General features: G+C 38.9%; 1 protein-coding gene and 1 non-coding gene across 2 annotated transcripts; both read right to left on the reverse strand.

Annotated features, from left to right (window-relative positions):
• Positions 1-14,523: 14,523 nt before the first annotated feature.
• LOC124165996 (nose resistant to fluoxetine protein 6-like) lies at positions 14,524-206,754 on the reverse strand. Its single transcript, XM_046543573.1, has 16 exons — positions 206,599-206,754; positions 161,196-161,478; positions 27,968-28,200; positions 26,199-26,401; positions 24,403-24,569; positions 23,970-24,104; positions 23,093-23,326; positions 22,124-22,217; positions 21,850-21,981; positions 21,399-21,564; positions 20,955-21,034; positions 20,506-20,601; positions 19,130-19,259; positions 18,790-18,964; positions 16,555-16,697; positions 14,524-15,129 (listed from the first exon to the last, which is right to left on the reverse strand). Exons 2-16 carry the CDS (start codon positions 161,449-161,451, stop codon positions 14,998-15,000), a joined length of 2,376 nt encoding a protein of 791 aa, XP_046399529.1. The 5' UTR covers positions 161,452-161,478; positions 206,599-206,754; the 3' UTR covers positions 14,524-14,997.
• Positions 190,633-190,704, reverse strand: Trnad-guc. The gene has a single exon. It is a non-coding gene; the product is annotated as a tRNA-Asp (tRNA).
• Positions 206,755-209,900: the final 3,146 nt, after the last annotated feature.

Below are 209,900 nucleotides of genomic sequence, written 5' to 3' on the forward strand. Positions count from 1 at the left end.
TCCAGGCATCTTTAGGTAAAAGCTAATTAATGCCATCAACAAGTCTCTTTGCACCCTTCCCCATGGTACAAATGCCCTCGGATGTCAGTAGCCCCCTCCAAATATCTCACTAAACCAAGTTTGTATACAATTTATGTCACTTTTAACTAATGTGATGGTTGGTTGCGCTCTTCATCTTTGGGAAGCTGAAAACATTTAGGGGGTTGCTTAAGCCTCTCTCCTTGGCTAGGTGCCTGGCCTCAATACTTTCTTCAGTGCACTTAACACTCCATTTGCAAGAAGTTCCTCTGCAGCCCGCCCCTTTTTTAAGTCCTCAAGATTGACCAGAACTCAATGTCTTACTTTGCATGCTGAATGGAAGCAAAAGATAAGCTACGGCTGAAACAATACAGATCATTCAGATGTCCTCTTGTAAGATTCAATCATGAAATAACAAAGTTGCGACCCTCTAATCATTAATTGGTGACATCATTTGAGTATTGGTTCATTTACTTGTTTAAGCTGAACTTTATAACTAACCACCTATGGCTAGGAAAAATATGAAAAAATCTCTTCACAAGTACAGTGAGGAGATTAACCAGTCCTTCATTAAGGTGTTATGGAGATTTAATCTGCTACCTTTCACTTATAGTGAGCCACTAAATTTATTTCAGCAAACTACAGTTGTCAATTTTCTATTAAAAAATTAACCTATGATAGAAATTCACCATTATGATTTATCGTAGTTCAACTGATTCAGGCGGGATGTAGTGGACGCTAGGCAGATATGGGGGTATAGGAGTGCAAGGTGTATTTTGAGACTAGGGTGGAAGGGATTACGGAAGAGCAAGGGAGGATCGCAACCAATGTGGATAAAAGGGGTTATGGAGATTTAGTATTATAAATGGGGACTGGTGACAGTGGCGCCGACTCCATGGGGCCTGAGGGGGTCCGAGCCCCCTCAAAAATTCATTATGGGTGTGAGGAATAAATGTGTCAGGCTTGTCGATTTTCCCCGAAGAGTCCAGATATCGAGATTCGAGTTATCAGGGTTCTAATGTTGATCATATGACTCTTCTAAAATGCTTAAAAAACTGAAAACTTACTATGTACTTATAAAATTTCCCGGGGCAAGATCCCCGGTTTGGGCCCCCCCAATATTTTTTGTAAGTCGGCGTCCCTGACTGGTGATGATGTCAAATTGGGAGGAGATGAGCAAGCAGAGGCAAGTGTTTTATTGGAATACTAGAGTGAATGAGGGGTTTATAGATAAGCTATAAGTTTATTGGGGGACAGGTTTTTGGGAGGCTAATGGTTTATATAGAAGCTCAGAGTCAATCGGGATGATGGTTATCCATGAGGAGTCTAGGGTCTTATAGGTTGACTGTGGCATTGTAGCGAAGAGTGGGGCTTGTGCAGAAATTACTAGACGAGGATAGTCAAGGGTGTTAAAAGTGAAAAGTGTCTTGTTAGTTAAAAGAAAGCCGGGAGGAAAATCAGATATAGAAACACAATTATTTTCCTTCATAAAAGAAAAATATATTGAAAAATCATGAATTTACAAAATATTTTCAGCACTGGTTTTGGAACCCCCCCTCACGAAGTTCCTGGCTACGCCACTGGTCGGGGCTACGAGTTTTGCCAGGGGGGCAAAGATCGGTTAGCCGCCCCACTCCCATTATACCCCTTGGCTCCCTACCTACCCCTCCGTCACCACAAAAATTTCACGTATTCGAAGCTATTTTTTGAAATGCGGTAGTTGAAATTAAACACCCTATATTTTTTATTGAGAAATTTTATCAATTTAATTGTTTAATAAATTATAAATTAACAATTATTGACAAATGAATTAATTAGAAAAATTAGAAAACTTTTTAATTTACTTTTCAAATTTTGCCGCCCCCTGAAATCTGCCGCCTGGGGCCCGTCCCTCTTCTGCCCCGCCCTAGTTCCGGGCCTGCGAGGGTCTCCGAAACCTACAACCAGTATTTAAACAGGGACCCTTCGAGCAGCAGCCAGGCACTCCATTGACAAGGGTATTCGCAGCTCCTCCCTAAACTACGTTATTAAATTTGTCTTCGACTTACCGTATTTGGAATCCGATGATGCGCGTAGAACACAGGGCTGCTTGAGGATCATCTGCTGATGCGGGTGTCAAAGGTCCCGCACTGCCGCTGGACGTCATTCTGAGGTTCATCAGCGATTCGAACGGTAGGTTCGGAAGAGTAGTCCCCGCCAATGTTGATGGCATTGCAAATAGTTGATTTTGGGACTGAGTCTGTTTCCGTGTTGTCATGGGTGTAAGGGTAGCACCGGCAATCATTATTTTAATGATCTTCTTAGCCAATTTTGTTATCAGTCACATACATTCAATATGGTAAAAAGTCTCCGGCTAACCGTCAGGGTACATTATTAGCACGGTGTTGTTCAGCCTGTAGGCAGATATTAAAAATTTCTACCAATTCAAACATAGAATTTTCGATTTTATTTAATTTGACCACGCCAAGAAAAAAAATTACTACCAGCGTCTTCACAAAAGAAATTTATGAGCAAGGTCCGCATAAACGAGGATGATCACTTAAAGTATTTGCATTCAATTCGATCCGCCACTTCCTTAAGAGTCGCCTAGAGGAAGCAATCGCCTCACACTCTACGAATGGTGCCATTTGACCGGGGCTTAATTCAACGTTCCCTTGGAATCATAGATAAATAACAATCAGGTCACAGAACGTCATGGCGAGGATCGATATAAAAAATTTCCACCTCGAGTTTCTGACAGTAGAAGCAGGAATGGTATCACTTGAGATAGTATCTTCAGAACATTTTTGGGGGTTTGAGTACCCCATCCCCCGCTCGCAACGACCATGGGTATAAGTTGACACATAGAAAAAAATATTTCTTCATAATTTCCCGCGAGAACAACACCAGCTTGTTAATACCACTCGCCTCTGACGAAAATGGTGACTGATGTAAAAGACACTGGACGTCCACCAGCCAGTTCACCTTTTTGCCAATGGGCTTAACAGACTAATCTTCAAGTAAGCGGTTTCGATTCCCGGCTGGGACACGGTTTTTGATTTTGCACGGAGGAGTTTAGTCAAACGTTGGACAACCGATGGAGGTTCTTGCGCACATAGCACTCGCAATTCACGACTCCACCGAGCACTCAACGTGCCAAAGAATGGTTTGACAAAGAGCTGTCTTCTGGATTGTGTTAGTGTGGTGGCTGGCTTTCCACCCTTTGGGTCTGGGTTCAAACATCGGCTGTGGCGTAGATTTTCTAAGACTGCCCGATCCCTGCTAGAGTACTTTGTGGAGGGCTCTTTTAATAATTGCAATGAATCCGTCGGCTAGGAGGTTAAGCCGTGCTCCTATCGGCGCCTCTTCGTTAAGAGCAGTCTGATACGGACGCTGGGTCCCTCTTCCAAATTTCCTTCCCTAATGGCGCAAATGACTTTAGCTATCATTCGCATCGTACAAATACCATATAGGTACTTTCGCCAGTTAAAATTTACACTGCGGCGCACTGCATAGACGACTGGCTGTCCGCGACGACGATCAAGGGTTTTCTACTGCAAGTGCGAACCGTACGACCGCAATCTGCCGACGGTGAGGTAGGGGTGGTGAAGGGTTTAGAGGGAGGGGGAAGAAGTGAGAAAAGACCGTCAAATGCGAGGCAAGCAAAGAGAGGAAACGTTGAATGCCAGCTAAGATGAGTTCAACACTGCATATCCTTTACCCCACTTTGACTAAAGAACCAGTTCTTAATTTCGGCCGGAACAGAATCTCGTCATCCCTCAGGGAAAATTGGGTAAGTACTATTTTCGGCGCCGCACCCGCACCGACAACGGGTGAACTCAAGCAACGCGTCGCATCCAGTGTGACGTGGTTGGTAGGAAACGGTCCAAATTCCTAAATACCTTTCCTAATCCAAGTTCAACTTAAGTCAGTTTTTAAGCGAATGGTTGAAGTAAATTTGATGCGATTTGTCTTCATTTGTGTGCACCGTATGTAAATTAAAGTCTTTAAAATGGCATAGTTTTTTTTTAATTTGGTAGAACACGATTCCTCATTGTAGCTATTATTACAAGTTTTAAAACATCGGAAGTTTTTGAGAGGGGAGCTTTTAATTGATGATCATGTGTGGACATGCGTTCCGGTGCCTAAAATTTTAGAAATTAAGCACTGCATGGGAGCAACCTCTTGCTGGTACTTACGAATACTTACGTGCCCACCTCACAAGTTTTCACCACCCGGTCTCATCAGTAAAGTGGGACTCCTGGACAGGGGCACAGCTAAGAATTAAGGTTAGGGAGGTTTTTAGGTGCAACTAATACTTTTGGGTGTGGGGGTATTGCATACCCGACAGGGTAAGTGGGAGTTGCGGGGGCATCCTCCAGAAAATTTTAAGATAAATGGTTCAAAATGACTAGTTTTACCGCTTTATGGGAGATATTTGATTAATCCTAACACTATTCTATAAGTAATACTAATCCATTAAGTAAAATGGATTAAACTTATAAATTTCTCTGAGCTCTGGGGGGGTTATCCCCCAAACCCCCCCCCCTCGCTGCGCCACTGCTCCTGGGTGTCTACATACTTTTGAAAACGATAGTACATAAAGCGACCTGCATCCCTCACTCGTATGCCACCAAGAGCCGATCAGTGGCGGATACAGATGGGGGGCGTAGGGGGCGCCCCCCCCCTTGCGGGTCCGCCTATATTGCCGAGCATTGCAAAACCACAATTGTAACTTTTTTATATCATAACATGGCATTGTCTTTTACATGTTTATAATCACTTTAAATAAAATTTCATATACTTTGCCTGTGACTTGATCATCTTTTATTACGATAAAAGTAAAGACAACTTAAGATATGTTGCGCCCCACCCCCCTTGAGTTTTTTCTGTATCCGCCACTGGAGCCGATGAGGATGGTGGTGGACGCGACCTAGCCACCAAAGCTAAAGTCAATTTCCAGGAGCATGATCCCAATCGGATTTCAGATTAGCGGATGGAATGTAGGTACTGGGGTAACTCACGTCCACGCTTACCGTCGGAGTGTTTTCTTTCGGGCTTTGTGGCGAGGTTTTTCCGATATTAAGATTCATATTTGGCTCACCGTTTATCTCTCACTAATATTTCGCTTCGTGGCCGAGTAGATCTATACTGTGCGCGGTAGTAGCAGTATATTTGTGGGGTGGGGGGGTTTCAAATCCGAAATTATAATACTTTTTTCACTTTTTAAAGATCTCCTGAACATCTACATAATCTATGCAGATTACTCAACAAAAAATTAGTACTGCAAAAGTAATCGACTGAAGTTATTTAACTGAAACTACCCTGCGAGGTAATCCGCATTACAAAACTTTTAACATCAAATTAACTAGTTCAGGAAAAAAACGAAAATTCCAAAACGCGTACTACAGCAGAAGCAATTAAATCAATGTAATAGACACTATCAGTGTAATTTGCTCACCTAGAGCATAAGCGTGGAAAAGAATCCACCGAAAGTCAATCCACAAAACACGGCATCAACTTCACACACACTTATCTAATACACTTAACAATTAATCCACTTGGTACAAACGCGTGAATGTGTGAATGCTGAAGAGTTGGAAGTATTATCGCAGCTGTAATGTAGCTTCTCCTACTCTTTTGCTTCATGAAGACTCGGGTTCTAAACTCAATCGATTATGTAGCATACAATCTAACTTACTTAAAACTCTTCATCATTCACACATTCGCGCTTTTCTCCCATGTTTTTTTTTCGCTTGCATTCCTTAGGACTTCTATTTTTTAGACAACTACCTTTAATGTGACCTTTTGAAATAGAAACCCACTTTGTTCCAAATTATTGTGGCACCTTCATTCTAGGGCTAGCCATGAATTTCTTTGCGCACGTACTACCTACTATTCGAACCAAAATTTAAAAAGAACGTGAGAAAAAGCAAGAAAAGTAATGCTACCAAAATCATACAAATATATTAAAAGGTATGGTTTTTATAACAGTTCAAACTGGAGTCTCTATACTTTTGGTACGGAGAGAAAGAAGTTCGCCCTAGCATTATTTCCTTCGTTTCATAACCACTATCATCTCCCACCATATAAAAGTATTTTCGCTCTCATTCATCAAGATCCTTTTAAAAGAATCACGGGGCATTTGAACCGAAGGGGAAATGGTTTCTGAAGCACTTTGTGACACAGTTCGAGAAAAGAATATTTCATAAATTGACCGTTGAAAGATACCCAAGAAGAAAACAATATCATTTCAGTGAAGTATTTCCCACAAACTCTGACATGAATGTATTTTAATAAATGTAGTCAGAGGCCAGGAATTTTGTTTCGGGGGGGGAGGTGGAAATCCAAAAACAGGGGGTCCGGAGGATAATTTTTCAAGAACAGGGTACCGAGTGAAGGGTTTTAACTAATTTTAACGCTTTTCATAATCGAAAAAATTAATTTGTCAAAGAAATATTTTGTAAATTCATGATTTTTCAATATTATATCCTTTATTATTGAATTTGTCTAGTTTTAGTTATTAAACAAAGGGGCAATTCTTTTTTTATGGTAAAATAATTTATCACTTGCGACTTTCCCCTGCTCCATGGTTAAATTATTTTTTTGTCTCAATATTTCGGGGGAGGGGGGGTTCGGCCCAGCTGAATTTATCTCTCTACGCCACTGAACTTAATAGTTAATAACCCTTCTTCCGACAAGAAGTGGAGTTTGATAAAAAATTCTTTAAGCGCCGATCCTGCATCCATTTCCGCGATAAACTAAACGACTGATCTGAAGATTTTTGCGGGATTTCCGACGACACCGTCTTCATCAGACATTAAACAACGCGGTGTTATCCTAGAAAACATGATTGTATCAACAATTCATCGTGGGATCACCGCGGAAGACTTCGCAAGAAAACCGGTGTATTATAAAAAAATTAATACATGTGGCTTTCGGCGAATCAGCAAATACCTTTACACTTAACATTAATATAAGGTGAGTGAAAATATTGTTTTTATTATTAGTATTATCATCAAGAGCGATTTTTTGCCGAATCGTAGTGATAGAAAATCATTTTAGCTCATTCATTCCCCCATCATCAAAATAAAAACAACATTGAACATTACGCAACATGCTTCAAAATCAGTATCCGGCGTAAAAGGATGGAGGATGCGAATGGTTTTTACCACTCAGAGAATATGATAATATTTAAAACACATAATTTTTCCGTTCATCCCCTCTTACATTGAACTGAGTTCAACTGAAGACTATGGAATTTAGCATAGGGCGAAAGGCCATACTACCGATACTACCGCGGGCCAGCAGTGGGCATATCTGGCGCCGCAACAATACTTTCGTTCACCTTGGCAACTGGTAAAACGTAGCCGTACGGTCACATTTTATCAATTGGATTTTCCAAGCGATAGAGAGCGAATGCGATAGCATATTGTGGTGTTAAAAGCGAAGTTTAAACGCACTGGTTACAGTATAAAACAGCTACAGTGAATAATACATCAATCACTTTAGTAGCAGAAGAAGAAAATAGTCATCTCGCAGGGGTTTGCAGTGAGCTACAGCCGGCGGAGTTCCAACTTCGACCAGCAGAGTTCGAAAATAACTCCTGAAAATAAGATATTTCATTTATTTCCTGCTATTGAATCTCATAATCGATTCCCTTCAGTGGATTTGGAGTTGATACCAGATAGCAGATCTCGCCATCTATATTTTCCGCCACGGACATCATGGAACGGATTTTAGTGAGAGTTGCATCGAGCATCTCCGGAAGTGTGCTGGGCAACATCCTGGAGGAGAGGCTGGATTATTAGTATATTGCCCACCTGGATCACATTAAATCGAACTTGAATGGCATGCCCAACGAGCTTCTCAATCAGGCAGAAAAATGGTTGAATTACCTGGTCGGAGTGACTACCAAGAGCCTGGAAGAAAAGGAGAGGCGAAACATCCACCTGTTCGTTCTCCTCAATTACATGGCATCCGGAACTCTCACGGCTATACACAAGAACACGAATCCCCCAAGGCCAGGGGAACCAATGCCTCCGCGTCTGAGAATGTACCCCGATGACACCGAGGAGGAATCGCTGGTTGCGGAGGTCATTGGAGAAGACCTGAGCGACGCTTTGTGCTCAGAACTCAACGGAGAGGAAGGTGATGGTGCAAATTCGGCCAAAAGAGGGCGTGTTCAAGAGCATCCAGTGACACAAACTCCTGTCATTGCTAGTGACATCTCGCCTGGAGACACAAACCGTCCTTCCATGCCGGCTGAAAAGAAAAGAGAAGGACGCGACCATGGAAGGGGTAACACCGACGTTCGTCCAGATGCCGAAGGTGAGGTAATAAATTCAATCCATTCCAAACCTGTGAACCGTGGCACATTTAATCATTCTGTCGTACCAAATGAACAGAATACTGAAGGCAGAAACGAGGGAATTGGTCTCAAAAGTGCGAACCTCAAAGCAAAAGGTAATTTGATAAAGGCAAAAGGCAGACGCGAATAAACAGATTACACCAATACTCGTGTCAGTGTTGAATTTGTGGTGGTAAATTCTCAGCTTTCCCCACTAAAAAATCGTGGAGCTTCATATCGTTCTTGCGTGCCAGCTAAACGGAAGGCAGAAAGCTTGGATGAGGAAAAGGGTTACAAAAATGGGAATCTCAACGCCAAGCGTTTCGCAATAGATGCACGGCTAATTGAATCAAAACAAGCTGATGGCTTTAAAAGGTCAGATGGGAAGAAAATAGCTGGAGAGAATGTCAGAATGGGATGCAGGAATACACACTTCCATGGCGAAGGAAATGTCGTATATCCTATCGACGTCGACGTCGCTAATGAACGCATTTATTCTGGCAACTATCGAGTTCTTCCATCCGAGGGTAAAGGAATTAAAAGGAAAAATGCAATTGGTGGCGAGAGTACTCCCTTTCACACGAACGGTAACGTTATTAATGCACGCCACTTCTCACCAGAGCAAGTTTATGATTTGGAGAATTCTGATATGCCGCCTAAGGAGAAAAATAGTGCCGTAACACACAAATGGGATGCAATGACACTTTCGGCCGTGGTGAAGGTGATTTATCAAAGCCAATGTATATCCCAATAGAACGTGCTGATGCACACAATAATCCTTATACGTTGGCTGAAGACGAGACACAGGAATTGGATAGTACAATGGACTGCGATAGCCCTCATCTTGATACCGAAGGTGACCCTATGAACCCAAGCAACATACCATCTCAGCATTCGCAAGAGGAGAAAATAGTGGTCCGTAACAAACTAATTGGATGCAATCATGCCCACTGCCCTGATGAAGGAGATTTTTCAAATCCAATTAATATCCCATCAGAACGTGTTGACGCCAACAACCATCCTTATATGCTGGCTGAAGACGATAGACAGGAATGGGACAATAGAATGGACCGCGAGAACCCATACCATCATACCGAAGGTGATGTTAAAAACGAAAAATACATTCCATCACAATAACCTAGTGCCTTCCACCATCCTTATGAGCCAGCTGACCAGATGAAATTCTGTACCCATGGAACGGACGAGATGAATCCTCGCTTCCAAGCTGAATATGACTTTGGGTACCCATGCCAACATGAGCCCACAGAAGCATGGGAAGAACGGGAAGGTGCGATGCCCGGTGACAGGTTTGCAGCTGATCCACCAGCACCGATCTATCCGCGATCCGCTATCTACCGAAGACATTCATCCGAAAATGTAAGAACATAATTCAAATTGAATTAGAATACTTTTGCCGAGTGTGGAGGGTTTCCTTTCTCTGAGGAACATACGAAATATATGTACAAGAGCGAGCATCGATTTCTGTGCGTGAGACCAGCTTTGAAAAGGCGAAAACCTAGATTCCGCGGTAGATCTGATAGGGTGTTCAGTACGATAGCGTTTTTTCATGTTGCTTCTTTCGATTCGAATTACCATTTAAGTGAGTAATCACGAAGGAGGAGTAATGTTACATTTAAATCAATACCGTAGATTATGTAAGATACAGGTGGGAATGTATGAGAATAATTCATAGCCAAGTGCACAAAAATTGCAAAAAGAGATGAACTGCTAAAATCCGTGATAGTGAAATAATTCAAACAAGTTCACATGCCCACTTGAACTACTTAATCGCACAACGAATTAATAGTCTAAACATTCTCTCTACTTCTGGTGAGTCAAAGGCCATTGTTAATCATATTTGAATCCTAATAAATGGTAATATACTTTATCGTTTCTGATTCTTACGGTACATTTTTTCGAGGCGATAAAAGTTAGAAAAATAATGAAAATTTTTAATTTTCACAAAGAGCTCGTTTACCATTATTTTTACATTTATTGTGATATCTTTTTAAATATAGATCTAATTTTTTCCGTTTTTAATTGCGTCACCCACAAAGTTTGATGGTCATCACCCTCTCGCACAAAAGTTGATGAGGTAAACAGCACAATCCAAGCTCGTCGCCGCTTCTCAGCTACTCCTTGACCTTGTGCATTTGCCTCGGGTGGTTTGCATTCTTGCTAGCAATCGGTGGCAGATCCAGGGAGGGAGCATAAAATATATGCACTTAATTAAATGTAATATTGTCGAATATATACATGAGAGAATAGCCACTAAAACGCAAATTGCTAAAAATGTATATAAATGTTTGTTTAAAAAAGTAAATTCCTTGAAAAATTAGTAATTGGACAACGTTAATGAGTTGTTACAAGCTTCGAAATCCGCAAAATTTTCTCAACTTCTCCGACCCCCCCTAGTGCTGGGAAGTGACCCCCAGGACCGCACCTAGCCCCCTTGTCCCTATCCTGGATCCGCCACTGCTAACGATAACTCCCTCAATATATGATCTCCTAAAAACGAATAAATGAATTATAAAATACAATGAAGTTACCAACTCGTGGAAACTGGGTGACAAATTTCGTGTTTTCTTACATTGAACTTAAAGGAGAAAAAAATACATGGAAAGGATGTTTTTGGTCGAAGCTTATTTTAATTTTCTATTAAAAAATTCTTTCAAAGAGTTGCGACTTTCTGTGTGAACGACACCAGTGGCGCAGTGAGAGGGGGTTTTGGGGGATAAACCCCCCCCCCCCCCCCAGAGCTCAGAGAAATTTTTAAGTTTAATCCATTTTACTCAATTGGATTGATACTACTAATAGAATAGTGTAAGTATTAATAAAAGATCCCTCAGAAAGCCGTAAAACTCACCATTTATCTTAAAATTCCGCACTTCATTAATCTCGCACCTACCGCTTGTCCTGGTGGGTATACCATACCGCACACACCCCGGTATTATTTCAACCAAACCACCCTCACCCAAGCTTCATTTCTAGCTGCGCCCCTGAACGACACCATTCAAAATTTAATTCTCTTAATACATTAGAGATCAGCTAAACATTATCCATAACAATATGTTTTCTTTTTTTCACAGACGAATCGCATTGATTACGGCAATGCATGGGAAGGTGGAGAAAGAAGACATCATTCCCACACCATTGCCATTCATCCATGGAGGAAAGAAACCAGTGCCAAGGCAGAACTGGATTTCTGGGAAAAATGGTAGCTGGTGAAACCCAGCTGCGAGGAAGACAGCGGAGATATACATCAGATATGGCTTCCGATATCCAAGATTACGAAGAAATGGTACACGAATTGAAAATGCTTGAGAACAAGAGGAACTCCTTGATAACGGCATACAACAAAGGGCTGGAGAGACTGTCGAAGCTGAATGTACAACCCCAGGTTGTAAGAATATTACATGGTAGAGTGCTGGATAACGTCACATGCAAGATGAATATGATAATATTACAACTATCACAAATGGATCAATATTATGGGATTGATATCCATAACATTATTCACTCTCTTCAACCTATGAGGCAATATTATTAGTTTCACGGTTCTTATGTCACAATAGGCGATCAAGTTCCAAATTAAATTCCTTTGCTCTTCATAAGATCAAAATTGTTAGTTGTCACGCATCTTGTTCATACAATGGCATGAAAATTTGTGCGAGAGCAGTAGGTCATTCACGATGAACTATACTACCTTAAATAATATTAATCGCACGCTTTCATTTTCATTTCAATTGTGTGTTAATGTGATTTTTCCCTGCATGGCTTGGCCAAATTGTCCTTCTTATCATGATGCATGTCACCAAAGGCATCGTCACAATATCACGATGGCATGCAAAGTACCAAATTGTATTCCATTGAATGTATCTAGGGATGCATTAAAATTTGATGACATGGTTGGATATCTAATTGCATTGCATTATAATTTTTTACCCTTACTCTTCCTTTGATTTCCATAGAATATATATTCCACCGAATTTCATTATTTGAATGGCATCCAGTACGTGTTTATTTTTTATCAACGACCCAGAACTGTTTGCTAATTATATATCCAGTTTTTAGTTTTTAATTATTGCCACTATAAATCTCTATTCATGCCAAATTAAGCTAGAATGACGCGACCAATATCCACGTACTAGTTCAGGGATGGCGAAAATGACGGCTTAAATTTAGGCTCTCCCACGTAATCATTTTCAGAGATGGCAGGGGTGATCACAGTCCCTATTTCCATCATTTTTTTCATTGAGTTTGCCATCACTTAACACTTATGTGGAATCAATCTAAGTATTTTTTCAATCGAATACATCGGAAATGTAGGGAAAAAAACGCAAAAATAGCGCGAGAATTTCATATTTGTAGCCGTGTGGCGCTGGCCAGAACGACCGACTGGCTGGTGACCAGTTGACTTATTATGTGTAAATTGTTTTATTGAATGAGTGATTGGTATGTAAATAGGCCTAGTTGTAGTTGAGTTAATCGAGTTAGTGATTGTTAATGTTTTATTGTTAGTGAACAGAGTATTAGAAAGAAAAAACAGCGTTTCAGAATCAGCATTTTCCACCGCAGTCAAATGAAGGCAGTGGCCCGTTTTTTTTTAACTTTTCTTATTCTCGTAATTTTCGTGTCATAACTTGCGGTCGACATTTCTACATGAAAAAGTGGAGTAGGTAAGTCAATGCTTCACATTTTGCAACTTGTTTATGGCATACAGATAACTTTCGTTCGAGCGAATTAAATGATCGAACTCTTTTAAACAACTATGCTAGCGTATAAACTAATGACTCAAAGTAACATCATTTGGGACTGTTGTATCCTCGGAGTGTACATCAACGACGATTTTCGGCTTCTGCGCATTGGACCAAGTTTTAAATGGCCAAGTCCGAGATCGGTCTGATTGGCGGACAGCGATATTATCATTTGTTTTTATATTGTTTAATTCGATACTTTTATTGACAAAGAGCGCTTTATACAAAAAAGGATCTCCTTTTAGCTGAGAATACAAGCATAGACGAAAGGGAATTATTCATCAGATGCTACGCATGGAGCATGTGTTTCTATGGGAGCGAGGCTTGGACGTTGGCAGCAGCAGAGAAGTAGAGAGTGGACGAATTCGAAATGTGGTGCTACTGAAGAATCACGAAGGTAAAATGTGATGAGGAAGTGCTCAGATGAGTGAAAGAAAACCTTAAGATTGCAAAAACCTTAAGGAGAAGACGGGACAACTTAGATGGCCACATTTTGTGACATGATGGCCTGAAAACTATTTTGACTTATATTGAAAACTTTTTCTTGAGTCCTCCGCATATATTATGCTGATGCTCAGTAGATACCCTTTAAATGTGAAAAAGGTATTATAATTTCGGATTCGAACACCCCCAGAACTTCACTGCTACTACCGCGCACAGTATAGACATACTGGGCCATGGAGCGTCGCGACCTATTAGTGAGAGATAAACGGCGAGTCCAAATACGAATCTAAAGAGAGGAAAACCCTCGCCAGGGAGCCCGGAAGAAAACACTCCGACGGCCCAACGTGAGTGTGGACGTGAGTTACCCCAGTACATTCCATCCGGTAATCTTAATTCTGATTGGGCTCATGCTCCTCCAGTTTGACTCCAGCTCCGGTAGCTAGGTCGCGTCCACCTCCGTCCTCGCCGGCTCTTGGTGGCATACGAGTGAGGGATGCAGGTCGCTTTATGTGCCAACCACATAATTTTTCACTACCCAGCCCCATCAGTAAAGTGGGACTCCAGGGTGTCTACATACTTTTGAAAACGATAGTACATGGATCTGTTTATGTAATGTCTGCAACCCTCGGTACAAATAGTTTTTGCGGGGTAGCAAACTTTCAGGATGATATTTGCAATCGCCAGCAGCTGACTTAGAAAATGAGTTAAGAGTACTCATCCCTCTTTTTAATCGCTGAACCCTTTCAAATAACCGTTAATGAGAAATTATGACACTCAAGGAAAGTAGCTGGCTTCATTTAAAAACAATCGCAATGCAGATATTTGAGGTAAGGAAAAAATTAACCTTTTTAATAAATATATTTTTAGGGAAAATGCAAGCTATGCAATGCATAGAGGCATACATTCATGAGGCAATGGCTCCTTCATTTTACAACTCAGGAATTCAATTAATTCAAGATATAAAAAATAAAGGAATAAAGACTAAAAAAATTGTATTTTATTTCAATATATGTAGAATCAAGCCATTCAAAATAAATGGCAATTTCTCAAAACATAACAAACAATATTCTATAAAGAGCGGTAAATTGTAAAAGACACACAATCCAAAAATAAGCAAATCACTAGCTATTTTTCAGCACCAGCAAACTGGACTGACAATAATTTCACAACACGCATACACTTGAATGGACCATGAAGAACACCAGACACATTTGATCCACTGAAATATTCCCATGAAACATTTCCATGTCTATATTCAGCTCCTGAACTGTTGCTGGATAACACATTCACACAATATAGTCCTTCCATTCTTCCTCAAGATTTATGTGGTAACAGGTATAAAAATTAATCAATTCCTTGCTTGAAAAGTTGACACATACTTCCTGAGAGTTGATGCCACTACTCTGTAGCTGTCTCATGTCACACAAGCCCTGAGAATATTGAATTACTTCACGTTGTTGCTTTGGTTCTTTTCATTGGATGTGCAAGGCGAAGCAGTGCCACAACAGGAGCCTCAAAGGCCAATGATATGAGGAAAGAAAATCCATAGGATGCCAACACATAACCAAGGAAAGCTATAGTCTGAAAATTAAAGAAATATGAAGACTGTAATTACAAAAATATGGTGAACATCACCCTTAATTATTACTCAAAAGATCATAGTTCGCTAACCCTAGCAGCATTGTGATAACTTTTTGATAACACTTAACACTTTTTATCACTTAAAAATCAAGAATATATTACTGATACTCTTTTATGGGTCGAAAATGATAAAAGTTTTAGTAACCCAAAGGATTCTTATCGGTAGAGCCACTTTTATCTAAAACAGGCATCTCTTGGTGATACCACTTAAAGAAATGATTTTATCATAAATTTCTGAAAACTACTTAAATGCACTGCCATGAAAAAACATTTACTAGCCAAAGTTTGGGGAGTAATTATATATTACTACTCCAAGTCATATTTTATTTATATCACTTTTTCACAATAGGGTGGTTTCCTTCATCAAAGAAAACAAAAGGCATTCATTGCGATTCGTTACCCACCATTAGTGTATTCGTAATATACAAATTATTTTGTTTTAGAAATACCGGGTTAGACGAATAGCAATGGTCCATTTTTATCCTCATTTGAAAAGGGCCAGATTGGCGCCCATGCGATGCCACTCCACGGGACGTCACAGGGACCTAGTTTCTATAGGAGAAGATAGGAGTTATACATCGTCTGAGGTTACCAATGCATGCATGAGGCGCAGAGCTCAGGGAAACATGTCTTAACAATCACTTATTAAAACTGGCTAAGGTCGGAAAGTTTTCCTCGTTTGATAAGTTATTAATAATCCTTATTTAAGCCAAGTGCTACCAGCCAGCAGGGTACTAGGCTACCTGCTAGCAGCCTGCGTCGTATCAGCGCTAAGCCTTGCCTCAAGGTTACCTCGCAGGGTGGCAACGGGAACCAGAAATACGTCACGCGGAGAGACTTCCCTGCATTCATACTTAAGCGTCGCGTTTTCGCGCGCTTGAAAATTTTCACTTTTCATATAATCGCGAAAAATAGATATCGTCATTTAAAAATCTAAAAGCGTGAAATACGTACTCCGGGAGTAATAATCTTTCGATTTAGGCAATAAAAAAATAATAGGAAACCACCCTATCAGTAGTGACATCTAATTTAGATACAAAGGCTTAATTTTTACCATCAGTGTTTCATCATTTGTAGTACTATCAAACTTTAACACACATATCGAAATTCAAATGATTCACTCAAGCAATGTGGATGTATAAACATATAAGGAATACTGGTATAAGATATGTGGTAGATACATGCAATATATATCTTTTAGATGTAAACATGACATATCATGCTGCTTGGGAAGTGATAAAATGTAATCTGGACAAGCTACTTAATTGTTAATCATAAATATTAAAGGTAAAAGAGTTCTAGAAGAAATGATTTTTTCATCTCAACCTCAAAATTGTTGTAAATTTACTGAGGCATCATGCTTACGATCAGGTCTTTTCCCACATGTGATGGGCTGTCTGAATTGCAGGCTATAGACCTCATCAACACTGGATGCAGGAGGTAGGAACAGTATGTAATTCGGCTCACTGGGTATATGTACTTCCAAGATAGAATTTCATTCACATATCCTGGAAATAAACATGATTATTCATTCATATTTTATCAACAGTATTCAAACACTGGAGAGAATTAATGCCATACTTTGCAGGTCATATAATTAAAGATAGAATGTCAGGGAACATGATAGCATAGTGACCTATGATTGCTAACTAGACACATATAATGAGTAGAATAATGGTCTCATTGATTTTCATATATGTACAACTAAGTACGAATTCTAAGAGATGAAAAGCTTCCTCTTTTTACTAACTCATTCAGCAATTCAACCTGAAGGCTAGCTTGGATAGGTGAGGGCAGAGTTAATCCCTGAATTAGCCACAGGAGTGTGAATATCACACGTTCAGGGAGGGGGCCGCACAGTGGGCTGAAATCAAAATAAGCTGGACATATCCTCAAAATTGATTTTTTTGAGTGCGGAAATTGAAACTTTACACAATTGTTTTCTATACATTAGCGCATTTTTTTATGCAAACCGTTTTTCATAGGTAAATTTTTTAAACAAATCACTCGGCCTCAAAGTTGAACAAATTTTGCAAAAATTGCCCTCTTTGATTTTTTTCAGCTTGTTAAAACAAATGCCATACCTTCTGTAGTAATTCAAAAGAAACAACAATTTACAGTATTACTATGTGGTTTATTATTGTTAATTCTTGTTAACTTTCACGACTCAGTTGTATTGTTTGTGGTTGATACAATACAAAATGGTGGACCCTGTTTTTCGTCGAAATGTTTTGCTTGTGTAGGATTATAAAAAAAGGATCACAGAGATATTTACACCACATATACAACAAAGCATACAGAGTGTGATACCAGAAGGACAGCTGCGACCACCTGCGATGCCAAAATTAAGATCGATTTTTCGAACTTACGGCACAGTTTGCAGCTCGCTGTTGGCCACGGGGAATATCGTTTGTCCAGCTTTTTTTTATTTCAGCCCACTGTGGGCTGGTGCCTTCCCCTGAGCCACCTCCTACTACAAGAATTTTATTTGGTTGGGAATGTTCATAGGCTTTACCCAGGCTTTGAGCATGGAATCAGTAAATCAGCAGCCAAGCAGTCTACCAATGAGGCTACCGAGTCCTCCTCTTTTGCTAAAATTTGCATGTGACCAGACCTCAGTACTCAATACTCTTTGTAATATCGTTTCACCAAAAAACTTCTAACTTTGGGTTTCTTATCCTTTACGCAGTCTCAAATGTACTCATAATTAAATTTCTTTTACAGTATTTAATTTAAAGTATGATATTAATTTTACTCATTACACATTTACACATTTCTAATTACTATTGTCTTTAAATCCTAGTATAAAAGTGTGATCAAAGCGCTGCATTTTGTGCTTATGTCATTATTCAGGGATGCCTTTCCCAACTAAGGGATCCACTTCACTTTCTTTCCCCTCCTCGCATGACGCTTGTTTGCATTTCATATTTTCTAATGGTGCATTTCTGATTTAGAATTTCATTTTTCAAATTTCAGGGTATGTAGAATAAACCTTTGTCGATACATATTTACCTGTATCTCAAATATAAACAGCTTACTTTGCAGAAGATACACAGGTAAACATTTCATAATTAGAATAAGAGCAAATGTTGAAAATGGTTTTAACTATTTACTCTGAAACAGAGGTGTATCCAGGATTTTTCTCTGGGAGGGGTACACGGGTCTGACAGGTCTTCTCATTTTGAGATTAAAAACAAGAAATACAACAGTTACTGTAGAAAATATTCTTTTTTTAAATTAAAGATATTATTATTAAATTAGATGGCTGAGACTCATAGTAATGTTCAAAATACAACAAACTCAATGATAACCGTATTAGAAATCTTGTCTATTTTTTTAAGCGGCTGCTGTGTCCTCCCCCACAATCGGGCTATACTCTGAAAATTGAAAATGAATGCATTTTATGCAATGATAGCATAGAATATTTCAAAGTGATTGCATGAATTTTGAATAAGTTTAATGCCCAGAGAGTGATGTATTCCCTTAGTTAGGTAATTGGCGGGGATGAAATCCTGAGAAATTACCTATGACTTTTGAGAGGGTTGCAAACGGAACAATGGAAAGGAATATAAAACTATGAATGAATCTAAGCTGGCATACCTCCATTTCCACTGGCACACACCAAGACAATCCAAGCAAGGGCCAGAGCCCATGCTGAATGAGACAGTGATACATAGACAGCAGATGCTGCAGGCCCAAACTCAAAGAAGTACAAGCTGTAGATCACGAGGAATAAGATGGTCATGGACACCACCCAGCCAACAGTCAGCACCCACTATCAGGGAAAGATAAAAGTCACATGTAAATACTATGATGATTCACAAATATATCCTCAGCATTCACGGTTATGCCTCAATTGTACAACCTTTGAAGTACCAACGTATGCTGACTGAATTTTTATTGCAATACACTAAAAAATAATTTGGGTGAACAAACTCACCTTTTTAAAATTTATTTTGCATTTAGTCTTGAAAAGAACCCATCCTAAGCACATTCCAATGAGATATGGTCCTATCCTTGTCCAAGGTTTGTCATAAAGTTCATCATAATGTGCAAATGGATCTTGTGTTCTGAAATAAAAAAGGTGTTATTAATCATGGAAAAAAACGGAGGACTACCCAGTGGTGTACCTTCATTGAGTTACCTACAAGGTAATGAGTGATCCCCTGTAGAATTTTAGTAATACAGAAATTTGTTACATAGAATATCATGGGTAGGTATATATTATGACATTGTAGCTCACCATTTTTAAAATACATATATTGCATTAATAGCTAATTTAGCCGGAAAAATATTATGAGTGAATTGATAATATACTTGATGAGATAACTCAAAAGCTGACACATAATTTACCATAATGTTGATTTTCAGTTGTCTTTATTTTGTTTATGGCTTCTGGGTTTCATGGTGTTGAAATTTATTTCGTAAACTAATTTATTTAGTGAAAAAATAAATTCACAAGCTGAGAAACTGTCGTGGGGGCTATATGGTACACTAAAGCTAGAAAACCATTTCCCTTACGCATACCAAATTTTGGAACATACTTTATATGCCTTGAAAAACTTTGGTGTCCATATATGATAAAGACATTATTGACTTCAAATTCTTACTTTACCAGGAAACAAGTGGTTTTTACAGAGTTATGGGGTGTAAAAGCAGTAAATCAATAAAAACATTTTGTGAAGTAATTCATTAAAATTTGACCAAATAAATATTTAAAGTATTGTCAGTTATTTCAAATAGTTTGAATTTATATGTCCCATTTAAAAAAGTCCCAATTGGCTCAGTAAAAAAAATATGTAACAATGCATTAACTAATAAATATTATCAGTATCATTTCTCAGCATCACTGATTTGGGAGAGGAGGTTAGGAAAAAGTATAATTTTATTTCCAATGAGTACCTATTCCCCTGAACACTCCCCATCCTTGCCCTTAACCTATGCTAGTCCCTTTCCCTTTGAACTTTCTAGCCAATCTCGAATATTCCCCATAAATACCCCTGACTAAGCAGAAGTCTGAGTCAGCATCGAAAATACCCAGAAAGCGGACAAAACCTTTTCCCAGCACATAAGTCTTTTTTTTTCAAGGGATACCAAAACTTTGTCATTTAATAGGAAACTTAAATTAAATTTACAATGATAACTGGGATTTACATAATGCATAAACAGTTACATTTTTTGCTACTACAGACACGATTAATTAAATAAATTTAAAAAAATACTGTATTCAATGAAGATAGGCTTCTCAGATTTGCATTCTCCTTTCCAGGAAGTAGAAGGAGATCTCTAAAGACATAATTGGAATAAATGACTTACGTAGGAGTGTGTTCCGTGTATATGGTGATGACAGCAGTGGTGGACCAAGCACTCAGCATGAAAACAACCACCATCCCAGTAGCCAGCCAAAAGTAGCTAAAAATATGAAATATAATACTATTATTCCCATCATATTCACTATGCTTTTTACTTTCTATGAATAAAGTTACGTATGCACATATTTATTTTCCCATATCACCGAAAACAGCTCCCATTGGTCTTTAACATTGGGGTTTTCAACAAGATAACATCTACACAAGCACGAAAAACCATGCTCTGGATAAAATAACATATCCAGGTGGAACTCGAACCTGCGACCTCTTGCTTGGTAGGTGAGAACTTTATTCCACTGCCACCAAGGCCGGTAAATATCAAAATGCTGAAAATGTTCCCAAACTGCATACTGAATCTGTATACATAATTAAATTAATAAATAAGTAATGACTTACTTGACAGCAATGATCAATATTATGGTTCCAACAATGTAGAACTGAGTATCATTTGCTAGATACCAACTCCATGACATGCACTACAAAAAAGAAAGAAATATGCAAATCACAAATATGAAATTTAGTATCTATGACTGAAATATAAAATTGTTTGATAGGGTTGTTCATGGGCAAAATCTGACAATAACCCCCTTGCAAACTTACACAAAACTAACTTTCTAGTTCCAGAAAATATATCAAGACTTGTGATGGTATTCTTTCAGTTGCAAAGAGCAAAATAAATGCTTTCAATAGATACACTCATCACCATTCCAATAATACAATAGGCAAGGTTCATGATGATTTTTATGGAATATGTCAAACAAATTTTATAGAGAAACAGGACTTCTGTTCCAAGCAAGACAAATACCATTTTGGGATAAATATTTTTTTATATAAACTTACCCTTTGCTCCAGGGGAAACATGGTATTTATGTAGAGAACGTTCCTCCACCAGTATTTTGGACAATTGATGTAGTCAGTGGCCACAGGTTCCAGGCTTCCGTGGTCATGGCAGTACTTCATTGTGACTTCCACTAGTCCCAAGACAAACATGTATGGTGGTGTCAACCTAATCATAATTAGAAAGATGAAATCACTCTATATTATGAAAATTCGCTGGAATCTCTTTACAATCACATCGAAGTATGTGTAGGTTTTACCATCATTGGAAATATCAAAGTTCGTACACTGAGATTAATACACATTCTGAGGAACTAAATACATATATGTTGCACATTCAAGGAAAGGATTTCCATAAGACTGATAAAGGAAAATAATAAATATTGGCCATGGAGTTATGAGTTACGCATTTATTTAAAAAAGTAAACCTATCCATAACTCAAAATTATTTTACCTTAGAAAGCGGTAAATAACCATTCCAATGAACTGTATCCCTTTTGCCTTGAATCCACCAGAAGTATAGGTCAGCTGGTGAACATCGTACTTAGAGACTGTTCGAAAATACAGAAAAGACACCAGCAGGCCACTGAAATGTATTGATAAAGGATTATTGCAAGAATTAGATCTCAACAATAACAAATATAAAAATAAAAAACGTATCCTATAAGCTATAAGGATCCCTTCGATAATAATACTTTCACATGGATAAAAAAGGGGAAAATACCAACCTGATGAAGAAAAAGGTATCCACAGAGTATGTCCCACTGCTCAACGTCTGGTACAATAGGTCTTGTTCTGCTCTTGCACGGAAAGTTTTATTGTCTGTAGGAAATTTCAAAGAAAAATAAATATTCCAATAAATAAGTGGGAGCGTATTTTTAAAAACATATATGAAATACAAATTTTACCATGCATTTATCATAACCAATCAATAAAGAAAACAGTAATATCTACAGTTAATTTTCATTATTTTTCTAATAGAGTTTTGATCTAAGAATAAGGTTTAATTTGTGAGTGAAGATGTTTTTGCAAATTAAAACCTTTGAATTCAAATAAGGAAAACTATGGTAATGCAAGTGATTGAAAAGAATCTAATCAGTGGTGATATCAACTAGAAGATTCTATAGGAGAAAGAAATGCAATTAAAACAACATCAGTGCAAATATTACAGAGGGAAAATAATTCACCTTAGTCTATACACAAACAGGTATCCTCCAAATTTGTATTGAGAGCAGAAAGTAATTTAATTACCAATCCTACTCTGATAAAAATAAACTGCTCAGTGAAGAGTGGGACTACACTCCAGTGAGGGTAATTGGGTGGTAACCATATTCTCTGCTTACCCTCCATTGTGGGTAAATGGAGTGTATTGCAGAAGGTGCAGAGCATAGGAGGGTAAGGCCTACGACCCATGGAATTTGATGGAAGGGCAGGCACATATCATGGCTAACATCTGTGGAAGGTAGAGGAAGAAGGGTAATGCTAACCTCTGTGGCAGGCAAGAATTAACTCCATGGACTGTAGAGGAAGGACAATGCTACCTTCTGAGGAATATAGAGGAAGGGTCGAGCTCTGATAATAGGAAATCATTTAAAATACTTGTACGGAGAATAAATCAGATCGATACCTTGGAATTGATTATTTCTTGCCACATTATAAAATAAGCAGAGTACACATGTAATAGAATTATGACTAACCTGAGAACTGGAATGCCACCAGGCATGTATGAGCCAATATCACCCACAGCAAGGAAAAGAAGCGTAGACCGTGAATTGGAGCAATGGTGTCATCGCCAACGCTTAAGCTGCAAATTGATTTGGCGTTTGAAACAGCAGAGAAGCAAAGGAGGAGCCTTGTCATGACGGTCTTTTGCTGTGGCTTCAGGACCATATCATCATCAGTAGTCCTTGGTAAAGACAACCTTTCAATCCCTGAAATCACATCGTAACAAAAATGTGAGGCACAACGAAAACACCAGGTAACACAGATATGGAATGAAGGGTTCTTCAAGTAATGTGTACTCAAGCCATACATTTTATTTTGTAAAGACGTTCATTTTTAAATATTGAAATTTCTGATGGTTTGTTATAATGGGCACTAGTGAAGTCAACATTTTACTGTATTTCAAATATTAAAAAATAAAATCTGAGAAAAAGCAGAGGAAAATTTTTCAAATTTGAGATACAAAGAAATATATAATTGAACAAGGTCTACTTTAAGCACCCTGAAAATTTCAAGATGATAGCATACGTTTTGAGCCAGCAATTTGTATGTCACCAAAAAAGACTGTCCTGTATTTACATATATGTATTAAAAAGTATATCTGATTATGTTGTATTTTTATTGCCGCCTCATTTCAATTTTTCCATTTGGCATCATGGGAATGGTCATAGTCCAGGATGCTGAGAGCAGTTACTCTCTCTGTCTCTGACATGAATATGTGTCGGTAAGTAGCTCCCACTATTAAATATTTGTAGGACCATTTCTGAGTTCAGGATATCCCTCAGAACCCAACAGAACTAAGACTGGTCTAGTGATAAATTCACTTCAAAGATATCTTGTGTAAGTCATTACCTTCATGGGCTCCCTTTCCAGATAGGGACAAGGCTTCACTGGCCATTGTGATGTTTCTCTCCATTCTGGAAGACAGCATGTGATCCGACACACACAGGGGCCCCTGGGCATATGCAATATGATTTCCATTGCACTCTTAAAAATCAAGTGGATAAAAAAAGAAATTACAATTTGGTTGCAAATTTCTGCCAATACACAGAAATGTGCCGAAAGAACCCAAAAATGTTGCAGAAGATCTAAGGGCAGAATAAGTTAATATGAATGTATAGACATTCTATTTGAAATACAAACTAAAAGTTCTAAATTTGATTATTGTTAATGTAACTGGGTGGAATGCATCAAATTTCTTTTGCGGTAAAGTGTTGAAACACACAGCATTGGCATCAGCATACTCGTAATGAGTACCACTGCACCATAAAAATTCAGCAAGCACCTGAAATTTTGCTTGGTTCCATCTCCTCCGTGTGGATGGAAGACATTTCATGATCAGAGTTGGAGTCCTTGCAGCTGCTATTGTCTTTGGATCTTGAGGCAGATATCAACCACAGCTCATAAATGGTCCCCACTATGGTCATCAAAGCCACCGATCCTACTGCGGCACTGAAATTATGAGAAAATATTACTTCTTAGACAAGGGCGTACCCAGGATCAAAAATGGGGGGGGGGAAGCCATGGTTGTTCAAGTTGCAACATTTTAACATGGAAAAGGTGAATGACACCAACATTTTAAGAAAATTATATCAGCACTTTATTAGTTTTTGAAAATATTAGCTCGAGAAAAATTATTTTAGTTATTTGTATTACACTGATATCATTTTTCGTGGGTTTAAAGAAACTTTTTGAAAACTTTAGTTTCAATCCAGTCCTGATTTTCCTAAAAATTTGTGCAATTTTTGCTTCTAGGGGGGGCAGCTGCCACCTTCTGCCCCCCTTTGGGTACGCTCATGTTCATAGAATTAATTATATATTTTAAGATATCATTTTTTAAGTAAAAATTATGAGGAAATAATCATCTAGTGTACAGTCTATTTTGGGAAATTGCTTCATAAGACAATAAACATTAAATTTAATTTGAGGCACATCAAAATGGATGAAGATTTCTTACAAGAATAAAAATTATACTAATTATAACTAAAATTATACTATGACGTCAAACATTACACTAATCAAAGCTCAATGTTTGCGAACTACTCATAAAAGGCGATAGACTTGTGGGTCTTGAAAAATTGCCATATTCAACCAGAAACCAATGTAAAAACAGACAAGTTATCGGTGGTATACGCAAAAACTTTCCCATATTTTGTAATAATATCGGCAATTTTTTTCCATTACTTGAATTGACTCGACGTCTATAGGGTTATTCAAAGTGGAAATATATAAAAAAGCAAAATTGTGTTGCCTAATGATGATTTTAGCAGATCATACACCTCAATCTTTCCTACGAGATTTCTGACTAGAAGAAGAAGCGGTATGGTCCGCTACAATGGATGGTTTATAAATTGTGGTTTCAATCAGGGCTGGAACTAGGAGTTTCGTCAGGAGTGCAAAGATCAGTTTGCCGCCCACCACTCTATTCTCCCTATCCCTTATCCTTTCCCCTCCCCCACCACTAAAATAAAATACTGTATTTACTCGCAGAAGCCGCGCATGGAATGGGGGGTGCGCGGCTTACACGAGTCCTCAAAAATTTTAATGCAAGCCTCGTACCATTTTCTCTCAAATTCTTATCGTTTATTTCTCCAGAGTTTAGCATTGAAAATACGAAAACTTCGCAGGAATTACATTTATAACGTTATTTAACCTTATTAATCATGGTAACGTAAATTTATCGATTTAGCAACGGATTGCAACGAGTTCCTTTATTAGACCGCACCCAAAAATCGCTAGGAAGTTTTTTTCCTCACGAGCCGGGGCAAAACTGTGGGTGCCTGGGAAACACGGGGCGCGGCTTACACGAGTAAATACGGTATGCTATTTTTTAGATGTAGTCGTTGAAATTACACATCGTACGTTTGCTAACTAACATTATTGTTTATAATTAATATGATAATAATTTATAAATTAATAATTATGGTTAAATAATTCAATTAGAAGAATTAAGTAGCTGTTAAAAATAAACTTTCTTAAGTTTTCCCCCATGAAATCTGCCGCCCGGGGCCTGAGCCCAACCTGCCCCGCCCGAGTTCTGGGCTTGATTTAGATTCTGGTATGCTATTGCTTGGCACTCACATCATGATGTAGACACGTGGGTCTTTCCAGTATGAGTACTCGCCGCTGAGGTACTTGTCGTCCAGGAGTAGGATCTTCCGTGGCAGTGGATTCTGGGCCCACATCTCGTCCTGGATTTCGATGGTCGTGGAGGTGATTTTGATCGCGTCTCCATGACCGCACGATCTCGGCAAGCACATGCCCAGGAAAATCAAACCAGGCGTCTAGTGGACCAAGGAAATCATTTGGAATTAACTTGGAGAAAGTTTCTCAAGAATGAAGAAGAGACGATTACAGAACTATTTCTTTTCGTTCCGTTTTCAAAACCAAGATATTGTTGAAAAACTGTTTTCATTTAAGAAATAAGATTGAATACTTCCAAATTAAGGTTAAAAGAAATGAAATCTGTTATTACGTGAAAGTTTTAGCCGCTTATAATATAGGACACAATTTTTCACAGTGAGGTTTACACTGAATTGCATTGCGTTCAAACCTTCCAACACCAAATAGAAATTACATTTCCCTAAAAAAATTACCTACTCTACCGAGGAATGATGTTGTGATGAAAGCAATCGTAGAATAACAGGTTAGAAAGGGAGAATGGTAGGGGTCGACTGGGAATGAGTTACATAGAATAGGTTATAAAAGATGTAAAATAGAAGAAATACGTCACTATATGAAAAGGCTAGCACAGTGGCGTAACTAGGAATATGCTTTGGGGGGGATGAGAGGTGTTAGTGTGGGCTACCCTCCCCCCAGAAATCGGGTTGTTCAGGAAAAAACTTTGAAAAATAACATGCCTGAATATGAATTTTACATAATTTTGGCACATACAATTCAACTTAAAGCAGGTGCAGTTTTTTTCCTATTTGCTTCAGAAGATTAATATACGCTTTAAAAACCCCACGTTTGAATACATGTTTGAGGAAAACTATGTCCAAATAACACTCCACTAAGCGACCAGCAACATGTAACAATCATTTTGAAACCTAATGAATATTCCACTCTCACATACAATCAGTGTCTTATGAATGGTATGATTCGGATTAAAATATGTATATCTTCTGGCTAAAATATTACGTTATAAAATTTTTCAGACCAAATGAGTGTATCAGCGCCGAAATTAGGACGTTGCAAAAATGTTGTCAAACGCCTAACTGTATCCTGCAACTCCTGCAACCTCGCGCTACCCTTTTTGCAACGTTTCCGCAGCACATTTTCTTTGAATTTTCACGATACGATCTGAAGAAAAACCATACTTTTCGAAACGATCGAGGAATCATTTGACCCCAAGAGTGTCACCAACTCACATTACGAAAGCAAATTTAGCTTCGATGAAAGGGAGCTATTAGGGAAATTAACAGAAATAAATAAGCCGTATTAAATAGGATGACCTCAAAGTTTGCTTCTCCCGGGATTGTAGCATGCGAGGCCAATAAAGATTATATGGTATTGAGTCACGAGTATTAATTGAATCAAGGGCCCAATAGATAACTGGAAACACTTGGTGCGGTGGAAGGATTCACGATCTGCTTTTTATTACCAACTTTATCGCCTCTACGGGAGTAGTTAGCCAAAATATTTGGATAACAGAGATGCTATACCTTCAGTCTTTAAAAAAGTATTCAATCCTACCATCGCTGTAAAAAATTTTTGTGCCTAATTCTTTAATAAATTTGATAAATTAATACCATAAGCCAAAATTGTAAAAAAAAACTCAAAAAGAGCATGATGGCTTAATCCAATAGCAATGGAAACGTAAGCTTGAGTATTAATGAAAATATATGTACCTGGACATAGAAAGATCTGTCGGTGAGCTGAATTTTGAATTTGAGGATGTGGAAGGCGACCCTCATGGGGGAATTGTCGGAGAAATCGCTACCAGCATCGTAGTCGACTTCGTTTCTCGCCGCTCCTTCCATAGTGGCGTTGGTGTCGATTTCATTGCACAGCGAATTCGAACCCAACCAGTAGCCGTTCCCCCAGAACAATCCTTGGGAGTAGCGACCGGTAGAGTCCAGCACTGGAAAAACAATAGGAAAACATGTTTAAATTACTGGGACCTTATAAAGAAATAAAAGGTTTGGGTAATTAATAGTAAATATATTTTATAGCATGAAACAATGAATAGGCGATGTGAAAGTAATAGAATCATAAGTATTCGGTTCCATGCTGTTTTTTTGACACTTACACCCCAAATAAATATTATTGAAGCATTTTTATACAGAATTCTCAGCTATTAAAATGACATTCAATTTTTAAGAAAATTAAGCGACATTACAAAAGGCAATGTCATAATCAGGTAATGCATAAAGCATGGTAAAAGAAAATCTTTCTTTACACTTATATTTACAAACACTTTCAACACACTCTTCACCATAAGGCCTTAAGCTAAAAGCTGATTTGTTTACCATGTTCACCGTACGGAATTTCCACGAAATATCGCCTTCATCCATGAATGTGAGAGGTTGCGAATGAATGTGAGAGGTTGCGAATGAATGTGAGAGATGCGAAATGCATCCTTTGAATTTGTCAGGAAAAGCATGAAACACATTAAATATGCTAGAATATGATGAGAACATACATTATCATATATTATTAAGGTTTACTCTTTAATGATGCTCAGCGACGGCGAAAAAGAAAACCTTTCTTGAGAAAACCGAAGTATAATCAAGCGGAAACCCACGATTTTAAAGAGTGGACGGATAACTACGTAATATCGAAATAATTTTGGAAAAATAAATATAGCATAATCAATGTAATCCAACCGAGAGGCAATCCAAGATTTTTTTGGTATTTTCATACGAATTTTAACGTTTTTTCTTTCATATGACCAGTTCAAAATTTTGGTGACGTGACCCACTTCATCGGAAAAAGAAAATTAAGTTATGTGGGGAAATGAAAAAGGACGGGCGTACAATTTTGCAATAACGATCTGCTAAGAAGTCGAAGTTTAATTTCAAAAATAAACCAATTTTATAACAGGATTTTGGCGATTTTTTTTTGTTTTCTGTACATTTCCCACAATCCGACGTTTTCGATAATCAGGCCATTCACGTGTGCACGAGTTTCAGATTACCGAAGACACACTGTAACAAGACAACATTTTTAAAAATTAAAACGACTTTTTAAACTGATTAAAACGCTTGTGCCAAAGAAGGCAACTGAAAGTATACGTGTAAGCGTGGTATCAGCGACCGCACGATTTCAAATGCTCCGCCTCTGTTGCGCGCTTCACGACAGATGGCGCCTCTGCGAAAGTAGCGGGATTCTCAAAAACACGGCAATAAGATCGTCCGCTCGCCGTATTAAGATCATTTCCAGCTTGAAAAGGGGGAAGCGGATTAAGTACTTCAAAATCTCCTAAATGGGGTAGTTTACCAATTTCTTCACAAGGCCGATTGTGATACAGTTTGATTTTTTTTACCAATGTGAGACTTTTAGTGATATTTCCGTTTTCCGATGCGTAGCCCACTTTCGGAAGAAAAATCGACGCATTCGACGATGAAAAATCCTTTCAATATGCTGATGATGCCAGGAACTTAGGCTGAGTGCGTTACCGCTTCTCATATTCTCCTCCGCCTTGTGCATAGGTCTCGTGAGGCTCGCAACTGTTTAAACTCTAGTGAGCAATTCCTTCCCTCAATGAAGGGTTGGTTTCCGACTAAAAGGATGAGCGAGGGCCATTTACAATTTCGTTCCACTCCCAATAAACATACATCGAGACACTTGTCAATAGCATAAAGTTTTCTATAAAACGCAAAATTTAGATATGAAAACGATGTATTTATCAAAAAATTGAATTATTATATAGCTATCAAAAGTAATTTACCGGTATAGGTATGTTTAGCAGGAAACGTGGCAATCTCAGTTTTACTAATCAACCACTTGTGTTCCCAATCCCTAATTGCATTTCCCTCCTCTGATTTTGCATAAAGTAGGTCACTCTCCATGCTGTGCACGAAACCTACGATTTTCTTCCCCTATCACAAACAAAAAATAAATCAATTGAGAGAACATGTTTTGGGTCCTAATAAAGATAAATTTATGACTAAAAGCTGTTGTGTTACTAACGAAATTATATTGATTTCCAGCTGCGACGCAGTGACAGCGTCGCAGCTAGAGATCATGTGTCACAGAACAATGAAGGCCCCACGTCGCGGTGACTGATCACATATCATATTTATTAATTACTTTCAGTGTATATTATTCATCATTTGATAATATTAAAAACTAATTAATTAAAAATTTTATTTTACGTAGATTTCAATATTTTGTGGTATTATTTTTGTTCATACTATAACAATTTGTAATTTCCCTCCGCAACATACTCTCGTTCAACGCTATCTGCGTCCGGGATGAGTTAAAATTTTACCAAGGAAAATCTTCTGTAATGGTTTCCTTTCACGCATTGATAAAAGAAAATTGTCGTTATTATTGAAATACTTATTGAATAGTCATAGATATTCTGTGGCGTTTTCCTTTCACCCTTTGGTAAAAGAAAATTATCATTATTATTGTAAGACTTATTCAAGAGTCATAAATATTTTTCTCATTGAGGATTATTATTTCCAGCTTCAAGTTCCTTCTTGCAAAATACATACGTAATTTACAAATACAAATGGAAATAACGGATTTTGAAATCGATCCTCTGACATATACGTAATATTTTAAAATTCACCATTTCGTAACGTCTTACTACAGCAACTCCCTCTCACAATAACAGCGCTGAATGAGAAAAAAGGACAACAATACGTATTCTTCGATTCCACATCCACGTTTTAACGAAGCAAATATTGAATGAAATTCTCGATCTTCTACGTTACGGAGAGACGAAAAAACGTGAGTACCGACGCAAGGGGCTTCGGCAAACAGTGATTTCATCGCGGGTGTGTCAACGACGCGGTAGGGAGCGCAAACAATTTTATTTCGGCAAGATCGGAACCCTATTGGCTTGCGGCATGGGCGTAAAAGCCACAAAACAAGTCGTGTTTGCTCGGCCTTCAACTCTATATGGGAGTCAGAAGAAACGCCGGTCCTGCAGCCAGGCTTAGATTTCTTGAGCAATGAGAACAGGCATATTTAAGAGCAACGTGGAGAACATCATATTAGAGGCCCACTACCTTTCCAGGCACGACAGAGAGATGGATATTTTGCCTAACTGATAGATATGGGAATCCGTTTTTCCCCCGCGCAATGAAGGACTTAAATAAATGCTGGCCGTAATTTCGTTTGATCATTTGAATTTTAAGCGTAAAAGGCTGGTGTCCTAATGGCCACACACCTTTTAAAGCGGCTTGCGGGATAGTATGCAGATGTAGTAGAATAGGGAGACGGTTAGAAATCCTTCGAGAGGTTAGGCGAGAGCGTTATTCATAGATAACATTTTTGATATTTTTTTCCTCCCGGCTCTCGGCTAATCTCGAAAAATCTTGCCTACAACGGGAAATTAGCCGTAAGATAAAAGGAAAATGGTCCAGTTCATCCATATGACTCGCCCCTTACTTGTAGCCGTACTGCGCACAGAACGCGTACTGCGCGCAGATGGCGGCAGAGTAGGGTGTCGCCAAACCGGAAGTGGTTGGTAGGTAATTGAGTGTTATAAGTGAATTGACAGATCTGGAAGAAATAATATTTTTTTAATCTCGTCAAACTTCTGTATCGCTCGAGAAAAACGCGATGAAAACACAAAGCTCGATTGCCAGACGTGATATTGTAACACATTGTCAGCTTTTCCCGAGTGTGTATTTATTTTGATTTTTTTTCTCACAGCTCACATCCCATGGAAGACCAGGCATATGAACTCTTGAGGTCCAGAAATGGCTATGGCATATCTTACCTTGCCTGATGCCTGAGGTTGAAATCATCAGGACGATTCCCGGAGTGTGACAAAATGCACGTGCGCCGTTATTAGCTTAGCCACATAGGTATTTGAATGCAGAGACGGGTACATGGTACAGGCACGCCTACCACGTAGGGGTGGGGTTGTGTCCTTCCTTACTGTGCAGAAATTTGCGGGTTCGAATCCCGCGCGTTTGGATTATACCTGTCAGGGCTTCGAAATGTATGACTGTCTGAATCGAATGTAAGAGGATACTCCAATCTAAATAGATTCCGCAATTGATAAAGACGAAATTACAATTATTTATTCATTTGTGCATAACCGTACCAATATTTATGCATGGATAAGCGAGTACATTCACCCAAAAATACGTGTTATATTCGTCGAGGTTATCGAGTCTCTCTGAAAATGAAAAAAAAAACTAATGGGTGTCAGTAGGTACATCTAGACTCTAGAGGCCGATTGGTATATCCTCAATTGTAAAATTCGATAGTAAAAGGGTGACTAAACATTTACCATAAGATATTTGTAGCAAGTATGACTCTTCCTGATTTATTACTAATTTTCCCAAACATTCCATGACTTTCTAGACACAGTGACATTCCATTTTTTACTTTCTACAAAAATATTCACCCTGGCATTCGTAATTTTTCACGGCTTCGAAGTGATTGAGTGGACCCAAACGTATTCTTTTCTTCTGAAGATGTAGCATGTCTGGTATTTTGAAGAAGCCGGGAACGGGGAATAGCGGATCCTAAAGTAGGGCTAAAGAAAAGAATCACGCTTTCTCGCTCGCTGTGAGCACCATCAATCTGAGAAAATTTAACCAAATTATAAATAAGCGAGGAGTGATGAAGTATCAAATTGGTGACTGGTGGAGAGAAATATTGCATTAAGTACGGCTCATTTCCGCAAAGCAATATGGCTCATTAAAGATTTTAAGAGGACTATTGGCTTTATGGTAAAAAGCGTTGTCAAATATTCGTTTTTTCATCTCCCTTTCGCTATCTTTTTCCCACTCTCATAAATCTAATTGGCCTTTCATAGGTCTTTTGTAGAAAGCGGCAGAAAATCGTGGCATTCATTATCTGGCGAAGTCGGTTGATCCAAAAATGGCCGAATATTTAGGCAAAGACTTTTCAACTACATATTCCGACACAAGGACTTCGGCCGCTAGATGTACTGTCAACCACTGCATATTTTAGTTTTTTTTTCAGAGGGACTCGATTACCTGAATACCGGCTAAGGGGATGCATTGCTCAGTAGCGTAGCCATTATTTTGAAATGAGGGAGGCTAACCGGATATTTAGGGGCCCTTCCAGGGTGTACGCAAAACACCCCTGGGCAAAGGTGGGTCCTTTCCGGGTAAATTTTGGGATTTCTGATACTGAAAACGTGATTTTCAGGGCTCAAAAAACAGTATACCAATGGCTAAGTTCTAACAACACGTATATCTAAAGCAAATTTTAAGGAGAGCATAAAAACGATTATTTTTTTTACTTGTGCTCTGAAATTAAGAACCAAAAGTTCATAAAACTGAAGAAGCATTCATTTGCAGACAAAGATTTGTTTTTTGCTTGTATTTTATTTTTTTAATGTTATTACACTTTGTTTAAGATACCTGTCTCAAACCGGCCAAGTTGGAGATACGTGTTGTTAGAACTTAGCCATCGATATATAATATTTTTATTTAATGAGGCCATCTCACTCCTTTTGGCGCCTCTTTTAAAGGCTCAAGGAGGGTGATAACCCGGACCCCCTCGGAGCTACGTCACAGACATTGCTCCCGCTCGATTAGTAATTGCTCGTGATAAATTACTAATTGGAAAGTTAAGTAATCATCTGCAAAGTTTAAGGGTATACAAGGTAGACCCCGTGGCTCGATTTTATAAATTTCGTAGGCTTCATAAGCGTTCATCGTCCATTTGGGGTCCGTGTAATGTCTATGGCTAGTCATCACTTTATTGGTCGGTCGTGTCATTACGACATTGGATTCGACGCATTCGAGATTTATAACATTGAGCACCTGATCAAATTTCTCGTGCATCTCAAGTTTTAAAATTTGATCACAGCATTTTTTCGAACTCAAAATTTCCATGATTGACCAACAGATACATTTTAAAATGGGTCGAGTGCTTCATATCATCATCATAACTCATAATTACTAAAGCTTGAACCACACGATCATTTTATTTCGTCGCGAAAAGTGATCACAAGAGCGATCGCTTTTCGAGACGGGAAAAATGATCACTCTAGTGATCATTTTTCTCAATCACACGGTCCCTCCCGCCGTCGCCTTTCGCATCACTTCCGATATCACAGCTCGTTGTCTTAGGACCCGCATAACGAAATATATAGCGTGTATGTTTATCTATGTCGTTCCCACGATTGCCAAACATTGTGCTGCAATCGCTCCATACGGGAATGCGTTCCGATTGGCTGATATGGGATTTTGTAACGGTTTTAGCGACGGAAAAAGCGACCGGACGAGTGATGAAAAATAGTGATGGGAATCCTCATCGCGATCGTGATCGCGAAAAACAATTGCCGGCGACGATCATTTACGAGTGATCACTCTAGTGACCGCGACAGTGATCACTCGAGAATGACGGATAAAATGATAGTGTGATTCAGGCTGATTGATTTGACGCAGCACTCAATTCCGCTCTCCTATCTGCTAGCCTTTTCATAGTGGCGTATGTCTGCTCTTTATTCCAACTATCGTCTATTCTAACTAACTCATCTTATGTAATTCATTCGGGGCCGTCCCTTGCCCATCGACCTGTCCTTATATGATTGTTTTCAATTTGCCATTATGCCAGTAATGTCGTCAACTAATTTGTGCCGTCTTCTCCTTTGAGCTCATAGAAGTCCCCTCCTTTCTCCAACTCTTCTTAGCACTTCCTCATTGCATACTCCGTCGATCCACTTTATCTTCATGGATAAAGTCTCTCTTTAGGCCAATCCTTTACACCTTATACGTCTTGAAATCCTAAAAATTTCATGACGAAGTTTTTATCAGGCAATATACGACGAAAATGCTAAATACGCTCGCTTGAGAGCAGTAGCGGATAAAAAAAACTCAAGGAGGGCGCAAAATATATCTTTAGTTGTCTTTACTTTAATCGTAATAAAAATGATCAAGTCACAGGCAGAGTATAATAAAATCAAATTTAAAGTGATTATACACAAATAAAAGACAATGCCATCTTATGATATTAAGAAGTTACAATTGTGGTTTTGTAATGTTCGGCAATACGAGCGGACAAGGGGGGGGGGCGCCCCTTGCGTCTTCTAAACCATAGATGTCCTCAAAACTCTCTCCAAAAGCCTTTTTAAGGCTGCTTGCGGGGTAGTATGTTGATGTAGATGAAAGCATCCCTAGGAAATGTTTTGTGCGACCTGCTGAATGGACAATGAAAGTGGGCGGGGGGAATCACGCTGAGGGAAGAAGAGACAGCGTGAATAAAAAAACAGATGAAAGTCGTCAGGGGACCCACGGCGAAGACAGTGAAAGCCATCCATCTTTCCTTCTCCAGCTCTCCGTTGAAGTTAATTGGGAAACGCTGGTCTTTTGATGTCACCCTAATTGGGTGCGGAACATAGATTTTCGTCCCAGAGATTTAGAATGCGATTCTTCCGAAAGCGGACCCTTAAAAAAGAGTTTTAGGATCGGCCACGCATTCCAACGAGGGACCACGAACACTTTCTACCCACGCATGCATGCATAACTTTTTCAAGTTCAACAAAAAAGATCCTGGAGGTTTCTGCCACCTTCGTTTCCTTTGAAGTCGAAAAATATTTACAGGTTCCGACGACAATGCGTTTCAACTGGATCAAACGTTGTATTCAATTGCCAACTAGCAGTTTTTTGGGGAACAGTGTGGACCGCAGAACAAGAAAAGGACACTGATTGGGACAAAGATGCGGAAAATGTAGGTCGTGCGGAATGAGGTCTTACACTGAAACTAGAAATCACAATTCATTAGAGGAGTTCGGAAATTGAAAAGGGGAATGTAAGTAAAGACGAAAACAAAATTTTCCTCATTCAGCCATTCTTTAAATATAAAAATAAACAAGAAAGTTGCCGCCCCTTATCATGAGTTGGTGACGTCAATAGTGTCCTGGTTCATTTAATCGATAAGGAAGAAACTTTCATTGAGGGAAAGAATCGCTCACTATAGTGTAAACAACAGCAAACCACACGAGGCCCATTCACAAAGCCGGTGAATAGCGTCAAAGCGGATTACAGTTTGGCATGAATTGGTGACGTCACCAACTTATCTCCATAGGGCCGTATATCTTTTGCCAAAAATAGCTGGAGAAGTAGGTGACGGATCGAAAATCGGAGTAACACGGGTTTACTTTATTTTTCAAACTGCCTCAAAATCAACAATAATAACTAAAAATGGTAAAAGAAACCATTAAGGCTGAGGTAAGCTCTCACTTATCATTCACCATTCTTTCCGATGAGTTCGTATTTAGGCCGTAGAAGCCAGAAAAAATATCGCCTCCACAGAATTTTAAAACCATCTCACACTTCACCTCGCTTATAACGTTGGACATGCTATTGGGTAATTAATGGGTAACAGGTTGATTAAATAGCCACCAGTGAAACATGCGGACTTGAATCGCTAACGGCAGAATAACTTTGGAAATCATTCGTTTTCGAATAATTTATGAAGTTTTGCGATCATGATATTGTTATGCAGCATTATCATACGAAAGAAATTTTCATACGAACCAAAACTGAGCATATTAACGACTTTTAGACAATGGAAAATGTGTTTAAAACAGTGGCAAAAATGTTCTAAAGTTATTACTGGTCGATACCTCCACTGCAAAAGCTCCAAGCTTGGAGAATAGGAAAGGAGCGTTTATGCTCCGGATACAGCCAGCAGAGCGGATTCGTATTGTTGGGCTACTAGGTGAGCGGATTTGATTCGGTGGGCGATTGTTGAGCGTTTTTGTAGTGGAAGTATCGTGGTATCAAAAACAACAAAAAAAACCGTAAATAATGCGCCATATTAGTTCCATTATGTATCCAAAATCGCTGTTTAAAAACTAATCCAATCCATAAACTTCTAAGAGCTTTTTCTATCCCTTCCGGCGAATAACAACTGTTGTACAAGCAAAAGAACAGCTATTGCTGCGGAAACGATGGATCCACGGTTCGTAAAAGTTATTCTAGGTGCCAACCATTGGATGCACCGACCTATCTCCCATGTTAACGTCACAGCGGGGCATCCACACCATGACCTTATAAACGTCATGAGCGCTCTTTCAAACTCCTCACATTTTCTCACTTAACCTTTTGGAAAGAATGGAGGCGGAAAATATATAAGCGGGTCATTTTGAGTTCCTCCATAAATCGTTGTGGACACATTTAGCATTTACGTCCCGAGATATGGAGGTACCTGAAGGTCAACTCGCTGGCACCCCACTTAAAAGTGCCAAAACGCGTGAAAACAAATCTTGAAGCCCATTATATTTATGGATCCCGGCAGAATCGGTTTGGCTGGACTGCAAGAGCAGGTTGCCTTAACAACTCCACCGTCCTAAATAACTCGGCTACTTGTCGTATTGTAATGCAAACGATTTACGTTAACAAGGTAAGGTACCCAAATATCACCACTAGATTGCGTTCAAACTTTGCTCTGCAATTATGAAATTTTAAGAGATACTTCAATTAAGTTTTTGCTCAAGCGTTTAATGGACCAATAGTAATGGCAATACAAAAATTAAGAATAATTAATTAAAAACCGCAATTAAAATTGACGACGTCTGAGTTGATGAGGAAAAGGGTAAACTGAATTTTTTTGGATATTCAATCAGATTTAATTTACTAAAAACATTCATGAAGGGAAAGTAATAGAGAAGAAAATAGGAAGAAAAGAAATAGATTTATTGCCGTGGTAATTCTCATCCAAATAGAATATTGGATAACAGCAAATACGTGGGAATGAAGCGAACGGCAAATTGCATTAAAATGGCGACATTAACAAGGCCTCAGCCTTTGGTACCAGATGATGACTGAGGAAAACAGACTTCCGACTAATTTTTAAAAATTGTTCTGGAACAAAAAAAGGTTTCGTAGATTTCCCAGATATCTGAAAACAAGGTAGTACTTTTCGGGACAACAATACAACTGCAATAAAATTGGATTGTGCCTATCTGACGGAGTTTCCTTGTTTCTTACCAGTGGGACTTTGTTTTCGAGATGCTATCGATAGAAATAAAAAAGGCCGAGATTTGTGCAACTAGCGATGCAACAATACCGATAGCCTCTTCCGCGTTTTCCTCGAGTCTAGCGACGAATTAGAAGCATCTACAGTGAACTGTGAATTTATAGCAGTAATATATCGAAAACTGAGGTCTTTTGGTCTTTTGAGAAAAAACTGCACTGAAGTATCTCATAAAATTTCACATTATATCACACTACGAACTTCGAACGCGATATGGTGGAGGCATTTAAGTAACTTCCCTCGTAAACGGAAGATTTCTGATAGTATGCGGCTAGCAAGAGTGAATATTTGTCGATGAGTTACAAACACTTTTATGCTAAAATGTTTTATTTTTATCCCGAAAATTATTTACAAGATTTTAATTATCTGGGAAATCTAGGATACCTCTTTCTGTTCTAAAACGAAAAAAAAAGTTAGTTGGAAGTCTGTTTATCCTTAATCATCATCAGGAAACCAAGGCTAACGCCATGTCAATGCTGCGATTTCTTTGTCACTAGCCGTTCGCTTCAATCTCTCGTACTTTCTTCATACAATCTTCTTCCGCATATAAGTCTGATACAAATACTTCTTTCTGGGTCATCCTCTTCTTTTCTTGACTTTTACTTATATTTTCTTCAAGAATGTTATTCATGAGTTAAAAGTCGCTAATATTCGTCCAACAAATTATATTTTCCTCTTTTCCATCTCAGTAAGAAATCTCTCTTCTTGCACCTGGCTTAAAAAGTCATTACTCTTCTTTCCCTCCTGCTTCTGGAAATCTTCATCCATGCTCACATTTCAGCAGCCTCAAGTCTGCCACTCTCTAATTTTCATAAAATTCCAGTGCAGCCTTTACATCCATTCATCTGTGCACTCCACACAAATTTTTATGCTAAGGTTTTTCTAACATCCCTATTCCTATGCTTCATGGTTAAAATGTATCCCTATTCGTAAACTTAGCAATAAATGTCTGTTTTGCAGATGATATCCGTCATTTCACTTCCACTTAGTATCTAATACCCTGAGTGATTCTAGCTCTGTGATCACTAAATTATTCCACCTGATCAATTCCTTTCGTAAATTTTATTGGTGATTTTAATTCATTCCATCACCTCCTCACTGATTTTAATTTAGTGTTAGGTACATCCATGCTTAATTTGCCATGTGTATGGATGTCTGATAGGACTAGAAGCAATCAACACCATAACGAACAATGTATGCTATGGTATGATATTTGGAGGAGGCGACCGACGGCTGAGGTCATTTGCGCCATGAGGGAAGGGTATGGAGGGAAGGGTGGAGAGAAACCTGGCGGCGGGATCAGCCTGCTCTTAACGAAAGGCACCAAGGGGACCACGGCTTGACGTTCCATCCGACGTACGGAGTGTTGCCTTTAAATGTCCTCCACACAACACTCAAGCAGGGATCGGGCAACCTCTGAAAATTCTCTGCCACTGCCGGGATTTGAACCCGAGCCCGCCGGGTGGGAAATCAACACTCTAGCCACCACACCCACCCGATCCCCGATGGACAATGCCTCACATCACTGATACATCCTTTCTTAAGAATATAATGAAAGTGCATCAGCGACAAAGTTGACCTACCAAGGGGATTAATGTGATGATATTTAGCGATGCGTTCCGCCACGGCGTATGACCTTTCAGAAACAAAAGAAACCTCCTTTTTCCACAGTAGAGAGACTGAAACAGAAAGAATTAGAAATTAAATCTATCTTGAAGATCCTATCTTGAAAAGCTATGCCTTGAGAGGATTAACTCATAGTGTTCTATGAAAGCTAAGTCAGGACCAATGAGCCTGTTCGTGCGAATATTCCACAGAGATCATTAAAAATACACACTTTTAACGGAGATATATCTTTCGAAAGCCTTTAAACATGAGGGCAACGCCTACTGTATGCTCAGAGAGAAATGAAGCAATGAGCTCATATCCGATAACCAATGATAATGCTCAGTTCAAACCATGCGCGATACCTTGATGGTAAGAGCAGGTTCTTAAAACGAGGAAATACGCATGATCATGGCACACCTTTCAGAGGGAATACTTCCTCGAAAAATGAGATCGCAGGTGAGATGGTATTCAGGGAGGAAACAAGCAGCCAAAAGATGGCCGATGTGGACCATTAATCATCGCGGGACAGTGGCACAGTTGGGAGAATGAGTGAGGTGACCGACGGGTATTAATTTTTCAAACCCAAAGGAATTACGCCGATGGTTTCTGACAGCCTTGTCAGTTGAACAAAACTGAGTACATATTTCACTGCGCGTCAGGCGCTTAACGAGTAAGTTCCACTGTCTCCATGAGCAGTTCTTGTGCTCCTTCCGTGATTCGTACACGGAAACTCGAAAATTCGAATCAAAATAACCAATCGGTCTTAAGCGGACCAAAGTTTGCGCGATCACTAAAAAAGTGAATGCAATCGATTAAAATTACCCATATTTTGCAAAATTTAACATCAGCGTCTACAAAAGCCTTTAAAAATATGTATATCTAAAGATAAGCAACGAAAAAAATTCTTTACTATAGCAATTTATTTTACAATTACTACCGGTTTCGGCTGTCACTTATCAAGTACATAAATACCTGATGAAATGAGTAAATGATAATGGCGTGACAGGCGAAAGCGGTAGTATTTTTAAATCAATCGTGGAAGTAACCAAGTGTTTTTCATTGCTAATATGGAGCCCTTACACGACGAACACGCTTCAAGTTTCGATTTCACATTTAAAGGTCTTCAATTTTTAATATTTAAACATTTCCAGGTTACATAATTAGATAAAAAGGGTAAACTTTTAACAACCAAAAGTAACAGACTTTGAATTTGGAAGAAGTTCCACAAAGATTGTATTCTGAATATGGAATATGGACTCTCAGAAACGAGGAGACTAAGCTCATTCGAAATAGTGATATAGACGCATAATTTTACAAGGAATGATAGAATTTAAAATTGAAAATGAAGAAATACTCATAATAATATGAGATATGAAAGAAGCTTTTGGAAATCAGTCGTCAACAGATGAGTTCAAATTAGTGGGCACACAACTAGATATGGGGCATCCTATGAGAAAAACTAGAGGGACAAGTTAACGGGAAAAGACCTAATTGTTACGTTAAAATAACTTAAAAGATGATCCCGGTAGTCTGACTTGATTACTGGGTACAAATCGCGTCAAAAAGTACATTCAGCCTCGAAATTAACACGTTCGAGGAAGAAACTCGTAATTATTTCGTGCTCGAGTGTTTTTTTCGGCTCCTTTGAAGTAAGCGTTGAGCAGCACAACTCGGAGGAATAATTTACGACATTTTGAAGCTCCAATATGATTTCGGACTGGTCATGGCTCCTCGAAATGACTTCATGCAAATATTTTTCTCTCAAGATTTCCTACGCGAGGGTCTTGTATCGCTGCTCCGAGGAGTGAATTGGAGATTGTAGATTGGTATAAAAGGAGACAGCTGAAGATCTAAATATGAGGATCTAACATGGCCATGGCTTTCTTTTTTTTACCACAGACGCCGCACTCACGTTTGTGTTCGCAGGCATTTTTTCATTTTGTTATTTTTTGTCTTTTGTCCATCGACTACACTTAACAGTATCCGCGACCCATCTCTTGAGGACTGACTCCCCTTCATTTGTCTTTCTCGGCAGCTTTCCCCTCCCTCCGTAAATCACTCCTTTTAAGGCCTCCACAGACTCAAATTCCCAGTCTTGAAAACCGTGTCCCCGACCACAACACACGGATAAAGCAAAATTTACCTCTCCCTTTTATTCTTCCACAGAAATAATTTATCATTCGATCTCTTCCGCTAACAATGCTTCCTTCCTGATCTTCCCAAAAGCTTTCTACTCTAATACGACACTTAAACTGTCCTGGTATCTTTTTTCAAGCTGTGAAAGTGTCGATACGGGAAATCCGCTTATATTTCTCATTCCACCGCCATATAAAGCATTCATTCGGAACCATACTCGCGCCAGGGCTCAACGGTTCTGCGTGAAAAAGGTCACCACTAGACTAGTATCCCATGAGTGCATTTCCATTTGGTACGGTTACCTAGTGGGTATTGATCGAAAGAAATTTCACCTGATGATAATGATTTCATCATCAATTACTATATATTTATAACTGGAACTAGCGAAAGATAACTATCAATCAAACTGACCGTCGAAGATTCATCTCCCTTTCCCTCTTTATTTTTAGGAGCTAATGAATCCATGGTTATAACTAAAGTTATCTACTAAAGATAGTAATTTACGAGGGCCATTTTTTCAACTTCCGATGGGTCATGATCAGAAGACAAAGTGAATGATTAAAAATTATTTCATTTCAAAATTTTGAGCACAATTGTGGTGTCCTTACGACGTAATCGCCTCGGTGACTGGTCGTGCGAGTGGTTAAGCTTTACTATACCTTCTTTATCGAATGTTGTCGCCATTGACTTATGAATTATTCCTTTGCCCTGAAGCTCATCACCCGTTTGAAAACGCTTTCCATCTAGCCACATCTTAATTTCAGCGTAAAGATGGAAGTCCCCCGGCACTAGGTCGGCATTGCACGGCGGGTGATCGTAAATGTTTCATTGAAGGTGTTCAAGGAGCATTTGGGCTGCATCAGCACTAAGATGACGGGTTTTGTTTTAGGCGGATCTAGGGGGGGGGGGCACGGGGGCACGTGCTCCCCCCCCCCCCCCCCCCGGATCCATAAAAATATGCAGGATTTTTAATGCGGTCCCATTATCATTGCGTTCGTTTTGTATTACGAGGTATCCTTGTGCTCTCCCCCCCCCCCCAGAACAAAATCCTGGATATGGCCTTGCTTGTGACCCCTACCCCCAGAAAGAAATCCTGGATACGCCCCTCGGTGTTGTCATGGATCAGAACACTTCCATAAGTCACCATGTCACTTCTTTTGTTTGGAACGGGAATGGACATATTGTTTCAAACTGTTTCAGACTCTAGCCACAGTGCATTAAAAAAATTCTCTCTTATCGGCATAAAGGTCAAGACATGTCAATTTTGAAGCCATTCGGCGAGTTTTCCGGCCGTCTATCCGTAGTGCACACTTGGCGGGAGAAACAACTAAGGCAGCATAGTTTTTAAGTTTGCTACTAACCTTACTCTAACAACTTTCAGTCAGATATGACTTGAGCGTGTGGTCCGGAGGACGCGCAATTGCCCTACCTGCGCAGTACCTGCCTGTCGCTCGTATGGTGTTTTTGCTAAGCTATCAGAGGTTGGAAAAAAAAGATCTCCCTCGCCCTTTCAAACGGGTGAAAGTGATTATTTCAAGTCTTACTTTGTGAAAATGTTGCATTTTCACGATAAAAGAACAAACTCGGAACATTCCACCAACATTTAATTTTCAACTGCAAAACGTAGTTTACCATAGTGTGGCATATTCATGTGCAATGCCAAGTGCATTATTATTAAAGTAGTCCACCGGTTACGGTTGGTTTGCAATTTTTTTAATATATTGCCCCGGCTTGTCTCCCCACTCAATTTTGACTTCTCTCTACAATTCTCCAAGCGCATACTCCCATTCTTTCATTCAATCTATAAATGCTATTATTTTCTTCCTCCCTAGATAACCTAACATTTTTCCATTTCATACTATTTTTAACATCCCCTAACCGTACTCGCTCCAATGAAAAATTCTATCTCCACCGTATCTCAAGCTTTTTCTCCTCACTCACCACATTCAGCACTTCGTCGTTTCTCTTCCTCTCCGTCCACTTCACCTCCGCTATTCTTTTCCACATCCGCACCTCGAAAGCCTCCAGGCTCTTCTCGTCCTCCTTCCTAAGTGTCCATTTTTCCGAACCGAAAAACGCTACACTCCAGATCAGGGGGTTATTCTGTATTTCCGAATAAAAATGACCGCGTTCGGTGAGCAGTTGGATCTTCAAACAAATCGTTCAATGATTCATTCATTGCTCGAGGCAACAACGATAAAGCGATGAAAATGAATCGTTCTCGTGGAAGTATGCCCCATACGTTAGCCGTTACTTACGCGCCGAAGGCGGTCACTTATTGAACTTCAACGCAAATCTAGCATTTGGATAAATCTGTGACCTCATCCAAATTTGAGCTCACATTCGGAAATTCAGAATAAACCTCGACGCTCTTAACCAGCATTTTCTTTTGACTCTTACAAGAAGATCTTCCCATGGCGATACGTGGTGGCGATGCTGGGGTTGTAATGGGAAGGAAGATGTCAGTTCAGTTCAGGAAAAGGTTTATGAGGAATTGAGGGTACATAGAAATGGTTAAGGAAGTTCAGGAGTGCGGGGAAGTGGAAAAGGAGGGTGAGTCGGTGGAACTTTGCCGTGGAATAAGAAGGTCCACATCACAGTGTACACAATGTAATACGTATCAACCTTGCATAGTGTCTCAGTGAAGCAAATGTCTCTTAATGTTGAAAACTGTACGAATTTTATATTTTAGAGCTTAAACTAAAATTTATGGCAATGATACAAAGTTCTTCTAATCATCGGTCAAGTATGAATTTGCACCACCAAAGTCACCATCCTCGGAAATGAATTTGCGTCTGAAATCCACATTGTGGCACGAAAGACGATAGTGCTAGATAAAGGAAGGATGAATACCGCTATAATGGTCTTATTTTTGGTGACGAAACTCGCGTCATAAGCTTGAAGTTTTTTGAATATGTACCCTTATAAACATTTAACCACATTTTAAATAAAAGTTTTTAGAAATTTGAAAAAAAATGTAAAATAAATGTTCATATTTATTTTATTTACTTATTTATTTATCTTCACTGCTCCGAAAAGAGAGCAACTAGGCCTTTAAATCGTAGGGCAGGGGTTGATTACAATTACCAATGGGCAATTACAGGCATCCATGCCCTAGATGGAGACAACATATTCTGGCGGGATACGAACTCGCAACCACCGGTTTTGAAGGCTTCACCCCACCTCCACCAAGGCCTAAATAATTGGAAATACATTGAAATGTTGAGAAAGTTCTACCATACGTACACTGAAAATTTCAGCATGATACGTTAAGTTTTTTGCAAGTAAAGGCAGACGGATATTACTTCACGCAGAAGAGATACGATGGAATAAGCGTTTCCGAGCGTAACTTGATAAATTGCGAAAGGTCTGTGGTTCATCACTAAGTCCAGGAGAAATTTTTCTCGCAGCGAATTTCATCGCCGTTCACGCGGCAGGTTTGAAGTAACCACATTGACGGCTAGGCGAGGCTTTAGTGCTGGTATGAGGTTTTCCACTACTTAGCTGTGGGTTCCTTGACGCCACTTCCCCCCAGAGTTTCAATGCTTGATAGACAAAAGGGGCAGAGAAACTGGCACGATGAACCTCCGCAAAAATAGAGAATAGCGAAAGTTTGGGCTCCTTTTTTCGTGTTCACAGCCGGCATCCCAAAATCCTCGTTAGATTCCAATTACGTTGGTTCGCGCGGCTTGTAAATACAGGTAAATAAACGATTTACCAATCACTCAGGTCAGAATTAAATATGCTTTATGCCAAAGCTTCATGGTTGTATTAAAAGTTTACATAGCAAAGAAGTGTCTTTTTCTTGAAATTTTCAAACTATTTTCTAATAAGTGTACACCTCAAAATGTTTTTGTAAGGGCATTTAAAAATCCAAAAATATATATTTAGGGTGTTCAGACGATTCCAGGTTGTGGGTAAAAAAAAATCACATTATAGTTAGTATGAAATGATATATCAGTATGGAAAAATAGAAAATATAGTACTAATATAAATTTTCCCTGACATGGAATGTTACAGAGTGAGTCGTTTACTACGAAAAATTGTGAAAACAAAATCGCGGTACAGCGCCCACTATTTTAAATTATCAACACATTATTATCCATTATTATTTGACGTAAAAAATGACCCAGCCTGATAAAAAAGCAGTAAAGCTGTATCAAGCGGATAGAACAAGGGCTACTTAAAACACGAATTCATTGAATAACGAAATACATGCGACGTAAAATAATTTTTCTTTCAGTACAAAAAGGAATCAGGAACTGTTGAGAGCCGTATAAAAAATATTTACAAAGACTTGGAAAGAATCAGTTATACACATAAATGGAATGAAATAATTAGAAAAGGCTGAAAATTTTCAAATATTGATATTAATGAAAAAATTATAGTAAAATATTGAAGAGAATTCAACAATAGTAGAAATTGCATTTGAAAATTCACAATTTTATACTAGTTCCCTTGAAGATATTTGTCTACGCATGTGATATATAATATTTTTTAAATTATACAATTGTCATTTTGGCAAAAATTCTTATAATATTCTTTACGCATAGCAAATCCTGATAAGAAAAGTACTTAAGATCCACACAGGGCAAATGTTTGAGTGCTTTGCAAATGAATACTGAGGTAGAAGCCTTACGACGTAATTCGCATGAAAATTGCTCTCCAGTCGGCTAACGTAGCTGGAAGAAATGTAAAATCAAAAATTCAATTATTGCGATGCTCGTTATACATAAAAAGTTACGATAAAACAGTATTTAAGCTCCACTCGTGACTAATTTTTGAGTTGCTTGCAAATGAATACTCTAGTTACACGAAAGTTTCTCTAAAGTCGGCTAACACAGCTGGTAGAAGTATAGAATTAAAAATTCAAGGATTAAATTATTTATCATCTGTATACCCTTATCTTGCATTTTATCCTCGGCGAATGCATGGTAATACTTAAACACGATATTACGTATTCCTAGCACCATGGAAGCAAGTCTGAAGTCTTCTATGATGGAAAATGTTTTTTGATAACAAGAGCGAAAAGTAATTGACTTAAGCACATTTCCACAGGTTTATTTAGAGTTCGACGCGCTAAACCCTTAGGTCATTATCAAGTTCAACCGTTAGGTCATTATCAAGGGTAATGTACTTGATAATAACCTAACGGTTGAAACGCGTCGAACTCTAAATAAACCTGTGGAAAAGTGCCATCTCTATTTTCTTTTAATGTTTACAGGATGTCATTCCACAACATTTCCCCTGCTTCTGTTACTTTTATTTGACTTAATCGCGAGGTCAATGTGTATGATCCAGGTGGATTAATTTCAATTTCAAATAATGTATTATCGTGGGACGTTTTGGCCCATGAGATATTTTACAAGAGCACAAGAATTCAGTAAAAAGCATTTGACAGAGGCACAAAGAAAGAAAACACGACATCAAGGCTCAGTAAATACAAAAAAAATTAAAAAAGTTGCGTTGCGTTGCGTCGCTCCCACCAAATTAACTCTCCTCAACCAATCCTCCACGTAGGCATCATAATTACCATCCGTCGCCGAGGGAAGAAAAGATTAAAGCCATCGATCGCGGAAGGAGGCACTTTGCGGGATGTTTCACGCCTCATTGTCTTCGAGGCATCCCTGACTAATTTGGCACGACAATACGGCGGCACCCGGAATCTTAGAAGTAAGCACCTGTGGGATGGGTCCCACATTTCATTCTTAGGTGAACAATGGGTCTCAAGAAATCCAGGTGGGAAGGAAGGAAGCATTGCTACTTCCAGATTCCTTTCAAAAAGGCTGAAAACTAGAAATCTAGGGGATGCAATGAATAGCATGTAGAGAATTTGGGCAAGGTTTTTTTTTTTACCGGAAAGGCCGTTTTAACTAAGTCTCTTTGATACCTTTCCACGATGTTATTCAACCCAAATATAGAATATCTTACAAGCCCAAGACAGGCCAAATTAATGAATTAAAGCTAATGGAAAATTATCCATGCATGTAAAATGAAGTTATCAATGAGGCCACTAATTCTCAGTTATCGCATTGGATACATTAGTGATTATGAGAAGTAATTAGCCAAAATTAAAAAAGTACAATTAATCCTGAAAGCATGAATAATAGTTAAAATGGTTAAAATTAACGATGAATTGATTCAGAAATACAGAACGACATACAAAGTCTACTAAGACAAAGAAGCTCCCTGAAAAAATATTTTAAATTAATTAGGTAACAAGAAACACATGCAGAATACATCGCAATACGCCAATCACTGCCATTCAATAGGGTCTTGGAGAAAAGCAAACTGTTAGTAATAATGAATCTTTACCTCACTTTCGGACAATTTCATGGCTTTACTACGCTTAGATATTTGTTGATATAACGTTGAAAGTTTCGATTTCAAGGGAAAGACAGTGTGAGTCCAAGAAAATCTTGGAAAACTTAATCTTTCGACTTACAGAAAAAAAGGACGAAAAAATATTTCGGAAGCATGGGGTGAAGATAAGGAAAGAGACTGACGAAATGACCTCGAAAACTCTTGGGATATTCAATAAAAAATTAAAATAAAATTAATATTATTATTTTTATAATTATTATAGTATTCTACCGGTTAAAGTAGGTTTCGATTTAGAACTAAAGAAGTGATCTCGGAGCCTCCCTTCAAGCACTGCCCTCTTCAATTCACTCTAAGGACTACTCCCTTTCATTATATCAAAAAATCCTGTTCTGTTCCTTCATCTCCCACGTTTACCTAAAATTCTACCCTCTAACACGGTGCTAAACATCACCTCCCCGCTGAGTACCCCCCTATCAATACCTTCTCTCTCCTCCTTATCTCATCTCAAAGCTGTCTCTCCTCACCCACCATGTTCACAACTTCGTCGTTTCTTTTCCTCTCCGTCCACTCCACTTCTCCATTCTACGCCATACCCACATCTCGAAAATTAAAATAAAAAAGATAAAAACAAGCTTTAAATAGCAGTGTGAAATTCGCCTAAAAAAAATATTTTCATCACTCGGAGAATGAAGCGTGAGTGCTGATTAAGTTTGTTAGAAATGAGTATATATGAGCCTAATTGACACGCAATATTAATATCTAAACCTAATCAGCAGCTGCACTTTAAACTTCAAACTATGAAAAGATTATTTTTTTTACCTTTCAGTGCATTTTGTACCGTTTTTGGGAAAAGCGTGTTTTTTCAATCTTTTTTATTTTCTATTTTAAGTGGTGCATACTTAATCGATAAAACCAGAGCTATCCAAGAAATTCCAGCCAAAAAAAGTATAACTTACGTCTATCGAGAAAATTTTAGAGAAGAAACGACTATCCATTTTATATGAGAGTGCCCTGCAGTCATGAGGACTCGATACTCGAACCCAGGAAGGTAAGAGATCTTACCGTTGAGAACCTCTTGGCCTCTACTAAAGACATAAGCATATATGGGCGATCAATCATTGGTAGTTGGCACAATGGACCTTTTGGTCTAAATGCCCTGGGAGCATTACCTCCTCCACTTCTTTTGTAGTCTAATCTAATCCTCCGCAATTCCAATTCGGAATTAATTCAGTTCTCTTCATTTTTCAATGAATTACAAGATTCCATGGATGAAATACACAAACACACGAAGCAAGTAAAGAAAAAGCGTGTAAAAAAACAAGGAAAAGGAAAGCGAGATGAGGATTGGGATAGGAAGAAATGGGGAAGAAGTAGGGAGGGGAAAAACGAGGAGAGGGAGGGGAGCGTGGACTCTGGAGACAGGTAAGGAGGGGTGGGGGGACAATGGGATTCGGAGAGACAGTGAGGCGAAGCGGAGAGGGGAGGGGTGGAAAGGATCGTGAGAAAAAAAGGACTGCTCTCAGGTTGGGAGGCGAGGACAGACTTTCGCTCTTCTCCAACACCTCTTTCTTAGAAGTTAATTTTCTAACCATCTCCTCGGGCACTTGTGAAAACTAGACGAAAACCAATTTACTTTTTCCTCAGAATGGAACGATACGATAATAGGAACCTATAAATGATACCAGGTTCGAAGATACCCGCTGTAACAGTGGTCCTATTTTAGATCGCCGACTATTAGCTAAGTGAAAATAAAAAATTGCCTACGAGTCTATTTTGAGTAGAAAACTTGGATAATGGAACAAAAAGAACAATCCATGATAAAAATACAAATGGTAATTTCCACACTATTTAATTTAACACTCAAAGACCGACTATGGTTTCAACACTTTGTGTAATTTTCAAGGTAATCCAACCAATACTCTCTCGGTATTTATACCCAGGACAAGGTAGGAGGCGGGGGCATATGGAAAAGGAGTGAGGGGTGTGGGACGGGGAAGTTTTAGGTGAGTTTAAGAAGAGTTTAGGTGAACAAATGAATAAAGGCTGAAACCAGAAGACATACAACAAGAGGAGCGTGAGTGAAGGTCAGGGTTTTGGCGTAATAGGGAAGCTTAACTTTAACAAAGGGGAGTCAGTACAAAATAAAACATCATTACAAACAAACAAGTCATGGACAGGTAAATCACAGTAGTAACGGAATAGACCTAAAGTTAGCTAATGTTCAGTCATGTGCACCAGCGCTTACGAACCTTTTTTTCCTCCCGTACCCCTCTATATGTCTATAACTAATACTGTACTCCCAAAAATGTAACGTGCACATTTTATTACATAATTCCACTATGGGTATGTGACAATTTCATAAATAATTGTACAAATAGATAATTGTTTTAAATACACCATATAATATGCATACTTATTTTTCTGGTCTAAAGATGCATAGTTTCTGGCGTCCGCCATTACCGATCATTTTCGGCGTACCCCAGACTCGTTCGTCGGGTACCCGCAAGAGGTACGGGTATTACCGATTGGGAGCTGCTGCTGTACTCGGCGAGGGGGATATGATTTACCAGACGCCGCGAGGTGGTACGGAGTCGTGAAGGAACACGCTAGGTCGGCAGAACAGGAAAATTCCGGATAACGCAAGGGCCTCTATCATGACGCATTTAGACGCAGCCCGTTTCTCATAATTTCCTCCTCAATGATCCACATTTTACGTTACAGTTTCGCTGGAAATTCAGCAGGCGTTATTTGTAATAGTAGGATATTAAAATCCATCCATATGAAGAGAGATATATTTGCTATAACCGATTGCATCTTATGACAATAAAACCCACAAAAACTTTAGAGCTTCATTTGTCAGATGAGGTTGAAGGAAAAAAATCCAGACCTCGAATCATTTTTACCGACTACTCGATAGTTAATTACTACTACTACCGACTATTTGCCGAATACTAAGTTCAACTTACAGTAAAAATGCATATGACATAAAAGAATTCAATGTTGGTGATACTATCAGGGGAATGAGACGGAGTTAGCCCACAAATATGATTTAAGACTGATTCGGTGGTTATGGTCGTGTAACACAGGAAACTTTCCACTGTTCCTTATCAAATTCCATCGGTTCCGACGCTTTTGTATCACAGTCAAATGAAAGATTTGATTGATAACAATGTGAAGGTGAAGAGGCCAAAACGTCAAAACGTGTGAGCGTTAGGCGAACTATAGTAGAAAATTGCAATTTTTTCATGCCAAGTAGGCGGGTTTTAATAGCTTTATTTTGGTTAAAACCTTGAAATCGTAAAAATCCTCAAAGAAATTCCCTAGAAGGAAAATAATACAAAGGCTCAGCTGGGGCCAAAATGCATTATGGCAGTCCTATCTCGCCAATAACAGTTTTTTCACTGGAGAATCGTGGTTGGGCGAAATGTAAAAATGCGATGAACCATCGTCAACAGATGGGGCAGGTGTGTAAATTTAACGACCCCACGCGGGTCCACGTCGAATTGCGAGGAAATTATTTATAATTTCCAGCAAGATAACATTCCGAATTGAACCCGAAACTCTTTGATAAGCAGCCTAAGGAGAGATAAAAGGACCATTAAGTCTACCCTTTCCATTAATAAGCATTCCCTTCTCCAAATAAATCCCCGATTCTGTTCATTTTTCTTCTTCTAATGTCTGTTTGCAGTGTTGTTTCTTCTTCAACTCTTTGCATAGCCTCATCAATCCTTATTCCGTCTTCCTTACTCCATACTCCCTTGACCCAGATCATGACTCCCCCACCCCAAACTTCATGCTCAATCGGTCCATGCTCAACATTAGCACTCGATATCTTACTTGGTATACGACTCTCACTTGAAAAAAACACTAAAAATGCAAAGGATTGTTGTAGGGACAAGGAGTATGGTAGGTAAACATGCCTTCCTTGAGATGCGACCTAATTAATCCCTTTACCCACACAGTGCGACGTTTGGCTGAGTGGCATTTCTCTCATATTAAGGTAGCAGCGGCCGGTTGGCGAGAAGCTTAGAACGCCAATGACCATGGAGAAGGCGACGGAAATTGCGTAGGAAGTAAATTTCGTAGAGCGGAAGAGACGGCCAGAAAAAGAAAATTCAAAGACTGGTGCCCTGTTTCCCTTATTCTTCTCTTACGCTCCCTGGCTAGCGCTGACATTTCTTAGCAAAAACGGCGCGCCAACCGTGGTTAGAATGTTGATGTAGGCTTCCGCGGAGTGGTTCATTAGGCGCAGCAAGGTTTCTGGGTTGTCCTCCACATCTATTCATCTTCGTGACGAAAGTTTCACCGGAATTGTGGCACGCTTCTTCACACCTGAACGAAAACCCAAACTGCTGCAACGCCAGCGAAGCTGTCGTCACGAATATGAATCGACGCGGAGGAAAACCCGGAAACCTTGCTGCACCCGTGGTTAGAATGCGCTCATTCAATTGTGTGAATGCAGCTTCTTGCAAGACCTGTTTTCTGTAATTGGTCGATAACTTAATTTCGTAGTATCTAATCATTCGATTAATATTTCTAAAAAAAGACGGTCTGGTTTCCAGGGTGAACAATGTACGACTTGGAACTCTAGTCGGGTAGAGCTCTGCACCTGTAGAGGTTGAGGGGGGAGGCAACGGCTGAGGTAGGGGAAAAATTTCAACTTGATATGCGTTAACTAAATTAGGCAGCTAGGCAGCATTCTTGAGAGCACTGGTCTCAGAACATTTCTTAGCTAATAATGGTATTTTAGCTAGCAGGATTCATCTTCTGAAAGTAAGTGTACCTAAAAATTGGAGAGTTCAACGCCCGATATCATGTATCCCCTAGTACTTAGACAATTTTGTAACAAAAAGTTGGAGACTTCAACGTCCGATGGTCGTAGTTCAATGTAGAAATTTCAAGGGAGATCCCTTAATAATTTATGTTAAATGTTTAATACGGCTGGGATATTATGAAAAAAATGTGGAATACTAGCAACTGTATAATTAATTGACGTATCCGCCAAAAGAGTTTCTACGCCGCTTTCAAAGGCACTTGCTAAGGTTTACGGGAGGCCCTCGTTTCCTTCGCATGACCACTCTGTCGGCAAAGAAGGACCTCCGCTTTGAAATACTTACTTTGCGAGACAAAAAAATGCAATTAGGAGAACTAATAACTTGAGAGGTTAAAAAATTTATCTTCAAACCAACTTTGGGGTAGAAAATATAAAAATAATCATGTCAATCAAAATTTTTACGCCATCTACTGTAAACTTGAGATTGTGTTGACTTACTAATTGAAAGGTAGATTAGCCATATCAAAGATTGTTGAAAGTTGTGTCAAAAGGGAGTGAAGGAGCTGACAAAACTGTTGAACCATGGTTACTCATATAAGTTTTTGCAATAGGCCCTAATTTGTACCATTGTACAAAATATTACATATGCATTATTTATTTCCCGTATTTAGGCTAGTGGCCGCTAGAGATTTGGTGGCTACGTGCTAGGCTTAGATTGATTGACAAATTTAGAAAATATATATCTTTTAGAGCGACACGGAGGATATCATCTTAGAACCTCACAATAATTGAAGTTCTGACTGAAATGGTAAAATAAGGCTGATACTTTGCCGAACGCATAAGAACAAGAATTCTTCGCTCCTACGAACTATGAAGGGCTATCAGGAGGACCATTACGTCTATCCTTTCCAATAATAAGCATTTCTTTCTCAGAAAGAGCCCAATCCTGTTCAGTTTTCTTCTTCTAATATCTGGTTGCAGAGTTAGTTTTTCTCCAACTCTTTGCATAACCTCTTCATTCCTTATCCCGTATTCCCTATTAACTACTTATAATATCCTCCATATTAAAATCTCTAGGGCTTCTAAACTATATTAATTCATCTAAATATTAACGATTTGAATAAATACGTTGGATTCTCGATTCTCATTGACTAACCGCTAACGAGGGAACCTCATAACATAACCAATAACAGCAGGGTGGACGACGCGAGATTTAACTCAAGATCATGCATAACTCATGAATCCATCGCATGAATATTCCCAAGCAAAATTCTTCAGTCGGCCACAAAATATGCCGCCACCCAGTGCGTATTTCAATGGGCTTACAAAAGTCGCCACTTGAGTCGTTGACAAAAGAGCTTTCAGTATTTCACCGGATAATATGCTATAATTATGGCCACTTACCAAAATTTATACCCGTTATCATCATCACCAATGGCCTACAATCCTAAGATTGGTTTGATGTAGCTCCCTACTCAACTCTCCAATTAGCTAATATTTTCTCGTATTTCTTCTCTTTTACATCCTTCTTTACCTGTTCTATGTATTTCATTCGAGCTCTTCCTTTTCCGATCTTGCCACATACTTTATATTCCTCGAAGAATGTCTTCATAAGGCCATCATGTCTCAAGATATGGCCTAAATGGTAGTTCCGTCTCCTTATCACGGTTTTCATGAGGCCTCTCTTCTCTCCTACTCTTCTAAGGACTTTCTCGTAACTTACTCGGTCGATCCATTTGATCCTCATCATTTTTCTGTAGCTCCACATTTCAAAGGCCTCTATTTCTTGATTACTTCCGTATATTTCAAAGTAATCAAATTCACAACTTTTTTATGCTATAATTTGAAGTTGCAAATACTCTATTGCAAATTTTGAGGAAATTCATCAGTCTGCTTTCATCGCCGCACTGCGGACATTTATGAAAACCGATCAAGTTACGTGCTAAGCGGGAGCATGAATCAAGTTTCTACGGGATTGAATGGGGTATATTTATTGTAATCCCCTCGGCAGATTGGATGCCTGCACTACCAAAGGGCTCTAACCCTCCACGATTTAATCGGCGTATCCCATTTCCCCTGACAGGAGGCGGCACGAGAGATTTAAGTCTTATGACTGCTCTGTCGCCTACGGGAGTGAAAGCCAAACGCCAAAAGAAAAGAATCGTGATATTTGTCAAAGTAGCATTCCCCAAATTGAAACTGAGTTATGTAATCTGTCCAGTGCCTTATCAACCCATCACGAGCACATAACATGCAGTTAGGCCAAGGCGTAAAGCCGCATCATGCAAAAGACGGCACTTCCTTCTTTATTTCTCAATCCCCATTGAATCTTTCACGAAGCATTTCAGAATGTTCCGACAAAAATTCATTTCTATCGGTTGGCTTACTAAAATGAAAATTAGCGAAAGCACTTACTAACGTGTGGAGTAACATGGTCACCAACTCAAATTCTACAACTTGGACTCCACTTCTAAGAAATGTGAATTGTGAAATCCAATATTGTTGTGATAACACCGGCTCAGGTTTTCACTTCTTTTCAAGGTGAAAGATGCAAACCAAAAGTCAGCCAACGGTGCGGCGAGACAATTCTTTTGGTTCGCTTGACATGATAAAAACTTTTCCCAGGTAACATGGACGAATTTATCTTGATTTTCCATCATTCCCCTATCAATTTCAAATACTCCGACTTTATTTCCTAAATCTCCTCATCTCTCTATTATTCCCTGTTGAATGATTTATATATAGACTTTGCGTGACTTTGCGTTTATTAATTAAACAGTCATCGACGTGACACAAGCGTGAAAAGAAACAGTTAAACTCCAAGAACACCAACTTATTTACTGGTTACCAACCAGACCGCACCGACAATTAACAATCGATAGTATTGATCAAAGGTATCGATACACCCAGTATCACAAATGCATAGGAAATACATACATCACCAAATTTATGCATTCATATTTTCCAACATTCCCTAAATTTCCTCATCTCTAAACACCCTGAACAGGGAAAAAGCGTACGGGGTTGGAATTATTTAAGAATGAGTATTTGACATAGCCCATACAGGCCACAAAAAAACGGAAGAGAATTGAACTTCAAATTAATTGTACGGAAAGGAATCTCAATTAAGAGATGATTTATGGGTTCAAGGACATGGTTGCCCCTAAGATCAGAGCCGGAAGCAATCGCAAAACGTAGTATTCACCTTCATGATTGCTCTTAAAGGTCTTTTCAGAGTTTATTTAAATACTACCACCTTCTTGGAGAAAGCTGAAAATTAGAGCCAGTAGGAAGTAACGGGTAAGGAATGCGACACTTCCACAACTAACTTTCATTATGGGGCACGCCCAAGCCGCGAGAAAAACAAATTACTTCTCCACGCAATTTTATTTCAAAGCACGTCAACGAAACTTTTGCTGGAGGTAATTATGGATTTATGCCATGCTCAATAAGCATACGTAAATATCTAATGTTTACATATTCTCATCTCTCAGTAAAAATGCCCTGCTTTTAGAGGGGAACTGTACGTCTGAGCGAATGATAACGAGAAAAAGCAAAACAGTTCGTATGAGATAGCCGTGGTTGCGTTACTAACGTGACAGTTGGCATGGGTGTCTATTACGTAACTGTTTTCATAACCCTTATCGCACGACATCCACTACTAAGACCACTTTGCTCTTACAGATTTATGGAGGACTTTAGCTATACCTCTTACCATTGGCAGGTGAAGTCAGGGGTTCGCTATATTGTTCTTTCTTGAGTGAAGCAGAAATAAACAGGTTTTTGGCATAAGCATAGCAAACGAAAAAATAACAATAATTACAGTAGTACTTCACCTCTTCATCCAACCTTTCTTCTATTTAATTCTCTTATCCTTTTGCAACACATGCGCGAAAATATAGTTGGATCCGTAACCTAAAGTTAAACATATTCGTAATTGCTTCTCAAAGGTAATTAAAATCCATTATACTGATGAAATTCATACTGTAGTGACCCTTCTTAATGCTTCAGCAACCTCGTATTACAGCAAAATTAATTATTTATTTAACAATCACACTTACGGGAAACAAAAAAACATGGTAGATCATTATGGCGACCTATCTATGAACCGGTGACTGTATATGGTATATACATACATGGTTCGATTTTTATCATTTTGGTTTTATTATTTACAGGTTCATCGCGTTTGTATTTTAAATTGGTCATTTTGCATTGTTGCTATGCAAATTATTATGTTTAAAAATAAAAAACAAAACCGAATTCAATACGATGTGCACTCTAATATCGTTCTAATGTCGATGCCATACATCTAATGACATTATTACTACTACAATCGTGTATCGCCAACAAGACACGAACTACAGTCAACAGCACGAATCATCTTTTAAAAATGGCATTATGTGCACTTGTTAACTATGAAATTAATAACAACCACACTTTCGATGTAAAATACCAAAAACAATAAGTAATTTCCTACCTTATATTTCTCCGCTTTTCATTTGAATACGCTTTGATGTTAGCAATTGTTTGTTCATATGGAAAGAAGACGTAAAGAAATCGACTTCTCAAAAATTACTTCCTAAATTTCCTACCTTAACTTTATCTCTCAATTTTTCGTTTTAATTCCTTTATCTTATTTTACAATTTACCTCCTCTTGCATAAACAAAAATGTTGTTATGATTGTTTATTTGTATGAACTTCGCGCCGCCATTGGATTTTGTTAGCTATTTTTTGAACTAATCCCCATATTCAATTTTAATTGAATAGATAGATAAATACTTGGAAATTTAGCGCTTTCATATTTATTCCTGGGGTTTCAGACAATTTTAGAGGGGGTCTTCATAGACTTTTTGTCGTATCTCGTTTCGTTCACCCCAAATATTTGTATGAGTGAGTGCATGAGTGAGTGAGTGGTCGCTAAGGGGCTTTATAGTATATAGATAATTGCTATGTCTAATGGTATGGTCTATTCCCCGGATCCCTTTCTGGCATATGGTGCTCCATAGTTCCCATTCCTCTCCTATTCTTCGAGACTACTTTCTATTTCCTCACCCTGTCCGTCCATTTGCTTTTAATAATTCGCTGCCAGCGCCAGGTCTCGCAGGCTTCAAGTATTTTCTCGTCGGATTTTCCACTTGTCCAAGTTTATGAAACATAAAGTTCCACAGCTCACGCGAATTTTTTCACACACTGTTTCCGAGTCTCCTTTTTTATGCCCTTGGAGAAGAATAGCGGCCTTTTTACCGTGAATGCTGTCTTATCTTATACTATACGATGCTTTATGTCCGTGGTGCTAACCTTAAGCTATATGAGAGATTATGTAAATACTGTAAGCATGTTAGAGAAAATATACAAGAGCAGCCAGAAAAAAAGGACGGGTTAGGAATGCGACATTTTCTCCGCTCACTTTCACAAATGAGAACACGAAATGAGCTGAGGGTGATAAATGAATTACTTCCCTGGGGATATTTTAGAGCAAATCCCCGCAACTCTAACAGGAAGACGACTGTGACATTTTTATAAGGTCACGGAGACAGTGTATACACATCTAATCAACATCTACGTAATAACGTGCGAGACACCGCAAGCCTGTTTAGAAGGGGGTGAATTTTCACCATAATAAAATAGGTAGGCTCTATGAGAACTGCTTAACATAAATGCTTGCTCCATCGAATTCCTCTACCTTGTTTTGATTGCCTTTCTAAAATCTCTCTCCTTCTCCAATGTGGTTAATAATTGTTAGAGAAATGAAGAGGTATTGACCAGCAGGGTCGGATCCAGGATTTTTTTCTGGAAGGGGGGTACAATGGCCTGACAGGCTATCGATCTCCTCATAATTGAGATTAAAGATAGTATACAACAATTACTGTGCAAAATATTCTCTTTGTTTTCACATGAAAGTTATTAATATGAAATTAAATTGTTACGGTTCCGTAATGCAACAAAGCAATAAGAACGTAATGATAACAGCATAAAAAATTGTCTATTTTTAAGCGTCGGGTGGGAGCATGTGCCCCCGTGCCCCCTAAATCCGCCTATGTTGAACAGAGTGAGAGAAGTGACAGACAGGATATAGCCAATCAAATAAGGGGACAAAATTGACTAAGAAACATTTATTAAGAAGAGAATATTGTATGAGGGAGGTATTAGAAGTAGGGTAAACTAGATAGAGTAGGAAGGAAAGATAATATGATTTAGAAGAGAATAAAAGCTACGTGGGGATAAAGAGGAAGTCACAAGACAGAGCTATATGGTGGAGCAAGTATTGAGGTCCTCTTAAATGGCAGATTAGACACGATGATGATGGTAAATGGAACTCCAAGGGAATGGAAAAATAGTATACTATAAAATTTCCAATAATAAGCGTGTGCTGGGAGCTTCCACTTAATGTTTATACTTAACTCACACCAGAGGACTAAATGGCAAATACGCCCCAACGGAGAGCAAAAATACCAACGCAGGTTAAGAATTACAAAAGAGTTAGATTGTGAAAGGTCAGTGTTACAATAAGGAAAAACCAGGAAGAAAAATAGAAAAAAGTCATATAAATGAAAATTAAGAGAATTAAATGTCTGCAAAAACCCTATAAATGAGAGCGGTTAACTCAGCGCCATATATAGAAAGAAATCACGGGAAAGCAGGAAACAGCATACACTTAAAGGACTGCTCGGTGGACATAAATTAAACCCTTTGCGGTTTCACTCGCCTCCGAGTTTACTCATGCATGGTGACGGGTAATTCAAGTTGAAATATAATTACTTAGTGCTGATCTCATCTTAGATACTTACTAGCGAAGGAGGTAGGGAAGGTGTTACACCGCCTATCGAATCAAATGTCGTTCTCATGAAAATTTGAAAATATGTTCCTCTCATTGCAATCTTATTGAAGTGATTGGACATTTTAGGCCTACCATTATATTATGGCCGGTGCAATTAATAATTTATGCTCATTTTTATATAAACAATCATTACAATGAATGTCTATTGTATGTCTACTTTGGAATTAAAAATCTTTAGAACTCATGCGGTTACACTCCGTAAGGCGGAACTCCGGCCGTATTCCGTGTCTTATTAGAGGATTGATAGCAATACTAAACGAGACGCCAGGGTATCATATTCATTTGATTTATCACGCCGTGCCGCAGCGAAATACATGCAAAGAGTATAAGGCGCTGCATGAAATATAGTCTCTGATTTGATCATGAACATCGAAAGTCTACAATCATAAGATTGGTTTGACACAGCTCTCCATTTCTCTCTCCTATCCGCTAGCCTTTTCATAGAGACGCATTTCTTCTCTTTTACATCCTTTATAACCTGTTCTATGTAACTCATTCGGGGCCGTCCCTTGCCCTTCTTTTTCCACCTGTCCTTCTACGATTGTCTTCATCAGGCCATCATGCTTCATAATGTGGCCAACTAAGTTGTTTCGCCTTCTCCTTAAAGTTTTTAGCAAGAATGGCAAGAGAAACGAAACGAATATGTATCGTTTCGACTCGGAGGGAAACGAAAATACGAGGCATAGTTTTAGTTTCGTTCCCACACGAAATTAAAATCACCAAGGAGTTTAGTTTCGAACCAGGTCGAAACTTTACTTCCGGGAAAGAAACTAAATTAATCGAAACTCCGCAGCTAATAAGTTTCGATCCTAGAAGTTGTGTGGAGGGGGACAAGAGAGAATAGTGAAGACCCATTACGTTTGACATGCGTGCAGAGAGGTAAAAACATTGAGCTTAATTAATCAAATGGGCAGTCTGCGTTCTCCGTTTTCCTGTTAGTGGTAAAAATATGAATGGCCCGTGCATTTTGTGGCGGTAGGCCGAACCTCTACTTAATTCAACCATACTTCGTAGTAGGTGGGTCGAAACTAAATTGCTTGAAGGTGAAGCACGTGGTCTCTCCTGTGTGAAGTATTATCTGTGTTTCGTTTCGTCCCAGAGTTTTAGTTTAGTTTCGACACGAGGTAGTTTTGACTCCGATTTCGTTACGACCCTGAGTTCAGCTCCTCGGGTTTAAATCCATTTCAGTTCGTTTCTACATTTCGCTATCGAGAACGAAACTATTGAAATTTTACTAGTTTTGACTTTCGTTTAGTCTCTATTACCATCTCTGATTTTTAGAAGTCTTCCTTTTCTTCCACTCTTTTTAGAATTTCCTCATTTTTGATACGGATTTTTCGTGGCCTCATATCAAACAATGCAGAGCTAGACGAGTTAATTCCATATATTTTCCGTCCCTCTTTGCTGCATGTGTTTCAGTGTCTTCACTTCAATACTGCTGTGGATGGAAACCTAGTCCTTACGTTGAAAACCATTTAATCTCGACATCTATACGACGATGTGCTCTCACATGACTCTCGCGCGGATAATAATACTTCTGTTTATCTACCACAGAAAATATTGCACAGCTTGGAGGAAAACTTCAGGTGAAAAAAGAAGATACAGGGACCGATAATGAAATAGGATGATTAAATACAGTAATTGATTGTTGAAAAAGATACTTTTTAAATATTTGTTCCTAATTAACTGAATTAGCAATTTTGAATAAAACAACGAGAAAAATTATTTTCTGAACACCATGTCCACTGAATGTCCACCATCGCAGTAAAGGCGTTCTTACAGCCTGGCCTGGAAACTTTACATAATCTCTTGTTACATGTAGACAGGTATTGCCGCTATGTTGTCTGCAAGTATTTGTTTGAGGGCTTGGATGGTTCTGGATGGATTGGTTTGAAAAACCTTCGGAACAGACCGGTTATGCGGAATGTTAAAATGACGAAAAGCTCGTCGCGTTTGCACAAAGCTTCCTCCATTTTGGTAAAACGCTTCGCATGCGAAGCCGCGATGCTCTCCAGCACAACGATCCATGGCAAATGAAATGGCAGACTGTGCAATTGGCAACGCATCAGTAGCATTCCCCTCCACTACTTCCCACCTCCGTCTCAAGACCAACTATAATCCCCCGGTTTCGCTGGCGGACTCTGTATTTATCGCCTCAGTGCTCCTAAATGTTCGCTTGTCGCGTAAAAAATGGAGCGCACACAGAAAAACGACACTAATCCGGCAGATGAAAGTTAGCTCTCTAGTTTGAGAGCGAGAAAATGGTGAGCCAACCGAGTCACCGGAAGAATATATATCTCTGTCAGTGTGGTAACAGGAACAGAGGAAAAGATGACAATAGATAAGGAGTGAATAGCGAATGGTGCTATTCAGATGAATGGGTGGGATTTACATAGACCATGGGTCCATTCAGCTGTACGAGAGAAAGCAAAAAGAAACCCAAGTCGACAGATTGAAAAAGGAGCTCAGCGACGAACCAACTGGGAGCGGATTTCAACAAGAGTGAATTTGACTTATGGAGCGAATTTCCCCGCACAAAAAGATGAGAAATGGTTGCGGGTGTGACGCAATGAGTGGGCAACAATGAAGCAATTTGTCACGCATCGCTAAGCCACGGAAAATACAACAGTGTACTTCACATTGATTGATTTAGGCCTTTCTTTCTTTCAATGAATTGAACCAAATGTCCCACGCATACAACCACGCAGTGCATTCACTATGCCGTTCCAGTGAGCCATTATTAACCCTAAACAGCCAGTTCACAATAGATTTAATTTTGGGCGCATTTGTTTATGTAGACAGTGTGCGAGTGTGTGTAGTTAGTGTCAGCAGGAAACTTGAAATTAAAAGAACAAGCTGAATTAATACTGATTAGATGTTACGCATTTATATCGATTGTTTTTCACATTAATATTTTTTCATTCAAATTTTAAGTAATTTTTCCATTTCTCTGTTTTTCGCAAGTCGCACATTTATCATATTTTTCTTTTCCCTTTTATTCCATACTTAATTGACATTTTTAATAAGATGAAATCACTGGGACTAGAAGAAGTCAAAAGACAGAAAAGAGGTCTCATCAGGGAGTATGGCTTATAAAAACGCCTTCTCTCGCAACAATACAGGAAATTATAATTTCTCTGTTTTTCGCATGTAGCACATTTATCATATTTTTCTTTTTCCTCTTAATTCCATACTTGGTTGACATTTTTTAAATGTTGAAATCACTCAGACTAGAATTTAAAAGGCATAGCAAAGAGGCCTCAACGGGGAGTATGGCTTATACAAACGCCTTCGCTCGCAACAATACAGGAAAGGCGCGGCGTCGCCGGTAAACGGTAAATCCCGAATTTTCCTTCAATCCGAGCGGGGCCAAAAAACCTGTTTCGGGCGCTGGGATCCAACAATCAAGATTTTGCATCGAGCCTCCATCCTTCCCATTTCCCCATCCCTAATTCCTCTATCCCCTCTACCCAAAAATCCTTCCTTCACGCCTCTCCACTGACAAACATAAAACCAATGAAGACCACCTTCCATTCAAGAAGATAACCTTATCCATTACAAGCCGGCCACCCGGCGCTGCTCGGGAAGGATAATCCCAAAGAAGAGGGAATTACAACTTATAATTCATGGTCATGGTAACCTCTCTATAGGAAAATATGAAAGAACGCAAGAGGAACCCGATATTTTGTGATTCAAGGTTAAAAAACACGTAAGGTAAGTAAAGATTCACGGTCATGACAATAAGGTTATTCGTGGGCCATTAACCCGTGAACGGTGAAGTTGTAGGAAATTCCAGATTTGGAACTGGAAGCCACCAAACCGGCATTCACCTCACACACAGCGCGCACAAAGATATACTAAAGTGGCGGAGTGACAGGGGATGTTATCGGAAGGTGGGAATGTAAACGGAGGGTAGAGAATGGGTGCTAGTTAGCGCCGGGCGCACTTGCAGGGTTTGGTAATGAGAAAACGATGCAAAGGACGCGTCGGACGCAACCGAAAGTATTACTACGGGATTAGGGAGCATGTAGTGCACACATGTACCAAATTCGGCCGCAATTCATGCAGCCGTATAGTAACGCATAGCGAACAGACTAACAGACATCCTCTTTTATGCATATAGATAGAAGATACATGCTGTTTTGAAAACGGAAAGCTCAACCGATCACGAAAATGAAATACACAAATGAAAAGCATTCAAATTCGTACATTTTTTTCACTCATATGTGATGCGAGTATGTTTTGACTCAATATATCATAACTAGCAGTGCCCACCTAGGTGTTGTGCCGGTTGTTACTTCGTTGATTGTCGTGGCCTCATCATGAGAATCATGGTCCAATAGCGGGAAATGGTCACAGGAGCTCAGGGGTTGTGGCATGCTGGTGCCTGGATATCCTTTGCCAGAGTTTGCAAAGGAAAACCACTGCAGTGGGGAGACAGGAATTAATAGAGGCTTTTCTCTGTTTGTCTCCCGTTTTGTGGGCAGGCTGTTTTTGGTCCGTTTTTGAACGTTTTTTGTCCGCAATAGGGTTGTTTACCAATTTTTTTTTACTGTCTTAAATGAAAGTGCACACCGAGATGATACCGGCGGCAGTTTCAGCGCTTTTCTATTCAAAAAATTAACCCTAAAAAGCCTAAGCGAAAAGTGTGGAATCCGAGGGCCGGCTCAAACGCTCCGAGAGCGCACGATGGTTGCCGAAGGCATGCTGACGTCACACACAGCGAACTTCTCGCGGAACCCGTCAACCCCGTCGAAAAACCTGTGATCCTGCGTCAGAGAAGACACAAAGAGGGTGAAAATGGAGAAAATTAGGAAGAAGGCGTATATGCTATATTAACTTCTACCGCTTTGTAATTCTACCACAATAAGAAATCCGGGAAAACGTTTTACTGCTGTGCCTCTTAATTCTCGTGTGCAAAGTAAATGGTTAACTACAGCAATGCGAGATGACCAAAAACATCAACGGCAAGACATCTTATTATTGCTGTGAAGATTATTTTAATGTTAGTGTTAAATTTATACTAAATGCCAGCATCACAACGTCAGTTAACGTGATTTATTGTTTTACTTGCTGTCTTCCAATATAGGTCGAACGGGCGAAAACAATTTTAATTTAAGTTATTTGAAGGGAAATAATTTACAAAAGATTAAGAACAATGTCTATGCTACTATTCAATGAACACCGAAGTTAATTGATGCTAACTTAGTCTTAGATTTAATTCACCAGAGATTGCCATACAGTAACCAAACATAATGTTTATTGATGACATATTCTCGAGCACATTCTCAGCCGAGAGTTTTCAAGTTGGTGAAAACAATAATATAACTGACTTAATAATGAAGTTACCCCAAGAGGTACTTAGAAATACCTAATGATCCAACGTACGTCATTGATTTGCCCTTTGGAATATTTAAGATTGCCACCAGAGACATTTTCATCACCATCATCAAAATTAAATTAAATGACAACTTAAAGAGATTAGGAGACCAATTACAAATCAGTAAGACAAGAGTTTCTTCTACTATCCACACAACTTTACCTCTTATTTCACATCGCTTAAAAAATTTAATATTTTTTCCGAAGAGTAACAAATTTGATCTACCTTTGTCTTTTGAGCCAATTACAGCAATGTTCAGTATATAATTGAATGTTTTGAAATTCAAATTCAAAAGCCCCCTGATCCAATAAATCAAGCTTTGACATGGAGTGAGTATAAAAAATGTAATGCCATCAAGTATTTAGTACCTTGTGAACCAAATGAATTTGTAAATTTTTTTCCTCTGGGTATAGCGGAAGAATAACTGACAAAAATTATTTTTCCTGTGGTTTCTTCTGATTTTGTGCTCAGGACAAACTCTCCCTTTCATAGTGTGTATATTATTCTCTTTTAAGTTGGATATAGCAAACTGCTGAATCGCCGTATTCTTTTCTGGCGGCGCTGAAATAGTTTTCAACCCTTAGACCCATAGCACACGCCGATTTTGGACGGCCGTCAACATTCCAATGGTGAACAATGGAAGGGCATAGGAGATTGCACACTGACCGACCGCGCACCGGCACCGGTAAAAAGTCGGTTAGCTACCGGCCAATGCCACTGCGGATCCCCTGCGCCAGCTCAACAACCAAGCAACTTATCTTTTGACCTGTGAAAATCCGGCGTGTGTGCATGCAGCGCTTCACCGGTAAAATATCGGCCGGTATTTTACCGGCCGTCCAAAATCGGTGCGTGTGCAAGGGGCCTTACAGTAACATTCACAATAATAAATATTTACAATAATTCGCCATTCCATATCATGATTCAGACAAATTTGAGATGAACAAAAGTGATTATTTTACGGTATTAGTTCCCTTATATCACCTTAGTTTTTATGGGCTATAAATTATCAAAAGCCTTTAAAACTAAAAAAAACGAGCATTGCGTGACAGGGATTTGTGATATATTATGAAATGTACCCCTGGATAACCATTTCAGCGTTTACTAGGGGATAATTCGAATAAAAATGGAAGCCAAGGTTGAGTAAATCGTACAAAAAAATTAAGTATTTGATGCAAAATATACACATAAGTACGATTAACATATTTAACAGTATCATAATTAATATGCATTGACTCCTAACTTGCGCTTGACTCCTTGAATTTCCGGAGCGCTAAAAATGTCATTACTGCGTATTTAGATATTTTTCTTACCTTGCCCTCTATTTATTAATAATGAAAAATGAGCATCAGAGCACTCATATTAGGCACAGTATTAGAATAAGCCCTTACAAAACCACAATCCGAAGGCATTTCTCACAACGGCATCCACAAATTCAAGCACGGCTCGGATAACGGCGTTCACCGAAAGCGTGCAGTCAGGGAAGTAGCTGTGTGTGACGTCACAGCCATTCGAGCCTGACTTCCCGCCGAAACTGGCCGTTTCAAAGGCGCACAAATTTCAACGGAGCACTAAAGAAAATGTAATGCACCTATTGCAGAAATTTTTTCACCGATGTGAATTATTAGCCAAAACTCACCGTTATCATCTACTTAAATGGGTATTTTCGCTTGAGGTTAACACCCCTATTTTGAGGTACAGCGCTGGGACCAAGTCTAAAATGGGTGTGCAGAGATTTTGCATAGAACCCAAATTACGCGATGTATTTACAAAGCACGTGTTGTTTCATGCGAGCACAAATTTACCCGACCCACGACGTGTACCTACGGGCGAGGATTTTTTTGTTTGCATTCAATGCCACCGGACCACTTCGACTCCACGGATTACCTTCCTTCCGCTGTTACGTAGTTAACGTCCGTCGCCCAAGCGTCGCTCTATCTTTCGTCGGCGGACCTTTTTTTTGCATTCATTCATTGCGAGCGGACCGCTTCGGCTCCAATTCACGAATTCACTTCCTGCCACTCTCAACACTCGCCATCGCGGGTGCGAGGCAGAGGGCCGCGAAATTTACCCTCAACTCAGGCCGACTGACATGCTAAAAACTTACTTTATGTGGATGCTAAAAAATTGAGAGTTACGGTCGAACTTTTCATGAGCGAATGAGATCAAAGGTAAGACGAGATGTGGAGCATAATGTTGTAAATCAGCGGTTCCCAACCAGGGGTTAGTGAACAACCTGTCGGGGGTACGCCGAAAATAATCAATAATAGCGGACGCCGGGAACTATATACCTATCTCCAACAGGAAATATGTATTAAATATGTACGCGTTTTATTTTTGAGGGTACAATATTAGTAATGTAATGATTGCTACTCTCTTATGAGGTTGTTGTAGAGGAGCGTTTACTGCCACTTCAAAATACAAACTGCAGTGGTAGCCGAGATGGCTTGCTTATATATTAGCGGCGAACTCTCTCGAACACCGCGCCAGAACTTCCGCGAACATTCTGTAATTTCTCTGGAAAAAGAGAGAAAATATTCCGGGCGGCATCGAGAATCGAATGCGAGCCGTCCAATTGGGAGTCGAACACCTAACCACTGGTACCACTACATAGTACTTAGGCGCCACAGTAATATAAACATAGAGGGATACGGGAGGAAAAAAAAGGTTGGGAACCGCTGATGTAAATGAGATACGTAAATGATGCAGTATATATCCACTTAAATGTTTTCACGTTTCGACGAATTCATGCGCCATCTTCGGGTACTCTTCATCGTTCCGGGTTATGGGTTTATATGTGATTAAAGCATTAACAGGGAGAAGGTTGGAGAGGGGAGATTTAAGGCATGAAGGTTAGTATTGAAGAATGGGTTTGCCATTCAATATCATTTATCAGTCTTTTTCCAAAAGAAGGAATAGAGTATCTTCTAAGTAATAAAGTAGACGTATACTACATCCTTCACATATTTCATTTACATCATTACTTTCCACGTCTCGTCTCGACGTTGCTTTTGTTCGATCACGTAAAGTTCCTCCGTAACTCTCAAATTTTAGCATCATATTACAATAGTTAAAATATGCACGCAACACATACAAGTGAAATCTAAGCATACGAACATGTATGCAAAAAATGGAAGACTTTAAGGAATCGTTGTCGCAAAAGTGGAACACTTGCCTAGAACTTTTGAAGCATTAAATTTCACAGTAAGCAATAAGTTAAAACGAAATGTCTGGGCAGAAAATGATGCACGAATTGGACGGTAAAAGATACGAGTGAAAAATAATCGAAGGAAACGCCGCGTCGGCGCATCTGTTTTAACTTTCAATGAATGATGTGAGAATGCAATGGATTTCAAAACAACGATTATTTACTACATATCGCAGAATAAAATGAAAAAAAAAACATTAAAATTGATGATGATAGATCATTTAATTTTTGTATTTGGAAATAAATGTTTTTTAACATGAAAATTAAAGTTTCTAGGAATCGCTTACTTCAACTCTGCTCGGATGGAAGCTACTATCAGTATGGCAAGGAATTCGAGTTTAACACAATTTCGATCTGCTTAAGACAAAATTACGCAAGTTCCAAGGCGTATTACCAGAACGGCCCATGATAATTTCTGACCATTTTTCTTGGCATTAAGTACGGAACCTCAATCAAAGTAACAGATGCGTGATGACACATTCAACGCGATCTCACGTAGGTATAGGTGTACATGTTAACTAGAGACAAAATCCTTTATACTTGATATCGAGATCTATCTCAGAATTGTATTAATTGGAGACAAGTCTCAGCCTCGAGTCACGAAGATTTTCCTCAACTGTGTGTCCAATGACGAAAAATTCCTGAAAATTACACCACTATTAGTATTCCGAGACCTGAGACCGGTACAAAAAAAACGAAAAGGTATCAAAGTCAGAAACTTTTATTATCCAATGGACACGTAGTTTAATGCTAGGTCATCTAAAGCATGAATGAAAAGCAAAGGGAGGTACTTTTCTTGTCTATACTGTGGAGTAAGCCGTAAGACAAAAATTGAAAATAAAGGTGCGGACGGAAGAGCTGAAAATGACTTACGAAATCATGTTTCGCAATCTAAATTCGTGTTTTTATCGCCTTTTTTCGCAAGATACATCATTTTCAAAAATTTTCATATACAAGATACATAATTGGCAAAATTAAGTCCTTTGCATCTCCAATAAGCTTCTTTTACACTCTCAGTACTCTTCACCTACGTTTTCAATGTATTTTAACACATGTAACGGCTTGAGACAAGTAAAGTTTGCGTTAGCCTCTCGGAATCCTGTGATATGTTTTCAGTATTCTTTTGTACTAGATAGCAATAAACTACTGAATAAGGGCAGAGGGGTTTCCAATGGACGAAAAAGAAATCGTAATTGATAGCTTGCTGTCACCCAATCATATCGATTGCTGAAAATCTCGAATCATATCGACTGAAAGCGACGATATATTGAAGGAGGCCGCGCGGCGGTAAAGGAATTCAAAGCAATCATTTTATTGTAAGAGGGTCGGTTCCTTTTTCGGAGTAACCTCTTTTAGCAAAGATTTCCTTTGAGAGCGTCTAAACGACTCACGCGGGCTTAGAACCAGGAAGCTTTAGCCCAGTAGCCTAACACTCTACCGTGGCTTCCACACTCGTCTTATTGAGCTAATATACTAACAATACAGGTGTTTCATAAACTGGTTTTTAGTAATTTAATAAATTAGTATGGTTAAGTGCATTCATTTTCTCACTAACGTAATTACTATGTCATAAAACACCTTATATTAACTAATTTGATGGAAAAGAGAAACGGCAATTTTTCCACAAATTTATCTAATAATGTACAAGGCATTTCGACCGTCAGGTCATTTTCAAGTACAATGTGATCTAATTTCAAGCACAACGTGAACTGATTTCAAGTACAATGTGAACTAATTTCAAGTACAATGTGAACTGATTTCAAGTATCATGTGACCTGTGGAAATGACCTGATGTTCCAATCGTGTCGTACATTATTGAATAATTTGTGGAAAAATTGTCATCTCCCTTCCTTATTAAATGTCAGGATGTCATTCCACTTCATCTCGCCTGCCGCAGCCCCTTTTATTAGATTAATTCTATTAGATTTATTACTTCAAATTGGCATTCATAATCTAGTGGACGCGATTTCATCCGGTCCCAGCAAAAAGTTAGAGCGGAGGGCAGCGAAGGAAATGTAATTGATGACCCAATGTCATCGCATCAACGCTCGGATTCTAATCATAAGGAGATTTTCCAATTAGCGACTGAAAGTGGCAAAAAAAAGCTGAACACTTCGTTCCGCAATCGCGCGACAAATTTGGTCTCTGCATAACTTAATTTACACTCTTGAGTTTAACCTGTCATTAGAATTAAAGGATCTTTCCTCCTATCGTCCTCTTGATTAAAATCACCAGAGCCTCCTCAATCTTTTCAACACCAAGTCAAAAAGATTAATTAACCGTAAACCAATTAGCATATACCTAATCTCTTTCAAGTGCCTCATGCTTTTAAATCAGAACTTTCTTTTCATTCCCAAGGATTAATCTTCCCAATATGCTTTACAACAATCCTATGTGACTAACGTTACCATTATCTCATCTCATATTTTTTTATGAGTGTAACATCTCGTAAGCAAACGGCAACCCTTAATAGATGTCTTGGTTAACCTATAAGAAAATCCAGATGAGAAATGCTATCATAACTTGAAATGTAGACTCAATCACAAGAGCTCATTCGAGGCAAACCACTTTACCGTAAATGTTAATTAAAGGTTCGTAATATGAACGTTGGCGAGATCATAGACATGAAATTGGATAGGTATTGCAATGGAACTTTTTTACGCCGCATTTCCTCGAACGAATAGAGATCGTGATGTCTTTCTCCAAAATAGCGGTAACGTTGAGAAGAGCTGTTTATTTCGGTATTACTTATTTGTAAATATCGTGAAATTGTACATTTTAACAAAAATCAGATTGACTGCCGAATCAAGGGGATGGAGAATATAAAAACGAAATTTTAACCAGCTCCTACGTTGTTCGCGGAATTTATTCAAAATGCGATCACCGTTTTGTGAATTATTTTAGCAATATTTTTATTATTAAACAAAAAACGTTTAGGGTATTCTGGTATAGAGAATGGTAAGGAAAAGCGTCACTTAATCTTCAGTGAAAAGTTTGTTCGCTACTAAAAATATTAATGTTCTTCGTAGGAAACTATCTGTCCGACACTTTAGCCTGAGGGGACTAATAGTTTCCGCGAAAAAGAATAGTTAGTGTCAGTACTATAATCACGACGCGTTCCCCTTTCAAGATATACTTCATCGCTCGCACATGTGTTAAATCCTAGGATATTAATAAATAAAAAAACTCAAGGGAAAGCGAATCGCACACCCATACCAGAGCATTATATTTCCACCCACCATCTCCACACACTGGCCTCGATTACGAACTTTTGAACACGACTGCTCAGGGGGTTGTAGACGCACTGAAGCTCGGATACCATTCTTTAGAGATTTTGGCCGGGCGTATATCGGTCACCTACACTGAATCGGGTACGACGGAGTGAAAAATCTTTACAAAGCATCGTATTAATTCGCATGCTACTTATGCATTGTGATAACAAATATCACGACTATTTTATTTCTTGAAGTTGATAGTCATCATCAAAAGCAGGGATGGCAAGTGAAACGAAACGAAAATTTTTCGTTTCGACTCGGAGGGAAACGAAAATACGAGAACTAGGTTTAGTTTCGTTCCTGTTTGAAATTAAAATAACCAAGAAGTTTAGTTTCGACCCGGGGGGAAACGTTACTCCCGGGAACGAAACTAAGTGAATCGAAATTCCGCTGCTCATAGTTAAGTTTCGATCACAGAAGCTGAGTGGAGGGGGATAAGAGAGAATTGTTTCGACCCATCACGTTTGACATAAGTGTAGAGAGGTTGAACTTAAAAGTCGAACGGCCAGTTTGTGTTCACCGTTCTCCTGTGAGTGGTAAAAATATGAGTGCCCCATGCATCTAATGGCGGTAGGCCGAACCTCAATTTCATTCAACCATACTTCATACTCGGTGTTTGGGTCGAAACTAAACCGTTCGAAGGTGAAGCACGTGGTCCCTGCGGTGCGAAACATCTGCGTTTCGTTTCGTCCCAGAGTTTTAGTTTAATTTCGACACGAAGTAGTTTCGTCTCCAATTTCGTTTCAACCTTGAGTTTAGCTCCCCGGGTTTAAATACATTTCGATTCGTTTCCATATTTCTCTCCCGGGAACGAAACTATTTAAATTTTACCGGTTAGGACTTTCGTTTAGTTTCGATTGTCATCCCTGACCAAAAGTCTACAGTTCGAAAATTGATTAGACTCAACTCTCCACTATGATCTCATATCGATACCTCTACTGCAAAAACCCTCAACAATGCCCACCGAATCAAATACGATCATCTTGGAGCCCAACAATGCGAATGCGCCCAGCTGGCAGTGTCCGGAGCATAAACGCTCTCCTCCACTTCTCCAAGCATCGGAGGTGATCGTATATGCTCCAGCCACTGCCAGCTGAGCGGCTCATATTGTTGCAGAAAAGTTTCTCGGGTTTTCCACCGGTTGATGTCGTCCATGTCTCCCATCGTTTCGAGCAGCGCCTTGCCGATCATCCTCAGGGGATCTTCCGAATGCCGTTCTTCGAAATACGCTGGGAAAACCTAAGATCATGGATCATATTGTTGCGCTCCTAGATGATAGGATTTGATTCGGTGGGCGATATTTGAGAGCTTGTGCAGTGGAGGTATCGATATCTGGTAACCTTTTATAATTACGGATTAATTCTCTTTCTCATCCTTAATAAATTGTCCTAATTAACTTATACGGCTTATATACTTATACTTATCCTCTCCGTTTCGCGAGAACAAGGCAGATGGGTAGTGGCCATCCCCTCCACATTTGCGGAGATTTCTCAGACCTAGTCATCCCAATATGGTGCGGAAGGAGATTAAGAGAGGAGTAGATCGGGAGGGGAAGTAACGACCACCACTCCATCCACAGCTCAAAAAGGAATTCGGCTTTCGCACCCACCGTCGCAGTATGGACCTAAATTCTCCTCGAACCGCGCCCTCCCGCCTTTCTTCTAGAATCTTCCAGACAACGGCATCTCCCAAATGAGTACCTATCATATAACCCATTATTAAGGATGTAAAGGCCTGGTTACACGGTACATTAACACTTAGTAGTTAATGTGTGAATGCATGAACGATTTTGGTGGACCAGAACGGTACATGTACGAATGCATAAACCAAATTAGAACAGGTTTATTCTATATTTAACGTTCTAACGTTGTTTATTTATGTAAAAATATTGTATATTGTTGTCATCTTTGTATTTTATATTTTTCATGTTTTCTCTTTCATAGCCCTGAGGATGATTTTAAATAAATCGAAACGTTGGCTATAACTTGTTTTACATTGACCTAAACTCCAAGAAATATCATGAAATGTATTTAAAGTTCTATTTTCTGTTCATGCGTTCGCACAATTTGGGTAGTTGCACGGTTCATTTCGTGTTCATTCACGCGTTCATAGATTTAATAATAATAATAAACGTTTATTATCGTAGACCTTCAAGGTCCTAAAGACTTTACAGAAATAAAAATTTAGGTTTTTTTCTATATGATAAGAAGATTTAGACATTAACTCGTGCTTGTTAATTTATCGTGTAACCAGGCCTTAAAAAAACAACGTCACTATGAAAATGCTAGAAGATAAAAGAGCGGAGTGGTTCGCCAATGGAGCGGAAAGGCTTCGTTAAAATAATCTTACGATTGTTGACTTAGGATGATCGTGATGACTATCCCTGCGATGATGAATGAAAGATACTTTTTCACCAATGTTATAATTTACTCGAAATATCGCAATTCACTCAAATAATTAATAAGATGGAAGGGAAAGACAAGTTATGCCGAGTTGAAAATCTCCTACATTCAGCCATTCTTTTCTAAGTTTAAAATTAAGAAACGCTAAAGTCGCCGCCTACTTTTCCTGTTTTGGTGACGCAGATCTGGCTCGGAAACCCGCTCACGCATCTGAGGATACACAGCTGGTGTTCGTGAAATAAGTGGGACTTCAGGAGTCCTCTAGTACTTCAACCAGAATACGTCATTGAATTCAAATTATATTTTCAATCGAACGGTCTTGTTCCATCCAGGAACCAGAACAATTTTTTTAAATCTTCACTTCAGGATCACCACCGATGAAAATTGTACCTTAAACGTTCTGTCAGTTGTCTTTATTTACTTCACACAATTATTTTTGCTCACATTTTAGTTAGGCTGCCTTATTCACTGAGCATCCTAAGTTGGCTGAAAAACGAGAATGGATGTCATTTATTTTTATTCCTAAACACCATCTGTTTTGACTGTGGATGATAGGCACTGAAGAAATTTTCATTTTTTTATTTCGCGTATAATACCACCACGAATTTTTATTTCCAGACTTTTGCCCCGGGAAAGCTTCTAAAGAAAAGAAGTCAAAGGGCGTAGCGAATACTTTTGACAGATTCCTTATCGCAATTCTACAAAATTACGCGTAAGCCTCCGAGCGAGGTATCATTAAGTGAAGGGTCAACAGGTCAATGAGAAAGGGAATGCCGAAAAGTGAGCGTCGCTAAGTAACGGACTTCACCGGCTAGCGGATTGATGGACAAATGACGAGCGTGAAGCGCACTGAAAGGCCCAGCTTCTACATTAACCCGGATGAGGCCCGAACGCGAGACGGAAGCCTTAAGTAGATTTAAATGGTGCGTGTGAATCAGGAATGATTAGACACGAGCGTTGATCCTGAGGGTAAGGGCAGGAAAGCACAATTTTCGGTTTCTGCGCATTCTGAGAAAATTAAAATTGAAGAATAAAATCCGAGTATGCAAGCGTGATTGAGTGGAAATTTTTCATATCGAAATGAATACTTGCAATTTTCTACGATCATAAAATTTATTACGACCTAGGTTTCAGTGTTACTGCATGATATGCAAGGATAGCAAGTGAAACGAAACGAAAATGATTCATTTCAACCCGGAGGGAAAAGAAAATGCGAGGCCTACTTTTAGTTTCGTTCCTGCGCAAAATTGAAATCACCAAGGAGTTTAATTTCCATCCGGGACGAAACTTTACTCCCGAGAAGGAAACTAAATTAATCGAAACTCAGCTACTCAGAGTTAAGTTTCGATCCCAGAAGTTGAGTGTAGGGGGATGAGAGGGAATATTTTCGACCCATTACGTGTGATATACTTGTAGAGAGGTTAAATCATTGAGCTAAAAAATCGAATGGCAAGATCGCGTTCACCGTTATGCTGTTTGCGGTCAAAATATGAGTTCCCCATGCATATAATGGCGGAAAGCCGAACCTCTACTTCATTCAACCATACGCCGTACTCGGTTTGTGAGTCGTAACTAAACTGTTCGAACTTGAAGCTCGTGGTCCCAACGGTGCGAAACATTATCTGCATTTCGTTTCGTCTCAGAGTTTTAGTTTACTTTCGACCCGAAGTAGTTTTGACTCCGATTTCGTTTCGACCCTGAGTTTAGCTCCCCGGATTTTATTCTTTTTCGTATCGTTTCTACAGTTCGCTCCCGGGAACGAAACTATTGAAAGTTTACTGTGTTTGACTTTTGTTTAGTTTAGATTGCCATCCTTGGTGGGAACTATAGATAGAGATCTCCCCCTCTATCCATTACAAGGATAACCATTCGCCCTGATCATTCGCCATCCCTGATGATAAGGTAGGTACTTATGGTATTTTGGAAGAGGCGACGGACAGCTGAGGTTATTTGCGCCATGAGGGAAGGATATGAAAGATGGAGAGATACCTGGCGCTGGCATTAACTCACTCTTAACGTATGGCGCCAAGGGGACCACGACCTAACGTCCCATCCGACGGACGGAGTGTTGCGCTTGAAATGCCCTCCTCTCAACATTCAAGCAGGGACCGGGTTGTCTCTGATAATTCTTTGCCACCGCCACGATTTGAACGCAAGCCCACGGGGTGGGAAGCCAACTCTATCCATGACACCTATCCGATCCCAATGTTACCACATCCTCTCCAGGATACAAATAGTGTGTAGTGCATCCAATTTATAAAATTTTCACTTGAGTTTTTTACGTACCTACTTAATTTTATACTGGGTGAGGCGAGATTTAGTGGACGTTGCAAATATTCATAGTAAAACAAAATAGCAACATTCAATACTTAATATCTACCGACACAGGTTTTAGCAGCTCAGAGCCATTTCCTTAGTACAAAATCGAGGGGACGTTGGATAGATAAAGGTCAACCTTTTTACTACGGATGGCAATCGAAACTAAACGAAAGTATAAACCAGTAATATTTCAATAGTTTCGTTCCCGAAGGCGAAATGAATGAAATGTAGAAACAAAAATCGAAAAAGAATTAAACCCGGAGAGCTAAACTCAGGGTCGAAACGAAATTTGCGTCAAAACTATTTCGCATCGAAACTTAACTAAATCTCTTGGACGAAACGAAACAAAAATAATGTTTCGCGCCAGAGGGAACACGTGATTCACCTTCGAACAGTTTAGTTTCGACCCAAACACCGAGTACGGAGTGTGGTTGAATGAAGTAGAGGTTCGGCCTACTAGCCATTAGATGCATGGGGCACTCATATTTTGACCACAAACAGGAGAGTGGCGAACGCAAACTGGCCGTTCGATATTTAAGCTCAATGATATAACCTTTCTACACGTACGTCAAACGCAATGGGTCAAAATCATTCCCTCTTATCCCCCTCACTCAACTTCTGGGATCGAAACTTAACTTAGAGAAACAGAGGTTCGAATAATTTAGTTTCGTTCCCAAGGAGTTAAGTTTCGTCACACGTCGAAACTAAACTCCTTGATAATTTTGATTTCGTGCGGGAACGAAACTAAACCCATGCCTCGTATTCTCCTTTTCTTCCGGGTCGAACCGAAACATTTTCGTTTCGTTTCACTTGCCATCTACTTTTAACCGATGAATACTCTACCTCCACATTATTATGTACATAGGAAATGAAACTGAGGCTCCTGGATCGGTTGAAATCGAATTAAGAATGATACAATTACTACGTTTCATTATGAATGGCAGGGAACACGCATCGTGGGTACCTCTTCATATACTCGGCAGTGTTAAACGAGTACAACCGGGAGAAATCTAAAAGCCACATCACATTTTTAATGATTTATATCTGATTACAATGATTGTCGCTGTACATTCCCAACCATAGGGTGAGAGTGGAGAGAAATCTGTTGGAATGTGGGCGGTGGAGATGAAAAGGTGAGTACGTACATTGCTCGTGGACCAACGGAAGCGAACCGAAGGACCTGTTTGGGAGGGATGTAATGTATCAGGGGAGAGACAACACGTAGAAAAGAGTGATTGGATCGCGGGAAGAGAGAAATAATGATGCGTGGGTGACTAAGGGATACGGCGAGACGCATTCAGAGGAAGGACAGGTGGTAGCGCCCGGAGGCTGTGGGAGATTAGCAACTGAACAAGCGGTCGACACCAAACAAACATTCTCTTCACTCCCCAAACGTGTCTCTGTGACACTCCATGGGTAAGGCCATTTGATATACTAAAAAAACCCAATTGAAAACATTTGGTACTTTTTAATTGTGGATGAATTCTTCACGGGATTCCCACCCGGTGAGCGTTCAGTCAGAGCCGACGCTTTTAATGGCTAATTCTGCCATCGTCCTCCGAGCGTTGAGGACGATGGATTCCATTAGGTAATAGCGGGAGTCAACCATAGAGAGAAAGATATTTACGGAACTTAAGGTTAAACACATTTGAGATTATAATGGTCGCTGTGGTAGGCAATACTGGTGTCAAAATTTCCACGATTGTGAAAAAGTGCGACTATATTGTATTTCAACATAATTAAGACTTTCGATTACATCGTGAATCGATTTTTAATGTTACTCTCTATCTTTCAATGCATGCAACGATAAGAAAATTATTTGAAATCCTCTAAATCATCTACCATATTTCGTAATGTCACAAGGGCCTGGCGAACGATTATATAAATTAGATATTTTAGCGTATTTTTACCACACTGATCGCAAGTAAAATAAGAAGTGACTCAAGGCAAACTACGAAGAATAGCTAATGAGGAGAGCCAAACATGACGTAGAAGATATTCACGGAACTTAAGGTTAAACATATTTGAAATTCCCATGGTCGCTGTTGTAAGCAATACTGATGCCAAAATTTCCAACAGTGAAAAACAAACAAGACAATCAGCATGAAAAGCGACGTCCTTCAACCGTCACCAAAACTCACACTTATATAACCTCCTTCGGCAGGTCGAGGTTAAAACAGTTCCCCTTCGTCTCAAACATTGCCACTCTAAGTAGAAACCTAATTGCCCCATTTCATGGAGTTAGAGGATTTTACCCTTGATAGAGCAAAAAGGAGTAAGCACGATATACTATAGCTGGATTTTAATCCTTGATAAACGCTAATGTATGCCAAATGGATCCGGCGAACGATTACAGAAATTAGATTAGATTCAATGTCCGACTACAACCCTGAATTACATTGATTAATGCTTTCCAATGCCACTAACCACTCTGCATTCACCAGGAAACAACATCATAATGACGTAAGGGTGTTGAATTGGGTGGAAATTTGCCTGGTCGTCTGTAATTCCAAAAAGAAAAGTCCCCGGTTATACACAAATATAAATTTAAGGTAACACTTTTCAAAAGTATGAGGATGGAGATATTATTGGTTTCAAAAGGTACAGAATGAAGAATTGCAAATGGAAACAGTACAGCCCATAGATAATTAGAATTCACTCCGTGCATTCCACCGTATTAACTCATTCCCTAAGTTGATTTCAACAATACAATGCAATTTTATATTATTACCTTGATGGTCGCATTTATTATGGAAACCATGGTGCGGGAATCAAATATTAGGGAGAAATGTGCAAATTGAATTTTCATTTCCTAGTGAGTGATTCCACAAAGTAAAATTGCAAGCTTTTAACTAAATCCGTAAAAATTTATAAAAAAATATTTCTTTTCACGTTCGCCGATGAAAATGAAGTTTAAGAAGTATGAGTCTGAAGCCAAAAAATCAACATAATCTCGTCAGTCCAACTTTAAACATTAACGTGACTTGATTGCTTTCTTATCTCATCCAGCTGTTTCCACCGTTTGGAATATCTCCCTACTCTCGTTAAAAAAATCTCTAATAAGCTGTTTAGCAAATTTATTGGCCAATAAGGTGAAAAAATAGTTACATTCTAAAAATTAGAGTAACACGCTACAGACTGAATAGCAATATCGAGAGCTCTTATGCTTTTTCCGCCTATATTTATACGGATACTCATGAGGTACGCCAAATCCCTGAATTTGAGGACGTGCGGCAAGACGATCAACTGATGAACTTCGAAAATAAGGACCTTCATCCAAACAGTGAGATACCGACGATTTATGTAATTAGCATCCTACTACAAGTTTTCCGCCCTTAAATATTAATGAACAGTTATAAGAATAGGATGAATGTGAGGAGTACAACTTGGTGGGACTCAATTAATTTTTAAAACTAAGTAAGAATAATTTGGCGAAAAAAATTACTCGTACTCTGCAGGCCTCTTCATCTAGAAAGTCGATCGGAAAAAACTCCTTGGGACAGAATAAGTGTGAATACATTAGGGTGAGATCATTAATAGGCTCAACGATCTTTTTTACCATGAGAGAGAGAGAGGGAAGAAAGAAGTTTTTCACCGTAGTGTTATAAGATAGTTTTGCGAATAAAAATCTTTTTGTCGATGTTCTCCCATTGAACGTAAGAGTAAAAAACTTCGATAAGTGACGTAATTACTAATTTAAATGTGTTTTCCATTTTATTGTAATTACGCTATTGTTATATGATTTTTCAATCTCTTAACGATTGATTTTTGTCTCCGAATTAACTAATTAAGTGCCAATGTATGTGCATAATCGTAGTAAGAAAATATTGGGTCGAATCGAAAAAAGACAAAATTTAATCATTTAGCTCTTTTTGATAATACTATTGCATAACTTAATTCGACTTTTAAATCTTAAATGAATATTTTTGTAGCATGATACCCCTGATCATGAAGATATAATTGTCGAAGAAATGCCAGTGAACTAAATACTTTTTGATTGACCAACCCTCAAGAAAAACAAAAAAACTACAAAAAATACCAGCTCATTATCAGTAAATATTGGAAGATTGTCTGTCTAAACCAACGATTTATGCGTAGCTAAGAGCCAACGAAAATAAAAATACAAAATTAGGAGGTGGGAAACCATTAAATTAATCGAAAATTCACCTAAATTTAAATATCGATAAAAAAGGCGACCAGTGGAGTAGGAGTTATACGCCCTCTTACGGACGCCCTCTGAGACAAAAAGATTCAGCATAGAGCGACGCATAGAACATCTGTTATAGAAAACCGTTCCAAATTTAAGCCCACCAGAGAGTATGGACTTGGGAATCTATCCATTATCCAATGATCCATTTTAATTGTGACACAGCCGTCGTACGTTCACTGTTCCGAAGACATTGGATGCAACGAGAAAGCTCAAATACGACAAGACCTCGTTTATCCAGTGTCTACGGGCATAGGATGGAGAAGACGTACTTTGGAGGAAAACAACGTAAGCAGTATGAGAGAAAGTAAGCATAAGCAGAGTGCACTAATGCAAATTCAAGCGGTCACGTGTTTACGCGATGCGCAAGGATCCTCTCCTTCCCCTACTCTCGACAAATGAGGGTCAAGAGTGCGTCTCTTTCTTTTCCCTCTCGACTCGGGACGTGGAGGAATTGGCGCGGGGTCGGACACCTACTGGTCGAGGGAAAACATCAAAAGGGAAAGTGAACATGGAGAAAATTGTGGCACGAAACATTGGACTAGCATTAGAACATCCGATAGATGGTGCTAAAATTATTAAGAACGAAATGAACAGACTCGAAAACTACTTGGAAAAATATGCCGCTGTATAATGTTTATTTCATACCTATATGAGAGTATTAAAATTAAATTTGTGGAAATCTGCAATATCTATAAGAAAATAAAAATACTGGTTTTAAACTAAAAAAACGTTATAACGACACAAACCAATAATCTAGCTCCGAAGGCCTTAGCCAAGATTGTATCTAATCTCGAACGTCCCTACACATTTTCCTAAATTATAAGGAAAGAATAACTATAGCACAGGGATTTTTAGATTATAAAGGCAAATGATGGATAAAGGTAGAATAACTGTAAAATTATTAGACTTCAGAACGAGTATGGTATTTTTTTAAATTAAATCAAATCACGACAGAAAAAAATCGCACGAGATACAGCTAAGTTTCACCAATATTGGGGCATCAGTGTCGCAATAAGCACTTTATCATAATTGCAGATTCCATTCGAAAAATGAGTGGTTTCTCAGGGAAAGTTAGGCTTTCTTGAGAGAATGCAGAGAAATTTTCTTGGACGAAATATTTGTACTGGCACAATCTAAAAGTGGTGCCAAAATGATAAAGGAAACAACTGCTACATTCACAAGCCAGATAGAGGGAAACAATTACAAAAATATAAGAAATGTTAGCGCAGTTAATAATTTTGCCTTACGGAGTTTTACCACCTTAAGGCATGGCTTTTTTTATTCACGTATTCAAAAATTATTAGGTTATTCTGGTCTCTGAAGAATAACAAACTCTTTTTAAAAATCCCTCATTCTTTAAACTACATCCACGACTTCAGGTTGGGCTGTTATTTCTACAAAGAATTGAGATGCAATGACTGTGAATTCTGTGGGTCGTAGATTCATCGGCGAGGGGTGTTAGTGTGAGCCGTTAGCAAATAAAAAGGAAATGCTTTATCGATATTGCGCCTAGCAGTTATTAAAGTCGTTTATTGTTCGGGGGGACAAAGAATTACCATACCTATCTGTTCGGCAAAATATCAGCCATAGAAGTTTTTGACGGATCGCGCAGCTTTCCATTGCATTATATTATATATTAAGTTCACGGATGGAGTCTTTCTACACCCGATCCCATATGCTCGCTGCAAATTCGAGGTGTGGCCGGATGAGTGCAAAATAGTACCTTCCTTTTCCATTCGAAAATCTTCCCACAATACTCTCAGATTGTAAGGAATCGAGAGGTACTGGCAAGAATATTACAAAAGAGGATCCTCAAGTCGGCATCTAAATGTGTTGTCATCCACCGCGCATTGAAATGGGTTTACAGAAGTCACCACTCGCGTCGCTGACAGACAAATTGCTCCGATTTCACGGAGAAATAAGGTATAATTAGGGGTGTTAAACGAAATTTATTAACATGATGACATTATTTATCAAATTCACAACTCTTCAATGTAATACCTCGCAGTTATAAACATTATACTGAAAAATGTTGGAAAAAAGTGGACCTCATTGCACTCATCACCGCGTCGCGGGCATTTTTAAAAACCGATTAAAATGCAACCGAGGCGGGAACAGATATCAGCATTCTATGGGATGGAATTGGACCTCCTCTATACAGTCCCCTTGGGTACTGGTTTGGAAAGGACCACCATGTACTGTCCTATCTGATAATCTCCATGTGGATTCAGCTCCTCGCTATAAGGAGTGCCTCTTCTAGTGCGACACCTCCGCCTTTACCCTTAATTAAGTAGGTTAGTATGAGGTAGGAGGGTGGCTAGGAGACGCACGGCGAAATCGGCGGAAATGGCAGCAAGAGGGGCGGTACGAAAGTCCACGAGGGTTGTTGGCAGAGAAAACAAAGACGGCGGGCCAAGTCCAGAGCCTTGAGGGGCACGGCGAAAATTTCTCTTCAGGCTTTCGAACCGATGCACCTCAGCGGACAGGCTGCACTTGCCCCATCCAACCGAAATACAAAGCCAAGAGGAAGGGGGTAAGATTCGCAACGGGGCCTTTTGTACAAATAATGCCCGAGGAAATTCCCTTGCCTTTCTCCGACCTCCACCCGCGCAGCGCCATCGCACGAAATGATGGCCCTCAAGGGTGTAATTTAATTTGATCGCGGCACGATCAACGCCACGTGAAACGCTCATTCCTATATAATGCCGCAGCTGTTCCCAAATACGGGGACATAGTGGTATTTTAAAGGGAAATCCGCGTTTTCCTTTTCATTTCCGAAACTACGGGGGGCCCATTGCAGATTTTGTGTGGCCGCTTCCTTAAATAAAAAGGAAGCAAAAACTGTTCGCGTGATTGCTTTGACATTAATGTCAGACTCTCCGAGTCAATTCATCCCTTTGACGGCTCCTGTGAACTTGCGGCGAAACTGTGGGGGAAGGCTCTTACTTGTGATAGTTAGAGCGCCTCGGTAAACGTAACAAGAATTATATGAAACTTTGGACATATTCTTAAAAAGACGCACTTTCAATGATCCAAAGAAAAATATATTTCCATATGCCTTTTTTGAGATATTTAGCGGAAAAATTGGGGATAATTTAACATGGGTTCTTATGGAAAAATACGGCATTTTCGAGATAGCAAAGCTTTTTGTAACAATATGTTGAGACGGCACTCATTAGAAGCAAAGTTTTGTTGGAATTCTAAATATGTACGGGAAATTATAAGTTCATGATAAAATAAGAAAGATATTAGCGAAAAACTGCCTGATACTGGCAAGGCGGCTGAGAATCTCTGGCACCAACACCGCAAAACGAGAACCACTACACCAAATTCGCCTAAATTACGCAAATATATTTAATTCCCAGCTTTTAAATACGTCTTACATATATTTTGTTTACAACAGGGGTGTCATGGTTCCGGAACGTGCCGGAACGCCGTACCGGTACTGGTTAAGAGAAGACATAATATCCAAATAACACTTTCATCAATTTTGGTGCCACAAAATTTCTAATATTATTCGTAACCAAAATAAAAATATTTTAGATTTATTTATTCTGTATTTTCTGAAATAATTAAAAACACAGAGTAATGTTTTACTTGTAAAAAAGGGTTAAGGAAATTGCGTTCCGGCACCGCTAATTTTGCCATGACGTGACTGGTTTACAATAACATATATTTATTTGGGTTTTACTTACCTCTTAGATTGTGAATGTTTAGTAAAAAGTATTGTCAACAGTTCAGTTGCAAAGGTTAGACGCAATGTTGAAATTAATCAAGTTGACTACCGAAAATACCTTTTAAAAATCAAATTTTACGTTTGCGTTTTGCTGAGGTACAAAATTGCATTCATATTGCATTCCTAATTATATTCTATTTAGTTAAAATATTTTGGCGACTCTTTTGTGTAAACAATAATTAGCCCGAGTACATCACTTGACTTCAGCCAATGCCGCTCTGACTATCTTAAGTTCTTCAACTAAATATGTGAACATAAAAGTAGCAAACGAAAAAATGGGAAAAACATGTTCCATCCATAAAAGTTAGTGAAATATTATAAGGTCGGAGCATTCGTTCGTATATAATATATATTTTCATTTACATAGGTTGATACTAGAAGCAGAAAGAATAACTAATAAGCTTTAAGAAGTACATGCATGCTTTGAAAACATAAGATAAAGATTGCTCTTTAATGGTTTATACTAATTTTATACATTAAATTAATAAGCATAAAATAAAATATTTTAATCCCATAGAAAATTAAATGATATAAAGATAACGGCAAAAAAATCATTCAAGCCAAGTACATTTACTAATCATAACGATAACGAGATAAAGACCCCCGAAATCATATAAAAAGTATGTAGAGTACACCAGACCTCAACGTGACAATTTTAGGCACTAGTCCTTCCGTAGCGCAACACAATTATCCAAATCTTCGAAAGGCTCTCCCGATCTTCAAAAGCGTCCCTCCAACCTTTCGCTCCTTCATTTCCCCAAAGCACCAGCAGAGGTCATTCGCTACGCCCCATTGCCAAATTTTCTTTCTTTTTCTTCCCCCATTCCACTCGGAAATGGCGCGAAAATGCGTGCGCGGCCAACGAGGGAATATCGTAATTGGAGGGAAAACACATTCCATTAACTTCCGTGGAATAAGCCATATTACAGACCTCACCACTCTTCCCTAATGAAGAAAGTGCACGCTCATTTTTCCTCCGTACTGGCTCCTAGACGTCACTCCACGAACTTCGTGAACCCCGAAATTTTCATCGGCGAGAAAGGGCAGACTAAATAGCAAGGCGGTAAACAAACTGCACGTCGAAAGACCCTCATTATTCAAATAGGCTTGAGGGACGTGACGAGGAAAGTGGGAGGATGAGAAATGAGAAGGTCAATGCTTCACTCCAAGCGCTCGTATAGCTGGTGCCGTAGAGGAGGAATTCATTACAATATCCCGCGCTTCCAACTGTAACTCATGCGTGTCGACAGCAGATGCTGTGACACCCACGCGCGATCATCGATGGGGTGCATGAGTAACTTTTCATAAGATCCGGTGATGAAAGGGAAAGACAACTTACGGCGGTAATAAAAATAACATTAAAAATATTTTTGAAACATGATTTTAACGAAAACAGTATAAAATGCACAAGAATGTTGAAAACTAAGCTTTTCATCCCACGGAAATTTATCCCTTAGCCTTGAAAAAATTTTCTAATTGACACTTATATAGATGAAGGCGAAAATTTCTAGAATTTATTCGCAGAAATTTCTTTAAGAGCCATTTCTTTGCCAAAAAATGTTGCATAAAATGTAAACTTGCATCCTAAAAGTCCAATATATTAAATATACCATAGCCATAACATCTGACTTAATTTAAAAGTGCATTTTATGCAAATGATATTTTAATTCGAATTATCGATGCCTCCACTGCACAAACTCTCAACAAACGCTCACCGAATCAAATCCGCTCATCTAGTAGCCCAAAAAAACGACTACGCTCAGCTGGCTGTAGCGGACCGAAGCTTGGAGCATTCGAGGTGAGCGTTTGAACTCAGGCTACAGCCAGCAGAGCGGATTCGTATTGTTGGGCCACTAGATGAGCGGATTTGATTCGGTGGGCGATTGCTGAGCGTTTATGCAGCGGAGGTATTGACTTGCTTCATACTTGTTCACATAAGAGACTATGGTAGGGCATTAAAAGTACTCATGGAACCAATGCCAAAAATATCCAAAATACACATCTACATCTACATTATACCCTGCGAGCCACCTCTAGGGTGTTTGGCAGGGGGTGATCAATCACCAGCATGCAGCATGCATTTGGACTCCCACATGTACACCACGATGATGCTACACCTATGATGAGGTCACGTGATTTTAGAGTTTTTGGACCAAAGCATCACTAATATTAGTGCCCCTTCATACTTAACTCCTTGATAATGGAAACAGGTGCCGTGACCTTGGCCAGTTGAGTGATTAAATTTTTTACGTAGGAAGTTACCTTCGCTATAGGTTCTAAGATGATTTTATTTGTGGAGCTATGAAAGATGTCTCCCCCTTAATAACTCAAGCTATCTAAGCCAAGCATGTGGTCTCTGAGTCTCCAGGCTCCAGGCCTAATTCGTGTAAAAGCTAAACTTTGAACTGAAAAGAGGTTCTAACTTCGTTTTTCCACATGATAAGTTCCATTTGAGTACTAAAACGACTACTGTTTCAACGTTACCAAGACTAACATCAAGACTAACAAGTGCTGTGCTAGCTAAAAAAGATGGATCAAAAACAAATTTTCCCGTACTCGATGCACTTTGGAAGAATGTGTTGCTAAACTTAAAAAAAAAATCATTCTCTCTGTTATTTATAATTACCTACCCGGCATATTTTACATTTCTGACTGCTTCGTGGAAAAATTGAAATATAGATAGGAAGGCGTTGAAATAGTACTAAATTTCCTAGTACATATTGAATCAGCTATTACTTCTGTGGGCTACCGCACAAACCATTCATAAAATTCTACTTTACGAATTAGAATAACTGTAAAATCACAAGAGCAACTTCGTGAGATAAGAAGAAACAGGAGTCCGAAGTATAAGGGATTGTACTGGTATGGTCGGATGTCATAAAATTATAGCCGAACAAATACGAAAATACTCATGTATACGTAAAAGGTGGTGTTGTTCAGTAAATTTGCTGCTCCCAAGAAAAACCAACAGTGCGAAGAAAGGCATTTTCGGTGTTTCCGTCAGCTGGAAGTGTCCCCGTCATCCATTTCAACGACCACTTATCTCCACCCCATCTCCTTTCCTTGTTCCACGGGTGCGAAGGCGTCTATTTCATGTTTATGACTCACTTTCCTTCCTTATAATTCCGCAACGTCCAATATCCCCACGAATGAACAGATGACCTAGATTTATTTATTAGTTTACCCACAATTACATAAGTATCTGAAAGAATAACTGGATAGATGGAGTTGTTCAGTCAGACCCAAGTCCGCAATGCATTAAAATAATCCGGTTGATGCCAGGGAAAGACAATTTACGACGATAAAAATTTCCCTACTTAGTCCATTCTCTCGCAAGTTGAAGATTAGAAATGGAAGATTTTGCTGCCCACTTTTCATTAGTTGATGACGACATTTGGGTTCTAGTTCATTCACTCGATCAGAAGAACTTTTCAAGAATGAAAGATATTACAATATTGCTGATAACAAAAAACCACGCGAGGCTCTTGAACAAGACCAAGGTGTATTATGACCCCGCAAAATAAATCTCGGGGGCCGTGAGATTGGCAAAGAAGCGGAGATACGCCCACCATGAGGTCATGGCGTCATCAACTAATTATCGAAAAGGTTGATTTTTCGTCGTGAATTCCTCGACTAGGTGAAGGATAAAAAACGAAAAAAATTAAAACGAGTTTTATCTTTATTTTCCCAACTCTATCACATCCGAGAATTAAAAATTCACGCGAGCAGGGAAAACGAATACGTATGCTTAAACTGAGTTTAAGTCCATGGGTTTAATACTACCACGGGCGAAGAATTTTGTGATCACATCTTTTTGAATCATTAAGTTATTTTCGATTTCTGGTAAGATTACACGACCTCATTTTAAAAGTAAAAAATTAACTTAAGTTTTTTGAGCTTACCCCTTGATCTATAGGTGCATGCATATTTTTATTCGCAAACACGAAATGGAAATAAATTCTCAGCCGTTGGTGGAGACTAGGAGACTGATGCATATAACTTACCTGAAAATATAAAGAAAATGTGTTAATTACGGTATAGACTCTAGTATGCAAATAAGTATGAGTTTTACATAGCATGATTTTACTTAATATACGGAAGGTAAGAAAATTAATTAAATTAAGCAAATACTCAACTACATGCAGAAAAGTTTCTCGGGTTTTCCACCAGTTGATGTTCGGAAGATCATGTTCATTCGGAAGATCCCCTGAGGATGATCAGCAAGTCGCGGATCGAAACGTCGGGAGACATGGACGAAATCAACCGGTGGAAAACCCGAGAAACTTTTCTGCAACTGATCCGCCGGGAAAACCTAAGATCATACATAACTCATCTACATTCTCACAAAAATATTTTTTAATAAGCGGAATCAATCAGCATCTGAATGATTACGGTAACTCATAGCTGCTTTCTATGGGGTTGTTAAGAAGATGGACGAAAATTCCTTCTTCCGTTGAAACAAAAATGTCCTTAAAAAAGGCTTTTCATTTTACGATTTTAAAATTCACGCGCACAAGACATAAGGGTTGCGTAAAGTGGTGTAAGTGCATGGTTTAAATAGTATCATGAGCGGAGAAGTTTGCGATTGTATCTTTTTAATAAATTAATTAAAGACTAATTGTGGAAGAATATACATGTATGTTCTCTAGGAAAATATATACTACCATACATATTTTCGATGTCAGGGGAGAACAAACGGCCACTATCGTCCACCATGGGTGCAGAAGTCAGCGATTACATATTTTCAATCAATTTATTAGTGACTAATTATAGAATAATATACGTACGTATCTTCTTGGAAAATATATTTTGCCATGCATATTTTCGATTCATTAATTTATTTTCGATTTCTTGGTGGAATAAATGACAAAATCTCCACCATAGTCGGAGAAGTTCGGGATTATATATTTTTAATTCATTAATTAGCGAATAATTATAGGAGAAGATAAGTACGTAATTTCATGGAAAATATATTGCACTAAACGCATTTTCGATTCATTAATTTATTTTCGATTTCTGAGGAAGAGCAAACGACCCCAATCCTTCTCACCTTCGTGAAAACGAAGAGAGACGCTCTTTCGATCCTCAATTGTCCACGAAGGACGAGAGGAGGGTCCCCTTGGTCATCCGAATGACGGACGCAGGAGACGTGGATCAGCGCATCTTTACGAGTACGCTTTGCACACTTTCCCACCTCTAGTCTCGTTTTTATCGAAAAAAAACTCCCTCTTCCTACTCACAAGAACCCAAAAAGTCCCAACGATGTTGAAATACGGCTCGTGCTGCGTGTTTGATTGAATTCTCTCCTTGCTCTCTGCAGACTTAGGTTTATCATCACGCCTAAGGTTGACATGCGGGTGGGTTAAACATCGAAAGTTGGCACCAGAAACAATCGAAGCTCGAAGACGCCCAGTACACGAAAGTCCCGAAGTTTGTTTGCTGGTATAATCCATCACAGACCATGACACGCACCGGCGGATCCGAGAAATGCTTCAGCCGAAAATCTGGGCGGTTCAGTGGAGGAGTGCCATCATCATTGATGAACAATCCTAATAGGGTAGTTTCCTTCATAAAAGATAACGAAAGGCATTGATTGCGATTCGTTTCCCACCATTAGTGTATTCATAATATAAAAATTATTTGGTTTTAGAAATCCCAGTTTAGACGAATGACAACGCTCAATTTTATCCTCATTTGAAAAAGGCCAGATTGGCGCCCATGCGATGCCACTCCACGTGACGTCAAAAGGACCTAGTTTCTACACGAGTAGATAGGAGTTCTACATCGTCTGAGATTACCAATGCATGCATGAGGCACAGAGCTCAGAAACATTTCTTAATAATCACACATTTAAAATACCTAACAATAAGTTCGGAAAGTTTCCTTCGTTTGATAGGGGAATAATAATCTTTATTTAAGCCAAGCGCTACCTGTTAGCAGAGTACTCTGCTACCTGATAGCATCCTGCGTCGTATCAGCGCTCAAAGCCTCGCCCCAAGGTCACCTCACTTGCGACAGCGGGAACCAGAACGACGTCACACGGGCTTTTCCCCAGCATTCATACTTGGCCGTTGCGTTTTCGCGCGCTTGAAAATTATCAATTTTCATTTAATGGCGAAAAATAGATATCGTCATTTAAAAATCTAAAAGCGAGAAATTCGTACTCTAGGAGTAATAATCTTTCGATTTAGGCCATAAAAAAATAATGGGAAACCACCCTATTCTGATTTGACGCAGCTCTCCACTCAATTCTTCTACGATCTAACCTCTTCTTACTTACGTGATTCTTCTCTTTTTATCCTTCTTTACCTGTTCCATAAATTTTGTTTGAGGGTTTACTTTCCCGTTATTGCCATCAGCTTGTCCCTCGACGAATGTCTTAATCAACCATCAAGTCTCAAGATATGGCCTATAAAATTGTTCTGTCTCCTCCTCTAGGTTTTCTTATATTCGGAAATAATCAAATATATTTTTTTTTATAAATTAAACTTAAACTGTAAAATCATCCCCTTTTTCAAAATTCATCCCCTTCTTTTCCGAAATATATACAAAACGCGGAGCCACTATCCAAAACCCCATTAGCAAAAGCTAAATTAAACTACATCGTAGATGTCTCTATTTTCAAGTTCATTGAAAGAATAGCAGAACCATTGGTTCGCGTTAGCATTACGGCTTTGATTTTAAATCCGGTACGGTGAATGCAGTGTTTTTTTTAGCAAGAAGCCGAATCCCATGTTGGTTTCAATGGGAAGGTCATTTTAAGCAAAACACACCGTCCATTACCTAGGACGTTAGGAGGTGAGCCTATTATGGCTAACTTAACCTATAGTTCTAGTTTTCCCGGGAAATACACTTCGTATTTCTTACGCGTTAGTCGGAGTAGATCGCGTTGCGGTTTTTTCAGACAGAAACATATCGACGCTCAGAGCGGAATTTCCTTCTACGATTTCTTAAAGGTAATAAAACAAAATAAGTATTTGTTGATTAATTATAACTAATGCAAAACGATTTCTTTAAAACCTTGATTTTCTTAAAAAATGATTAAAATAATTCCATTTGGAATTAAAATTATGTCAAAGTGTGAACCCGTAAAATTCTAAGCCAGCAGCGAGGTGGCTATTTTGGTTCAATCGTTATGCTATAAGTTATCCCTAACGCCAAGGACGAGATTCTTTGACATTTTATTGATTTCGTTGCTTCATTATGAAAGGCTTGTTTACTAATTTTATATTCACCATTTAAGCACTAAAAACCACGTGTAAGAAAGAGAATATTTTGCATGAAACTCTCTCAAAGCCCAAAAGGTAACGTTTGCATGGCGAATGCGAGAATTCAAACTAAACTCAAGCATGCAAATATCAATAATTACTCTTGTTGGCGAGATAATGAAGTCAAGAAGTCAATATTTTGCAAACTGTGCATGAGGAACAAGCCTCTAAGCTAAGCTAGCAAGAGCCAAAGAGATCGAAAATTTATGGATAATGTTTACGAGGGAGGTTTGCTTTCTTTACTCCAAAAGATTAGGCAGTGACCAAAATGATTCCCAGAGTAACGTCAACAGCTATTACCACGACGTATATTACGAAATAGAATTCTCCAGTCGGCCACTAAATGTGGTGTCATCCACCACGCATTTACATAGATTTACTGAAGTCAACACTCGCAACGCCGACGAATTTCCCTCGGTGCGAATTTCACGGGGAAATAAGCTTTAACTAATAGCGTTCACCAAAATTTATATCCAAGATGATCTACTCTATTAAATTCATAGCTTTCAAATGTATTCTTCAAGACTACAAATACTCTATTACAAACATTGGGAATGTATTGTATCAATTCTCCTTGACGACGTGAGAATACAAAGGGGAGTCATGCAATTGTTAACAGTATTGTTTGGTCTTACGCGTCTACGCCATCAATTTTTTTTCGTGATTCCCTATGCAGGATAAACGAGGGGGAGAAAGATCAGAAATTGATAAAAAATATAAAAAAACTTGGCGGCCAAGGGATAGGAGTGATTCTCTGTTATGAGCTGACATAGAGTGGCAAGTCAAATGGACTACTAAATATCTATTTGATCTCGTTTGTTTTCTTTTCCTAATTTCTGTACCTAACTCTGTTTTAACCCTCAATTGTGTTAATTTGATTTACAATGTAATGGTACGTGTACGTTCCGTCGAACCCGATTTTTCTTCGTGAGTACTTATCCTGGACAATTATATTTGAAATTTGTGTTCATTTGAGTTGTGAAGTAATGGTACGCGTCGTCGCATCTGATTTTTCTTCGTGAGTGATCACTCGAAACTCATTGCCAAGGTGTGTACACTTTTGGAAACCTATTTCAAAGCGATCTAAGTGGCAGCTTAAACCCAACATATACGGGATGGATTGGAGCCTCCTCAATATACCAGCCTCCTTGATCGTGACCATGTGTTGCTTATCAATTCCATCTCTTGATATAACTCCATTCCATATTAGGCTCGCATATTCCGTTCCCTTTTCTCACCTCCGTAAAATCTTATACAAGCAAACATCTGGCGCCTTGGATCCCAGCCGCGCCCATGCATAGAGTCCACTTCCTCCTCCTTCCATTCAAGCAAAGAGACAAGTATAACACCCGCACAAAAGTGCCCGCGGTTACGAAAGCTGAAACGGACAGCATCCGCTCCACATTATAAGGCACCTATAATTTCCCTTCTTTGTATTTTGAGGCACCCACTCAACTCACATATCCTTCCTGCCGTGTAAGATGCGATGCCGCTGCCGCTGAGAGGATCCTTGGCAAAAGAAATTGCCAAGGAGGAGAGACCTATCCTCGTATCATTAGGGACGTAATAAAAAATATGAAATCAACGAAAACATTCAACATTGAAGACGGATTCCAACTATCCAACTCATGGAAAAGAGTACTCTAAACCACTCTGGAGAAAAAGATAAAGGAAAACGCCAAGGAATATGGAACTATGAGCATTATCTGGCCTCTTATGTGGACCGGATGAGAAGATGCCTGAAACCGAAGGCAGCACATGAAAGACGGTTGAAATCGAAGAGGCCTCAACCTAAACAGCTCCGCGAATATATTATCGTTAAAATTCATTTTTTTAAGTGTCCCATATTTTATGTATTAATTGTTATTTTTCGTGGAATTAACTATTGAAAAAATTTCTTTCTGCAGTTCATCGAACTGAAGAAGTCAGCTGAAATGCCAGCGAAACTGTCGTCTACAAAGATGGACACACGTGGTGCAAACTCCTAAAACCTCTCCGCTGAATTTTCAGGGACTGCCCGATCCTTGCTTGAGTGTTGTATGGAGAACGCTTCAACCGCAATACTTCATCCGGAACGGATGGGATGTTGAACCATAGTTTGCTTAGCGCCTTTCGTTAAGAGCAGGCTAATGCCAACGCCAGGTTTCTCTCCACTCTTCCTTCTTTCCTTACCCTTCCCTCACGGAACAAATGACCTCAGCTGTCGGTCACATCCTCTAAATACCATACCAGATCTCGCCGACGACCGTCAACGCGGGAGTGGCCGCCTACTACCTTCAATAACAAAAATAGCAGAGCTTTTTGAACCAAAATTTTGGCGCATATACAATAATTACCTAATCATTCCAAGGTAGATGCATTTATTGGAGTCCGTTCTTTCATTGAACAGACTAACATATCAATACATGGAAACGCTCTTGGCAAAATAACGTTCAAAACGGATCTACCGTTTTTTTAGTGCCAAAAACAAGACCACTCTTCATGCAAAGTGAGAGAAAACATGCTCTTGTTAAGTATGAATTTATGATATTAATAAGGAAACAGGAATAAATTTACTTACAGATTTTTTTAGACAGAAACATATCGACGATGAGCGCAGAATTTGCTTCCACGATTTCTTGAAGGTGATAAAGCAAGATAACTTTTTTGATAAATTATAAATACTGCAAAGCGATGTCTCCAAAGCCTTAATTTTCTCAAAAATTATTAGAATGGTTCCATTTAGAACTAGCCTATCACCAAAAACAAATTAACCGCATCTTTCCGTGTCAAAAACATAAGCCAAAAGCGTAAATCCATAAAACTCTAAGCCAGCAGCGAGGTTTCTATTTTGGCTCAGTTGTCATGTTATAAATTGTCCCTTACACCAAAGACGAGATCCAATTACTTTTCTTTGGTTTCCCTATCTCATTCTTCAATCCATTATATCGGGATTACAAATACGGTTTCTAGATGAATCACACGAAGGACTTAAAGATGAAGTTGAATGTCAAAAGTTCATCTTCAGGTCATTCACGAACGTTACAATAAAGAAACTTCTTTACTTTACTTCGTTAAGAAAAAGTAACGTACCTATTGTATAGCACAGAATAAGTTTACAGAAAAATGAAGGTAACTTAATTATAATTTAGAATAAGGCGTATAACTTTACTATTGAATAGTAAAATAAGAAAAATACGATAGGTGAATGATAATGATGCTGCCGTAGACTCAAACTCCATGAACAATAGTGGATTGAAAAATATAACAATATTATTCATAGTGATATATAACATTAACAAATGTCACTGGTAAAAGTTAGCAATCATTACAATTTCAGCAGTTTCATTTCTTTGTGTGGCTATTTTCGTTTGAGTAACGACCTTAAAGATCTTTCACGGCATTAATTTGATAATTATTCGAGAAGTACCATGTCGGGCATTATCCTAAATTTTAATACAACCAGCGTATTATTACGCACCTAAATACCAGTTTTTGGCCAAAGAAACATATTTCTAGCACTAATCTGCCACTTTTCGTTGAACAGGCATCCATCGCATAGGAGTGGATTTTCGTGCCTTTCAAATGCAAATTCCACAACTATATACGCAGGAAAGCAGAAATTTTCCAAGGCTAGACGCTAGAATACGCTAATAAGTGATGGAATTTTGACGAAAAATACTCTTCGCTCGTATACAGATGAAACCCACGTAATTCGGCTGCGAGCTACCAACTAGCTGGAGAAAATAAACATTTGCCAAGCACAAGCGTAAAGCAGACGCTAAATGTTCGCCTTAACATTTCCAGTCCTTTAAATAGGACATCCTTTCTTATTTCTGGATGGTGAAACCACCAATTATGCTCACTGGTCGAGAAATGGGCCCATGACTCCTTTCATAAATGTCTTTTTCGCTCTTGAAGCCATTTAAAACACTTCGTTCTCTAGGAAAAAGCTGTCGATAAGTAAACAGTAAGAAATAAAGGCTACTGTGAGAGACATCCTACAAGGTTGGTGCTAATTGATATTTTGCTTACTTTATCAATAATATATCTCAAAAGGAGTTAAATATAACTCTTTTTATCGAAAGTGATATTTCAGGTTCAGAAGAAGTTCCAATGTCATTAAAGGAAGCGATTACATCAATTAAAACTGCTTAATGACCATATCCCAGGCTCACCAGAAAAATATCCAGTAAAAATATAGCCTTCAATAATTCTAACTATAAGTATTCAGTCATGTCTTTAATACAAACATAATCTAAGCACATATAAAAGATAAAATTCCGTCACGCGAGCAAAATAACACTGAGAGTTAGCACATATGACTTATAGATCCTACGCATTGAACTTCCTGCATAGCAAAGTCATATATTTTCGCCAGGGAGACTACCAAAAACTTTTAAAAATTCCTATCCACTCCAAAAATCCGATAGATCTTCCCTCAAAGAATCCTATCCACTCCAAAATTTGTCATATACTCCAACGCAAGTAGTAAGCTTCCTCTTCAGCTTTGTCTCTTCTATTACTCTAAAGAAGACGAAATTTCACTAATGCTAGATTGACATTGGAGACAATTCACTCATTACACTGAATTAACAGGGTTCCCAGCCTAACTACAACATAAAATTCACGGTTTTTTCCAGGTTTTCACGGTACGAATGTCATCAAATTCACGGTTTGTAGATAGGGCATTTTACGCAGAAATATTGATCACGTAACAATCATCGGCCGTACGTTAACTACAAATGTAACTAAGACAACAGATGCCTTGAATGCAAACGCAGCAATGACAGTGCTTTCTCTTATGATATCACCTATCATAGCAAAATTCAGGTCCGGCTAAAGGGTGTGAGTGGGAAAATGGAGAGGACATGGTGGCAGGGAGGTGAAGAAGTGCCTGATTTTTTGCCAGGGTTAACGTCTTCCAATCGCAGGCTTAAGGTCAATGTGCTGTCATGGCACACACGGACCAATTAATAGTTGCGCTTTCGAATACACGTGTGCAGGTAAATGCATGGACGGTATCCGCACGTGACTCGGCCTTGAAACATGATCGAAAGATCGATTTTCCTTTTAATATGTCTATCGTAGATCTACAATCAAGTTTGAGAGATTTCTAAGGTATTATGACGAAATTCACGGCTATTTCTAGGTTTTTTCACGGTAGACGAAATTCACGGCTTATTCACGGTTTTAAGGTTTTCACGGTTGAGTGGGAACCCTGATTAAGCAAAAATTTACGGATTTTCTCTTAAAAATATCAAAAGTTTTTGGAAAATTAGCAGTGAACGAGGAAAGTGAAACTGAAGTTTGTTCCCATGGCCTAAAAATATCCCATAGTTATTTACCCACAGGATATTCAAGATATTCTCGGAATCATCTTACTAAAGTGGAAGAATTTTATCAGTGGATTAATAACTACAGTTTTAGACAGCAAGATGTGGCGGTTAGCCGTGAAATATAATACAGCAACGGTAACACCTTGGCGAAATACATGGAGACATCAACGAGCGAATATTCAACCAGAGCTATGCTAAAGGAAAGGAGGAATACCCGAATTCCACCTTTTGCAAAAAGTTTTGCATATTTTAGTTTTATTGAACACTGCATTTATAATAAATTTCTTTCATGAAGTTCAGGAAGGTTTGTTCAAATGATTAAAAGAATTTACTTGCCTAGTTTACATGTATTTATAAAGCTTTATCAGGGCTGATTTACCTAAGCAACAACACATTTAATAGTTACATTTAGTTAATTTGAAGAATTATTTTAAGGGTCCAATAAAAAAATCTACCATAGGCTTAGCAGTAGCAGAATTGAACAAGTTCTATTTTAAAGTTTACTCGGAAACTATGAAACAAAGCAATCAACGCTATACCAAGCTGGTGGCATAACATATGTAATTGAAAATAAAAATAGATGTAAATAAGAATAAAAATAAAACATAAAATAAAGCGATACTTTGGCCCTACAAGTTTTCATATTATTTAACAAAACCCTAAATAAATTCGAAAATAATACTTTCCTCCAATGAGATATGACGTCTTAAGCAAATTTCACCATTTTTTGTCTCGTTAAATTTCAAGGGAGAAGCAACTACCACTCAAATGACAACTGTCAGATGCTATTAGGGATGGTGGTAGCCATTGGGTCCACTACCTCTTGCCCTTTTAAACGTAATTATCATGTTTCCCGTTTCTTAACACACTCGTGAAACTCCTGCTACACAGGATGTTTTATAAGTTGCTCTTTTCTGTCGATTAAAATAGAAAATACTCTTAATAAAAATATAAAAGTAACCACAAGGCTAGGAATAATGAACACTGTTATGACCCAATGACCAAGTGACTTGGTTAATAGCAATTTATAGAATACTTTCATAATTTTTGGGACAAAGGATCCAGTGATAGCTATTGGAAAATGATCGTTATTACGATCTCTTTCTTAACGAAAAGAAGGTCAGTTACGAAAGTTCAGCGATTGTCGTAACTTTTTTATGAAATAATATGCGATACATAAAATAGGAATGCACAGCTATCGTTTGGGATATGCAAAGACATGCTTCTTTTTTTTCACGAACTTCGTGGATAAGTTAGTGACAAAAGTTGAAATGTACTTCCGTATATTTTACACTGAAGTTATATATTCATAAAATTAGTATCACATGTAATATAATAGAATATTAAGGAACCAATCTTGTTGAGACTAGGAACTGGATGACAGAATATTTAAAAAAGAAAAGATAATCGTTAGTTAGAATTCTGTTTTTCCTCAAAATAAGCACTAAAATTAACAATAACTCGTAATAAAAACATAGATCAGTCAGTTCCAAATAATAAAATTCTTTTGAAAAGAAAAAGTGAACCTAAGGTTAAGTGAAAAAGCGGCTCAAAGGTTAAGTCCCAAATAGGAGGAGGTCTTGCAAATGATGGCAATGGAGAAAACTCAGCTACCCATTATCGCCCTACCTCTTGAATTTCGATCGCAGCATAAACGGGTAAATGTCCATCAGGTACTCGAGAATCGAAATTATCCAATTTAAGCGATACTGCACGTGGTAAGTAACAGTAGATAGGGCAGTGGTAGGAAACTGCCTTTCACCAGGCAAGCGGAAAAATTTCACTCTTCCCATTTCCCTCACGTTTGGCAGGGGAGAAACTCTTTTACCCCAGCTGTTTCCTGACCAGAGGGGCAGGGCGAGAACGTCCAGGAGCCATATCCGATGGAAAACCGTGGCCGAGTGAGCAATAGCCGTAGTTTGGACCATCACGCCCATGTATGCCAACAGTTAAGGTAATGATGCAGCACACAGACGAAGCGGAATCAGGGAATAATCTTCGACCCTTCATACAACGATGGGCAATCACTCACGCCATAATACTATCGCTCCTTACTGGGCATGCACACAAACTCTTGGATTCCTCGCCTAAATTAATGTTCCTCCAAGATGGATAAGATAGCCTTATAAAGACTGGACATTTTAAAGAACGTCCTCATGATTAAACTGCCCTTTGGCAGTCAATGCAATTACTTGTTCAGCACCGCAAGGACTATCATTGTTTTTGTTTGACCCTAAAAGTATCATCTACCGCAAGAAAGGGTATAAGATGAGAAGACGCGGAAGGTTTTTAAAGAATTAACGATATTTTGAAAACAAGAGGAGCCAAAATAGGAAGTCAAGGATTTTAATTCAGGTGACTGTAATTGAACCCAATCACTTCCATCAAAAAAGAGCCATTATCAGATGTCATTACAACCCACTAATTAGAACCGGCAACAGGAAGATATATGGATCGGCGTTTACCAACAGGTCAACCGTGTTTCAAATAATTCAGCAATATATCAAGTCAATAACGACATATTTAATTTTAATATTAAAATTATACGGAAATTCTAAGTGGAAAATTTAAAGAGAAACTGCAAGGAGCCATATTTTAACGTCCCATCCGACGGATTAAGTATTGTACTCAAATATTATTTTCAGTACATACCAGTAAGGATTGCATTACCCTCTGCGATCGTTTGCTATCCATCTGCCTTGTTTATAAGCTAATTTATCCTTTCCATAATTAATATGCATGTCACTTGTAATGTCTTTTTTTCATAATTAACTGTATATATTGGTTAAACAGCTGAAAAATTGGAAGAAAACAGCTTAAACAAATGAATGTGGCATTGCGCTCTCAAAAAATTTCACGCTTATTCAAAATTGATTAATTGTGTCCAAATTATTACGAAATAATGACCTTAAGTTCTTGGAGTTAAGGCCAAATAATACAAAGGTGATTTGCTTACGTTTCGATATATTTTAAACCATCTACAGGGCTTTAAATGAAAAAATGATTGTGCAATATTGGTACACAAATAAAAGGTTACAAACAATATTTCTTAAATGATATAATATAAAAAATAGTAAAAAATAAAAAAAGATAAAAACATAAAAAACATAATAAAAATTAAAAAATGTCAAAATTCTTGTGTCTTCTCTTTTTTTTTAATCTTTTTGATTATATTATGGTAAAAAATATTGCTTGTAATCTTTTATTTATGTATCAACATTGCACAATTATTATTTCCTTTAAAGCCATGAGGATGGTTTAGAAGAAACAGAAACGTAGGCAAATCACTATTGGATTATTTGGCCTAGCTTCAAGAACTTAAGGTCATTATATAATAGATTTCAAGACAAAAAGAAAAAATCTAATTATTTATCTATCTAATCCAACCAGTTTTAGCGCTCCTTTCGTATGAGCGCTACCATCGAGTACACTTTACTTACAACAAGTGCTCCCAACGGATAATTTATAGCAATTCTTTTCGTACACCAAAATAAACGTGCCTAATACACAAAAAGCAATACGTGCGACCAGGAAAACACGACACTACGCCTAAGTATGCGCTCGGTAGTATCCAAAAATACAGAGCGGGAATGTAGGTCAAGAGGAGGCAGGGTGATTCACGCGCGCGTCTTCCCTCTTCTTACAACTTATCCAACATCACATCTCAACGCGAGTCCGGAAGGAAAGATTCTTTGAGTTTCGCAATCGAGGAAGGAAGAACAATGGAGTGTAGACGTGGGCGAACTGGGAGGCTGATAAGGAAGGAAGAGACAACTTTCATCCATCTCCCACGAGAGGGCGGCCTTTTCACGAGGAGACAATCGCGTGCTCGGCTAAACACGACACGAACGGTCGCGTTGGATCCAAGCGAGGGCTCTAAAGAAACGACCCGTCGCGCGGAGGCGTCTCAGCCGAAATGAACTTATCGGTCGCAAGTCCGATGCTATTCAGGAGTTAGGTTTGCGACTGCGTCATTCAAAAAACAAATACATTTCGTTTATTTGCTGATTTTTGACACCTGTTTCTCATTAAATGTTACTGAAAAAGAGGTGCCATTTTTTTCATTATGTTATGATAAAAAATAAAAAGTGGGCACAGAAAAAATAACTAGTCAATCGTTATATTTTTTGGCTAAAAATCTTTTCTGTGTACTTTTGAATGAATCTCATTGATCCTCTCTTTAAAAAAACAATTTAGACCCTGAAAAAACCAAAAACCAGCCAAAATGCCTGGATTCTTTCCTCCTTTACCCCAAAAATATCATTTCAACCTTGAATTTTTCCCCTAACCCCAGTATAACCTTCTGTATAGATACGAATGCACGATACCGAGCTTAGAAGACTCGAAAACGTTGCCGTGCTTCGAATAAAAAGTCGTCTCATTAAAAGTGGAGAATTGCATTTCATTCAGCGGTACAAAATGGAACAGGTCTAACGCATCGGCCTTGATACCTAAAGTTACATTTTTCCTCTTAAAACTACCAACCTTAGGACTAATTTTCATGAATTGACTTCAAATACACCATAAATTCGATAGTGACTCGAAAAGTATTGTTTTTGCGTCTAAATTTAACTACGCGGCAATAAATTATATATTGAAACTTAAATATCAATTCAATTTTCGCAAAACGGTGAAAGATGATGCGTCATAATGATAGAATCGTGTTGAAAATAAATCAAAGCGAAGACCGTGGGCGAAGCTAACAGAATATTCGGAAAATTGCGCAGCAAAACTCACCAGCCATTCGTGTTATAGCGAATCTGCATCGATATTTCGAAATCTTCAACAAATTGCACCGTCTCTTACAGATAGCAAATGCTAACTGATTAAAATGAACAGTAGTGGACAAAAATCGTTATAGAAAAGATTGATGGTCTACGAAGGAAAAAAAATCATTCATAATTAGGACTGAAAGAAAGAACAGCCAGCCTAATTTTTTAAAGAACTCTCCTGTGAGTAAAAAATGAAAGTCTTTATCTCCCGTTCTTTTCCGCCATTGATTCTCCGATCGACTCATTTAACACAGCAAAGTGTAATCATTTGAGCCCTTTGAAATGCCATTCAAGTGGCCGGAAAGGTGAAGTGAATTTCACTTTGAAATGATATCAACTGGATTGATTGGTTCTCCAAATTCTGATTATACAGGCGATAAAAAAGTATGCGGATAGCATTAATCATTCATTAAAAAAGCCATTCAACCAATTCCACTTTCTCATATCAAGTATCCTTCAGAGAGAAAGACCTAATAATGCTTTTGGTGATAAATGATTCAGTGTGCAAAATGTTCAGCCGTCAGAGCTTCGGAAGTAAAACAACATCTAATTATGGAAACCGGTTTGCTGTGATATGATATGTGTCTGTTAAAGCAAGTGACTCAGTGCTGCCACAATCTGAGATAAATTGACATTTAGTTGGGCCATTGGATAGCTGTGACGAAATTTCTTCGCCTAACCTTCGGTAGTTTTTTTCATAAAATTTTTTAAATTACACAAAATCGAGGTTTCATAAAATTTAAAACGTGAAAAATGATGAGCGAATACGATAAAATTCTAGTAAGGATAGTTACTTCATTTAACGTCAACTTTGACGCCAATTTATCACGTTTCAATAACTGAGATTCAATAATTTGATGATTGTTAGAGTTTTAAAGTTTAGACTTCGATAAGTTAAATCAATGGATGCCACAATTAAAGTTAAAATAATATTTTCAATTAATTTACTGCGCTTATCCATTGCCTTCGATTCCTTAAATATAGTATATGCCCAGATAGTATCCTCAATGAACCAGGGTTAATTTTTTTCCCGACTAATATGACATATTTGTACAACCAGCACTGTTTACTTTATCTCTCAGGCTCCCGTCGAGCAGGTGATGCCTTCCCATATTTGTGGGCTGACGCTGAGTTTTTGACTGCCAACTTGCATCACCGAGATGACTGTTGGATACTGGCAAAATTCAGTAAAAGTCAACAGCGCGGTGTCAACACCAAAAGACTTTAAAGTAAGACTTTTAACTCTTCACGATTATGAACTATCTCCGTTGATATCATTTATTGTTCTGAGCAGTGGCGTATCCAGGAATTTCGTTCGACGGGGGGGTAACAGGGGGGAATTTTTTTAAAAAACAGGGTACTACTGTCTGTAAAAAAAGCAAGATACCCGAGTTTGAGGAGCTCTAGCGTCTAAACAAAGCAATCAATTTCAATGCAACAAAAATCAGTACCAATCGATTTTCAATTGACTCACTGGTTTCGAAGTTAGCAGAGGTTTGCGTTGTTTACAACAACTCCGTTAATTTTAGTGGTATAAACAATTTGTTTTCGGCAAACTGCCAATAATAGATGTGGCTTCTTTATATCAAAATTTCAAGTTAAAGGAACGAAAACTACGGGAATTCCAAGCGCTCAAAGTTGGGCAACTTGATTTTACACGTAAAAAACGGGTACTTTTTTGAGAAGAAATGAATTACAGGAAAAACTATTGAGCCGAAGATTTTTTAAAGTACATGATACAACGTAGAAATAAATTCTCTTTTGTATGATTTTTGTTGCATTGAAATTGATTGCTTCGTTTAGACGCTAGAGCTCCTCAAACTCGAGTATCTTGCTTTTTTTTACAGACAGTAAGTAGAGGGTTTTCAGCTAATTTTAACACATTTCATAATCGAAAAAATTAAATTTTTAAAGTAATATTTTGTTCCTCCAGAGTATTTGGCAGGGGGTGTTCAATCGCCAGCATGCAATAGAACTCACACATGCACACCGCACGGTCGAAGAAACGTTGGGCATACTAACTATACTTCTACATTTATGAAAAGGCAAAACTTGTCAACTACTCGATAAGGCAAACTGCCAATAAAGCTAGAACAAACAAAACATGCTGTTAGAAATACAAAGAAAATTGATAACATGCATTAAGGAACACATTACTTGGTAGGCTACACTCAAGTAAAAATTCTAATTTATTTTAAGTTCTAACGCTGCCGGTATAGTTTCGTTTTGATCGTGAAAAAAAGATATTCTGAATCTGTCTGTTCTAAAGTCTATCACTCTTATTTTTTTATATGATGTTATCTACTCTAGTATATTGATGTTGGTAAGATATAGTTAAAAAATTGTCGAAGAAAGGTTAGCATAAGGTAAACTTTATAAAAACATTTTGCGCAGTATGGGTTTCCATGGCAAATTTAAAACACACAGCATATTTAGAATTTTTTTACGATAACGGCACAATATTTCCACATGTAAGTTCTCGAACCAATATCTTGCCATAAGTGTCAATATCTTTAAACACTGGAATTTGCACAGGTGTAGGGTTGGGTAGGTCGAAGAACACGTGGAGGGAATACGAGGATGAGTGATGCTTGCCAAGCATGCACTGAATCGCTAATCAGTATTTACTTTCCCTTCTCTATCGCATGACCTTCCTTGAACCTTTTCACTGTGTACAATTGTACATTAACCTCACTCAATGATCTCTTACTCAATATCCTCTGCCCACGCATATCTTAGAGGGTACATTCCCTCTGACCAAATAGGGATAGCACGGTATATGTATGTATGGCGCCATATCCGGTATATTTCTCAGATATATTGATAAATACCAGTTGATGTTTTTAAGTGGATGTACCTATATATTTTTTTAATTTAAATAAAAAGCTACAATCGAAATTTTACTTAGTAATTATTAGTAACTGATGTTGAGCCTCGATTCAATGAAAATCACGTCTCATATTTAAGAGGAAACTTTCGTACTTCGTACCATTTTAATGTGATATTATAGGAGTGTGATCAACTACCTCTACCACGATTATGAAACAAGAGATTAACTGATGAAAAATGTCTACTTGCTACCTGGCCAAATGGTAAATTAACACTAGAATGAGAGTGTCATTCTTTTACGAAATAAGTAGCGATTAATAAAAGATACGAAGTGAAGTTGCTTGATTTAAATCGGCAAGCAAGAAGTAAAGGCTTTGATAATACTATGATTTCACTCTTTTAAATACTGACTGCAACGTTTTGCCTTTAATGTATTTTATTTTTATAGCTCACCCTCGGTCTTTGCGTATATTGACATATATCCTGTCCGTTTTCCTATACACCGCAGTTAATTGTCACAAATACCTGTCGATTACGTACGGCAGTACTCCAAGATAATAATTATCAGCCTCATATGAAGGTTCTTTTTTCTAAAGGAAATGGTAATGACAATGCCCCATACGAAGACAAAAATAATTGAAAATGAGAATATTTGTTATGCACGTGATGGTGGCAGCTGATGATTATTGAGACGGAAAGTACTTATGACTGAAATAAACGAAGACTGATGAGACCGAAACTTCGGTAGACGCCTAAGATATATCTTTCCTTGTCTTAGCTTACCGATGTCAATGCACGCTGAGAAAGCCCGAGGCTTCAATTCGCTTCCTTTCATTGACCCTCTACCACTCAATAAATTTCATGCATGTCTTCTGAAAGATGTGATGCTTTCGATAGAACGACACCAGCCTTTCTCTTAAACTTTTATCTCCAGTTCACGTCAAGCTTTCTCAGAAACAACTATACACTCTTAAAGCCGGGCGCTTCAAAATTATTTGCTAAAGTCCCTTGAATATTAGCTAATCAATGAAATAAATAGCATTTTTCAGTCTTATAAATGTAATGTTAACATAAATATCAAGCCTAATTTTTTTAAAATGGTAATCCCTATACCACCATCCAGAAATTTCTTCTTAATATATCATTTCTAATTACGGTCTCAAGGTAAGAAAGAACAATGTACAGTTATCAAAAAAGAATGGTGCGATTTCAGTAATTCATGGGAAGATAGTAGAGATGGGTTGGCTGAGATTTTTCAGAGGCTGCTCGATCCCTGCTTCAGTGCCTGAGGAGGGCACTTCAAGTGCAACATTCCGTCCGTCAGACGGGACGCTAAGCTGTTGCTCCCTTGGTTGCTTTAGTTAGGAGTACGCCAATGTCGACGCCGGGATTCTCTCTCGTCGAGCGAATAAGGGCGCACACATTGAAATTTATTAATCATGTAAAAAAAACTGTTGAAGACGAAAAATTTGAAAAATGAAAAAAATAAACCAAGTATTTCTGATTTCATTTAAACCTTGTTCAAAACCGCACCAGTCTCTTACGATAACACTGTCTTGTATGAAAATGATTGTAATCAGGACGTAATCGTAAGTATCGCTAGAAAGATGGAACAGATATGACGCATTTTAACCTCTTGAAAATTTTGGTGAATCTCCACTTCCAGGTTAAGTTCGTTAAGTAAGTGGGGAATTATAAAATTACCTTCCGCAGGAAGTAACCCCTCCTCAAAGAGCCAGGACTTTATACAGTAACGCCGACGATTGCGTTTTTTTTAAAGAACTGAAGGTGATCAGTCATTACGTATTGCACTGTATCTAAAATGTTTCAATACATTTTTATTGTGTCGAATGCGTTTTTGAAGGATGAATGATTCTTTCAAAACCCATGTCAATTCTAGTTACCTCAGTGCTTTAAATGCTTGAAAACTTAAGGATTGAAATAAAAGGTAGTTGCACTTTTCAACAATTATTTAATGTGTACGACACGTTTCGGCCCACAGAGCCATCATCTGGTACAAGACCTTGTCTTGGTACGTCTGGTTCAAGGCCTTGTATCAGAGAATGGCTCTGTGAGCTGAATCGCGTCGTACGATTCAAATCATAGTGGATAAGTGCAACTATATTTTATTTCCATGCGTCAAATTTCCACTACATCACGTCCGAATCAGTTGAACTTAACTTCATTCCTCGGATGCTCAAATTTTTTACGACTTTGAGCGAAAAGAAAAACGAGATGAATCAGCCCCAGGGAAAGGAAAGGTAGCCATGCCAACCAATTCTTCCTTTCTTTTTGGAGACAAAAGAATTCGAGATAGATCTAATACGATGGGAGAAAACGCACACCCCACTGTGCAGCATGAATGAGGTGATGTAAGGGCGAATCAGAGAAAGGACTTTCTCTGGGATGAGAGCGAAATTTCGGTAGCCAAGGGCTTCGAGGAGGATATGGATATGGACATTACTGGGGACACGCATTATTGCGAAACGTATTGCATCGACAGAGTGTTCCCATAACTAGCGAATCGACACGAAAACGACATTCTTATGCATCTTTCATTCTATACGAGCTGTCTTGAACAAGGAAAGTTGAACAAATTGATGATTCAAAATGAACAGTTCAATTTACAATTGAGGCAGTGAAAAACAAAGGGATTTAAAGGGTAAAAACGAAATTTTGAGTAAAAATGGTTTTAAGTTCAAACAAAATTGAGTTTTTACTACTTATTAGTTTTAAATTTCGCTATATAGGAGCGCCTGTCAAAGCTACCAATAAAATCTCTTTTCCCTATCATGTGATGAAGTCAACTCTAAATTTAAATTACTATCCCTTTGCTTCTCACTTCCTCAATTTAGAGTAGCAATAATTTCAGCCAGTCCGGTATCCAAGAAAACAAGCCCACAATTGTATTACCGTCTAACTTCAAAACTAACAATCATTCATCACGCAAACATTTCTCAAACTTTTCTTAAGATAAAAGCTTACGCAAACCGGAAGTTAGCATCATAAATTCATGGAAAACCCTTTTTTAAGCATCTTTCACACTACTCCAAACGTCTTGAAGAAGGAACGTAGAAAAAGTTGTCTGGAAACGCAAAAATGAAATTGAAGACCATTCGAGGCGGTCTTTCAAGAGTGATAGTTCAACATATCTTGAATCGAGTTAAACGGCCTTTCACACAATAGCAGAAAGATTGAATTGACCTAAATAGCATTAGTCGACGCGACCGATAAAGGAATAATGCGAAGCGTGACCAAGACAATTATAACCATAATTTTACTTTTAGGCAACACATTTGTAGCAATTTTTTGCAGTGCTGAACTTCTCTTAAGCTTCATGTTTTATTCTTGGGAGCCTACATCATATATAACCACCTTTGTTCCTCGTATAATTTAATGAAAGCGGCAATGGTGTTATAACTCATCCCATTTCCAAGATAGCGTTGGGAAACCTTTAAAACCTTGATTGATTGGTCTAAACGCTTCAACACCATTCGAAATTTAATATAAATTAAAACCGTTCAATACATTACGAATTTAATTAAACGAAGGGATTTAGTATCACTTAATACAAAATGTCCGCAGTAATAACGATTGTTATGACGTCATATTCATTAAAGAGAGCTTGCTCAACGAGTTATCACTAAATTTTTTTTTTTTTTTTCGAACCACCGAATACAGCTCACATCGGCCATTTTACGTCGGGGTGTTCAACAAATTTAACAATTAAACGTACACCAACGACCATGCCCTGGGCAGGGGAAACCTACCCAGGCGGGACTCGAACCCGCGACCTCTTGTTTGGCAGGCGAGGACTTTACCCCGCCGCCACCGAGGCCGGAGTTGCGAAAAATTTGCGATTAAAATAAATAAAATAACTTCGGGTCTAAATAAAGGACCCCAACCAATCCCACTAAAATCGACCCCATTCGAAAAACAAACGTGCAATTAATGGAAAAACAATTAAAGATGTTGTTTATTTCTTATTAAAACATCTAAAGAGCCTCTGGGAAATATTTCGAGAAAAATACAGAAAAATCTGTTTATTTTGTGACTCAAAAGTGTTTTTTTTGTTTGCGATCAGGATCTATAAGCTCTATCAAAGGTAAATGTTACACATAAATAAGGTTCTATCAATCGTTATGTCTAAGTATAAAAGTGAATCGAAATGTTTCTTCTGAATAGACAGAATAAATTTAAAAAATTATCGATCGAGCAAATCATTTCAATTCAACTCGTTCCCCGATAACAGCATGTTTAGACGCCATCACAAGCTGACACACGGGATAGGCTATTAACGAATGGACTCAAATGGTATCACTATCGCGGAAAAATATTGGCTTCAGAAAACTCTCTCGTCTCTTCGTGATGAGTATAACCTTATCTCTGGATTTATAAGATTGTTTGTCACTGCTACCGAATTATTTTTTTTAAAGAATCTTGTTAGACACAACACTCAGACGATTTCCAACGTTTATATCAAATTTATAGGAGGTGGCGTCCATAATATTATGTTGTCGATCAATTTTGGCGTGTTTCGATGACATTTTCGAAAGCTCTTCAAAATTGATGGGCCTCCTTTTCGATGTATATATATTCAAGCTAGGAGGGAGCTATTCGATCACCTAGTATTGGCATGGCCACCATGAAGAGAGGTTCCTTTCTTAAATGAACAAAGCGGGGGACACGAAATGACAGGACTCGATCTTTCTGTCAAAAAGTCATCGCTCTTTGGGCATTAGTTGATAATACCACCATAAAGAAGCTCAAAATAATGAAAACGAGTTGCACTTTCATAAATCCAAAGCAAGAAACTTTTTTTCGCGGAAAATTTGGGCTGAAATAAAGTAAAAATCCAACAGTAATATCGACTAACGCTATAGTCAGCTAATACATTAGGGCAAAATGTTTATTTCAAAATATATTCACAAGATGTTTAGAAAATCATTATTATTGTAATATAGAAATGTGCTTTTCTTAACGCTGAAAGAAACTTTGTACAATCGTGCGAAAGATCCACAGAGAAAAAAATCATTCGCCTTGACCGGGATTCGAACCCGAATCCCGATTTCCGGTTGAGTGCTTTAGCCAATTAAGATACCGAGACGTCATTCTTCCCTGTGGATATTTTCGGGCACTACCGGACAAGATTATCTTGTCCGGTAGTGCCCGAAAGAATGACGCCTCGGTAGCTGAGCTGAACGGACGTGTGTCTCTCTCTCTCCGGGTTTGTGCCGAAGGACGAAAAACCCCCGGCCTGGGACGGCCCGAGTCCGTGGCTTCGCCTTTCGCCTCGCCGGCTTCGGCCGCCGTTTCGCCCGTATCGGGCCAGTTTTCCATCGGACTTGTGGAATTTCAACATGGACATGTGAAACCATCGTGAGCTGTTGAAACAAATCAGTGACTTTTAAGGTGACGACGGGTTCTTCTCTCTTGGTGATGTCCAGTTTTGTTTCTTTTTGTTCGAGTGAACTTTTTTGTTCTTCCGTGCGCGAGCGGAGCCGCGCTACGTGCCTGCCTGGGCACCGTTTGTGCCGGGCAGGAGAGTTTTTCTTTGTTTCTACGTTTTTATCAAGTACTATTATTATTTTTTTTTTGCCCCCAAGCTCTGTACGATGGCCGTACAGAGGCTTAACACAATGCTAATTGCGACCGACGAGTCTTTCAGAATTCCGACGCCGCTAGAGGTCCACCTGTTTGTCAGGGAAACGCTGGGCCTCGCGCGTGAGGAAGTCTACGGGATCCAAATAGGGTATAATAGAAGAAACATATTTTTGAAACTGACGAATGCTGAGACATTGAAAAAGACTTTAGACGAAAAAACAAGAAAGCTGCCCTTCCCTTCGAAGGAAAACCAACTGACAACAGCACTTATTGACATGGCTGACGAGACGCCGACGACGGTAAAGGTCATGTGCCTCCCCTTCGAGGTCACGAAGGAGATGGTGGAGGTCGAACTGAAACGGTTTGGCAAAGTTATCGACATTTGGGAGGCGCATTGGCAGGGGTCAACGAACTTCTATCTTGGCTCGTATACAGGCTCTTTCTATGCGAAAATCGCGATTGAAAGAAACATCCCGTCATACCTGTTCATCGGGGGGCACCGTGCTTTGGTGACCTATGACGGACAACGGAAAACATGTGCCAGGTGCCATCAGGAGGGGCACATGAGAAGAAATTGCCCGCGTAACGACGTCGGAAGGAGATATGCCGACGTCACAGCCATTCCAGCCAGACAAACGCCCGAAGACGACGAAGACACGATGGCTGACATCGCGAGGGACCTCGCCGCGATGGAGGGTGACCCGTCATCCATGGCAGCCGCATCATCGAAGCGGCCTCCTTCCCCATCAAACGGCGCTCCGGCCGAGGAATTGGTGAAAAAGAAGAGAGTCGAATCGTCCAGCAGCGAGGCGTTTTTGCCTTCCCCACCCTTGTCAGCTGAAGCAGCTTCCCAGCACTCATCCGCCCGTGATGGGGGTGAGTCCTCCACCCCGCCCACCGCCCCCCCTCTGCCTGAGCACGTAACAGCCCACGACGAGAAGGAGTCTCTTTCCCCTCTCTTCCTTGCTGATGAGCAGCACAGCGTGACGGCCGCCTTTGAGTTGCTAAAGGAGGAGGGGGCTGTAGGGGGAGTTCACTCGCCTCCCCTCTCGCCCCACACAGCTGATTTCTTGGAGAGCGGTATTGCCGTGAGCAACGACCCCTCCCCTCCCCCCTCTCCCCGCCTTTCTTCCCCGCCTTCCTCACCCTCTCCGTCACACATCAGTGACACGCTAGTTTTTGACACCCTGTCGCAGACTCCCCGCTCCCCTTCCCGATCACTCTCTCCCAGGACCGAGAAGGACGATACCTTAGACGATACCAACCCTAAGGAGCAGAGGTCGGTGCAGCGTCGCAGCCGCTCCCGGAATGGCAGCGCCAAGAGACAATCAAAGGAGAAGAAGGAAAGGAAAAAAAACAACAATGGAAAAAAACAAGGTACTTAGCGGGTTCTTCCCCATTGGTTTCAAAATGTTAGTTTTTTGCTTAAATATTGCGGGGGTGTCTAACCCCCTGAAACTTAACGTAATTTATAATTTATTCCAAAATTTAAATGCAGATGTCGTTTGTCTGCAAGAGGTCATGGAGGGAGTCAGTTGGCCGGCCTCTTTCTACAAATCTTTTTTAAATTGTGAAGGTCCTGAGCGTGGCACTGCCTTTTTGGTAAAAAAAAATTTAAAAGCTTATAATTTCAGATGTCATCCGTCAGGTAGGATATGTTCCATAGGTGTCGAGGGCGTACACGTGGTCAACGTGTATGCTCCTTCTTATGTTGCTCGGAGGGCGGAACGTGACGAATTTCTTACTGACACGCTGCTCCCGTATTTGCATGTTTTTACTGGTAAAGCCATCTTAGTCGGGGATTTTAACTGTACATACCGTCAGGAGGACCGAGAGTCTTCAACTGCTCGTGTCCCGGAACCACCGAGTCGTACTTTTAAATTTTTAATTGAATCAGCATGTCTCACAGACGTGTTTTTTAGTTCCTGCGCCACCGCTTCGGTGCCTTTTACGCGCATCGGGAGAACCTCTCGCTCGCGGATTGATTTTATTTTTATATCCCAAGCCCTAAAATCCTTCCCCCGGTCCCAGAGTGTGGTGCCGGTGTCCGTCTCGGATCACTGTGCACTCCTCTTAGACCTTACCCTCCCCTCCCCCCTCCCGTCACCCCCAACTCCCTCACACTCAACCATGTGGCGAATGGATACGAGGATAATGAAAGATAAGGAGTATGTTCAACTTATCCGGGCGAGGGTTTGTCAGCTGGCTGCTTCCCTCCGCCCGGGTGGGGATATTGTAAGATGGTGGGAGAAAGCCTTTAAACCAAGGCTAAGGTCCTTTTTAAAAAAGCTCACAAAAAATTGGCGTAAAGAGAAAGACGCCACTATTATGTTTTTCCGGCAAGCGCTGGGGGAGTTGGTCTCCTCCAGTGAGCGGCCAGAAAATTTCTATGATATCGCAAGAGATCTGAAAGAAACAATTTTATCTCATGAGCTACGCCGACACTCCCCACGCAGGTGGGAGAGGGAAGTCGACCCTGAAGGTTGGGGTCCGCTGACCCTAGCCGAGCTACGGCGGATCATACATTTTAATAACAGAAAACCTATGGGAAATAATACGTCCGATCTCTTAATAGAGGCCGAACGCCATTTTAGGGGGGTATATGACAGATACTCTCCCTGGGATGCCACCACCTGCCCCCAACTCCCTTCCATGCCCTCCCTCCCTGATGAGAAAATCCGCGAGCTAGAGTCCGCGATCCGAAGGGAAGAGGTGGAATCGGCTCTCTGCTCCCTCCCTGAGGGTAAGGCGCCCGGCTCGGATGGGATCCCTTATGAGTTGTATGCCGCATGCTGTGATATTTTAAGTCCGGTTTTTACGCGCATTTTTAATGAATTTTACTTGTTCGGCGGCGAGCTGGCTTCAAGTCAGCGGACCGCAGTGATATCACTATTACCAAAGAGAAATCGGCCCAGGTCGTGTGACGATCTTCGGCCGATCGCGCTTTTAAATTCAGACTATAAAATTTTTACTCGTGTTTTAAAGTTTAGATTCTCGGCCGTAGCCGATTTGATTTTAGACGAATCACAGTATGCGGTGTCGAAAGATCGTAGTATCCTGGATGCTACGGTCTTACTCAGAGATTTGTTTTTAGCTCCGTCACCGGGAGATGAATTTTACGCGATTTTAGCCGTAGATTTTAGTAAGGCGTTTGACTTCGTCCGCCTTGAATTCATTTTACATGTTTTAAAAAAGATGGCATTTCCTACTAATTTTACTAACTGTATTTTTAATCTTTACAACGGTGCCACTGCCTGTCTTCGGGTCGAGGGTAAAACCTCTCCCCCTTTTTTTATTAAGAATTCCGTCCGTCAGGGGTGCCCCATGTCCATGGCGCTTTTCGCCGTCGCCATGGACCCGGTGATCCGGACCCTTCGGTTGGCGGGGATTGGTGTCGAGAGATTTGGTGTGCGGTACACAGGGATAGTGTACGCTGATGACGTTACCCTCTTCGTAAATAACAATGAACAGCTTGAGACGGCGCGAGAGGTAATTGAAGTGTACCGGGTGGCGGGGTTTGAGACAAACAATAAGAAAAGCAAGGTTCTTATTTTACGAGGCACCCCGTCACCTGATCCCGTGTGGAATGTCTCTGAGAAAGGCATAAAGATTTTAGGCCTGTGGTGGGAGACACCAATCCCCGCGATGATTGCCAGAAATTGGCAAATCGTCATAAACTATATTAAATGGGGCGTTGCTAGTTACCGTTTAACATCAATACCCCTGACGGCTCGGGTACGTGTAATTAACACGTTTTTATACCCGAAGATATGGTATGTGGCACATACCCTGCCTATGACTAATAAAGTGCATGCGGAAATTATTAAAAGTACTAATGGCATGATTTGGCATGGTCAAACTAAAAAAGTTAAGCGGGAGCAGTTATATCGTGATAGGGACAGGGGTGGGTTGGGATTGGTTAACGCCAGATTAAAGGCGGACGTGTGCTTCACAAAATTGTCGGTAAGAATTCTAGGACATGGTACTCCGGGGAGGCGCGCGTTGCTGAAAGAGGCGTGGGCGTTCAGCAGCGCCGCCGCTCCGGAACTAAAAACATCGATCTCGGCCGTGAGATCGCTCGTCGCGCTCCTCAAGCCCGGCGAGGTTTTTGGCGTGAAAACATTATACACGCGCGCGTTAATGGGAGGGGGTGGGGTTGTTGCGCCCTCCGCTAGTAATATGTGGAGGAATTGGGCGTCATGCGTCGTGGATGAGCGGGAGGCGAGCCTAATGTACATTTTGATTGCTGGCCTTCTTCCCACTGGGGAGTCGAAGCATCGGATGGGCCTCGCTCTCTCGCCCCTCTGCGGCGTGTGTGGCCGCGTGGATGGACTTGCTCACCATGTGCTCGGCTGTGGCGATAGTCCGAGTGCATGGAGGGCAATCCTCGACATCTATCTCCACCTTGACGTCTATGGCGGCAGTGCCACGGTCAGCGACGAGAAATTACTGACATTAAACTTTAAACTATTCCCAGATTTCAAAAATAAAACCCTTTCGGCTCTAATATCAAAATTTGTCTATGCCCAATATTTCAAAAAACCAATGGGGAGGACGCTGCTGAGTACCGCTCACATGAGCGCAATTAAGGGCGTACCTGAGGCCCTAAAAACATTCATTTATGCAGTAATAAAAGACTACTTGTCGACGTAAACAAAAAAGAAAAAAAAAAGAAAAAGAGTGAAAGAAGTGAACTGAACATTTAAAATGAGAGAAGTGATTTGTTTTTTGATTTTTTTTTCATGTATCATTTAAAGTGAGAGAAGTGATTTGTTTTTGATTTTTTTTTTCATGTACCATTTAAAACTTTCGCCTCATATTTACTCAGGACTTTGGACAAGGAAAAAAAAAAAGTTGTTTTTTTTTGTTTTTTTTCTATGTATTTTGACAAAAAAGAAAATAAACATGTGAAAGGCTTAACTGGCTAAATCACTCGACCGGAAATCGGGGGATCCGGGTTCGAATCCCGGTCAAGGCGAATGACTTTTCTCTGTGGATCTTTCGCACGATTGTGCAATGCGGGTGACTCCCGTAAAAGTTATCACCGCGGCTAGTCCCGGTAAACTTTAAACTAAACTTTGTACAGTTATTTTCAACTAATGAATGGAAGAAAACAGTATTTTTCTAACAAATAAATACTACACGCTGACGTGCATATCCCAATTTCTCGGGCATGGCAATATTACAACTAATAGATTTGTTTCTAAATGTTTTTGCATTATTTATTCTGAGTTTGCTTGTTTTTAACTGCTTTACATTAACTATTTTCTACTCTTTTATTTTCCAAGATTTTTAACCGCCCAATTCTATTTGATTTTCCTTAACTTGGCACGATACCCGAAAACGAAAATGTTAACTTAGATTACCCCTTATGCATGAACTAGTAACTTTTTATGACTTGAGCCCTTGGTTGGGGAGAAGAAGGAGTTTCGCATCTCCTCATCCACCCCAGAATAAATGAAACAGACAAATCAATTTCTGCCCTACTTAAAATGCGAGGTGAAAACATATTGGAGGACTTTTTCATCCTCTCTTTGGAGTAAAGTAACTTTCTGGCCATAAATATGACTGAAAATGGAGATTTAGGAACTCTTCACGGGCTGTGCACCAGGTCATTGGATCTATTTCCACCAATATTTGTGAATAGGACCTTCGAAAATAGAGTTACCTTCGAATGTAAAAATTACCTTCGAAAATAAAGTTTTAAGGAAAGATTTTGGACCCACAGGAGAAAATGAACCTGGAGAATAAAATACAACAGGGAAGTCAGGGACCTTTTCAACTCACGAGACATAGTAGCTGAAGTAAAGAGCTGAAGATTGCGATGGGCAGAGCACATCATAAGAGGAAAGCAAGAGATCCTAGTAAAACAAGTCTAGGCAAAAAACCCTGATGGAAGACGACCTCAAGGAAGACCGAAAAAAAGATGGAAGGATCAGATGTTGATTGATATGGGGAGAATGGGAGTCAGCGAGGAGGATGCAGAGGATTGGTAGAATTGGACGCAGACAGTTGGCAAAGCAAAAAAAACCTAGGGTATAAATGACCATGGGAGTAAGAGCAAGTCAGTATTTGTGAAAACGACTAGACGTTTCCCAAAATGTCTGCGGGAATGAAGCCATTAACCTAGCGACACCCGAGATGATTTCCTAAATATTATTTACCAGAAAAAATTAAGTCTTATGAAACATAAGACTTTATCCCGATAACTAATCTCATCACTCCGTGCAGTGAAGTTTTCTCGGGCTTCACACCGGGTCAGGTCCTCCATTTATTTCTCCTTCCAACGTTTTGATAAACAACTCGCCCATCGTCTTCAGGGATTCAAGAATCCAATTTCCATGGATTCATGAATCCCTGAAGACGATGGGCGAGTTGTTCATCGAAACGTTGGAAGGAGAAATGGAGGACCTGACCCGGTTTGAAACCCGAGAAAACTTCACTGCAATTGTTCGCCGGGAAAAAACCAAAAATTATACTCATCACTCCGTAACTGTCTAATATTATTCATGTATCATCTATGCCTCCTCTACTCATTATCTATTATTACCTTGAGTATGTCTGCACCCTTATGAACATTGAACATCGACACATGAATATTAAACACTTGTTAATATTAATAATGAAAAACACTTTGTTACTTCCACAAAATTCTTTTTTTGTGGTAGAAGGCATTCACTCTGCTTATTGGTTACCAGAGCCTCCTTTATCGGAGAGAGTTAAAGGTCTTCACTGCTGCCGTTTCAGTGCGACACATGTTTTACCGCTACACGCACGGAGGCGGGCAGAGGGTGATTTATGCTTCCACAAAAGGAATTTTGTGGAAGTAACAAAGTGTTTTTCATTATTAATATGGAGCCCTTCATCCACGTAAAAGCTTCAAGTTTCGATTTAATTAAACACTTGCATTTTACACCCAGACTCATACAAATACTCTAACGAGCACAATAATGCAACTTAATCGGTACACACTCCAATTCAGGATATTTTCTTTGCCAGTCTTTATACTTTCAAACAATTAGCAATGTGTGCGCATTGTGATGTGAGGAACATTTTGAAATTTTCGTAAAAAAAAGGCATTCACTCTGCTTATTGGTTACCAGAGCCTCCTTTATCGGAGAGAGTTAACAATTTCCATGCGGAAGACTTCCCAGTCCATGGAGAATGACTGCTTCTACTGTCATGGGGCCTATGATGGTTTCGATTCCCCCACCCTGTCACCGCTGGATAGGTTTCTCTTTTCGCCCCGTCGTTAGAGAAGCAGTCGTTCTTTGCGAATATAATATATATAATATAATATAAGCCTTGGCGAATGACTGCCTAAGAAGTCAAGACATTTTATTAAGAAAAATGTTTTTTTTTCGCAGAAATATGTTAATGTGACATAGGTTTACGGTAATCAGTCTTTTAAACATGAAATTGTAGAAATAATAGATTCGCCATTGAAATGAACTAAAAATTTACACCCGCACGTGTTAAAGGTCTCCACTGCTGCCGTTTCGGTGCGACACATGTTTTGCCACTGCACGCACGGAGGCGGGCAGAGGGTGATTTACGCACGAGCTATGAGGCAGGAGGAGGAGAGAGTAAACAGCGGAAAAGAGAGCGCGTGAGAGAGAGAAAAGGGTTGACTCGGACTAGATCTTCGAGGGAGCGGTAACGAGGGCGCAGCGTCACCTGAGCCAACAATCGATAGGGCTGCTCAAGATCGCTTTCTTCAATCGCCCCATTCCAATGCTCCAGATAACTGAACACCCATCCGCACTTTTGTTCTCACAGAAAAACTTTTATAGTTAGTCAAAATCCAGCTGTATTTTCTAAATATTTGTAGGTAATAAAAATTCGCAATTTCCAATCTCCATAATGGCTAAATTGAAGTCAAAATAGTCAATAACGCACAGTGGGCTGACATAGAATAAAGCTGGCCAAAAATCGCTGTAGTCTGTATTCATAAATTTATGAAAGTGTATTTTAAAGATACAATGAAACTTATTTAGGATTTTAAAGTCCACAATATTGTTTTCGTGGCCAATAACAATTAAATATAAGGAAAATTAACGTGGAAAGTATAGTTGTCAGGGGCCAGTCGAAATTTCGATACGGGAGAGTCTGAGGAAAGATAGAATTTCTTCAATTGTTAACAACCTAAGTAGAATATTTTAATCTTGCCGCGTGAATGGCGGTGAAATTCTTATTAATTTCCAAAGAAAAAATGCCATGTCCCGGGAATCGAACTGCGGATCTTTGGATTTCCGCGCAAAGATAAGCAGGATTGAAATACTCCACATCGAGTTGATACAGTCTCATGCACTCTATTTCGAGGTCATGGTACTAGTAATTTCCAATTAATATCACTTCCACTCGCATATGCCTTTCGTAAATGCAAACTCGTAAACCCGTTAAACTCGCTGGAGAAAAAAATTGGCAACTATATCACACTATAAAGGTCTCTAAATCATAAGGAATCTGACGACCAATAGACAATACATCTTGATTCTTGGACGTCATATGCCCCAGAGTCTTAAGAAATATTGGCTACAGAAGATGGCTTTTTACTTACGGATTTCACACCAGCCCCATCATAGAAAAATTTCCAACCACTTGTAAAGGATCTTGGATTGCACTTACCTGAAAATAAGATAAAATGAATTAGATAATCTATCGCTAAAAAATTATAATCCTATTTCCGAACCGATTTCGATGCGTTTCATATCCCTTAGCATCACCTTTCAAGCAGTTCATAGCTACATATAGTTTTTCTATTCTAATTACACGACTGAACCGCTTTAATCTTAGTTTTCTGACTTCATCTTCTGTGGTGTCCATTTATTTTCTCTCGTACCTGATGCAACCTTTTCAAATGCTATCTTTGTCCTTTTTGCAAATAAAATATACAAATTCAAGTATTTTCTTTCAACTGAATTCCATTTATCAATCAATTACCTCTGTAACTTCAAAGTTTCCCGGCAACATCGAAAATTGGTAAACAGTGGGATTTGAAAGTTATTTGATGAGCTGCCGTTGGTTAACTTGTCGGTCACAATGCACGATCCCAACTAGATGGTAAACATTTGCTCCGGATAATGTCAAGCTTATAGTCGTTTGCACGGCCAAGATAACTGAAACAGCCAACAACGGTTGAGTCTTTGTCGGTCAGGAACCAAGTAACTCATCATTCTCAATCGATAAACACAGCCACTGATTTTCAACCATAAATGTCCACACATTTTATATTTCATGATGTATTTTTGCCACCAATTCAGACCTTCAATTACGTTTTTCCAGAATTTTGCTATCCCAGTCTCCCAAAATGAACATTTCCATCGAAAAAGATAATGATTGAAGCCTGCCTTGAATGAATTAATTCGATTTCATTTTTTTCGTATATAGCTAAGATATCAAGTGAGATTTTGTATTTCCTTGCATTACACTCAGGTTACTCTGATACGTAGATGATCTTCAAACTTCTGATAACATGCAATTTCTTGTATTCTTCCTGCGCATTTTACTTTGTATATTGGCGAAGAGTGCCATTGGCATTCTATCAAGGGTATCGTTCAAAAAATTCTGCAAGGCAAGGGACAAGCGTAAGAAACCTTTAATTTTACTACAATGATTTTCTTGGATTGCCCCCAGTATTAATATTAGGTCGCTGTATCACATGGGATGCCTCAATTTTATTCTTCAACAAAAAGAGCTTTATTTTCTATCAAACGATAAATGTTGTCCAATTTGTCTTCTGTACAAACACGAACTTCCATTTCCGGAAGTATAATTTATACATAAGCATCGCTTGCCATTGTATACCAATGGATACGAAACCCTTGGGCGGGCTCGCGGGGTTACTCTCCTGGGCCGAGGTCTGAAGCGTTAGCTTATCACCTCTGCACCACAGAAGGGGGAGGACTGGAAGGAACAAGGAAGGAGGCGCCGCCGCGATAGGAGCCCGACGACGCCTCCTGGGGAAGGACGGGGGAAGGAAGGGAGGGGACGAGGAATCCTGCACCGTCACAAGGCGGGCAGGTCCTACCATCAGCGAAACCAAGCTTACGCAATTAATATGCTACCAATTTTAGCAGATTTTCCTACGAGGAAGAAAAATCTATCGATCAAATCGGTAGATTGCCATTGTATACCCTGGCTTGATACTCGAAATATAAGAGATCGAGACTGACCACACCCAAAGATCGAGCAGCTGATAACTTTTGTGACCAAAGAGCACCCCAACTTCCTCGCCGTCAATGCTCTACCAAGACGACAAGGCGATCTGAGAGATAACATTGATGAACGACACTCGGAGTTCGACACTCGTATCCTTTCAGTCAAAGTCTCGAATCGACTACATAACAAATTTATGAATGGCAAGCATTGATCGACAAAAATACATGAGATGAGCTAAAAATAGTGTCTCCATTAGAATAAATAAATTAAAAATCTAGAGACGCTCAAGCAAGGATTTCAAGCCATAATACAGCTGTCATTTATGGGAGCTCTCATGAAAGGTTGCCTAGGAATGGTAGAGAATAAATACAAAGAGGGGCGGATCTAAGATTTTTTTCTGGGGGGAGCACAATGGTCTGACAGGTCTTCTCGTATTTGACATTAAAATCAAAACACAACAACTACAGTAGAAAATATTCTCTTTATTTTTATATGAAAGTTATGAACATTAAATTGAATGATCGAGGCTCCGAAAAAAATAAAACGAACATAATGACAACTATGTTAAATATCTTGTTTGGTTTTTGACCCTTAACCGTTGAAGTGCGGTCTGAGAGACCGCACTTTGCGAGAGACACAAATTTGCAACTGAATTTGAGCAGCGGTCTGTGAGACCTCACGTCACTAAAGTGGAAATCCAACAAACGTGATGCTGGTGGAAATGATTCAAAAAGTCGTTAAAAACAATTCCTAGTGATTTTTCAAGAATAATGATAATAATTAACAATTTATAAGGAAGCATTTCTAGTTACATAACGTGAATAATTAAGTACTTAATGAAAAAAGTACCATAGTAAAAATAATATCTCAAGTGTTTTTATATCAGTTTTTTTTTATCCTGTTTCAAATAACAATTTTTACTGAAAAAGTTGGTTCGTGTTTGGAATGCATAATATTAAATATAAGTTTTATATAGTTGAGAAGTCAAAGAAACAGTAAACTAAGCAATAAAAATGACTTGCAAGTTTTACGATCTTTTGTTTTATTGCGGTCTCCCAGACCGCACGTCACTGGTAGTGTATCAAATATTTCACGTCACTGGTTAAGGGTTAAGCGTCTGGGGGTGGGGGGGGGGCACGTGCCCTCGTGTCCGAACATTATGAGTATTATGACTGTGCTACGCATGTGGGGATCCTATTGCATGCTGGTGATTGTTCATCCTTTGCCAAACACCCTAGAGGTGGCTAGCAGTGTACTATGTAGATTTAGATCTCTAGTAATCCTTAATCTTGTGATTCATTCACTCATTGACTAAATTTGAAGCCATAAAGGCACATGGGGAGCGTTTTAAGGCTGATTTGGATACATGAGGGCCGAGCTCAACCATGACTAAGCTACAGGCGTAAGATGCCACACATCCAGGATACGAGGGTTAGACTTATTAACCGTGTTACAAATTTACACTTTCAGTCCAAGGTTTATACCTTCCCTTCACGAATCAAGAAAGGGGAATAAAATGATAATGAATGGTTGACAATGAACTAGACTTGGCGACCAGATGATAGGGAAAGCAGAGGGAAAAAATGCAGGATCTATCCAAATGATACCAGTCTTGGAGCAGTTGTACTCAGAAATGGGAGACGAAACACACTTCCGACTCAAGTCTCCTTTCAACCAAACCCGGATTATCTCTCTTGTCGGATTAGGAGAAAGAATTGCACAATGACCCGAATTTTCTCCACTCTCGCCAGCGGAGAACGTTGGAGTTGGACTAGTATTATACAAACATAAACGTAATATCCACACGACTTATCGCCGCAAGGAAATGGTCGCCCAGAATTCTTCCCGAGAGCGATAAAGCAAACAGAGTTTCCCTTTCAACTGAAAGTCATCTCCTCGGACTTCGGAGAGTCAAATAACTCATCCACTTGGGGTTAAGCTGCAAGGAAATGAAGTTGGGAGGCCATTAGCAAACACACCTCTATGATGAAATACAGCAAGTGATTGCAGAAACCTTTTAATTTTGGGACTATATTATTACACAATAAATTTTCCCGGGCCGACTTAAGCATAGGGTGCGACTGACCAGAGTGGCGCAGCGAGGGGGGGATTGAGAGATAACCCCCCCCCCCCCCAGAGATCAGGGAAATTTTTTAAAGTTTAATCCATTTTACTTAATTGGATTCATATTACTAATAGAATAGTGTAAGGATTATATTAGTGTATATAACATTTGAACATCATTCCTCCCATTTTTACTCCAGCTTCTAACTCATCCCACGCTTCCCTTACCATCTCTTCAGCGTACACGTTAAAGAGCAGCGGCGATAAGGACAGACTTGCCTCACCCCTCGGCCAATGCTTTCCCAACCAGATTCTCCGCCCGCTACCTTAACTCCGCCGCTACCTACTCAGAAAGTCGTAACAATCACCATTTTGAACCATTTATTTTAAAATTCCGCAATTATTATTGTCGCACCTGCCGCTTATCCCGGTGGGTATTCCATACCCCCACAAATCACGGTATTAGTTACACTTAAACCTCCCTAGCCTTAATTCCTATCTGCGCCCCTGCGATTGGCAACGTAAGATTTTGGCTATGCATATCACTTCACATCATATAGGCAATCCAATGGCTCATGTGTTCTCATACGTCTCATGCATCTTCAGCCGTATATTAATTAAAATAGCATATAATCAACTTAATTTGATTTCGAGGTCAACTGATGACAAAGAAAACGATCTCATGCGAAAATTTACGAACTACCTTTCATGGTCATCGCCGGCACGATTGTTACAAAAGAGGATCCTCAAGACTGCGTCTATATGTGTTGTCTCCAGGGATGGCAAGTGAAACGAAACGAAAAATTTCGTTTCTACCTGGAGGGAAACGAAAATACGAGGCCTAGGTTTAGTTTCGTTCCGGCACGAAATTAAAATCACAAAGGAGTTTAGTTTCGACCCGGGACGGAGATTTACTCCCAGAAACGAAACTAAATTAATCGAAACTACGCTGATGATAGTTAAGTTTCGATCACAGAAGTTGAGTGGAGGGGGAGAACAGAGAATAGCTTCGATCCATTACGTTTGACATACGTGTAGAGAGGTTAAAACATTGAGCTTAAATATCAAATTGCCAGTTTGTGTTCACCGTTCTCCTGTTAGTGATAAAAATATGAGTGCCCCTTGCATCTAATGGCGGTAGGCCGAACCTATATTTCATTCAGCGATACTTCGTACTCGGTGTGTGGGTCGCAACTAAACCATTCGAAGGTGAAGTACGTGGTCCCTGCGGTGCGAACCATTAGTAAAGGATATCCATAATGAATGAAATGCATAGTGGAGGCCCATACTGTTTGGGAATCCATAGTATTGAGGTAAGCATACTTACCACTAATTTCAAAGGATAAATTTTATAATCGAGTCAAGTTGTTTCGTTGCACTGCAGTCTCATCAGACTTGGATCCTCTGGCCAAGTACCTACTGATGATACTTCAAGTGCAGTGAAACTTGTAGAATCGACATGGATGGTATTTATGGAATTTGATGCAACGGATTTTTCCCTCAAAAACACGAAGAATTATCAGGAGAAATAAATGAAAATTTATGAAAAATGCAACGCAATATGCAATGGTAGTAATGGTTACACATTATCATTGCATTTAAGGAGCAGGTTAACACCTGTTCTCCCGATTGATGATACCTTACGACAAACAAAAAACTAGTTTTGGATTTACATACCCCTCTATCTTAAATTAGCACCTGCGTTTCCTGTCCTCAGGTATATTTCCCTAGTTTTGCGGGTTGATTCCGGGACCGGTAGAATTTTTTTTCGCGGCCGTGAATATTTTGTCCATTACTTGAATGGCATCTCCAGAAGCGTAGAATACGCGCAATGTATGGGGAAGTCTTTCTCTATTAATGTTGAATAATTCAGAGTAATCCACGAAGATGATATGGAGGAGGATACCCGGGACAGCAAGCGATAAATCGTGCGATAGTGCTCCGGTCGCACTCATGATCGTACACTCGAAAAAATAAATTAATTACAAGTCTGCGATACATATGTTCTCCCTAACTGGAACGACAATAACGCAATAGGTTTCTTCAAAGGGATGAAGAATTGATTTTGCAAAGAGAGATCACCATTAGAATCATTCAGGAAAGTCATGAAGCGAATTATAATGAAGGATTTAAGAGATTAACGGAAAGGAAAGAGAAATCTTGGGCAACATAATCTCCAGATTAATGACCGCAGTATATGCAATGATGACGAGGCTCTCGCTGGAGAATGAATGATTCAAAGAAAACAGAGAGTGACGGACCTAGCTGACTTGATATAACTATTATTGCGGTAGTTGTACCATTAGGTAGCCACAGTGTTATTAAAATAATTCAATGCGTCTCAAATGTGATTCTTTCAAATCAATTGCGACACAAGAGTTTTCTACTTTATTCATATGAGAAGTTTACTATCCTTAATGACTTGGGATGACTATCGTGAAGTTAAATAAGCAGCTTAGGTGCCTAATGACGGATAAGATTTAATTCACGGTGAAATCTGTATTGACCTTTATCGCTCGAAGGAATAATGATTCTGCAATTTTTTGTTCTCGAATCTATTTCACGAATTTTGAGACTGTCGTCAAATTACTCAATAAGATAAACCCCAAAAAGTTTTGATGCTGTCTTAAAGGATTTTCATTAGCAGCGTATATTAAATATTCATTCAAACAGAGGTCATAAACAAGTCTTAGTGCAAGTTGTAGCCACAGGTTTCGTTACGCTCATCATAAACGCTTCCTCACAGCATCCAAATGCAAATACATCCATCACAATCACTTAGAAAGTCATACCATGGATCATTTAGTCTGTAAGTCATATGGCCCAGGCAGTATCTCACATTACCGAGATAAATTACGCAGATTTTTCGGGGAGGTAACAAATGATTCCACCGCAGTGAAAAGCTGAATTGCTGAATCACCATGAACCTGACACCGACGGTAGAAACCGCCAGAGGCCAAACACCTGCAGGTTCATTTCTTGTCCTTATTTCGGAACCTCAACTTCTTCAGAGAAGCTATTTTTTTATTAGGATAGTTGCCTGTGGCATTTGCAAAAACATTAGAATAATCTATATCAACTTGAGAGATCCTTGAACATATGTGCAATATACTATTGAGGCCTGAGGAATAAAAAAAATGGAAAACATTGGACTATATGACTAAACCACAAAAGAATTCCATAAAAATTGTACTATTATTAGTTACTATTGATGTAAAATATATTTTTTATTATTGTTAACGAATTGATAACTGGAATAATATAAAAATATTTCAAAAGCAGTAAAATATTTTCTTAAAACCAATGACTTGGTCGATTTAGGAGTGCAATAAAAATTTATTGGTTATATGTAGCCCATGATCAATAATTATTCCATAGACGGTAGCGTTGATAAATTCTGGAGGCTTCAAGTTATAATAATCACAAGTACTCCACCACGTTATTCATCCTGGTTATGATTTAGATCTCTATATCTATACTTCCATAGAAACGTTGCTTCAACGAACCTTTAGAGTAAAAGAGGCAATGGAAGAGCGATGCGGCAGTTGCAAAAAGCTTAAAATAATCTATATCAAATTGAGAGATCATATGTGCAATATACTGTGGGGGCTTCAGGAATAAAAAAATTGGAATAAATTGGACTGCATGACTAAATCACAAACCTGACTTCACTCACTTTTTTCTTTCACTTGATTTCTGAAATTTCAAAACCAACAGTCCTACCTTACAGCATATCGTACCGACATTTCCTTTAAAATCTGTACCCAACTTCAATTACCTTGAGGAGGAATCTTCTTTTTCGTTGGACCGCCACTTGCGCGAGTCTGTCCCCACCCCAGAGCTGCGAAAAAAAATATATCGCGAACTTCGTACTCTCCTTCCGGGATCACAGCGCCATCATTTTCATCGTCTCGAATCAGCGAATGGGATTCGCGACTCGCAAAATGGACTCGCTAACTTCCCCTCTCCGTTCTCGCACGTCGACTAACTTCGGAATAAAACGTCTCCAAGATCGGAAGGGTAGATTCATTGTAAATTGGTAGACGGAGGTTGAACGGTATGGAATCGCAAATCCTCCCGTGATTTTAGCAAGCATTGAACTCTGCCCCCCCCCCTTTCCACGTGGAGGAAGAAACTTCGGTCGCACACGTGGCCACCATAAAAAATTATACGGGCACAAATCCCCAATTTAGGCTACTCCACCATGATGTCCTCAGTGCTTCACCCAATGACCACAGTCATAAAAAGCAAAAGTATTGCAAGATGCGCCATTAACCTCATTCTTTATCTGCTTAACTATTAATTATTAATTTTACAGGGTGTTTTAAGAGGAATCTCAAATACTTCAGGGGGTGGTGGGGGAAACATTTTAAAGCATTTTTTCCATCAACATGGCGTCGCAACTCCTCAGTTACTGAGCTATGGCAACGCAAACATTTTTGGATGCACTTTGCAGTTATCATGAGAACGGTTTTTCTTGGGTATCCAACCTTTCCGACACTAAATTTAATACTATAGATTTGTATGCAAATTAAATTCTTAAGGTTAGAGGAAAAAATATGCGATTATAAATGCCTGAAACGATTAACCTTTGAGCTTAATTAAACGAGAGCTTTGAGCGAGTATGTACAATACGATTGTGCAATCTCATGCATTTTGAGATTTGAAACCCCCTGTACAGTTAATGAAGAGCTAATTTATATAGTTAAATGGAAAGCGTGGTAGATTACCAAGTAGAGCGCCAAAGTAATGATGGAAGGGCTCAAGATCAAATCCTGGAAGCCTTCGGGTACCACAACGGAAAACCGACATTATCCATGTGAGAGGTGGCCTTGTAAAAGGCACCAGCTTCCCAGCTCTTGAGTGATCGAAAATTCACAGACCCGGTCTTCAGTCTGGAGTGGTCTTTATTCTATTCCTGGTGGTATACTCAATGCTTCAACTGATGAATAACGCGATAAATATTATTGTAAAGTCACTGGTTAATAAATAATAACAACTTGTTTCGACGCTTAGCGTCATCATCAGGTGAAATGGAAAGTCTTCTTGTATCTATTTGGCAAATGATTCTCCTGAAACACTCTGAGTAGTAAAGAATAAATAGTTCAGCAAATAAAGAATGAAGTTAATGGAGTACATTGCGAACATTTTGTGCAATTTGACATTTCTATTTGACCTGATGATGACGCTAAGCGTCGAAACGCGTTGTTATAATAATCCAGTGAAAAGTGCAATAAGTTTTATCATTTTATTCAGCATGCTGTTCCACCATATCTCGCCAAACACAGCTGAACGTTTCAATTGGTGAGTAGAGACATGAGTGTAACATAAAAAAGTTTGGAAAACTTCACAAACTCTCCTTCCGGAACCCGGGTTCACCATGACGACATTATAACACAGGATCTGCGACGGATCGGCAAATTCGCGCCTCCAAAAATGGACTTTCTACAACCCTCTAACCATTCTCGCTAGAGAGACTAATTAAGGAGACAAATGCCTCAAAAGCCATTTAAATTTCTAAATTATAACTGTTTTAGCAATATCTCAACGCTGGCCTCTGTGGCGGCGGGGAAAAGTCCTGGACAGCGAAACCGAAGGTCACGAGTTCGAGTCTCACCTGGGTTACCCCTATCCAAGGCATGGACTTTCGTGTACGTTTGATACTTTAATGTATTGAAAACCCCGATTTAAAATGCCAAATTGTGATGTTTTCGGTGGTGTGGCAGTGACACCTCGCTACAATTGCGAAGACGAAAGAGTACCATGCATGGCAATACACTTTGAGGTGGCAGAAGCCGAAAAAAAGAAATGACGATAGCGAAAGATGAATATGTTATTGATATAATATCATAATAACTTCATCCCCCTTTCTTTGAGAGGAAATCAAAGTTAATTTTGGCTTACAATAGATTCCTCAATATTAATAAAGTGAAAAAAGCCAGCTGTAACTTTCTTCTGTGACTGCGTAGTTGATTCAAAGCTTTTCAGGGGCAAAATTTTCTTATCCATCGAATTCTTCTGCGTTCAAAATTGAACTACTTCGACTTCGATAATAGATCGAATGACGTTTGATCACGTTCACAAACGATTCTTATTCTCCTCGCAGTCACTGTCCATGCACAAGAGTCGAGCGTACCACTCGACTTCTATATCGGTCAATTTCTACGAATAATTAAGGCTTAATATCGGAAATGGGAGATCAATTGGAAACTAGAGGGTAGGCTTTGAACGGATAAAAATCGCAGGATATCCCTTTGATATTCACAGGCGTTGAACTCTCCTCCCCCTTCTACGTGGTGGGAGAAATTTTGGTCGCACACCTGGCCAACTTAAAAAAAAATATACTGTGACATCTCCTGTATTTAGCCTACTCCACATTGATATCTACGTGTCTTCAACCAGTTACTACCCCTTCATAACCCAATGTTGCTTCTACGTAACATAAAAAAATGTACATTTTCAACTCTATTCAGGAAAGATTTACGCTAGTTTGTTGCCGTAGCGTAATAATTTACGATATTATTAAAATGTTATTTTTCTCCACAAGTATTACAAAATGGGACCATATTTATGAATATAATTTTTGATTGGGTAATTTGTCATCTACATCTACATGCTAGCCACCTCTAGCGTGTTTGGCAGGGAGTCAATTCGTTGGAGGAAGGGTAAAGTACCTATAGGAGACACCTTATCTAACTGAGGAACATATAAACTCACGCAACATAATGCCTTTATAAAGAAATCTATCAAAACTTATACTTTGTAATATCATAAAGAACAAGGTTGAGGTAAAAGCAAAATAGTCGTGATTGTATTATTTTTTCTTTAAAAGATATGGCTAGGATGGAAGCACTGTGAAAAACTGAGACTTGAGAATATTAATGAGAGAGATAAAAGGTTTGTGAATTTCTAGAGAGTAGAGTATGGTTATGAGAAACTTGAAATAGCATCAATGCAGAAGATACGCCTGAAAATTTAAGGGGACACTCACATATTCTGGTGACTCAAAAGATTATGTGAAGCAGTTCAAGATGAACCTTCGGGCACATATCATCAGTGACAATAATTTAGTGTTGATGGTAAGTTTGACGTTTAAGACAAGAAAGGCGTAACGACAACTATGGTATATCATAAGGTCATTTCAAGAGAAAGAATAAAAACATCGCTATTGACATGGATGACAGGATGAAAACAGAGAACCTCCAACAAAATGTGGTTAGAGAGAAATATAAGCCTCGAGAAAACTATAAAGGCCGTTTTACACGGTACACGGAATTGCGCCATCCGACGTACGTGCGACGGCGCAATCAAAATTGCGTCGTGTAAAGCGGTGAATTGCTAGAACACATGCGAGAATGCGTGGATGCGAGACGGCAAAATAGCCCCTCTTCTAATTTCGTTCATGCATTCGCGCAATTCCACGCTATTTTAGAAATTAATGCAGCTCTAACCTGCGCAATTCCGTGCCCCGTGTAAAACGGCCTTTAGAGAATTGATGCTTTCCGGCGAATACAGTCGAAGGCTATTCGGGCTTCCAGCCGGGTGGTCTCTCTCCATTCCGCCGACGTTTCGAAACTCGACTCGTGTTCCATTTTCAGGGCTGATGGAAAGTGGATGAAGTTGGCCAGCATATATACTCTTCATCGGGTGGAAGGTCTCACGTCGTGGAACGCGACGTAAAGGCTCTCACGCCGGGTATTCTCTAAGCAATGCATGGAAACCGACCCTAAGGAAAATCCGAATGGCTGCCTCCCGTCCCATCACGTGAGACCTTCTACCCGATTAAGAGTATATAAGCTGGCCAACTTCATCCACTCGCCATCAGCCCTGAAGATGGAACATGACTCTAGATCCGAAACGTCGGCGGAATTGAGGGTGACCACACGACTGGAAGCCCGAATAGCCTTCGTTGACTATTAGAGATGCAGCATAGGCACCACCGGTGAGGAATATTGACAAACTAATGAAAATATGGATAACGGAATACAGTACACGATGGATTCGGATAACAAAGAAACAACCGTAACAGGAGAAAGACGTGAGTAGAAAAAGAAAAAATGAACTGAAACCGAGGTTTTATTCAATAAGATAATAGGGCAGTTTCCTTCATTAAAGAAAACGAAAGGCATTGATCGCGATTCGTTACCCTCCATTAGTGTATTCATAATGCACAAATTATTTGGTTTTAGAAATACCGGTTTCAACGAATGGCAATGGTCAATTTTATGCTCATTTGAAAAAGGCCAGATTGGCGCCCATGTGATGCCACTCCACGTGACGTCACAGGGACCTAGTTTCTATACGAGTAGATAGGAGTTTTACATCGTCTGAGATTACCAATGCATGCATGAGGCACATAGCTCAGGGAAACATGTATTAATAATCACCTATTAAAACTGCCTATGGTCAGAAAGTTTTCTTCGTTTGATAAGGTACTAATAATCTTTATTTAAGCCAAGCGCTACCAGCTAGCAGGGTATTCTACTACCTGCTAGCATTCTGCGTCGTATCAGCGCTCAAAGCCTCGCCCCAAGGTCACCTCACTTGCGGCAGCGGGAACCAGAACGACGTCACACGGAGTTTTCCCAGCATTCATTCTTAGCCGTCGCGTTTTCACGCGCTTGAAAATTTTCACTTTTCATTTAATCGCGAAAAATAGGTGTCGTCATTTAAATATCTAAAAGCGTGATATACGTACTCCAGGAGTAATAATCTTTCGATTTAGGCAATAAAAAAATAATAAGAAACCACCCTATTCTAAGTGTGGCAACACTCTTCGAGATAGCAGTGGCAGAAATAAATAAATGATGGTAGTAAAATATGAATATTCCCCCCCTTCTTTTTGAGGAGATTAAAAATAATTTTGGCTTGCCATTGAACCCTAATAATAAATAAATAAACAAAAAAACTATAACTATGTTCTGTGCCTGCGTCGTTGAATCATGTATGAGTAATATGGAAAGAGAAAAGGGCTACAGAACAATGTATCGAAATTTGCAGCGAGTCATTACTTAGAAAAAGACGACCAATTCGGCCTACCACATTTTCAGGGTGAGAGCAATGTTTGCAGACTTTCCGTCTCCAAGAAAATTTTCCCTTGCAGAAAGAAATGTGAGCACTGATTTCCCCGCGAGAAATAAAATAAATCATTTCTGGAATGGGCATGACATCCTGGAACGCTACGGACACAATACGAGGAACTTTACACGCTTTCTCACTTCCGTTTTATTGCGCCTACCTCTCCATTTAGCGGGTCATCGAGGACAACGGAAAGTTTGGCGACCCTCGGGTGAAACGTCCAAATGGCTGTGACCGACTGGACTACCATGAGGGCGTTATTGTGACATGGAAATCCTTTTTTATATCATCTTTAGAGAATTGAAGACCTCAGTGCAAGAACGATATAATCAACAATTTTTGCAAAAATGAAATTACAGCAAACACATAAAGCTTCTCCTCCCCTTTACAACAGTCTTCGTTTTTTTCAAAATTAACTTCCAAATACGTTTATCAGGCATCGTTGAAGACTTTCGTTCGACTCTCTTAGTGCAAGAATCATTTTTTTCTTATTTTTCTCGAAACTTACCATTTTTCATAATCTGGCTCTTGCACTTCAATATTATTTTACTTAAACTGAATGATAAAAAAAATCAAATAAATCTCATTCGTTATATGTGGGCATAAACCAATGTTAAAATTAAACAAAAACTTTTGAACTTACAAAACGTAAACAGTAAATCAGCAAAAATAATGCCATTGCTATCTCAAAAGTAGCTATTTTCACTAAAAAATGTGGAATATTTAATACAACTCCCTATTACATGATTTTTGAAGGGGAAAGTCACATTAAATATAATACTTCAAGTAATGTGCCGAAGAAGCATGGATTCGTCATGTGTGGTATGAGAAGGTTTAGAGATGAAAAAAAGAAAGATAGAAATGCTATTTCGGAGGACCGTACCTCGCTTACACAGGAACTATATGGATCCGGCGCAGATATATTTATTTACTCTGAGGCTGTTACTATCAAGTTGTTACATCACTCAACGAATAAGACATTTCCTCCGACACAAAATCATGCACTCGCGTTTCAATTAAAAATATTGAAAAAAATATGCATCAATATTGATAAACCATCATATTTTTTTCAAAAGGTACTACATTTGTTTTAGGATAAACTTAATGCTATAAATAGAATTTAACAAACTCTCTGGCGGAAGCGACGTAATAAGTACTAGTAGTTGCCTATTCTATCAACGGTATACTTTTAAGAAATTTTTTATTCAGTTACAGCTGTTCCCTGATGGGGAAAGACCAGTAGGGAAGGGTTGTAGATCACGTGATATCGTATGCTTGTATGCTAGCCTTAAATAGCTTGAGCAATTGAGAGTAGAAATCTTTAAAGCGATAAGGATCCTATAAGAACCCCACTACATTTCCAGGTCCAACAAAAACAATAAATTGTGAGAGATATTTTGCCGAAAAAGTATGCATGGGAATTCATTTTTCCCCCGAAAAATTAAGGACTTCAATAAATGCAAGGTGTAATTTCTTTAGATCATTTATTTTAATTTGTACACGGCTGGTGTCCTAAACGCACATGCTTATTGAGGCGGATTGCGTGGTAGTACGTAGATTTCAATATTGGACCCAATCTGAGCGGAGTCAACCAAAATGCTCTGGTCCATATTTAATGCGAAGCCCATAACAGCAACAGAGAAGTAATGAAACTATTTCATGGATACAATACGCTACAATGTTCAAAGTATAGTGGCATATCATTATGGCAGCAATAGCTGGAAATTTTTGCATGTTCAACATGCGTACGTCAACGTACCTCCTCCACCCACTCGCCCTAAGGAATGAGAGAAAGCTTCGAATTGACGCAGTTTTCGTCCGGGTCTAACCAGATAACACTAGAAAAATTTGGTTATGGGCAGCATTAATATGTTTCTTCTTTTGGAAAATTAATTCACATGTAAAGGGTTTGGACACCGGACTCAGCAGAGTGATGGTTACCATGCGAATCAAACTTGCCACTAAAATAAGATCCTCTTCGGGATTTCCTCTTCAATTTCACGATTATTTATGAAATTTTTGAGACAAAATATTGATCCGCAAAAGTGAGAAACATTTAGTTAGAAGGTTACAGCGAACTAAAATAGAGAAATTCTGTTAAATACTAGTGCGTCTATGGATTATTGACTATAAGTTTATTTTAGATAAAGATATAGCCCATGAACATACATTTTTGGATACGGATTAATAATAGTATTACATTAATGCGGCCTGTCAACAAAAATTTTCAAACCAAAGGTCATCTACCAGAAACCTTGATCTTGAATATCTAAAAAAAACTCCGCCATTTATTCTTTGGTAAAACGATATATTATGAAAGTAAACAAGGAGAATATCAGGAAGGAATTATGCGGCATCATCCCAATTTATAGCAACTGCATCACTAAATCTTAAGCAATCCAGAAGCGGTACCGTACTATACTGACATGCTTTCCGGGTGGGCTGGAAAAAAACTTTTTATGTGCTTGACAAGGTACGATGAGAATCAGGATATCAATAGCATCGCAATGAAACTAAAAAAGCACATTACTTTTCAAAGCAAGTGCGAGCCCTCCAAAGAGGAAAGTTTTGTTCGTAGCTCACCCAGGCCCAAGTTCCTTCCAAAAAAAAGAACCATAAAGCTCAAATTTATGGCGGCCCTTTGAACAATGTCTCAGTCGCAATCCGAGGAAAATATATGTGAGTTCCGTGCTTACACTTCGTAAGGCATTACTGTCGACCCGTTATCGTTTCACCAAAGGGTTCGCGCGTCACTTTCACGGAATAGATATAAACGAGCGAATTTCGACTTCTTTGCTTGGTAAATCCTAGTTTAGTGATGGATCTGATCACGAATATTACGATAGAGGATTCTCAATGCCCCAACGCGCGTCAACAAAGATAGTCACTCGCGTCCTTGACGGCTGTACGATCCGACTTTCACGGAGAAATATGCTATTATTCGGGCCGTTATTCGAAAATTATGCTCGTATAATCTATCAATTTCCTAAATTTGTCTACATATACATACTTCCCCGCAAGCCGCCTAAATGGGCATGTTCACAAGCAAGAAGGAAATGTTCTAACGAAATTTTACCAAGCATTTATTTAAGTCTTTTATCGTGCGGGGGAAAAACGAATTCCCATACCTACCCGTGGGACAAAATATAACTCTTAATTTACAGTTTCTATAGGACCTGGATGTATAGTGGAGCTCTAATATTATGTTCTTCGTGTCACTCTTAAAGAAATCTATTCTCAATTGCTCAAGCAATGATATCCTAGCGTATAGCCAACGAGTCTCTAGCGCCTCCCAATCTAATTCGTTTGGCACTTCGGATAATATGCGTTTTCTGGGGTTATGACCCTCGTATTCCCAAGTTGGGTGTGGTACAACCTCCAAAGGGTCATTAATCCGCAACCCTTTCCTCGAGTCACCCTGCTGACCGCCGAAAAATGGCAACAGTGCTTTGGAATGGGTAAGGTATCGGGCTATTTGAGTGAGTTTCGAGCATGATTTGGCCATATCGCACTGCTCATTTCCACTCCGAGGCTTCAGTTACTTTACCAGAGTATCGCGCGCATGTGCATGGTGTGTGCAAAACATGTGCATATTATACTGCAAACGACCTCACGAAAATGGCATTTGCTTCGCATCCCTGGGGAACCTCCCCGAATGCAGTAATGAAAGAGGATCAAGACCCGAGCCCTGAGACACTCCTCCTTTCTGGGCGGCATCCGCAGTCGGAATAAGGGACGCCCACGTACTTTCGAGACATTTGCTTTCTCCGCTTCCCCGTCCACGCCTCAGCAACGCCCCAGCCACCTCGTCACTCGACCGCCAATTCATGCTCGCCCATACTTTATGACGAATTAACCAGGAAAAAGGGAAAAAATTCCCAATCTGCGAGTCGCGAAAGAGATTAATCCACATGCCACGCAAAAAATCTCACACTCCGTCTCCAGTTCAACTTCATAAAAACTTAAAATTTCTAGAAATATATACGATCAAAGTTGACTGCCTCTTTCAATTTGTTAGACACCTATGATCAGTTATTTTTTAGCATTCTGCGTCTTGATATCCCGAACGTCGAATGCTCAAATTTAAAATAACCCTAAGTCGCAGTAACTCTTTAACTAGCAATATCCAACCAATGATAATAACTCTGAAAAAGAACTGGTCATGTGCCTCAGAATAGGACGTAGACAGATGGCTAAATTGAGGAAAAACAGATATTCTTGAGAGCGAGACACAAAGAGGCAAGAAACTTAAAATGGGCCAAGAAACGCACTGAAAACCAGGATAAAAACTGAGGGAAAATGCCGAATGGGGAAAAAGAATACAGTTATAAAATATGCCGGAATAAAATGAAGATATGAAGGCTTCTCTGATGCGACATCTTCGGGTGTTGGTGCGTAGCGTGATAACTTATTTATTCCTAGAAGCATGTTTACGAATTTTCTCAGTATTTTTAACAGCATGTTTTATGTGCTGCAGCTTTATTGGCAGATTTACTTCCTGAGTAGACGGTAAATTTTTCTTTACATGAATTTGGAAGTATAATTTGTTTTATAGATTGTATATATTGGTAGTTATTTGAGTAACATTTTCATCTCCGTGTGGTGTGCATGTGGGAATCCTCTTACGTGCTCCATGCTGGTGATTGATCACCCCCTGCCAAACAGCCTAGAGGTGGCTCGCAGGGTATTACGTAGACGTAGATGAAATAAAATAAGGCAGGCATTTTTAACAAGATGTCAGCACAGTGACTGCAAAATAAGTCACGCTCGGGCTTACTTTTCATTTTCAAGCAACTTTTCACGCCCTAAAAACGTGACCGAGAGGCCTTAATCGACCTTAAGCAGTGTCTCGACGGGAGATATTCTTCCGTGGATGAATCGCAAGGCGGGATATCCTCCTTTCCCGCGCGAGGGAAATCATATGTGGCTCGAGGCCGTTAAGATGATCACTGTCTGGAGGAAAACCTCAGACATGGCAAAGAGAAGTGCGGAGGACGGGAGGGTAGACAAAGTAGAAGGTTTTTTGAGAACGCACACCTCACGCTAGACCGATCTTTTTTGGTGACGAATTTCACGCTTAATACTACATTATAGCCTGGTTATGACGTCATTTATGGGACTACCCAATTATTGACGAAGTATCAGAATAGTTAATACTTTAAAAGGGTTATTTAACTAACTGATCAATAGCATAGGACAAATAAAAAGTTACGATTTTTAATGAAATACGCACTTTAATGATATTATACTTTTTATTACACTTTAATGATTGGTGGAAATACAACTAAATGTATGCGTAATAGTGTTGTGATATTTAAATTTTATATAAAAAAGTCATCAAAATGAAGTGTATTCATGCAACGAATACAGTATTATGTTTAAGCAAAGAAAACATTACAGTATGCTAATAAAAATTCAAAACTAATAAGCACGTTCAAATGAAGTCCTACTGCTGAAACAAATCTGTAGCTTTCTTTTGGACAGTCCTCTGCTGCTTGAAGCCGAATTTTGTTGGCGTTATATTCGAGGTTTTGGAATCTATTTACAATAAATCCGAGGTTTTATCAAAGATAACACTTCAAATTTGGCGGTACTCATCAACGATTGACGTTATATCCACATTGACGTTACCGCCGAAGCCGCAATAACCAAGTTACACCGTAATTCTATGACTTTAAATTTTCGAATCATACGAAACATATACGTCGTCAACACTTTTCTGGATCTCAAACTTTGATAACTTTCTACAGTATTTTTTCCTAAACAATTTATTCATATTAAAGAAACGCAAGTGCTGACACAGGTCTTAGTACTCTGAAAATTTTAAATGACAGCGTTGATTTTTAAAGGGGTATTATGCCAGTAATCACTCACTCAGTGAGAGAACCAACCCGAACGTTGCTTTGTATAGCCCGAGGTAAAGCTCACCCCAGACTAAGATACAGATGTGTGAATATCCCACATTGAGTGTAGCGGGTAGCTTAGTGTGTAGAGCACTTGGCTGCTGATCGAGGGGTCTCAGGTTCAATGCCCGGATGAAGCCTTCGGACATCCCAAATCAAAATCCTCGAAGTGCGAGGTGGCACAGGAAAAGAAAATTACCTCACTACCCTGAATATGTGAAGTTCACACACCTGTGGCCAAATCCGGGGTGAACTCTACCCTCACTTAACCAAACCAACCTTAGGCTTCAAACACAGCTTGAATTCCTTGTGTAGGGCACTTCAAGTGCGGTAATATTTCCGTCGGGTGGGCCGTAAAGCCGTGGTCCCATTGGCGAATTTCGTTATGATTTGACTCTGTGACACAACTAGGAATATGCTTCAGGGTGGCATGAGGGAGTTTTGGGGGGGAATAAGGAGGGTTAGTGAAGGCTACCCCCCAGAAAACGGGGAGTTCAGGAAAAATTTTGAAAAATAACATGCCTGAAAATGCATTTTACGTCATTTTGGCACTTAAAATTTAACTTTAATCAGATGCAGTTATTATATATCAAATCCAGACAAGATTTTTAAATATTTTTTTGGTTTCTCCGAGGCTTTGGGGGAGGGGGGCTTAGGGGGGGGGGGAGGGGAATACAGCCACTAATCTCCCCCACAGTTAGGCCACTGAGTTGACTAATGCCGACGCCGGGTTTCCCCCCACCCTTCCTTCCCTCGTGACGCAAATGACCTTAGCTGTAGGTCGCCTCCTCCAAATACGATACCATACCATATCCGAAGGCTGGGATAGGTGAGGGTAAAGCTCATCCCAGAATAAGCCTCAGGCGTGATCACAGTTCCTTTCTCTGTATCACCTCGCACTTAGAGGATTTTATTTAGGGCTATCCGAGGGCTTCACCCGGGTTTAGATCCAGGGATCCTTCGGTCAACAGCCAAATGTTGTGGGTAAACTGTTCTCGGGATTCCCGCCGGGTTAATTCTTTCATAACGACCAACGTTTCAAGCTCCGTCTCGGCGCTCATCATCAGGGCTGAATTTTGATTTATTTAATTTTTGGTTGCTCAAAGTCATTGTTGGATTAAATTTAGGCAATTAAAAAAGTTTTAATTAACAATTAACTAAATTTATTGCAACAGTGAGTCTTAGAATTAACCCGGTGGGAATACCGAGAACAGTTTACCCACATAATATAATAACAATCATCAAATCATATTTCATCAAAATAAGCATCAAATCATATTTAAGCCAAATGTTGTGCCCACTAGCCACTACATTCCCCAATAGGTCACTAAAAAAAGACAAAACACGATCGGTCGAAGGGGGAGGGATGAATTCTCTCAATGAGGCCCCCATCCATCAAGGCATTAAGACGCGATTGGCACGCCAAACATATGGCTCTTCCTTGAGGAGGGAAAACTCTCCGAAATGATGGGAGGGCACCACCTCCACGCGATTTATCACGGCTCAACTTCCCGCCACGGCCAAACATGTCGCCCCTATCAACAAATCTCCTCACGCGCCTTTGAATTCCCGTAATAACTCCCGCCCAGTTCCCATTTCTCCTAAATAAAGGGCCGTTGCACGCTCAAGAGGAAGTATCATGACTATGGCAATAGAGGATCCCCCAGTTAACCAATACATGCGCTGCCACCAACCGCGCGTATTATAGTCCATGGAAATGAATCTCAAAAAAGTACAAAACCTTGCATTTTTTTTTAAACAGAATCGATTTGCATACAAATTTGGGATTAGGCTAATCTTACCTTCTAATTGAAAATCTATACTATGCCAATGGGAACTTTTTATTTTTTAGGAGTGAAAACCACCCCTAAATGCCAAAAAAAACTAAAAAAAGTTAAAAAAAACTGCATTTTAAAGCTTTACATGGGTAAAGTTTTTTTTTGATTCTTTGAATAATGATTGTATTATGCTTTAGAACATAATTTCAGAATATATTGCAACCATAAAAAATCATACGTCACGGTGTTTTAATCTAAGAATGTTGTTGCTCAAAATATGTATTAATTTTATTTTGTAACTTTTCAACCCTTAAAAACCACCCATATGATATGTAATTTTTATAAACTACTTAAACAGGTATGAACAGGAAAAAAGTAAAATTACACACAAACGTTTATTCACATATACATGCAATAAATACTTACGTGCATTGACAAAAATAAAAATCATACAAAATTAATTTTTAATCATCTTCATTTGTGTTGTTGCTAGTGATTGTAGAGAACAACTTTCATTCGTTTATTAAAATGGGTAAAAGGGAGTATCATGCGATGATCAAACACTTTTTTTGAAAGGGTTAAAACACTGAAGGAAATCAAAGCTGATTTGCACGAAGTTTATGGCACTTCTGCTTTTGTGTTTGCAACTGTTTACAATCCGGCAAATGAATTTAAACTAGGCCTTACATGCATAAACATGGACACCATTCCAAATGCCCTGTGGGTGTGTCTAAACCCTAAATGATTGAAAAAATCCACGATATGGTTTTGAGTAATAGATAAATCAAAGTACGCGATATAGCTAAGGCCACAGGTATATCGCAAAGCCAATTTTCTTTAATTTTTCACGAAAATTTGCGTGTGAAGAAAATCTCGTCATGATCGTTGCTGCGTTTGTTCACAGTGGAGAATAAACGCAATCGCGTGGTCAACTCAAAGGCTGGTTTGGAGCTTTTCCTTCGCAGTCCTGGGGATTTTCCGCATTCATAATTAGCTTTTGATGAAATATGGATTCATCACTAACACTACAGAGACAAAATAACAGGTAAAATAACGGAATTATTTTAAATGAACGGGGTCCAAAGCAGGCGAAGATGGTGAAACGGGTCGGACAGGTCATGGCAACGATATTCTGGGGTGTGTGCGGAAAATCTACGTCGATTACTTGGAATAGAGAAAATCTATGGCAGGAGAGTATTATGCATCATTATTGGACCGGTTGATGGCACAAATCAAGAAAAGCGTCATTATTGGAAACAGAAAATATTCTTCCTTCAACAAGACTTTGCACGGTTGCATACCTGTTCAGTTCCAATAGCCAATATGACGGAATTAAATTTTCAATTATAACACAAATCACCGTATTCACCATATTTGGCCTCCAGTGACTTTTGCTTATTTATAACTTAAAGAAATGGCTTAGCGACCAAAGTTTTACGTCTAAGAAGCAGACCATTACCCAAACTAATGCCTATTTTGAAGATATACCGAAATTATATTTTTTGGACGGCTTAAAATGATTTGAAAAATGATTACAAAAATTTAAAGAGCAGAAAGTTGCACACCTGTTCAGTTCCAATAGCCAATATTACTGAATTAAAGTTTAAATAATTACATAAATCACCGTATTCACCATGTTTGGCCTCCAGTGACTTTTCTTATTTCAAACCTTGAAGAAATGGCTTGACGGCCAAATGACTATAATGAAAAACATAAAAAATTGACCCAATATAATGCGTTTTTATTGCTTTTTCTATAGACGTATTGAACGACCCTCGCAGTATGGCACGCTTTAATTCATAATTTCTTCAATCAACACCTTCAAACGGTCATTTCTAGAGTCCAGAGGGATTTGAAAGAGGCGCGGTCTCTTTGAGATGAACATCAGAGAGAAAGAGACTTTCTGCTGATGAAGTGTTCTCGCGCCGACCGGTTTCCTTGCGATTAATCACAATCAGGCGAAACTTTGACTACGAGGTCACATTTAGACAATGGAGGGCGTGCACGAATGTTTCGGAGCGTAATGGTTGAGGCGTCATGCCAACATATCCGCGCGACAGCGGAATTTGCGGAGTTATTCCGCATCCGAGAACCGGCTTGCATCCGATAATCATGTTAATACTTCGTCTCAAGTTGCACTTGCTACATGATCCACCACGAGATATATCATTCTAGCCAGTTCTAGATATTGAGGATGTTAACTAATACGTATTATAATAGCGGTGCCAGAAGCTTACGTACCATCTTGTAATTTTTGTTCGAGAGAAAGTACCTACTCGAGAAAGTACCTACATAGTATGGCAAGCTTTCCCGAAGCTTATAACCCCTATTCATGGTATTGTCACGGATGCCAGATAATCAGAGAAGGCGGGAGAACAACTCGACACGTTTCGCTATATATTTGGAAGGAACTTTAAAAATAAAAAAGAGAAAAAATTTAATTTGAAAATATTACCTTCGTGGAGATTTGAACGCACGTAAATCATTCCTGAGATTCAAAAGGCTTACAAAGGAGGTAAAAAGGAGTATCAAGGTTTGAATTAATGACATGAAGACTGCTCATTTTATTGATACACAAGTGTTAATCGACCACGGTAGTCTTCGGCAAAACATTAATGAAAGTCATTTCTTTTATAGAAATAAGGTTTATAGGTACGAAATATTCGGGTAAAACTTGCTCGGAACAATTTTTCCATAGGTGGCTTGGTCCGGGGTGAACTCTACCCCAACCAATCCATATCACCCTTCGGGTTAATCAATGTGTGAGATAGACTCATACGTGCTTTGACGGCTGAAATATTCCAGGTCTTACAGCAGAGATAGAATTTCAATTGTGGCCGACACGATATTTCGAGGTCCGATGCGTTTTCTTCATCATTAAATAATCCGTGATAACGGATTATGCCTGAAAACGAGGATCATGGCGTAAATATAGACAACGCTACGAGTCTGTTACAGTAAAAAACCTCACCAGGCTAGAAAATAGGGAACCCACTGAAATGTTTACGATAAGTTTGAAAAAATATAAAGCTCACAAAATGTTTTCAATTAAGTTTTTTTGTGTTGCATGGCCCCCGTGGAACTTAACAATAAACACGTCAGGGACTATCCACATTCTCAATACGTCGCGCTCTTCAGAACCCAATAAATTCTCGTTATTTCACTTTTTCAAATTTGAATATGACGACATTTTTAATAAATGAACAGGAGGGCCCGAAACAAGGTCACGCCGAAGCAAAAGAAAGTTGCAAGTGTTTTATGGGGTTAAGATATGTGTTGATGTTATTTTCAGACAGCAAAAAAGGAACAGGAAAGTTTCAACAATCGTTTGAGAACACCAATACGAGTCTCTTCCCTTCTCGAGGATTCAAGCGAAAGTACATTCATGGGATTCATCCTGATATTTTAAAAATATATTACTGCAGCCATTTAACCAAACTATTAACAGGTATAACAGGCTGAATGTCAATATTTTGCTATTTGGAGGCAGGGTACAATGATAATTAATTTTCGATTAAAAAAGTAAAAATAATGAAGTAGAGGTGTTATGTACCAAGTATGTTACAATAAACGGATGGAATGAGGGAATTTTCAGAAGTACTCAATGATGAAGTGCAGTGTAGAGCAGCCAGGGGTAGGAGTAGCTACGAAAAATATATGCAGAATGTTCAAGTATCTTCAAAAAGGTGTACGTGATAGGAACGGTAATTCCTACCCGATTAGAGAGGGTAATATTTAAAAAAATAAAAATGATTTTTACGAAAGATCACGATTTTCTTGCTACATTTTTGCAACAAACTTTGACGCATACAAAGTTGTTATGATTTCTATCTTTCTCCATCCATACTTCTATCGCAGTGCTATCGGATTTTGGTGGCCATTTTAGAAATTAATCTCCATATTTAGCTTTAAATTTAAAAATAAAAATTGAGATAAGGTTAAAATAAAAATAAAATGCAATAATATTGCATTGTAACCTGTTTCAGAGTTATCCTGAAAATTTCAGCTTGCTAGCTAATCGAAAAGTGGGTTAAAATTGAGCTGTAGGACTTGACCCAGACAAAATGACAAACGACATATCGAATTTATAAAAGCGTTTTAAAAATATAATCAAGGTTTTGACTAAGACAAGTGGGCAGGAAAATCGATTTTAAAAAATATTTCCTACAACAAAAATTTATCTCGGGAGTTCTTATTATCGCACCATAACAATACAAAATGTATAGAATCCGATGATGAAAATAAAATTTCATGTGGAAAATTGGTGGAAGCTTTTGATTTATAATAATTAAAATTCTACCAGATTAATCCTGAATCAACTATTTAGTTCGAGAGCTCCAATAAGGAAGGTAAGAGATCGAGAAAATGGCAGACAGGTTTATTTGCGACCACGCCGGAACAAAGACTTGGGTAGGTCGGCGTGAGGCAGATAAAGCCCCATGAATCCACGCGCGAGACAAGCTGGACCGCTGTTAATGGTGGTATTTTATGGCAGGTCTTTCTCAGCTGGAGGTGGTTGGTCCTCAGTAATATACCTCAGGGCACGTTAGCAGGGTTCGGCACCTCAGATTTATTCTCGCAAATCAAGCTTCCTCGTTTCTTCTTTGATCACGCACTGAATAAACATTTGCGATCCATCGCATAGATCACCATTCGTGACATTTTAGTTCCAACACCAGCCTGGACCATATATTGTTACTATCGACGTAGTCTACTCTAGGAAGTTTGATATTTTATATAGTTTATTGTACTGTAATGGCTTGAAGTTTGTTTACGGGTTTTCCGCCGTCCTTTGTGGGCCAATACCACTCCCGCAAAAGCGTTCAACCCCAGTAATGCCGAAGTGGCGCCAGACCTAGCAGCTCCGCGAATGTATATTTATGTTAACATTAGTTTTGTAAAAGTTTCATAATTTTATGTAAATATCATTCGTGGAATAAGCTTTGTTGAACTGGACTGGACGACCTACGCCACACGTTAAATATTAACACGTTTGCTATGCATCCATAAAATAATAGTCGCCAACTTTTGATTAACCACCTCATAATTTATGGTGAAAATATATTTTTTTTAATTTTTCCTTAAATCCTAATCCATATTTTAAATTTGCATTTGACATAAGTCTTAATGCTGTATTTACCATGTATTTAAACAAGTTAGGTAAAATTAAGTACGATTTAAAACAAATTTTAACATAATGTAGCACCATCTGAAAAGTAGGCTGGAATGGGATGATCGACTATCGAGGAAATCCCTACACTTACACGGAATGGAGAAAAGTTTATAGCCTTATTCCGCCTCAAATGCGATAATAAGGCAACATGTCGTGCTTTTGGAGCTGAAAACTTGAAAAGAACATTTACTAGTTCGGGACAACTAGACATTTAGATAGAACATAGTGACACATTCCCTCGTACACAAGAGAAAGGGGAAAATAAAGTCTATTAATTTTCTTAAACTATCGATGATCAATTAAAAATTATTTCCTGACTGTTGCTCAGTCTGAGATATGACTAGCAGAAAAATTAATTCATTTCCATTCCTTTGTCGAACTGAATTTTCTGGAGATGTCTTAGAATTCGCAATCCTCTTCACTAACGGGTTCAGAACTATCTGTTGTCGTCACATCTTACTCCAAAAGTCAAACAAAATGGAAATCAATGGTATATTCTATTTTTTCACATACAATCGCTAATTTAAAAAAAAATTGGCGAATGCGGCAGTTGTTATAAAGCCACGTTGCCGCACTCTCAAAACATATTGTCACAGCAGCATGCAGTTTCTGCTATGCTCCAGTTGCTACATCTGCACGCTTGCCAACCTCCTAGTGCATGCAATCCTTCAAAGCACACTCCCCGCTCACGATGGAACACGCCTCTACGTGGGGACAGTATGTTGGCACTCGGGTCGTGAGGAAAAGCGTTCGTAGCAGACATCGGGCCATATTTTGAAAATAAAATGTACTCGCTCATTTGCATTCGCTCCAGCACCCACTTCCCGTCTTCCTTCGTCTCTTGCAGTCTTGCGTCAGCGGCGAAGATTCGCGATAGAAAGTGAGACACGTCGCGGCTAGATCAAAAATCAGATTGGAAAGAAGAGCTTGCGGCGAAGATGAGGCGGCATCGCATATCTTCACCCTTGTGCAGTGAAGCAATACGGATGTGGGTAAATTTTTCTCGGAATTCCCACCGGGTTAAAACTCCATTGTTGCCGAGGTTTCGAGCTCCTAATCGTGGGCCATCTTTAGGGCCGCTGAATGTCCTTTTATTAAAATATCGTAAGTAGCTATGTCACACTTCGTCGTTGAAACACTACGTCGGCAAAAATTGAGTTTTTAACCGGGCGGGGACCCCGAGAAAAATTTAACAACATATTCCACCGGGAAAGAAACAAATCTTCCATCAAGTGATGCGGCTGTTAACCATATAAAATTATTTTTTAAATACCGTGAGTGGCTACGCTTTATTAAAATATCATAAGTAGCTACGTCACACTTCACCGATATCATTACATCACGCCTAACGTCCTGCCAACCCTTTTCCTGACGATAAACGTCATTTAATTAATAAAACGACATTCAGTTACCCTGAGATAATCCCCAAGTTGCAGCTTGAAACGTCGGCAGAAATTAAGTTTTTGACCCGGTGGGAACATCGAAAAAAATTTATCATCATATTCCACCGGGAAAGCATCAAATCTTCCATCAATTAATACGGCTGTTTACCATTTTAAATTATTTTTTAAATGCCGTAAGTGGCTACGTTTTATTAAAATATCATAAGGAGCTACGTTACACTTCACCAATATCATCGCATCGCGCCTAACTTCCTGCCAACCCTTTTCCTGACGATAAACATCATTTAATTAACAAAACGACATTCAGTTACCTGGGATTATCCTCGGGTTGCAACTCGAAACGTCGGTAAAAATTGAGTTTTTAACCCGGTGGGAACCCCGAGAAAAATTTATCATCATATTCCACCGGGAAAGCATCAAATCTTCCATCCAGTAATACGGCTGTTTACCATTTTAAATTATTATATGTTAAGTATATCATGTGATTATTGGCGATAGGCCAATGCTTGTCAAAGTCAGCCAATTTTCTTGCCAACGCGCGGTGGGCTGAAATAAAAAAAACTGGCCGAAGCCGGAAAAAATCTATTTTTTGGACTAGAAAGGTGAAAATTTCCATAGGAATTCTAGAATATATTTCATAACTAGCCAATGTAACTTTTTCTGGGCTAAAGGCTAAAAATGTACCTATACGATTTCAAAGTTGAACAAATACATTGAAAAATGTCCACCTTTGATTTTTTCTGAACATTATTTGTACTAACATTTGCCTCCTGGAAATAGGATAACTCTCGTCGGTGTATTAATCGCTCACCTAAGCGGCCATGACTCAGTGCAATGATCTAGAATGGGATAGTTTAGAGAAACGTGTTCTATGAGGACCTGCCCCACTCCCCTCCCCCCAACGTTTCCACCTAAGCAGGCATCCGCAGTCACGACACACGCCTCGAGTAGAGAGCAGAGGTCATGAAAAGGGTCGGCAGGAAGTCAGACGTGTTGCGATGATAGCGGTGATGTATGACACGGGTACTTACGATATATTGCGCAAGTATGTGGCGGCAGTGGAATAAGTGACACTCCACTTGCCCTTTCAAAGGCGTTGGGATTCGCGCCCCATTTCTTAGACCATATAAATCTCCCCATCATTAAAGCTTACTCAAAAGGTTCACGCCGAAGACCAATTCGATATATCTATGATATACTTGCCTTTCATATTGGATCATAGGTCCCGCCCAAAGGCTAATTAATCTACGATATATATATTGAATTCATCTTATATTGGAAATGGTTTTAAAATTCCTCAAACGCGTAAACATGCGTTATCATCACACATATTTCATTTTATTAATCGTGAATTCTTCAACGTAAAACGTACGCCTAATACCTTGTCTGCAGTTGTGGTTGGCATAATAACTTACAAATAAGTATCTATTTTTTGGGTACTTTACAATGAACTGTTGTAAAAATTACTGGAAGAAATATTGGAGCTCGTTCACATTATTAAAAATGGTTCTATTGGATGCCTCAAAGATTTTAGGTGGCATGTAAAAGTATTTCAAAATACTACATTGAAATTCGCCTCACCATTTTATACGTCATGGCATTATTATGATCATCCTAACTACATTCTGAGTGATATTGTATGGAAATCGTTATGCATTCTAAAATAATACATTTTGATATAATTTGGGAAGCTGCGAAAAATCTCGTGATTAAATGTCGATGAAAAATGAGCTTTATTAATATATTAAGACTTTGTGACAAGGTTTGAACCCCTGCAAAATGTTAGAATCTAGTCAAAAAAAGGCATTAGACTTCAGCTTCGAAGGAAAATTTTTGGAGGTTTCAACAAATTATTTCTTAATCTCTGAAACGGCATGCTGATTTTGCTGCATATGAGATCATTCATTTATTTCTTCATGTACGTGTATGTAAGTTTACCATCGGTTGGTTCTTCAAAGAAACTCCTATGCGCATCTTGCTATATTTTCGATGCCAACCCATGAATTCTTGCCTTAATTTTCTCCCAGAATTGACGCCTCTCATGGTTATTAAGTTATTCTAAAGGATTCCCTCATCTCGACGTTATTAAAGAATCCACGCCCAAATTTTTCAGATGCGGAGCATTCATCCATCTAATTTGTGACCAATCCAATTCTAACCAAGTTCATAATGGCTTCGGCCAGAAAAACCTTTCACACGCTGAATTCAATGATTGAAAATACTTTCCAGAGATAACTCAAGCAGAGATTAAAATCATTTAAAGAACCACCATGAATGATATTGATAACTGGAGCCTGCGTGCTAGAAACTCCTATGCTACGCTCTGACTTTTATAGGCGGCTTTAGGTCGGGTTAGCGTCAGATATAATAATATATAAATGCTATCTCTACTTGAAAATGGTCTAAAGTAATAGAAAAGCAAATTATTTTGAAATTGTGATAATTTAAATTAGTAGTCCTGAGGTAAAGAATACGTCATCTTCGATTTGTGTAAGCTCTTCGTATCTGACTATTACAGCGTTAAATTTTATTCGCAGCAATAAAGTGTTTATATACTGTATGCTGGAGATACTTCATCCCTAATCCAATACGTAGCAGAATATTATCACGCTGATTAAAGATGAATAGGCCACAAACGGTGAGGAAACTCACCTGTCTTCGTGCGTCAGAGAAAGACACGTTCGTACTCCTCCACACCCCCATTCTTGGCACGCACTTGATATCTCTTTTTTGCTCAAACACGGGCAGTAATTTTTTTATGCCAACTGCATGCGATAAATTTCACTCAGCGATGTATGACGGAAGGTGTTTCAAAGTGAGTGAACGGGGAGAATTTTTTATGGCAAGCCCCTGTTCATGAGTATCTTCAAGCGTCACGTACTAAAAACTTTACAGACATTTGACTTCGCGAGGTCTTAAAACGTATCTCAAAGGACTTATCTCACTTTCGGTGTCATAAAACCAAATTATTTCCGCGGTCGCATCACTATCCTCCTAATATTTCCCAATTAATTATGGAATTATCATAACATGATGAACTCGCCATGCTTCTTTTGTAATGTAATTTGATTGCATACTAATGGATTCTATCTTGGTTGGAAAAATCATTTGACGCAATGGATGTTCAAAACAAATCCTGCGAATTTTGAAGGGTTTAATTCCATTACATTCTTGAAGTATGGTTTCAGAAAAATTCAAATACTATGGTGTTCCGAGTGCATTGGTAAAATATTTTTTTTAGAGTCGCCACATGTACGTCAATATATTCACTGTCTCTACTCTTGGGACTGGTGAAGTTGGATTGAAAAATAATTTTAGGCCATGGATTTGCAAAATAAATCCTGTGAGCTTTGAAGGATTCTCGATCAATTTCGTCACATTTTTGAAGCATATTTTGAGAAAAATTGTAAGACCATGGTAATTCGAGACCATTGTTTTTTTTTTGGCACCACATGTATGTTAATAAATTCACTGTCTCCAGCGACTAGAGACATCGATTTAAAAATGATTTTTTTTGCCATGAATTTTCAAAGAATTTCCTGCAAACTTTGAAGAGTTATAGATCAATTACACCACATTCTCGACCAATATTTTCAGAAAAATTCTAAGACTATATTATATCGAGGGCATTGGTAAAATTATTTTTTTTGGCATCATTACATGCATGTCAATAAATTCCTTGTCTCTGACAGTGATCTGCTTACTTTAAAGCGGCCATCTTGCCTACTCGCTCAAACGTTATTTCGAATAATAATTCACTGCCTATACTCCTGCTACTATTCATCTGCTTATTTTAATGCGGCCATCTTTTCTCATTGCTCAAATGCAATGTTTGCCAGACACATGAGGTGGACTCCGTTGCGAATACTGAAATCTCGTTTTGTAAGTATGAAGAACACTGATCTCAGCTTCTCCACACGTGTGTCTGACGGATATTATAGAGGCGCACGCGTGGTGTTCTTCCCGTGATCACGCTCCATCGCTTCGCTCGCCTAGAGACGTGATAATACCTCCACAGTTATCCGTGCCCTCAATCCAGCCGTTCCCATCTTGAAAACGTCTTGCAATCTTTTGGCGAGAGTGCGCCCATTGTCACACAAAGAGTCTAAATACATGTCATTTTCCCGAGTATTTCAAACGATTTCTTTAACGTATTACTCTATCAATTTCCGTTGAAAATGACAGACTGAACTGTATTTTTTTATCCATTAAAACCTCGAAATTTTACATTTTGTACGGCAATGCTTCTTTGCGTGTACAATAAATATTAACATTCTCAAATATAACACATAAATGGCGCAATAATTTTATACGTCTTAATTTTATAAATTTACATTTTTCCATAATATCAAGAAATGAATGAATTATAATCCTCTCATCCACCTGATTGTATACGGAAAAACGTATAGCCACACCTGGGAAATTCTGTGCATTAATTTGCTAAATTAAACATAGCATTAAGTCATAAGGAATGAATTGAAATAAGTGAAGGTTTTCTTGTTTTGCTGAAGGCTTTAATTCTCGCCAATCACTGCATGATAGATTTTAGGAATTTATTTTTAGAAAACTGCTGGCATTTACCTGATTTATTCTCTTCACCATTGGCAGCATAGACATATATACTAAATGTATACGGCAGTTTCATATTTAATACATATTTAGGTGCATCTCATGAAGAATCTTAGTATTTAGGCTTCGTCCACAAACCAAAGAGCAGATCGGTTGAAATTGATTTTCCGTCCGTAGGAAAATTTCAACTGAATTCTACAACCCTAAGGAACTATTTGTTGGATTGAGGTTAGCAATCCATATCTTACCTAAACTTCCTTTATTAGTTACACTATTTTATCGGTGAAATGTTATTGATTAAGCTCTACCTTTCGGCGGGTTTTTATTCATCAATAATTCATTGAATTTTTTACACCAACTTTGACGCTGGACCATGTGAGCGTAGTAAATCATTTTTTCAAGATGGTCAACGCGTTTGGACGTGAAAATATGGCCTCATCCTAAGTTGAAATTACATTCTCATTGATTAATGGCATTTTCTTGGCCTGCGATTTCAATGCACTTATCTGTTAAATTACATGTCTCGCCTGTATCCGGTGTTAAACGCCAGGTTTAAATAAGGTGAACAGAATGTAAGTGGTGATTTTGCAAGTACCGGAGTCATGTCGACATGAAAAACTCATGAGAAAGAGAAATGCGTATTTTTTCTGACAGTTATTTGTCATCAAAGTTTTAAAATATGGTTTCCTTGTAGTCATTTACCGACTAATAATCATAGGTTTTCAAAATAAAGGTATTTTAATCGTGAATGCAAATTTTACCATTACGATAAATAATATTTAAATAAGAAAAATAATAATAATAAATATTTTAACTAATATTAATAAAAATATCACAGTGTAGCATGAAAAAAGAAAAGAATTCATTATAATTCTTGAATAATATTCTATCCTAACGAGAAGTGAAACACCAGGAGCATAACGAATGTCATTCGTGTCATTTCTGCTACTTAAAACCCTTGAAAATAAATTGAATTTGTTACATTAATTATAACAAATAAGGTAAAAACGAAAGCACTAGCTCACATTAGGCCATAGATTTTTAATATTAATAAATATGATACCTAGATTATAATGATAACTACCTCTGTTGTATGTGTTTGTATCATTTGGTTACTGCGCCTTGGTCTACGATGATATTCCATAGGAATTGTAGAAGAAACTTCAGCGGCCCTTGAATACCTATAGTAGATTTGTTCTTGACCTTCGTAACGACGATTACATCTCCTATCATCTCCAAAATTTTTCATTGGTTTATTACCTCTTCTCGAAGGAAATATTTAATTGGCTCATTTACATTCACCCTCTTTAAGAATGAATATCCAACATTTCTTTTTTCCATGTTTAAACGAAAATCAGCCACTGATTCCAGAACTACTAGAAATAACCCTTCCCGCTTACTACGCCCTATAACTCGGACAAACACTTATCTTAATTCATCACTCATACCTGGAGGTAATCTCTGGATTTCCATGACGTCATCTAAAAAAAGAGTCCTCTTCTCCATTCATTTTCAAAGAAAATATTTATTAATTATTAGCTCAGCAAGAACTAACGCCGGTAAATTATATGTATGTTATGATGTACTATCATAATTTATCTGAAAGTTTTTTTTCTTATTTTTCTCTTCCGTTGCTTCGTTTCTGTATGTTCTGATTATTTATTTTGGGCACTTTTTGCTTCGATGCTTTGGTTTTTTTGTTTTCTTTTTGTTGCAAATACAATTGTGCCAGGTCTATTTTTTTTGTTTGAGCACAAATTGTTGTACGTGTAGCATATTTTCTCTTATGGGGAACCCAGAGTATCATTCATTCATTCCTCAACTGGATATAAAGACTTTTATTCCTCATTCATATAAATCAACGCGGTATCGTGCAAGCCACCACCACGTTAATTATAGTAAAAGAGGTTTATTAAGTCTTTAAGTGGCAATGTTGGTAATTTTATTTCACTTTACTAACACTGTGTTCATCTAGTACATCATTCATTCATAGCACTACAACGATAGGATTCGAATAACACAGTGAATCAGTTTATAACAAAAGGGAATCACAAAAGTCAGTCCGTGACGACGCTTTTCAAGAGGAATTACTCCTCTGTAAAATCAGTTATTGTAATAGGCTCTGCACCATTATGAAATATACATTTGGTGTTCTGAGATGTATCTTACTGAAACTCTGAATCACTTTTTGTTTCAGAGCAAAACTTAAAGGTTTTACTCGGAGCTGAAAGTTCGTTTCATTTTTTGTCAGTCCGTGACAGTGAATTTTAAGTCTCGTAAGTCCTGTATTTTTCAAGACACAGTAGTGTATCCACCCAAGTTAAATGCCTCACAATTGTGTAGCATTTTGGAAATTGAAAAAGTTTAGTATGTCAGTCCATTTCCGCTAGGTGTGTTATTAAAATTTCAGAAACACATTGCGACGCTCAGTCTGTGACGCGTGGAATCGCCCTATAGTAATAGAGGTTTATTAAGTCTTTAAGTGGCAATATTGGTAAGTTTCTTTCAATTTACTACCACTTTGTTCATCTAGTACAGCATTCATTCATAGCACTACAACGATAGGATTCGAATAACACAGTCCTCAATTTCTTCCTTTCTCAATCTTGTCCCGTTAATTTCGCCAATTCTATTTTTCCATCTGTCCTATTTAGCTGTTTCAAGTACTTTATCCCTGTCTTCCTCAGTAGTCTTACTTTTTTCCTCCCGCACATTCCTCACGTAATTGCCATGCCATACGAAACAAAACGCGGAAATAAAATTAGAAAAAATAAAACAATATTGATTATAATTACGCTGAGTACTCAGTTTCGTATCACCAACTCAAGTTTTCACTATCACACGCTTAGTTACTCTAATAATGTGTTCAATATCTTTTATATCGCATTGAATTAATGGACATATAAGTCGGTGGTATTTTCCACCTGTTCATTGCCAGTTTAACAAAAAGATTCGTCAATCTGTATTCATAACTTCTAAGTTTAAAATTATCACGCGAATAGAGGCACCAGGGAGAAAGAATACATCGGAATTCAGTCACTGACACATATGAACATGTTTTCCTCCACCTTATTAATTGTGTCCGGATGGCTCAGGCATTTGAGGCGCAAGTTGCGAAATGGACTGAATAATATTTCTATTTATCACCGATGCCGGAGTGTCCAGCCAGAAGTGTAGCGCCTTAAATATAAATCGCTAAGTGTGAAAAAATTATACGCTCTGAATAAATTATGCCAGTTCCATTTCTTGCGGCTACATGAGAGGGATTATTGTCTGGGAAAGTTTGAAGTCTCAATCGGGGGTACTAAGAATTTCTTCCCCACCTATAATCCTTCATGCAGTCAATGACAACTGAATTCGTTAAAGAAAGAATTTGTCTGCAGGCAAGGCTTTTAAAGTGTTGTATTTTAACCGAACAAATTAAAACTTTTATTATCATTTAATATATCGTAACTCATGCAAGATTTAACACTTTCCCGGCGAACAACATGTAAAAAGTCTTCTCGGGATACCGCGCGAATACTTGACAATAAAAATGTAAACAGAGACACCGGATATTCGATCAGCAGCTCTTGGAATAGAACTCTCAAAAGAGTAATGCTTGCCAGAGCTAAGTCTACGCTGGTCCACGGTCCTCCGCGACAACAATCGGGACTCGACCAATCCGGCCCCTCCTAATGCTGAGCTTCAACGGTCACTTCAAATTTTCTGTCAGTAGCCGTGAGAATGGGTAGCGAGTCGGTACCCGAAACGTCGGCGCTCTCATATAATCTTACCCGCGCGGTATCCCGAGAAGAGTTTTTACATATTGTAACTCATTTGGAAAAGTGCATTGTTAGCGACTTACATTCTCAATTGTAGCACGTACTCTAGGTTATTAATTATGCATATTTTAGTGTATGTGTATATTCTAGTCTTGGTAATTCCAGTGAAAAGAAAGCCTATGAACAAGCAAAACCGCTATTAACTGCCAACGATATAACTATCATAATTTTTGAAAAATGCTTAATGTGGATCATGGACTTCAATGGATCACACACTTGGACCTACATGAACAAGGAAGCGACTGATCTGGAAAGTTTTGAAACATGGCTGTGGAGAGGGATGATGAGAGTTAGGTGGACCGACAAGGCGAGGAATGAAAAATTTTAGAAAAGGATTGACTCGAAGATCAATCATTCTTGTCATATGAAGAAGAAGCAAAGCAAACTGGGTGGGGGCATGTCATGAGGCATGACGGCCCCAGCAGTACAATAATGGAAGAAAGAGTGAAAGGAAAACCCAAGAAGGGAAGAAGAACTTTCGACAAGTTGACGAATTTGAGGGAAAATAAGAGTTACCAAGAGATGAAAATATAGGTTCAAAATTGAGAAGCTCGGAGGAGTTAAGCTGAAACGTGTCTTAGCAGATTTACGCTGACGGCGATGGGTGATTTCTTGCATAATAATCTTTTTGTCTATCATAGGTAGTACGGAAATGAATAAAGAAACTTAAACCAGACATATCAATGGAGATAAAATAGTAATTTATAACAGAACAAAGTCTAAACCGATAGCAAAAGACTTCGAGCAAAAAATATGTAAAAAAAAACGCAAAAGAAACAGTCATTTGATGTAATTCGACAGATTTATCTTCTAGGCATGACATGGTTTTGGCACGAACGTTTCCTTAGATACCAACGTGTAATAACATACCTTAGTACAGTTTCTACTACTGATACTACAGCAAATAAGGAAACATCTACAGAAAGAAGAAAATCGATCGTTGAAATCACCTCGACGTCCTATGCCAGGGGTGTGTAAAGGCCTCGCGATAAGAGCGGGAGGAAAGAAATATAATAAAATCTTAAACCAGACTTCTTCACAATTAGCACAATAACTGAAATTTGAGTCGACTCCCTTTTAGAATAGTGCCGTTACTACGCTAGATGAGTGGCAAATTGCGCACGGAAAGCGGGAAAACACAGCACTACCATTGACGACCGCAGTGCAAGATAATGCAGAAGGCTACTATAAAAGAAGCAGAAAGCCATGTTTTATTGAGTTAAGCACCACTGGATTAAAAAAACTTCACGGTGAGCTTGCTAAATGTTTTTACACAAAGGAGTTAATAATGCAACTTAATACAACGAATATTTTTGTGAAAACTGGTATAAACAGATGGAATATACCACCGATTTTAATATCAATGAATTTGAATAGCAAAAAATAATATAAAAAAGAATGACGATGATTAAGCACGAAATAAGAAAAAATTAAGCAGTTGATTGGAAACCCATTGCTCAGAATATTCAGTTATCAAATATTAAATTATTATTTTTATAACAGTCGGAAATCAAAAATTATCACATTAACACGTTCAATATTTTTTTAGGATTTCAGAAAATGAACTAAGAAGATTGACTAGGTATTGGATTTACTAGTGACCAGAAATAGGAAGTTCTTCGATTGCCAATGTAATTAAGGATGCAGCACACATAAATGGTTGCGCCTAACCAGAAGAAAAGACACTGATTAATTCCGACAAAGAGAATGGGTCGCCTTCGCCCTAATCGGTTGAGAAAAGTACAACAAAAAAACTCATGCAGTGGAGAACTTAGTTGGAGCTCTTTCCAAGAAAGGCATGGGATTAACATCGGAAAATGTTCACCACGCCCCCGGAAGTGGGACACAAGACCCCGGCGTGGGAAGCTGAGCAGTTGAATAGTATTCACGTCAGAACTAACGCCAACCTTTTTCAAATGGTGGAACAGCCGCAAAGCGAAATTCGACAACATCATAAATCGATTCGCACCCTGTTGATTCATGGTGACCAACAGTCGATTGTTACAGCAGTGAACTTCGACAAATAAACCCATCCTAATAGCAATAAATGTTATTAACAAATGTGTTACTTGAAAAAGCTATTCAAATGCACAAATGTATATAACTTGTCTGATAATGCAGTAAAAGAGACGATATGTAAAATTCTGTAATATTAAAGATTATTGGGCTACTCTGATCGTGATAATTTAACAATGTACATTTGTAGTCTTTGTCATGACACACGTGGTGACATGTTTCACGCTGAATGCAGACATAAAGCCAGTTAAAAATTAATTCACTCTGAGATTGCCGTTAACCGATGTCCACGAACTTGTGACGTCGTGAACTTCCCGCTGAATATTTTTGTAGCCCAGGCGAAGGAACTCCATCCAGCCGTTCGTTAACGAAACATCTACTTCGAGGCTCAATCAAATGAGAATATTTACGACCTTTTCGTGACAGCTCCATTCTCGCCAAATAGAGATGACACGAGAGAAGAGATTTCTCCTGGGAAATAAACTTGCGTGGAAGGTAATAGAGGATGTGAATTAGATGGAAACGTAAATGAACAAGAAAGTTCTTGGCATGGTGAGAGTGAGGAGAGGAAATTTAAGGAGGAGTAAAGTACTAAAAGAACTTCAAGATAAATCTACGAAGGCGGATCCAGGATTTTTTTCTGGGAGGCGGGCGGATTTATGATGTGGGTTACCAGTGGCGCCGACTCCATGGGGCCTGAGGGGGCCCGAGCCCCCTCAAAGATTCGTTTGGGGGGGCGAAGCCCCCTCAATAATTCAAGAAAATAATTAAGTTATATTATGCTTTGTGAAATCACAAAAATATATTGGTAATTTTTATTTCCCATGTTTGACAATAGTTACCTTTTAAAATAAATTCAACAATGTGTTAAAACAAATAATTATAAGGTTAAGCAGGTTAACTGAATCAGGTGGTGTGAATCATGATAGTGTTTCGGTGCTGCGACACACTTTGAATTTAACCTCTTCCCGGGGCAAGATCTCGGATATGGGCCCCCCCAATATTTTTTATAAGTCGGCGCCCCTGTGGGTTACCTGGGCTCCATTTTGGTGGTAGGCCTAAATACACAAAGAGCTGCGCGCGCAACTCGTGTTTCCGACGACACCGCTTGGGGTACCACTGGTTGCGTTCGAAGCTACATTAACACCACCAACGGATAAAGTGTTTATTCATCAGCAGCTTTAACCATTTATTAACGTCAATGTTGACGAATACATGCTAACCAATGATGAACCCAGCTTCACTTCGAATTCCCTTATACATTATGTTTTTTTTCTATTCGCACGAGCTTGTGAGATTTAACTCTATATTGGAGGAAGGCTCATGTTTGGTGGGTGGCCCTTGTTGGTGGGCCTGGGCCCCTTGGACCTCCCCTTGATCCGGCCCTGGGGTGCACAAGGGTCTAACAGGCAAACGGTCTTCTCATATTTGGGATTATACAAAAATTACAGTACGAAATATAGTTTTTATTTTAATATTAAGGTTTTTAATACGAAAATATTAATAAGTAACATATATAATAACGACAGTTTCCTTTTATGTTTACTTTTGACAACTTATATCTTTTTTATCAATTCGCGATCAATAGCGGATAAATCAGTACGGATTTTTTCAGCTTTGCATGGCATGCTCTCTGTGGCCCGAATAATTTTCTCACTTTCGCTTCATACCATCTCGGTTCGCCACCTTTTCTTATTTTACTAGAGATATAAATTTTGATACCTGAATTTACGTGCGAAAGTAAAGCTTTTCAAGTACCCTCTATATTTAACAATATTACTGACGACACAAAACAAAACGAACGAAATGATAACGGGACCGTACTAAAAATCTTTTCTATTTTTTAAGCGTCAGGAGGGGGCACGTGCCCCCCCCCCTTTCCCAAATCCGCTTATGCACGAAGTCGACGAATATATAAACCCGTGCTCATCGGGCTGGGAAAACATCATGGCAGCTAGCGGGCTTCGCGTTGTTAACGGAATCCTTAGCGTGTTTTGGCTCGAAAAGAAAGTTCGCACGATAAAAGCTCTCGGACACACGATACGGTTGAGGATGAGAACCGCACCTACAAAATTCTCACGCCCGTGAATTGTTAACTGTTCTCATGCCGTGAAAAAGGGAAAACTGATGCGATGGGATAGTTCCCCAGAGCTGATCTCGGTTTAATTGAGGGAAGATCCATCGTGTAAAGTAGGGAATGATATTCCATTCATTTATTGATGCTCAATAAAATACTGCGCGCGGTCTCATAATTGATCCCATTTGTATATAAAGTAGATAGTCGATTATCCGGAACAATGGGTGCAGAGAGGTGTTCGAATAATTGATTTTTTGGCTAATCGAACATCACTGGAAACGACGTCTAGTTCTCTGTTCAGGGTACGGGAATGGGTGGGACACACAAAAACACGTTTTTCGTCTAGAAACAACAATACCTTGTAAGACACAAAAGTAAAATATATTATGTGTAGTTAACTCATAAAGTAGGGATTGTACATACTGTACGCACAATTTTGGCTTATTGTTAGTGACTTAGCTTACGTTCGACTTTCGGTTTACCGACGTTTCGGATAACCGACGTTCGGATAATCGACGCTCTACTGTACTAAAAAAGGGACATGAAGATACTGGTAGTAAAGGCGGTTAGCGGATGGCTGAAACTAACGGTAGACGAAAATGTTATCAACGAATGCGTGACTTTAAAAAAAAATTGAAATACATAAACCTTGGCCGATAGAGTAGAAGTTACGCCATTTACAATTCTAAAATATGAAAAATTACCGGGATATTCTGAGCATGGTAATTTCTATGAGTTTCACCAAATTGAATTTTCTTTCTCCATTTTCATGTAATGAGGAACACATACCACATGATATCACTAAAAATAAATTCAACATTAGGAATTTTTTCAGTTTTGGCATAAGCCATGAAAAACGCGGCGGTTTAATGTGGATGGTGCCTGAGATGTTTTGCAGAACTTCAAAATCGTTTTTATGGCATTTTTCTTCCTTCCGCTCGAGATCTCCATCCTTGACTTTAAATACCAGCACCTTGTGATCGCCCTAATGGTAAACAATCCAAACTTAGTCGGTGCCAAACATCGCTTAAATTCAGATGTTTCATCGGAAACGGCCAGGCCCTTGCATTTCCATTTTAAAGTTTGTAAATTACATGAGAGATAATATAATAAATCATTACTGCGATATATATCAATATATAAAATGAAACATGCTGTGAATGTTGTGGTTGGCATCCATAGCAATGCCATAGTAATCAGCGAACTTAAGAACCTATCTTTGGAGCAATCTAGTAAATAGAAACAAACAGACCCTATGAGCCAAATGCGTTAATCTTAAAGAATGCGTTTTTGTTTTTTTATTAGCCAAGTGCGAATACTTTCTCCTTTTTTACGGTTCAATGTTTTAGTGTTCACTGTCTTCAGAATAGTGTAATTTTAATTTTTCTAACAATTTTAATGCAGGTCCCTCTAGAACTTGAGGCCCTAGGCTGACGCCTTCTTATCCTATTTGAAAATCCGGCCCTGGAAACATAGCGTCATAGTGATTAAATAGGTGCCTCTCCAAAAACGATTCCATGTAAATGCATTGCATAGATATTTGAGTGTGGGTTACGATAAAAATAACTAAAGCGAGTCATTTTTATTTTCGTGCAGATCATCAGAAGCAGTGGCAGAACATCCGTTCACTAATCCCGGGCATCAAATTACGATTGGAAAAGCAAAAGTCCTTGCCAAAGAAAAACATTATTTCCTCCGCATCTTTCGGGAGGATATCGAAATTGAAAAAATAGCAAAAAAATCCAATAGAGATGATGGGCATGCATTAAATGCCTACTGGAAAAGAACGCCAAACTCGAGGTTCTCGACGCTGATTGGCCGCGCTTCTGGCAAGCCACCCTGAGGATCGTATATGAGGGGATGAGAAGCCAAGAGGTACAAGTAATATTTTGTTCTAAACAGAGATAGGAACAGAAATTGGGTGAAGAAAACAAGTGAGACCAACTGGTTATTTAGTAGTGCATTTGTTTTTCAACACGAGAAGTAGTATTTTGTTTTAGGGTGCCTCGACAACTAAGGTCATTTGTACCACCGACAATCTATAAAATCAAAATTTTTAAAAGATACATTTAAAAAACTTAGACATTCAGAAACATTTTGAAAAATAAGGGGTAGTCAGATGATAAAAAGGTTGGAATTTAAACACTATTAATTAGCCCTGTCTCTATTAAAAACTTGATGACTCGGCTGATATTATCAGGGTCGTCTCCTAGGATGTGACCTAGGTCTCCACCGATGCTCAGTCGATGGCGCACAGAACTGTATTTCTCACTTGCGACTCTCCCATTACTGTGAGACATCTACTGATACAGTGTTTTTCAACTCGATGTCAGCACAGAACAGATAATCGCTGGCATCCCTTGACCACCAATTTTTTAAAAATATTTCTTTTATCAATTTCTGTATCTCACTCTGTTTAGAAAGAAAATCACTTGCACCCCTTGGCTTCTCACCTCCTCATATATAGAGGGCCATTTCCAGCAATCCGCACTGTCACGGACACTAAGTATCCATAGCTACGGAAGATTGCCGACTTCCCAGTGCGAACATGGGACAAAAATCGACGTCCACGCGCTGGAGCCGGAAATCATGAAGATCTTCCGCCACGGCAACGGAAAAAAGCGGTGCCAGAGAGCAATCATTGGCCTCAACAACAGAGGCGCCACGAGGGAATAAGTCCCTTGATTGAAGAAAACCGAAAGAAAAAATCTTCTGAAGAGCCCAGGAGTGCTGAACAGACAAGTGTCAATATCATATTGACATGAAATATCGCGTCAATTTTTCGGCACTCAGATCTGATCTGAGCATGTGGCCAGCATTGTCCAAGAAACGTCATTTGAAATCAACTTCGAGGCAGCTAAGGAGAGAACTGAAAAAGCGACTCACTTTTGAAGGCCCAGGGTGCGCCGGCCTGCAGCGCCGCTACGAATTCGTCCATGTCCCGGGCGCAGTTCTCGTTGACGCCGTGGACGGTTAGACGCTCCGCGGAGTCCTGGAGCCGATAGGGGTCGTACACGTCGAGGATATCGGCGATGGGCGGGTGCGGGACCGAGATGGGGCCTCGTCTGGGGCCTTCGTCCGCCCCTCCGCCCCCGAGGGGAGCACAAAGCAGCAGGAGGAGGGGGAAAAAGCAGGGAGACATCTTGGACGGGGGTCGAACCAGCGACACCTAGGAAATTATAAGAAAAAAATACCCTATTAATGATAGTTATAATCAGTGGCGCAGCGAGGGGGGGGGTTTTGTGGGATAATCCCCCCCCCAGAGCTCATAGAAATTTTCAAGTTAAATCTATTTTACTTAATTGGATTAATATTTCTCATAGAATAGTGCGAGGATTAATGAAATATCCCTCAGAAGGCCGTAAAAATCACCATTTTGGACCTTTTGTCTTAATTTTTTCCGGTGTAGGGCCTCCGCACCTCCCGCTTACCCTGTTGGGTATGCAATACCACAAGCCCCCAGTATTAGTTGCGCCTGAAACCCCCCCTAGCCTTAATTCCTGGCTGCGCCCCTGGTTATAATAATAATAATAACATTAATATTAATAGTAATAATAACAATAGTAACACAAATAGTAATAATAATAATAAAGAACCATTCAACTTAATAGAAAGATAGAAACATGGACCCAGAAAGAATTACATGGTAAGAATCGGTATCGAAAATCGAATGACTGAAGGATCTATAATAAACATAGATTACTGGATATTGTTAACCTTGGCTTCTTGGACCGATAAAAGTTGCCTAAAATTTTATAGAGAATATTTTCTGCGGAAAAGCAGAGAATTAAATGGCTACATTCCAAATTAGATTTTCGCTCAATTGATAAATGTTCGATAGATAGATATAGTGTCTCCGACTATCTTTGCCAAAAGTAAACCCGAATCTATTTATATAAATATTTCTTTACGACCGACCTAAGTTGCGACTTTTAGGGTCGTTATCAAGTCATTATCACCTTGATAATGATTCTTGCAGTCAAAACCTAGGTCAGTGATTTTATTCTATCTATCGTGGCGTGGTTCCACAAAATAGGGCCTGAGAATATGATACCATAAAATTAAACTCAATTTATTATTATTATTATTATAGAAATGAAAATTTTAACTACCCCTTCAGCGCCAAGCATTCGGCATACTACTCACTTATTCCAACCAACCAACCATTACATTTAGCGGCAAAAGGGTAGAAAACACCTCATTCATAGTGTAACAAGACAAAGGTGGCTGATATGCTAAATTTCGTTTGCAATGTTTGCCCACAGCATTTTCTTCTATTCTCGTGAACCAACAGCCAAAATCCATTATTTGACATTGCCGCCATTTTCTATGCACAAACACCGTAGATATTTCTCCATTCTCCAATAACGCTTAGGCTTATGAAAAAGGTTAGGCAAGCAAAAGATTACCAAATCAACGTCAACATTTCTCTATTTTCAACCCACACAGCGTCAGAAATCCACTATATTACCAGGTTCGAGTGATGGCTACGGGCGAACAAATAAACATCACCATAGAAACAGACCGCAGGCTTTTGACGGCGAGCTCTTTGAAAAAAAATGGCGACAAAAGCACAGACATGAAATGGGAAATAGTAGGTTCGAAGATTTACGCGGCGTTAATGATATGATTTCCGTAATTTTTTCGGATACGCACGACGTCCGTTGGCTTTCAATGCCAGCAGTTTCATTGACATTCAGTTTGACATTGCTGAAATTTTGCTAACTGCAGACATCTTTGAACTGAAGACGCTGACCGTAATGAAACTGTTGTCAATAAAAGCCAACGACCGTGCTGAGGACCCACAGTATGCAGTATCATAAGTAAAAGTAACTTGATTGGAGGCTTCTCCGAGCAGTCAGAGTAATCTAAGTTAATATAAAATATACTTAAAAGGTAATATACTCTTGAAAAGAGTAAATATCTGAGAAAGTAGACGGTGGAATATACAATTTAAGCAAACGGCAAAGAGCCGAAGTCATTTTGCTTAAATCATCAATAAAAAGTAATCAAAGTTTTCTACCGATTAAGGTAGGTTTTCAAGGAGTATGCAAGAAGTGAACAGGATCCAACGAACGCGGTGAGGACGCGAAAAAATGCAGAGATCATGCGTAATCGGGAAATAACAGGCCACGCTAATCGTGAATTGGACTTTGCTAAAAGAGTATTAGGAAAGTGCGGCGACAAAGTGAGAGAAATTAGTTACTTCTCCCTCGTTACACTCCATTTAGAATACGCTGACAGTGATTTGGATCCTCCAGAAATAGGTTTAAAAACATATTTAGAACGCGTGCAAGGAAGAGCTGCCAGGTACGTGAAAAGTCGTTACGATAATCTTGCTAGTATAACTGACCTCTTGGACAAATTCAGATAGGAATCTCTGTCAGACCATAGACTGAGAAATAGACTAAACCTGTCCTATAAATTCAAGAGCAGTGTATTCCGACGAAGTTAGCCATATCTTAAGAGCGCCAACACATTACGGTAAATCATATCATATAACTAAAATAAGAGAGATAGACTGTAGAATAAAAAGATTCAGAATGTCTTTATTTCCACTATCAATTGGAGACTATAACGGCTATACAAATAGATTAGACGACTCATATTGTAGCTTACTAACTTATGTATACCTTAATGCATGTTTCTGATTTTTCTTATTGCTTCTAAGAGCATGTTTTGTGTGTTATAGCTTTATTGGCAGAAAACCTTTTGAGTAGTTGGCAAGTTTTACCTTCGCATGAATGCGGTAGTATAATTTTTTAGTATGAATAAATTTTTTTGTACCATGTGGTGTGCATGTGGGAATCCTATTTCATGCTGCATGCTGGTGATTGATCACCTCCTGCCAAACACCCTAAAGGTGGCTCGCAGGGTATTATGTAGATATAGATGTAATAGCAATCCGAAGATTGGGGTCTCACACAAGCAGTCAGAGTAAAATGAAGGTAATATAAAATATACTTCCAAGGAAAGTACACTTTTGAACAGATTAAATGTCTGAGAAAGTAGACGATGGAATATAAAATTTAAAATACACGGAAAAGAGCCGGAGTCAATATGCTTAAAACGTAAAAATCATCAAAGACTTGGAAAAATTATATTATTATTATTATATAATTATTATCGTAAAAAATTGAACGATGGTCCCCTGAAATGTGTAATAAGTAATATTATAAGTACTGTATTATTAAAACATTCAAACCGATTAACGTAGGTTTCCATGGAGTACTTAAGAAGTATTATGGCCGCCTCCCCTTCCTTCATGTACTTCCCTCTTCAATTCGAAATTAGGTCAACTACCTTTCAGTCTATCTAAAATTCCAATTTTCTTCCTTCCTCTCCCTCGTTTACCCAAAATTCTACCCAGGCACTTGCTAGGCCGCCGCGCCGGGACACTGGGACATATCTCGGTGCGCCCTTCAGCCTGGAAATCTTTGGCGCCCTCCTGTTCCAAAAATGACAGATTTTACAGTCAGATTACCAACATTGAGCAGTCAACTCTATTTTGATGATGTCTCATTTAATAGCATAATAAGCACCGCACTGAGTAAACAAAATAATAATGTAAATGAATATACGAATTTAAGTATACCGGGACTAGCCACGGTGATAACTTTTACGGGAGTCACCCGCAATGCACAATTGTGCGAAAAATCCACAGAGAAAAAATCATTCACCTTGACCGGGATTGGAAATTTGGACCGGGACCGTGGAAATTTGTGGACTATACGGTATAGTCCACAAATTTCCGCAGGGATGAATGACGCCTCGGTAGCTTAACTGGCTAAAGCACTCGGCCGGAAATGGAGGGATCCGGGTTCGAATCCCGGTCAAGGTGAATGATTTTTTCTCTGCGGATTTTTCGCATAAATGAATATAATTCAATCTGGTGAGTTTCAATTCAATCTCAAGAGGGTAAGGATTGAAATTTCAAAATTTATCATATTCCACATCCCCACATCTCCCGGTAGTCCTCCACATGCATAGTGCTTGCGCCCTCTGGCCATGTCCGCTCATCGCCCTAAGAAGGGTTCCAGCATCGGCCCGGTTCTACCCTCTTACACTGTTTTCAACATCCCCATCCCGCTCAATACTCGCTCCATCCAAACCATCTGTCTCCTTCATATCTCGTATAGAAACTGTCTCTCCTCACCCACCATGCCCAGCACTTCCTTGTTCCTCCTCCTCTTCATTCACTTCGAGAAAGAAGATGACCAACACACGATCACTAAAAAGCCGCTAAACAAGCAGAGTTTATTCCAGACAACGCCATGATGAGACACATAATTTAAAAAAAATGACCATTGACGGGAGACAGAAATTTCCATTGATAAATCTAGAGAGACAAGATGATGGGAGGCGATATTTTAGGCAGCGGAGAAGCCGACTAGTTCCGTTCATAACGCTTCCTTTGAAATGGGTTAACACAGTGGGGAACGACGTTAGAACCGCGAAGAAAAATAATTCTCGAGAGAAAGCAATGAAAGCATCAAATTTATTTCCTGCGCATTAATAGCCGCACCTTTCTAGTATCGAACTAGTGGGGGCAGTTCCCTGTATGGACGGAGAAAGGTAACATTGACGTCATCTTGAGTCACGACTGGATCTCAAGAGGACCGTGTATCGGGACATAAAAAGAAATTACCGCACTCAAGACTCCCACGCATAGGCTTACGTGAAACGAGTGTCCTCATAGTTCAGGCTTCGTAACGCAAGCAGCCGACGAAATTATTATCGGAATTACATGAGATGCAAGCAGTGAGATCGTTACCTCAAAATGGAGAGAAATGTCTCGGAAGTTCTGCGTAACGTAAAGAAAACTAGGAGAGGAAGGATGTTTCCGCGTTCCTCTCAATTATTTTATGTATAACCTATGCGGCAGCAGCAAAGAAGTCAGGAGTGCACGCATCCTACATGTCGTGCTACGAAAGGATAGTGAAGATAAAATGAATCGACCAAGTAAGTAATAAAGAAGTGCCCAGAATAGAGAGAAAAGAGAAATCCGCTAAAACTATAAGAAGACGAGACAACGTAATCGACCACATCATGAGGAATAATAGCCTGATCAAGACAATCGTCGAAAGTTAAGTGGATGGGAAGAAAGGCAAAGGACGGCCCCGAATGCACTACATAGGGCAATTTCTTGAGGACGTAAAAGAGAAGAATTGCGGAAATGAGGAAACTTCAACCGATTTAGGCGGGATAAGGAGAAAGTTCTAAGCAGGGATGGCAAAAGAAACTAAGCGAAAGTCAAAACTAGTAAAATTTCAATAATTTCGTTCACAGGAGCGAACTGTAGAAACGAAATGGATTGAAACCTGGGGAGATAAACTCAGGGTCGAAACGAAATCGGAGTCAAAACTACTTCGGGTCGAAACTAAACTAAAACTCTGAGACGAAACGAAACGCAGATTATATTTCGCACCGGAGGGATCACGTGCTTCACCTTCGAGCAGTTTTGTTTCGACTCACACACCGAGTACGAAGAATGGTTGAATGAAGTATAGGTTCGGCCTACCGCCATTATATGCACGGGACACTCACATTTTTAGCACTAACAGGAGAACTGTGAACGCAAACTGGCCATTTGATTTTTAAGCTTAAAGTTTTAACCTCTCTACATTCTGTCATGAAATGAGTCGAAACCTTTCCCTCTTATCCCCCTCCACTCAACTTCTGGGATCGAAACTCAACTATGAGCAGCGGAGTTACGATTAATTTAGTTTCTTTCCCGGGAATAAAGTTTCGCCCCGGGTCGAAACTAAACTGCGGGTCGAAACTAACCGGCGGGAAACTAAAACTAAATTTCGTGCGGGAAAGAAACTAAACCTAGGTCTCGAAACGAAACATTTTCGTTTCGTGTCACTTGCCATCTTTGGTTCTAAGTATTGAAGTAAAAGGCAGTTGCAATTTTCCTAAATTATGTAATGTGCTCGACGCGTTTCGGATCACAGAGCCATCATCGAGTGAAACACTGTTCCAGATGAATGCCAGACAAGTATTACACCAGATTATGATTCTATGAAAAGGTTAAATGATAGGATAGAGCAATGCGTCAAACTAATATTCGAACTGTCGACCCATGATGAACACGAGCCATGCTCTATCTATCACCCAACTACTATGTTTACTAATTTTACTCCTCATCAATGATTCCACGCCGAAAATTTAAACATATTATCCACGTTATTATCATAATACAGATCCAAATTTCAACTTCTAAATTCACTAAAATGGCCACCTTGATACCGAGCTCACAAAAATTATCAAATAAAAAGACATTGCTCATAACAATTATCGAAAATTCAATAAATGATATCTGCATTGCTCAAATTTGCTATCATTTATGCCATATGGAACTGCAGAATGCTATTCCGTGGGCCATAAAGTGTAACATTTAAATATATATTTGGTTTTAGATTAGAGGGAGGTGTAATATTGAGCATATAAAGTAAATTAACTGTATTGCATTGCCCTTGGATTTCTTTTATCATTATTTTTTAAACGAAATTAGGTATTCTTTTACGAAAATCCCCAAACGCATTTTCGCCAACAAATCCTATTCTTTCAGGATCAATTAGCCCAGATCCTGATGAAATTTCTTTTTTTAAGCACGTAAACGAACAAGCTGCTAACTCATCCAATTTTCAACCAAGCCCGACGTTCAGTGGGGAAAAGCATATTTCCTTCGCTAACGGATTGCGAAAAATGGAAGGGCATCGAATTTGGAAGAAATGAATGTCACGGGGCACTTAAGCAAGGCAGACAGTCTGTGCGTTCCAGCGACGTCCACGAAAACGTTTTGCGGCTTAATTGAGAGGTCATCTACTGTAGGGGCCACTTTATCTCTGTCACGGGAGGCTCCCTTCTTTTGTTCTCGAACAGATTGAGCGCCTCGAGCACTTTTCAAATTTTCGATCCTTGAGGACCACCGCTATTATCTCTTGCCTCAACTATCCTCTCCTAGCATTCCGCTACTCAATCTTTTGCCGCTTCTATCATAAGAGGGCAGAACAAAGGGACATGCTTAACATAATTTTCTTGAAATTTGAAAAAGTTCTCCACTCATTCGTCGTTGTGAAAAAAATTTGGTGTTTCTACTTTTTGAAGCATATTCGCATCATTCCCCGGAGTTGAATATTTCCAGGTACGATCGTTAGTTTTTGTGCTTACATTTAAACGGTAGAAGAAAGGAAAGGAAATAAAGTTAAATTTTTAAGCATTTCTTACGTCAATTATTCTTTTTGATGTTATCATTAAATGCTTTTTCGCAGTAAAACACTTACATTTAACCCATAAGACTAGTTACAGTTAAATTTGTCTATATATTAGCTCGTATTGTCTGCTAACAACTAAGGGTCTTCACATATGAACGGAATCGTTGACACTTACCTTTTTGCCGCGTGCTTTTTAATACCAGGCACATTAAATTGTAGCAATTTATTTTCGAATGCATAAACGCGAGACAGAATAAGAAAATTAACCGTTTTGTCACACCAACATTTATAAAACTGCGTGGAAATAGTATTTCCTTGACCACGACGGAAGGGTTGCGCATGCAGGAATCAGATGAGCCTTGCTAAACCTTCTCAGACCGATCAAAAGTTGCGCTATCCAGACTTGACTGCCGCCGGCGCCACTGAGCGCGCGGGAAAAGAGGCGTAACTTCGAAATGAATTGAAGACATATGACTAACGGAGGATGAAACATCATTTTGATTATTCCGAACTTTTGATAAAGCTTCAACCGGCTCCCATATTCTCACATCACTCTCGAAGGTATTATCATTTCTAAATTACAAGGCACCTGAGAGAGACGTCAAAAAATCGGAATCTTAAGTGAGGTAGAACAGTGAGTGTCAAAAAAGTTATTTTAAAGATTTCACTGCGTGACAAAGAACACACGCGGAGAGCATCGCAGTTCATAATTGACACCATAAGAGTCCATGTTATTAATATGGTGTATTTTCACAAAGTTCATTCGTCAGCGTGATTGCGATATTCCATCAACACCATTCTATTATTCCTCACGTAACATGTCACACTTTTGCTCCACCTCGGGAAAAAGCCTCTTTCCACGTCCATCCATGGATAAAAGTGTTCCAAATTTAAAAAAGAGACACCGCAAAAAGAAGGTCGTGGACCTGATTTTTTTTTAGAAATAGCACTCCTGAAAAAACACAGTCCTATACGATGTTCTGTGAGTGCCATCAAAAACGATCAATTGAGACAAAATATGCAATGAGGTTCACAATACCATTAAATTATGACTCAAATTCTCGATGTACTATCTTTTGAGCCCACAGCGAAGAATTCAAGACTGAAAATGAATTACGCTCCAAGTGAATACGAACAAAGGGGATTCGTTTTAAATTTTTGACTCTGAAAAACGAGAACTATACAGTGGTGCTCGATACTGATGGTAAATTAGAAATGACACGAATGGATTTGTGTAATTACCGGATTTATATATATATTTCGTTTGTCGGGGAAAGTCATACGTTTACAATTGAATCCTGCGCCCATCCCATGAAGAAAGGCGAAGCGAATTTTCAAGAGGATTTAAAACAAACAACCTGTTGTATCACCAGTAGTCCATGAAATAAGAAACAATAGTAAGTAGCACAGGTAATGAGAAAGTGCTCGTGAAGACACCGTCCGAAGAATAAAACTATCTCCGCCGCTCACGAAAGACTGACCTTTCTCAAAACAGTGCAGTAGGCGGTGGTATTTACATTCAGACACTCGCATGGACAGAAATAAATAAACAACTAAAGATTTATTAACAACAAGAGGTTATAAACAACTAAAGATTTATTAACAACAAGAGGTTATAAGTAATAAGTGGCGGATTTAGGGAGGGAGTTACAGGGGTCATTACCTTCCCCGCTACATTTTATGAAACATTTTTAATTTTTATTATTTTCTTAGTTTTTGTATTCTCGAATGTCTAAAATTGTTCAATTTCATCTGTTGCTAAGGATAAAAATGAAATTATAGGGCCCAAAATGCGAAAAAAAGGCTATTTTAATAAACATTTGCACGGGAGTACGCCCCACTCTCTCGGGGGGTATTCCATACCCCTCAGACCCAGGTCATGACCCTCATCCCAAATTTGATCCTGAATCCGCCCCTGTAAGTAAAACTTGGCATTAAGGTATTAAAGGTATATATATTACGATGACACGATAATATTGAAACGTTTATTGTTCAATTCCTTGTAAGCAAAGCAGTTGGGATGATAATAGAGAGGAAACTTGCAGCGAAAAACAGTTTCCACCTCAAGAGGCGATAAGCGACTCGAAGCGAAGTTTTATCTAAGTTCTGCCATACGTGAATGAATGCATTGATTAATCCGTTGACTCTGGGTTGCTTAGGAAAAAACCGAGAGATTTTGCGGGCCAAATCACGCCTAATGGGGACTAAATGGAAGATATTGGCGAAATTAATCGCCCCATTAGTCGCCAATCGGAGAATGAAGTGAAAGCGCCAATGCACTGGCCAAATCAGTGCCTTACTCCGAAAGTTGGCCAATTATGACACGAAGAGTTCTCTCTAAGAACCCCCACCTTCTTCGGGCTAATTATCACTCCGCTTCGGACTTAATAAATGCTAACTACGGAACCCGTCAGTTATCCCATATTTGGTACTCTCTTCCGCGCTCACATTTAGCGAGCGATAAATCATACCTAATGATGGGTAATATGCACTAACACGAATTAAAATACCAGGAAAAAAAGATTAGCTGGAAGAGAAATCAGAACGAAGAAAACACGTGACCTTCTCACTGAAAGAAACAACACCAGAGTGGGAACATTTATTTATATTCAAGTAATTTACGCAATAAACCGTCGTATATCTTAAAATAAGACAGCATTCATGGAAGGAAGGCGATATTTTGCCTCAATAGCATGAGAATAGACACAAGAAAATTGTATGTAAATAACATTCGTGTTGTCAGTTGCACTACACGGATCGGAAACTTGGGACAATTCATCTATATCTACATACTACCCTGGCTTAATTAGATTGGACTAGTTAGGAATAAGTACAGTTCTTTCCTGAATTTTGCAGGGATGAAGAGTCTTCGATTAGTTTCATTGGTTTTTAGGAATGTCGTTCCATGTTTGTGATGCGGCAACGGTAAACACAGTGGCGAAACCTCAACATCAACCTCACCCCCAAAATGTAAAAGCACGCATATTTTGCATCACAAAAGATGACCTAATATTGAAAAATTATCAATTTACAAACTATTTCTTTGAAAAATAGTTTTTTCGATCATGAAACGTGCTAAAATTAGTTGGAAACGCTCTACTTAGTACCCTGTTTTTCACAAATTTTCCCCTGGTTTTGGACCCCCCCCCCGATCATAATTCCTGGCTACGCCACTGGGTAAACGATTTTTGAATGGTTGTGGACTGATAATGGGAAACATGAAGAAACTACAATTTGGTGTAATGTTTTTTCCCTTCATCATGGGATGCCAAAAAATAAAATCTTGCCTGAATTTTTCAAAAAATTTGTTGAATGAATAAAGAAAATGCTCCGGTCACCTAAAATCCTGTGATGTGAATACAATACCTCACTGGGAGAAGGTAAGTATGACCTTTTCTTCCTTGTGGGTCAGTACGGTGCACGCGTCGCCATCTCGGCAATCGTTCCAAGAAGACAAGGAGGAGAAAGCGAAAACGGAACACGCTCTGCGTTCCTCCACGGCGAGACAAAGGATGGGCGAAGCTCTCTCCTTCATCCTCAAGAATTCCCAGCGAAATTCCGCAAAAACACCAAAACCGCGAAGAGCTAAATTTTAAGAATCATCCATCTACTTAACTACCTACCATGCTATGACTAACAATGATTTATATACCTGAAATGATTTTTGAGAAATTCAATGGAGACTGAGACAAAGTTGGCTGGGACTAGTGTGAAAAAAACAACAATATTTTCCGGGTAGGCATTCGTCTACTTACCTCAGAAAGCTATCCGATCTTTTGATGGCATAAATTCGATATAATTTTCATAGTATAGGTACTTAAAGGGAACTTAGCCAGGGGGAAGTTTGGGATTTCTGCCCCCCACCGATTATTTTTAAACCCTTGTGGTGATTAGTGATTGTTTTTCGGGTTCCTTTCAAGTTGACTCATATTTTGAGGACGACAGTTTCGGTCGCGTTCCAGCTCCCGTCATCGGGTCCAAATGATCTACATAGCTGCAATCCTTTATATATAAGCCTAGTCAGGCGGCCGTTGATTTGAATTCCATTGTTGGAAGAGCCGTTTGAATGATGAGGCTGAAGGATAGCCGTCCTCCCTATTGAAGTTCTTTCCAATAGGGAGCTGGAACGCGCCCGAAACTATCGTCCGCAAAACATGAGTCAACGCGGAAGGAACCCGAAAAACAATCACTAATTAACTCACCGCGGAGGCCTCCGTAATATTTTTTTTTCCTTGTGGTGATTACCCGCGATACATCTATTGAGGAAACCACTGGTCCACGGGCTGCAATCCTCTGACACTCCAATCATCTATACAGTTACATTTCCGATGTCTGTCGATTTAATTGACTTTCAGCAATATGCTAACTAAATACATTGCTGACTTAATGAAATGTACGGTTTTTTGATGCGTGCTAAGTGACAACAAAATATTAGTACAGGCAACCCTCATACCTACTAAGTATCCCCGGACTACCAAGCAAATTTCTGGCTACCTGTCTGATCCTAGGGATCACTATTCTGTTCTTTTCTGTCCCTATTGCTATTACTCTGCAAGGACACAAACTGATTTGTCCAGAAAAATGTAATAATAATTTTGTCGTCTTTATTAATTACAAAAATATAAGATTAATTATTTATCCATTATACGTTACTTCATGAGATTCAAGATTTGTCGAGCGACTGAGGGAGCACATTTTTAAATTTATAAATAATGTAAAAAACTGCTCAAGACAACAAATTTGAAAAATAAAAAACGGAAACTGTAAGCAATATCTGAATTAAAAATTCAGTTACAGAGTCGAAGGTTAACATCATCGTCGGCGGCAGAGGCCATAACTATTGGGACAAACAAACTGTGGGCAAGAATGTTTACCGAGTGGAGAGGTGGAAGTTGGGTGAACGGCCAGCGCATGGCTTGCTTAATAATATAGGCAGTAGCCGTAAATATAGGAAGAAGGCGTAAATGGAGGGAGCATAACCATGCCATACTTAGAGCCATATCCCACGTTTTTGCTTTCTTTGGAAAATTAAATTAGCACCTGAAACACCCTCGTCAGTCAAGGGCGTCTAGGGCATTGCATAAGCCTTCCGAATTTTAGGGAAGAGTAAATAACAAAGCAAATCAATAAAATAATAGCATAAAAACTTCTCCTTAGGGCAGTTCCATGGTGTCGGACGTAGAATTTGTACAAATATTCTCATTGTTTTGTAATGTTTCATTTACCTAAAAGTATTAAAATTAGTTGTGAGTTATATCAATTGAAAGACCAGTTTTCTAGGAACATTTTGACGTATAATCCATTATAAAAATATGTTTAATTATTAGTGGAATAAATAATTTCTTTGGTGTCGGACGTAAAGTGCACAAGTTTCACTTTATTCTTTTTCAAACTTTTATTCAAAACTCTGCGATTTGTGAATGCCTATGCAAATGAAAGAAATTCTGATTATTAAATGGACTATTAGCTTCAAAATGGAACCAATTTCACCTTTATTGATTGAGTAATTTTACTTCAAGAAATATTTTTCTAAGGTGTCGGACGTAGGATTTTTGGTGTCGGACGTAGAATGTACGCATATTAAATGGATTTTTGAGGAAAAAAATTGTAAACCCTTACTATATTTTTATTTTTACAATATAGTACTTATTAAAACAGATTATTTCACAGAAGTAATTGGTATATCAACATTTAAACCCTAAAATATAATTATAACGTACTTATAGCTAGCCTGAACTAAATGAATCTGGTCCTATAATACTTTTAAATTTATATTGTTGTCTTGTTCTTCCATATGGTTCAGGAGACACAATTTTCTTTATAATGTCTGTTTTTAAAGACTAATGCAGTCTTCATCGGCAGGCCAGAAGTAGTTTGCACCTGACTTGGAACAGTGCATTACTTTCACCACGGCTTAATTTTCCAAAACAGATTGAACTTCGCCCGGATAGTAGGTATCATCATACCTTACAACAACCCAGTCCTGCATTGTTACTAGGTCCTTAAGACTTATTATTGTGATGAGTGTTGCGAAATCTTCACAAACTTCAGGTTCTGACATTTCACTGTCAGAATCAAGACTTGGTACTAGTCTTTCTTTGCGCTTCATAGTGTCGTCACTTGTTTCGCCAACTAGCACTAATTTGTTTGAACCAGCTGGTGTCACAGAGTGCACTTTGTGTGTATTCAAGATCGGAATTGCTGACTCCCAGACATGTTGCACTTCATGTGCCTTTTCTTGCACATCATTACTAGACAAATAAATTATCATAATGTTGGGGTTTCTTAAGGTTGCATCAGCAAAGTTATCTGCAGAGCTGAAAACGATTTCTGTATTATTTGCTTTGGCATTATACCAAGCACCTCTCTTCATTGTTCCTCCTATCCAATCTACTACCCCTTTCCCATGGGAGGTTGCGAAGTAGTACCAGCGTAAATTAATGTCAAACTTACTCTGAAGTAAAGGAAGAACAGAAAAAATGAAACGATTCTTGAACTGGGCTGATGTTCCATCAGAAAAAATGTGTACCGTCGAAATATCCGCATAAACAGATTTCAGATGTGCCAGAAGAAAGCTCACATAACAATAAATTTGATTTTTTGTGTGACCAAGGTCATTGGATACAATAACAGAGCTCTGGCTGATTCCTTCAAAGATCCAAGCGTGTGTTATGAAAACTGTAGCCTGATTGTGAGTCCAATGGGCCGAATGAATTTCCCTACGCTATTGACCGCAAGGCGACCAATCAGGGCGAACCTACACCACTGGGCTGCCTTTATAACGGCGGCCAAAACACGGCATAATCACTTCGACCTGAAGACGCCTGCTGGAATGCAGGAGAAACTGTTGTCACCAACGCAACCACGACGCGGTGAAACCCGGAAAATGCAGCCTGAATTTTGTTTTGATGAATAAGATTGGCATTTTCCGAAAAATCCATCTGTATCAGTATTTTACTTCCATTTACTTATGCTTTAAGTTTTTGAAATTCATCAGCTTGTCTTCTTTTGATGTATGTATAAGAATATATTTCGTATGGGGTTTTAACTCCTCAAATGCTTCATTAACTGAACTAACTATTTCAACTTTCTGTATCTGTCCATCAAACTTTTGCCATAGAATGTACTTCAAGGGTTCGTTGTTACCCATACGCTTGAACAGATATATCTATCTGATTTACGCAATCATTGCATTTTCTTGACATACAGGTTTTAGATTCTTAGTTACAAATAACATGGCATAAAAATGTACTGTATTTTGTTGATAGTCCTGTATGTGACTCTAAGGCTATTAGCAACAAGCGAACATTCTCGTGATAAGAGCAAACACAAACGTTATGTGGAATGTTTGAGAAACATTTAACATGTTTAGGACGAAGGCAGCAAAATTTTGATAGCCCTATTTTAACATTTGGGTTTTTATCTTTTAAAATTGTCCAAGCTTGTTTTAAACTCACCACTAGGTATCGAGTGTGTTCTTGTATTTTATTTTTTTTGCTCATATTTTTTTCTGTAAATAACACGGTCCTTCCAACCCGGAACCTGCCAGGTCACAACATCACTGTTGTAAACTTCTACAACTTCTTTATTATAAACTTCATTATCATCTACAACTTCGCAGGCTGAAGGTTTATTTATAACTGAAATACCAACATGCTTGGCTTAACAATGTGAGCCTAATGTGGTTTACAACATTGCTGTTATAGTGAAGTATATTTTCTTAGAGTATAATAAATTATTAATACCAGATTTCACTTTTAGGTTATCCTTTATGGCTTCTGCTTAACTTTAGTTTAAATAAACACAATTGACACCTACCAATGATGATAATAGTCTAATAATTGAAACTTAATACAGCCAATATAAATTAAGTTTGCAGCATTTAAAGGCTGGTGTCGGATGTAGACTTCTTTTTCTACGTCCGACACCAGTATAAAAACAAAACTGTGGGACATAATATTTTTCAACTCCAGGATCCTTTAGCTATAAATAAACTCACTTTAAATCTTAACTATCATGGTCTAAAAAAAATTTGTGTGACTGCTATAAAACTAAAACTCCTTTTTTGGTGTCGGACGTAGAACGAATTGTAACTCAAAGTTAAACTACTCTGTCATGGTAACTAAGAGAGTTAAAAAGTTGTAAATGGCAAGAATGTTTTATTTGGTACCTTAATCAACCAAAAACATTAACTTTGGTTTGATATGATTTTTCTTTTTTATTCCATTTATAGTAATATGACGATATTGCACAAACCAACTAGAAAAACACTAAATAAAATTGAAAAACAAAGTACCATATCTTTTTATTGAGGAAAACTTTCCTAAAACAAATACTAGAACTTTATAACTGGTACTTTTAGCTTTCCAAAAATGTATAATACATAGGGGTTTGAAATAAAAAAATAATAGTGTTGAGGTTTACCGTTTTGTGGAATTGCCCCTTAACGTAAATTTAAAGTAACCATAACAATAAATTACTCCTATTGTTGCCAATTTTTTTATTCGTGCTTCTTTGGTTCCTACATTAGTTTCATTTTTTATTTTTAAAGATATTAATACATTCGTTTATGTGTTGTACATGACTACATTTACTGTTAATAATAAATCATTTGTAATGCAATGAAATGTAAGGAAATTTAATGCTACTATTGTGCTCTTTAAATTATTTTTCGATGTCATTATAAGCGTTTCATTATAAGCCCGAAAATCATCATAATTATTAATTATTTGTTCTTAAGGACTTCTTCTGAACGATGGATATTTCATGTTCCTATTTACCAAAATAAAAGCCCGAACCTAATCGCCAATGACACCGAGAATGAAAATTAGAACCAATGGAAAAAAATTTATTCCAAACGAAATTCTGGCGAGTATTGTCTCTTCCAATAATGCGTGAAGATATTTAAAATAAAATAATGATCAATGATGGAGCATCACAAATACTCTGATAAAGAAAATGGAAAACTTAATGGATGCTACTCGATGCAGAAAGGTTTCAGCATATCAATTCAGGTGTCTCCTAAATTGGGGCGGTGGATAATTGTCTCTATTTGCCCTCCAATGCTGCATGTGAAAGTAAATGAATGACATTTTTAACAAAATTAATCATACTATAAGAGCATGTAGTTATATTAAAGCCAGAACTTAGCGTAGCAACCCACAATTATCGTGTGATAATGCTCGTAGCAAGTTTCATAAAAAATTCGCTCGAGTTCCTCAGGGGTCCATCTTGGACTCCTTACTTTTTCAGATTTTTATAGACGACTTACATCGCTGCGTTGCATTAATATATGCCACTGAATTTTTTATATGACGTTTTTAACTTGGATTGCCAATAATCGCTGAATAAAGTAGGAGTAACATAAAATATTAATTAGTGTTCTAAAATGGGAAATACGCGATCGTGAGGGCAATAATAGTTTCTTGATTCGACATCCGGCAATCGTGCGAGCTACCGAGGAAAAGTAATCTCCAGATGTGCACGGATTCACGGTGAGTAAGACGATATAAGCCGTTATATCTTAGGTGGCAACATGCAACATAGGGGAGGAGGGTGGTGCACTGGTCGTGACTAGTTGAACTTGCTCGAGCAGTTACCGTTGCAAGCGGCCCCGAGCGGTGAGAGTTGTAATAGCCTCCACTTCCGTCTTCCGAGAGGGGGCGCATAGTATGTGCATCCGCACTATAATGGCGATGTCGTAGTTCCTTCCTCATTCCCACAATCCCCTAAGCCGCCTCCTCTTCTTCCGCCCTCCCTATATCCCGCTCTCACACAGCTGAGAATTCCTTCCGGTCGCGTAAAAGCGCTTGCTGGGAGAGTGGATAATTTCTCGCAACACCCCCCTCGCTTGCTCCCACTAATGGCGTCCATCTACATACCTACCAGAGGGCCATATAAACCTCTCCATTTCATTTCTTTTTTCTCTCTCTCGCTCATTTTAACAGGCTTTTTCTCAACTTAAAAGATTATTTAAAGCAAAGTGGAAAGAAAAATGTGAAAAAATAGATGTACACAGAATAATTAAGTGGAGAGTAAAGTGAGTGGATAAAGAGAGGAATTAGGAGATACTGGAAGGATTCGGGGAGGAAAGAAGATTATTGAGAACTGTACTAAAGAGAAAGGGCATATTTTAATTGAGTAGGGGATATTAAATACAGCAGTCGAGGTAACAGTTGAAAGAGAGATGAGAAGAGGAAGTAGAAGGCTTAATATGACGGACGCAGTGAAGTTAAAAAGAAGGTATAAGGACATAGGCGGATTTACGCGGGGGGGGGGGGGGGGGGGTGGGGGGGTAGGGGACACGTCCCCACCCCAGACGCTTAAAAACTGGACAAGGTTTTTAATACTGTTGTCATTAATTTCGTTTTAATTTGTGTATTACGGAGCCTCAATCATTTTATTTAATATTAATAACTTTTATGACTGATAACTTCAGGCTTGACTTTGTGAAGCCTCTCCATATTGGAAATAAAGGAATAAAACTTTGTAAGGTTCAATATTATATTAATATGGGCACGATCCGGGTTTTGTAACGTAGTTACATCTACAGGTGACTGATCTTACATGCATCTTATATTTATACATAGATATTGAATGAATAAGATGCAGTTTATTCATTCAATATTTATGTATAAGATGCATGTAAGATCAGTCACCTGTAGATGTAACTACGTTACAAAACCCGGATCGTGCCCATATTAATATAATATTGAACCTTACTAAGTTTTATTCCTTTATTTATAATAATTTTTGTACCAAAATAAAGAGAATATTTTCAATTGTAATTACTGTGTTTTGTTTTTAACCTCAAATACGAGAAGACCTGGCAGATCCTTGCGTCCCCCTCCAAAAAAATCCTGGATCCTCCCCTTTGTAAGGAAACCAAGGAAGAGGTCTTGGAATGGAGGAGGTGAAGACGACTTTGGTGTTTGGGACCTGCCAGTGGGCAGAGAACCAGTTGGCGATTACACGGAATAAATATGTTAAGTATTTTACACGCAAAATCACGCCTTTGCCTTGCCCATTTTCTAGTTGGTTTACATGAGCACTTGCCTACTTTTTGCACGCATTTTTCTAAACTTGCTTCGTCTTTTTGTCTATTTGATCGATGGAACCTTGTAATTGATTTTTCACCCACTTCCCATCGTCGGATCGGCTTGAAATTTTGCACAGTCGCCTCCTTTTGACAACAAAAATATATTCAATGATCAGGCATTTGAAATTATGTTGCATTGCGCTCTAATTAACTAACTAAATTTCCATGTCGAAAAAGGGTTTTAAATTGTCTCAATATACATGGCGTCATTTTTTAAGTTTATTTGGCAGGAATTTCTTTCGCAGCTCTGGTTCAATCGATTACATGATTCACTGCTAACAAGTTAAAAAAATAAGTAAAAATTGAAAAACACGCATTCTCCAAAAACAGTATAAAATACACTACAAAGTAAAAGCGATAAGTTTTTCATCACTCGGAGAGTAAAGCGTGGATGATTAGAAGTATGATATTAATATTGCGTGCCAATCTCCACTCAACTATGAGGTTCTTAAACTCTTCTCGGGATACCGCACGGGTAAGATTTTGTAAGAGCGCCGTCGTTTCGGGTACCGACTCGTTACCCATTCTCACGGCTAATGAAAGAATATTTGAAGTGACTGTTGAAGCTCAGTATTAGGAGGGGCCGGATTGGTCGTGTCCCGATTGTTGTCACGGAAGACCGTGGACACAGAGTAATGGTTATCTATCAAATAAGGTAGGAATACATCAGAGTTTTATGGCGATCAAATCAATTTTGGGATCGTTAAACTAAAAAGCCTATTGAAATAAGACTTGAGAATAAAAATGTCAACAGAGACACCGGATATTCAATGAGCAGCTCTTGGAATAGAACTCTCAAAGAATTATGATTGCCAGAGCTAAGTCTACGCTGGTCCACTGTCCTCCGTGACAACAATCGGGACTTGACCAATCCGGCCCCTCCTAACGCAGAGCTTCAACGGTCACTTCAAATTTTCTATCAGTAGCCGTGAGAATGGGTAACGACTAACGAGTCGGTACCCGAAACGTAGGCGCTCTTACAGAATCTTCCCCGCGCGGTATCTCGAGAAGAGTTTATACATATTGTTCGCCGGGAAAGTGTAAAATCTTTCGTATGAGGTTCTTCTACAATCACTTCTAATAAACCTAACCAGCACCCACGCTTTAAACTCCAAGTGATGAAAAGATTTTTCTGATCTTCACTTTATTTTATACTTTTTTTGGAAAATCGTCTTTTGATAATATTTTTTATTTTATTTTTACTTTCTAAGAAATCCAATCAAAGTGCTAATTGAGCCTCCTCTGAAATCTGTCTCAGCCTTATTTTACCTTGCTGCGATTGCTCAATGGCACCGAGCGGAAAAAGCCATTGGTGATCCGGGATATAGTCCAAAGCGTTATCAAGTATGAGAACCAAAAATCATGGATTAATCATCATTGAAGGAGGTATTTGAGTTAATTAAATCAGGTAGTTATGCACCGTAAATTCCCATTCAATTAAGGATGCCTTGCGCTTACCTGGTTTGTAATCACTAAGGGTTTTAATTTTATTGTAACTTCCATATTACTCTCATAAATTTAATTTATTAATAAAGAAATGTATGTAATATTAACAAATACATAAATAAAATAACATTCACATAACCAGTAGAAATATGTAAGTAGTAACTATCGCCATTAGAGAATAGACATTCGAGGATTATTACGCGTATCTCACCACAAGAAAAATTGTGCAATTTTTCATAAGATGACATTTCGTTTCTCTTATAGAGAAATTCATCCCCACTGCACCATGTATATTAAGTTTCCCTTAAATTACGCCCTCCCCGTTTCTTACAAGAACTGCTCAACGTCAAAGAGTTAGAATAACGACAGCGAGTCCTAATAATATGGACCAACTCGTTCGGAAATAATGAACGCATATAAAATTTACATATTTGTCATATGCATAACCTGTAAGGCCTCTCACGAAGGAGATGAATGAGATCATTACGGGATCCGAAAGTTCGTTCGACATGAATAGATCACGGGTAATCTTATCAATGCAAGGCTATAATTCAGGTCAAAAGTGTCAAGAAAAATTAAGCCATCCAAAAAGATAATGATTCAGCACAGATCGTTAATTATTGAAGACTGAGCGAACCCTAGCATCATCCTCATTGTGATAAAACTGTGTTGAATGAGATTTTGTTGATTAATGTGAAGGATGTATTAAACTAGGTCAAGCGTTACCTTACAGTAAAAATTTTAAGCTCTTAATAACGAAAAAATCTCAACCGTAACGGGTTAGAAAACGCAGAATACCACCTTTAAATTAATTAATAGTAAATTTGTTGTACTTCCCACACGCTTGTACTTGGGCCGAGGATATAAGCGCTCAGAATATTTTTTTAAAAAACTGTGGACTGTACATACAAGAGTTTAATTTTTTTATTCATTTTTGGGAAATAAACATCAATCGTTCGCGGCATTCTCACCAAAAGGCCCTTTCCGCTACCTCCCAAGAGTCCATGAAACGGGCCGTTTCTTCCAATAGCCCTCTTACTTACAACTATCCCAAACTATGGCCCTTGCTTAAGCAACTATTTCAGAGGCAATTTCGAATCAAATAAGTTCGCTTGATAATCATGCATTGCGAGATGTCGAAAAGTATCGGTGGGAAATATTGTAATGTGTTATTTCAACAGCGGTGATAAGACGCCTTGGTGGCTGTAGTGTTTACTTCCCACCCCATTGGCTATGGCTCAAATCCCAGTCGTGGCTAAGAATTTTCAGAGACTACTCGATCCCTGCTTAGGTGCCGTGTGTAAAGCCTGAATCACACGATCATTTTTTTTCGTCGCGAAAGTGATCACTATCGCGATCACTAGGTGAAATGATCGTCGCCGGCAATTGTTTTTCGCGTTCGCGATCGCAATGAGGATTCCCATCGCTATTTTTCATCACTAGTCCGGTCGCTTTTTCCGTCACTAAAACCGTCACTAAAACCCCATATCAGCCAATCGGAACGCATGCCCGTATGGAGCGATTGCAGCGCAACGTTTGACAATTGTGGGAACGACATAGATAAACAAACACGCTATATATTTTCGTGATGCAGGTCCTACGACAACAAGCTGTGATATCGGAAATGATGCGAAAAGCGACGGCGGGAGTGACCTTGTGATTCAGAAAAATGATCACAAGAGCGATCGCTTTTCGTGACGGGAAAAGTGATCGCGATAGTGATTATTTTCGCGACGAAAAAAAATGATCGTGTGATTCAGGCTTTAGGCACTTCAAGTATAGCACTTAATCCATCATATATCCGTATGTTAATATCAACACCGCACGTTTCTCTCCACCCTTCCTTTGCATCCTTTCGGCATGGCACTAAAGACTTTTACTATCGGTGCACCACCTTTTTTTCAACAACGTCATTAAACGGTTATAAGTAACGAATTACATATGTTTAGGAGCAACTTAGCCTAATATGAAAACCGGTTGGTTCCCGTGAGACTTATAGTTGTGAGAAGCTAGTAATGGAAGAAGATAAATAGCTCAATAGCAGTAGTTCAGTGTATCGAATGCTAGAGATTGATTTTATCTCGAAATGTCCGCAACAATGGCTTCATATGGTTCAAAATATACTGTGTAAAGAATGACGAAAAATGATCACTGAGGAAAATATGAGTCAATCCTTTTCAAAATATAAATCTTGAATATGGCAATGATTATATAAACAAACGGGGCCCACAGCATTTGGTGAATTTTATTTACTTTGGGGAACATCTCCAATAGAAGTTTATTTTCCCGTAAGATTCGAATCACTCTGTCGCCAGTGAAACGAGTACCGTCATCAGCAAAACCATTAAAAAATGCGCGGTGCGTAACAGCACATCTTTTGGCCAACGAAGACTCCTCCACTGTAATATTCGTAGCTAAAACTTGGGACTTCCATTTAAATGGGACGTATGAATGGACCAACTCAATGGATGGATCGCTTCGTGCAATTTCCGCTCTTCATTTGTCTTGAGCGCACTCACCCCAGGAAGTAGGTAGCCCCTACGGGGAAAAAACGTTGAAGCGCTCCGGGCGTGTAATTCCTATGAATAAGAGGTCCATTTTCGAAGATAATATCCTTAGTCATGCATTTACACCTGCCGCGATTACAAAGTGGTGGAAGTGAAAGAGAGAAAATTACTTGCGAAAAGTTAAACCATTAATTGAAATCACGAAGACCGAGTCATCGTCAAACCAAAGCGACAAGGGCATGATGTACTAGACTTACGACGGGAGTTCAACCCAAGAAAACAATAAATCCGATTAAAGGCCATTAATTCAAACCTGATACCCAGAATATCTTCAATTTTGCAAAAATTATAAGTGTAGTTTTTTAAGCAAGACAACGGGTTCCGTGAAAAAAAGTTTGTTGAGCAGAAAACACTGAAAGTGAAGGTTTTAGTGAAGAGGCCTTAAAATACCAGGTGTTTCAAAATTAATAGTGGGATTTTAACGCTTTTGAGATATTTATTGTATCATCAAGTAACTAGGTAACAATAATAAGGTAAACAAATCATAATTTGCGCCTGAAGATGATGATAATTCATAGAAACCCGGGTCGCGCTCCGTAAAAAGATGTGGTATAAGTAATAATGATATCCAGGAAAACTTATAATAGAATACCGCAAAGTTAATCAGGAGTTAGTGAATTTTGTTCATGAGAGAAGAACTGTCGACAAAAATACAGGGAAATCCGTAGACACTGTTTTGGCACAATTCGCGTAGGAGAAGTCACTTGATAGTAGACGAAGTTGTACATAGAAAATGATTATATTGAATCAGTTGCGTTACGACCAAATTAGCCATCTAAGTAATAAAGTTTCAAGAAAAACTGGAAAAATTACCGAAAGTTAATGTTCGTCATAAGTGATAGGTTGTAGAGTTAACCGGTGTCCCATTTTTCGACTGATATTTTACAATCAGCTTCATCCGGGAAATATAGGTAATTCCTAGGCGATTAGATAATGTACGACGCACCCAACGAAAAGTTCAAGCATGCAATCATTTGAGTCCGTAGAGAGTATACCAGCTTATTGGGTAGGCTACTAGTCGAATAATTTGGAATTCAAATCCTGAGTTACCCGCAAACAAAAAAATCCTCACCTTACGAAGTGAGATAGGAATCTGCCATGATCGCGTTGAATCCGATAACTGTGACTTTATACTTGGGTGACCTTATACCTGGGTATCCCACTTTCCTCAATCAACGTCCAGGTTGAAATACTTGTGAGTGTGAGCATTATTTTTATAGCATTGCGTCTTACTGCTTCCCTGCTTTCCGTGAAGAGAACTTACTTAGTTTTAGTATCAGAGCTGTAGATTAAAGGCATCAATTTGAAGAGTTAGTTCGAAGTTATTCATAAAGTAATTATTTAAATAGCTGTAAATATTTTCGTATAATTTTTCTAAAAATTTTTATAGTTTTTTCCGGTATTGTACTTTTCAGTTACCAAGTAACACCCAGGTTAAATAGAAAGTGTTTTTTTTTCAACTTAATGATTCTATCACTACTGTTTTCATGTCGAAGCCATTTGTAATTGAGTCAATGCTTTTCTGTCTGTTTTTTTCTACTCCCGTTCCGTTTCAATGCGTTACATCTTTGCCCTTCTTCAAGTTCATCTAAGCTGGTATAGCTTTTCAAACATTTTTTGAAGTGAAAACTTCTTATGTCGCGTTGATAACTTTTGTGGATGGGTAAAAGACATTGGACTCGCGTCACCGTCACTGCTACCACATATATGTATAATTGTGTATATTCTGCACATACACAGTATACTCGCTACATACACAGTACTTGTGGAGGGGTACAAACCATTAGACTCGCATCACCATCACCAGTCCATACTTGTGCAGGAGAGTGTACTCGATACAAGAATGGTGAAGGTTTGTACAACATAACTCAATTTATTTTAATACGTTCAAATTTTTTTCGGTAGCCAATTTAATAAAACAATTCATTAGAAATTATTCCTTTTATTCAACAATGCTCACGTTATTTCAAGTTTTCACTTCTGTCGGCACTCCCGGAGTGCAGCCTTTTTTAGTGTGGAATAGTTCCTTTAGGTTTGTTTTCCATCTTTTTTTGGTTTGTCTTTCGGTGGATGAAAAATAGTTTTAGCCAAAGCTCCTCCCACTCCGCTGGCTCATGACCCGGCGACCTCGTCTCGTGGCGCAGTAAGGAATCGGGTGTTCAAAGCTGCGTGGCGAATGCACCGCCCGCGCCGCTGCACGGCGGCGTTCACAGATCCAACTCCTCCCTCTCGTGGTCTAACGGGATAAAAGTGTGAGAGAACTCGCAGCGTAAAACTTCCATGTGATTCCAAGATGTCTGTCTACACGGTCCTCTTCGATGTCAGTCAAATCTGGTATATTTACGTATAAAATCGTTTCAGGTTTGATTCTGTGGATGATATCCATGATAAAAACACAAATGATAATTTCCGCACTATTTAATTTAAAACTCAACCACCGACCATGGTTTCAACACTTTGTGCCCATGAAAATGAAACAAAGTGTTTATACCATGGTCGGTCGTTGAGTGTTAAATTAAATAGTGTGGAAATTACCATTTGTGTTTTTATCCTCGTATAATTAGTTAACCTTGTAATTTATGAAAGAGCTATTAATTTTTAAGAACTTAAAACAATGAATGTCGGAAATTTTTCGAAATTTGAGCATGCCAATAGATAAACAATTATAAGTATAATTCTTATTATATTACCATGAACTTCGTCTTTATTTACCATATTTTTGAGTTTTGATACCTTTGATCGAGGAAAAATTTTTATATTCAGAGCAAATTCGACATACATACAGGTGAGGAAACGGATGTTCAAAGCTGCACGGCGGCATCCACAGATCCAATCCCACCCTCTTGTGGTCTAATGGGATATAAGTGAGAGAGAACTCGCAGCGTAAAACTTCCATATGATTCCAAGATGTCTGTCTTCACGACCCTCTTCGGTATCAGTCAGATTTGGAAGCAGCATGTCAACAGCCACTACCGCGCCCCCGGTCGCTATCCCATCAGCCACCGCGGCGGCCACGAATCGTGCGAGGATGAGCTCTCTAACACTGTGACTCACTCGGGCGCCGTGCCAAGCGGGAGAGAAACTCACGGAAGCGGCGTCGTCACGTGAAAGAGAGAATCACTCGGAGACAGGGCTAGTGAAAGGATCTCTGCTACAAAATATTAGATAAGACAGGGAGTGTTATCATCTCCGATTATAGCCACACATCTATTGTCAAGATAACGCGGTTGCATATGACCTCAGGTGCATTCGCAAATGTAGCAACGAAAGAAAAAGTGATGAAGTAACAAAGGAACAAGGTCACGGCAAAAATAACCATCATGCCATTACCGAGGCGCATGAGAAGATCCATACCGCGCCCAAGCAGAGTTACCTTATATAAATACTTCTTTTCTTTTTCTTGCAACACAGTTTTGCCCAATAAAAAAGCTTAAAAAATCAAAGGATAAAAATCGAAATCACGTCATGAGATCTCATCCCCAAAATTTCAAAAAGCTCAACAAAAAAGTGTCTTTATAAATTTCCTAGGAACATATTCACTCAATATGACGGCAGGCTATTATTATTTGAAATGATGCATCAAAATACTGCTAACATAAGGGTAAAAACAAACTTTCTTATTTCCAATACATTTAATCTATAAAAATCTTTGTCGGGTTCAGATTGAATAATAACGGCAGATAATTATTATTCAAAAAGCTACTCCTTATTTGTAACAATGTTTGGAAATCTTACACACCAAAGCCTGCGGCATGTGAACAAGCCGTGAAAAATTTGGTTTTCCAAAAATTTCCTGTCTTATATTTCTCATCTCTTCGTTTAATCTCCTTCATCTTCTTTTCCTATTTCACTTATGCTTCTTTTGCTAACAAAAACATATTTGCTATGATGATATTCTATCATTCTCCTTCCTTTAAATTATCGCAGCGCCGCGATCGGATTTTGATGGCCATTTTTTAAAAACTATTCCCTATATTAAATTTTAAACCATTAGGCACGTAGAAAATAGAAAATTTAGTGCTTGGAAATTTTTTATCTATGGTTCCAGATGATTTTCTGTTGCATAACTTTTTATCGTATCACGTCTCGATCACCTCAAACGTTCGTATGAGTGAGTGAGTCTGTGGTCGGAAGTGGGATTTATAATATATAGATAAGAAATCGGGTAAGTTTATTGCCCGGGTCGTACTAAGCCACTTTTCATGAGTTGGTGACGTCGTGAGATATTTGACAAATGTACTCCTTGGTTAGAACCATTCGTTGAAATAAGGAACCCGTCACAAGAGTGTAAACAACAAATAGCCACATGCGACCAGGGATGACAAGTGAAGCGAAGCGAAAATGTTTCGTTTCGACCGGTAGCGAAACGAAAATACGAGGCCTAGGATTAGTTTCGTTCCCGCACGAAATTAAAATCACCAAGGAGTTTCATTTAGACCCAGGGCGAAACTTTACTCTTGGGAACGAAACTAAATTAATCGAAACTCGCTGCTCATAGTTAAGTTTCGATCCAAGAAGTTGAGTGGAGGGGGATAAGAGGGAATATTATCGACCCCTTACGTGTGACATACGTGTAGAGAGGTTAAAACATTCATCATCATCATTGGTCAACAATCCTAGGATTGGTTTGACGCAGCTCTCCACTCTATTCTCCTTTCAGCTAATCTTTTCACACCTACGTATTTCTTCTCTTTCACATCTCGCTTCACTTGTTCCATATATTTTGTTCGAGGTCTTCCTTTTCCATTCTTACCTTCCACTTGTCCTTCGACGATTGTCTTCATCAGGCCATCATGTTTCAGGATGTGGCCTATAAGGTTATTCCGTCTTCTTATTAAGGTTTTCATGAGGCTTCTCTTCTCTCCTACTCTTCTTAGGACTTCTTTGTTACTAACTCATTCGATCCATTTAGCTTAAAAATCGAATGGCCAGTTTGCGTTCACCGTTCTCCTGTTTGTGGTAAAATTATGAGAGCCCCATGCAACTAACGGCTAGTAGGCCGAACCTCAAATTCATTCAACCATTCTTCGTAATTGGTGTGTGGGTCGAAACTAAACTGTTCAAAGGTGAAGCGTGTGATCTCTCCGGTGCGAAACATTATTTCGTTTCGTTCCAGAGTTTTAGTTTAGTTTCGACCCGAAGTAGTTATGACTCCGATTTCGTTCCGACCCTCAGTTTAGCTCCCCGGGTCTAAATCCATTTCGTTTCATTTCTACACTTCGCTCCCGCGAACGAAACTATTGAAATTGTAATGGTTTTGACTTGCGTCTAGTTTCCATTGCCGTCCCTGCATGCAGCCCATGCTCAAGGCCGAGGAGAAGGAAACGGAGAGAGGCGCGGCAGAGTTCATGGGACCATCAGTCTACTGGCGAAAGAAGTAAGTCCTTCGATTTGCATTCGAGAATTGCTGAAGTACAAGGCGATGGATCGAAAGTAGAAAAATGCGGCTTTATTTTTTATAACCTTTATTTTTTCAATGCCTATCACAATCGACATTTTATTAATTGCGAAAGAGGCAAATTATAATTATTGAATGGGTTCCACGCTCTTATACTCCATTTCAGAATCAATTTCATGCGTAAATAAACCAGTGAATACTTAAAATTTCACACATCCCCACAAACATTTCACTTCCGGTTCGTTTTTCCTGGCTTAAAGCGTCCTACATCATTCTTTTGTTAGCTAAATAAAATCATCAAGAAACTGAAAAGCTTTCACCAAAAATTATTAATATCGCGACTCACTATCCCGAAACAATGGGCTGGACCTTTCCATTCTCTAAAATTACGACAGGCGTCGCGTCGTGTCTTCGAGTTTCTGGGGAAACTTTCCACTTAATTTTTATTTCTCATAAATGTCCCCTAAGACGATCAAAGATCACTGCTATGCAAACGATGAGAAACGACAGACCTCTATCCCATCAAATAAATTATGCTAATGCGAATGAATAACGATGAGATGAGGTTATAGGCTATAAAATTAGCATGAGCTTGACGTAGGAAAATTTACTATCACTTAAGCCTGTTATGAGAGACTTATAATGGATCCATGGATTGAAACAATATGCATTATAGTCCGGATTACGGTAACGTGAATTTTAAATTGGAAAGATTGAATCGCCCATATTGTAAGCGAAATATTGCGAAAATACGATAACTCTGATATATTTAAAGTTCCTTAGCTCTAGCATTGAAACTGCACTCTTCTTTTAGATGGATAATAAGAGTTGAATATAATTCATGAAAAAAATATTCAGGACTATTTTAAGAGATGATTGACATCGTCATCATGTAGAGCACCACTGTAAAATCAAGATGTCACCGATTATTAAATAGATTATATTATACTCTACACAATGCTGACTACTAAAAATTCTATCACCGATCGCCGATTATTAAATACTAACTAAATGCCTACCATAATAATGACTATTAAATAAAATGGGGCAGTCGTGGGACTGGCCGACATAAGTGAAAACTGAAATAATTATTATCCATTTATTTTTTATATAGATTTAATATTATTAAAGAACTAATTTTTCCAGTAATACTCATTTTTCAACAAAAATTGAAATTCTTTTTTCAGCAAACTGTTTATTATTAAATATATATTAAAAATACGAAGTGTATGAATAGAAAGTAACATCATTTATATATTAAAATATAATATGCTTTCATTTCTTTTATTTAATATGCTTTAAACCTATAATTGTTCACTATGCATATAAAAAAAACTGTCTTAAATTGTACTGACCTGTATTTTTATAGCGTGTACTGTACACTCTTCTTCACGTTCATGCACGAGCTCTTTATATTTAATGAACTTATACAATATACACTATAGATTTTTATTTTCAATTTTAATATTTTTTAAACAAAAAGACTTCAACAGTCTATATATTAACAAAGTTTATTTACTATACCTAGTCAGCCTGCGTAGTTGAAATATCCATTGTAAAATTTTTTAAATTGTATGAGATTGACAAAAAAATCCTCCCCGGCGGGGAATCGAACCCCGGTCTCCCGCGTGACAGGCGGGGATACTGACCACTATACTACCGAGGACGTGGTACTCTGAGACGAATTTTAAGAAGGAAATCTAGATCTCGCTGTAGCGATTGCGGTGTCGGGTCGGTCACTCTCACGCGAATTCTATGCTTTTTCCCCATCCCGCAAAAGTGCTTAACGCCGCTAAAGAAGTTTTCACTTCAAAAAATCGATTACTGTCTTAAATACGGTCCTATTGAAATTGAGCGGCTGAGCTCGAATGCAAAACTCTGGTTCGAATCACGGCGAAAATGAAAGCCCAGTGTGCGGACAAAGATTAAATCAAGGCGACCGAGGGAGGATAATTGGGAGGAGAGAGGAGAGAGAAAAATTGAGAGGAAAATCTTGGGAACAGAAATGTCTTGGATTCCATGAATTAAAAATGTTCCGGAAAGTTAAACCGCGGAGCCAAGCTGATATGATTATCATGAAAATTACTAAATATGTCATTAGCAAGTGCTCTGCCGTCTGTCGTTGAAAAAAGTTGGACTTCTGTCGCTATATTTCTAAAAAAAATGCATTAATAAGTTCGCATATTAAAATGGGCTTTAAAAGGAATGATTCTCTAGTGGATACGGGAATACAGTGAATGTATGAATTTAAATAACTGCGTATTCAATTTTTTTGTTAGGTCGCACCCTCAGATTCGGACAACTTCGATGTGAAACAATGTAGCATAGTAAATTAAAGAAGATCAAGACAAAATCAATTTTAGACATAAACATATTTATCAGAATCATAGAGAACATTTTGGACAGGAACGCGCTGAAAACAACTAAAGTAAAATATTTTAGGGTAGTTATGGGCTATTATTTATTTATTCCCATATCACCGAAATTAGTAAATATTGGCCTTTTACACCGGGATTTTTAGCAAGTTAACAATACGTTAACGACGTAACGTTAAACGTGCCGAACAACCTGGATTGAGGCAACCCACCCAGGCGTGACTAGAACCCGCGACCTCTTGTTTGGCAAGCGAGGACTTCACCCCGTCGCCACCGATGCCAGCGAAACATAATTAAATACGATAGTATTCCCAGGTATGACGTGTTCATTTTCGTACCAACTTCCCTTTTTTGATCGAATTTTATGTAATGTAATGAATAAAATGATCACAAACGAATTTTTATGCAAGAGCTCTACAGCATACTGAACGTAAAACCATTAGCGGCATGATTATTAGCAGAAGTTGCCCGGAAAATACTAATCTGTGAAAGACCTTTATCCAGAAATTTTAGTTCCACGAGTTTCTAGTTCATTCTTGGTTTCCTGCAGAGTGACCACCATGAAGTAATTCAAACGCGTGAGCTTTGGAATGAGAGTCGGCCTCTCCGTCCTTACTCACCGCCACTAGTCACGTGACTAAGGCGGCAGAAGGCGGCTCAATGCCCTTGCCGAAGGTCGCGCAAGAGAGGACAGCAGAAGTCGGTGAACAATTCGGACTGAGGCGGAGTTTAAAAAAAAGCCACCGTTTAAAGAATACATTCCTTCGAGATGGGAGGCTGCGAGATGAATAGATTTCGAGACGTCATTCTTATACAAGCTCACTTCTCTCGCGATGACAACTGAGCCTTTGAAAACGATCCGCAAGGAATGATGCATCAGTACCAGCTCCTTCTTTTCATCTTCTTGGTATTGGAAGGAAAGTGGGATGAGATCTGGGTAAAGGACCACTGAAAATCACCTAAAATACCCTGTGGCATCGATAATCAGTACACCCGTAAATAAGCAGCGCATTCCTCATATTAAAGCAGTTCGCTTATTTTTTTTCGAAAATACTAAAATATTCACCGGATCGTCACGAGGACCAATTGATATTTCATGTACTAAGGGTGTTTAAAGAGGAATCTGAAATACTACAGGATGTGATCGGGGAGAAATCTTAAATATTTTTTGTCTGTTTGCACATGGGATCGCAACTCATGAATTACTGAAGTAATGCGACGCAAAAACGTTTTTCGATGCACATTACAGTTACCATGAAAACAATTTTTCCTGGGTATACAGCCTTTTAGGCATTTTATTTAATGCCCTGGATTTTAATAATCAAGGTTGGATGAAAATGTGCGATTATAATTGTCTGTAACAACTAATCTCAAAATGGGTAAGATTGCGCAATCGTATTGTTGATTCTTGCTGAAAGTTCTCGTTTAATTAAGATCAAAGATTAATTGTCTCAGACAATTATAATCGCTCATTTTCGCCTAAATTTTATAATCTTATGAACTTAAAAATCCACACTATTAAAACTAATGTCGAAAATACTGGATATCCCAGAGAAAAATGTTTTCATGGTAACTGCAAAGTGCACCCAAAACAATGTTTGCGTTGCCATAGACCAGTAACGCAGTAACCAAGGGTTTGCGATCCTATGCTAATGGACAAAAAAATGTTTAAAATTGTATCCACTACCACCTTCTGAAGTATTTCAAACTCCTACTGAAATATTCTGCATAAAAATATTAAAACATATACAAAATAATAAAAAATATCACTGAAAAAAAAAGAATTGTCGCCATGATCCAAGAAAGAGATAGTGGTGGATTAGTAGGTGGGGTAAGATTGGCGACTAACTGAACATCCACATACTACGCCGCATGCCGCCTAAATAGGCGTATGGCGGTTTTTTTTGGGCACCAGTCGTTTACACATGAAATGGAAATGCTCTAACGAAATTACGAATTTATTCAAGTCCTTAATCATGCGGGGAAAAAAGAATTCCAATACCTAACTGTTCAGCGAAATATCTCTCTTAATTCATCGTTACTGTCAGACGGTAACAAGTTCGATTCCAGGGTTAAATTTTAGGCAAACCAAAAAAATTGCTTATTTCAGGGCCGCCTCCTAAGTGCCTTCCATTGAGTTCCACTCGCCTGGGACCACGTCGGGAACTAGGGCGGGGCAAACGGGATACGGGACGGTAAATTTCAGCGGGACGCTAAATTTGAAAAGTTTTTGTGAAAATTTATTTAATTTTTTATGATCAAATTATTTAAAACTAATTATTGATTTATAAATTATTAAACAATGGTATTAATGACATTTTGTAATTGAAAACATACGATGTCTCATTGCAACTACCACATCACAAAAAAAAAAGATCACAAGCTTCCCCGGGAAATATTTTGGGTCAAATCTTCTCGGGTTTGTCACCGGGTAAGGCTTTGCAAGGCCAACGTTGCGATGGAAAACTCCCTCATCTTCATCGGGGCCAAGTCTGACTGAGTCCTTAGACGTAGTAGAATAGCCAGGGCTTTGAAATGGGGGGAAGGTGTACCGGATATTTCGGGACCCCTCCTGGGTGCATGGAAAACACCCCAGGACAAAGGGGGGGTCCGGGGAAATTTTTGAGATTTTTATGTTGAAAACGTAATTTTTAGGCTCAAAAAAGTAATTTTGTAATAACTTAAACGAACATCATAAATAAAAAAAATTACACTTCTTGCCTTAAAATGGGCACAGTGAAACACTTAGCTACACAGGAAAAATAAACGACGAATAAAAGGATGGAACTTACGGGGAATAGTTACTTCAAATTTTGGATGAGTCGCAGCCCATCTTTCTCAAGTGAGAAGAGGAAGAAAAGTGAGGGTAGAAGGAAGGGTGCAAAGGAGAGAGTAAAGATGGAGGGAGAAACAACGGTTAATGGGGATTGGTGATACATATATATACTACTTCTTCATTCATCCACACGGCGCCTTAAGCGCAAAAAAACAAATAAATTCATATGATAGGAAAGAAAGGGATAGGAACACATGGTTGGAAAAGAACGTGGACAACGGTGCTGTGGTAGATGGAAATGGCCAGAAATCAGAGGATAAAAATGCGGCCTGACTAGGACGGCGGTAAATAAAAAACTAAAAGTTCAAGGCGGGGGGGGGGGGGTTGTAACCCGGAGACCCCCCCCCCCATGGCTACGCCACTGATTAGACACCCTTGAGTCAGTCTTAGACCTGATGGCGATAAGGGGGTTTTTATAACCGAAACGTTTGCCTTAAACAGCCTTGATCGGTGTCAAACTCGAGAATATTTCCTCAATAAAATAGCTTACGTTTGTACTATATTTTCGTAGTGGGTGCATGGGTAGGGACGGAGCGAGGGGGGATCACTGGAGGGGGGGTCGGAAAATTGTTATTGCCCCCAGACAAAACTCCTAGTTCCGGGCCTGCTTGGAAGTTTCCCATACTCTTATGTGGTCATTATCTCGATCACTCGTGGACATGCATGCCTCCACCCACCCCCACCTCCTTTCCCCAAACACGTGCTTCACGTAGAGAGGGTTAGAGGGAAATGGTGTCGCAACAAGAAGGAAAAGGGGTTGGGGGGACGCATTCAACTAACAAGCGCTCCACTTTTCCTTTCCGAGAAGGGGTGGAAAAACGACGGCTATGGACTTTGATCCCCCCTCATTCCCCCCATTTCCCCCCCCCCCCAAACTTTCCTCTCTCTCTCTCTCTTTGCAGAATACTTTTCACTGCCATTGATCTCATCCGTCCCCACACATGATTACTCAACCCCACGATCAGTTTGGTCGCTCGGAATGACGCCGATTTGGAAATGACTCCCAGATTCACATGAACAACTTCGGAGTCGCGGTGCTTTTAACTGCCACGGTGACCTCTTTAAGGTCAATGTTCCCATACGGCTCGCGAGTTATCTAAACTCAAAACTAAGAAATACGTAGTAAGTATTATTTAATTGATCATTTATATCACCACGATTGATATGTCCGGTTGTAATTTCGCATTAGTATGGATGTATATGTCATATAATGATTAAAAATACGTGAAAATCGCACTTTCATTTTTATTTTATCGCATTTTCGATAACGGTTTATCGCATTTTGTAGCGTCTATTTTTTTTATTTTCACAATGAGGTAGATGACGATAAAATGTAGTGAAATACAGTTATATGACATAATACAGAATATTTTAAATAATTATGTTGTAAAAAGATGATAAATTGAGGAATAAGACATACGGTGGCGGAAAAGTAGCTTGTCCGCGCCCACTTGTAGTTCGCGGCCTCGCAGAGTCCCAGCCAACTAGCAGCTGGTCAGTCCCTCACATGCTTTAAGCGGTGAGTGTCGGCGGAGCATTTAAACTGCGCTCGGCACAAAATGTACGAATTTTGCCGTCGAAAAGGCAAAATAAAAATATCATAAAAGTCCAGACATCGCATCTATGTCGCATTTATTTGCGCACATCGTATCTGTATAGTATTTATGGCATTTGCGATTTTCACGCATCTTTAATAATGATCCATATCGATGGCTAAGTTCTAACAACACGTATCTCAAAAATACCAACTTTTCAGGGGAGCAAAAAATAAACGATTTATTTTTTTTTATTGTAAATAATTTTAATTGACATGAAAAACCAGAAATACATCAAACCGAAAAAAGCATACATTTCCAAACAAAGAGTTGTTTTTTACTTGAATTTTATTTGATATTACAGCATTAGCAGTATTTACTCAGACCAGCCAAAATTTGAGATACTTGTTGTAAGAACTTAGCCATCGATATATTAATATGAAAATAAGAAGGTAACTGAACTCAAATCAATTAAATGTTGATAATCGCGCACCGCGTATTAAAAAGATACAATGTGCAGTAAATATTGATTGAAAATGCGCCGAAAAGTGAAATTCTTCTCATGAATTATACGTCCGATAGCATGGTATTAATTTATTTATCAACATCGCCCCGTAAACGGCGCATTCAAGGCCCTTACAGCGGGGGAATCTAATGGTTGTTTTACACGATGAATGATAATGTGAAAGATCATTGGAATGAAATTCGTGCGCATGTAATAAGAAATACAGGGGCGGTGGGAAATGACATATTAATCCATACTCTTGTAAAATGCCGCACTTGACCCGTAACTCATTCTAAATGCGGTTCATCTTAATTCCAATAAGTATTACCCACAATTTTAACCGGAATTTCCACGTTCGAACCTGACACCATGTATCCCTTGTAGAATGAACTAAAATTATTGATGAGTTTTGTGCATCAAATCCGGAAATTAAATTTATTTATCCACGATTTCCTGATGGGATGACAATAACTAAGCATTACACCATCCTCTTTCCGTTAAAAAAAAGCCAACCACTTCAACAACAACGGCATATTTACTGAAGCAACAAAGCTCATCAAAACTATTTAAAAAAACGACTGGCATATATCTCAAATAAAAGCAAGGGAGCTATGGAAAAAATACTACGAAACCTCCGGCAACGCACGGCTCTTACTTTCCGAACGAATTCGGACGTTTTTACGTGGGCTAGGGCGCTGTCAAGATCTCTTCGCTTTCGCTAACATTTCCTCATCAGAGATTCTACCAACGTCTGCTCCCGCGAACGTGGATAAATAATTATGAATTTTTTTGCTCTCTACCCGGGGGACCTTTCCATACAAAAAAAAGCATGCTCTATACGCTACTGGACTTGAAAAAAATTCAGCAGCCTTATATTTTGGACCCAACAGGCTTTTTAGCGACTGAATGCTTAACTGGGCGTAGTCACCCCAACTCAAGGGAGGGCCAAAGGACAACACCAAGAGACGGTAAGAATGGCACCTGCGCTAGTGGATCGGGAAATATTTCTCGCGATAACAAGGGTTGAAGCACTAATAATACAATCACCTGATTTGACTATAGGCCCATTTTCATTCAAATGACATTTACGATCATGGGGTACGGAGAAGCGTAGGGCTGCAGTACAACAACCCAAAGCTTTTAATTCTTAGGGCGATATACTAACCGAGACAATATGAATACATTAGAGTTCCCTCTGACTTCAGTGATGCTTCAGAAATGGAAGTATCAAGCATTGGTAGAGTAAAAAATGTGATTTTTCAATGTTCAGTATGAAGATTCTACTAAGAAACGACGGTTTCTTGAACATTCGAGAATTTCCTACTAATAATATAGACTTATACTCGCACTTACCGAAATTCATTTAAGAAATGTAATAATTGATGTTGTGACTAAAATTCATTTAAAATGCCTATATAAATAAAAATCTGAAAAAAATAAAACGAAGTTACTTTACCATTCTACAAGGCTATAATTTACACTCTCAGAATGATATTATTGTAAAATAAAAACATCATTGAAATTGTCAAAAGGAGCTACATTGAAATCATATTGTGTTGGCAAGTATATCGTACTTAGAAATAAAGGCATACAGTTTGTATACTGTAACCCTACACTTCCATGTACCTCACGAATTTGCGTGACGGTTGAATAAAAATATGCCTGCAGTCAAATCAGGTGATTGAACGATTACTGAGAATAAAGACAAATATTCATCGACTAAGCTGCAATCTGCGACTGAACTGCAAATCATCTATGTACATCACACGAGAAAGAATAATTTTTAATACGGTGCTTGTTCCTGTTTCGACAATCGAAACATCAACACAAATAAGCAGATCAACCGATGGAAAATCTGAGACGACTTCACCTGCATTATGTTTAGTTTCAACTTTATAATATTTTTTAATTGAAACGGTATGAAACCGAAGCTAACTAACATAATAACGGTTGAATTTCTCCAAAGGGGCGTAAACAGAAAAAAAATCATTCGAACTGGGTTGGATAATGTCTAATTAATTAAACACACGCAACAATTTATCCATACGCAAAACTCATCTACACAACCTCCTTGTAGCTATCTCTCTGAGTCATTCCTCACAGCGAGACGGTATTACTAGTCTATGATTATCTATTTTGGAAATTACGGATGGAAAAAACGGAAGGAAAAATATAATGGCGTGGTAGCCCTTGCAGTACTAATTGTCGGATACTTTTGGAGAAAATTAAATGAAAATGTCACAAAAATATAAAAATGAGATACAAGTCCCTTCCCACAAATTTTTCTAAGTTAGAAAGATTAATCAATGGTTTAAAACAGCATCGGAGTGCGGTGTCATTTCAACTCAAACCCCTATCGTCGGCACATTAAAGACACAATAACGTAGCATGCCTTTCACTGAAATTTCTACATACCTATCGAAATGATAATGAAAGGAATACATTTTATTTATGAGAAACTTTCTCCAACAGGAGTTAGAATGTGAATTACTCCCGTATAGCGCTCATGCGATTTCTTTTTTCCATTTTCCCAACACAATTCACTCTAAACCAAGTATAACACACTCACAGGCTGAAAAAACTCTCAATTTTAACCACTCCATTAAGAGATAAAAATAAAACTTGCTCGGTGTTAAACTCAAAAACAAAATATGCCACTAAATAATTTCAAGACCAACTGCTATCGAATCGCCGGTAATTTTTCTCCTAGTTTGTATCCCTTAACTTTCTGTCGAACCAAACTGAATATAATTTATCATTATCAGCGTTCATCTGAGACTATATGTACAGACTGGACAAGCTTGAACCGAAAATCAATCGCTTCCTTTGTCAATACTTATAATATTTTATGTCAATAGCGGCCATTTCTCGCTTTCATCTGCCACTAATGAGAGGTAGCTACTGTGAAGGAGGCAGGTTTATTCATCGCTAATTTATTTACGATCAAAAATCCTACATTATCTCCACAGCAGCTCAGTGTATCGACACCAAAGTCTAGGGTAGCAGATTATAAAGTATAATTAAGCCAAAAGTTGCCATCCAACTTAGAAATGGAGCTTCGTGAGAACGCTGTTACGAGTTTTTAATTTTCTATTGCCTGAATCACGAATTCATTTTTAATTCTAACAAGTCCAGAGATCATATAAACAATATATTGGAGAAACAAAAACTGAAAGAGGTGGATGAATTCTTAATTTGGGAAGCAGGATAACTATCGATGGGAGAAGCAAGAAAGAAACTATCAGCAGAAAAGCCCAGACGAAGAGAGTATTCCACTAAAAGAAATATCTACTCACAGTGGGAAATTTAAATATAGAAGAATCAGTTTATCAGAACTTACATTTGGAGAATGCTTCTCTACGCAAGTGAAGCATGGACGATGACAGCCGCGGAGAAATCAAGGGTAGAGGCATACAGAAGAAATGTGGTGTTACCGAAGAATGATGAGGATCAAATGGATCGACGGAGTTAGTAATGAGAAAGTCCTAAGAAGTAGAGTAGGAGATAAGAGAAGCCGCATGAAATCCTTACAAACAACCTTACAGGCCACATCTTGAGACATGATGATCTGATGAAGAAAATTGTCGAGTTAAAAGTTGATGGAAAGAACGGAAAAGGAAGATCTCGAACAAAGTATACGGTAAAGGTAAGGATGGATATGAAAGAGAAGAAATACGCAGTTGCGAAAAGATTAGCTGAGAGGAGAATTGAGTGGAGAGCTGCGTCAAATCACTCTCATGATTGTTGACCCGTGGTGATACTAACCCGTCAGTAGCGCCTCTGTGAGAAAAACGAATTCAAATAGCTATCTTTTCGGCTAAATATCTCCAAAATTTTATTGTTTCTGTCGGACCGGAAACTATTGTGAGGTTCCAAGATGGTGTTTTCCGTGTCATTGTTAAATATAACGAAGTACCCCATCATTAACGTTATTTCAATGCAATTATTTGCGTTTATTAAGAAAACAGTGACGCAATCCTGAACCAATAACCAATAGTAGAAAATCCCACCGATTGTTAAAATATTTTTTAATTTAAATGTATAAAAATGTAACTTTAGAAAGACATATCACCATTGTAACACCTAGGGTGTCTCTCAGATTAAATCGAAGACATGCAAAATACAATATCCCACAAAACTTTCTTGCAGTATTATTACAGGCTCCGAAGTAATAACAAAATAAAGAGTTATTTATTGAAGGTATCGATCGCAAACGCAGTACATGACGATCACTATGAATGTCAAAAGTGAAAATCCTTTCAAGATAAATAGCAGCTTTGAAATCCCATGTTTTTCCCATCTATAGTCAACATCCAGTGACACACTAGCCCGCTGACATTCACTCACGATCGGTCCCGTACAGCGCTAATGCGATTTCTTTTTTTCTCCTTATTCCCTCTTTCCCTAAGCAAGTCACTTGAGACCACGTACAACACACACACCAGCTGAAAATCCTTTTCATTTCAACACCTCCCACCAGAAATTATCCCCAAATATATATATAACCCTTGGTTTTCTCCGACGGCTATTCTACCATGAATTTTCTATATGAAAACTATATTTAACCTTTCACGTTCACTGCTTTCAAATATTGTTTTCAAAATTCATTTTTTTTGTTTAAGCATAAAATTAGGGAGGAAAGAAATGGAGATAAATCATAGATGAAATATTTTGAATTAACACTATCTCTATCATCTTAGACGAAAATATAGATCTACTTTCATTCGAGTTGTTTGGTTCCTGAAAATATTGAAAAGAAGGCCCATGTTTTTTGAACAGCAGTTAGAGTAAGGAACAAAAGAAAAATTTTATGATATGACTGATAACTTCTAGCTTAACTGTGTGAAACCTTTCCATTATGGAAAATAACAGGATTGAACTTTGATTGATTCACTTGTAGAATTAAAAAATACTTGCTTCGTGTACTTGTTTACGTGTACAAGTACTTGTTTTCCATAACAAAAACTATTTACACTCAAACGGAAAGAATTTTGTCGCTGAAATCGGTCAAACTGGAGATAAAAATCAAAGACATATGCCCTCAAAACCAGTTTTTAATCGGTATAAATACATACAGTGGTATTTTGAAGGTATACTTCCATAAATAAATAATTAGTGCAGTCAATTATTGTAATACACTATCTCAATATCCACCCTTACATTATAAAGTATAAAATGAATTAACAAGCAGAATCTAAGCAAGAGAGGTTACAGGAGTGGGGTAACACCCATGTAAATTGATATAAAAAGAAATGTATGCATGATAGATGCACCTGAAGATGTAACTTTGTTATGAAACCCGGGTCTTGCCTTTTTAAATGTACAAATTAACCTAATAAAGTTTATATTCTTTTATTTAGCATTTTAAAAGTTTTCACGAAGACGAAATTTACTTAGGCAGCCCATTTTTACCGCTCTCACAAGGATGTAACCCCTTAATATGGAAAATACTCTCTCCTCTAAGAGTTTCCGTTAGGAAGCGTCCACTTCCCTTGCAGAATGCATCGCGCGGAGAAAGTTTTTCTCCCACGCCTCGCCTTCGTACTCTCATTCCGCGCGTGCGCGAAAAATATCCGCCCATAAGGAGCTGGCAAACACACTCACATACGTAGAGAAAAACGTTCCACTTGCTAAGTCCGCGCGACCCGCACTTCGCTCAGAGCGTCCCTTGAAAAGGAGAGTAGCGCGTTGAAGTTGCTCGCTCTTTTAGAGAGAGACAGAAGCGGCCAGAGGAACGAGAATAGGCCGACAAATCCGGTGACCCCGAAAGGTGAACCACGGATGCCGAAGTAGAAGTACGCCGAAAAGGCAGTTTTGCAACCGAATTAGTGGGGCGCGTAGAACGCGAGTCACTTTTTCACCCATGAATTTCAACCAGAAAGACGTGCGAAAATGATAAAATGTTTTATCAGCAAAGAAACGGGAAAAATTTTTGCTAATAAACATACCTAAAATGTTTTCCATAACAAAACATATTTACACGCAAACGGAAAGTATTTCGTTGCTGAAAGCGGTCAAATTGGAGATAAAAACCAAAGACATGCAAACAAAACCAGTTGTTGATCGGTATGAACACATACACTGGTATTTTGAAGATAAACAAATAATTAGCGCAGTTAATTATTGTAATACACTCTCTAAATATACCCACTTACAATATAAAGAATAAAATTAATTAACAAGCAGCCACTAGGCAAGAGAGGTTACAAGAGTGGGGATTATAGGAAGCGGAATTTGAGGACTCCTGGGTGAGGGCAAAAATATGTTTGGGGTTTTCCACAAAAATAAATTTAATCCGACCCGAGTTTCGATGATGATGTCGATTTCGATGGTGGAACCTTGAAAATGATGTAGAAATTTATCGGGTCGGATTAAATTTATTTTTGTGGAAAATTGCAAATCATCTTTCATTATGAATCAATTCCACTCCATCTCGCTTGATTCCTCGAATTTTAGATATTTGGGGTTGTCCAATGACCACAGGCACATTCTAAAAAGCAATATAGGCTAAAGCTGAATCATTTACTGCAATTTTAAATCCAATATCCCTTACTGGCATTCAATAAGAAAATAATTCATTAAAGCTAATGCCAATATCACCTTCAATACTACACTTCTAAAATTACTATTGAGCGAAAATTGGGCTCTCTCTCTCTCTCTCTCTCAACTCCTAATCACTACAATAGATAAATCTCTCGAGGAATCAAAAAATTATGACTGCAATAAAATACAAAAGGTTATGCTACCAATCGCGTACTGCGTACAAAACATTATGTACCTAAATAAAAGCATACTCAAAGATATCTAATAAGGATTCATAAATAAAAATAACCACCGGAGCCATCCGTTCCTCAAGGGAAAAGGATGAGATAAGTTTTGCATTTCGGAGTGTGGAGTGAAGTGGAAAAATGTTAATGAGATGAAAGGGATCCAACTAACCTAAACAGAATATTCCATAATTCACAAATTGCTGACCTCAGGATCCTCGACATATTTTAATGTAATTCAAGAAAATTATAATATAAGACTGAAATAATTGAATAGACCTATACCTGAAAAATCAGATCAGGTGAAGAGTACAACTCACAGATGCATGAAAAATTCTGATTAAAAGCACTACAGCGATAAACTATTATACTTCCCTTCATCATCGCATTTACTTCGGATTATTCGGAGTCATTGGTTACTACAAATGAATTCTCTCCATTATCGGGCATACTCTTCTAAATAACTAATATTTTTTATAACTACTCGTTATGGGCTCCATACCTAAGTTGCACGTAGATACAGATGTACCTATCTCGCCCTGTTAGGGTGGCTACAATACCGAAGTAAGTATTGTACCAACGTTTAATGACTCACTAATGACTATAACTCTCAACGAACGCGCGTTGATTATAGAAAGGCAAGTATTTACAGAGGGGAGCACATTCACCGCACGTTGAAATCTCCAGATATAGATAAGCTTCAAACTTCAGAATTATTCGAAGGATAAATTTGCAAAAAAATCACTTTCATTTTATTTAAATAAACAATTGCTTCACCTTATGAATTCATTTAAAGCGTATGAAGCATTCATCAATTCTTGTAGAAATAACACACCAAACTGAGTAATAGTGGATACCTAACTAGTCCTGCACCATTACCACTGGTCTGCCCACAAGAGGCAGCTATTAATAAGAGGGCAGCATGTTAACAGCCAATATTATGGTGATGATGAGAAAGATAAGAGGTAACTTCATAATCCGAAAGCGCCGAAAAAGCAAAAATTAAAAACCGACCAATTGAGTTATTTAGCATAAAATCAGGACGGAAATAAGTCTTAACTAACCAGTAATATCTTATAAAGGGCATAAAATAAATAATTTATTCTAAATAATGACATTTAAAATCGGGAAGAATACACCAGGTTGGAAGGAGAAATAGACAACCAGGACCAGAATTAGCATTTGCTTCACGAAAACACCTAACACCGCCTACCTCGACGACACCTACGGATGGACAGATCAGCTGGGTATGCTTGCTTAACACACGGGAGTCACGGGCATTTTCCAGGTAGAGGAAAGCCATCTTCGGAAACACGACAGCCACTTCCGTACCTTCATGAGAGACTGTAACTATCACCATGTTCGTCCTATGGTCGGAACGTTACACCATGGTTCCCTTAAATTCGATACGCTAAAAGCAGTTAAATGTCGTCACGTCGGTGTCTTCCTAATCTCTCTATCAAACCCACTACGCCTCTATCCTCTAGACTAAGCTAGTTCAAGCGACTCCGTTTCCTAAGTTGCCTAATCTGAGTGGCAACCGAAAATTGAATGCGATATATGACAGGTTAATTCGTAGTAGCGAAAGTTCATAGGGTACGGAAGAAAAGAGAAGTCAAAACCGCGAGATTATTTCTTTACGCAAAAGTCTAGTGGTCATACGAGCGACGAATTTTAATAAAAACTTGTTTTACCAACCATATAAATCAGCAATAATTGTAATAATCGAAGGACGCCATTTCCATGCCTGTGATTCCATTTTTATTCTATTTGTATTGACTAACGACATCGGTACTGAGATAAATTATAATCGAGTGAATTGCTGAGTCAAAAAAACAGATGGTGTTACTTTTGTGCGTCATAGCATGTTAAGAAATGAATTAGAATAAATAGAAGCTGATCGTGTCACTTTGACCACAAAACCATAGAATTTTGTAGTAATTAATAGATGGCTAGGGTAAAGGAAATGTTTCTCAAGCCTTCTCGTTGAAATCAAACGCCCGCGTCTTGGCACAGGATTAATTCGATCCTTCGATTCGAATAAATTCGATTCGATTCGAATCCACCAAGAAAAATATAATTCATCCCATCCGACGGATGGGTATTGTAAAAAAGGTATTCGCTTTGAAACAAACCAAGTAATCATCTCATTAACTGCGAAAACTCAACGGGATACGATGTCGTGGCCGATTTCATCGGGATATTAGAGAACAAAGCCGTCTCTGGTGGAATTACGGTTAAAAATCACCACTGGCAAACCCACAAAAGAGAACCATCATTCTATCTCGACCGGTATTTATTTTCGCAACGAATTTCTTTTTAAAAACTAACACCATTTCCTTCAAAGTTACAGGGCATATGAGACAAAGGAAAAAAGTACAGCAAGAGATGGGAGATATGAATAACTAAATTACATCAATCAGTCTTAGGACTGAAGGACTATGAATTTTCTGTTCCATCAATATTTCATCATATTTTAGTGCACGCATATTTCCCACGCGTTTTTTTCGCAAAAAAATCTCCAGTCACTCAAATAAAAAAATATCTCAATATCTCCAGTATATTTTTCTAAATATAATATACACCGATCTAGAGGTAGTGACACGTTCTCTTAAAGTAATTTAAAGGATATCGCGTTGATTCTTGACAAATAAAATATACCGTTAAGGTAACCATAAAACACTTCGTTTTTCGTAAAATATATAATCCATCGGCTTGCCAAAAACGAAGGAGTTGAAAGAATCCGGATTATGATAATAACTATAATGAACATCGTTTTTTCCGTTTTATTGTATATACACACTACGGGCCAGTTAACAAGACTAGGATTGGAAAAAGTCTCATCAGGGATCGCAGTCAAGAGAAAATGTAAGCATCGACGTTTTCTTTAACTACTTATCTCTGCGATCCTTTTCAATTATCAGATCTTCGGAAGACGACGGCGAAAATAGACATAGAAAAGATAAGGTAGGAGTTCTCACCCGTCTGCCTTTTTAAATAGTAGACAATTGATGACACAAAAATGGGTGGCTATAGGGTGAACTGGAACTTGAAACCACAGGATTAACTGGGGGAACTTAAGGTCTAACCGTTGGAGGTGTCCCTGCCGGAGACCAAGCCATTCAAAATTCTCACCTCTTTTTCATACCGTAAAGGATGTATCCAAATAGTACAACTGCGTAAACAAGTAACTTAATAAGCAGTCACGCCGACGGCAGCAAAGTCATATGGCTTATCCGGTTTTCGAACCTGGATCTCCCGAATTGCCGGTCAGGAATGCTACTAGTTGGACCACAAGCCAGGAGAATTTCAGAAATTGTTTCCGGAATAAACTGCTGGTGTCTCAATTCAACACGGTAGTATAGAAGTCGGAGATCCAGCTTACTAAGCCTTTGTCGTTGAGAAACCCCTATTTTATTGCTGTTCGGCGACGGACGTTATCAGCATCAACAATTTGCCACGCGAATTAGTGCGAATATATCCAATGGATTCGCTGGAAGGCACCCGATCCCTGAAAGACGACGGGGGTTAGCCTCACTGACCTTGCTGTGGGGTGGGCGTGGTAGACGCCGCCGTTGGGAGGTTCTTCTCTAAAGAGGATCTCGGAGCGCGTGTGGAAGTTGGTCGAGAGCACGGCGGACGGACAAATCCAGTGAGCGTGAGTGACTCGATGCTCCTCGCGGAGAGAGTGAGTTAAGGGACGCTTGCTGAGGAGAGACTGAGAGAGGCCACTAGCTCTTTCGAAGACCTCTACTCCAACTCTCTCTCTCTATCTTCCCCCGCCAAATGCCCCACCCACCTGCGCACGCGACACCGAGGGGAAAATATGGGGGAAGCATACACCCTACAAAGGGTCACAACTTTTTCATTTTTACAGATATTCAACAAATTGTGACTTTTTTTCTGCTGCAGTTATGGTATGGTATTTGGTGGAGGCGATCGACTGCTGAGGTCATTTGCGCCACCTGGGAAGGGAATGGAAGAAAGGGTGGAGAGAAACCCGGAAAATGAAAAACACACGACGGGACGGACGCGCTTTTTGTAAAATATCAGGAAACAGGTGATGTTGGAAATATATTGCTGGGGGTAAGAAATAAAACGGATACTACATCATATGGTCGCAAATAATCGCACATGTATTGGGCAATAAGTCTCACACTTTCTGACATTGTTGACTCAGGACAACCACATCCTCCTTCATAGTTTCCCAACCCCCCCAATCTCTCTATGGTATTCCAAGCCAACCTTTATCCCCCACCTCTCATTTTGTTATATTGTTTCATTCCCATTTTTTATTATTGTGCGCCTCCCATTTTGTTACATTATTTTCTTCCTTTTTTGTATCATTGTGTGCCTTCCATTTTGTAATTTTGTAAATTGTGTGCCTCCCATGTGGTAACTTCGTATGAATTAATTCCTAGCATCCCAACCTTGGCTATCTCTACAGACTCAATGAATATAAGGCCATACTCTCCCTGTATTTGAACGTGACGATGTCGTACAGCGACGAAACTCAAGAAATCACATGTGAAATTCACGAAGTTTTTTAAATTTATAATATTGAAATTTCACCAAGTGACGCCTGTAACCATCAATCTGAATGACCCGTTACAATGGGTTAGCTCACCAATTTTCAATTGGTATTGTATTTGGAGGAGGCGACCGACAGCTGAGGTCATTTGCGCCATGAGGGAAGGGTAGGTAAGTAAGGGTGGAGAGAAACCCGGCGTCGGCATTAGCCTGCTCTTAACGAAGGCGTCGAGGGGACCACGCCTAAACGTCCCATCCGACGGACGAAGTGTTGCGCTTGATATATCCACCATAAAACATTCAACCAGGGATCGGGCATACGTCGAAAATTCACTGCCACCGCTAGGATTTGAAGCCCATGGGGTGAGAAGCCGGTGCTCTAGTCACCAAACCCACCTTATCCCCTACTGCAATTATTTTTCAGTTTAAGGGTGGATGGCGATATTTGGTGGAATTGTGTAACAGGAAACAATCACAGATAAACTCATAGGGTATGTTCCACAAATTTTTTAATGGTCTGACCCAGATTTCGACACTATACACTAAGTCATTATCAACCTTTGGATCGACCGCGTTAGTAACGAGGAAGTCCTAAGAAGAGTAGGAGAGAAGAGAAGCCTCATGAAAACCTTAATAAGAAGATGGAAAAACCTTGTAGGCCACATATTGAGACATGATGGCCTGATGAAGACAATCGTCGAGGGAAAAGTGGAAGGCAAGAACGGAAAAGGAAGACCTCGAACAAAATATATGGAACAAGTAAAGAAGGATGTGGAAGAGAAGAAGTACGTAGGTGTGAAAAGATTAGCTGATAGGAGAACTGAGTGGAGAGCTGCGTCAAACCAATCCTAGGATTGTTGACCAGTGATGATGATGATGTCGACTATAACTCTATTCACTCTGCCTCTATTCGCTATGTCACTCTTAAAGTTAGAAAGCTCTTTCTCATTTTCATAGACATTATCTTGTTCGTTTCTGCCGTTGAGAATGACGTAGTGTATAGAGGCAGAGTAAATATTTTCAAAACCATGGCTTTAAGTTTTAAAAGAGTGATTCGTCGCAAAAAATACGATAAACAATTGTCGGAAGTACTGCGTTAACTAAAAGTGATTTGAAGAGCAATGGTGTCTACCTTTGAGTCCCATTGCCTTCGCTAAAAGTCGAGATACCCTAGTTTGAATAGTTGCATCTCAGTGACTACTCCATCGGTTTCTGAGTAATAAACTGGAAATGAAATGAAATTCAACTCTACCTTTCCTCAATATCATCATCAGCTTATCCTTACATCATCATCATTTTATTCCAATTAGTATGAAAAGAAAGGTAAATTTTTTGACTCTCCACGACAGATCCCCTTTGAACGCAATATTTTCAAGCATTTATCCATTGATTAAAATGGGAGTACATTCGATGAGGAAACTGTCTCTTATTTATGCACACCCCGCAGAAATTTTTAAAATAATTATACTGGTACCTTAAAATTGCTGTCACTGGAAAATCAGCTATTTTCATTTTTTTGGACACTTTTAAAATGTTAAAGCTCTGTCAGAAATGCATAAAACCACGGTTAAAGAGTATTGGAATAAAAATTATAAATATAATAAACTTCTTTTCAATTCCAGTTTATTTTATTACGGCCGATTTAGTACTCATCGAGATACTAAACATAAAACTCGGGTGTGCCGACTTTCAGCAAAAACAGCGGTTAACTCTCTCTCAACCTGTATCTCGATGTTCCACAGAGAGACCCTGACCGTGACGGATTAGAGGATCTGTAATCACAAGGCAAACTAGGTAAAAAAGGTTGTAAAAGGCAAGCATTTATAGAAAAAGATTTGTAATAACATCCCTGTATTGCTCCGTATGAGTTTATATCGAGTACTAAGGGAATTCATCTCCTTTTTCCCAAATTTACCCGCAAAACTGACGGTAGAGTGATAAAGATTTCACGGAGAAATAGACTGTAATTATTCCTGTGTCCTCCTCAAATATATGTATTAAAAACTATACAATTTATGGAATTTGAAATCGAATCCTCCTCTGCAAACTTTGGGCTTAAATTGATCGCTTTGTGCTCAACGCCGAGCTGCGGGAATTTTTTCAAAGCGATTTTAAAGCGAGAGAAGTGACAACGTAAATCAAGTTTCCACGGGACGGACTGAAGCCTCCTCTATGCACGCCTTTTGGTTTCTTCAATAGTATTGGCAATCGATGTTTTCGATAGGTAAGTCGGCAAAAAGATATCGAGAGATTCCACGCATCGACATCGCTATGGGATCCATGAATATTATAAAAGAGGATCCTCAAGACGGTC

This window comes from Ischnura elegans, chromosome 9 (genome assembly GCF_921293095.1).
Source record: "Ischnura elegans chromosome 9, ioIscEleg1.1, whole genome shotgun sequence".
Lineage (NCBI taxonomy): Eukaryota > Metazoa > Arthropoda > Insecta > Odonata > Coenagrionidae > Ischnura > Ischnura elegans.

Bases quoted from the DNA above. Each gene is read 5' to 3' on its own strand.
- LOC124165996 (XM_046543573.1), bottom strand. From the start codon at position 161,451: ATGTCTCCCTGCTTTTTCCCCCTCCTCCTGCTGCTTTGTGCTCCCCTC. The intron at 21,035-21,398 runs GTAAGTTTATAT...TCTTTTTTGTAG, and splicing joins TGTTTCCCCTGGAGCAAAGG to TGCATGTCATGGAGTTGGTA. The intron at 20,602-20,954 runs GTAAGTCATTAC...TCATATTTTTAG, and splicing joins ATATTGATCATTGCTGTCAA to CTACTTTTGGCTGGCTACTG.